The sequence below is a fragment of the Manis javanica genome, chromosome 8, assembly GCF_040802235.1.
Source record: "Manis javanica isolate MJ-LG chromosome 8, MJ_LKY, whole genome shotgun sequence".
NCBI classification, from domain to species: domain Eukaryota; kingdom Metazoa; phylum Chordata; class Mammalia; order Pholidota; family Manidae; genus Manis; species Manis javanica.
Window position 1 is genome coordinate 63,500,999 of NC_133163.1, and position 203,516 is coordinate 63,704,514.

Here is a 203,516-nt window from a genome sequence, read left to right on the forward strand (position 1 = left end):
CATCATATGTCATCAAATAAATGCAAATTAAATAGAATGAGATACCACTACAGACCTATCAGAATGGCCAAAACTCAGAACAACAAATGCTGGTGAGGATGTGGAACAACAAAACTCTCTCATCATTGCTAGTGGGAAGGGAAAATGGTACTGCCACTTTGGAAGACAGTTTGGCAGTTTCTCATAAAACTTAACATATATCTAGCAATTATACTTAATGTTATTTACCCAAAAGAATTGAGAATTTCTGTCCATACAAAAGCCTGCACACAAATGTTTATACAGCTTTATTCATAATTGCCAAACCTTGAAGCAATCAGTATGTCCCTCAGTAGGTGAATGAATAAGTGGATAATAAACTGTGATACGTGGCAGACACTGGTATATTATTTAGCATTTTTTTTGGTATCATTAATCTACAATTACATGAACATTATGTTTACTAGGCCCCCCCTTTACCAAGTCCCCCCCACAAACCCCATTACAGTCACTGTCCATCAGTGTAGTAAGATGCTGTAAAATCACTACTTGTCTTCTCTGTGTTGCACAGCCCTCCCTGTGCCCCACACACACATTATACATGCTAATTGTAATGCCCCCTTTTTATTTCACCCCCTTATCCCTCCCTTCCCACCCATCCTCCCCAGTCCCTTTCCCTTTGGTAACTGTTAGTCCATTCTTGGGTTCTGTGATTCTGCTGCTATTTTGTTCCTTCAGTTTTTTTCTTTGTTCTTATACTCCACATATGAGTGAAATCATTTGGTACTTATCTTTCTCCACCTGGCTTATTTCACTGAGCATAATACCCTCTAGCTCCATCCATGTTGTTGCAAATGGTAGGATTTGTTTTCTTATGGCTGAATAATATTCCATTGTGTATATGTACCACCTCTTCTTTATCCATTCATCTACTGATGGACATGTAGGTTGCTTTCATTTCTTGGCTATTGTAAACAGTGCTGTGATAACCATAGGGGTGCATCTGTCTTTTTCAAACTGGGCTGCTGCATTCTTAGGGTAAATTCCTAGAAGTGGCATTCCTGGGTCAAATGGTATTTCTATTTTGAGCTTTTTGAGGAACCTCCATACTGCTTTCCACAATAGTTGAACTAATTTACATTCCACCAGCAGTGTAGGAGGGTTCCCCTTTCTCCACAACCTTGCCAACATTTGTTGTTGTCTTTTGGATGGTGGCGACCCTTACTGGGGTGAGGTGATATCTCATTGTGGTTTTAATTTGCATTTCTCTGATGATTAGCGATGTGGAGCATCTTTTCATGTGTCTGTTGGCCATCTGAATTTCTTCTTTGGAGAACTGTTCAGCTCCTCTAACCATTTTTTAATTGGATTATTTGCTTTTTGTTTGTTGAGGTGCATGAGCACTTTATATATTTTGGATGTCAACCCTTTATTGGATCTGTCATTTATGAATATATTCTCCCATACTGTAGGATGCCTTTTTGTTCTATTGATGGTGTCCATTGCTGTACAGAAGCTTTTCAGCTTGATACAGTCCCACTTGTTCATTCTTGCTTTTGTTTCTCTTGCCGGGGAGATATGTTCATGAAGAAGTCACTCATGTTTATGTCCAACAGATTTTTGCCTATGTTTTTTTCTAAGAGTTTTATGGTTTCATGACTTACATTCAGGTCTTTGATCCATTTTGAATTTACCTTTGTGTATGGGGTTAGACTGTGATCCAGTTTCACTCTCTTACATGTAGCTGTCCAGTATTGCCAACACCAGCTGTTGAAGAGGCTGTCATTTCCCCATTGTATGTCCATGGCTCCTTTATCATATATTAATTGACCATATATGTTTGGGTTAATGCCTGGAGTCTCTATTCTGTTCCACTGATCTGTGGCTCTGTTCTTGTGCCAGTACCAAATTGTCTTAATTACTGTGGCTTTGTAGTAGAGCATGAAGTTGGGATGCGAGATTCCCCCCCACACACACACTTTACTTTTCCTTCTCAGAGTTGTTTTGGCTATTAAGGGTCTTTGGTGGTTCCATATGAATTTTTGAACTATTTGTTCCAGTTCGTTGAAGAATGTTGTTGGTAATTTGATAGGGATTGCATCAAATCTGTATATTGCTTTGGGAAGGATGGCCATTTTGACTATATTAATTCTTCCTAGCCAGGTGCATGGGATGAGTTTCCATTTGCTACTGTCCTCTTTAATTTCTCTTCAGAGTGTCTTATAGTTTTCAGGGTATAGGTCTTTCACTTTCTTGGTTAGGTTTATTCCTAGGTATTTTATTCTTTTTGATGCAATTGTGAATGGAATTGTATTCCTGATTTCTCTTTCTATTAGTTCATTGTTAGTGTATAGGAAAGCCACAGACTTCTGTGTGTTAATTTTGTATCCTGCAACTGTGCTGTATTCCAATATCAGTTCTAGTAGTTTTGGAGTGGAGTCTTTAGGGTTTTTTATGTACAGTATCATGTCATCTTCAAAAAGTGACAGTTTAACTGCTTCTTTACCAATTTGGATTGGTTGTATTTCTTTGTTTTGTCTAATTGCCATGGCTAGGACCTCCAGTACTATGTTGAATAACAGTGGGTAGAGTGGGCTTCCCTGTCTTGTTCCCAATCTCAGAGGAAAAGCTTTCAGCTTCTCGCTTTTCAGTATGATGTTGGCTGTGGGCTTATCATATATGGCCTTTATTATGTTGTGGTACTTGCCCTGTATACCCATTTTGCTGAGAGTTTTTATCATGAATGGATGTTGAATTTTGTCGAATGCTTTTTCAGCATCTATGGAGATGATCATGTGGTTTTTGTCTTTAATTTTGTTGATGTGGTGGATGATGTTGATGGATTTTTGAATGTTGTACCATCCTTGCATCTCTGGGATGAATCCCACTTGGTCATGGTGTATGATCCTTTTGATGTATTTTTTAATTCGATTTGCTGACTTTTTGCTGAGTATTTTTGCATCTAAGTTCATCAGGGATATTGGTCTCTAATTTTCTTTTTTGGTGGGGTCTTTGCCTGGTTTTGGTATTAGGGCAATGCTGGCTTCATAGAATGAGTTGGGGAGTATTCCCTCTTCTTCTATTTTTTGGGAAACTTTAAGGAGAAATGGGTACTATGTCTTCTCTGTATGTCTGATAAAATTCCGAGGTAAATCCATCTGGCCCGGGGGTTTTGCTCTTGGTAGTTTTTTTATTACCGCTTCAATTTCGTTGCTGGTAATTGGTCTGTTTAGATTTTCTGTTTCTTCCTTGGTCAGTCTTGGAAGGTTGTACTTTTCTAGGAAGTTGTCCATTTCTTCTAGGTTTTCCAGATTGTTAAGCATATAGGTTTTCATAGTTCCTCTAATAATTCTTTGTATTTCTGTGGGGTCCGTCATGATTTTTCCTTTCTCATTTCTGATTCTGTTGATGTGTGTTGATTCTCTTTTTCTCTTAAGTCTGGCTAAAGGCTTATCTATTTTGTTTATTTTCTCAAAAAACCAAATCTTGGTTTCATTTATTTTTTTCTATTGTTTCATTCTTCGCAATTTTATCTATTTCTTCTCTGATCTATGTCCCTCCTTCTGCTGACTTTAGGCCTCATTTGTTCACCTTTTTCCAATTTCTATAATTGTGACTTTATTCATTTGGGATTGTTCTTCCTTCTTTAAATATGCCTGGATTGCTATATACTTTCCTCTTAGAACTGCTTTCACTGTGTCCCACAGAAGTTGGGGCTTTGTGGTGGTGTTGTCATTTGTTTCCATATATTCCTTGATCTCTATTTTAATTTGGTCGTTGATCCATTGATTAATTAGGAGCATGTTGTTAAGCCTCCATGTGTTTATGAGCCTTTTTGCTTTCTTTGTACAGTTTATTTCTAGTTATATATGTTTGTGGTCTGAGAAGTTGGTTGGTAGAATTTCTATCTTTTCTTAATTTACTGAGGCTTTTTGTGGCCTAGTATGTGATCTATTCTAGAGAATGTTCCATGTGCACTTGAGAAGAATGTGTCCTGCTGCTTTGGGGTTTAGAGTTCTATAGATGTCTATTAGGTCCATCTGTTCTAGTGTGTTGTTCAGTGCCTCTGTGTCCTTACTTATTTTCTGTCTGGTGGATCTATCCTTTGGAGTGAATGGTGTGTTGAAGTCTCCTAAAATGAATGCATTGCATTCTATTTCCTCCTCTAATTCTGTTAGTATTTGTTTCACATATGTTGGTGCTCCTGTATTGGGTGCATATGTATTTATGATGGTTATATCCTCTTATTGGACTTCCTCCTTTATCATTATGTAATGTCCTTCTTTATCTCTTGTGACTTTCTTTGTTTTGAAGTCTATTTTGTCTGATACTAGTACTGCAACACCTGCTTTTTTTCTCTTTGTTGTGTGCATGAAATATCTTTTTCCATTCCTTGACTTAAAGTCTGTGCATGTCTTTGGGTTTGAGATGAGTCTCTTGTAAGCAGCATATAGATGGGTCTTGCTTTTTTACCCATTCTATTACTCTGTGTCTTTTGATTGGTGCATTCAGTCCATTTACATTTAGGGTGATTATTGAAAGATATGTACTTATTGCCATTGCAGGCTTTAGATTCCTGGTTACCAAAGGTTAAAGGTTAGCTTCTTTACTATCTCACTGTCTAATTTAGCTTGCTTATTGAGCTATTATAAACACAGTCTGATGATTCTTTATTTCTCCCCCTTCTTATTCCTCCTCCATTCTTTATATGTTAGGTGTTTTATTTTGTGCTCTTTTGTGTTTCCTTTGACTGTTTTTGTGGGTAGTTGATTTTATTTTTTGCCTTTTTGTTTTGGTTGGTCTGCTTTCTTTGCTGTGATTTTATTTTCTCTGGTGATATCTGTTTAGCCTTCAGAGTGCTCCCATCTAGAGCAGTCCCTCTAGAATACCCTGTAGAGGTGGTTTGTGGGAGGCAAATTCCCTCAACTTTTGCTTGTCTGGGAATTGTTTAATCCCTCCTTCATATTTAAATGATAATCGTGCTGGATACAGTATTCTTGGTTCAAGGCCCTTCTGTTTCATTGCATTAAATATATCATGCCATTCTCTTCTGGCCTGTAAGGTTTCTGTTGAGAAGTCTGATGATAGGCTAATAGGTTTTCCTTTGTAGGTGACCTTTTTTCTCTCTGGCTGCCTTTAATAGTCTGTCTTTATCCTTGATCTTTGCCATTTTAATTATTATGTGTCCTGGTGTTGTCCTCCTTCTATTGGGAGTCTGAGTGCTTCCATGGTCTGAGAGACTATTTCTTCCCCCAGTTTGGGGAAGTTTTCAGCAATTATTTCTTCAAATACACTTTCTATCCCTTTTTTCTCTCTTCTTCTTCTGGTACTCCTATAATGTGGATATTGTTCCATTTGGATTGGTCACACAGTTCTCTTAATATTCTTTCATTCCTGGAGATCCTGTTATCTCTCTCTGCATCAGCTCCTCTGTGTTCCTGTTCTCTGATTTCTATTCCATTAATGGCCTCTTGCATCTCATCCATTCTGCTTTTTAATCCTTCCAGAGATTGTTTTATTTCTGTATTCTACCTCCCTACTGTGTCAATTAGCTCTTGCATTTTTCTCTGCAGCTCCGTCAGCATGGTTATGACCTTTATTTTGAATTCTTTTTTGGGAAGATTGGTTAAATCTATCTCCCCAGGTTCCTTCTCAGGGTATGTCTGGGTTATTCTGGTCTGTATCATGTTCTTCTGCCTTTTCATGGCGATAGAGGTAGTCATGGGCAGTTGGCGCATGTGTCAGCTGTGAGAACAAAGTCCCTTCCTGCTTGCTCGTCGCCTTCCTCTCCTGCAAGAACAGTGACCCCTAGTGGCTTGTGCTGGGCAGCAGCGCCCTAGTGGGGTCTCTGAGTCTGGCCTGGGCGGCTGCGGAGTACACTCCGCGGGGCTGCTGTGGGCGTGGCTGGTCTCAGGCTGCTGCTCTGGTATGGCAGGGCCGCGCCAGAGGGAGAACGGGCAGGAGGCTGTTTATTGCCGTGAGGGGCCTCAGAGCTGCGCTGCTGCCCAGGGGGTTAGGGTGCTCAGAGTTTCTCGGCATTCCCAGCTGCTGGACTGAGTGTGCTGGGACACTTCCGTCGAGCTGTGAGGCTCCTGTCCCTTTAAGACTTTCAGAAGGCACTCGCTTTTCTTTTGTCCCAGGGGCACCAGCTGTGGGGACCCGCTCGCAGGTTTTTCTGTTCCATTTCCCTAATATCCAGCATACCACACACTGTGTCAGCACTCCCAGTGCGTATGACTAGGGCTGGGTATTTAGCCATCCTGGGCTCCCACTCCCTCCCCGCTCCAACTCCTCTCCTCCTGCCAGGGAACTGGGGTCGGAGTGCGCTTAGGTCCTGCCAGGCCGCAGCTTGTATCTTACCCCCTTCGCAAAGCGCTCAGTTCTCACAGGTGTAGATGTAGCCTGGCTGTTGTACTGTATCTTCTGGTCTCTCTTTTAGGGATAGTTGTGTTTGTTGTATTTTCAAAAATATATATGGTTTTGGGAGGAGATTTCCGCTGTCCTACTCACGCTACCATCTTGGCTTCTCCTTATTTAGCATTTTAAAAAAATGAACTATCAATATCAAGCCATGAAAAGACAAAAGAACTTTAAATGCATATTACTAAGTGAAAGAAGCCAATCTGAAAAGGCTATGTATGGGTATGATTCCAACTATATGACATTCTGGAAAAGGCAAGACTATCCAGATAGTAAAAAGATCAGTAGTTGCCAGGGGTTAGGGAGTAAGGAGAGCTGAATAGGTAGAGAATGGGATTTTTAGGGCTATGAAACTAACTACTACTCCTTATTTATCCAAACCCATAGAACATACACCACCAAGAGTAAACTATAGTATAACCTATGGACTTTGGGTGATGATAATAATCAATATAGGTTCATTAATTCAGATATATCAGGGTTCAAAATCTAGCTGTGTCTAGTCAACATAACTGCTCTGATGCTCAGTTTCCTCACTGGTAAGATGAAGATGACACAATATGCTTCACAGTACTTTAGTATTAAATGAAAAAAATACAAAAATTCCTTGCATACAATACCCAATTTTAAATTCTTTTATTTAAATGAATTTCTCTTAGAATTTAGTCCTAGGAAAAAACTTTCTCCTTACAAAGTTTGTGACTTTTTAATTAGCTAAGTAAAGCTATTTAACTCAAAAACTTTCCCTTTTGCCTTTACCACCAGGAAACTTAAGGCCATACTTTAATGTTTCATCATCCCTGTGCCCTTTTAAAAACAATATACTGACAGGAAAGTGCAGTATCTCACCACTGTGTATTTTAAGCAACTTTAAACTTTTATTTGGAAGAATTCAGTGTAAATACATGGGACTACCCCCACAGTCATGTTCTCATTGTTTCAGGCTCTACCCTACTCCTAAACTTTATTCAGCTATCCCATCTCTGTTACTCTTCTGTTTATCCTAAGCTTGCAAGCCTCTACTTGAGGAGCTAAAAAAAAAAAGCATTATGTCTCAGAATGATTCAGTCTGCAGCAGTATGGTAGCAAGAGTCTGATGCTAAGCTACGGACCAAGTGCTGAGAAATATGCCAGTGGCTACTAGAAGTGACACATACTCATCAACAGTGCATTTTTACCTTTTGGGGCAAAATGAAAGCTGCAGAGACAGTCAAGCACTTGATGTTATCTATCTCATTTTATGATGATGCTTATTTTCATGATTATTAAAAATCAAAAATTGGTAGAGATGAAAATATCTCTTCTCTGAGTCTGTCTCAAGTACCTATTGGTAACTGAAAAGAAAGATAAGCAAAGACAACCAGAATATACTTCTTTGAACACATATATCTGCTTGAGAACTATCAATGAATTCTCTGCTTAGTTCTCCACTAAGGTAAGTAATATGTGGGTAAGCCTTTCTGTAGAAAGAGTTGGGCCAATAGAGTACCAGGTACACAGTAATTACTCAGTAAAACAATATTACTGTTCAACTTGCAGGAAAGAAAGCCACTAGATGTGTGTTGGGTTGTGTTACAGCAGGATATTTAACTTAATCCTATGATCAGCTGGATCTCAGAAAGGCTAGACAGTATCACTTTTTTTCAAAGCCAGAAAAAAAAATTTTTTTGAGCCATATGCTTCTTCCTTAATACTGTTTTTCCACTTCAATTTAGCTTTTTTCTCTATATTAGAGTCTGCAAAGTACTGTATTTGTTTAACTTACCAGGTGGCCTAACAATGCCATCTCTTAGGACAAGCAAAGATAAAGGGTCTACCAGGCCAGATCATCTTCTTGACAATTTCTTGGAAGGAAATGAGCAAACTACAAATCAAAAGAACATCTGGAAATCCATCCTATATAATAGAAAGCAAGATAACTGTAACTAAAGCAAGATAGAAGTTGATGGACTCCCTATGAACAATTTGGCTACATCTTTTTAGAATTAGAGAAAGTGTGTTAGAAATCCCACCAGATCAAAGACTAGTTTGAACTCTTTCCTAGTAGATCTAAAAACATCTGCCACTCCCCCCACCCAAATGTGGATGAAGCTTTGTCTCTGTTAATGTGCATGTTCCTTTGAAGGTGGCAATTCCAAAGATGGGATCTAAAGAGCTAACATTTTGAGATGAAGGCTTTAGCAAAATTACTTTACTTAGATAAATAATGCAGTTATCACATTTTTAAAATTAATCCGACCTATGGCCAAAAAGAATAAATGGTCAAAAACAAATGAAGGGTTTAAAAATCTTTTAATAAACGTCAAATATTTACTTTGGTTGTTCCTATTTTATAGAAAGTAATGGACATCCATCTTCAAATATGAGTCAAAAAGTTAAGTTTCCACATAGCCACGGCAAACTCCTCCTTGGTTTGGAAAGGGTTTTCCAAGGACAAAGAATACCATCAGACCCAGCCAACCACAGAAACATTCCTTCTTGGCCATCTTCTAGCCCAATAAGAGCCTGTTCTCTGGTGTGTTCCTATGATTTCCTTCAGAGTCACTTGGGATTAGAGGCCTAAGTGCAAAACACAAAACTTATAAATTATTTGAATAATATATAGGAAAATGTTTTTATATCAAGATTGGAAAGGCTCTCTCTCATTCTCTATTTTTTATGCATTTTATTGTGGGCAAATTTTAACATATGCAAAATGTGAATAGTACAATGAATCTCTGCTACCTATTATGAGCTTTGACAATCACCAATTCAAGGCCGATCTCACTTTATCTGCTCCCCCAACTCCCTCCTCGTATTATTTTAAAGAAAATTCCAGCCATTATAATATTTCATCTGTAAATATTTCAGGATGTATTTCTAAGAGAAAGATTCTAAACAAAAATAACTTCAGTGCCATCACTACACTAAAAAAAAAACTAATTCCTTGAGCTTATCAAATACCCAGTTGGAAAGGATATCTTGAAAGGAAGAATTGGGGGGAGTTGGGAAGGAAAGGAAGAAGGAGGAAAGAAGGAAGAAAGGACAAACCATAAACAGACAAGGAAAAGGCTAAAACCTAAAGGAATTACCTGGTAATTCTTTCACATAATTTTGTTAACTTAGGAGAAACCATTTAAAAAATGGAAAGATAGTTCAGATGGGAGTAGATATTTCAATGCGCATATCAGACAGCTGGTTGGTATACTGAGTATATAAAGAACCACTACAAATAAGGAAAATAATAATGACCCTAACAGAAAATTGTATAAAGTATGTGTGAACTGGCATAGTTAAGAATGATCAACTTCACTAGTAATCAAGGAAGTAAAAACTAAATTAGAGTGAAATACCAGGTCATACAGTCAAAACGCAAAAATCACAAGTCAGGTATATACTAGCTGGCAAAGATGTGGTCAATGGACTCATCCACCCCTGGTGTGAGAATAAATTGGTACAAACACTTTGAGGAGTAATTTGGTATTTTCTAGTGAAATTGGAGAAATATACTCTATGACCCAGCAATTCTCCTTCTAGAGAAACTGAATATATGCACAAGAAGATGTGTCCAAGGATACTCAATGCACTATTGTTTATAATAAAGAGAAATTGAAACATCCCAAAAGTCTAAAACAAGGAATGGATAATTTCTGGTAATTTCACACAGTGAAATACTACATGGCAATTATGAATTTACTAAATTTATAGAAGATAAATATTAAAAATTTAATGTTGAGTGGAAAAAATGAGTTGCAGATACTATATCAAATAACTACATATTGTTTAGGGCCAAAACACATTTGCAATGAAAGTGTAAAATCAAAGAACATAGTTGCTTTCCTCTGGCATTAGAGAGGGGTACAAAGTAGACTTTAATTGCATCTGTAGTTGAAAAGAAATCTCATGGAAATATGGTAAATCTTAACTATTGGGTGATAAGAGTGCCTGGAGGTTGTTATTCTACTTGTCATGTTTGTAAAATTTTTTTTTTTAATCTTAGCTGCTAGCTGTGGAAGAGTGACTAGCCCAGAAATTAGTTTTGCCAGCACCATCTGTTGAAGAGACTGTCATAGCCTAGAAATTAGGAAGAAAATTCCAGAGAGGTGTGTGGAGGGAACTTTACCTTTAACTGTAAGCTAGATAAAATAGATAGTAAGTGTCTACAAATAACCCTTCTGAAATTCAACAGAGTTAAGGATTTGGAATATGATAGTGGCAGGTATAATGTGTAGTTTTTATTAGCTGGAGTTTATAGCAAGAGAATTCTAAGAGATAAGCATCCCAGTTCAAAAACAAATTCTTAATTAAAAACAAAACCAGTTTGATTAAAATACTCATAAGGAAGTATACTTCAGTTCTGGATTCAGTGCAACTGAAGTGTATTTTGATACAAAATTCAATGGATATCAAGCTCACACTATAGCCAACAACACTTGTTGCAAGAGTATTTACTCAACATTGGGCTTTTTAATAATACACTCTCCCAGTTACTAAAGCCAATAAATAAATAGCTTTAATTTCATTTCCTTTTCCACCAAAGAACTAAAAATCCATTTTTAAGGGCTCACTGAAATCCAGGACAATTTACAAATCTGGAGAAACAAATAGCTTTGGGTTCCTTTATTACTCTGGCTCAGGCATCTCAATCAGGTATCCTCCGACTAATAAAACCAGTTTACAGTGGCAGGAAATCAGGTAATGGGTGACTTGTAAGGCATGGCATATAATGAAGGAGGCTGCTACAAATGAGTCACTGATGTGAGCCTTTTGGAAAGATAATCGTGAACACATAGGAAGCCAGTATCTCTCAATGAACAAGTCTAATAGGCTATATTTTAAAAACTATTTGTGAGAAAAGAATACAGGCAACATAGTTACTGTCTGATCCCATGACATCAACATAGCCTCATTCATGCTTATACTCTGAAATTTTTGAGCTACAAACTTAAATGTAAAGTCTCTCTGCAGCATTTAACATTGCACACTTCTTTTTTCTCCCAATTTTTATTGATTGTAAAAGTGCTTAAAAACATAAAACAACAAAAATTATCCCTATACTCCCATTAGCCTAATAAATTGCTTCTAATCCTGACTTTATCCCATATGCACATATATTTTTACTTTTGTAATCATATTGAAGATGCAGTTTCATAGCAAAAGAAAAGATTTACACTATTGATATTTTTCCACAATTATTTTAATGGCTGCATTATGTTCTGAGGAATTGATGTCCTAATTTATACAACTATTCCTATTGAGTTTGCATCAGTTTTCCCTGTGGTGGAAAATGCTGCCGTGATTATCAACTAATAGACCCTCAATATATACTTGGGGGATTCTGATGGGGACTCATTTCAAGGCAAGAGAATGTGGAGCTCAGCTCACTAGAAGAGATGTTTCTGATACAGGGTTACCAGATTTAGCAAATAAAAATACAAGAATCCAGTTTAATTTGAATTCCAAGTAAACAATCATTGTCTAGCATAAAAGTGTCTCCAACACATTGCATGTCATAGACTTATACTAAAAAAGTACTTGATTATTTACCAGCAATTCAGTTTAAATGGGCAACCTTTATTTTATTTGGCAGACCTGCTATGCCCCCTTGTGGAAAAATAGGTTGAATGTGGGAGCACAGGTCATTTTGACTTCCAGTTTAAATTCAAGAAAGTTTGGTTCCATGTTTATGGCTTTAAATCTGATGAACTTTCATCAAGAAAGCGTTTACTGTAGAATTCCATTAGTATGGTCCAACTTCTCAAACATCTTCTGTACACTGCTGCTAGATCATTTTTCCCGTTTTCCTTCCTGATTTGTCAAAACTACTTTCAGTAAGACAAGTTTACTCCCTGGTGAATGTCACAACAAAGATTTGACTTTCTGATCAGTTTCCTATAGAAGAAACATTTAAAAAAATTTTTTCTGGCATCTGCCATTATCAGTTTTCCCTTGTTTCTATTAATCCAGTCTTTTCAAGTGTAGTTTTATGTTGTCTGTTTTATTTGGGCCTGATTATTTCTACCTAGTCTTTTTTCTTTTTCCTGGTGACAACTGTAAAAACTAAAAGATCCAGGCTCTTCTGCTGGGGAGCCTAATCAATCCAAGGGTAAATGGAAGAAGAGAAGACTTCATTGTATCTGGCTCACATGCATCACAGTCCCCTATCCCATTCCTAACAGTGAATTGTGCAATAAACCTTGCTTTACTAAGACATAATCTGGCTTCATCTGCCAATTTGTTTCCTGTCAGAAAGATACATATTTTAATTCTAGCCTAGAAGTAATCAGCATTAACCAATTCAGTTAAACCTGCAAAGCAGAGCTGCGTCTGGTTATCCCATTCAGGGAGTTATGCCAGACCAACTGGGCTTCCATTTATTAAAGAGACAGAAGGGAATGTGAAGAGACAATTCATGTACTACCAGAATCTTTTCAGTCTGCTAAAAGCACTGAGGAATTATTTCTGAACATGCAGTCCAATTAGTAAATGTGTTTCTTTAGTTCCTATTGGAACAGTTCTATCAAACACTACATTCCTGAACTAAAAAAAAAAAAAAAATCTATTGGACAAGTTACATGGCTGAAACTAACTTTACCCCTGTGTCCTAGGACAGTGCCTGTCATACAGTTAGCCCTCAGTAAATATTTTTAGAGTGAAAGTATAAATGAATGCTCCTGAAAAAGGACACAAAAAAGAAAAAATACATTTGCTCTATGAAATAAATATTTTCCCATGAGTGAGAAGTTTCAGGCCTGAAATCACCTTTTGTGTAGATTTACCTTGCAAATTATATTAATCCCATAAAAGTGTTTCACATTGATTTTCTAATTTCAAAGGGCTCAAATATTTAGAAGGTTTTAAACAATATGAATCGTTACAGCCTCTTTTTTACATAAGAAAATACTCTCATAATAATAATACTTCCACAATAATTTACACTTAACATTTTGTTAAGAGGGTAGTCATGTTAGTGTTCTTACCACAATAAAATAAGATTTAAAAGAATAACAATAATACTGAATATGAGCAATCAGTAAACCTGTTTGTAGTATGAAGACCTCAGAAATTCAACAATGAACCTACCTGTCCGTCAGCAGGCCATCTTGAAAGCTATCAATAGCACTGAAAGTATTTTCTCTATGCCAGGGATAAAATGCCTTATGTGAAAAGCTATTTGCTTTATGTGGGAATATAATAGAATATCAAGAACTCTATGATTCAGAGCAAATGTTTCTTTGTGGTAGTAAACACTGGATTAACATACCATTTTGGCATGTTTTACATGAGAAAATGGATTTCTCCTTATTTGCTCACAAATGTTCTAAAAAATGTCATTCCGGTAGAGGTTTCATCAGTTTCCTATCTAAGGATCTTATGACACATTCTAAGTTTGAATGGACTATGATAAAACAGAAGTGATTTCACTCAATATAAACTACGCTCCTTCCCGCCCTTGATGCCCTCCAGCCCCAGGATGCTGTTACTGTCTGTGCCCTGGTGGGCAGGCTGGCTACCCTGCCCACCAGAGAGCACCAGTCAGGATGACATGTGGAAGGGGAACTAATCAGTCAACCAAGAGAATCAACACCTTAGTCCCATGAATAATTCCCCTCCCACTCTACAGAGGGGTTAAAATAAATGGCAAATTTGTTTAATATATTTTGGTTGATACATGACTAATACGTCGAAAACATAATAGGTTTTGGAACCATTGAGTCTTCAGTTTTAATATAAACTCTGCCATTTACCTTATGGACAAGCTACTAAGCTCTCTGAGGTCATTTCTTCATCTATAAAAATGGGAATATTTACCTTGTTAGGATTAAATGTGCTCACTTAGGAATTACATTAGCTGTTTATTCCCTATTTTTTCTTTTTTATTGTCTACATGATACTGAAAAGATCATAAATATTTCATATATAGATATGTATATATGAACACTTACAGCAATCACAATCATGAAAGGCATCGTACTAGTCAAAACAGGAACCAACTCACATCAGTTTAGGCAAAACAGAGACTTTATTGAGAAGTTGCTGAGGTTCTTAAAGTAAACATAGATGAGAAAGGGTGAAGCAGGGGCTCAGGAACAACTGGAAGTCAACTTGTTGTCTTTCATTTCTGCTTCTTTCTGTGGATCCATTCTGTTCACTTTTGTCAGAGAACAACTTCCTTCACGTAATTATATGGCTGCAATAGCTCCTGAGACCCTCAGGCCTCATCTCCACCCAAAGGAACTGCTTTCTTAGTTCTGGTTGGAAAAATCTGAGCTGGTTTTGGTCAGATGTGCATTCCTGGGTCAGCTGGGTGTTACTCTGGGCAGGGTGGGCGTAGAGAATGAGGGCTGGTGGATCCCACTATTTGACAGACTGGGCCTGTAGGGATCACAGACTGGCCATTAGGGCCTTTCTCAGAGAGAAAAAAGTGTTGGGTGCTGGAAAACAAGCCTAAATTGGTGACCTCAACATGCTCTTCGTGTGTGGTTGAGAGGAATGTTGGGGGATTGAGTCAGCCCATCAGAGACACTCCACACCACCCTTCCTAGCCACACAACTCATAATAATTCCATTTCTGGTTCAAGATGGCTGTATAATTATTGTAGTTAAGTATAGATTCTTCGTAAAATCTATAAATTGAGAGATTATTTGTGTTATCAGAATGTGTGTGTGTGTGTGTGTGTGTGTGTGTGTGTGTGTGTAGACAGAGAATAGTTTACTCTGTAAACTGCCCACATATGACAAATAAGAGCACAGGTTAAAAATGTTGAGAATAAATTTCATTTAGTACCCAAGAAAAAATAGCCTTTGATACTAAATAAAAATTATCTGCTAAAGTGGCAATCCTTCTCCTGAGCGAAGGTCAATGTAATCACATATCACATATCAGGACTATTACGTAATCACATATCAGAACTATTACGATAGATTTGGTTGCATAAAACAAAAAGTTCAAGCCAAGTAACAGTGGCTTGAATAAGACAGAAGCTTCTCGGTCATATATAAATCCAGAGGAAGGCTTTCCAGGGCTATTTTGGTTGGTTCCACAGTCATCAAAATCCAGCTCCTCCTATCTTTCTGCTCCACCATTCGAGCCTTGAGCTTTCATCCTCAACGTCATCTCATGGTCCAGAAGGGCTGGAGGCACTCTAACCATCAAGTCTGTGACACGAGCCAAAAGAAGGAAGAGCTGAAGGAGAAAGAGAGCACACCTTCAAGCTGAGTCAGCTCCTTTTAAGCACCCTCTTGGCAAGCACATGTTATTGGTTGAATTGGCCACATGACCACATCTGGTCAGAGAAGCTGGAAAGTTCATTTGTTATCTGGGGTCATAACTCCAAATAAAATGGAGACAGATGTTCTTTTTTTAAAGTAGAAGGGGAGATTGGCCACTAGTAGAAATTGAACATTTCTGCTACAATGTTCAAACCCATTTGAGCGGATACAAATGTCAAACAACTTGAAAAGAAGGATTTCTGAGCCTGGACTGTGTTGAGATTCTCTTCATCCTTTCCAGTTTTAAGTGAGCCAAGAGCCCTGAAAGAAGTAGTTGGTCGTGCCCCTGCCCACCTTTTTGTAGAGTCTGTGGAGAAAGAAACAGTTTAAAAGCCAGCCGTTGGCTGCTCTGGTTCCTCGTTGTCTCTAGTGTTGGCACAAAATTATCTGTCAGGGAGGAAAACATTGGAGTCCTTAATTGAGTTTTGAGAATCAAACCTAAGGCATTGTGATAATTGAATACGCAATTAAAAGCAAGGTCACTTTGTGCAAAATGTCTAGATTTTTAAAACGTTTTTTCTAGAAAACATCAGAGCCTTCCTGTCACTCTCCCTGCTTAAAACCTTTGAATAGTTTCCTGTAACACTTGCAGTAAAACTCCCAAATTCTTAACAGTAGAGGCTTCAAAATTTTCTTGGGTCACAGTGTCTTCGTAAGTTTTTCAAGGTGCAACTTGGCCAAGAGAAAAACCGAACAGTTCTGTTTATTAAGTAGTTAGGTCCAAACGACTTAATATTTATGTCTTTAACTGTTTAGAGTCTGCTGGCTGCTGCATAACTTCTCAAAACTTGAAATCGGATTGGACACAGCCACCTTCATTTCCTGTTCCAATGATTTTCCCAAGGGACTTGCTTTTTATCACACCAACGGCAGACCCCATCCAAAAAAGACGCATCGAGATCTAAAGTTGAAAGTCTAAAACGACTCGAGTTAGTAGTTCCCGTGGTGTCCAACAGATGTCACTGTGTTTCCCCTTAAATTTAAAGCATCCACTGCCGCTGCGAGTTCCCGGGGCACCCTGGGGAAGCTCAGTACTCGGTTGGGGACACAATTTGTAATGTTTACTGCATTGACTGGCCCCCGACCACCTGTTCAGCCTCATTGTGTACTCCTCTCCTTCTTCGCTACGCTGTAGCTCCACCGGCCTTTTGTTTTCCCAAAAAGGCCAACCTCGTTCCTTGCTCAGTCCTTTTTTCATATTATTGCCTTTGTTTGGAGGACTCTTCAACTGGAGAATCCTTTCTTAATTCCCCTATTTTATATCAGGGCCCCCATGTTATTTTCTCTCTAGACTGCAAGCCCATGAAAGCAGGTACCATGTCTGTTTTGTTCATCTTATACTCAGGGTCTAGCACAGCAATTGACACGTAGTAGGAACTCAATACTAATAAAAACAAAAACTATTGATATATTTATTAAGAAAATTAATTTTCAGACATCTAAGTAATCCAGTTGTGAGATACAAGAGAAATTCTTTTCTTCTTATCAATTCAATTGGTCAATAAGCAATTATAAATCTAAAAATAAACAGCATTTTAGTAATTGCTAGAATACCTATGATGACATTTTTTTAATTTTTTGAAGGAACGAATAATCTTTTCAACAAATGGTGCTAGGACAACTGGATATCCACGTGCAAAAGAATGAAATTAGATCTCTACCTCACTATACTAAAAAAGTAGCTTAAAATATATCAGACCTAAATGTAAAGCTGGAACTATAAAACTCTTAGAACAAAACATAAGAATACAGACCCATAAACCAGTGGAATAGAATAGAGAGTCCAGATATAAACTCAAGCATATATGGTCAATTAATATATGATAAAGGAGCCATGGATATGCAATGGGGAAACGACAGCCTCTTCAACAGCTGGTGTTAGCAAAACTGGACAGCTACATGCAAGAGAATGAAACTGGATTATTGTCTAACCCCATACACAAAAGTAAACTCAAAATGGATCAAAGACCTGAATGTAAGTCATGAAACCATAAAACTCTTAGAAACAAATGTAGGCAAAAATCTCTTGGACATAAACATGAGCGACTTCTTCATGAACATATCTCCACGGGCAAGGGAAACAAAAGCAAAAATAAACAAGTGGGACTATATCAAACTAAAAAGCTTCTGTACAGCAAAGGATACCATCAGTAGAACAAAAAGACATCCTACAGTATGGGAGAATATATTCATAAATGACTTATCAGATAAGGGGTTGACATCCAAAATATATAAAGTGCTCACGCACCTCAACAAACAAAAAGCAAATAAGCCAATTAAAAAATGGTTAGAGGAGCTGAACAGACAGTTCTCCAAAGAAGAAATTCAGATGGCCAACAGACACATGAAAAGATGCTCCACATCGCTAATCATCAGAGAAATGCAAATTAAAACCACAATGAGGTATCACCTCACACCAGTTAGGATGGCCAACATCCAAAAGACAAACAACAACAAATGTTGGCGAGGTTGTGGAGAAAGGGGAACCCTCCTACACTGCTGGTGGGAATGTAAACTAGTTCAACCATTGTGGAAAGCAGTATAGAGGTTCCTCAAAAAACTCAAAATAGAAATACCATTTGACCCAGGGTTTCCACTCCTAGGAATTTACCCTAAGAATGCAGCAGCCCAGTTTGAAAAAGACATATGCACCCCTATGTTTATTGCAGCACTATTTACAATAGCCAAGAAATAGAAGCAACCTAAGTGTCCATCAGTAGATGAATGGGTAAAGAAGATGTGGTACATATACACAACAGAATATTATTCAGTCATAAGAAGAAAACAAATCCTACCATTTGCAACAACATGGATGGAGCTAGAGGGTATTATGCTCAGTGAAATAAGCCAGGCAGAGAAAGACAAGTATCAGAGATTTCACTTATAGGTGGAGTATAAGAACAAAGCAAAAACTGAAGGAACAAAATAGCAGCAGACTCACAGAACACAAAAATGGACTAACAGTTACCAAGGGGAAAGGGACTGGGAAGGGTGGGTGGGAAGGGAGGGATAAGGGGGAAAATGGGGCATTACAATTAGCACACATAATGTGTGTGGTGGGATACGGGAAAGGCAGTATATACAGAGAAGACAAGTAATTATTTTATAGCATCTTACTACGCTGATGGACAGTGACTGTAATGGAGTATGTGGGGGGGACTTGATAATGGAGGTAGTCTAGTAACCATAATGTTGTTCAAGTAATTGTGCATTAATGATATCAAAATTAAAAAATTATATATATATATGTAAAGAACTCATACAAGTCAACAGCAAAAAAAAATACATAATCCAATTAAAAAAAAACAACATAAGAATAAGTCTTTATAAACATAGATTCGGCATGGTCTCTAGATATAACACCAAAGCAACAAAATAAAAACTAGATAAACTAGACTTCATTAAAATTCTGAAGTTTTCTGCTTCAAAGAACACCAATTAAGAAAGTGAAAAGACAACCCATAATCCACAGAATGGGAGAAATTTTTTGCAAATCATATATTAATAAGGGACTTGTATCTAGAATATATAAAGAACTCTTACCACTCAATAAAGATAAATAACTGTTGAAAAAAATGGACTAAGGATCTTAATAGACATTTTTCCAAAGAAGATATATGAAAGGCCAATAAAACATGAGAAGATTCTCAGGATCATTAGCCATTAGGGAATGCAAATCAAAACCACAATGAGACACTACTTTACACTTGCTAGGGTGACTGAAATAAAAGACAAAAAGTGTTGGTAAGGATGTAGAGAAATTGGAACCCTTGTGCATTGTGGGTGAGATTAAAAAATAGCAGCCACTTTGGGGAAAGTTTGGCAGCATCCCAAAATACCAAACATGAAGTTACCATATGACCCAGTGATTACACTCCTAGGTGTATACCCCAAAGCAATGAAAATACATGTTCCCACAAAAGTTTGTATACAAATGTTCATGGTGAAACAGGGAAAAGACAGAGGCAGCCCCTGTCTAGTAAGAACAGGAAAAGGGGCCTCAGGACAAAACAAAAGCAAGAAGCTTACTGAGGGCCTCAGGAATATACAAGAACAGAATGACTGTGGTGGGAACGCCCCTGGTTTGTTTTTGTTGTTGTTTTTGTTTTTCGCTATCAGTAAGGGTAGCTGGAGCATGCCAAATCTGGAAATTTAGAGAACTTTCAGTAAGATTGGTCAAAACAAGGAAGAGCATTCCAGCAGGAACCAGTAGAAATTAGGCAACTCAGCTAAGTCTGAGACATAAACCCCTAGACACAGCCCAGACCCCGGCATTCCTGCCCCCTCCCAGTATGTGCTGAGAGTTCTGTACTACGGCTTTCTCTAAATAAAAAGCCTTTTTTTTTCCTGTTTGCCTACTTTGCAAAGTTCATCCTTCTACTTCATGAACAAGAACCCTGGTATCAGTGGTAGCGTTATTCACAATAGCCAAGAAGTGTAAACAACTGAAATGTCTATCAACTGATGAACAGATAGAGCCATGCAACATAATATTAACCATAAGAAAATGAAGTACCGACATATACTACAACATAGATGAACCTTGAAAACATTATGCTAAATGACAGAAGCCAGTCAAAAAGACTACATATTATATGATTCTATTCATATGTCATGGAAATGTCCACAACAGGGAAATCTACAATAAATCAGTGGTGGCCAAGGGCTGAGAGGAGGGTGGAATGTGGCATGACTGCTAATGGAGATGGGGTTTCTTTGGGAGTGATAAAAATGTCCTAAATTTAGATAGTGGTGATATCTTGCACAGTTGTGAATAAACTAAACAAAAAACATTGAATGGAACACTTTAAAATGGTGAATTTTATGGGTGTGAATATTTCAATATATCTTAAATCTGGAAAACATATTTGAAAAATATGTCTCGCTCATTACCTGCAGAACTCATAAGGCTCATAAGCTGCTACCTCCTTCCACTCCATCTTTGTTGCCTACCAAGTGCAGTGGCTCCAGTCACAGCAAACTACCTGGGGTTTCTTATGCTTCACTTGCACTGCTGTAGCTTTGTACATTCATTTCCCTCTGCTTTGAATGGACTTTCCCCTATCTTCCTAACTCCCACTTGTCCCTTAAAGACCCAGTTTACTCCAGACTGAGCTGGCGGCCCTCCATTGTGTTCCCACGGCATGCCGTACAGACGCCATTGCAGCACACATGGGATTATTCCACAGATATTGGCTTCTTTGCCGTGTTGTCACAGAACTGACTTCTTCAAGGCAGGGACTGTGTAATTTGAATCTTTTCATTCCCAGCTCCTAGCAGAGGTGGTCAATGAAGGAAATAAAGGAAGAGATGAATGACTAGAATGGAATAAATAAACTATTCAGTTTTCTATCTTTTGCCTACTCTTATTCATGTCTGTTAACACCGTTTCTGTGTGTTACACTTTTCATGTCCATACAATTTTGTCTATGATTTAAAAATCTACAACTTTTGTAATAAGGTAAATTAAACAAGGTTTCCCCCTTAAATAAATTTATGTTTCTGTTCTCAGGAGTTTTTGTAAGGTTTATATAATTTAGGTAACTGATTGCTACTTATTATCACAATTCAATTAGTATCACAAATAACTGGTGATATCTGATAAGTGTGTCTGTGACTTAATAAACTGAAACCAGCATTTATAAATACAGAGTTTGAAACCGTTTTGAACTAATTTCCTACTTAACTGCATTTTCATTACCTGTGACCTCATTACCTGTTCCTGTGACAAAACTGCTAAATTCCTTTCTTGTGATGTCATGTTCCTAAATTAGAAAAAACTTGAGATGACAGGTCTAAGAACTGAAGTGAGTTTTGTGAACCAGAGATTGAGACACAGAAATCAGCTTCCAACACACATCTTCCACTATGTTTATTTTCTAGTTCTAAATTCATACTTAGATTTAGAAAAATACATGACTTGCCTCCTCACCAGCCTTTTAGTTCAGGCATGGGTTGGGAGGGATATGCCAGAGTAAGAAGACACGTGGGTAGAAAGGTACATTTTGAAGTGGTGAGTGTCTTTGTGCTTCCGTTTGTCTGGTCAGGAAGGGGCGTGGGAGCTGAGTGCCATGTGCCCTGACAGGGAGTACGGCTCAACAGAACTTTTCTGCATCATCTTCCAGGTTCATTTGTTTATATAAGACTTGAAAAACGATTCTAAACTTTTACAAACCACAGAAACCCCACCCAGTTTGTTTCTTGGAAGAGTACCCATTCAGGGGTGTTCACTTTTCCCATTTTCTAAGGAATCTGGAGTATGCAACTTTAGCTGAGCCTTAGAAATCAGTACCAATGAAGCCTGAAATTGCTTCATGACTGTTGCCTGTGAGTTGGTGTAGGGAAGGAAACTCTTCCATTCTTTCCTTCTAGGTTTTTTGGCTGACCTAATAATTAAACTGACATAAAGAAGATCAGCAGGAGAAAAACAAATTTAATTTCATATGTACAGGAGCTCATAGAAATATGAGACTCAAACAAGTGACCAAAGCAAGAAGCTTTTATACCTTTTAGACAAAGAAACAGTAAATATATGAGGAAATGACAGGACAAAGATGTGTAGGTTTGGAATATCACATTAGTAAAGAGGTAACAGGGTTTATTTATATAGCTTTCTCCACCCTGAGTTCCCTGTCACTGGTGATAAGGATGTCTCTTTTCCTCCTGGTGCAGGGAGGGTACCTTTCACATGGGAGATTTATTCTCTGCTTTTAGGGGGACAATGGAGGGTTACAGTGTCCTTTTTGCACTGGCTGTTTCTTAAATAATCAATATACCAAAGCTATTATTTCGAGGCAGTCTACCCTGATCCCCATCATTGGTAAAACCGTGCTCTCGCTTTCAGTCTGCACTGATGGAAACAATAGCCCAGGTTCCTATTCCTGTGCTGGAAGGAGATTTCCATGCATTATCTCACTTGATCCTCACAATAATCCCTAAATGGAGAAGGTAACATAATCCCCATTTTACACAGGAGCAAACATCTTTCACAGTTCAGTAAATGGCCGAGAAGCCGCCCTGCTGTGCCCAAGATGAGCTCCCATCAGGCCGGCCCTCTCCAGGTCACTCTCACTTCCTTCTTGCTGGCTGCTTGTCACTACTGTCAGTTTGGTCTGGAAAATGGAAAATCACAGCTCAGCTGTGCGCTCTAGAGCTGATTGTTTAGAGCCCTCCTGTCCCACCTGTTTTGTTTGCTTGAGCTTGAGATTGCTGAAAAGTGCAAGTGTGGCATGGTAGGCAGAATAATGGGTCCCCAAAGCTGTCCCTGTCCAAAGCCCCAGAACCTGTGAGTAGGTTACCTTACACAGGAGGAGAGATGTTGCAGATGTGATTAAGTTAATGATTTTGAGATAGGAGATTATCCTAAATTATCTGGTGGGTCCAGAATAATCACAGTAACAGAGGGAGACGGGAGTCAGAGATGTGATGATTGGAGCAGAGGTGGGAAGTGATGCTGTCTTGCCAATGGGTTCCAGCCCCAGCCAAGTTCACGATGGATCCAGTGTGACCAAAGAAATAACAGTGAAACGTTGCTGGGGTGAAAGGGTTATACCCAACTTTATTTCCATGGTGGCAGGTCAGTCACTAGAATCTGTTCACTCAGAGCGAGTCTGCATGCAGCAAGCTGGTCTCTACCCACACAGCCGTCCTCTGGGCCTCTCTGCCCGTACAGCCTTCCTCTTGCTCTGACCTCAGCGCTGCCACCACTCCAACTACTCCAGCCTCTGCTCTGCTCTCCTGCAGCCTTGCAGCTGTGCCACCATGTCACCCAGAGCACTGGGCAGGGCTCTCTCTATAGAGTCAAAAATGATGCATTGCCCACATGTGTGTAGTGAGCTAGCCAACCAGGGCCAGGTGAGAATCCTGGCCACAGGAACCTTCTTCATTTTATCCACAGATGTGACAATAGATTTGCGTTGTTTCAAGCCACTAAATTTGTGGTAATTTGTTACGGCAGCCACAGGAAACTAATACACATGTTGTCTGACACTACCTCCACTACCCAGGGGCTAAAATTCATGCAGCAATGCCTGGTGATGTCGTCCCTTTACCCAGTGGTGGTATGTTCTGGTTATAAATAACCAGCATGAAGAAAAGGAATTGTTCTTGACCTTGAGGTTCTAAGAGCCAGCCTCACAAGGGCATGTAGCAAGGCCTCACAATCTTCAGGATCTTCCCTTTTGTTCTCTTTATAACACTAAAGCATCTTAAATATATTACTTCATCGTTGAGCAACTACTATGTGCCAAATTCCAGAAACTCAAAGATGAGTAGGACTCATCAGATCCTTAAGGAGCCTAGTCTAGTGGGGTGGCAGAACAAACAAGTTATTACAGTGCAACAAGATATGTGCAAAGACAAAAATATCTTCAGGAAAAGAATCCTAGTGCATGAGAAGTATGAACTTTGTTGGAGGCAGGGGACAGGGAGGCTTGGAGAGGAGTTGATGTCACAGCTGGGGGGTGACTAACATCTTTGGAATCCCTAGCTTTGGTGGGAGAAGTTTTGACCTAACTAAGTTCCATTGCCCCCAGACTTGGTTTCTGCCAGGTTGATGGCCTCGGTGGAATCTCTTTCCTGCAAACTTCAAAGCTGAGGAGGGAAGAAAACTCTGAGAAGAGTCTAGTTATGAGAAGAGTTGCTGATACCCACAGAGTATATTTAGTAAAAGGAAAAGAAGGGACGCAAACTCCACAGTCCAAGCAGGTTTATTGCTAAACCCGAGAGGGACCTCCTCTGTTCTGGCGAGCAGAACAAAGAAGGCGTCTCTTAACAGGCGGAGAGGCTTTTATGGCCAGGTTTTTTTGGCGGGCTTTTGAGGGGAGGGGTCAGGGAAAAGGTGGGCTTGTGGCTTGCTGACGTGTCCTCCGGAGAATGCTTGCAGCCTAAGTGAGATGAAACCTAGGTTTCTGGGAGATGGTGGGTGGACTTATTAAAAAAGGCAGTACGTTAGAGTCCTAGAGATCCACTCTCCATGATTTCCTTAGAACTTCAAGAGAGAAAGAAAGTGAAAGGTTTCATAAACTAATAAACTAATGTACCGGCTAAATGTAAAGCATTGTTATCTACAGTTGACCCTTGAACAACCATGGGTCAAGGTTATATGTGGATATTTTTCAATAAATATATTGGAAAATATTTTGGATATTTTCAGCAATTTAAAAAACCATTTTATTTTCTTTAACCTACTTTAATGTAAGAATACAGAATATAATACATATAACATACAAAATACATATTCATCAACTGTTTATGTTATCAGTAAGCCTTTGGTTGAATTTAAGACAAAACTAAGTGAGTACCACCTCCCCCCAAATCCAGCTATGCCTGAAAACAAGATGGATTTGTCAGGCTAACTGAGACCTTAACAAAATGGAGTCAGAAAGTCATGTATTGACAAGCGGTCACACGTTTTCTGTATTCTTGGAAGAATCACAGACTGACATTTGCTCTTTAAAGCAAAACCAGTCTAAAACAAAACAGGGCAGGCTGAGTAGTCAGCCAATCAGCTGTGACTTGCATCAACCATTAGGGACTAACAAAGTCTGCATCCCTTGTTTGCATAAGAGGACCCAAATGGGAACCCAGGCAGAAGCCTTTTTCGATAAAAAGAACCTCCTCTATTTCTTCAGAGTGTACTTTTGGTTTAAAGCCAAGGTTATACCTTCCTTGTTTAGAAACCCTTTTTTAGCAGTAAGTTCTCCTTAATTAAATTCCTTGTTTTACACAGAGATTTGTTAACTCAGTCAACAGTAGGCTATTAGTAGTTAAGTTTTGGGGGAGTCAAAAATTGTACACAGATTTTCGACTGTCCAGGAGGTTGGCACGCCTAAGCCCTGCATTAGTCAACTATACTTGCTTGGGATTTGTTAAAAAATGAAAAACAAGCCCAAAATGGAGTCACTTACCCCCAACAGCAAACCAAAATTTATCCCATAATGTGACATTTTAACAGCCAATCTGAAATTTCCTGATCAGTACTAGTTTGGTAACCTGCATGATAAAAATCCTGCCATTCCCTTCCCATCTAAAAGATGTCCTGGCCTGAAACAATTCTTTCTTTTCTTTTTTAATAAACGTCTTGCCCCACCCTCTTTCTTATAAAAACCTTCCATTTTGTACAACTGGGAGCATCTTTCTATTTGCTAGACAGGGTGCTGCCCAAATAATGAATCACTTAACAAAGCCAGTTAGATCTTCAAAGTTGCTCAGTTGAATTTTGTTTTTTAACAGATCCATGCTTAGACTCTGGGAACTTTCTTCTCAGTTTTTGTCTCTACGCTAAGGCAATTTTCCCAATAAGAAAATAAACACAAGCTATGGGTATAAAAACTAGGTGTATTTTTCATGGGCAAAATCTAACATGCTCCATTTAAAATATATTAAATTTTAGATACAAAGATTTATCACAGAAACTGGGGCATAACAACCCTTTCTCATTATGATTTTCCATCCCTAATTCTACTTAACCCCGACGAGAACACATACACACCATTTCCTGAGAAATACTGACATATCAAGAAACTGAATTTTAAAACTGAAAAAGACTTTAAATATAATTTAATCAGAGCTTGTTTTACAGATGCAGCACCTGACGTCTGTGGGGGCTGAAAATGCTTCCTGATTATAGAGCTAGGGACTGTGCCTAGATTAATATCCAAGTCTCCCAATTCCCAGCCCAAAATTCTTGACGGTACATGATTCTTATGGCTTAGTTTGCTTCAAGGTTTACCTGGACTTACTATTTTGTTCACAATAGCTTTAGGCAATAACAATTCTACCTTTGTAGTTCAAGTCTTTTTCACAAAAAAAGTTAAACTTTATTGATCAGAATTTTAAATTGATTTTACCAATTTTTACAAATGACGAAAGTAAGGTAGGAAATGGCAGACGTTTTGAAGAAAAGGTAGCATAAATTAGTCCAGATTAAACACTTTATAAATCTTCATTATAGATAAGCATGTAAAGTATTTCATTTATAACATTATCATTATAAACCTATAAAGCATTAAATATTAGGATATTTTTCCTCAAAGTATGAAGTGACGATGTTTTCTGTGATAAATGGGATACTTCCATGAATGTAGAAAAGGTTTGGGTAGAGAAGAGCCTTGGCTCAGTTATACAGGCTTAGCAGAAGAGGTTCTGGTTACCAGGAGGGAAAAACCTCTACTCTTAGGTCCACTTGACGTCAGCTGTCATAGTGGGGCTTCCTGAAGACTGGCACCAAAGAGTACAGTCCATTTCCTGTTTAGTCTAATATATAAAAGGATATTACCAAGGGATACTACTACCCGTTTTTATTATAATTATTTCAACCACAGACTTCTGTTACGTGATTTTCCACCTGTTTATCATTTTGTTTTTGCTGAGTAATTCAATCAACTGGAGCAACTCCCGATAGTGTCTATTCTTGCTTAATTGGAGGAAGAAGATTTAAACAATTGACTCCACGTCTTATGAGGAGGCTTTCCAAAAAGACTGAAAAAGTTGGAAAACAACCTCTTTCGGTGGAAACTACGGATGAATAAGAGACGCCCGCGAGGGAGCGCCTTTCTCACAGGCGCCACGCCCAGGAGCGGCGCGGCGCGGGGGTGCGGAAACGCCCTTCTGGGAGCCGAGCGCCCTCCCGGCCGCCGACCGCGGTGTGCGGGGACAGGGGACAGGGGGCAGTTCCGTCGGGCCCGGGCTCAGGCCCCCGCGGCGCAGGCCGTCCGAGCCCGCGGGGCGCGCGGGGGTCAGGTCGAGGACGCGGGCCGAGCCGGGGAGTGCCCACGTGACCGCCCCGCCCGCCGCCGGCCGGGCCGCAGCTCCCGGCGTGCTCCTCAGTCGCCGCTGCCCGCCGCCCCGCCTTCTCCGCCCAGCGCCTCAGAGCCGGATCCCCAGCCGCCGCCGCAGCCACCGCCGCGGGCACGATGGTAAGGCGAGCGCGCGGGCCCAGGGCCGGGCGTGGCGAGCAGAGCCCCCGGCGCGCCCCTGCGGGGCTCTGGGGGCGAAGCGCCATTTTAACCCGGCTTGGGCCTCAGGGTGGTCGTTGCTGCGCTGCGGCCCCGGCTGCGCTCCGTCCGGCCTCCCGGCCCCGCCGCTCCTCGAATTCCTGGGGGCGGGGAGGGCTTGGGCGCGGGCCGGGGGTCGGAACCCGAGCCGAGCGGGCGGCGTCCAGAGGGGCCGCGGGAGGGTCGGCCGCCTCACTCCGCTCCAGCCGGCTGTGCGCTGAGCTTCCAAATTTTACTTGACACGCGCGCCCTGAAATTGGTGCGTGCTCTCAGGCCGTTGCCGAAGGCGTTCGGGGAGGGTCTTGACGGCCTGTAGTAAACCCCTCAGGGGGAGATTGAGGAGGTGGAAAAACGCTTTTAAAAATGCTTTCTCGCCGTAGAAAGCTTTTACACTAAATCCGTTAGTTTTGAAGTGTCTCCATTTGAGCTGTGCGGCAATTATGTTGTAGCTGTGGGCGGCTTGGCGTACACACTTGATTCCCTTTCCTTATGAGGAAACGGCACTGGCTAGGATGACTTTAAAGAAAAAAAATAGTAGAAGCATTAACTGAAATCCCAAAGTGTTTTTTTAAGGCCTGCAGTGTTGACACAATACAGAAGGTATGTTCTGAAGCTCTGACATCACTCAGTGAAATAGGAAACATTTCAGGGATGGGACAGCTTGTATTTGTCCCTTTCTCTCTACCTTTCACTTACTTCAACCTCCAAACCTCTTTGAAAAGGGTGAATGGGGCGGGATGAGTTAGAATCAGTGTGTCATGTACTGATACTTAAAATGTGGCAGATATGATTGGCATACTTGACTGATAGAATGCAATTTTTGATGGCCAAACTAAAGGGAGCCAAACTAAGGAACCAAAACACTTGTTCTGAATTACTGTTCATTTTTTATATTTTCAGGCTTCTGGAGTTACAGTGAATGATGAAGTCATCAAAGTTTTTAATGATATGAAAGTAAGGAAATCTTCTACACAAGAGGAGATTAAAAAAAGGAAGAAAGCAGTTCTCTTCTGTTTAAGCGATGACAAAAGACAAATAATTGTAGAGGAAGCAAAGCAGATCTTGGTGGGTGATATTGGTGATACTGTAGAGGACCCCTACACATCTTTTGTGAAGTTGCTACCTCTGAATGATTGCCGATATGCTTTGTACGATGCCACATACGAAACAAAAGAGTCTAAGAAGGAAGACCTAGTATTTATATTCTGGTGTGTAAAAACGAAAGAAAAAAGTACTTTTAAAATGCAAGGATTGTTATTAACATAGTCCGTTTTACCTTGCTTTTTCTTTTAAGTGGGACTTATAAGTTGTTCTTGTTTTTTTTCTGTAGGGCTCCTGAAAGTGCACCTTTAAAAAGCAAGATGATTTATGCTAGCTCTAAAGATGCCATTAAAAAGAAATTTACAGGTACAACATTGCATATTTTGTGTAGAGGAGTTACTCTTTCTTAATTATAATAAGGTAATGGGATGTTTTCTTTTTTAGGTATTAAGCATGAGTGGCAAGTAAATGGCTTGGATGATATAAAGGACCGTTCGACGCTTGGAGATAAATTGGGAGGCAATGTAGTAGTTTCACTTGAAGGAAAACCCTTATAAAGTGACAGTCAAGTGCCATCTGCATCTTAAGGAGCTTCCATTTCTGCAGCTCAATTAATTGGAATAGTGTTAGGTTTTCAGTTTTTTTTTTCCTCCTCTTCCCACTGGCTCCTTCTAACAATGAATGGAGGAAATACCATTCATGTAAGCAGTCTATCAGTGATTGCCATTAGACTGTTTAATACCATTAACTTTTATGTAGAATCCAAGGAATGCCTTCCCATTGTATTTAAGCCAAAACAACTGGTCATAGCCTCCCTTGCAGCAAGCACTATAATGAATGTGATTGTCAATGTGAATAGCTTAGAATACTGCAAAGGGTAAGATAATTGAATGCCTTGAAAGTATTATCCACTGGTCAGATGGTAAACTTTATTCAGTATTATTTATAATTGCACTTGATTGCAGTTCTGTGAGGCTCAGAGCATTCATACACCTCACCTGCCTTGGCAAGCCTATTTTTGTGACTTGGCAACACAAATACAACACTATGCATTGAAAGCACTTTTTTATAATAAGTTCATCCTCACCCCCAAAAGGAATGCCAATTAAGTTGTTTGTCAAATCAACTCATCCTAGTACCTCAGTGTTCATTCCTGTTACCTGTATATCTTCTTAAAAGAAATAGCTGTTACTAATACCTTTTTTTCCATTGAGTGTACACTACTGAATAAGTGTAGGAGCTTATGTTTACCATGTTAAGTCTTGCAACACTAAAGATATTTTCAATATCAGTCATGATGGCAATTTCTGTATAAAAGAGCCTTAAATGGAACATTGTTTTTGAGATCAAACTCCCTACCCTCACAAAAATGGCCACGTTGCAATAAAAATTGTGGCATATGACAGAATGTTGCCTTGTTTTCCTTGGACATTTTACAAAAGGCTATGTGAAGCAACTTCTAAGGTAAATCGCTATTCTCTGCACTGGTCATTTAAGAGTTTTTTTGTATAACATTCATGTGTGATACTTTCCAATTTATTTGGTTTAAAAAATATTTTAAAGCCAACTAATATAAAGTATTATTATAAAGGGGTACTTTTATAAGTTGTATTTATTTCCTTATGTGTTATAAAGGGAGATCAGAAATTATTTTTTTGCACTTTAACATAAATACTCTTCAGTACCTGATTTGTTCTCTGGATAAATTAGGGTGGTTCTTTTTTTATTCACGTTTACATTTCTAAGTAATTGAATAGTAGAAGCAGGAAGCTCTTGCAGCATATTTTGTCACAATTAAAATAATTTGTAAAATGTTGTCCTTCAAAAGTTTAGTAATACTTCTTTAATTTAGGAGTTTTAATTTCAGCTACTATTTCTTAATTTGCATATTAGAAAAAAAAGAATTGACAAAGCGGTCTCAAACATTAATAGTGGGATTTGGCTGTAGTCCAGACTGCTCTCCTTATAGAGAATTTGATCTGCCCAGTGTGAGCAGTTTGCTGTTAGCCAGAGCTATTTATGGCAAACACATGCTTTTGTATCTTGTCATAGTTATCCACAAATGGCAAAACTGGACTTGATTCTACTGGTATGCAAAACGGGCAGGCTAGTAAGCACTCAATTGTGGCTTAGAACTTAACCCCATATCTCTGAAGAGTGCTCTTATTCAAAAACATGAAATGAAAAATTCCCCTTTTTTTAATGTATAGAAGTAATTCAAGTATAATTTTATACGTTTCCATATTTTCAAACGATTTTTCAGATGAAAACAAAGGAGTTAAACGTCTAAGCTTCCATTTAAAATTATATAAGTGGCTTAGGATCTTTTGCACTGAACAGTTTTATTTCAGGCTTCCAGCTGTCCGTATGAGTTACCCTGGACATTTGATGGCTTTTTGTAAGGCCAAACTCATAAGTAAAGCATGAGAATACTGACATACTAAACCATATGTGTAACTGATAATCTGTACCATAGATTTTTCCTTATTTTCCTCATTCTAAAAAATAAGGGACTCTAAGTTATGTAGTATCTTTTGTTTTTATAGCTGACTTCTCAATTTTCTTACATGCCTCATATATATAATTCAGTGATTAAATACTGCTTTAAACTGTGGTACTTTGATTTGTTAGATTGACAGAACTGATACTGTTAAGTTTATCTTTGAAATATGTCTTTGTGCATAAAGCCAAAAATAATTACAAAATTAATGGTTCATGTGTTACTTGAGGCTGATTTGGCATTTGAAATGATCGTTTTATTTTACAACAATTTACAATGAAACAGTGTTCCAGTTAGCTTTAAAAGGTAAACGGTGCTAATTAGTAAAATATTGAGGGCAGTGTTTTACTGCTAGCTTGCAAAATTTTTAAGTGTTTAAAAAAATAAAATATATGAAAATATATAAAGCTGCTGAGACGTGTTTACTTATGTACTTCAGAACAATAAAATTTTTAAAGCCAGTATTGCAGATCAGAGAGGCATTATCCTTAGTCTGTTTTTTAGGATTTCGTTTAAATACTTTATCATTTATGGATATTAGTATTTGAAGACTGAATGTTGTAGCGAGTAACTTAATATTCTCAGACAAATGGGAAAAGTTGGCATTTGTCCCCAACTGGCTATCAGCTGTTGTTTTCCGTCATTATCTAAAATAATGAGGCCAGCATTGTGTATTTAATGTGCCTTTTTAGTAGATTGGAAGAAAAGCCTCTTACTAGGTCTGATACATATCTTTTATAGCAGTTAATTTATGGAATCTAGCAAATGAGATTCGAGAAAAATTACTTTAAAAGTGTTTCCCTGTTAAGGAATAATCTCAGCAATGGTAAATCATAGAGGGATTGGGAACACCTCTCGTTAGTTTCACTACTCTGAAAAAGTCATGTGGTTCTGCACTTACCAGTCCTGTTTTTCCTTGCAAATTTAATAGTTTGAGAGCCAAAACAAACCTTTTTCTATCATATGAAAGCTATTAGAGATATGTAGGCAGGCTTCAATGCATATTACTTTTCAGACAACATGAATTTATAGATATTCCATGTCTCAGCCAGTAAAGAAGGCTGAGGCTTTTCTTTTGCTCTACATCATCCGAATAATTTATTTCTTTCCATGTAGAAATGGAATCATCCCTCCCCTTTGGAAAACTTTCTTGCTATAAAGCAGTTGGGCAAATTAATCTCTCTAAGCCTCAGGTTCTTAATTCATAATATGAGAATGATAATATCTGTCTACCACACCTGATTGCTGAGGATCAAATATTGAAATGCTTTTGGGAAAACAGGAAAATGCTATATAAATGTAATTCTCTCAAACTATTCATTCTAAGTTAGTGTAGCTAATACAATAAGGTTTATTATAAGTCTTTGAACCTCTTTTGTAACTACCAGTTGACCCTTAAAGCAACATGGGTTTGAACTGCTAGGTCCACTTACACATGGATTTTTTTTCAATAAATATATTGGAAAAGTTTTTAGAGATTTGTGACAATCTGAAAAACATTTTTCTCTAGCTGACTTTATTATAAAAATATGTAATAACATTTAACATACAAAATGTGTTAATCAACTGTTGATGTTATTGGTGAGGCTTCCCAGTCAACAGCTGCCTATTACGTTTGGGGGAGTCAAAAAGCTATATTGAGATTTTTTTCCTGTAGGAGTGGGGAGAATCAACACCCCTAGTCCCTATGTTGTTCAAGGGTCAGCTGTATTTTCTACTTGATCTCACAGTTTAAGGACTAATGACCTGATACATAGCATCTTTTTCGGATTGAAGTACAAAGTTAGCCTCTGATGTACGTTTCTGCTCTTAATCTTTTCAATGCAGTTTTCTTTATCACATTTGACCAATTAGGTGCTATTTTTTTCCCCAAAATAATTTTGAAGTAAAAGGGAAAATAAAGTTGAGACTTATTACTGTTTTGGAATACTTGTCATAGATTTATGATCCAGGTTGTTAAAAATCTATGACTTTATTATTAATACCCCAAATTTGTATGGTCCTTTATAATATATTCTCAAGGCACTTGAAATCCATCTGATCACCCTAAATCCTCTTAACCAGCTAACCATATTTCTCTGCTACCCATAAAGAAATTGGAAGTTTGGAGAAGTTAAGGGATATCCTAGCTGTTGCATAGCAAAGCTGTCAAGTCCAGTATACTTTTCACTCTGCATTTATATTGTAACATATAGTGAGTTACTAATTTTCTTAAATTAGTAAGATAGAATTAAAAAGATGAAATAGGTAATTTTTTGAGCAAGGCATAACTAATTAATTGTCTATGTTTTTACAGTAGCATTTCAATATTTGAAACATCTTGAAATTGTTTTCTTAGAAAGCCCATGCTCATCAGAATTGAAATATTTTGCACTTCAAAGATTTTCTTAGATGTTTCAGGATTGTAAATTTAGAGGATTGTGGAAACCATAAGGATTGTATAGATACATTTTCCAGAAAGCTGATACCTCTTACTCTTTTTCCAAAAATCTGGATGTCTCTTTCCCCCTGTTGCTCTACCCATCTTTCTAAGGAGAGAGAGAGTACAGGGTATTACAGTGGTTAAGAACTAGAACTTTGGTATCAGAGTGCCTGGGTTGTTCATATATAGGCCTTTAACATTTACTAATGTCTTATGAAAATCACTTAACCTCTCAAAGACTTAGTTCTATGAGGAGGGGATAATGTACCCCATTTATAAGATTGTGGAGATAAATGAAAACAGTTGTAATAGGTCCTGGCACATAGAAGGCACTAAGTATGGTGTCCCTAAAATTTACAGTCTAAACCCAAGACACTCTTGAGAGTAAAAGGGAGAGCTATTGATAATTATGCCAGGACAAGAAGCTTAAGCTGGGACAATCCTAAACAAACCAGATGTGGTCACCCTATCAAGAAGTGGGCTGATATGTGGATATCAAAATGTATTATTTAAGTAGAAGGACTATTGAAGACCATTAATTTCAGTTATAATGTACCAGAAGCCCACTTGAGAGTCTCCTAAAGTATATGATTGCTCTTAAGTAATTAACCTCAGAAGAATCGACTTTGGCTCTTAATTCTTTTTTCTTTTTCTGTAGCTTTCCTTTTGACTTTCATACTTACAAACTCTCAGATACTGCATTTTGCCATCAGTATGCTTTAGCTGTAGCAGCTTCTCTTAATTCTTGCTTTTTAATCTCGTGGATTTAGACATCCAAGTTTGTTAAAATTGTGTATAAGAAAATAGATTGAGAGCAAGGGCTTGAGATGAAAATGCTTGAGCACATGAACCGCCTAACAAACCTTTTGGCTGTTTAAAGAACTTTGGTGTTCTTCCCAGGTATTGTTTTCACTTTTTTTAAGTAAAGTATATAAACTAGCTGAGCTGTAGAGGCATTACTGTATCCCGGTGAGGTGTCTAAATTATCATTATAATGAAGTCATACTTGCCTTTGACTGTACCTGTATCATTAAAGGCACATGAAGGAATCCCCATTATTAAAAGAAAGTTTGTTCCTGGTCTTTTTTAAATTACTGAAACAATAATAGGACATGAGAACAAGCAGTTGGTAAGCAAAGTAACCTTTATAAATATAAAATGCTAGTTGACTTTTTTAGTTTATTAGATTTTTTTTTTACATGTACCCTAGACATGTGTTCATTTGTAAGAACCTTTAGATAGTGTTGAAATACTTTTCATTCATTCTTGGCTTCTGACAGCTAGTTGGTTATTCATATACAACATATTAGTAGTTTATTTGGCATAACAAAAATTTGGAACAGATATTTCAAATGTATAGTTTCTCACAGAAATGAAGAAGCCCGTTAATGGTATACTATTTTTCTTGTGGCACTTTTTCTCTTCTTTACATGTTCTTATTAATGGAATTTCAAATATCTCCTTTGGGAGGTTGATAGTTATTGAGTGAATCAGAATATTCCTGGGCATATGGCCCAAAGCCTTCTATGTGTTCCTGTGAGTTGATGGGGCTTTTTTTTTGTTTTGATTAGCTACAAATTAAATCACCAGATAAAAAGAAAGACAGTTCCCAATCTGGAATAGTTGGACACAGTCTTACAAAAGGTAAAAACGGAGAGTATTTTGTTTTAGACATCATAAAACTTTGCTATACCACAAAAGAAATAAGATCTGAAAGAGTCGACTTAGTAAGTGACAAAGAATTTTATGTGGGGATTAAGTTAACATTTAAACCTTTTGTGTATAAAATAGCTGTGGATCAAAGATTGAGAGAAAAGTGATACTGCCTTTACTCATTACTGCTTATTGATAATTGTGTTATAAAGGAATGTGTAGACATTTTATATAGTTTCAAAAAGTTCATATGGAGAAGGGAATGAGGAGCTAACAAAACTGGCATTAGCCATTTTCCTAATTTCAAATAGATATTAAATCTGGGTTTTTTTAGGCTTAACTGATCTTTAAAAATCAAGACAAATAAAATTATTGATACACAATTTTTAAAACTATTTCAGAGTGAGTAATGTATACATTTTTGTATAACTGCTGAGCTAGAATTGCATTCATTATGAAATTAATACTTCCTTATTTTGGTTTTGTTTTTATCTACTTGCTAAGGAAAAATACTTTATGCTTATCCTAGTAAATGGCAGCTCTTAAGAAATACCAGGTGAATGAATTGGCTATCTCATGTCATGGTTATAGAAAGAAGTTTAAGAAGTTTTGGGATCAATTGAAGTGTCATTGCCACTACGACAAAAAAGTTTCCTTCTCTGAACTGTATTTTGTGTCATTCAAATTTTCCGTTGGCAATGTGTAAAATAAATTAATAGAATTCTAGAAAGTGAGCCTTCAGTGAAACAAATTCTAATGACATTCTCTGAAAAATCCTAACAGATGGGCTAAACTAATATAGTTAATATTCTTCTGGATAACTCTTAAAGTTAATTAAACTCTTAATCATATTTTTATTCCAAAAATAACATGTTCAGTGTGGAACCTCTGCAAAATACAGAAAAGAACAAGTAAAGTTAAATCATGAGCTAATTTTAAACACTGCAGACAAATGACTTGTCTTAAACTATTATGAATAATGGGGAGAGTCCTGTAGTTAAAACTAGTTTCAAGTTATTTGTATATGCTGGTAAGAGGAGAGACTTTATCCTTAAATATTGTTTATGCAAATTCCTTAGTATCTTTCATCCCAGAAAGAGAACTTTGTTGTGGCTCTGGTTAGAGAGGAACAGATTTCAGTCTTGAAAATTATGTAACACCTACCACAATGCTGCATACTTGGTGCTGTCTACCAGAAATTTGAAGCCACAAAATTTCCCTATATTGCTCATGCCATCTACTTTTATTCCATTGGGATTTGATGATAGGCAACCCTTGCATAGTTTTTACTGTTTCCCAAAGGAATTAATTTTCAAGATAGTTTCCAATACATCAGGGCCCTATTTTTCAGTATGTGTAGGATAAAGTTTAATAGATGCTATTCCTGGCACACAGTATAAATAAACCATCCTTTGATCTACTCAGTGCCCTGCTAAAAAATTTAAGATAAAACATGATGTGCTTATTTTGCACTAAGCCAGAAATACTAATCCATATTTAAGAGTGTGTTTTGTGTACTATTCCAAGAGGGCCTGGTAATCTCTGTGATTAAAGAAACATAAAATTTATGTTTGCTGTGGAGAAACACGATCATCCCGGCCACTGTGAATCACTGTGGAAACATCCCATCTCTGTTCCCAATTACTCAGATCATTAGATAAAATTCAGTTCAATTCAATAACCATGAAGCACCTTTCACGGTCTCTAAAGGTCTATAGTAATAGCAGTAAAGGCAAGCATATAAACAAATAATTATAATACAATGTGATAAGTTCAATTATAAGTTACAAGATTTAGGAAAGGGAGTGATTAACTTTGGAGTTGGATGGGCTTTGAGAAGCTCTTTTAGAAGTAATGTTTGAGCTGGGCTGTGGAAGATGATAAGAGTTTACCAGAGCTCTATAAAGGGACAGTCCTGAAGAAAACTATGCAGGCCCTGCAAGTAGTTCTTTATTGTCAACTAGTGCGCATCCCCGTGATGAGTGAAATGCAGGAGAGGTGCATAGGAGCCAGATCTTTGAGACCATGAATACTAACAGAAACCTGCATGGTGAGGAGACTTTCTGAAACAAATCTGGTCATTTTATGACCATGTCACAGATGTGTGGGAGGATGAAGATATTAGAGGCAGTTAGGAAGCCTGAATTAAGGCAATGACAGGTGCATTTGGGGTGGGTATATATGAGAGGTATGTAGGAAAATTTATAGGACTTGATTAATTTCATAATTAATGGAAGAGTACAAGGCTTTAACCTTATTTGGAAAATGTTAGCAATATATTTAATATTTGTTAACATTTAAGGTTACTAAGCATCAGATTGACTCAGAAGAGACTTAACAGGAAATTTGTAAGTATGGAAAGAAAAACATTAAACAAATTTAATGAAGATAACATTTTGAAATAAATCATGGGCTAAACAGTCATTGGTCTGCTATTTGAATTTAGATTTATAAGCCTGATACTTCAGTAATTTTTTTTTCATATAACATGGTTTCAATAGATAAGAAAATTTCAAACTACCATAGCTATAGCATCCTTGAAATGGAATATTTCTATAGTTTGAAAATCACAGTTGTATTTTCTTATTATTCTATGCTTGAGCTTTTATTGTAAAACTCTTGTGTGTCTACACATAAGCCATAGCTGAATTCCTGGATTAAAGATTTTAGAATTTAATAATGTTCTTCATCACATAATCTGCTCATTAGAGACAACCTGGCCCATTCTGCCGTTGATAGAAAATGGAGTTCTCAGGTCATCTGAAAGATCGCTTTCCATCAAAGAAGATTTTTAATCCTTACTAGTAAATGAAAAATATTTATAAACATATCTAAATTCCCTTCACAAGTATTATCCAGAATCAAAGAGTCTTCTTTGTTCACCTTTTTGTGATAAAATTATTTCACCATAGAGAAAGACAAGTACCAAATGATTTCCCTCATTTGTGGAGTATAACAATGAAGTAAAACTGAAGGAACAAAACAGCAACAGACTCCAAGAAGGGACTAGCAGTTACTAAAGTGGGCGGGGAGGGAGGGAGAAGGGGATTGAGGGGTATTATGATTGGTACACATGGTGTGGGGATGGGTCACGGGGAAGACTAGCGCAGAGAAGACAAGTAGTGACTCTGTCATCTTACTACGCTGATGGACAGTGACTGCAATGGGGTCTGGGGGGGACTTGATAATATGGGTAAATGTAGTATCCACATTGTTTTTCATGTGAAACCTTTGTAAGAGTGTATATCAATGATAACCTTAATAAAAAAATCACCATATTGGTTTTTAATACTTTTATGGTAAACAGACTCACTTTTCTGAAAGGCCTTACACCCATCAAGATGCATTTATTGAGTGTCTATCTGTAGAACACTATTCTGGGCATCCTGAGAAATAAACTTCTCAAGGGCATTTTTATTATCCAGTTGGAGACACAAAATAGACCTGTGAACTAATAAATATTCAGTAATAAGCAATTGAATAAGCATTGAGAAAATGCAGGGAAAAAAGAGGGGTCAAAGAGAAAATATTTCCTAGAAGTGAGTTTTAAATAGCACTTAGAGAAAATGTTTTTTCTTTAACCAAGACAGTTTATTTTCAAATACAGAATTGATATGTGAAATGAGGTTCCAATAGGCTCTTTCTTCCCTGAGAATATCTTAACATCAAGAACAGAAAAATCTTTTTATCACCACTTCCACTGAACCATTTTGAAGGACTAGGGCCTAAGTAGTGACCTTACTCTGGGAGTTCTAGGTTCTAGGGGGTAATTGTCAGGGAGCCCTGAGTTTCCACAGGCCTTAACCCTTTTCTTGTGCCATTAAACCCTTCGGCAGTGTGGTAAAGCCAATGAAACCCTTCTCAGAATAATGTTGTAAAATTAATAATATGCACATTGTATATCAAAAGTTGTAATACTTTATTATATATGCCTCTATTAACATAATATCTAGTGACAGGGTAATAACTGCCATAATATGTAGTGATGAATGTAAATGACACTTTGAGATAGCTGCAACAATATCACATGATTTGAATGTGTCTGTGATCACTATTAGTAACAACCCACAGACACTGCTGACACTACAGTAGTTTATGGCCTAAATTCAAAACTGAAAGATCTGGTAGATTTCAAGTAGTGGTTAGTCAAAATAAAGATGTAATTTGTCATGGGTCCTCTGAATTCTTCCCATGGATCCCTTGGAGGTCCAAAGACCTCAGGTTAAAAAACATTGTGACTCAGCAATTACCTGCGAAGTCCCAGCAAGTACACAACTGAATGAATAGGGCTTACAACCATTTCAAGAAACTGCTTTTATTTTGTTCTATATATTGGAATTCCACTAAAAATTTCATTTGAAATAAAAAGTGGTTTCTGGAGATAAATGTATAATTTTTTAATAAATAATTGTAAGTTTAAAAACGATTCTCTGTCTTGCTTTTTTAACTTAAAACTGATTTCTTTTGTAAATATTGTAAGTACTTAAGCATGCCATCAAATTTATAACCCTGGAAAATCTCTTAAATCTCTGGATTTAAAAGTCAACATTTGAAATTTACATTTAGATTTTAGATTTATATTTAGAATCCATTTAGATTTAGAATTCAAGAAATAGATCGAAGCCATGGAACGTCAATAAAATTGCCCAGCAGTAATCTGTGGGAATTTAGCGGAAGAAGAGAAGCAGGCCAAGGAGTAGGCAGAAGAGGTGCCTGGAAAGAAGACAAGAAGGATTTGTCAGAGAGGTAGGAGAACACAGCTTCAGTAATGTTACAGAAGCAGAGGATGTCTAACGCTGCAGAAATGTCATGTATAATGACAAAAATGAATTCACTGAACTTGGCCATCAAGAAGTCAGTGACCTTTCCGATGGCATTTTCAGCAGAGTTTGGAAGCAGAGGCCAGATTGAAATGGCTTAACGGCTGAACAAGAAATGAAACAGACAGTGTTATACAGACCAGTGCTTTTCAAACATCTGTGGTGAAGCACAGTATCTGTACTTTACAATCGTGGGCTGGCAACGGTCCTGCTATGCGTAACTAGTATGCCTTTCTCGTTAAGTGTAAGATACCCTGAGAGTCCGGTGACAACCACACTGGCCTGTACTCTGGTCAACAAGACAAGTCCCCCTATGACAGGCTTGGATGTTGTAGCCATGTCAAATTGCTGTAAAAGTTTCTACATGCTTATTCTTAATTCTGTACAGTAGCAGAGTTACAGACTATTCTTTCAAGAAGCTTTACCTGTCAAGGAAGAGAGAAAATAGCCAGTACCCTATGGAACCTGAAAGGGTTAAGAGAAGGTTCCTTACTCTTATTATTTCCTCTGAATACCTCCTAATGTTCTTCATGTTTCACTATCTTTTCAGCCCCTAATTTGAATCTCCAGTGTCTTAGTTACTGGTGCATAGAAAACATTTAAGTTAAAAGGTGAAAAATTAAAAATGAAAGAACTTTCGTGTGCACTGTGGACAATCTAAGCAGGCCTGTGTTTCCAGATTTTACAGTAGAATATCCTCCCTCATTTAATCTCTGAGTATTTATTTTGCCTATAGTCAGGGAATCATCTGGGAGGCTCATTATCTTCATAGTGTTTGAGTGCATTGAATTGTCCTGTTTTAAAAGATGATATCATTGACTTCTGCTTAGTAGGACCCGTGCTCTGAAGTTTGTTTTTTTTCCCCTCAAAATTGGTAGTGGCTTTGCCTCTTATGCCGTCCCTTCCCTCTTCAAGGACATATGTTAACAAAAGGCTAGGCAGCTTTGGGACCATACCATGGCCACAGGATACAGAGAACTGAACTGACCTGCACAAAGCTTAAACCCCCAAGATAATAGTTAAGCATCAAAGAACTCTGGTTTTCCTAAGTCTCTTCACTGTCCTGTTTATCTGTTTGGATTGATTTTCAAACATCCCTCTTATTCTTTCATCTAAAGCATTGTCCCTAACCTACACAGTGGAACTCAAATTTTTTGGGAAAATGAGAATTCCAATATAAAATGTGGACAATGTCAATAGAAACCAAAGAAAAGTGGACAGTGTCAGTCATTCATGCAGAAGACATTTACTGAATGCTTACTATGTGCCAAACGCAAGCACTGAGTTCCAGGTAAGTAATTTTCCTTGAGGGAGGTGTAAAAGTCAGGTCTGGTCGGGCATAGCAGGCTAGACTTTTGTATTTAAGTATTCAACCAGACTGGTTTCCTATGGCAGCTGAAAGGCCTCTCAGAGTTCATGCCACTTACACAGTGCAAGCACATCCTAATCTGGCATTGTTAATCAGGATTAAGGAAGAAGCAGGAAAATCCCAGCTGTGAATGTATGTATAGTTTTGGGAGTGGAGTAGACAGGAAGGTGATTAAATGGGAGATTTCAGAGGCTTTTTTTTTTTGAAATCAGTAGTTGAATTTATAACAAATCAATAAGAGTAATTATGGCTTCTTGCCCAATTTTAGGATGAGGAGGACCCTAACTCTTCAGTTACAAATCTTATTCTCCATCTGGTCCTTAGCATGAAGTACACACTGTGTAGGAAGATCTATTGCCACATTAGAGCCAGTGACTATTGAAGTGTGTGGCTTGCATGTAGTTGTTCATTCATTCATTCATTCATTCATCCATTCACTCAAAAACAGTTTAGTTAAAAGTAATACCCAGAATGTTGAAAAAGTGAAGGACTATTGGATCTGGAAAATCAGCTATAGGAAGCAAGATCTTTGAAATTCAGGAAAGTAATTCCTGAGTCACTTTCTAAGAAGCAAAACCAGAACCCCAATACTGCCAGCTTAAAGAGAGGTGAGAAAGCAAGTTTTGGGCGGATCCATATACTGAAGTGCAGTGATGCAGCAAAGCCCCTCAGAGCTATGAATACCATGATTTTTAGTGGGAAATAATTCAGCCCAACTCTGTGCCTTGACTTTGTCAGCAATATAGTGGCAGCTCTGGAACGAGGTAACCCTCTATTCAGTGGGCACAGACTTACACCACCTCAGCTCCTCCATGGCAAACTGGCAAACAGGCTCCACAACCAGGTTGCTAATTTGTAAGCTGTCCAGGATTTGTGCAACGTGTTCTAGTTAGAACAGTGTAGAGCCAGGGGCACGAACTTTGCAACAGCTGTTAGGTTTTCTCTGATGAAAAGATCTGGTTCGAAACTCAGCTCTACCACTTATCCAATTTTATGACTTTGGGCTAAAACTTAATCACTCATGAGCTTCGTTTTCTCATTTGTGGCTGACAATGATAATTCCTACCTCACCAGAGGCTGTGCAGATGAAGATGATGTATGTGAAAGCCCAGAACACAGCCTGACAACCGGCTGGGTCAATGTGTTACTTCCCACCTCTCGTGGTGACCCAGGTCATGGGACAGAACCAAGCGCACTGTGCCTGTTTCTGAGCAGAGCTACTGCGATGAGACACGCAGTCCAATTCCTTCCCGGGGCGCATGACCAGCTGCTGCCAGGGCTTTCTGCCAGGCAGTGGGGCCTTGCAAGAGGGGCCTGAAGCAACCGCTGCATTCCTAAGCAGCCCTTCCACCCGTTAGAACAGTTCAAACTGTTAGTGATTTTTAAATAGACAATGATCACATCTGCTTTCTTGAATGATTATAGCTCTGAAATTTCTAAATATAAACTTAAAGCACGTTACCCCCTATACATACACATACACATGTCAAGTCCTTGACTCAGAGAAGTGTGATTTTCTCTACCTATTACAACTTTTCCCCAATTTTTTATTTTGGGAAAATTAGTAACATATAGAAAAGTTGCAAAGTATGATAAACACCATCTGCTGTTCACTTAGATTTATCAGTAGGATTTCACTGTACTTGCTTTCTCTCTGCTTTTTAATTTTTTTGTTTTGCTGAACCATTTAAGATATAATTATAGACACTGTGACACTTCATCCCAAAATACTTCAGCATGTATTTCCTAAGAACAAGGACATTCCTCCTACATATCCATAGAAGGAGTATCTTACCCAGGAAACTTAACATAATGCCCTAGTATTATCTAATATACAGTCCATTTTCAAATATTCCCTATTGTCCCAATAATATCCTTTGTTCCCCCTTTGGAACTAGAGCTGCTGTTTTCCCCTCCCTCCCTCCTTCCCTCCTTCCCTTCCTTCCTTCCCTCCTTCCCTCCCTTCCTTCCCTCCTTCCTTCCCTCCCTCCCTCCCTCCCTCCCCCCCTCCCTTCCTCCCCCCCTCCCTTCCTTCCTTCCTTTCTTCCTTCCTTCCTTCCTTCCTTCCTTTCTTCCTTCCTTCCTTCCTTCCTTCCTTCCTTTTTCTTTCTCTTTCTCTCTTTCTTTCTTCTTTCTTTCTCTCTCTCTCTCTTTCTCTCTTTCTTCTTTCTCTCTCTCTCTCTCTTTCTTTCTTTCTTTCAGTGGGTCCCATAACAAAATGCAAGCACCAGCAATTTTTCATCTTCATTTTTGTTACATATGTTTTTTAAAAAGGTGGCTTGTGCTGAAAATAATCCCCCTGTTTTTCTATTCTTAGCTTTAAGCCACATTTAAATAGAAAGATGTTAGCAGCATCTACACAATGGCAGGTCTAGGCAGGGAAGGAATGGGGTAGGAACAGGGTATTCAGCTTGGGACACATTCAGGTTAAAGTAATGACAGAACATCCAGGTGACAAGACCAGTAGGCGTGCTTGGAGTTGAATCTTTCCCTAGGTAAGGTAAGGAAAGCCACTTACATAGGAATGAGAGGGGAAGCCCCAGAAGGGGTTACTTTCCCAGAGGAGGGACTATTCCGTGAGGTGGGCCAGTCTGAACCTTGGGATACTTCCATGACAAAGGAGAAGCAGCAGGGAATGCTGGAGACCCAGACCCAGGGGCCAAGGTGTCCCAGGAGGCAAGGAGGGAGTGGGTACACAGATAATGAGGAAGAAACAATGAACTCCACCCCTGAGCTGCTTATGGTTTTTAATTTAAGATGCAAATTAATTCTCAAGACCAGGCCAGGAGAGGGGCCCTGGGACGCTGAGCTATGTATGCCAGCTAGAGTCAGATCAGGCAGCCTTCTGGAGCAGCAGAGTAGAAACCAGGCTAGAGGTGTAAAGCCCCAGACCCCAGGTCTCTTGAGGCAAAACTCCTTTAGGTAAGGAAACTGGAGAAAGAATCCAAGAATAATCATCAGAAAGAGAAGCTGCCGAGGAGACCATAAAGGGACAAGCTGGGGGACAAAAGCCAATTCCACGGAGGATAGCCAGGGAATGAGTGGAAAGAATCTGTGTCCTTGACAACACTGAGCCACAGAATCAACCAAATCCAAAACTACCCCACCTTTGGACTTTTGTTATGCAGAATAATAAATTTCCGTACTATAAAAAACAAGAGGTAACCTAAATTGATGAATTAAGAAACTCCTTAAAGAGCATATCTACCAAGAAGTCTTAAGAACCAAGAGAATGAAGTAAAAATATCAAACAGGTGAACATAAAATAGTCACAATGACTGCAGCAAATACACTCAGCTTGTTAACTGGGTCTTATACGTATGATTACATTTAAAAGTTTATGAAGAACAAGCTTATCAGCCAGTAATTTAGTAGTTCTTTTTTAAAGGATCAGAGAGAAAACCAGAAAGGCAGGCAAAAGGAAAATCTGCTATATAGGCCCTCGGTTTCTACAGATAAGACATGAATATATACACATGCATAGGTGTGTACATATACATATGTGTGTATTAAGATACACATACATGTGTGTACACATGTATATGCAATCCATAATATACACACATGTGTGTGCATGTAATACCATGTGTTTGTATACATGCACAAAATTTGCCCTACACAGGAGACACTGATGAATTGTAAGCTTCCTGATTACCCTGAGGGTGGGAACAAAGGAAAATAGGGTACCCGCTGCTGAAGGCTGAAAAGAGGCTTGAGGTGCTCTTGCCACACAACAAGGAAATTTGTGCCAGAATAACGAGAATGGATGGTGCTTTCCCAATGCACCCATTTTAATAAGGTCTTAAATCAGCGAGACTAAGAGGAGGGGAAGTGTCGTGACCCTTTTCCATTGTCCTGCTTCTCTGTGGAAAGCTCAACATATACTGAGTCATCAGAGGGAGATTATTAGACTCTTTTCATGTCTAAAAGTTAACCCCATAGTACTTTAGTGTACTTGTAAAACTTTACTTCAGAGCTGTTTACGAAACTGTGAATGACTGTAACAGACTCTAGTTTGCAAATTATTTCAAGTTATTTTGAAAATAGCCTGTGCTAGGAAAAGAAAGGGCAAGCATAGTTTTATCCTTTTCACCCTCAAATGGTACAACTTTGAAATGAAACATTCATAGTTCATTTAGAAACTGCAGCATTGAATACTTCCTTCTTATACCTCAACCCCTAATCTTAGGGGCAGTGCTGGTGCAGATTGGAACAGCCGCACATTTCCAACATAGTGTTCCCTGAATGGTGTCAAGTGACTGGGAATGAAGTTTTGGTGACTGGATGATTTATTCACTCAGTCCTCGTTCCATCAGGGGAAAGTAATAAGCTTTTGTTTGTGTTTCTGTGTGTAGGGCATGAGTGATGGAGAGAAGAACGTAGTCACATAATGAAACCTTGGTCCTCTTTTTTTCCCTCTCAAAAGAGGTCTTTATGTTCAAATTACTATAAATAATATATCATAAAATAGATGATATACTACATCATGGCTCTTTCTACATTGCTTTTTCATATTTTCCTGGAAAGTTTCTTTTTTCCTTCTCTGTTAAGAAACCTCATAAATATGTTTTAATCACAAAATATTCAAACATTATAAAAGTATACACTTCTGTATGTGACTATATGACTATATGAAACTGCGAAAAATAAGTCTCCTTTCACAGCCCTTGCCCAGCCCTCCTCTCCCACCATTCAACCCCTAAAAAAAAGTTTCTTTTCTTTTTTTTTAATCTCTACTATCCCGACTTGAGCCATTTCATAGCAACAAATGGCATATTGCAAACAACAGGCAAATTACAAAATGCAATCAGGAATCACTGAAAATGTACCTCATTGTGGAGCACAGTCCCAGAAAGTGCAGGGAAAATCGTGGCAGGGTGACTGAATACTGATCAGGGTAGCTTCTCTGAAGAAAGGGTACAGAAGGCCAGAAATATCTGGGCTTATTTCTACTCCTGCCACTAACTAGCTGCATGTCCTTGGGCAACTTTTATTTCCCTAGCCATAAAGGAGGCATGACAACAGGAACATGAAACAAGATCACGTGTGTGAAACACCTGGCAAGTGCCTGACAGATGTTAGGTCTTTGGCAAATATTAGTTTTCCTCCCACTTCCAGAGGAGCTGTGCTGCATCTAAAGCACACATTGGTTTATTTCTGGTGACATTCTAGTTATGCCTCATGTTTATGGAGAAAATTATAATCCTATTTTGTACACTGTTCATAAAAGGTGAAAAAGAGCATGCCTAGCTCTCTTGCCAAGATATCAGTGTTTTATAAGTTAATTAAAGACTTATGTAGAAATAGATTCACACTGCATTTGGGCTTAGGCAATGTATGTGGATTCAAGCAAGAGTGTTCAGGATTAAGAAATCCTGATAGTCATCGGTGTGTTACCTCCTGGAATCCTGTGTCACAAAGTGACTGATTCAAAGAACAAAATGAATGATTGGGAAAAGATGATGCAGGATATTGCATTATGTTTAAAGTATTCATGCCTATTTTGGAGTTGTGAAATTTTTATTTTTGTCACCAAAAAAAGTACTCTGTAGTCATTCAACAGACAAGCTCATAACACTAGCTCAAAGTATCTTGCAAGAAGTAAGACTAAGGGTTCTAGAGGGATCCCCCAGCGTGTTCTGCAGTCTCTGAAGCCTACAGTGCCCTCTGCTGGCTACTTTCCCAGAAAGCCAGGAGCTAACGGTTTTACAGAGGACACATATTTTTCAAACACCCTAAAGATAATCCTTTATCTCCGTAACTTCCCAATAAAGTGACCTTTTACTAAAGGTTTATCATTTGAAACAGAGCAGTGATTTTGTTTTTTGGTGCCAATTTGATTCCTTCATTGGAATTATGTCTGAGATACCATTTTAAATGTGAACAATAGTTTCTGTTGGATCCTAAACTCTAAATTAATCAGTGTTTCAGAATAGTTAAGTGGAATAAAGTAGCTCAAAAATATTTAACTGTATTTTACATTTAAAAAATATACTTTGTTGGAAGATACAGTTGCAAGTGTACACTTGTCTCTCTGTACCAGTTTTTCAACTTCCTGTGAAGTGGTAATGATTTCAAAGTAAAAAGTTGAAAAAAAATCTAGTGGCTTTGTTTTACACCTTTAAATCATTACAAATTTTATTTGATCTTGTTGAACCATAAGGGAAAGAAAATGCCAAAGAGTGAAAAATGTGCGTCATTGAAATTTGTATTTTCTATTCTTTTTCTCTGCATCTCCTCTTGCTGCTGGCCAGTAGCCCTTCCTGATCGTCCTCAGGGGACCTGCAAGGATCCAGCAAGAATGGGTATCACCATACTCATTGGCCATCACAGCTAACCAGACTCTAATGTGAAAACTCACTGTTTTTCATACACATGTTTACGAGCAGAATCCTTATCTTCTAATGCAGTGGCAACCAGAATTCATCCACTTTTCATTCATCCATGCATTAATTTATTCCAGTTTTGGGCACCTATTACATGCCACACACTGTCTATATGTCATGAATATGCATTACTTAGTACCAGCTAGGGGTCCAAAATACAATCACATTCCTTTTAACATTGAAGTTAAACAACTCTGACACACCTGTGTGTGTGTGTGTGTACACTGGTGTATGTACCCCAATCCCAGGAACATATCTTTTTTTTTTTTCCTTCCCAGAATTTCTCTCTGTAATAAATCCAAGAACTCCAGAGGGTAGACTCATGCCCCAGTCCTCTTGGTTTGCCTACTAGTCTCAGCTGGGAGTGTGGGGACTCAGATTTGGATTCATTTCCATTGCTGCCAGCATTGCCCAGGATTGTTCCCCACCACAAATACCTGCAATGAGGCCTAGAAGAGGGAGGGAGAATGTTCTTCCCCACCAGGGTTGATGCCAAAAAGTCAAAGACACCATGCTGACCTTTAACACGCACCACACAGCCCAAAGCACCTCCCCCTCAAGAGGACTGGCAGCTGGAATACCAAGTCTCATGTCTACGACCTCAGAAATGTCCAAAACGGAGTATCCTGTCCTTAATCTGTACCCCTCAGTCACATCCGTGGTTATCTTGTTCCATACAAAGCAGACAACAGAGCTGCCCTGGTGTGGGTAAAATTGCAATATTTCCAGAATCTCTCACCTGGCTTTAGTGCATCTCCATTTCAGTAGGTGTTTCCAAGGGGTGGAGAGCAGTAGTCTGTCTCCTTGTCAATGGCCAGTTACATGAGCAAGGGAGGGCTTATGTGGGCCAGAGAGGTTGGGTGGAGCTCTCTCCTATTCTGCAGCCCCCTGGGTCAGAGAGACGTGGGAGGACTGCTTGTAAGACAGAAACTGGTTTCTCCCATTTTATTTCTCCTTTTGACTCATGGACCTTGAGGTACCTCTGTGGAGCTGTGGAATTTTGTGAAATACGTATTGAAATGCCACTGATCTATTTTAAAATATTTATTTTACAGATGAGAAAAATGAGGCCCAGAGGTGCTGTGAACTGCTGATCTGGAACTCCGGCTAAGATGTCTTGGTTTCAAACCCCTTGCTCTTTCTCTTGTGTTGCGTTGTTTGTTTTATCTCTATGAAGATTTACTTGTCCTATGTTCCATTGCCTCTGAGCCCAAACTTAGGTAGTTATACCTTGAAAAGTAATCTCATGAACTAATTTATAATTGGTTGTTTATGGCCAATAACAGCTTGGTAAATTGCTTCTGTCAAGGTGTATCTGTCAAAGTACCATGAGGAAACAGATGGTACACTCAAATTAGGACAATTCAAGTAGGATTTACTAGAGGTTCTATTTGCACAAGTGTGTGCAGTGTGTAGGGGACCACAAGGGATAGCAGTATGGAGGCTAGTCTCACCTAGGCCTGAAAAGATAAAGGGAGGGAGCAGACTGCAGAGAGGTGGAGACTACCTGAAGATGAGCTGTGAGACCTTCAGTCAAGGGACCTAGGTAGCCCCAGGTGATTTTTCTGGGAGAAGTTGGGCAATTACAGCACCACCCTCATTGTCCTCTCTTCCTCTGATTTCTGCTGGGAAGCTTCACTGGTTAAACCCAACTGGAAGTCAAAGGCATTACACTAGTCAATAAGGGTCAGTCACCAGAGCAGGTGAAGAGGGGTGGAGAGTGGATCTGGAGGACAGATAGAACATTTCCTCTCTACAAGTTTATATACAATTATATACTTATACAAAAGTTATATACTTCTGGAATCATCTAATAATGACTCATTGTGATACTGTGATTTATAATGAGAAATAAATATTTGCTCTTAGTCCCCATTTCTAGCCCAGAGATCCTAAAACCTCTGGAATTTCCCAAGTAGTGAGTGTTGGTCAGAAGCACAGGAGACAACCAGAACTTGGGATTGGCATCTGAAGTGGGGACAGTCTTGTGGAACTGAGCCCTTAACCTGTGGGATCAGATGCTATCTCTGGATAGAGAGTGTCAGAATTAAGTTGAATTGTAGGATAGCCAGCTGGTGTAAATCCAGGGAGAGGAAATTCCGGGGCAAAATACCTCTAAAGACCGAAATCAATCAAAGGGAGAAATAAAGTTTAAACCCCGTTTATTGCTTACAAATTGCAGTCCAGGACCTTCTCTCTCCTCTGCTCCTGAAGAAGCGAGTAAGCTTTAAACTCTCAGGTTCAGACACGCCCTGGGTTGCCCAGGTAATTACCCATTGACATGTAGATGAACTTCTCTCTTCTCTCCACACCTGAGGATATGCAAATGCACTAAAGCCAGGGAAGGTACTCTGGAAATGTTACAATTTTACCCACACTGGTGTCAGAGAATTGTTTGATGTAGGGAAAAACCCACACATCAGAATTGGTGTCAGAATAATACTCATGTAATAATGGGATCTAAGATTCTGTAGAAAAACAAAGGAAAAGAGGTGTTTTGTGGGAAACTTTCCAAGTGCCCTCAGCTCATACTGGAGTGAATCTTACTGGGCCCTGTGCTCTATATACTTTTGACACATTGTGGGTAAAATTGTAGTATTTCCAGAATATCTCGGCTGGCTTTGCTACATCTGCATATCAACAGGCATTCAGAGGTGGAAAGAAGTATGGCTTTAGTGCATTTGCATCTTTCTCAGGGGTGGAGAAGTTTATCTCCATATCTATGGGTGATTACCTGGGCAACAGAGGGCTTATCTGTACCTGAGAGGTGAGGGGGAGGGCCGGTGTGGTTGCTGCTGGAGCAGAGAAGAAAGACGGACTGGGACTGCAGTTTGTGAGCAATAAACAGGTTTTAAACTTTATTTCTCCCTTTGACTGATTTTGGTTTTTAGAGGTATTTTGCCCTGGAATTTCCTTTCCCCGGACTTACACACATGATTCACATATTAGGGATTTTTAAACAGAAGTGTTAGAGTTTCTTAGGTCCTCAGAGGCAGATGGGAAATCCTTCAAAGTACTACTGCCCAAGCAAAGAGGAAGAGCCTTGCTTAGAACTGAAACCATAACGGGGGTCCAGAGGCATGCATGCATTCCAGCCAGAGAGCTGAGGTAAAATGAAAGGAATTGCGGAACTTAAGATAAATGTTTCTTCTGTGTAAGAACTAGTAATTCCCTAAAGATTTCCCCAAAGTTAGAAGTAAAGTTTTTTTAAACAAACTCTTAGGAGATTGTAACTCCAGGGTGGGGGTGTGGGGGCAGAATCCGGGGCAAAATACCTTTGAAACCGAAATCAGTCAAAGGAAGAAAAAAAGTGGGAGAAATCCGTTTATTGCTTATAAGCAGTCGTCTACTTCTGCTCGACCCGTGTCTCATGACCCAGCTGCAAAAAGGAGCCCCACCCAACCTCTCCAGTCCAGATCTCTCCCCCTGGTAATTACGTGTTGATATGGAGATAACCTACCTCTCTCCATCCCTTGGAAACACTGATATGGAGATGCACTAAGGCCAGGTGTGAGATTCTGGAAATACTGCAATTTTACCCACAGAGATTCATATTACTGATTTTTCTTGGCTAATTTCTTAATAGGTATATGTTCATGTTTCGATTTAAAGTCAATTGGCACTTAAAAATCAGATCATGTCTTAAAAATATTGTTTAAATAGTTTAAAAAGATGTTTAAAATGCAAACCACGTTTTTAGTGTTGCTTTAAATAAACAAAAAAGTTGATGTGAGAAAAATCTTGAGGAACAAAATATTTTAAAGAATGCTTACTCTAAGGAAAACACCCACCCACACCAAATTATGGGAAGATTGTTATAGCTAGTATTTATTATATAATCCACAAATTCTAACTAGTTAAGTAAGTTTATCTTGGACACAAGTGAGAGCTTCAAATGGAGCTATCTGAGTGGTGACGGAGTAGTAGGATGAGAACTGGACTGCAGCTTTTTCCAGCAAGTAGTCAGAGCTGGGGAATCAATACACACAGCAAGATTCCAGAAGAAAAAATGCATAGATTATTTTAGTCTCCACCTTTCCTGCCTCAGACAGTCACTTAATGGAGGCAGTTCTATCTTTTAGAAACACGTCTTGACCCATTTCTCTAACCTCTAGCTTGAACACCACTCACCTTTAAAGAGTTTTGCTCCCACGACATCAGGCCTGGGTGGTGCTATCGCTTCCTAACTAATGTCCTGCCTTTAGTTTCCCAGCTTCTTCCCTTGGTATCCAACTTCCACACCACAGGCAGAATTATTTCGAAGATACAAGTCTTGCCATTTAGTTCTCTGCTGAATCCCCTTCATTGACTTAACATCACCTCAGTACATGCTGTACCAGTAATAAATTATCCTAAACGTAATGGCTTAAGACAATAGTCACACATTCTCTCTCATGGTTTCTATGGGTCAGGCATTTGGAAAGGGCTTGACCTGAATGTTCTTGTTTGTGGTCTTTCATGAGAATGCCATCAGATTTTGGCTGGGGCTGCAGTTATCAGAGGCAGGGAACACCAGGGACCATCCTGAGGGACTGGCTTTTACACATACCTGGGATAACATCTGATCTGAGACCAACAAGGTCATTCACCCTTGGGATAAGGAACAAGGACCTACCATGTTCTAGTACATCTCTAAGTTTACTATATCAGAAGTAAGGCGTAGCTCTTAATTGACTCATTCATTCCTAAAGTCCATAACTAGAGGTGAGGGCTCTTCTCCAACAGGCTCATTTATTTTGGTTTTCTTGGGAAAGCAGAGTTAGTGCCACTGAAAAATAAAACATACTTTGGTTAGCATTACTGACAAATACAAAACTATCTCTAAGTCATTAAAACAGTACACAACAAACTAAATATGTATATTTAGAGCAACAGAATATACTTAATGCTTAAAGCTTAAAGTTTAATATATTTGATAATTTAAATCTAGCTTAAATTTAGCATTTAAAACCAAAATTCAAGTAATAATATTAAATATGCCAAATATTTCTCATCAGCTCTCTCGGAGCAGAGCAAGACAATGTAGCAATCTTTGTTTCTTCCTATAGCAGCTTCCAGCCCAATTCTTAGCACCAAATATTTGTTGAATTTAAGTGAATAATACCTGGAACAAATATTCCACTACCCTTCCCTGCAGTTTATTCTGAATTTCTGCGGAGCAGTAGACAGTATTATGTTCTAGGTACTATGCTAAGCACTTTACATGTATTATCTCATTAATCTTCATGACAATTTTATGAGGGTGATACTTTATTTTACCCATTTTGTGGATGAGAAAACTGAGGCTTCTAGAACATGGTCTTTACTATTCACATCTTCTCCAAAATCTTCACATGTCATAGTTAAGTCCATAAAAAGACTATTCAGTTAATCTTATGCCTAGTTATGAATATACTGACTTTATGGTTTCTATTTGAAAAATTATTGTGCATGTATTCAGCAACAATATTATCAAAATAGCTTTTTCTTTAACATATAAAGGAATGTGCTATAAAGGACTTAACAGAAAATGCATCATTTCTTGCTTCTAAGATACAGTTTTATTGTTCTCATTTTCGTATTGAAATCAGGATGTAGCTTATTGTTGGTGTGAACATTTAATACAATGCCTTTTTTGCTTTCCCCAAATGCTGTCAATGCATCTTAGATGACAGAAATACATTATTTCAAAGATGTGTCCCATATCATATCTCTTGCTGCCCCATGGTCTATTAAGAAATAATGATGACTCTGACAATACATATGCTTCAGAAGGCTGGGCTGGCATCCTGCTGCCTTTCAGGAACTTGCTGGCTTTCTGCCATACATATACATTTACAAGATGCATCTGCAGAGTTAAGCGTTTTTAATTTAAAGAGCTTCAGGAACATTAGAGACTCTAGTTTCTCTTCTGTAGTAACCAGGGTATAATATGCAATCTTCGAAATGTCAAAGAAAGGACCATTGATTTTCCTGGAAAAGATAAATTTTCTCTTCATTTAATAATAGAAGTTTATTAAGTTAAGGGCTATTGTCATCTTCATTATTGCCATCATGTACACCATGATGTACATATGGTGGGGGAAAAAGTCAGCACCCCAGTGTTCCTCCCAGAGTTATAACTGTTAAAGTTTAAGATCATGTTTTAAAATTAATTATGAAAGATGAGACCCTTGGGAATAACTTGGATGGCCTGAAGCCAGTAAAGAAAGATCTAAGCTGCTCTACAAGAAATGAGTGAGAATTTAGGGGATAAAAGACAGGTAAGTTAGGGAAGGATGGGCACTAAAGCAAGAAGAGGAGGCACTAGGCCTGAAATTTCGTCCACATTCAGCTGTCAAGCTGCAAATTGCAAAACCTCCTGAAGAAGGGCTGCCTTTATCTAAATGTGCACAAAGGTGTCAGTTGGGCCAGTGGTCATCCTGAGAGGGACCCAGCGCAATGTCAAAAGACTACAGTCTGGATGGAAGAGATGTGGGGTGATTTCTCCATAGGAAGAAACAGACCAGGGATTATTAAATTCAGAAATATTCCAGTCCAACTTAGGTCCTTCTGCCCTAGAACATCGTCTCCACTATGGCTCTCTTCCTTTGATATACCTGCTTACGTATAGGGTAGGTGAGTGGCGCTTCAGGGAGAAGAGACTGGGGCAGTCGCCAGGGAGGGGATGAGGTGGGGAAAAGAGAGAAGAAAAACTTAGTAAAGAGGCTAGAGTGCTGCTGGAGACACCTCCACCAGAGGACATCAAGAGGGGACTAATTCCCAGAGTATCCTCAGACACTGGGGATGCGTATTTGAACCAAATGTTATTTGAATTTCAAAGTGCTTGGACTTGGGGACATCCATGAGGCTGACATTCGTACTATACACCTATAAATAGCATCTAAAAATCATTTGGGTTTTCAACATATAGTGCTGGAACAACTAGACATCCACATTCAAAAAAATTAATCTAGACACAGACCTTACACCTTTCACAAAAAATAACTCTAACTGTAAAATGCAAAACTATAAAATTCCTAGAGGGTAACACAGGCAAAAACCCAAACAACCTTGGATTTGTTGATGACTTTAAATACAGCACCAAAGATACCATCCATGAAAGAAAAAAATGATAAACTGTATTTCCTTAAAATAAAAATTTTTTGCTCTGTGAAAGTCACTGTGAAGAAAGTGAAAACAAGCCACAGACTGGAGAAAATACTTGGAGAAGACATATCTGTTAAAAGACTCTTATCTAAAATTTACAAAGGACACTTAAATTCAACAAAAGGAAAACAAACAACCCCATCAAAAAATGGGCTAAAGGCCTTAACAAATACCTTACCAAAAAAGATATACAGATGGCAAAAAGATATATGAAAAGGTGTTCCACATCGTATGTCATCAAAGAAATGTAAATTAAAACAGTGAAATACCACAATAGACATATTAGAATGGCCGAAATTCACAACACTTACACCACCAAATGTTGGTGAGGATAAGGAGCAATAGGAACTTTCATTCATTGCTGATGGGAATGCAAAATGGTACCACCTTTTTAGAAGACAGTTTGGCAGTTTCTTACAAAACAAAACATACTCTAATCGTACAATCCCACAATCATGCTCCTTGGTATTTATCCAAAGGGGCTGAAAACTTATGTGCACATGAAGACCTACACAGATATGTATAGCAGCTTTATTCATAATTGCCAAAACCTGGAAGGAACAGAGATGTCCTTCAGTGGGCGAATGGATAAATAAACTGTGGTACATCTAGACCATAATGGAATAGCAAGCCCTGAAAAGACATGGAGAAACTTAAATGCTTATTACTAAGTGAAAGAAGCCAGTCTGAAAAGGCTACATACTATATGATTCCAACTATGTAACATTCTGGAAAAGACAAAACTGTGGAGACAGTAAAATGATCAGTGGTTGCCAGAGATTGCCATAGCTTACAAGAGATGATGGTGGTGCTTACAAGAATAGGTGGTGCACAGAGAATTTTTCTGAATTTTCTTATTTCCAGTTACCTGATGTTTACTTTCCCAGTCTCAAGACCAGTCTCCCTTATTCATTGGTGGCTCAGGCACTTCGCTTGTAGCACACTGAGTCCACAAGGCCATTGCAAGGGTGTGGACACAGGGAGGGTTGAACCATCCAAGTCTATAATTCAACCAACCACAGTGGCTTAACACAATAAAAAAGGTTTTCTGCCTCATTTCGCAATCCATTGTGGTCAGCAGGGCAACTCTGCCATACCCAGCCATTCCGAAGCCCAGCCTCCTTCTACTGTGTGGCTTTCCCATCTTTTTTGGCTTTATTATTCTCTGCATTCATCTGGCAGATTTGGAAAGAGAGACAAAGTGTGTAGGATCACTGCAGGAGGCCAAATAACGGTCCCCAAAGATGTCCAACTCCTAATCTCCAGAATCTGTGTATGTTATCTTCTATTGCAAAAGGGACTTTGCAGATGTGATTAAAGTCAGGATCTTGAGATGAGGGTCCTGGATTATCTGGGTGGGCCCTAAATGTAATCACTAGAGTCCTCATAAGAAGAAGACAAGAAGGTCAAAGGAGTAGGAGACATAAAGATCAAAGTCCTTGGAACTGGAGTGAGGAACGGGCCATGAGCCAAGGGACGTAGGGGGTCTCCCAAAGCTAACAAGGCAAGCAAACAGATTCCCCACTAGAACTTCCAAGTGAACCAACCCTGTTAACACCCTAATTTCAGCCCAGTGAAACTCATTTCAGACTAATGGCCTCTAGATGTAAGAGAATACATTTGTGTTGTTTTAGGTAACTAAGTTTACGGTAATTTGTTACAGAAGCAATAGGAAACTAATACAGTTAGGTATCAGGCTTCTCAGGGGCAGACATGTGCACAACATTTCATTCACATCCTATTGAATTCAATCACATGGCTGCCCCTATCTCAATGGGTCTAGGGAATATAGTCCTCTCTGAATGACCAGGAAAAAAAGAAAGAAGTTTTGGTAAATATCTCCTCCAACCCCCTGTACAAACTTCCAGACCATGGATCCCACCAGACAGACTGACCATATTTCAGCTCCTCAGGAGCACCACACTCCTGCCCCACAGCAGAACTTTAGTCTCTATAGTCCCTGTCTTGCCATGAACCCTGCTGCAGGTAATGGTGGTGTTCACCCGAATTTCTGAGGCCTTCCCTTATGAAGTTTACAAAGGTATCAGTTCAGTTAAATGTAAGAGGGAGAAAGAAATATCTTTAATAACTTACAAATTAATGTATATTGCCAAAATACCTTTAAAATGAGAATACATATGTTTGAGCTTCCTTTTTGGAAACTGCAAGGCAAAGGAAATCGTGTAAACAGCAAGGTCAGAGAAGTGACTAAAACAATGTGGTTGCAGAATATAAAAGAGTAAATAATTCAGTACATTTTCTGAATCAAAAAGCAGAAAGAAGCCTCAGGGGGGTCATTTGGCCCAACTCTCTGCTTCTGAGGAGGCCCAGAGGGAAATCATCCCAGATGGGACAAGGGTAGGGTTAGGGGAGGTGGGGAGGGAGAGAGACAGGAGGGGGACAGGGTTTGTCATCTGTTCTATTCTAAGATCTCGAGGCATGGAGAAGTTCGTATAGACCTTTTCAGTTTTTTCTGAGTCCTCAGAGCATCTCTATACAGCTGATACTCTCAGTGGTAATATCTGCCGGGTGCCTTACACACGGAAGACCTGCCAGCACCCAACTCAGCTGTCTTCTGAGGAAGGGCTGAGGGTTGGGGAAACTTCTAGGCTTCAGTCATACCTTAAGAAAGCTAAACCTCAAGACTTTTCTCTGCCTGATAGGGCTGAACTACCAGGGTAGTGCAGGGCAGTTCTCTGGACAGCTCACCTCAGACTTGTAAAACTGACCAAGAGCAAGAGCATTTCCATACCATCAGCATGTGCCTCAGTGTGTGACGCCCAATTCCTTTCAGACCTTAAGTCTGAAGAGAGGAAATCAAGACCTGTGTGTCCGTGTCCTCCTCTCTTCTCACTTCCTCTTTGCCCATCAGGGCTGAAGAGGGCTGGTGCTATAGTCTCCCTCGCCACTCCAGCCTGGTGACAAGGTCTTAGGTCAAGCAGGAAACTTGGTTTACATTGCCAGCAGAGCTCTATCTTCTAATCACTCCACCAGCCAAGAGTCCAGCAACAAAGGGCAAGTGACTGGAGCAGGAAATCTCTAGGCTCAGAGAAAAATAGAAAGCTAGGGAACAAAATTTAGGGATGTATTTATATTCATTGTTTTTATATTTAAAAAAATAAGCTCTTTTCACTAAGAAGTGGCAAAGCCAGGACTCAAATGCAGTTCTGTGTGATTCATGTCTTTGCACTTGAAGAAGTCATTCTTTAACTTTCTGCTCAAGGTTAGCTATGCTTTAGAATAGCTTTTTTATTCCATTTTATTGCAATTTAACTAAAATGATGTGTTGAGGATTCATGAAGGACCATTACTATGCCTCTGCTATGCTTTCAAGAAGATTTATTTAAATCCATTGGGGTTCTGCTGACCCTGGTTCTGCCTTATCCCTACCCTCATCTTTGAACTTCTTCCCTTTGCAAATAAACCTTGAATCTCTTGATTTGAGTGTGTCATATGTTTCCTTTTAGAATCCTGACTGATAGACAGGATGTATGTAACTCCACTGCTAGAACTCACTTGGTGAATGGCTAGCTAAGTCCTGGGCCAAGGAAAATTGTTGCTGCCCAGCCCAGGGGTGACTGTCATTTCCCAGAACCCCTTGTGTCAGGACTTGCCCCATGACTGAACGTGGGCAGAGAAGATGTTCCCCTGCCAGGTCTGGACCACAAAAGCTTCCCACCTGATCCTGGTGTCCTCTCCGCCCTTGTTCAATAGCATCTGAGGCTTTAGGGTAGGCACTCTTAATCATTTGGTGCTATGGAGTACTGAATCCTTCTCAGAATCATGTTTTTTTTTAAATAAACTTTTAATTTAGGAATAATTTTAGATTTATGGACAAGTTGCAAAGATAGTGTCTTAGTCCATTTGGGCTGCTATAACAAAATACCATAGACTGGGTGGCTTATAAACATCAGAAATTTATTTCTCTCTGTTCTGTAGGCTGGGAAGTCCAGGATCAAGTCTCTGGCAGATCTGGTGTCTGGTGAGGACCCACTTCCTCACAGACAGCCATCTTCTTACTGTAACATCATATGGCAGAAGGGCAGAGAGAGCGCTCCAGGGCCTCTTTCATTAGGTGGCCCGATCATGGTGGCACTAATCACCTCCCAAAGAACCCACCTCCTAACGCCATCACCTGGAGGTTAGGATGTCAACTTATAAATTTAGGAGGCCTTGAACATCCAGTCTTTTGCAAAAGTAGAATTTCTATATACTTCCCCCTTAGTTTCACTTTCTCTAATGTTATCATCTGGCATTACCACGGCACATTTGCCAAGCCAAAACTAAGAAACCAACACCAATTCAGTATTAACTAGACTCCAGACTTTATTCAGATTCCACTTTATTTTTCCACTGTTGTCCTTTTTCTGTTCCAGGATCTAATCCAGGATAGTCTGTTATTTCTCCCCAGTTTTTCATGACTGACAGATACTTTTGAGTCCTGGTCAGGTATTTTGCAGCATTCCAGAATAATAATAATGCAAAAAGTAGGATTATAAATAACACATATCATAGTGTAATACAAGTGCTGCATTTTTTTAAAAATTGTGATATAATAATATATGTGCTTTTTTATTAACATATTAAATAAATCTAGTGATGGGTCTAGTAACTATCTTCATTTTAAAATAGTGGCGAGCATAAACATTATTTCAAGGTCCTGTAACATCTGTCATATAACATAAAAATATGATTTCTCTTGGTGGCAAAGTCATGGGTGCTACCAATACTACTGAGGTTTGTTACCTGTGGTAAAGCTAGAGAAAATAAAGATGTAAATTTTTTTCCCTTCCAAGTTTACAAATTCTCTTAATTGATTGTCCTAAATGGGACGGCAAAACCACAAGATGCGAGGAGTCTGAGGCCCTGAATACCTGCATATAACAGGGTGGCTCTACTCCCAAACTACTATCCTCCATTTTCAAATACATTTTGCATAGGTAAGAAATAAATCATATGAGGTTATGCCATTAAGAGTTTGGGTTTATCTATTAAAGTACCTAGCATTATCTTGACTTAAATGGATCTTAACCACTAAATTTTATATATATGTACATGTAATAAATAGCAGTACAAAAGTTCATATAGTTGTAATTAATCGAAACTTCTTTTTCTTACAAGTAACCAAAATGCTAGCCAAAAGAGATGTTACTGGAAGAATATTGGGGCACCTCAATAGACACAAAGAAGTTAAATCACCAAGCTTCTTAAACGCTGGGATCAGAGCTTCTCCAGGAACCTCAACAGCAGTATTCTGGGCCTCTTATGAGAGGCCTTGCCATTAAAGTGACAGCTTCCAAATCTGCCTCTGCGTGTTTTTGCTAAAATTCTTAAACAGAGAAATCTGATTGGCCCAGAAAGCTTCAGAACATAAAAACATACAGTATTGAAGACAGTGCACTGTGAGTAGAGGGAGTATCCAAAAATGATTTGAAGTTGCTAAATTGTTTTTTTATTAAAATATACAATCTTACATTGGTTTCAAATGTACATCACAGATGTTCAACAGTCCCTGTGATCAATTATATTGTGATTGTGAATGATTGCACCCTTTTATTCTCCCCTTCCCTCCCCTCCCCCTTGGTAACTGCTAGTCCCTTCTCAGTGTCTATGAGTCTACTGTTGTTTTGTTCCTTTTATTTTGCTTTGTTTTTATATTCCACAAATAAGTGAAATCATTTGATATTTGTCTTTCTCTGCCTAGCTTATTTCACTGAGCATAATGCTCTCTAGATCCATCTATGTTTGGATTTCTTTTGTTTTTATGGCTGAATAATATTCCATTGTGTATATATGTAGCACATCTTCTTTATGTATTCATCTATTGATGGACACTTAGGTTGCTTCCATATCTTGGCTATTGCAAATAGTGCAGTGATAAACATGGGGTGCAGCTATATCTTTTTGAGTCAGGGATTTTGTTTTCTTCAGGTAAATTCCTAGGAGTGGAATTACTCGGTCAAATGGTATTTCTATTTTTAGTTTTTTGAGGAATCTCCATACTCCTTTGCATAGTGATTGCACCAATTTGCAGTCCCACCAACAGTGTAGGAGGGTTCCTATTTCTTGGCATCCTTGTCAGCATTTGTTGCTTCTTGTTTTTTGGATAGTGGCCATCCTAACTGGTGTGAGGTGATATCTCATTGTGGCTTTAGTTTGCATTTCCCTGATGATTAGCTGATGTGGAACATCTTTTCATGTGCCTGTTGGCCATTTGTATTTCTTCTTTTGAGAAGTGTCTGTTCAAATCCTCCTTTCTATTTTTAATTGGGTAATTTGTTTTTTTGGTCTTGAGGCATATGAGTTCTTTATATATTTTGGATGTTAACCCCTTATCAGATGAGTCGTTTAATAATATAGTCTCCCATGAAGTTGCTAAGTTTTGTTTTTTGATTAATCACTTTTTTTTGAGATACCGTGAGTCATCAACATTCTTTGCAGACAAGGTCTTTAAAAAATATTCCAGATTCCAAAATATAGGAAAAAGCAAAAGTGAAAAAGTTTCACACACACAAATTAGAGAAAAAGGGGAAAAAACCCTAGAGAAGTAGTAGAATTTCTTACTTGAGGGAAGTGTCCTTTTTATTCTGAAGGTGGAGGTTCTTAAGTAGAGAAACAACGAGTTATGTGCTGCACAAGTCCAAGAACTTTGTAAAATCTTCTCACATCTTTTTTTTCTATACTCTAAAAACACAACTCCATCTTAGGTTGTATAATAGGTAAGCTTTTCCACTTTGACTGGCAGAGTGGAGAGTTGGAAGGCATCTAGGGCCTTGATGACATCATTAAACTCCTGATTGTACAGATGATCCCTGACTTACAGTGGGTTCAAGTTAATTATTTTTCAACTTTACAGTGGTGCAAGTGCAATATACATTCAGGAGAAACCATACTTGAAGTTAAATTTCGATCTTTTCACAGTCTGGGAACATGCGGTCTGATACTTCCTGGTGATGCTGTGCAGCAGCCAGCTGCAGCCCTCAGTCAGCCATGTAATCATAAGAGAAAACAACCGATATACTTAAAACCATTCTATACCCATTCAACCACTCTGTTTTTCACTTTTGGTACAGTATTCAACAAATTAAATGAGATAGTCAACACTTTATTATAAAATAGGCTTTATATTAGACATTTTTGCCCACCTATAGGCTAATGTAAGTGTTCTGAGCACATTTAGCACAGGCTAGGCTAAGCTATGATGTTCGGTATGTTAGGTATATTAAATGTGAAGGGCCCCCACCAGTAAGATGGCAAACTTCCGGCTTCTCTTCGGGGGCGGGGGGGGGGGTCCTCGGTTCCCGCCGGCGCCACCTGAAGCCCAATCACCTCTCGCCCCCCTCCCAATCCCAGCACCTAGCCAACAGCCACCAGCCCCGTAGAAGTAACACCACAATTACCCCATGCCCCTTCCTATATAACCCAGCACCTTTCCCTAATAAAGCGGAATTCTCCGGTGAAATTGCTGCTGTATGTCGCTCCTTTCCTTTCAAAATGCATCTTGACTTAGAATATTTCCAACTTACAATGAGATGATTGGGACTTAACCCCATTGTAAGTTGAGGAAGATGTATACTATACCCAGAGACTCTTTATTTCTTAATTTTTTGTTGTGAAATAATAAATTTCCATATTGCTAAAATTTATTTGAATTCATATTTTCTGTTACTTGCAGCTAAAGGCATCTTAATTGATATAGTACATCTTAGAAAAAATGGAGTCTAGCAATCTTTCTATAAAGAATTTTGTTGTAGCATAACTTCCAAGGAGGAGTTTATCTAAAACAAAAAATGATCTCCTAGAATTTGAGGAAGTAAGGAATTGGTACAAATGTGCTTTGATTTAAACTTTGATCAGAACATGATAAAAGGAATTAAGCAGTTTTCTTCTACATCTAATTAAATAATTGCTATTTCATATTTTAAAGTTTTTCTTCTATTAAAAAAACAGACTTTGACAAAAATTTCAAAGTACAATTTCTTCCAAATTTTAAAAGTAACTCACTCATTATTCTCTAAAATTTTACTCCTTTCTAAAATCAGCCAAGACATCTGGTTTTGAAGCACAAATATATTAAAAATTATAATATTTTACCTTAATGTAGCTTAATCTATGAAGTAATCAGATTGTGATTCAAAATAATTTGCTTGTGAAATCTACATAGTAAGTAATTTCATAGAAATCTATCAAAATAGGATTTAAAAATTATTTGGGTAAAAGTATTAGAAGGAGTGGTTCAGCTTTAATATCCTGATTTATTTTAAAGGTAGTAAAAATATCTGTTATATGAGCATATTATTTTCTTTTGATATTCCTTAACTTCTGTAACAGGCTTTTTGATAGTTGTTTGGATCAGTTACTGATAATTCCTCTTTATCATTCACAAAATATAGCTTGAGACCTTTGCTCAGAAAGGAAGCTCAGGTATTAATGAATAACTTTATCTTTCAAGATTGGGTTCTCTACTCATGTGAGTCCAGCTATTGATTTTAACTGCAGTAATTTCTACATGTATTTGTTGATCATTTTAGTTGGCTACTCATATTTTAAATCCTGTCTTTTTTTCATAACTAGTGATGTTAAGGTTTTGGCATTTGAGAATTTCATTGTTTCTGTACAATGTTTCTGGACTTGGCTTAAATGTTGAAATTTAAAACCCTTGGTTACTGATCAGAGGCATTTGAAGTGTCCTTTGTCCTCAAGGACACACCTGACCCTCCTACACAAATCCTGCTCATTAATTGTAGCTCCATTCTTTCCTCTCCACCTAGAAAGTGGAGTTTTACAGGCATAACCTTCAATCAAAAACTTAGTAGGAAATACTGCATTTTTCATCAGCAACAAATTACTGGAACATTCCTCCTGACACTTCATCACACTATATTGATACCACATGATGCCTCATGACTCCCATCAAAAAAACACTACTCCAGTAGTATTACAATGCAGTGGGGAACAAGAAACAAAAGACAAAAAATAAAGCCATCCCACACCCCCATAATGGAGAATAACTCTTGTTTGGGCAGTAACTTAACCTCTCTATGCCTCAGTTCTGCTTACAAATAAAATGATAAATACAAGAAGTTCTCAAGAAAATATTAGTAACTTAATGCTATTGTTTTGAGAGCTCCTATTCAATAAGATAGGATGGAGGGCCTGAATAAGGAGGGACTCAAATGTGGAGGACCTGAAATCATAGGCTGTGGAGTTGGACCTTTATGTAATGGAAACTTATAAAGATTACTGAACAGGGTAGTAGCATAATCATCAATATCTGTGTCTTAGGAGGAAAGCTGACAGCTGGGAATATAATGGATGAGAGAGAAATGAAAATAAAAAAAGTTAGGAGAATATTGCAAAGGTCCAAAGGACAGATGCTGAGGGTAAGTGCTGTGGAAGGGGGAGAGGGAAATGGGACCAATTTAAGAGGTGATGCAGAGAAACAATTTCAGAAGCAGTAGGATTTGTTACTAAATGGTGTGACAAGTGAGGAAGAAGGATTTGAATAGGACGTTGAGGTTTCTGGCCTGAACATCTAGAGATGCAGATGCCATTGAGTGGAAGCACAAGGATTGCTTGTTTGTGCGGGTGTGTATGTTCGTGCGCGTATATAATAGGTGACATGGGCCAGAGGTTAAGGCTTGAATTAAGTGTAAAATGCCTGTGGACACCAGTGTGGTGCTATCCAGCTGGACAGTTAGAGTAGGTCTGGATACTTTTTTTCGTATTCTGTAATGTGAACAGCTCATTTCTATAGTGCTCAACCATTAGCACCCCAAAACCCAGAGGCAGTTATTATCTCGCCAGCAGTAAAAGCTTGATTACAGCCCTGTCTGCTGACTGTGTGAAGGCACTTGGTTCCCACAACTTCTACCGGCAAAATATTAATTGAGATTAATTATCGTGTGGCACAATACAAAGACTAGATGATTTACTGTAGCCTCTGGAGGGTGCTTGCTTGATTTCTCACTGAAGCCTCAGGCAAAGGGAACTGGACAGCAACCGGTATAGCCTTCGTACCTTTCAAGTCAGAGCTGACCAGCCGCGACCTGTCCAACACCCTGTGGGTCTTGGCCTTCAGTGCCCTCTCTGACCTGGGTGCTGTGACCTTGGGCGTCGGACCCTGCCGGCGTTCTTCCTCTCCTGAGGCCCGCAGCCCCCTGCGCCGAGGCGGGGCTGCCAGAGGCCCCGCCCCCTCCTACCGCCCCCGCCCCGCCCCTCCCGCGGCCGCCGGCTCCCTCCGGCCCGCGGTGTGGAGTGCGCCTGCGCCGGCCCTCACCCCAAAGCAGCCATGATGGTGGGTGTTCTCAGCTGCGCCGAACCGCGGGCGCGCGGTGGGGGCGGCGGGCACGGGGTGGGCGCGGGGGCCGCGCAGGCCTGGCATTAATGTGTGTCCCTTTGTGTCTCCCCCACTTCATCTCCTCCCCCGGCGCGCTGGGCCCCGCCAACCCCGCAGGAAGGCCTGGACGACGGCCCCGACTTCCTCTCGGAAGAGGACCGCGGAGTAAGTTCTGGCCCGTTCTCGCTGACGGGACCCTCCATCCGCCGCCTTGGTGCCCGGGTGTGGTACGAGGAGGGGTCCCCGGCAGCTCGGCGCTGGTTCTCCGCCGTCCTCTGTTCTGTTTCCGTGCTGCACCGCGCCCCGCCCTCCTGGAGCCCTTCCTCCCTCGGCCTCTCGGTTCCCGGGTTCTCTCGATTTCTTGGGGACCCTCGGCCGCCGCCTTCCCCCTCGCTCGGCTCGGACCCTCCGGCGGGCCTCCTCCCAACCCGGGCAGGGTCAGATGGGAAGTGGAGGCCGGAGCTGGAGTCCCCAGCCCTCGCCACTTTGGGAGCTATGAAAACCCATTCTCAGATTTTCTAAGCTACACCTTCAGTTTTCATCCCCTTGGGGACTTTTCGATCGGTTGCTGACCACCCTTCCCTCCCTCGGAAACAGATACAGTACAGGCTAGTTCTAAATTACCCTTTTGGAAGGAATTTTACAGTCTCCGAATCTTAACCCTTTTCCAGTATCCTGCCAGATTTTGCAAAGTGCTGTAACCCAAGGTACCTTTGTGTTTCTTAATGTCCAAAAAATACATCTTTTGCAGAGTTCCCTTGGTATTATTTTGATGCCAATTGCATTACACTTCAGAATGAGTTTCCAGGGCTCCCGATTCATCACTCCCACTTCTTCCCCCATTTGCCTTGGCTGAAGGTTGTCTATCTGTATAGTGCTTTGTATTAGTGAGCACTTGCAAAATATTGATGTATTATGATTGCAGCTCAGCAAAGTTCCTTGGTTCCTTCACATATAACAGCTTGCACTTTAGTTTTCCATTTTGCTTTTACTTCATCATCTTGGATAATGTGAGACATATCTGTTCGTTGATTTTTGGTAGGTGATAAAATATTCTAGGATACTGTTTTTCAAGTGAAAAATGAGGTAGTACTAACTGATGACCTTTATAAAACCTTCATTTACAAAACCTTCATTAGGTTAAGATGCAGACAGTGCTGCATACTTTAATTTCATAAATAATGAATTAATAAATTTCCTAGTTTTTGTAAAAACATCGTTCAGAGCTGCTAGTTAGTGTGAAAGTATACAGGATTTCTGGTTATTTCTAAAAAACTAATGAATTTTAAAACAGCGTGTGTATGTGTAAGTAATGTGTATATACACAGTTTCTGGGATGAGAATGAAATTCAATGACACCTTATAAATTATATTTTGGATTTTAAAATAGGGGAAACCAGAATTGTTTAATGAAACGAGAAGGAAGAATTGATTATAGCACAGTTAAGCTGATTTTTTAAAATATAAAGCATTGGGCTTTATTTAGATAATAACTGTGTCTAATTTTTGTGGTCTATCAGAAAAAGCGAACAGGATTTGCTCTCGTAAAATCTGACTAAGGTCAGTAAAAGTATTAATTTTTTGAGTTGTTGATATGAAAAGTAGAGTATTTTCTTGTAAATATTTGTGTTCATAGCCTTATGCTACTTATGGAACTAGAAGCACTTAAGAATGTGTCCAAAACTTGCTTCATGTATTACAAAACTAAAGGGAGAGGGAGACAAAGCATGCCTGACCAGGAAGTTCTTATAGAATCTTGTAGATGAGAATTTTAATATGAAACTGGAAAAAAAAATTTCCATGAAGTAGAAAGCACTTAGAATGTCATGGTGAGTATGTATATCATGTCTAGTTCTTATTTGTGTCCTGTGGAACTGAGTGAGTCATAGTAATAATTATAGTTGGGCATTGTGTTAAGCACTGTCTAAGCATTGTTTAATTATATCCTCTCATTCATTATATCTGTTATATATCATCTTATCTATCATCTATCTGTCTGTATATAAGAGCTTTGTGAAGCTTTTAGTATCCCCTTTTTCCATAAATGAAGTCTGAAGCTCAGAAAAACTAGGTAGTCTGAGGTCACACAGACACTGAGTGGGAGACATAGATTTTATACTCTGTTTCTGACATCAGAGCCAGTGCAGTGTCTCTCAAAAGTAGTCTTGGAGCACTTGCATCAGATTTGGGGTGTTAGAAAATCAAAAGTTTCTGGATCCACGCTCTAGTAAATCAGAATTTCTTGAGGTGGGAAAGACAGCTACTTCTGGCAAGCACCAATGAAGATTCTGTTGTGCGCTAGAGTTTGATTACAGCTGCACAGAGTTACCCTGTTTCCTCATTTCAGAACAGGCCTATTTAAATTTCCTTATATTGTGTTTGTCCTAATAGAAATAGATTGCTATAATTAGAGGCATTGCATTTTTATCTTATTCAGCCTTTTAAGAAAGATAGTCTTGATTAAAAAAAAAACATGAAGTGCATATTTTGATAGGAGTTGCAGAGTTACTCATACAAGTAAAATTAAAGTCAATATTTTAAAATAAATTTAAGCAGCCTTAAATTTTCATCATGATGTTTAGAACAGAAGACAAATTTGCAGGTTAAGAAAATACTGTGTTGTAAGAAACTTAAAAGGCAGTCTCTAAGAAATAATGGAATATTAAAAATTACTCCTACTTTTTTATTTTTTCAGCTACACCTCTACATAAGAAGGTATTTTTCCCCCACATGGACAGTAACGTATTACTTAGTAAACAAACTTTGAAGCCCTTTGAAGACACATTTTGCTCTGATGTGCTTGTTAGATAGCAGCTGTGAGTGCCCGCCTGATGGCATAGTTGTCTTAGCATTTGATTTGAATTCTAAATAATACAGTTGGTGTTTTCAAAATTATTTCAGGTGTTATAACTACACCTCTTCTGGGCTCCTAGCCTTGCTCCTCCCTTTGTATTCCATCCTCATTAATGTCATCACTTTCCAGTCTTGCAGGGAAGAAACCTGCAAGTTACATCCTTCATCCCCGTATCAGAACAGTCACTGAAGCCTTTTTATTTCATCTTGGAGATGTTGTTTATCTCATCTGCCATTTGCATGGCCCCAGTTAAGATCCGTGCAGTTTCTTGCCTAGGTTGTATTAGTACCTGTCATTGGTCTCTGTCTCCAGTCTTTCTACTTGCCAGTTTAGCCTTTATATTACTTCTAGTTAGCTAACTAAAATGATTAACTCATATAGCATCACTAGTCAAAAGGATTTAGTTGGACCTCATTCTTGTTGCAGTAAGGTCCGAACTCCCTAGGCTAGCATTAAACAAACCCTTTCAGGCTGGTTTCATTTCTCAGTGTGCCCCCCCACCTTCATTCCCCGACCCCTGCCACTAAGTGTATTCTTGCCTGCTTGTCATTGCCCAAGCAATTGTGAGCTTTATTGTGCCCCTTATGTATACTTTTCAGTATTATGGAGTGGGGTTTTTTCCCTCAACTTTTTTTTCTTTCACTTGAAATTTGACTTATCTTTTAAGAGTTGGCCCAGATTTTTGCATTTCTTTTGTACCTACACAGCATTTAGCTTAAACACATTCCACATTTATTGATAGTTACTTCAGATAAAAAAGTGTCATAGGTTGCAGTGGCAGAGAATAAGAAGATGAATGTTGGCAGAGAAAAAAGAGAAAAGTTCCTACTCTGAGACCATCACAGTTTAGTGAGGGACTTAGGATAAAGTGCCATGGGAGTACAAAGGAGAGAGTGGTTAACTTCCGAAGGAAGAATAGTGAAAACGTAATGATAACTTCTCAACTGATAACAGCACTTACTACATGCTGGAAATTTTCCATATATTAACTCAATTCTTAAGTCCCTGTGAAATAGCTGCTATTACTCCTACTTTGAAAAGGAAGCTCAGTAAGACCGAGCTTCAGAGAAAGTAAATAAACTTGCCCAAGGTCATACAGCTAGTATGAGCTCAGGGCTGTTAGCCACTATGCTATCACCTAAATGAACTCAGCCTTAAATGTTGATCAGAAATTTTGTAAGCTCTTGGGGAAGGAGACGGCTTGCCAGTAGAGAGGATGACATGGGTAGGTAATTTGGTTCCACCTGAAGTACTGTTCTTCAGGCAGCAGGGGTAGATGCAGATAGTACAGGTAGAGTGTAAAGTGCATAATGATAAAGACTCCAGGCAGTGGGAAGTCCTGAGGGATTTTAAGCTGGGAAAGACATGCCCAGATGAAAATAGCATTGTAGATTACTCTGATGTAGAGGGTGGGTTGATTCTTCTTTTGAGAAAGCAGAGAAATCAGTTAACAGGCTATTGTAGTAGTCCAGATGAGAAGTAATAAAGGTAGATAGAAATAAGGCACTAGAAGAGGGGATGAAGGAGGGGACATAGCAAAGAGAGGTTTAGGAGGTAGAGTTGATAGTGATGCCGGGGTTCTTGTTTGCAGAGTCGAAGAATGAACTTAGCAAACACCCAAGGTAGGAGAGCCAGGTAGAGGCTTTTATTGAGAGATACAGTGAGAGGACAGATCTCCTGGCTCACACCAGAAGGGAACAAGAGCCCAGGGTGGTGCGTTGTCTAGGGGATTTATAGGCAGTTGAGGACTTTTGGGAACAGGGCTTAGGATGTGGACTTGTACCACCTGCCCTGCCCTCAAGGTGGGCTGGGTTGTTGTCTGTTTGCTAGGGCTGTTTACAGTGAAGTCACGGGTTATGCTGAGATACCCTTGTAGAACACTCAAACATTTTAGGCCAAGTTGCTCCTGGCCTTTTGATTTTTAACTGATCTCACTGAAGATGACTATATTCCTAGTCTGGTATCTTTACCCTAGAGAATTAGTGTGACCTTGACTTTGTGTAATGCAGAACACAGAGTTTCGATAGGGACTTTACATTGTTACATTGCTTTTGACTGTAAATATCTTGCCTTGCTTTTTCCAGAGGCCCTCACCCTACTCTGTCTAAGCCCATGGTGTCCCTGTCTCAGTTGGGTCTGAATATGGTCTGGGCAGAAGAGAAGGAGCAAATGAGAAATACAGGAGAGAAGAGTGGAGTTAGAAGGTAGATAATAAGTTTGGTTTCAGAGATGTTGGATTTGAAGTGCCTTATGAGGCATCTAATCCCTATCTTTGACAAACAAATATAAGATCTGTAAGGATGAGAATTACGTCTTTTCACTGGTCTATCTCTAGCACCTAGGACAGAGGTTGGTACTTTGAAGGCACTCGATTGTTTAATAAGTACATCCAGGTGGATATGTCTCCTTGGTAATTTGAAATTGTGATTGGAAACTTAGAATTGGAGTTAGGCAAGAATGACTGAGATTGCCAAGGCTAGATAGAACCGAGGGGAAACCAGTGGGCCAAGGGGAAGAAATGGACTAATTCACAGGGTTGAAAAGGGTAGGAGCAGAAAGAGAGGAGTCTCCAGAAGTTGAGAGAGTTTCAAGGAAGTGGTCAAAATGACCACCAAATCAAATATGTAGAAAGGTCAAGAAGACTGAAACATACTGGATTTGGAAATTAGGTACTCACTATGTGAAGGTTTTGTGAGACCAAAGCTACCTTGGCAAGAAGAGCAGTGCATAAGCAGTTCTTGGAGCAGACGTGAAAGTGGAATGCTCAAGTGAACAGACAGCTCAGCCTTCCCCAGGATACTACTTCTGAAACTAGAGAAGATGGTGAGGTTAGATTTGTTTGTACAAAGATTTACTGGTGGGTCTCAAGGAAAAGCAGCTGCTTGTGTTTCTTTTGAGATGTTGGAAGCAGGGTTACTTGTTCAGCATCAGGGTGGAAATGTCGTAGAGGCTTAAGGCATTAAAGTTTGAAGTAGCTGCTAAAGGGAATCAGAACAGGAGCAGAGCAAATCTGCTCAGGACTCCTGAGTGGTTTGAAGAGCCTACTGCAATTTGCATACAGTTAATTTATAGCAGATGGGTATAGATGGTTAAGACTTTTCTCTAGCCATACTTTGCAGCCCAGAAAGCAGAGAGAGATGATGGTTATATTGATCCTGAATGTGGGAATTTACAAGCTGGGTATGGCAAAAGAGTGGTGGGAGTTGACATGACCAGCAAAAGTATTGGAGTAACGTACCATGGAATGGATTCAAAAAGGAGGAAAGCAGAGAAGGTGCCAACAGACTAGAGATACACAGAAAGGTCATGGGACTGAAGGTATTGATATGGTCAAATTGTACACATAATGGAAGTGGTAGTGAGAAAAGAACAGTAAACATTTAATTTTGTGTTTTATTACATAAAGTTGATTGACTACTCACTGCAGACTTCTTGAAGGCAAGGCTTTTTGTTCCTTTTGTATTCTCCGCAATACCTAAGACAATTGTTTGCATATAAGTGCTAGGAAAAAGTTTATTAAATAAATGTATGTTAGCATATTGTCTAAAGAGTAGAGTGTTATATTTGTACTACTGGTGATAATAACTTTGACTTGGAGGGAATATATAGGTGGACACCATTAGTGGTACCCTAGTTGTGTTTTACTGTTTCTGGTGTCATATGTGAGAGGAAATCTGGTTGCAAATGCCAGTTGTGACCTCTCTAACCACACTCAGCAGTTCAAAATGTAGAAGTAAAGTTGATGACTAAATCCTAAATGTGGGAGTTTGCAAGCCACATATGTCAAAAGAGTTATGGGAGTTACAAGATCAGCAGGAAAGGCATTGCAATGACATATGTGACCTTAGTAATGTTTTGTTATTTCTGGTATATGAGAAGAAATCTGGTTGCAAAGGCATTTCCAGAAAATGTACCATCAACGATTGTTTTGACTGCTGGGTATACAGGCATGTAGTACAAATGTAGATGTATTACAGGAGTGATAAAATCACAATTGGTCTAAGAGTTAAATAGATTTAAAATTTGGCCTGAATTAAAGAGCTTAGCAAAATTTACTTCTGTCTCTTTGGGCTTTTTATTGATTATATTATAATTACCTGGAGACAATTTTTTAGCCCAGTTATGGTTACCACCTTTACTTTTTACTCCTCCCCCCTTTCCATTCAATGAATTTTTGTTGAGGGCCACCACTGGGAATATCGCAGTGCAAAAATCTGTGTCTTCCAGATGGCCAACAGACACATGAAAAGATGCTCTGCATCGCTATCAGGGAAATGCAAATTAAAACCACAGTGAGATATCACCTCACACCAGTTAGGATATCCAACATTGAAAAGACAAGGAACAACAAATGCTGGCAAGAATGAGGAGAAAGAAGAACCCTCTTATACTGGTGGTCTGAATGTAAATTAGTTTAACCATTGTGGAAAGCAATATGGAGGTTCCTTAAAAAACTAAAATAGAAATACCATTTGACCCAAGAATTCCACTCCTAGGAACTTACCCAAAGAAAACAAGGTCTCAGATTCAGAAAGACATACACACCCTTCTGTTTATGTCAGCAGTATTTGCAATAGCCAAGATGTGGAAGCAACCTAAGTGTCCATCAGTAGATGAATGGATAAAGAAGATGTGGTACATATACACAATGGAATATTATTCAGCCATAAGAAGAAAACAAATCCTACCATTTGCAACAACATGGATGGAGCTAGAGGGTATTATGCTCAGTGAAATAAGCCAGGCAGAGAAAGACAAGTACCAAATGATTTCCCTTATTCGTGAAGTATAACGACAAAGCAAAACTGAAGGAACAAAACAGCAGCAGACTTACAGACTCCCAAGAGGGGACTAGCGGTTACCAAAGGGGGAGGATGGATGGGGAGGGAGGGAGAAGGGAATTGAGAGGTATTATGATTGGTACAAATGATCCAGAGGGAGGGGTGGAGTCATGGGGAAAACAGTGGGTAGCACAGAGAAGATAAGTAGTAAAGTAGTGACTCTGACATCTTACTATGCTGATGGACAGTGACTTCAATGGGATATGGGGTGGACTTGATAATATGGGTGAATGTAGTAACCACAATGTTCTTCGTATGAAACCTTCCTAAATTTATCATCAGGTATATCAACGATACCTTAATAAAAAAAATCTATGTCCTCATAGAACTGACAGGGAGGACCATTAAGAAAATAAATAAAACATAGTAGATGATAAACAAGTGCTATGAAAAAATGAGGGAGGGATAGGGATTGTTTGGGGGTGGAGGAGTTTGAACTGCAGTTTTGTGTTTTTTTTTGGATTGACTATTCTCCGTGCTGTACTACTACTATCCCTGTGACCAACTTACATTATGACAGAATTTTTGTTCCCCTTTATCTCCCTTATCCTCCCTACCTACCCACTCCAGCCTCTCCCTCATGGTAACCACTGGTCACTTCTCAGTGTCCATGAAAGCTGCAGTTTTAGGTAGGGTGGCCAGGAAAGGCCTTCCTGAGAAGATGATAGGTTAGTAGACACTTGAAGGAAATGAAGGAGTGAGCCACACAGATAGATGTCCACAGGCAAAATGTTCCAGGTGGAGGGAACCATGGGTGCAAAGACTCCCGAAGTGGCTGCATGCCTGTGTTCAAGGAACAAGGAGGCCGTGTGACAGGGCTGCAGTGACAAGAGAAGTAGATTACCCAGAGAGTCTATGGCAGATGCAGATTTTTAGGGCCTGGTGGGCCCCTGTAAGGACTTTGGCTCTTCTTCAAGTGAGAACCCCTTACATTTTGAGCAGAGGAGTGATTTCTAATTTAATGGGATCATTCTGGTGGCTCTATAATGAATAGACTGAAGAGGGAAAAGGGCAGAAACAAAGAGACCGGTTGTGTTGTTGGACAATCCAATCTGGGGAGATCTCCCTGTGCACTAGGTGAGACCTTGATCCAGAGAGAGTTCTTGACTCTAATGGAGAAAGAATTCATGAGCAGGTTGAACAGTTGCACAAAGAGTAGTTGAGTAAAGTGAAGTCCACACTTGAGGGAGTTCGGCATGCTCCAGAAATCAGTGGCAGGGTAGGGTTCGGGTTTGTGGTCTTATAGCTGAAATTTAAGCAATGGATAGGTGGAATACTCACTGGAATATATGGGGTTTTCTCGGATTAGGGAGGGGATATCAGGGTGGGGGGAAATACCGTGGTACCCTCTCTTTGTCCTTAGAAGGTCTTCCTCAGAACTGTCATGGCACCAGGGGGTGTGACTTTTAGTATTCTAATGGACAAATAATTATCTTGAGGGGAAGTGGGAGTCAACTTCTCCATGTTGGAACCAGTCAGTTTTGGCAGGCCTGTTATCTATACCCTCACTCCCCACAACCCGAGAATAGTTTACGTGGAATGTTTAGAATATACACAGACATCTGTGAATGTAAACATCAGTCGAAGTCCCTAACCCCCTCCCCGCCCATGTCTGGCTTTCTGCCTACTAGAACAGTTTGGAGGCTGTTGGAACAATCAGAACTATTTTTCTTTTCTTCTTCCTCCTCCATCCACCCATCCATCTCTGTACATTTGCTTTTCTGGCAACAGATAAGGAACTGAATTTTGAGGAATGTTCTAAGGTGATACTTTATATAGTAAACAAGTCAGTGTAATACTGAATGTCTTCTTTACTAAGTATTTATGGAGAATTGATCAGCAATAGGGCAATGTCTCTACATTATTTTTCTAATGATACTGTATTTGTGTTGCTTACTGCCTTTTCTCAGCCTAGTTTTTGTCTTGACTGTGACATGAATGTTTAACCTAGTCAGTCTCTGACAGGAGAAAAAAAATTACAAAATTTATTGGCCTGAATAAGGATTAAACCAGTGAATGTAGTCTAAATAGAATTTCCTCAAACTGACCTCCCTAGTTGAAGAAAGTTGATTAAATGTTGGTGAATCACAAGTTGTTTGCTTTGACTCTTTGTCTTACTAAAAATTCTCTGAAATTACTGACTTTTCTCTAAACGAAGAAAATCTGCCTGGAAGATCTGTACATCTTATGTAATTAACAGTAAAGTTACAATATATTTGATCAAATCTAAGGTGCAATTGATTGGAAGATACACTTTAATGTACAGGAAGAAAGAATTGCCAATTAAACTGTATTTGTTATCAATTGCAAGGGATCCCTATTTTATGTGTGTTAAAATGTGAAAAATACACATTAGAATTGATGAAATAATGATAGATCAGCTTTCAGTGAAAATTTGTATTAATGTTGGGGATGATTTTATGTTCTTATCTGGCTTTTCCATTATGCATCTTAGTTATTAGAAATAGGACTTAAAAAAAATCCTTATGCGTGTGAAGCAAGTCTTATTGTCAGACAAACTAATCCTTTTTTATCTGCTCTGTTCCAAAGGCTCAGGAAATGGGGAAAAAACTATTTGGGTATGAGAATGAAAAAGCCACATTGTGATTGAATTAATAGCTGTTAAGACTATGTGAATGGATACATGCTTTCATTAGGCATACAAGAGAAAACATAAAATGAGTTAGAAAGTAAAGAAGTAGAGACATAAAAATAAGGAAGGGAACTTTTGGGGGGATGGAAATGTTCCATATCTTGATTATGGTGATGATTACGGGGTGTAACTTGCATGTTCTTTTAAACACTTCCAACTGTATACTTAAAATCTGCATTTCATTGTATGTAAACTATACCTAAAAAAATAGAATCCATAACCAAAAGTGGTAAATATGTAATAAAGGGATTTTTTTTACTGATGAAAGTTAAAATTTTAAAAAGCCCAGTGTACTATCCGAAAAAAGGTGGGGAGTGGGGGGTCAGAAAGACCATGTATTTGGTATATAAGGATAAGGAAATAGAAGAAAAAGAAATATTTTAATACATTTGAATAATCTTAAATTGGAAAAATCTTAAATTGAATATTCTATTCAAATATAGAAATCCTAAAAGGTGTGTTTCCAAATTGATAGAGCAGCAGTTAAAAATGTTTTTTGAAAATATACATGTAGATAAGAAATCTGGCAAAAATATTTTATATAATCATTAAAATATTAGCAGTTGAGATGACATTTTGACAGAATGTCAAAGACAACCCAGAAAATGTAGGTTATTGTTCCAAAAATACAGTTTTTAAGGCTTTTACCCCGAAGATTCTATTTTGATAGGTCTGTGGTAGGGCCTGGGATTCTGTATTTTTAAATAAACAGGCACCCAGGTTTATTCTTACCATTTGTGTTTGAGAAATAGACTAGGCAGTGAAAACATAAGAAGTGAATGAAGTGCCAGGGTTATTATTCCAAAAGTTTCCCATGGCTGCTGTAACAAATTACCACAAACTCTATGGCTTTTTAAAAAATTAAGGTATCATTAATATACGATGTTTTGAAGGTTTCACATGAGCAACATTTGTAGTTCAAGATTCACCCATATCATCAAGCACCGCCGACACACCTCATTGCAATCACTGTCCATCAGCATAGTAAAATGCTATAGTCATTACTTGTCTTCTCTGTGCTATGCTGTTGATGGCTTTTAACACAACAGAAGTTTGTTCTCTTACAGTTCTTCAGGTCAGAAATCTGAAATCAGGATGTCAGCAGTGCCATGCTTTCTGAGTCTAGGGAAGAATTAGTTACAACACTTGTCTCTCCTAGTTTCTGGTGGCTGCCAGAAGTGGCTCTATCACTGTAATCTCCACCTATGTAGTCACATTGCCTTCTCTTTTGTCTGTGTCAAATGTCTCTGCCTCTCTATTAAAAGTATACATTACATCTAATTGCTTTTAGGGCCTACCTGGGTAATCCAGGGTAATCCCCCTGGCTCAAGAGCCTTAATTATACCTGCAAAGCCCTTGTTTACCATGTAAGGTAATATCCACAGGTTCCAAGAATTTGGATGTGGCTGTCCTTTGGGGAGCCATTATTTAACTTACCACAATAAAACTCTTAAAGTGGCCTGAATGTGAAAAAAAGGAAATATTTCTTACACTAGAATTAAGGTAAGTGTTTGGATAAGAGGTAGGAAGGACAGTTTGAAGACCAGATGAGACCAAATAGAAACAAGAAAACCAATTACAGAGTACTTGCTGATGTTTCCAATATTGCAGAAAAATGAAGTAGTTGGAAAATGTAAAAGTAAACTTCTTTGTAATTCAAGGTAACTTTTAATTTTTTTTACCAGACAGTGGGCTGCATATAGCATTGACTTCAATAACGATTTATTTAAACATTTTTATATATTTATAGCATAAACTTAGTATCATCACTATTTAAAATTTAAAGCTTATTAAAGTTCTCAAAGTTTTTGTAAAAGGCCATTGTAGTAGCATACTATCTAAATAAAGAGTGATTACTTTCTTCTGTGAATCTTATTTTGGATTTTATGTAATTATACTTATTTTTTTTTAAACATGTCTACTTAATCTAGAACCAGTAGTACAAAATGAAACTGTGTTACTTTTTTCCTTACTGATGAATTTAAACACACTATTTAATGAAAAACTTCACGAAAGTAATTTTTTAATCACAGGATTAAAGAAGGCTTACTTTGTTCCTATTTATAAAAGTAATAGGTGCATAGAGTAGAAAATTAGAATAAATGAAAATATGAAGGAAGTCTACTGCTGTTTACATTTTGTTGTTCCCTGTAAGCCTTTTATGTATGCACTTTTTAAAATGTAATTGAAATCATAAACAGTTTTGCTTCCAGCATTTTTCCATTGACATTGTAATTGTAATTTGAAATAATGATTAGATGAGATTCCCAAAAATTCCCTGGTTTTACAACTAGAGTGTTTGAAACAGGCTAGTTAATTAGATTTTAAATATTTCATATCTTTGCAGCTTGCTAAAACTTTCTTTTATCACTTAGTGTATTTGATTCTTTCATAAATCTCCAAATTACTCAGAAATGTTAGAATCTTTGTTTGAAGGGGAAGAAAAATGGATGGAGTTTAAGAATTGTAAGTAGAATTATGGTAAAAATTTTAAGTGCAAGAGTGTTCTAACAGACTTGTAAATGAAGCCCTTAATAGAGGACGTATCCAATTCTTTGAATGTATTATATCATAGGAATTAAAGTATTTATTGTATGTTAGTATTTTACATATGTGTATGTATTTAATAGTTCCATTGCATATTTCTGAATTAAAATAAGCAATATAATTAAAATTATTGGCCAGTATCCCTTTTATATTTTTGTTGTTCTTTAAGGTAGACACATTCCTTAACTTTAGAACAGTTAAACTTTAATGGACTCTCTTGGAGAAGTTTAATTTTTGGGTGAAACTTTAATGAATCATGATTAGCCAATTGACTCCTATAAAGCCAAGGTATAGTTGAATGGTGTGGAATGAAAACTGGTTACAATAATAACAGCCAAAGCACCTGCCCCCAAAATATATGGTATATGTAAATTAAATGAACTTGAGCACTTTTTTAGATTTAAGATTCTTTTGCTATTTTAGTTGTGTTTTGTTTTTGGATTGTCTTAATATTTGGAGGAAGCATGAAATTATATAAAAGTCCGCAGACTTTTCACTAAGATATTTTCTTTTTCTAGCTTAAAGCAATAAATGTAGATCTTCAAAGTGATGCTGCTCTGCAGGTAGACATTTCTGATGCTCTTAGTGAGAGAGATAAAGTAAAATTCACTGTTCACACAAAGGTAAATGTGATTTTGTACTTGTATTATTTTAGCAATTTATTATGTTAATGTTACATATGTAATAATAATATATTGACTGGAACTTTGTTTTTCTGCAACCCCGACCCACCCCTAAACTTTTGTTTTGAACCTAATTAGAAAGAAAGCTTATAATTTAGCTTATAATTCACTGCTGCTACTTTAACAAAGAAGTTTTAGGGAAATGTACTTCTTAAGATTAACATTTATTTTCTTTTCAGATTGCAGATCAATTTTACTTTGAATAGTTGACTTTGATATATGTTAATAGGATGTCTTTTAAGTAATGGTAGCAGTATAATATAAGAAGTAGTAGTCAACTCATTCTCTCCAAAGACTTCTAGGATAATTTTGGGTATCTCAGGATTTTCATAATAGAGTTTAAAAGCACTGATAGTCTTTTGTATGAAACTAATCTTTAAAAATAAGATATAAAATGTTTATTAAGACCTTTTTAGTGTAATTTTGATTTTTATCAAAAAAAATTTGAAAGAATCTTTATTTTTGCAGAGTTCATTGCCAAATTTTAAACAAAACGAGTTTTCTGTTGTTCGACAACATGAGGAATTTATCTGGCTTCATGATTCCTTTGTTGAAAATGAAGACTACGCAGGTTACATTGTAAGTATTAAGATTCCATTTTAATCCCATTTTCTAATTTTCATAGATGTTTTATTATGTTTTGACATCTTGTTTAGCATTTTTAGTGAAGTTATGTAATTCATAAAAATTTCCAGTTATAAAACATATTTGGCTACACCTTTTATCCTGAGTTGTCTGGTTTCAGAATGTGAGGATATGGGTAGATGTTATCTCCCTCATTTAACCTTAAATTCTTACTATTTATTAGAATTGAAATGGGCTGGTCCTAGGGATTAATCAAGGGATGTTAGAAACCATACTGGCTTTGATTCCTCAGGTAGACAGATACTTAAGGGTTGGCTCTTTTAGAATCTAGATGTGTCCCACGTGTTGTACCTCAGTTGTTGACCGACCACATTCAGATTTCTGTAGTTTGATTTCCTTAAAATCATCCTGACTTGATTCCATCTACATCCTATGACCATTCCTTCTTGGTCATTTGCTTCTTTTTCTTTCTACAGCTCAGCGTTTGGTGGATTGTTGGCAGTGCATTCTTGTATCTTTTTTTTTAAATTACCCATTTGTATAAAGGATATAACTCAGGAATGGCTGAAAGGAAGAGATGCCTAGAACATGTGGGGATGGGGATTGGTGCAGAGCTTTTATGCCCTCTCCAGACCACCACCTTCCATGTTCCAGGCATGTCAGTGTGTTCACCAACTTGGAAGCTCGCCTCTTCCCATCCTGCTTCCACCTTTTTTTCATCTTCTTGTGTGATGGTATTTCTCACTAATTTCTCCTTCCATCGACCAAACACTCCTCACAGATTAAGACCGTGTTTTATTTATCTTTACATGCCATTGTTTAGCATCAAGCTTGGCACACTGTAAATGCCATGTGTGGACATTGTTGAATGTGCTGAACTTTACTTGATACTTCTTTCCCTGTTGCTTCCTTGGTATAATCTTTTTCTTATAGTCATTCATGTTTCAACTCTTCCCCTACTTAACCTTTACTTCCTCTTAATGTTATTTGCTATCTTCCATCATTTCCCCCTTAACTGTTCTAAGATAAGTTACCTTAATATCCTTTCCTTGAATGATGTGTTTCTTCCAGATCTTATATTTTTATTTAAGGTAAGTGCTTACTGAACCCCCTTACTGTGGGTTAATAGAATGAGGTTTGTCATTAATCTCGGTCTTATTCTCACTTCCTGCTTCTGGTATACCCCTCCAATCCAGGAATCCTTTTGTTTTCTTCTTCTTTTTCTTTTTTTTTTATTTAAGTATTGTTGATAGACATTCTTCCATTGGTTTCAAGTACACAACACAGTGGTTTAACAGTTACCCATGTTATTATATCCTCACCCCCTCTAGTGCTGTTACTATCTATCAATGTTACAGAATCATTAACTGTATTCTCTGTGCTTGCTACCATCCCCTTGACCAATTTATATTATGAATGGGAGTTATTGTGCCCCTTTATCCCCCTTATCCTCCAATCCACCCACCCCAACCTCTTCCCCTTAGTAACCACTAGTCCCTTCTAGGTATCTACATAGTCTACTGCTAATTTATCAGGAATCCTTTTTAATGTCCCTTGCTGATTCATATTCTTAGTATTCATTCATTTACAGAAACAGAATATGCTGATTCATATTCTTAGTATTCATTCATTTACAGAAACAATATACATAAAGATACTATGAATTCATTAATTTTTCAAAAATTTATACTTATATCATTCATATACTTTTGAAAAATGGTGTGCATACTTGCTATCCATACTCATTTAGTATCCACTTGAGATGAATGCATGTATGCATTTGAGAAGTCTAGGTTGCCACATAGGAATCTGCAGATTGGAGTTTGTGAGCTACTGTTCTAATACCAGAAAATAGAACTCTGGTATATTTTTTCCTTGGTATAAAGGACCTCAAGGATCTTAATTTCTAGACCTAGTCAGATTTTCTGAATTGGGGTATTCCTGATGGCCCAGGTCATTCAGGATGTCTTATTTGGTGGTAGTATTAACATAAAAGACAGTCTTTTATGGTGGTAGTATTAACAACTGCTGCAAGAAATAATCATCTTTAAATTAGTGATTTGGTTCTGTACAGATTCCACCAGCACCCCCAAGACCTGATTTTGATGCTTCAAGGGAAAAACTTCAGAAGCTTGGAGAAGGAGAAGGGTCAATGACAAAGGAAGAATTCACAAAGATGAAACAGGAACTAGAAGCGTATGTGATTTTTTTTGTTGCTTTTGTTAATTGTGCTTGTTTTACTGCCCTTGTCTGGTGCTCTCTGATAATCCCATCCTTTTCAATCATTTCACCACTGTGACCCTTTCTGGAAGATGCCGGTTTAAGCCACACAACCAGTTCTAATGATCATGATCAGAGCCTACAGGAAAATTATAGAATAATTGTCTGTTTGTAAAGTTTTTTAATTAATGTTTTAAGTAGACTGTGAAAATTGAAAATGAAGGATCTAAAAGTTTATGAAAAAATAGGGGAATGACTTTTTAAAGTAGAACGTAAATCATTTTTTATTTACAAGGTCGTAGTCATTGCCAACCTGGTTCTCTTTTTTTCTAACACGTGTGTACAACCAGAACTTCTATTTCTCACTGAAGTATGCACTGAGCAACTCTGCATATACTGTTTTCTTTTTTGAAAAGTGTGTGTGTGTGTGTAAGTGTAATTTTCCCCCTATTCTTTTCTCTGCCTATGGCTTCTGGCTAAAGGGAAAAGATTAGGAGCCATGTAACAAGAGGACAGTTTTAAAATGTATTTCATTAAAGTGATTATTATGGTTTCATATATACTAGAAATGTATTAAGTCCTTGAAAAAAATTGATATAATTTTTCATTTTTAGTATATTTTCTGAAAATATAGAATCTTTTCCCTTGTATTAAGTATTTGACATAATTTTGGGTTTGCTCTGTATTGTTTTTCAGTATCTTGAGAGTTAGACAAGGAAATAATTTCCTTGCATTATCACCTCCATCACTCTTTTTCTAGCCATTTCTTTCCTTCATGCATTTCCTTTTCTCCTCTTCCACTTAGTTTCAATTTTTAAGCATATGTTCACACTGCCATCAGATTCCTCTTCAGAATGCTAAGCTCTCTTGACATGATAAATTAGCAAAATAGGTCTTTGTTAAGTGTAGGTGACAGATATTTTAAGAATTCTGTCACTACTGGGTGAAAACAGCAGTCTGATAGATAAATACTTTCATAGTTCATAAGACTGAAAACTGGAAATTAGCAGGGCACATTAATATTGAAGAATCTGTGGTTTTCCAGTGGCCCTGATCATGATTCTTTTGTGGTCCGGTTAGGGGTTGGATAACAGAGAACCTTGGGTTTATTCTACTGGTACCTCCATCCTCTGCATCCTTCTTTTTTGTCTTCACTGAATGACTACTCTCACAGAGATCAAACTTCTCCCAACATTGGTCCTGCTGGTTTGCTGGTATGTAATACTTATACTCCTTGCACGTAGTTGAAGCAAGAATATTGGGCCTTTTCCATGAGTTTCTTTTTTTCTTCACACTGATGTATTATTATTATTATATGATCACTGTGATTCATTGATGATATTAAAATATTTTAAACACAGTTCTCCAATGTAATGGCAAAAATTAGTCTCTCCACGGTGTGTTTTTGTATGAGTGTATCATTAGATGAAAGTAATTGTTAATGTTGCAAATACGCTTACCGAGATTTGGGTTTTGATTTTTTTTTTTTTGTACAAAGGTGTTTAAAAATAGTAATTTTTTAGAAATGAATCTTGAAATTGTATCAAATAATTTGTAGTATATATTCTCTGGAGGTGAAAACAAATGTCCTTCTACTTACCTTTAACATTAACTTCCATAGGAAGAAAAGTTGATAAAATCTAAAAATATTAACAGTTATGCAATAAAAACTATTAACTAGCATGAAGTCTTTTCAGAACTGGATTTTATATATTTCATTAACAGTTAACTGAAACCTTTGTTTACATGGATTATATCTTTGTATCTCTTATTTTGCAGTTAGAATAATTCAAGTATTTGTTGAAAATATTGTTGCAGATGATTTTCTAGTTGATACAGTGTTTTACCTTTAATTTTGTGTATTTTTTCTAGAGAATATTTGGCAATATTCAAGAAGACTGTTGCAATGCATGAAGTGTTCCTATGTCGTGTGGCAGCCCATCCTATTCTGAGAAAAGATTTAAATTTCCATGTCTTCTTGGAATATAATCAAGATGTGAGTATTGAATTAATTAAAGCAGTGTCCAAGTTTATTTTTAGAGTCATTGGAAAAGACAGGGGTTAGAAAAGGCTTAAGGCCTTTATTTATAATGTTCCTTTTTTTTTTTTCAAGACAGTTTAAAATGGCACTTTTTTCAGCAATAATTCAATATTTCAGTAGAACTTCAGTAGATTACTTGAAGAAGTAATAGTAAGTCATTTTCCTACATGGGACATTGATTTTTTTTCCTGAATTGTGAACTTTTTAAGAAATACGATTATCAAATTGATGAGTGCTCTTAAATTGAGTTTGGAGTCTTCTAAAGCCTTATGGAGAATTCCAAGGAGGTGCTTGAGCTAAAGAATTAGAGATTATTTTGGATTAATCATTGACTATTATCTGTTTAACTAACTGATCTTTAGTGCTGATCACTCCTAATTCCCTCCATGCCTAAAAGTTCTGTACCAGTGCAAGAAGAGAGATTGAGGTGGTTACACTTTAAAGGTTTCTTTAATTCATGGTGCTAGCAAAAAAGTTTTTAGTGGATGGATGATAAAGATCTTAGGATCTGTACTTGGATGAAAGATTAACTTAGAATTTTAGCAGGAAACAAATGTAGCATAGTGCTGGTTTAATTACAAGTCAACATCAAGATCAAAGTTTTTTTTGTTTTTTTTTTTTGAGAGGGCATCTCTCATATTTATTGATCAAATGGTTGTTAACAACAATAAAATTCAGTATGGGGGGGTCAACGCTCAATGTACAATCATTAATCCATCTCAAGCCTAATTCTCGTCAGTCTCCAATCTTCTGAAGCATAACAAACAAGTTCTTACATGGTGAACGAATTCTTACATAGTGAATAAATTCTTACATGGTGAATAGTACAAGGGCATTCATCACAGAAACTTTCGAAGATCAAAGTATTTTGTGTGTGTAAATTTACCCTTCTGGTTTGGTTTTAGTAGATACGATGAAAAAAATGCCTGAGTCAAGCAATAGAGAAAATAAAGTTTTTTGAAAACAGTATAAAGTAACTCAAAGAAGCACAGCACTTTTAAACATCGTTACTTTCACAAGCATGTATGTGGTGTGTCGTACTGCCATGTGGTTGTTTATGACTAGAAATTGTGAAAAATGCTGACTGTGTCATGAATACAAGAAGTAAAAATAATTCATGAGTAGGATTGCTACAGAACCCATGGAAACACATGATAAAATGCTGTAGCATCACCCTTTTGCCTTTATGAGTTTGGTTTTGCTGGCCCTTGTTGGTAGAGCAGCATAGGTATAAAGAGGCTTGGTAGTGTCTATGTAAGATCACTTGAGCTAAAGCAGTGTCCAAGCACTCCAAGCTCTGTCCCATTGCTGCAGCCTTGTACTATCTAAAGTTATATATGTGTATTTTTTAAATGTGTGTATGTATTCGTTATCTATCTCCCTCTACTAAAAACTTAAGCTCCCTAAGAGTAAGACTTAATTTTTCACTACTGTGTCTCATTTTAGAATAGTGCTTGGCAATTTAGATGAAAAAAATATTTTTTAAAATAATAAGTGAAAGATTATTAAATGTTTAGATTAGCTTAATAAACAGCTTTTAGAAATCACAGGATTTCGTATATTTTCTCCCACCAATGTAGATTTTTCTTCCTTATGAACTAATATATGCTTAATAGAGATAATGATGATGCATTATTATAATCCTTTTAATATTAGTAAGTGGTATTTTAGAGAAAGCCTTAAAAAGATGGACTGGAAAGTGTTTTGCAAAGATTCTTTAAATAATTAATAGCAACTGTGTTAACACATTAGATTTTAGGCTCCAAGTTAAAAGGTTTCTCTCTAACTTGTTCCTAATGCTGTTTCTCAGACCTTCACTCAGTTCAGTGGAGCTGGGAAAGAAATCTGTATCTGCCAGTCTGTCTAAGTTTTAGAAGGCCATGGGACTGACAAGCTATTGAAGTAGGGCTAGGTTGTCTTGAAGTCTAAAAAGGCCATGGGCCATCTGAGGGACCTTGTTTCAAGACAAAAGCTTGTTCCAGCATTTAGCTGTATGAGAAATGGTCACTGCTGTAAGAAATGATTGCCTTTACCATATTGCTTTACTTAGTGTATCTGCCCACCTTCTGTTTCCAGTAGGTATAGTCTGCGTCTCCTTAACAGTAGATTAAATATTTAACCTATTTGAAACCCTAAACTCCATTCAATTCTTACTACCTCATCAGTGGCCACCCCAGGGCCTTGCCTCACAAGTGCTTAAGCCCTAGTATTATAGACACTCCCAACCAAAGCCTTCTGTCCTTCAAGCTCTCTCTGTTCCCATTACGTCTGTTCTTTGATTCACCATACATCTAAACTCTTACCTCTTCTGCATTTGACCCTGTTAGCCTTTTTACTTTTGTCTTTACTTTCTCATCTAGCTAGAGTGCCTGCTCTATCATGTGTGACAAGGTTATGATTTTAGACAGCTCTCTCCCATTATCCATAAAAGCTGATTTCAACTTGCAGCAATTCCTCTTGATCAGAAAATGGTCTTGTTCACAGGAAAGTAGAAGCCAGTCAGAAAATTAAATCCCTGAACTTCTGTATCCCCTACAACCCTTAACCACTTGGCAGCCACACTTTTTTTTTTTTTTAACTTCTTCCTTTCCAATCTGGATGCTTTTCATTTCTTTTGCTTGTCTTAACTGCTCTGGCTAGAAGCTCCAGTACAGTGTTAAATAGGCTAAATAGAGGACAAGTAGTGAGAAGAGCAGACATCCTTGTTTTGTCTCTGATCTTAAGGGGAAAGCATTCACTGTTTTCACTCTTAAGTATGATAGCATTGTGTTTATCATAAATAACTTAATCAGGTTGAAGAAGTTCCCTTCTGTTCCTAGTTTGTTGAGCGTTTTTATCACGAAAAGGTATTTTTATCTCGAGAAAGTACATCTATTGAGATAATCGTGTGGTTTTGTCCTTTATTCTATTGATGTGGTGTATTACATCGTGCCTTTCCATTTTGATTTAGCTGTATGGGATCCCATGTAGTTCTTATCTTTGGGATGTCTTATGACTGAGTTTTCCTCTTCTGTTAACTCTATGGCTATTTCCCAGTCTCCTTAATGGGCTTTTTCCTCCACATGTCTGTTCATTTAAAGCTGATACTTCTAAAGGTACCTTATTGAGTTCTTAAGAAGTCTAGAAGTTATCTAGACTTCTAGGTCTATAAAGGTCCTCCTAAGTGACTTCATTACTCCTATGGCTTCAGATACTCTAATATGCTGTTGACGTACAAATCTGTATAGCTCCTGAGTCCCAGCCCTATTCATTTCACAGCCTCTCCTGACAAGCTCCATTTAGATGTCCCCTTGGCATTTTATCCTCAGGTGAACTCTTGTTTAAACCCATGTGTCCTTTTTATATTCTCTATCTCAAAGAAGGTACCACTGCCTCCCAGTTACTTAAAACCTAAAAATTACATGGGATTCCTACTTCTCTCTCTTCTTATTAGGAATCACCAAAATCCTGTGTATTTTACTCCCTTACTAAATTAGGAATGTGTCCACTTCCTTCCATCACCAGACCTAAAGATTAGTTCTGACTTTGATAATCCTTATGGGTTATTGAAGCAGCCTCTAACTGGTCATTCAATCTTCATTCTTATCTTTCTCATCACTAAGTCTGTAGTTCATTGGGTGCTCTACTAGTACGCTATGAATACCTCTAACATTATGTATTACTTCACACTATATTTAATCATATGCTTGCTTCTCTGTATCCTCCTTAAAGTAATCATAAGTTACTTTAAGAGTGGTGACCACCTCTTCATTATCTTTATATTCTTGATACCTAGTACAGGACATGACTGTAATACACATCTGTTAATGGTTTGTTAAATAAATGAGTTATAATTAATTACTATAAAAAATGAAGTAAAAAAATAGCACAGTGTGTTAGGAGAGCTAAAGATAGAGCAGTGAATTCTAACTGGAAGAGATTCATGTAGAGATTACTTTTTATTTGTATGTTTAACTCTGAATAGAATTTTGTTGGGAGAGGAGGTGCCATTTCAGGAACAGAGGAACCTAAAAGTTCTTCTGAGAACTATTTGGAATAGTTCTGTTGGAGTTAGGGTAGTGGGTGGAAAGGCACATTGAACCAGATTGTTAGAAGTCTTGAATGCTAGAGGAGATGAGCCTTCATTCTCTGAACACTATGAAACTGTAAAGTTACTGAGTAAGGGAGAGATGCTTAGAATTTGATTTTGGAAAGTTATCGCAAACAACAGAATGGATTGGATTGAAGAGGTGAGTGATACAAACTACTAGTCCAGTGTACTAGTCTAGGCAAGAGATAATGGCTTTTACTAGGACAGTGGGAAGTGAAAGATTGCAGACATTTGCTCATAGAATTTGAGCTGTAAGAAAAAAAAGTTGTAGGTTATGTCAGAGTTTTTAATGAGAGGTACGGAGTTTTAGGAAACATTTAGAAATCTGAAAAACTGGTTAGGTGAAGGGGCCATGAATAGGAACCAGTAAGAGGAAAAATTGAGTACTTTTTGAGTCATCTAATGTGAGGTAGCAGAATCTCCATGTAACGATAGGATGTAGACAATTGGAAATAGGATCTAAGGCTCAGGAAAGAGTTTAGGGGTAGTGATAGAGATATGTGAGTCATTTACATAAAGTTAAGCATTGCTGCCATGGCAGTAGGTAGGGACATTACATAGGGTGTTCCTTCATGAGCACCCTGATGCTGTAAGAGATAAAGTCAAAGAATGCTTCTCTTTTGCCTTTAGGTAACCATTCGTGCCATTCAAAATCACCTTTTCTGTCCCTTATGCTAAAAATTGCTGATCCCCAAAATAGGGCAAGAGATGGTATTTTGATGAGCTCAGAGTGAAGAATTCTCAGGATATATTTTCACAGCTTTTATAGAATCATGATGGTATATGGTACTGCAATAAATTTTAACTAAAAAATCTTAAATAAATTTTTAGCTTTTGTTATATAATAGTGTTTTAAAAAGTATAAGGGGCGTATTTGCAACAGAATTATCAAATATACTTATGAAATTTGAGATATCTAGTCCTTATTGTAGATCAACTAAATTTGAATCACTGGAAGTGAAACCAAGCTCCTCTTTGATGTCCTAAAGTTTGAAAACTGCTGGTATACGTGATGACATTGCCACTTCATTAAGTTTAAGAACTAGGATCCTTTTGAGGTTGTCATTTTGATGTCAGAGAATAAAGGAAGCACTACTTTCTATTTGTAATCTAAAAAAAATGCTAACTTAGATGCACCTTTATTTCAGTTGAGTGTGCGAGGAAAAAATAAAAAAGAAAAACTTGAAGATTTCTTTAAAAACATGGTTAAATCAGCAGATGGAGTAATTGTTTCAGGAGTAAAGGTAAGATTTTACTTGATTAACAGTTATTGGTTTGAGAATTTACTTCTTTTAAGAGGGAGCTAGGTTGCAATATCAGAGATGCAGAAGATTATATTAGGGTAAAAGAGATGTTAGGACAGTAGTATCCTTTTGCCTGGGAAACTGGTCCCCCTGCCCTGCGTTTCACTCTTTGGAGAGCTCCCTCCTCCAGGGGCTGAGAGGTCTGCAGGTCCAAGGGGGTTTGCCCACCTGGAGCCCACACCCCTGTCATCTAAACTAGACAATGCTCCACGTATATAGAACCCCATATTTCCTTGCCTAAATCCCAAGCCTTCTTCCAGCTCCTGTGTGGGCTTCTTCCCTGAGTTTATTCTCCAGTGGGTAGACTGCCGCTGGTGTGTGCATGCCATGAATGGTCAAGGGGTGATCATCGGACCCCTGGATAGAGGAGAAAGGTGCTGGGGAGATCAGTGAGCAGGATGGAATGTTTGACCACATGCAAATGAGGTCCCCCTGAGTGCCTTATAGAGCTGCAGGGTGGGGCATGAATAGGAGGAGCTTGCCTCCATTTGGCCTTACAAATTATGTTAGGGGCAGACCTGAGTTCAGATTTGGCATTAGAAGAGCTCAGTTAAGGTTTTAGTCTGGTCTTTTGTAGTCTCTGAAACTGTTTTCCCATCTTGAAAATGTGGTTAATAATACCACCTCGTTCACAGGATTGTTGGAAAGACTGAATGAGATAATATGTGTCAAAATATTTAAATTAATTATCTAAATGACACTTAATTTTTCCTTAATGATACTCTTAAAATGGTAGAAGAATTGATTTATCTTTAAAATATAAGAAAAATGTTTATATTACATTATTAAAATATAAGAAATACTATTAAAATATAAGAAAAATGTTTATATTACATTATCAAGCAAATATTAAGAAAGTGATTAAGAATGCTGCTTTATCATCGTTGCCTGTTTTTATAGATACTTCTACAGGTATTAAGTAGGTGTGAAGTACTGTTTACTTGATTTATACTTTCATATTTTCAAATAGTTAATCAATTGATAGATATACTGACAGTACATGTGCTATAGCTACTTTCTAATAAGGACTCAGCTTACTTCCATTTTAATGCTGCTTATGCATTAATAGTGGACATTTTTCTTAGCATTAAGTGAAAGTCACTGTATTGATTATTATTTTGATGAGCTTATTAGTAAAATAATAATGTTTTGAACACTTACAACATAGTGTTTAGTGGCCAACATTTTCTTAATCTTTACTACAACCCTGCAAAGTAGATAGTTTCATCCCCATTTTTACAGTTAAGAAAACTGATTCACATGAGTTACAGATTTTAATGACATTTTGTCAGTACTAACTTCTGCTTTTTGTGTTATATTGATGTGGGTCTCAAATTATATCATTTCAATTGGTGCTTTTTCAATAAACAATTGCTATTTTAGATGGGAGGAAAGTTCTGTTAATAATTGTTTTAATGTATTTCTAGCTTCATTCCAAAAAAGTTGAGGACAGTTGTTAATACAGTAATTGCTCCTGGATAGCTGATTTGGTGAGGTTCCCTAAAGCAGTCAGAGAGGATCTAATGACTAATACCTGGCAGCCTTTAGGAATATCCTATAGAATACAGAATAGCCTGAGAGAAATAGATTTTCACTTGTCTATCATAATTTTTTTCTCAAAAGCAATTGATCACTCCCTCTGACAGTAATGTATTTGTTGGAGGGGCAGGATTGTGTAGGCAGGAACACGTTTTTTTTTCATCCTATAAAATGTGACCATTAACTACATGGGGAACTCAAAGCCATCAGCTGCGAAACCATAGATTTCTTGATAGATAGAAATGCATGTTTATCAAAGTTTGAACTTGTTAGCTAGATTGATATAACACCTGATTATTAGAGGATAGCTCTGCTGTTTTACCAATAAAATGATCTACATATTACACAAAAGCAAATAAGTGAAAAAAGTTCGTATTTTCTTTTGATCCTATAGGATGTAGATGATTTCTTTGAGCATGAACGAACATTCCTTTTAGAATATCATAACCGAGTTAAGGATGCATCTGCTAAATCTGATAGGATGACAAGATCCCACAAAAGTAAGGTTTTTCTCTTTGGCTAAAGCTTAAAATTTTTAATGGAGTAATTATAAAGTTACTTTGTATTTATAGTCTGTAAAAGTCTTGATACAGAGCAATGGTTCTCAAACTGTGGTCTATGAAGCCTTGATCCCAAGGCCTGTTTTATTTTAGCAAGTCTGCAAGTTCAAAACTATTTTCACAATAATGGTTTGATGCTTTGTGCCTTTTTTACCATGTTGACATTTCCATGAAGATACACAAACCATGGGGAATAAATTTCTGGTGCTTTAGCAATGATCAGGACAGTGGCACCAAACTATACCGATAAGTACCATATTCTTTCCCACGGTACATTTGGAATTAAATAGTTTTTTTCAATTAAAAATGTCCTTGATGAAGCAGTAAAAATTATTAATTGTAATAAATCTCCATTGAGTATACTTTTATATATTCTTAGTGATGAAATGGGAGGTACACAGTAAGCACGTTGCATACTGAGGTATGATGGTTCTCTCCAGAAAAGCATTTTAGTGATTGAGTTGCAACTGAACTAGCTGCTTTTTTCATAGAACACCATTTTTATGGGGAAGAACAACTGACAAACGTTATTCAGACTTGAGTACCTGGTAAACAGTTTCTTATAAATTAACTAAGGTGAGCCTGTCATTTCAAGGAAAAAAACTGGCAGTATTTGTTGGCCGTGATAAAAATCAAGCTTTACAACAATGATTAGAATTTTGGAAGACTTGTATCCATCACCATGAGCTTGTTTCCCAATAATTAAAGACTTGTCTGAGGAGATTGATGATATTAGTGATTCTGACATTTTTGTATACTGAAGTGTGCCACCATTTGAAGATCTGCCTAATTCATTGAACTGATATTTTCTGAATGATCAAGTGCATGATGCTACAAACGTATAAATGATCTATTCGAAGTGCAAGATTAACTAATGGATTTTTTTTAACAGCTTTATTGAACTGTAATTGTTATCAATAAGCTGTAGTGTTCAAAGTACACAATTTGATAAGTTTGACATGTGTGACATCATCATCACAGTCAAGATAATGAACATATATCCATCACCACCAAAAGTTTCCCTATGACCCTTTGAAATCCCTCCATCCAATCCCTGTACCTGGGCAACCACTCACTGATCTGCTTTCTGTCTCTACAGATGAATTTATTGTATTTTCTAGAATTTTATGTAAATGGAATCATGCAGTAGGTACTCTTTATTGTCTGGCTTTGAGAGTAAACAATTGTGATTCATCCATGTTATATGTGTTGCTAGTTCATTCCTTTCTATAGCTGAGTGGTATTTAATTGTGTGAATATACCACAATCGTTTATCTACTCAGCTGTTGGTACATATTTGGGTTGTTCCTAGTTTCTGGCTATTACAAATAAAGGTGATATGAACCATCTATATGTAAATCTTTGTATGGATATAATGCTTTCTTTTCTCTTGGGTAATACCTAGAAGTAGAATGGCTAGGTCATGTGTTAAGTGTATGATTAACTTTTTTAAAAACTACCAAACTTTCTCCAAAACAGTTGTACCAGTCTATACTTCTACCAGCTGTGCATGAGAGCTCCTAGTGGTCTCTCTGTGATTTTAATTTGCAATTCCCTAACAATTAATGGTGTTGAACATCTTTTCTTGTGTGAGTCATTCAGTTTTATTCTCCTTGATCAGTTATTTTGGCCCCTATAGGTTCTTTACATTTTTGTAAGGATTTTAGAATTAGCTTACAAAAATGCCAGCTGGGATTTTGATTGAGTTTACGTAGAATCTGTAAGTCAGTTTGGGTAGGATTGACATCTTAACAGTATTCTTCTGTTACATGAATATGGTATATTTCTCCATAGTTAGAACTTCTTTAAATTCTCTCAGCAATTTAAAGTTTCCTAAGTACAGATCTTACACATCTTTAGTTAGATTGATCCCTAATTATTTTTGATGCTATTGTTTTAAATGTAAACATTTAAATGATGTTTTTTACATTTCAATTTCTCGTTGTTTTTAGCTAATATAAAATAATACAGTGTTTTTTCAGTATTAATCTTATATCTAGCAACCTTACTAAATAAACTCAGGGCATTCTAGTAACAGTTTTGTAGGATTTCCAGCATAGATGTTCATTTGCTAATAGAAACAGTTTAACTTCCTTTCTGATTGGAAGCTATTTATTTTTCTTGCCCTATTGTACTATAGCTATACCCTCCACTACAATGCAAATGGAAATGGTGAGGGTAGGCATCTTTGCCTTGTCCCTTTTCTTATGGGGAAGGTATTCAGTCCTAAACCATTAATTGTGATGTTAGGTATAGATTTTTCCTAGATGCCTTTTCTCAGATTAAGAAAGGTTTCTTAAATTCCTAATTTTCTCAGAGTTTTTTTATTTTAACTCAGGAATGAATGTTGGATTTTGTCAGGTGCTGTTTATGCAACTATTAAAATAATCATATGGAGGTTTTTTAGGCTCTTACTATGGTTAATTGTATTAATGGGTTTTCATATGTTAAACCAAACTTATATCTTGGGATAAATATCACTTATACCAGTGAGTTGGATGCAACAGAGTACAAAAGTTCATTGCTAAAATTTTGGATTTCCTATTGCAACTAATCCTTTAAGAAACTACTACTTATTGAATTTTGGTATGGTGTCATAGAAGGATATCCACAATTATCTGAAAAATTAGTAAAATACTTCTTTCTTTTCCAGCTACATATCTGTTTAAGGCTGGATTTTCTTCACATACTTGAACAAAAATGGTATATTGCAGTAGATTGAATGCAGAAGCAGAAAAGAGAATCCAGCTATCTACTATTAAGCCAGAGAAAAAGAAATTCACAAAAGTGTAACAGTGTTACTTAGCTCACTAAAATATATATGTATATATATATATATATATATATATAGAGAGAGAGAGAGAGAGAGCGCACTATTTTTCACTTGAAATATTATTTATGTTAACAATGGTTATTTTTAAATGAATTGGCAAATATTTAAATTTTGTTTTACTTGAAAAAAATACAGCGTCGTGCTGATGGACAGTGACTGTGGGTGGGGTTTGTTGGGGGGGGACTTGGTGTGGGGGAGAGCCTAGTAAACATAATGTTCTTCATGTAATTGTAGATTAATGATAACCAAAAAAAGGGGGGGCGGGAATTACTCCCTGATAAGATAAAATTAACTGCAAATCAAAAAAAATATATAGCATGTATGGATAGATACAACCCACATAAACAAAAGCTCGTTCATGTCCTCCGTAATTTCCAAAAGTGGAAAGGAGTTCCTTCGACCAAAAAGTTTGAGAACCTCTGACATGGAGACAAGTCAGTAGGTACCTAGACGAATGAACCTCCATTTGGGAGTCGTACTGTTAGATGCCATAACAGAAAGGAGGAAATAAAGAAGCCTTTAGCTTAGTAAGCTTACATTCTTGTGTCACTCTTAAAAAGGGTTGAGTTATTTTTTTATTTTATTTTCTTATATCTATGTGACTTGTAGATTTGTTTTAATGAAGTAGTAGTTTATACTTGCCTGTTTAGTAAGTAACAACTGTAAAGTAAAAGTGCGGGAAACTTTAATTGCTTCCTAGATTCATGACATTTGCTTTAGAGCTGTGAACAAGTTAGTAATTGGTATTGTGTTGGTTTCCTTATAAAATGGTGTTAAGGATAAGTATCTCCTACCTTTACTCCTCTGTACTGTTACGAAAAACTTTGTCCCAGCTCATTCTATCCCTTCCCCTCCATTAAGATCCTCACTTACTTCCCCAACACACCCAAAGTCACATAGTGCACCATGTGGGCTCCAACTATGCCCTTTTGCCTTCCTGGGAAACCCCACACTCCACCTGCCCACCCAGACCAGGTCCAGGCCCCTGGCTCAGGCCACAGCCATATCCTCCTCCCCTCCAAAAATAGAACATTGTAAATATGAAATAGTACATACTAATGTTGATTGTAATAATTAGGAATACCCTTTAATTTAGATTGGATGATTTAAAATGGAGTGCTACTGTACTTTCTAAATGTCTTTAAAAATTGTTTAGTTCATAAACATTGTTATATCTTTATGTTCCAGCTGTCATATTTGACATTGGTGATTTCAAGATGAAGAAAATACAGTTTTTGCCCTTAAAGCATTAGTATATAGGTGAGATAATTAGTCCTATCACAGAGGTTTGTGTTAGTGTTCTGGAAATGTATCTACTGAGGTAGAGAATCATCTGTGAGAAAAGGGAAGGCAGTATTAATGATTCTTGTTCTCTTATTTTAGCCAAATGGAATAGTGCTCTAAGAGATTAAAGTGAACCTATTTTACCAAATTATTATTACATATAATTAATTATATTACATAGTTTTACAAAGTTATAAAGTAAAAACTATTTTTTCATAATGAACTTAACCCTGGACTGTGAAAAACTAAGCTTTTCAATATCACTTCCATGATCCAATAATGGCATAATAGCTAAAGAGGGTAGTATTCTCAGAGCCAGATATTATTAGAATGCGGGAATTTCTTGCTCCAGAAAATAATTTCAGGATCATTTAAGCATAAAATATTAGTGTATTCAATGTTAAACACCAGAATCATTTTTTATTCCTACCTCTCAATAAATGAACCTTTAAGTGATTTTTGAGGTTTTTTTAACTTTATCTTTTAGGTTAAGATAATAGAAGAGTCTCACATATTGAAGTTACTATTCAGAGTCTGAATTTGTACTCAGTTTCCTTATTTAAAAAAATATCAGATGTTTTAAGTAACCAAGTAAATAGAGTTACCTCATTTCAGCATTAATCAGTTGAGTGAAAATTTGTGCAAAATAAAGAATAAGGATTGCTGTTTTTGTTAGGGAATAAACACATTAAAGCCTTGTAAAAATAGTACAGTATAAGTGGGAATTTTCATTCAAAGTAGATATGACTTGGATTTTATTGATAATAGCTAACATATAGTATTGTACCAACTATGTGCTGGGTATATAGTAACATTTATTAGCTTATTTAATCCTCTAAATAATTATATGAAGTGGGTACCATTATTATTCCAGTATCCAGATGAGGATGCTAAAGCACAGATAGGTGAAGTGATAAGCTCAGGGTCATAAAGCTGGTAAATTGGGAAGCTGGGGTTGCACCCCAGGTAGTTTGGTTCCAAGTCTATGCTCTTAACTATTACACTCTGCTATCCTTTTTCTGAAATGAATAGAAGCATCCATTATTATGTTTTCTCAACAAGTGTATTGTCTTGTAGGGCAAGACCTAGGAAGAATATTTGGCTGAAGTAGAATACTTTGCTTCCTAGCACCCAAGAGAAATGGTGCCAGCATTCATCTAGCTTTCCAAGATTCATAATTTCCCTTATTACCTGAGATTCTCTTGTTTGTAAATCCTACATAATTACATTTCCTAAATATATTTCTTGTTAGTTCCTTTCTGCTCCATTGTCTCCGTAGTCTTGATCCAGACCCTCAGTATCGGACACAACAGTTTCCTAGTTGGTAGTCATTAGGCCTTTTGTCTCTCCACCTCTGGTCTTCACTCCAGGCAGCAGCATTTTTAAATCTAAAATCCATATCAGTTTGATTTTACTACTGTTGTGATTCTAAAATGTTTAATAACACCATTCCCACAAGATGAAATCCAAACTTTATCATGGCTTACAAGACCCCTTTTTTCTCGAAGATGCTTCCAATTTATTTTTCCAACTTCAGCTCCATCCACTCCCTTCTCTACCCGGTAGTGCCATAGTCCCAGAGGGCTCTCTGAATATGCTGTGCTTTTTTATGTCTTCCCTGGTCTTTATGCATGCTCTTCCCTCAAGTGCAGCATGAAAAAATAGTCAGTGGTTCTGTGACATCTGTGTTGACAGGTAGTAGCTGCATGAGTTGGGGTGAGGATTTATTTAATGATGTGGGTAACTAGTGAAGCACTGTGTTGTATACTTGAAACCAATATAATAACGTGTATCAACTATACTTCAGTTGTTAAAAGTACACTTAAAAACCAAAAACAAATCAAAATGCTTTCCCCTCTACCTAGCTGGTAGAGATTTGCCCATCCTGTAAGCTCCAACTCATTCTGTAGTGTCTGAAACCTTCCCTACTTACTCGGGTGGAATCATGTTTCCCCTGCTTCAAAGTAGTTTGTACCTACTTCTAATACCATATTCATATTGTATTATAGTTTTGTCATTTCCTTCACTAGACTTTGGGTGTATCATATTACATTCACATTGTTTGGCAGGTGGGTGCTCAATATTTTTAAATCAATCAATCAATATATTAAATTCTTAAAACTTTTTCCATAGGTGCTGCGGATGATTACAATAGAATTGGTTCTTCATTATATGCTTTAGGAACTCAAGATTCTACAGATATATGCAAGTAAGGATTCTGATTTAAAACATTAAATATAAATAAAACAAAAATTTTATTGACAGCCTGGGCACAGAATACTTCTAACGCAGCGGGCATTTTTGGACTATTTCTGTCAAAATACATTGACAATAAGGAACTTCCTTATAAACCTAAGTTGGTATCATTTTTTTCTCTTTCCTCTCATTTTTTAAATATGATAAATAAAAATAGACCTTAATATATAATTTTAACATTTACGGTGTTTTATTTGAAAAATGGGCTATTTGTAAGAGATGTAGAGACAGAACTCAGTAAAATGTTCCTAGGTTTTGATAGAGTTAATTATAATTCTAAGAAATGCTGTTTTGGAATTTGTGTATATAGCTGTATATATATTCATTGGAGCCAAATTTTGAAGAGGCTGGCCATTCTAATTTTTATAGTTTAGTGAATCTTAGGGCAACAATACTAGGGCCACTGGATGAGGAAAGTGTTGTACATGTTAATGTAGAAATAAACTCTCTGAAAGTTTACTTGCACAGCTGTCCTTTATTTACTTTATGCTAGTTTTTAGATTTTAACCTAACTGTAGTTAATATTAGTTGCTCTTGTAATAGTGTTTAAGCCAACTCTTCATTGAAAAATAATTCAAATGTATCTTTAGTTTGAAGTGGAAAAGCGTATTTCATAGCCTTTCTCTAAACCACATCCTTGAACTTTTCTCTACTATATCCTGTCTCAGTAGATGTGTAAGGTCCAAGTTTTTTAGCAAAGCAGTGTACCATAGCTTACACTAATTAACATACTGCCTTCCCAAAGAGTTAGTTCTTAAGTCTTTGGTAAACAGAAAAAAATCAACCTTGCTTTATCTAACATAAACCTGTCAAAGCAAGGTCTTTTTGCTTTTTAGTAAAGCAAAGTTCATAAAATTGTTTTAGCTTTCAGTAATATTTGCTCAATTACAGTGTCATCTATAATTACATATTTTACAGAACACCCGTTAATAGTTTGAAATTGGTATATTTTTTAGTTGGTGTTGGCATTTGAGACTAAGGCTATTTAGTTAAAAGTAAAAGTGAATTCTGAGATAGAAATTGGTTATTCATTTTTGTTGTTCTCCAAAACAAAGCAGGTCTATCTGAAAATATTTAAAATATAATTATCAGATAACTTCAAGAACTGCTTCTGTTCCTTTTAAATCAGCCTTTTGTCTCTTTAGATGTGATTGTTTTGTGCTTAGGTGATGATTTTGAAAGTATAGTCTTTATTTAGTACTCTGTGACATACTACTAAAGAATACCAAGACAAATATTTTGAGTTTTAATGAATGGCTTGAACTGTTACCTTGACGTGGAAAGATTTTCTATAACAACAGATTTTAAGTAATCTGATGTATGGGTGGAAGTAGAGATTTTTGTTGAAATAAATGAATCTGCAGTGAAGAAGACCAAATATCATTGTAATGAGATAACAAGATTCAATATTAATACAATTTGGAGGCATATTCTCTGAACATTTGAAATGGAACATTATTTCAAAAATTGCTTCAGAAAAACTGAAATATTTTTCCCTTCCAGGTTTTTTCTCAAAGTTTCAGAACTGTTTGATAAAACAAGAGTAAGTACTATTAATAACCTTTGAGATTCTAAATCTCTACATACAGTAGTGTTTAACTTATTGTGGCTGTGTTTTTAACCTTACTTAGGGAAATGAGTTAATAATTCAAAAGGATGAAGAGACAGGTTTAGATGTGAAAACTGGAGAATTTCTCAGGGGAATTCAGTTTTCTTGTGGCTTTTTGGTATTTGTGTTAAAATTCATATTCTTAATCCAGAAGACATGTTCATTATGGAGACTGGGTTTATTTTTATGAAAAATGACTCTTTCTTGAGATTTTGTAAGCTAGAAGAAAGTCTTAGATTCATTATAACTTTACTAAGACTGTATTGCTTTTGATCCCCCACGATACACTGGTTTAACAGTGAGTTGTAGCAATATGGGGCAAATAAAACAAATGCAGAAAGGTTTCATTCATAGTAATGAATTTATTCATAACAATTTAATATTGACATAGTCTTAGTTTTCAGGGATACATTCTAAGTACAATATTTAACATTTTTATCAGTTATAGAATAGTGAAAATGTTTATTAGATGTTCAGTGGTACCTAACAGAGAGGTGGTGGTTAGTTCTTTGTAAAAATCTGATTTCAGCATGACCTTATCGAATGAGTGCTGTGTAGTGGAGACAGGTGAAAGAAAAAGATATTCTCTCACAAAGGAAAGAGTACTTAAATATACATAAATGTTATTATACCGGAATGTATATAGCCTGTTATTTTGCCATTCATGTTTGTATCAATGAGCATTTTCTGGGAAGATACAGTTGATTCTCTGTGCATTTACATGAAAAGAATCAGCATCTATCACAAAATAGCTATCTGTGTCAATTCTTTCAGAAGTGGATGTCAAGATGGGATTAAATGTGCAAGAGATTTACTGTGAATAACAAAGTAGAAGAAGCAGGAGTAGACAGGAAGAGCCTTGAGACGATAATGCAGGTCTACACCTGTGAAAGGACAGCGAAGAGGGAGGGAGGTCTGGGTAGGAATAGTTTCAGAATGTAGTGCAGTTCTGAGAAAGTTTTATCCAAGTCAAAGGGGGAATCCCTGAGCCAGAGTTACGCATTAGAGGAGTTCTGCATCAAGCAAAAATGGGCTACCCCATGCTCTGTCATTGGCTGGGTGCAGCCAAGGAAAGGAGGGGAGGATGGAACATAACCTTGGTTTGAAATGGTTCTGGATCCAGAGAGATTGCAGTTGGGGCTATCAATCATCTATGTTCCTTGCAGCAAACAGTCGTTTGAAGGAGATCTGAGTGGCACATTTCCATAGCCACCACAATTCTTATTTCCCTCAGTGTTTTCATGTTGTTCTGGTTATTATTGCTGTGTAACAAACCATCCTAAGATAGCATATATGCTAATGAATTATTTGGGTCAGAAAGCAGAAAGCTCACGACAGATGGCTTGGCTTGCCTCTGCTTCATGATGTCAACAGGGACAACAGGGAAGATAAAAAGGTTGGGAACTGGAATCTTCTGAAGCTGCCTTCACTCAGTGTCTGGGGGGTTGATATTGGCTGTCAGCTAGCTGGGAATTCTGCTAGGGCCGTAGGCTGTAACACTTACATGTGGCTTTTCCATGGAGCTACTTAGGCTTCCTCAAAATGTGGTAGCTATATTCTGTAAGCGAGCATCCCAAAAGATGGGAAGTAGAAGCTGTCAGTTTCATAAGGCCTGGGCCTGGAAACTGGCACCATGTAACTTCTGTATTGGTCAAGCAGTCTTAGATCCCATATTCAAGGGGATGGGACACATACCCTACTTCTTAATGGAAGGAGAGGCTCAATATAAAAAGCAACCAACATCTACCTAGCATAATTACCCAGATTTATCTAAGGCAATTTATCTAAATCAATTTTGAATATACTTTGTGTGTGCTTTTACCTGTAAGGTTAAGAAGTTCCATGGGTTTATTTCACCATAAATATTTTTTAAGAAGCTTCAAGGTTTTTTAAACTTCTTTTGAAGTATATTACACATGTAGGAAGGAGCACATACTAGAAGTATATAGCTCAGTGAACAAATTTAATATACCCATGTAATGAACACCCAGATCAAGAAAGTTACCAGCAACCTCGATGCCCTGACCACTTTACTGCTTTCTGAGTTACTACTTCCTGCAGGGTTAGCCAGTATCCTAGCTTCTAACAGCAAAGAATTGGTTTTAATTTTCATATTATATGTAAATGTATTATGTGCTATATATTTTTTAATACCTGATTTAATTTACTCAGTAAGTATGTAAGGTTCAGTCATGTCATTGCATGTATACTTCATTCCTGTTACTGTGTAGTATTCCAATGTATGTTTTTTGCATTTTTTGTATATTTTTATTTATTAAATTATTTTTCATATATATATATATATTTTGCAATTTGTATATATTGCAAGAATATACCTATATTTATCTGGTCTACTATTTTGATAGGCATTTGGATAGTTTCTAGTTTGAGGTTCTTTACAAATAGTACTGTTGAGACCATTCTTGTATATCTTCAGCTGCTGAACATAACTATGCATTTCTACTGGGTGTATATAACTAGAAGAAGAATTGATGGATCATAGGGTATTCACTTGAAAAACTTTTGTGTAGATACTGCCAAACTGTTCCCAAAGCTTGTGTACCAGTTTACATTCTCACCAGAATGAAATTGAGCTTTGGGTTGTTGTACAAGCTTGTAATACTTGGTATCTTTTGTATTTTAGCCATTCTGGTGGATATGTAGGATTTTATTATTATATTTTTTTATTTTAACAATAATTTCAGACTTACAGAAAATTGCAAGAATAATACAAAGAATTCCTGTATATGTCTCACCCAAATTTCCTGACTGTTAGCATTTTCTGTATTGCTTAAAGGTTTTGTTCCAAAAAGTCCATATTCATTCTCTTTTTTTACCTTTTGTGTGTATGTTTCTTGTAAAAAAAAAATCGAATTTAATATAGCAAATATGAAGATCAATGCTTTCCCTTAATATCATCAAAAATCCAGTATACAGGTATTCCCAGCTGTCTCATAAAAGGCTTTTTGCAGTGGCATTTGTTTTGAGTCAGGATCCAGACAAGGTTCCCATATTTTATTTGTAATACGTCTTTGTTTATCTAGTCTCTCCAGAGTGAATAAAGAGTTCTCATCTTTGTAGTCTGACATGGCTGTTTCCCATTTCATCCCAACTCAAACTAACCACATCTGTTTATTATTCTTTGGTAATATCTCTCAAGCACATACTGTTAATGTTTTGACTGTTTTCTGGTTGTTCTCAGCAGGAGGATTGGTTTGAGTTACATAGTCTACCAGTGCTTTAAAATATGTGTACATATCAATTGCTACTGAATAGAGAGTAAATATGAGTGAAGCTGAAAAATGATACTGAAACTTGTTAGAGCCAAGAACTTGAGTCAAATATAGAGTCCTTATAAATTCACTGATCTCACTTGATCTCACCTTTTTTTTTGTTTTTTTGTCAGTTACAGAGAAAAGTAGTGACAGGTTAATAATAGAAAGGAGGAGGGAAAGAAATCTAGATTGAATAGGAAGGGATACTATAGTTATTTATAACTAATTTTTTTTATAACTATTAAAGAAGAAAACACTGAGTATAGGATATAAGTGCTTATTAAATACCCAGTATTTTCTCCTTTTCCAGAAAATAGAAGCACGAGTGTCTGCTGATGAGGACCTCAAACTTTCTGACCTTTTAAAATATTACTTAAGAGAATCTCAAGCTGCTAAGGTAACTTTATTGTTTATTGCTTTTTTTTTAATTTTACAGAAAGCCATCTCTTCAGAGGTTGTTAGACTTAAGCTTGTTAAAGATGATTTATCTCTTGACTTCAAATATTCAAGTGTGAATTTTTTTTTTTCCCTCCTCAGGCAACTCCACGTAAAAGATGCTTCTATAAAATCTGATAAAATATAGTCTGGAGCTTTTTTTTTCACTAATGAATTTGTTACATCTATTCAGATAAAAAGCCTGCAAAAACAAAAGTAAAACCCACAAATAATAGTTACATAGCTAAAGGATTCCCAATTTGGTCTACGTAAGTTCTTTACTGAGGGCAAGAGAGCCATAAAGCAAGGATATGTTTTAAGGCAACTCAAATTTCCTTTTGGTAGTTTATGTATGTGCAAGACTAAAACTTTTACTAATCACAAAAATGTTTAACAAAAACATCTAAAAATCACAGAAAACCTAGCAGCTGAGGTACTCCAAATTCAGCTTTAATTTATGAATTGATATGTGCAGAAAATTCTCATCTGGTCATTGGTGCTTTGAACATCATTCTTTCATTCTTTGTCAAATTATAAATAACCCTTTTCACTTTGAGGACTTAAAAAACATACTGTCCCTATCAAATTATTTTAAATCAGACTATGTCTTACAAGCTGTTTACATTGGATGGTCAGGGATAAAATGATATTCTTTTGAAGACTTTAAATTTATTATTTTATTATAATACATAGTATACAATTAGTAGATAACTTCTTAGAATATGGCTTTAAATGTAATCCAATCCAAATTTATGGCAACCATGAGAAAGAATTGAAATTTAATAGCAAGAATTAAAACTGCAGTGAAGTATCACTATACACCTTAATTGGAATGACTAAAATGAAAAAACTTTGACAAAAAATTATAGCAACTGGAACTTGTACACAGTTAGTGGGAATATGAACTTTGGAATAAAGTCTTGCATTAAAAAAATATATATTAAACATACATCTACCCCTGATCCAATTGTTCCAGACTTAAGCATTTGAAAGCGTATGTCCCCATATATGGTCACAGCAGCTTTAGTTGTAATAACTGATAAGTGGAAACAACCCAAAAGTGAATAGAGAAAGAAAGGATGGTATATCCATACAGTGGAATGCTACTCAGCAATAAAAAGTAATGAACCCTGCTACATGCAGCAACGTGGATGAATCTGAAAATAATTTTGCTGAGTGAAAGAAGCCAAACAGTAAAGACCATAGTTTATCCTAGAGCTTATCGTTGGTTTGTACATTTTGTGGGTTTGGACAAATGTGTAATGACATGTATCCACCATTGTAAGTGTCATACAGAATAGTTTCACTGCCCTAAGCATCCTCTGTGCTCTATTCATCCTCCTTCCCCCTAACCCCTGATAATTTTCTTGTCTCCATAGTTTTGCCTTTTCCAGAATTGTCATATCATTGGGTCTTTTCAGATTGAATTCTTTCACTAGTAATATGCATTTAAGCCTTCTCTGTGTCTTCATGGCTAGCTCATTTATTTTTAGCACTGAATAACATTGCATTGTGTTGATGTACAAAGTTTATTTTTCATTGAGCTACTGAAGAACATCTCAGTTGCTTCCAGGTTTTGGCAGTTATGAATAAATCTGCTATAAACTTACATGTATTGTATAAGTTTTTACATGGGCATATGTTTTCAACTCCTTTAAGTAAATACCAAGGAGCACAATTGCTGGATCTATGGTAAGAGGATGTTTATTTAGTTCTACCAAACTGTCTTCCAAATTGGCTGTATCATTTTGCATACCATCAACAATGAATCAGATCTGTTGCTTTACATCCTCATCAGCATTTGGTATTGTTCGTATTATGGATTTTGGCTATTATAACTGGTGTGTAGTGATATTTCATTGTTGTTTTAATTGGCATTTCCCTGATGTCATACATGGAGCATATTTTCACTTGGTGAGGTGTCTGTTAAAAAATGGGTCTTTGCAAATACCAAATGGTTTCACTCATCTGTGGAGTATAACAACAAAGCAAAAACTGAAGGAACAAAACAGCAGCAAACTCACAGAACCCAAAAATTAACTAAGTTACCAAAGGGAAAGGGACTAGGTAGGGTGGGTGGGAAGAGAGGAATAAGAGGATTAAAGGGCATTATGACTAGCGCACATAATATAGGGGGGACACGGGGAAGGAAGTATAGCACAGAGAAGAAAAGTAGTGACTAGCATCTTACTATGCTGGTGGACAGTGACTGCAATGGGGTATGTGGTGGGGACTCGATAATAGGGGGAATGTAGTAACCGCAATGTTGCTCATGTGAAATCTGAGCATAGGATTTTGTATCAATGTTACCTTAATAAATAAAATTTTTAAAAATGGGTCTTTGAGTTTTAAGAGTTTGAGTTTTAGAGTTCTTTGTATATTTTGTATAGCAGTCCTTTATCAGATATCTTTTGTAAATATTTTTTCCTAGTCTGTGGCTTTTCTTCTCATCCTCTTGATGCTGTCTTTTACAGAGCAGACATTTTTTATTCTAATGAGATGCAGTTTGTCAACTATTTCTTTTACAGATAATGTCTTTGTTGTTGTACCTAAGAAGTCATACCAAGGTCATCTGGATTTTGTCCTATGTTATCTTCTAGGAGTTACATAGTTTTGCATTTTATGTTTAGATCTATGATCCAGTTTGAGTTAATTTTTATGAAGGGTGTAGGACTGTGTAAATTCATTTCTTTGCATGTGGATGTCCCATTTTCCAGCACTCCTTGTTGAAACTACTATTTTTTCTCCATTATATTTGCCTTTGCATCTTTGTCACAGATAAGCTGACTATACTTGTGTGGATCTAGTTCTGGCTCTATTCTTGATCCATTTGTCTGTTCTTTCACCAATATCACACTGTCTAGTAGATTACGATAGCCTTATATAATAAGGCTTAAAGTAGGCAGTGTCACCCCTCTGACTTTATTCTTCAATAATTGTGTTGGTCATTCTGTGTCTTGCTTCTCCACATAAACTTCAGAATCAGTTTGTTGATATCTACAAAATAACATGCTGGGATTTTTATTGGGATTATGTTGAATGTAGGATGAAGTTTGCAAAGAAATGATTTTGACAATATAGAGTCTCTATCATGAACATGGAATATCTCTCCATTTATTTAGTTCTTCATTTTCATTTTTCAGAGTGTAGTAGTCCTCATATAGAGTTTATATATTTTTTGTTAAATTAATACATAATTATTTCATTTTCTGGTGTGCTAAATGTAAATGGTATTGTGTTCTTAATTTCAAATTCCACTTGTTCACTGTTGGTATATAAGAAAGCAATTTTTTGTTGATTCTTTCAAATTTCTACATAAACAGTATCATCTATGAACAAAGAGTTTTATTTTTTTCTTCCCAATCTGTATGCTTCTTATTTCCTTGTCTTATTACATTAGGTAGAACTTCCTGTACAGTGTTGACAAGGAGTGGTGAGATGGGACTTCCTTACCCTTGTTCTTGACCTTAGTTTCTCACCATTAAGTATGATGAGCTGTAGGTTTTTTGTAGATGTTCTTTATTAAGTTGCGGAAGTTCCTGTTTTTCCTAGTTTGCTGAAACAGTCAATTGTTGACAAGGATGCTAAGACAATTTAGTGGGGTTTCAACAGATAGTACTGGGACAGCCAAATAGTGTAATGAAAAAGGATATAGTTAGACTGCTTTCTCATGCCATGTAACAAAATCAAAAACCTAAATATTTAAGAGCTAAAACTGTAATATTAGAAGAAAACAAACACAGATTTTTTTGACCTTCTCTTAGTATTAGTTTCTTAGATATGTCACCAAAAGACAGCAACCAAAGAAAAATTATAAATTGGACTTTATTAAAATTAAGAACTTTTGTGTGTCAAAGGACACTATCAAAAAAAGTGAAAAGACAACCCACAAACTGAAAGAAAATATTTGTAATTATTTAAGTTCCTAGTAAGTGACTGTATCCAAAATTTTAAAAGAACCTCTTACTATGCAATAAAAAGACAAGTAGACCAATTTACAAATGGGCAAAGAACTTGAATAAACATTTCTCCAAAGAAGATACACAAATGACTAATGAATGCATAAAAAGATGTTCAACATCATTAGCCATCAAGGAAATCGAAATCAAAACCTACAGCAAGATACCACTACACCCACTAGTGGCTTTAATAAAAAAGACAGATAAGTCTTTTGGCAAGGATGTGGAGAAATTGGAATCTTTGTACAGTGTTGGTTGGAATGTAAAATGGTACAGCTACTTTGGAGAGCAGTCTGACAGTTTCTCAGAAGGTTTGATGTAGAGTTACCAGGTGACCAATTCTACTCTTAAGTAATGAGACATGAAAGAGAAATGAAAACGTGTCCACATAAAAACTAGTACACAAATGTTCATAATAGCAAAAAGTGAAAACAAACCAAATGTTAACCATCTGATGAGTGGATAAATCAGTGTGGTATATCATACTATGAAATAGCAATAAAAAGGAGTGAAGTACTGATTAATGCTATATAGCATTGATGAACTTAAAACTTTATGCTAAGTGAAAAACGCCACATAGCATATGATTCCATTTTTTTAATGAAATGTCCAGAATAGTCAAATCTAGAGACAAATTAATGCTTTTCTAGGGGTAGGGGCAAGGGAGGATCTGCTGATGGATATGGGGTTTCTTTTTGGATGATGAAAGTGTTCTAATATTGATTGTACTTTTGGTTACACAACTACGAGCATACTAAAAACCATTGAATAGTATATTTTGAATGAGTGGGTCATGTGATACATGAATTATATCTCAATAAAGCTGTTATAAACAGTCATTGGCATGTGGTATTCACTAGATGTTAGCTGTGATGATTGAGATGATGGTCATACTGGTAGTGATTGAGCATTATTACTAGAAATATGCAGCATATATTCTGTTTTATAGGATCTCCTCTATCGAAGATCTAGGTCACTAGTGGATTATGAAAATGCTAATAAAGCACTGGATAAAGCAAGGGCAAAAAATAAAGATGTTCTGCAGGCTGAAACATCCCAACAATTATGTTGTCAGAAATTTGAAAAAATATCTGAATCTGCAAAACAAGGTACTGTTATATTAACCTATAATCATAAGGTATGCTTTAGACTATTATGTAAATGAATATTTAATCCTAATTTCTTTCATTCACAGAACTTATAGATTTTAAGACAAGAAGAGTTGCTGCATTCAGAAAAAATTTAGTGGAACTGGCAGAGTTAGAACTGAAGCATGCAAAGGTAGTAGTACATTAAAGATTTAATCATTTCAGTGATTTGTAATTTAGGAGTGAGTGAGTCAGTTATAAAATTGGTAACAATTCTTTAATGGCAGTTTCCTTCCACAGGGATATTATAAGAACTACTCCAAAATTGGAATTATGTTTTCCAAGATTGTTTCACTGCTTCAAAGTACTTGTTTTTAGCAAAATCATAGACTTCTTACCAAAGTTTTTTTTAAAGTATTTGTTTACTTGGAGATAAGCCCTTATAGTTAATAGAAAGCTTAGCCCTAACCTTACAGTAATTTTAAAAATGGAGAATCTTGCAATTGATAGATTTTAAAGCTTATCTAATTCAGACAAGAATGGTATCTGTAATGTCTTTAATGGTCAGCTCTGTAAGACTCTAGTATCTAATAGATGGAGACCAGTACCATTTTTTGAGTAGTTACTAAAACCTTCCTTAATATAAGATACAACATTTGCTATTTTTATTTAGAGGGTTGAAAATTATAATTAAAAATAAAAATTCCCCAAACTATAAATAAGTATTAAATTTAAATAAACAGTTTTTTTGATACATTTATAGCATTTATACTTCTAAGGTTATTAAAGCTTAATTTAACATTGCAGTAAGTTTTGGGACACCCTGTAATGAACACAGATCTCATTCTGTGTAACATTGATATATTGGTCAAACTTTTTTCACCTAAAATAAAAAAAGTTTAATTCCTCTTTTAGAGTTCACCTTTCAGATACTTGAATATATTCTCTGTATATCTTCTTTCTTTCAGATTAGACATCCGTGGGCTAGGTAGTTTTCATCCTGTACACCTCAACAAGCTTTTTATTATTACCTTCCTGTTGTTGCTTTTTTTTAAATACTGTATCTGGAAATGGAAACACTTTTCTGTACATAGAATGATTGTTTTACATATTTCTTCTTACAGAATGACTTTTTGGTTTTTTTTTACTAAGGTATCATTAATTACAGTCTTATGAAGGTTTCACATGAGCCCCATTGTGGTTATAACATTCACCCATATTATCAAGTCCCCCACACACACCACATTGCAGTCACTGTCCATCAGTGTAGTAAGATGCTATAGAGTCACTACTTGTCTTCTCCATGCTATACAGCCTTCCTTGTGACCCCCTTACATTATGGGTGCTAATCATAATGCCCCTTAATCCCCTTCTACCTCCCTCCACACCTCTTTCTCCCTTTGGTAACCTCTAGTCCCTTCTTGGAGTCTGTGAGTCTGCTGATGTTTTATTCCTTCAGTTTTTGCTTTATTGTTATACTCCACAAATGAATGAAATCACTTAGTACTTGTCTTTTTCTGCTGGGCTTATTTAACTGAGTATAATACCCTCTTAGCTCCATCCATGTTGTTGCAAATGTTAGGATTTGCTTTTCTTATGGCTGAATAATATTCCATTATGTGTATGTACCACATCTTTTTTATCCATTCATCTACTGATGGACACTTAGGTTGCTTCCATAACTTGGCTATTGTAAATAGTTCTGCCATAAACATAGGGGTGCATATGTCTTTTTGAGTCTGGAATCTTGTTTTCTTCGGGTGAATTCCTAAGAGTGGAGTTCCTGGGACAAATGGTATTTCTGTTTTAGTTTTCTGAGGAACCTCCATATTGCTTTCCACAATGGTTGAACTAATTTACATTCTGGAAGATAAGGGATTTTTTAACTGCCATGTACCAGCTCAATTTGTCTAATAATCACACCTTTCCCCCGCCACTCCTTACAATTCAGTTCTTGAACTTCCATCCTGTGGTTGTGTTTTTAACTTCTTACTAATATTTTTTTTTTCTGGTAAAAGATACGTAACATAAAATTTATCATCCTAATATATTTAAGTGTAAGTTCAGTGGCGTTAAGTATATTCATGTGCAAACAGATTTCCAGAACCTTTCCATTTATTATTAATTTAAAAAGTAAAATTGCACACCACATTTATGTTTTTGATGTCATTTATTTAGCTTGCTACATTTAGTCTACCACATCAATATATTTTGGAAACTTGGATTTCAACGTATACTATCTGACTATCATACTAGTTATTCCTATCTAGTGATGGATATTTGTGATTTATATGAACTGCCCTTTTACATCTTTGTCTAATTTTCTATTTAAAAGAGTAATTGGGAATGCAGGAGCCCATTTTGAAAAAGACATATGAACCCCTATATTTATCACAGCACTATTTACAATAGCCAAGAAATGGAAACAACCTGAGTTTCCATCAGTGGATGAATGGATAAAGAAGATGTGGTACATGTACACAATGGAATATTATTCAGCTGTAAGAAGAAAACAAATCTTATCAATTGCAACAACATGGATGGAGCTAGAGGGTATTATGCTCAGTGAAATAAGCCAGGCACAGAAAGATAAGTACCAAATGATTTCACTCATCTGTGAAGTATAAGAACAGAGAATGAACTGAAGGAACAAAACAGCACCAGACTCACAGAAGCCAAGAATGGACTAACAGGACCAAAGGGAAAGGGACTGGGGAGGATGGAGGGGGGGAAGGGAGGAATAAGTGGGGGAAAGGGGTATTACTACTAGCACACATAATGGGGATGGGGCACAGGGAAGTCAGCACAGCACAGAGAAGACAAGTAGTGATTCCATAGCACCTTACTACGTGATAGACAGTGACTGTAATGGGGTATATGGTGGGGACTTGATAATCGGGGGAGTCTAGTAACCATAATGTTGCTCATGTAATTGTACATTAGTAATACCAAAATAAAAAAAATAATTGGGACCAAAGGAATCAACATTTCTTACTCTAATTATAAAAGTACATTGCACCAAAACACAAAATTTTTTAGGTCTCTTGTTTTCTTAATTGGTATTAACTTACTAATATTCTTTGAATGTAGTTGCTCCAATAGTTATGAATTCACCTATTTATATAATCACCAACTATTATTTCTCCTATGAGGAACATAAGTACTATACGATTCCTCCTAACATCAAGACACATGTCATCTGATTTTCTGGTCTAATTACCCTGACAAAAGAAAATGTTTCGGTAAGCTTGGCAGATTATCCTTACTGAGCCTGGGTCGGTTTCTAATGTTCACTGTTTCTGTTCTTTTTCAAGAGGTTACAAACTATTGATTATTTTGTTACAGATCAAGCAAGGATGGGTTAGCCAACTACAGCGTCTCTGTTTTTGCACATCCTTGTGATCCAGGAATGGCATTCATGTGTTCAAATGGTTATTTTTAAGAAGCAAAAGAATACTATTTCGCAACATAGACAGTTACATGAACGTCGAATTTAATTTCTAAAGCTTTATTGGAACACAGCCAAGCTCGCTCATTTATGCTTTGTCTACGATTGTTTTCACACTACGACAGACGAGTTGAAACAGAAAACTGTCTATCTCAAAGTCTAAAATGTTCACTGTTCAGCCCTTGACGGACAAATTTTGCTGCCCCCTGCTAGAGACTGATGTCAGCCTCTGATTTCCAGATTCTGTGCTTTTTCAAGTCCTTTTTGATACGTGCTGTCTGTGTTTAAATTTCTGACAGCGCTTCTGGTCCAGTAGCTCCCAAGTGGAGACAGTCTTGCCTTCCAGGAGACATTTGTGCTTGTCACAACTGGGGGCAGGTGGCTTGCTGCTGATGTGCAGAGGCCGGGGATGCTGCTAAGCTTCCTACAGTGATGTCAATCCCCCGAGGAAGGATTGTCATGAGTGCGTAGGCTGGGAAACCCCGCTCTGTGTCTAGCTAAGATTTCTTAATGATCCTTTAAATCTGAACAAAGCCCCGTTTTGGTCCCAGAACCCATGTAAATTACTACTGGAAGGTTAGGCACTAGTTGGTTTGAAACTACTTTGGATGTATTGGTTGTAACTGGGATGTATCTGACCACATAATTGAAATCTGACTGTCACAGGAAAATAAGGTTGTTAGGTCACTTCTGTGACCTTGAAACTTGTCCCAAATTCCTTATTAAGGAAGTATAAAACGTAAAAGGTCAGTTTAAAAAAAAAAAGGGGGTGGGGGGCGACACTACCTTCGAGGGTGCGAAGTGAGTTCCCGGGCCCCGTCGGTAATGCGTGGGCTGGCGCTCACCCTTCCGGAGGGCGGTTGGGCAGTGTGTGGAAGCGCAGGGTGCGCATCTTGTGAGTCGCCAGTCGCACTTGAGGAATGTACTTGTAAGAAGGTAATTTCACAAACACAGACGGGCTCAGAGTCCTTTGTCATGGTTCAGTTGCTACACTGGCAAAAAAAAAATTTTTTTTACAGTAGCCTAAACACCTAAAAAAAATTTTTTTTTTTTTTGGTGCAGGGTGATTTTTTTTTCTTTTGGTATCATTAATCTACAATTACATGAGGAACATTATGTTTACTAGACTAGCCCCATCACCAAGTTCCCCACACACACCCCATTACAGTCACCGTCCATCAGCGTAGTAAGATGCTGTGGAATCACTACTTGTTTTCTCTGTGTTGTACAACCCTCCCCGTGCACTGCCCTACATTATGTCTGCTAATAGTAATGCCCGCTTTTTTTTTTTCCCCTTATCCCTCCCTTCCCACCCATCCTCCCGAGTCCCTTTCCCTTTGGTAACTGTTAGTCCATTCTTGGGTTCTGTGATCCTGCTGCTGTTTTGTTCCTTCAGTTTTTTTCTTTGTTCTTATACTCCACATATGAGTGAAGTCATCTGATACGTGTTTTTTTCTGCCTGGCTTATCTCGCTGAGCATAATACCCTCTAGCTCCATCCGTGTTGTTGCAAATGGTAGGATTTGTTTTCTTCTTATGGCTGAAGAATAATCCATTCTGTGTCTGTACCACATCTTCTTTATCTGTTCATCTACTGATGGGCACTCAGGTTGCTTCCGTTTCTTGGCTATTGCAAATAGTGCTGTGATAAACACAGGGGTGCATATGTCTTTTTCAAACTGGGCTGCTGCATTCTTAGGGTAAATTCCTAGGGGTGGATGGAATACCTGGGTCAAATGGTATTTCTGTTTTGAGTTTTTTGAGGAACCTCCATATTGCCTTTCACAATGGTTGAACTAATTTACATTCCCACCAGCAGTGTAGGAGGGTTTCCCTTTCTCCACAACCTCCCCAACATTTGTTGTTGTTTGTCTTTTGAATGTTGGCCATCCTTACTGGTGTGAGGTGATATTTCATTGTGGTTTTAATTTGCATTTCTCTGATGATTAGCGATGTGGAGTATCTTTTCATGTGTCTGTTGGCCATCTGAATTTCTTCTTTGGAGAAGTGTCTGTTCAGATCCTGTGCCCATTTTTTAATTGGATTATTTGCTTTTTGTTTGTTGAGGAGCGTGAGCTCTTTATATATTTTGGGTGTCAACCCTTTATCGGATCTGTCATTTATGAATATATTCTCCCATACTATAGGACGCCTTTTTGTACTATTGGTGGTGTCCTTTGCTGTACAGAAGCTTTTCAGCTTGATATAGTCCCACTTGTTCATTTTTGCTTTTGTTTCCCTTGCCCGGGGAGATATGTTCATGTAGAATTTGCTCATGTTTATGTCCAGGAGAATTTTGCCTATGTTTTTTTCTAAGAGTTTTATGGTTTCATGACTTACATTCAGCTCTTTGATTCATTTCAAATTTACTTTTGTGTATGGGGTTAGACAGTGATCCAGTTTCATTCTCTTACATGTAGCTGTACAGTTTTGCCAACACCAACTGTTGAAGAGGCTGTCATTTCCCCATTGTATATCCATGGCTCCTTAATTGTGTATTAATTGACCATATATGCTTGGGTTAATATCTGGAGTCTCTATTCTGTTCCAGTGGTCTGTGGGTCTGTTCTTGTGCCGGTACCGAATTGTCTTGATTACTGTGGCTTTGTAGTAGAGCTTGAAGTTGGGAAGCGAGATCCCCCCTGCTTTATTCTTCCTTCTCAGGATTGCTTTGGCTATTCGGGGTCTTTTGCGGTTCCATGTGAATTTTACAACTATTTGTTCCAGTTTGTTGAAGAATGCTGTTGGTATTTTGATAGGGATTGCATTGAATCTGTAGATTGCTTTAGTCAGAATGGCCATTTTGACAATATTAATTCTTCCTAGCCAAGAGCATGGGATGAGTTTCCATTTGTTAGTGTCCTCTTTAATTTCTCTTCAGAGTGTCTTGTAGTTTTCAGGGTATAGGTCTTTCACTTCCTTGGTTTTTTATTCTTAAACACCTAAAATTTCTAAATGTTTCTTTTCACTTAATTTAAGACTTCCAGAAAAGTTGCAAGAAAATACAAAGAATTCCTGGATGCTGTTCGCCTGTATTCCCCAGAAGTGTATATTACCACATTTGCCTTGCCCTTCTCTGTCGCTCCCTCTTGCCTTCCCTTTCTCTCTTCACACGCACCCCTGTACACACCTGGTTTTGTTTTAAACCGTTTTCAGTACATTGCACCTAGTGATGCCGCTTCGCTCTTGAACACCTCAGTGTGAATTTCCTAAAACCAAGTAGTTCTCTTAGATGCTCGGCACAGTTACAAAGGTCAGGAAATTAACATTGATGTGGTGCTGTTATCTAATCCACAGACTTACTGACGCTCCACCAGTTTCTCTCAGTAATACCCTTAGTGGCAGAAGGAAATTCAAGATACTGTGTTCAGTGCACGAGTCCTTTAGACTTCTCTAATCTGAAGCGGTCCTGGAGTCTTTGAATTTCCTAACATTGGACACTATTAAAAGCACAGGCCTATGGAATGTCCCTCAATTTGGGTTTGTCTGCTTACTGGATTTAGGGTTATGCCCCTTTGGCAGGAATCCCACAGAAAGTGATGCTCGGGTCCTCTCGTTGCATCACAACAGGAGGCACGTGCTGTTGGTGAGGTTGCCTCCCTGCCCAGTGTGTAATTTTGATCATTTGGTTACAGTGGTGTCTGGAGGTTTCTCGGGGGCAAAGGTGCTGTTTTACACTTTGGAATTCAGAATAGTATAGGGAGAGAGAGTTGGGACTATGTAAATACCCCATCACTTAACCAGCACTGACCGGCAGAACTTTGTGCAGTGACGGAAGTACTCTATAACCAGCTGTCCGGTGTGGTAGCCACTAGCCACACTAGTGGGTAGTGTGAAATGTGGGCCACGCCCCTGAGCCCCACTGAGTTTTTATTTAATGTCACTTAACAGAAATGTAGATTTTATGTAGCTTCGTGCGGCTAAGGACCACCGTATCGGCATTTCACCCCCACGCTGTGTTTTCATCCATTCATGATTTCTGTCGGAATCAGCTGTTGTTGTGATGGTTGCCCAGTGGTTGTTTTGTAATTCTGTCATTCTTTATAGTTATAGTTGACTTTCTACTCTGAGGAAGAGGTTTTTTTCCTTCACCCCCATCTACTTATCAGTGTAAACTAAATCTGTTTACATTTGTCTTTATGTATGTCTCTAAATTTGGACACCGGCTCACATGTTTTACAGATGGGTACTTGGGTATGAATTTTATAGAACACTTTTGTATGTGATCTTACTACTTTTATAAAAACTGCTGTGAACTGTGCTTATGTGTCTTTCAGTGGCTAAAAGAAAGTGAAAAGATCTTAGAGTCAGAAAACATTCAGTAGTTTAACTTGGTCACAGGGGGCATGTTTTGGAACATTGGAACATGCCAAATAATTCAAAACATTAATATTGGCTTAGATGGAATTTGTGGAAGACTGGCATGTGGAAAAGACTGCTGTACGTGAAACAAGTTACATAGTTTTATATGTCTTTAAAGCTTTATTTGGCTGTTTCCAAAATGCTGATATCTTAACAAATTTGAAGTTACGTGGTTTCTAATACTGTACGTTTTCGGTGGTAAGACTCTTCCAAACTGTTTGGACTTCATAGTTTATTTTCCTTTCCTTTTTAGGGCAACCTACAGTTGTTGCAGAACTGCCTGGCAGTGTTAAATGGAGACACATAAGCCACATCCACCTTCTAGTTAAAAAGGGCTGCCTTCCTTCAGACTTTATTTTTGTTTTCTTACTGATATTAGGCATTTACTGCTCACTGGGAACAAAAGAAACAGCTGACAAAGTGCATCTCCTCTCCTGTGCGCTGAGAGCGGACGAGCGGTGCGGTGTGGTGCGGCGCGGCGGGCAGGTGCCGCCAGCCGGCGGGGTGGAACGCTGCACTCATGCGCCTGCGGGCGCCGCCGGACAGCGGCCAGAGGTTGTGCGAGCCACCTCCTTTGCAAAAGCCCGAAGTTCAGAGGGGGACAGCTTCTGTAACTGTTTATGAATAGTATTCCTTTTGGCTGCCAATCTTATTTACCTTTAAGTAATTTCTTAAGTTTAACCCTCTCAAAATACATTGTTCAAACAAGATAAAAATCGCCATTAACTTTTTTTGAGTTTTGCTTTTAAAAAAACATGGTATATTGCCTTAGTTCACTCACATGTATCCATTTATGTAAGGCATCTTAATCAAACATATTTTTAATTCCTGAACATTTCTTAGACGTTTGGGGGCGTACTTTATGTAATCTTTATAATTTTGAAGAAAAGCAAATGCATTAGTATGTTTGCCTTAAACTTGTAGACTAACCCGACTATTGTCAAATAAACGGTGATGACAGTGATAGTTTTTAACTCTGTGGTCATTGTATCACTCTGAAATTTGGAGGAGCTATATAAATAGATTACTCCTATATCGTGCTTTACAGTGCAGGCCTTAGTATCCGTCTTTCTCTTTTCGTATGCCTTTTAAAATGGCATATTGCACCAAGTTCACCAATCCCTTTACAAAAGAATGAACTGCTTCTCTGTGTGCTTTTAACACTTCATAGAAGATGGGCAGAGGCAGGTTAGAGACAGCTATTTCTAAAATACCGGAGCGGAGAGTATGGTCTGTTGTGATGCCATCCCTACAGCTCAGCCACTTAATCCATGCAACGTACTGCCTTTGAGCCACTTGGTAGTTAGGCCAGTGTATAGATTTGGTCCGGGGGTGGGGGGGCGGGGTCTGCTATAGGGAACAGCACTTGTCGGGAAAGGACTTGGAATAAAAGGGTAGCAAAAGGATGCTAATTGTCAGTAGTTAAGGATTATTGGCCTTTCTATTGTGAATGAATATTGTCATTGCTGGTTTAAAATCGGACTGAGTGGTTGGGTTTATTCCACTGTCTTTGGGAAACCACAAGCATTTGGGTTGGCCACCCCTCCAGTGGGTTCCTTGTTTGTTGACGTTTTCCAAACTGTTAGGGAGACTGTCTGGTCTAGGTCTGATGGCTAGACTCGATGCTCCCAGCCATCCTCAGCAGCACGTGCTCTCGCCTCACTGGTGTGCTGGTTAATGTTTCTCTCTTCAGTTGACAGTGTATCCTGATGCCATTTGCTGATTTTTCTGTTGGCTGAGAGATCTGCTTTTTGTCCTTCGTGTCACCTTCGCTGGTGAAAATATGTCCATGTGATGCCCACCGGTTGGTGAACGTTGGACAGAGCCCTAGCTTCTGGATTTGGGTGCATTTCCTTCACTGTCTACCCGTGTAGCCTCAGGCAGGTTTGCTTGGCCTCACTCTGCCTCAGTTTGTCTACTGTAAGGGACATACTGACCTACCTCACAGGGATGTTGTGAGGATTAATAAATGTTGGTACAGTGCTTTGGAAATGTGAAGATGCTGTGTAAATGCTAACAGATCGCAAGTACAGGGCAAAAAGCTATACACAACGTTCCATGTACCCATCAGCTCATCTGTTTCTACCAAGGCGGTCTTTTTGGGGGGAAGGAGGTAGAGTGTCAGGTACATCCCTTGGCCCCTGGTTTATATTTTGAAAGTGCTTGTCGGGGTGGGTTGGGGGTAGGCTGGAAGCAGCAGTTCTATATTGAGTGACAGAGAGGCGGGTTGCTTAATAAATACACATGTAAATGAGTTGACCACACTCTCCCCCAGGACCTTATTAACACATGCAGAAAAGTAAACAATGTATGTTACTCCCTCAAGGGCATACATTTATTCCATAGCTCACTGCTAGTAGCTGACTTTAAAAAAAAAAAGAAAGAAAGAAAGAAGATAAACAGCGCTGGATTGATTCACTGATGCTGAGTCGTGGCATTCTTAAACATTTATCTCATCCCGGGGGAACACAGAAGTGAAGCCGGAAGACGACCAGTGGCAGGGACAAAGCCGTGCATGGACAGTCTAAAAGTCTAGGGTTTCCCTCGGGTGATGGGCGATGCTTTATGCTCGGAGAGGGAGGAAGAGCGGCCCAAGCTGTGGGAATGTCCTGGGGAGTCAGCAGCAAGGTGGAAACCAAGGAAAGTGAGAGATGAGGGACTTAATGCTGTGAGGGTGGAAGGATGGCAGAAGAAAATGAGTCAGCCTTGTAAGGCAAGTGAGGCGCAAAGACTGGATGACATGTCTATAACCTGGTTTGGGAAAGCTTGTACGACATTCTGAACGTTTTATAGCAAAACTATACAAGTTGAACTCGAACTAAATTCTGAAATAGGGCACTGCAGAAAATGGGGTAAAATAGGAGAGGGGGACAAGAGTGGTTGCTCAAACAAGAAAACTGCTGTGGCAGAATAGGGAGCGCTTCAAGGCTTTAAAACCAGCAAGTAAAACTACTTGAACGTCCATCTCCCCATCTCCCCTCACGCTCACTCTCCTCACCCGTCTTAAGCGACGTGGAAAGAAAATCAGTGGGGGAGAGCTAGAGCTCTCTACAGTCCGTACGGTATAAAACCCTAGCTACGGAGGGCTAAAAAACACGAAGCAGTTTCGGGCTTAACCTTTCTTTCACCGCTGCTTCGTTCCCAGGCTGGACGCGGAGATCAACGCGCCGCCGGCCACCCTTTTTTTTTTCTCCGCCCGCTCAGAGTGCTCCTCGGCAAAAAGCATGCGAAACGAAAAAGACACTAGGAAGTAAGAACTGCGACTGAAGAACTTAAGAAGCAAACGACGAAAACCCAGCACACGCTCTTCGCGGTTAAGTGCTGGCAAAATGCAATAGGATCACGGGAAGCACATAACTGGAAAGCCGCCTCTATGGCCACCGTAAGATCAGGGGAGAGCGCGAACACAGTCCCCCCACTACCACAAGTGACGCAGTTGGGTTCTCCACTTACGGGGAAACCGCAGTGGTCAGCACAACCCGAATGCAACGGCTAGGCCTCGCCCTATGAAAAGCCACTTTCGTGATTGTGACATTTCCACCGCCAGAAGAGTACGGGCTTCCGTACTCGCCCACACTCAGTCCCTCACGCCCGCCGCGCTCTGTACACCCGGTCACTTCTCTCGCGCCGCCACCGCGCCGCAGCCCCCCCGCACACACCCCGCCCCGCCCTTGCCCACCAGGCGACCCCGCCGCCGCGCTGGGCGGTGGCCGACGCGGGGCGTGCAGGTGCCGGTGGTGCAGGACCGGCAGCCTCCGCGCGCGTGCTCATCTGCATACGCCACGCCCAGTGCTGTCTGGACGCTCCTTTTTCTTCCACCCACCCTAACGAAGAGAGAGAGAGAGAGAGAGAGGCCCAGGAGAGGTCGGCTCTGACGCTCGTATTTAAAGTGAATATTCGTTTGTAGTTTCGATTGACGCCTGTGATTTACCTACTTTTTCTAGCCTTTACCCCACTGGGAAATCACAGTTGTTGGGGCTAGTTATCCTTCAGGAGGAGTTATGGTTTGTTTACTTTTTCTTTAAGCTGCCCTTGTGTCCACGAGCTGGTTAGGTTTGCTTGACCTCTAGGTTTCTCTAGATATGAGTCTTTTGACTATGTCAAGGAAAAAAAATAAAGTGCAAAACTGTAGGCAGTATGTTACCCTTTGGGCAAAACGTGAAAGGACGAAAATTAGCCACAGTCTTGCAAAAGAATCCCCAAGACTGATAAACCCGAACTGATGAAATTACCTACAGGAGTGAGTAGGAGAGAGTGACGCTTTTCTGAGTGTACCTTTCTATGCAATTTTGACTTTTGGAACTCTGATAATGTTTTACATATATATTTTTTTAAGTACAGGGGGAAAAGACCTTTCACACTGGCTATGAGCATAAATGAAACTATCTTCAATGACCCTCGTAAGCAGACTGAAATAGAAAAAATAATAATAATAGCCAACTGAAATGACTTTTGAATACAGTACATTGACTGTAAGCATGTTCAAGTCTAAGGACAAGAACTGCAAACAAATATTAAACTGTCCCGTGGCGGGTTTGGTTTTTATAGTCACGTGGTTGTAACGCCTCAGTAATAATTCTGTGTGCGCGCTGTGGGATTGTGCTGGTGGATAAACGGATGTTGGGAGTCAAAGTTCTCAGTGCTGGGGAAAGGAGATACGAATATGGTGTTGGGGGGCTGGGAGCAAGGAGGAAGCATGTGATGTTAAGTTGAAAATTGGAATTGAAGACGTCGTGTGTGGGATCATTATTTTTAGCAGATACAGATATGTTTAGGAACTACATGCATTGCCTAGCTCCATCTACTGAAGGGGCCTACAAGCAAAGAGCATACCTAGTGCCCTGATCTGGCTTTCTGTATGCCCTTCCCCAGAACTAGGTGACTTTTCAGGAGTTGTGGAAGGCACAAGATAAGCCTGGACCATCTTGTGCCAGTGAAGAAGGAAATGCCCCCAAAATCATATGGACATGTCAAAAGGACACAGTAGCTGATTTGAAGGGACTTTCATAGGCCCAATCAGACAACATGTGAGCATGAAAATAATTAAGAACAGTTATATGGACTATGAACACTGAATAAAATAACAACTGTGCGTTCATATTGATAGTACATAGAGAGGGAGGGAACGTTCTTCCTTATAATAGAATGCCAACCAATAAATGTAGAATGAACGATGGAATCAGGAAGTCAACATTTGGCAATCAGAATGCAGGAGTCAACAATGGATGCTAAACGCTATTGTGTGAAAGTTTGAGGAGGACAGGATATTTACGTATCCTCAAATTATCTCCATCAAAAGTGCTTAATAATTACAAAGGACAAATCTGATGAACACCTCCAGTGACAGATAGTTGCAGTACTGGCCCCATTTACCCACATGCTTCTGTGGTACCCTCCCATATTGACTTGGCTTGACTATGTGATTTGCTTCGGCTAACAGAACATTAGTAAATGTGAGGCAAGCAGAAAAATTGAGAAACACTTGCTGACTTGGACTTGCTCTCACGTACTGTCCTAAAACCACCATGAGAAGAAGCCTGGGTTAGTAGTCTACAGGAGGGTGAGGTCACAGGAGTAAGGATGAAACACGTCAGCTGAGGTCAGCTGAGGTCCCCTACCGACCAGGGCCCAAATGTCCCCCAAGCTGCCTGCAGCTGCCTGAGGGTTTCATCTGAGACCAGCAGAGCTGGCCAGCTGGGTCCAGCCAGACGTGCTGACTCAGAGAACTGTGAACAGATAAATTGATCGTTATTCTAAATCACGAAGTTTCAGGGTAATTTGTTACACAGCAACGGATAACTGATACACTCACTACCTTAATCAAGTGATCAATGTTAACAGCGCCAATAATTGAACAGGCGTCACGTGCCCCCAAGTGTGACGCCCAGAGGAGGACACTACATTGATTTGCTAGGGCTGTCGTAATAAAGTGCCATAAACTGGGTAGCTTAAAACAACAGAAATTATTCTCTCACAGTTCTGGAAACCAGAAGTCCAAAATCAGGGTGTCAGTAGGGCCGTGCTCCCTCTGAGACTCTGGGTAGAATATTTCCTTGCCTTCTGTCAGCTTCTAGTAACGGGAGTCAGCCCTTGGCTTGCAGCTACACCACTCCAGTCTCTGCTTCTGTCATCACATGGCATTCTCCTCTCGAGTCTCTGTCTTTCACGGCATTTTCTTCTTACAAGGACAACAATCACATTGGATTAGGGTGCATTCTGGTGACCTCACGTTGACTTGATTGTATCTGCGAAGATCCTATTTCTAAATAAGGTCGCATTCACAGGTATCGGGATTAGGACTTCAGCAAATTTTTTGGAGGGACACAAGTCAAACCATAGCGGACACGATCTCATTTATGCAGCCTTTGTGTCAAAAATGAATACCTTCATGTAATTATGATGAAACATAGGACAACCCCAAAACGGAAGGATAGTCTACAAAATAACTGGCTCGTCGTCTTCAAAAATGCCTGCATGATGAAATATAAAGAACAACCTGGGAACCATTTCAGGTTAAAGAGACATGACAAGTGAATGCAAAATGTGATTTTGAATGTTCTTTTGCTATAAAGGACATTATTGGGACAATTGATGGAAATGGAATAATGTCTATAGAGTAAATGATAATATTGTATCCCTGTTAATTTTTCTTTCTTTTTTGATAATTGTACTGGGGTTAGGTAAGAGAATTCTTTGTTTTTAGGAAATACACACTAGGAAAGGAAACTTCCTGGAGCAACCAACAATCAAACCTCCCTCCTCCCAACCCCTCCACACACACGCCCATTCCCTGACAGAAATGTCACGTTTCTGTTCACTTGATTTTCAGAGACCATGTAACACCCCTCCCTGGCCCACACATCTACCCCATAAATGGATGCCTGGCCCTGAAATTCTCTGTTCATTTTCCTGTCACTGTTGCAAGATTAGGTTACTACATAGAAGCAGACCTTGGAGATATTGCAAGTTAAGTTCCAGACCACCACAATAAAGCAAATGTCACAACAAAGCAATTCAAATGAATTTTCTGGTTTCTCAATGCATATAAAAGTTATGTTTACATTGTACTGTAGTCTGTTAAATGAGCAATAGCATTATATATAAAAGTACATCCCTTAATTGGAAAATACTTTATTGCTAAAAATTGCTAACCATCATCTGAGCTTTCAGCCAGTCATAATCACTGATCACAGATCAATATAACAAGTATAATCATAATGAAAAAGTCCGAAATATTGTGATAATTACCACCAAAATGTGACATGGAGAAACAAAGTGAGCAAATGCCATGGGGAAAATGGTGCTGATAGACTTGCTCCAGGCTTGCCACAAACCTTCAGATTTGTCGAAAACACAGTATCTACGAAGAATGATGAAGTGAGGTATGCCTGCAATCCTAAAGAAAGATCAAGAGAATGATTAGATCGTGAGAATGTTCGTCATGTGTGAAACAAGATGAAATTCTTGTGGTTCCCCACTGGTGGTCCCACAGGCAAGGAGAGCTGAGCAAGCTCTGGCGTCCCAAACCGGCCAGGACGACTCATGCTGTGTTGTGAAGATGCCACGCAGCTTCTCCCCTGTGTCAGCAAGGCTGTCGCAGCCCCTCACCCATGGCAGAGAGCAGAAACGGCCTGGGCCCCCTCAAAGAAGATGAGTTGGTTGGGAGTACGGTTCGCACCTCCTTGGTAGACTTCTCTAGGAGAATGATTAGCAGTCCTAATCTTTGCCTCCTCTCGCACTGAAATGTGTATAGTACGCTCTTTTAAGACCCTAACCAGATGTGCCCTTGACACGCTGCTTTGATACATTGATTAATGTAACCTCTTTCCTGCTCCTGTTGTATAAAAGTATAGAAGATGTTTCCAGACAAAAAAAAAAAGCTTCTGAGCAATCTATTCGCAACTCTCGGATTGACTGTCCTCACAAGCTGTATGGTTCACAGTTAGACCTGAATAAACTCTCTTCAATACAATAACTGTGTTGATTTTGGTCAACGCGTGTTAAAGTGGTGATGAAACTCCGATCTTCGTATTTGATGTTTAATCGACACTTTTGCGTGTCATTTTTGCTGAAAGGAAGGTGAGACCAGACCTGAGCCCTGATCCGCCCCACCCTTGAGGGTGCTCAGCTGCCGCCAGGCGCCCCGAGATCCCCGTCTTCTCGGGTCTCGGCTTTTAGATCACGACCGGTCGCCGCGCCCAACTGCGCCCGCCGGGCCCCCGAGCCTCCGGCAGGTCTCCGCGGCCGCAGAGCGGGAGACGAGAAGCCGGGGACCCCGGCCCCCGCCCCATGGCAGGGGCGTGGTGCATGCAGATGAGCACGCGCGCGGAGGCTGCCGGTCCTGCCCCGCCGGCGCCTGCACGCCCCGCGTCGGCCACCGCCCAGCGCGGCGGCGGGGTCGCCTGGTGGGAAACGGCGGGACGAGGGGTGTGCGGGGGGGCTGCGGCGCGGCGGCGGCGCGAGGGAAGTGACCGTGTGTAAAGAGTGCGGTGGGCGTGAGGGAGTGCGTGTGGGCGAGCACCGCAACTCATACTTACCTGGCAGGGGAGATACCATGATCACGAAGGTGGTTTTCCCAGGGCGAGGCTTATCCATTGCACTCCGGATGTGCTGACCCCTGCGATTTCCCCAAATGTGGGAAACTCGACTGCATAATTTGTGGTAGTGGGGGACTGCGTTCGCGCTTTCCCCTGGTACAAAGCGTTGAATATCAGACTTCGCTCACGTCCTTGCAGCGGGACTGCCGGCTGCCTGCTTTTTCTCGTGCAGGTTGAAAGCTGGCGTGCTTTATGCTTTTGTTAATCGATTGTTAAGGTGTTTTGCGTTTCTGGTCGGCAGATTTCTCGTGTCGTCTTAGTTTCCTTTCAATGCTCGGTGTGGCCGGCCTTTAACCAGCAATTTCAGTGTCACTTAGGCACGAGGGAGCGGTTCTTACAAAAAATGCTTTAGTAACTTGAATGACCTACTGAATCAAACTGAACATTTCGACTCTATTCTCGGTTGATTTTATACATACACACAAGTTTGAGAAGCCGTGATCTCACTTTACTTTCTTGTCCAGCTCTAACCACTGGACTTACTTTAACGAGATCTGGTGCTCCTGTCTTATTTTATTGACTGCTCTGCTGCATCCAGTAGTTCGCACTTGGGTCAGTGATGATGGATAGGAAAGGCTGAGACTGCAAGCGGGGCGACCAGGGAGGAGTTTGTTAGGGGAGGAGACGCAACGCAGTCTCCTTTCTGAAGGGCGGAACCAGAAACGAAAAAGAGCTTGTGGGTTCAGAGGTCAGGGGAGGACAGCGGCTGGACACCCCCGAGGCTTCAGGGGGCCTGACGCCCATCGAGAGTCCTCTCCGTGATGCGCTCCAACTACACATCCACTCCCTGGAGTTTCCTTCCCACAGGAGGGACGTGAGCAACTCTCTGGCCTTCTTTCTGCACCCACACCTCCACCCCTGCCCCGGCGTCGTCCCCAAGGTGAATGAAGCCCTCCTTCTCGGTGAAAGCCCGGCCCATTTCCTCCTCGGTGCTTGCTCTCTGGTTGGGCCTCAGCATCTTCCCCTACAGGCCCTGCCGATTCAGCGGTAAGAGCTCAGGCCAGTGGCCTTTGTTAAGAAGGTGAATCCGCGTGCCCCTCCATCATGACAGCTGCCCACCTCCCACCTCCCACCTCCACCCCCACCCGCCACCCTCAGCCCCATCGGGCCCCACTGTCAGGGCTCACTCTGAGCTCTTAAGTCCGCTCTAAGTCATCTGCCGCTCTCTTCCTCTGCCTCGATGCAAGCGCGCGATTGGCAATGGCTTGGAAAAATCTCAGGGTGGCAGTTCTGACCCACAAGTAGATTAAGCCAGACTGGAAGAGGGTTTTCTGTCTCCGTATAGGTCTATCTATTTCTGAACCCTTTGAGAGACACAGGGAACGGGCGGTGTAGGGATGGGGGGAGGGGCAGGGGCGGGGGTGCGGGTGCGGGGGTGGGGGCGAGGCGGCGAGAGAGACTGCAAGTGGGAGAGACAGTTGGCAGTGATCATCCTCCGCGAAGGCAGAGCAGGAGACTGAGACCGAGGTTGAGGGTTTTCGTGAAGGATGCCATGGTTGTCCGTGACCAGTGTGATGGCCTGTATGCCTGTCAGCCTCCAGGGCTTGCCATGGGCAGATCCTCTTTGCCCGCCTGTTTGGCAGGGCATCTGTCGACGGTGAGCAGAGCCGTGGTGGCAGAGCCCGCGCGCTGGAGCGCGAGCGGGAGCGGGAGCCGGAGCCGGAGCCGGAGCGGCAGCGGCGGGTGAGAATAAAAGTGGAAGGGGCGCGGGATGTGGCGCGCCTGCGCGGCAAGGCAGGAGCAACGCGGCGAACCGCTAGGCGCCGCAGGGCATGTGCTCGCGCACCGCGGGAAGCGGGCGCAGGTGCTTGTCGCGACGACAGCACGCGAGTGGCCGACTTGGGCCTGTAGGAGTGAGTCTGCTGCGGAGCCGCAAAAGCAGCGGGCACCTCCTTCGAGCCGGAATCGAACCAGCGACCTAAGGATGACCGCACGGGTCCACTCTACAGTCCTCCGCTCTGCCAGCTGAGCTATCGAAGGGCGCACGTTGGCCTGCCCGGGTCATTACTTTTTCTGGAAATGACGGAGGCCAAGACGCTGGAGCGCCCCAGACCCAACGCGCCTTGGCTTTTGGTCGCAGGCCCCCCTCCGGATAGAGCCGCGCACAACCGCCACAGCGCCCCTGTCCCGGCGGGCGGAGCCAGTCCTCTGCGTGGCTGCTGCTGCCCGGGCTTGGCAGTGGCCTGGCATCCCAGCACCACGACTTTCAGGATGCCTCGGCCGGGGCTCTCGCCTCTCGCCTCCTTTCCCCTCCCCGAGCCCCTTTCTACATTTGGGGATGACATTGGTCCGTGGCCAGAAGGCGGCCGAGAGGGGCAGGCGGGGAGCGTAGGCGAAACGGATGCGTGGGCCCGGCGGGGGAGGACACGAGGAGAACCCGCTAGGATGGGCCCTGGGTAGGCACTGCGAACCGCCTAGCTACCTGCTTTTTTAATTTTTTTTATTTCATTTCACTTATTATATATATATTTGTTTGTAGATTGGCGGCATTTATTATAAAAAGCTGGTACTCATACACACAGACTAGTAAGAACTTAAAATTCATACATTTACTTCATACTTTTAGCTTGACCTTCTAGTAAATCTTCAGCGTTGCTGATTTTGGCCGCTATAGATAGGGAGATCCTCCCTTGTCTGGGTGATTTAAAAGCATAATTCGTCGATGATCATCTCTTCTTATTTTTCCTTTGTTGGCAGTAGGGCTTACAACCGGTATGAATGCCGCTTCCCCACCTGCTGTTTTTAAATGTCTTTCATGGAAATAATCCTTATACCAATTCTGTATCTTTTTTTTTTTTTTTTTTTTCCTGGTGTGGCAAATACTGGCACCATTCAAAGCCATCATCTTGCCTGGATTATGCAAGTCTCCTGCAGAGCCCAGCTCCGCAATCCCGCCGAACCTGAGAGGGGTGGGTGGGAGATGCAAGAAAAACACAAGAGACCGATGTTGGGACCAGGAGGTCGGTCCACGGCCCGCTGACGGCGGACCAGTGGCGCAGTTTTAATTCTATGCACAGTTTATGTACCCACGGCTCACTTCCGTGTGCCGCCCACAATGGTCTCACTTCCGTGCTGATCTCGGAAGCTCTTCTTCTTGTAGCCTTTTAAGCTTAGCTGCCTGCAGCTACTCTTGTACCTCCGCTTAACGGGGGTGGGGGTGGTGCTGCTGGCAGGTAGTTGCCTGAGCGGAACCTGCGGCATGTGGCGGCCGTGCCTCTCACATCCGGCTCTCCACAGTCTCCTGATACCCCAGCTTTCGCCACCCTTGCAGCCAGAGCGATTTTTATTTGGCGGGGGACAGTCAGATCAAGCCACTCCTCCGCTGAAAACCAAAACCTCTGGCTCTCAGATTTTAAAGCCTTCCCACGGTCTACAAGACTCTCATGACCTTACCCCGACCCAGTCACTTCTCTGACTTAATTTTGTACAAGTTTTTAATTTTGCCCTGGACACGGGGCCTCCTTGCTATTCTCCAAACACAGTCCTTCCTGCCCCGGGCCTCTGCTCTAGCCGATCTTTGTGCTAGGGACGCTCTTCTCCCAGATACCCCCATGACCAACTCCCTCACCTCCTCCAAGCCTTTACTCACAGGGCACCTTCTCAATGGCGGACCCTTCTCACCACCCAGTTTAACACAGCAACCTGCTCCTTACTCGACTCTAGGTCCCCCTTCTCTCCTCCCTTTCTTCTGTTTTCACAGCACTTAACACCTAACATACACCTATGGTAAATTTACCTGTTGATCTTCTCCCATCCCCACGCCCCTTCTCTAAAATATGAGCACCCAGCGGCCTTTTGGTTCCCAAATTCCCGAACACAGGGCATGCACTCAGGAAAGTTGCTGGGTGGGCAAATCTAAATTTCAGTGCCATCAGAGGAGATCAGAACCCAAGAAGCCAGGGTTCAGCCAGGGGAAGGTGCAGACTTATCTTGTCTGATCACAAAGCAGAGACTTTCTTAAGCTGAGAACTGCAGAACTCTCTGCACATACCAAGGCATCCAAACCGTTTCCCGCACCAAGAGATTGGACCAGACTCTAGCATGGCTTCTGGCAGCATAAGACCCCGTCCCTAAAACTGACCTCCTGTAACTCCGGGGAGAGGAAATCCCGGGACAAAATTACCTCTAAAACCGAAATCAGTCAAGGGGAGAAATAAAGTTTCCGTTTATTGCTTACAAACTGCAGCCCGGGGCCCTCTCTCTTTCCTGCTCCGGCAGAAGCAAAACCCGCACCCCCTCTAACCTCTGAGGTTGAGATAAATCCTTGGTTGCCCCGGTAATTACCCATTGATAATGGAGATGAACGTTTCTCCACCCCTGAGGAACACCTGTGGATATGCAGATGCACTAAAGCCAGGCGAGATACTCTGGAAATATTACAATTTTACCCACACACCTCCGTCCCCCAAACGCCTGCCTGACACGGGGCCCTGACCTCCTTTTCTTAAGAGCATTTATTTAAAAGTGCTCACAGTTGTGAAGCTGGAGCTCTTACAACTCCAAAGTGCGTCCCTCAAGGACTGAGGGCCGTTCCTTTGAAATGCCAACAGGAAGGAGACTCGGGCCTCTGTCTCCCAGTCTCCGTGGGAGGACCCACAGCATCCTAGCTTCAGGAACTGCAGGCTAACAAACACAGCTGGCCTCGGTGTGTTTCTACTGAACAACCCTTTGTGGTTTTTCCCTTCTCTGGCTCTGCTGAGCCGCCTCCCTCTCATTCTCCCTTTAAAACGCGCCCAAGTCACCTCTGCTCAAATCGGAATGGAACGCGGCTCTCCCCCTACAGCCCCCCCGCCCTCCCCCGTCAGTAGTGATGGAATACAAATCTGTTTTCACCCCTTTAATTACTGTCTGCGGTGTTTACCTTTGACAGAGTCCGAGTCAAGAAAGGGCCAGAGGGCACGCACGTTGTGCGGCCACCCTGTGTGCGTGCTGGGGGCAGTGCGGGGGGGAGGAGGCCGAAGGGCGCCTGACCCCGACCTCGGGCTCCCGAGGGACACCCGGCTGGCTTTAGCCTGTTTTTTTCTCTCTTCAAATCTTCGAATCCTGGTGCTCGCAGCAGGGTCGCTAAATTAGGCTACTGCATATTCTGAAGCACTTGGTGTCGCTTTTACTCAGAAAGACACCATGGATAAACATTACCACGATTTCTTACTGAGGCGACTCAGCACTTGAGGTCGACCGGGCAGAAAGGCCTTTCCTGAGTTTTCGATGACTCGAAGGTGAGTTTGAGCAGGCGAGGGCAAAAACGGGCTGAAACTTTCTTTCTGCAGAAGGGAAGGTGAGCCCAAACCCGAGCCCTGAATCCGCCCCCCCGCCACCCTTCGGCGGCGCTCAGCTGGCCCGGCGCCCCGAGATCCGCGTCTCTTCTCGGGTCTCGGTTCCAGGTCGCGGCCCGTCGCCCCGCCCAACTGCGCCCGCCGGGCCCCGGAGCCTCCGGCGGGTCTCCGGCAGGGAGTGTGGGCGGGCTGGGGATTCGTAGGTCCCCGGTCGCAGAGTGAGAGACGGGAGGCCGGGAACCCCGGCCCCCACGGCCCCGCCACGGTAAGGGCGTGGCGAATGCAGATGAGCACGCGCGCGGAGGCTGCCGGTCCTGCCCCGCCGGCGCCTGCACGCCCCGCGTCGGCCACCGCCCAGCGCGGCGGCGGGGTCGCCTGGTGGGCAACGGCGGGACGAGGGGTGTGCGGGGGGGGCTGCGGCGCGGCGGCGGCGCGAGGGAAGTGACCGTGTGTGAAGAGCGCGGCGGGCGTGAGGGAGTGCGTGTGGGCGAGCACCGCAACTCATACTTACCTGGCAGGGGAGATACCATGATCACGAAGGTGGTTTTCCCAGGGCGAGGCTTATCCATTGCACTCCGGATGTGCTGACCCCTGCGATTTCCCCAAATGTGGGAAACTCGACTGCATAATTTGTGGTAGTGGGGGACTGCGTTCGCGCTTTCCCCTGGTTTCGCTGGGTATATAAAGTCAGACTGTTTTGCGTGTGGACTAAACGATGCTTTTTGTCTATGTGATAGCTTGAGGTGCTTTGGCTTTCTCCCGTCCGCGTCTGCGTGTTCTGCGGCTCCGGGCTCCGCTCCTGAGTTCCTGGGGGGCTTTTCAATTTCACCGTCTTACGCGAGTACGATTCACGCGGGAATTTGAGCGGCTGGGGCGCGCGGGGCGGGTTGGTCTTGGAGTGCCGGATTCGGGAACGAGAAGTGCGGGTGAAATGAAGAAGGGAGCGAGCCGGGCGAGTCAAAAGTTAGGATTCTACTATGAATCGATAGCGTGCTTGCCCTGGGCGCTTCGAAGCTTCGGCAGCACTTGCCGCACTTTTTGGTAAAGGCTCAAGCTTTTTACCTTGGGTCAAAAAACAAATAGTATTTTAATATAACAGACAATAACTCAGCCCACCTTGGAAGCAGGATAAGCAGTCTTGATTGATATGTTCCCAAGACCAAGAAGCTGCCCCTAGACAACACAACACTCCAGACTCTTGTCCTGTCCTGGTGCAAGCCAGGGGCTCTTTCCTCTTACTTTATCTCTAAATAAAAGCCTCTCACTTGCTCTCCTATTATGAGTGTTCGTGAAGTTCATTCTTCGACTCTGCAAACAAGAACCCCAGCATCATAAGTAGTGAATGGCAGATGGACAGGGCCTGGGGGAAATATCCCAAAATTTTCCCACAGGCCCTGGGGGAAAGAATCCACAACCACAGGCTGAATAAAGAAAGTCTGGGCTCTGAATCTGGGACATGCAGGTATCTCACTGTGAGGCCTTGAAAGACCCATCAAGGTGAGACCCTTCCCCATGGAGGTGGGGTCTGTAGAGCTGGTGATCACTGCCCAGGAGGACTGGGGGCAGTGGTAGTTCTCACTTTTCCAGCAGTGGGCAGGTGCTGGTCTGTCTCTTCAGAAAGGACTGTAACTGCGTCATTCTGCCCCCAAGTAGACATAGATGTGTGGTGGCAGTGAAGGCTGCTATGAGGCTGTCCCCAAACAGGGTACTGTGCTCTCCTCTAATGAACTTGTGAGACAAAGCTGGCCATCTAGATAGGCCTGACATGATTGCTGGATGGAGAGAATCTTGATGACCTAGGAACATGTTCCCAGGAAGAAACAAGAGACTCTGTGATTGTATTTTAAGATTCAGGGCCACCATCCTGACATGGACTTTTCCTCCAGTGTAATATTGCCATTTCATCTTCCTCAGTCCCGTAATGTCCAGGCCTCTCCAGCACTTACAGCAAGTGGGACACGTGTAATGTGCGAGTAAATATGAAATTGTAAAACAGTTTTCCCCCTGGTACGGTACCAAAAGGGAAAGAGACCCTCTGTCTTAGAAAATTTGTAAATTCTTGATTTTCCCTCTGAGATATATATAATATGTAAATCTTATTAACAACTAAATAAGCCTCTTGCCAGTGTATAGTCCAGGAATGTCTTCAAGTGCAGAGACCAGCTCTGCAAACCAGCTGAACTTGAGAGGAGTGGTTGGGGGATAAAGTGAAACACAGAGATAGATGCAAGAAAGACACAAAAACCAAAGTTGGGATAAGGAGGTTCACTGACCGCTGGTGGCAGACAAGTGACACAGTTTTATTTCTGACCACAGCTTATATACACAGGCTCACAATGATGTGACCTCCAAGCTGATCTCATATTCGGTGTTGTCACTTCTGGATCTGGTGTTCTCATTTCTGGAAGTGATCTTACATCTGGCCCTCCACATAAAAGGCCTTGAAACCATCTCTTTTAAATGTAAAGAAGGAAGGCAATACCTGATATGGGGACTTTTAGCTTGGTAGTTGGTTCTAGGTAACTACCTACTACTCATTGAGATGGCAGTTTTATTTTCTTTTTGGGAAACAGGGAATTAAGACAGATGGCCACTACAATTACCTCCAGTTAAAATTAGGATGAGCTATGCATAGTCAATGATGCTGTCATATCCTCTTACTGAGGACAACTTGTTGAGCACATACATAAAATGAGTTAAATCTGCCTGCCTGTATACTAGGTAAACCTTCTTACTGTTATGGAATGAATTGTGTATCCCCAAATTTTTATGTTGAAGCCCTAACCACCAACGTGACTGTGTTTGGAGATAGGGTCTTTAAAGAGATCATTAAGGTTAAATAAGGTCATGAAAGTGGGGCTCTAATGCAATATGACAGGTGTCCTTGTGAGAGAAGAGGCAGCAGGGATGGCTGCAAGCCAAGGGGCAGTCTCAGGAGAAACCAGACCTGGTAATGATGAGGAAATACTCAAAAATCTCAAATTCCTCCTCTTGGCCAGTGTGGTGGGAAGCCAAAGAAACCAAGGAAACAGGGTTTCTGTTAAGGCTTCAGGAATGTAGAGGAATCACAAGGTGCTTGGGTGCTTGGGATTGAAATAATATAACAATGTAAGCAGAATAATACAGTCTTTTCAATCTCTTCAGTGGATTGTCTGAGATGCACATTACAGTCTAGTTTAATGTTATTTCAATAAAACCGGTTACTTCCTTTCTTCTACCTCTGTGGAGGGGATTCACTGAGTTGGCCGGAGATTTATTTTCCCCAAAAAGCTGGCAACAACGACAGGCTGGTCTGGCAGTTCTTCAATTAAGTGAACCAGTTAAAAGTCTCACAGTAAAACAACAGTCAGGCAAGAAATTTATTTATTTATTATTATTATTTTTTTTTAAGTCACCCTTGCAGCTCTGCTCTTAGGAGTACTACCTGGAGGAACTACCCTCACCAATATCAAGATATTGAGTAAATATGGGTCATAAAGTCTCTAAAATCCTGTCTGGATCACTGTTAGCTTTGAGGGTACAAAAACAGAGGAAGCTATTGCAGGCAGGTGTTTTCTGTTAAATGGCTAGTCTCTCACACACATTTGGAATGGTTATGCATATGAGAATCCAGACTCTCAGTGGCCTGAAGATGGTTCCCTGTTTAGATAAATTAATGTATTTGCAGAGGTTCTTAGAAGGCACTCATCCGAAGCAAATTATGGTATTTATAGGATTAGTACCCTTCTAAGGGGAAAGTTAAACTTTATTTGGACAGACACAAGGAACGACTGACAAAAATGCAAGAGGAAATACGAGAATGGCAGTTTCTCTCAACACAGCCCACTTCCTCCTCTCTGCTGTCTCTACACCTCTGGTCCCCCACATCCCTTTATCTTTACAGCCTCAAATCATCTCTTGGGGAGAGGAATTGGGGATGAATGCATGACTTCATTAGATGGTAACTGAACTATCTTCTCTGCCTGGGGTACATTTGTGTGCCCCTTGCTGTAAGGCCAGAGTCCACCTTATGTCAGTCCAGATTTCACATCCAAGGTGCCCTTATCACACACACAGAGAGAGACACACCGTAGTTAAGAAGACAGCAGACAGGACTGAGAGACATGATCAGGGGCCATCCAGTTTGTAATTTAGCATCACCATCCTTATGGCCATCTGTAGTTATACTGAGTATCACAGTCCTACCATAGTCAGGGTGAGAACAAGTTAGTCATTAGTGGGGTTGTACCCCTACAGTTCTCTTGCAGTATAGTTAAAAGAAGATTCTTTTCTGCTATAAAGAGCCTGCTCCAGTCAAGGCAGTTAAGACATTTCTTGTCACATTTAGGGTATTTGGATACATACTACTTTTACTCTGGTATTAATATAAAAAGTAGCAATGATGGATGGTCCCACTTTTGGCACTTCCAGTAATTACCAATAATTACGTTGTTGGCCTTAAATCCAGACCGTGTCCATATACTGGGAGTGCAAAGTGAAATGAAATTGAACTGAGTTCAGTACTCAACGTCAGTTATTTCCAGAAAGCATAGCGTCCAGTCCTCCTCCTGCGTGTTGGCTTCACACGGGAAGCATGAATCCAACTGCTTTTTCTTTCACTTGACAGCAAATAAATGACCCAAGGTAAAAAGCTTGAGCCTTTACCAAAAAGTGCGGCAAGTGCTGCCGAAGCTTCGAAGCGCCCAGGGCAAGCACGCTATCGATTCATAGTAGAATCCTAACTTTTGACTCGCCCGGCTCGCTCCCTTCTTCATTTCACCCGCACTTCTCGTTCCCGAATCCGGCACTCCAAGACCAACCCGCCCCAGCCGCCCCAGCCGCCCCAGCCGCCCCAGCCGCCCCAGCCGCCCCAGCCGCCCCAGCCGCCCCAGCCGCCCCAGCCGCCCCAGCCGCCCCAGCCGCCCAAATTCCCGCGTGAATCGTACTCGCGGAAAGGCGGAGCTCCTACAAACGTAAGACGGTGAAATTGAAAAGCCCTCCAGGAACTCAGGAGCGGAGCCCGGAGCCGCAGAACACGGCAGACGCGGGCGGGAGAAAGCCAAAGCACCTCAAGCTATCACATAGACAAAAAGCATCGTTTACTCCGCACGCAAAACAGTCTGACTTTATATACCCAGCGAAACCAGGGGAAAGCGCGAACGCAGTCCCCCACTACCACAAATTATGCAGTCAAGTTTCCCACATTTGGGGAAATCGCAGGGGTCAGCACATCCGGAGTGCAATGGATAAGCCTCGCCCTGGGAAAACCACCTTCGTGATCATGGTATCTCCCCTGCCAGGTAAGTATGAGTTGCGGTGCTCGCCCACACGCACTCCCTCACGCCCGCCGCGCTCTTCACACACGGTCACTTCCCTCGCGCCGCCGCCGCGCCGCAGCCCCCCCCGCACACCCCTCGTCCCGCCGTTGCCCACCAGGCGACCCCGCCGCCGCGCTGGGCGGTGGCCGACGCGGGGCGTGCAGGCGCCGGCGGGGCAGGACCGGCAGCCTCCGCGCGCGTGCTCATCTGCATTCGCCACGCCCTTACCGTGGCGGGGCCGTGGGGGCCGGGGTTCCCGGCCTCCCGTCTCTCACTCTGCGACCGGGGACCTACGAATCCCCAGCCCGCCCACACTCCCTGCCGGAGACCCGCCGGAGGCTCCGGGGCCCGGCGGGCGCAGTTGGGCGGGGCGACGGGCCGCGACCTGGAACCGAGACCTGAGAAGAGACGCGGATCTCGGGGCGCCGGGCCAGCTGAGCGCCGCCGAAGGGTGGCGGGGGGGGCGGATTCAGGGCTCGGGTTTGGGCTCACCTTCCCTTCTGCAGAAAGAAAGTTTCAGCCCGTTTTTGCCCTCGCCTGCTCAAACTCACCTTCGAGTCATCGAAAACTCAGGAAAGGCCTTTCTGCCCGGTCGACCTCAAGTGCTGAGTCGCCTCAGTAAGAAATCGTGGTAATGTTTATCCATGGTGTCTTTCTGAGTAAAAGCGACACCAAGTGCTTCAGAATATGCAGTAGCCTAATTTAGCGACCCTGCTGCGAGCACCAGGATTCGAAGATTTGAAGAGAGAAAAAAACAGGCTAAAGCCAGCCGGGTGTCCCTCGGGAGCCCGAGGTCGGGGTCAGGCGCCCTTCGGCCTCCTCCCCCCCGCACTGCCCCCAGCACGCACACAGGGTGGCCGCACAACGTGCGTGCCCTCTGGCCCTTTCTTGACTCGGACTCTGTCAAAGGTAAACACCGCAGACAGTAATTAAAGGGGTGAAAACAGATTTGTATTCCACCACTACTGACGGGGGAGGGCGGGGGGGCTGTAGGGGGAGAGCCGCGTTCCATTCCGATTTGAGCAGAGGTGACTTGGGCGCGTTTTAAAGGGAGAATGAGAGGGAGGCGGCTCAGCAGAGCCAGAGAAGGGAAAAACCACAAAGGGTTGTTCAGTAGAAACACACCGAGGCCAGCTGTGTTTGTTAGCCTGCAGTTCCTGAAGCTAGGATGCTGTGGGTCCTCCCACGGAGACTGGGAGACAGAGGCCCGAGTCTCCTTCCTGTTGGCATTTCAAAGGAACGGCCCTCAGTCCTTGAGGGACGCACTTTGGAGTTGTAAGAGCTCCAGCTTCACAACTGTGAGCACTTTTAAATAAATGCTCTTAAGAAAAGGAGGTCAGGGCCCCGTGTCAGGCAGGCGTTTGGGGGACGGAGGTGTGTGGGTAAAATTGTAATATTTCCAGAGTATCTCGCCTGGCTTTAGTGCATCTGCATATCCACAGGTGTTCCTCAGGGGTGGAGAAACGTTCATCTCCATTATCAATGGGTAATTACCGGGGCAACCAAGGATTTATCTCAACCTCAGAGGTTAGAGGGGGTGCGGGTTTTGCTTCTGCCGGAGCAGGAAAGAGAGAGGGCCCCGGGCTGCAGTTTGTAAGCAATAAACGGAAACTTTATTTCTCCCCTTGACTGATTTCGGTTTTAGAGGTAATTTTGTCCCGGGATTTCCTCTCCCCGGAGTTACAGGAGGTCAGTTTTAGGGACGGGGTCTTATGCTGCCAGAAGCCATGCTAGAGTCTGGTCCAATCTCTTGGTGCGGGAAACGGTTTGGATGCCTTGGTATGTGCAGAGAGTTCTGCAGTTCTCAGCTTAAGAAAGTCTCTGCTTTGTGATCAGACAAGATAAGTCTGCACCTTCCCCTGGCTGAACCCTGGCTTCTTGGGTTCTGATCTCCTCTGATGGCACTGAAATTTAGATTTGCCCACCCAGCAACTTTCCTGAGTGCATGCCCTGTGTTCGGGAATTTGGGAACCAAAAGGCCGCTGGGTGCTCATATTTTAGAGAAGGGGCGTGGGGATGGGAGAAGATCAACAGGTAAATTTACCATAGGTGTATGTTAGGTGTTAAGTGCTGTGAAAACAGAAGAAAGGGAGGAGAGAAGGGGGACCTAGAGTCGAGTAAGGAGCAGGTTGCTGTGTTAAACTGGGTGGTGAGAAGGGTCCGCCATTGAGAAGGTGCCCTGTGAGTAAAGGCTTGGAGGAGGTGAGGGAGTTGGTCATGGGGGTATCTGGGAGAAGAGCGTCCCTAGCACAAAGATCGGCTAGAGCAGAGGCCCGGGGCAGGAAGGACTGTGTTTGGAGAATAGCAAGGAGGCCCCGTGTCCAGGGCAAAATTAAAAACTTGTACAAAATTAAGTCAGAGAAGTGACTGGGTCGGCGTAAGGTCATGAGAGTCTTGTAGACCGTGGGAAGGCTTTAAAATCTGAGAGCCAGAGGTTTTGGTTTTCAGCGGAGGAGTGGCTTGATCTGACTGTCCCCCGCCAAATAAAAATCGCTCTGGCTGCAAGGGTGGCGAAAGCTGGGGTATCAGGAGACTGTGGAGAGCCGGATGTGAGAGGCACGGCCGCCACATGCCGCAGGTTCCGCTCAGGCAACTACCTGCCAGCAGCACCACCCCCACCCCCGTTAAGCGGAGGTACAAGAGTAGCTGCAGGCAGCTAAGCTTAAAAGGCTACAAGAAGAAGAGCTTCCGAGATCAGCACGGAAGTGAGACCATTGTGGGCGGCACACGGAAGTGAGCCGTGGGTACATAAACTGTGCATAGAATTAAAACTGCGCCACTGGTCCGCCGTCAGCGGGCCGTGGACCGACCTCCTGGTCCCAACATCGGTCTCTTGTGTTTTTCTTGCATCTCCCACCCACCCCTCTCAGGTTCGGCGGGATTGCGGAGCTGGGCTCTGCAGGAGACTTGCATAATCCAGGCAAGATGATGGCTTTGAATGGTGCCAGTATTTGCCACACCAGGAAAAAAAAAAAAAAAAAAAGATAAAGAATTGGTATAAGGATTATTTCCATGAAAGACATTTAAAAACAGCAGGTGGGGAAGCGGCATTCATACCGGTTGTAAGCCCTACTGCCAACAAAGGAAAAATAAGAAGAGATGATCATCGACGAATTATGCTTTTAAATCACCCAGACAAGGGAGGATCTCCCTATCTATAGCGGCCAAAATCAGCAACGCTGAAGATTTACTAGAAGGTCAAGCTAAAAGTATGAAGTAAATGTATGAATTTTAAGTTCTTACTAGTCTGTGTGTATGAGTACCAGCTTTTTATAATAAATGCCGCCAATCTACAAACAAGTATATATATAATAAGTGAAATGAAATAAAAAAATTAAAAAAGCAGGTAGCTAGGCGGTTCGCAGTGCCTACCCAGGGCCCATCCTAGCGGGTTCTCCTCGTGTCCTCCCCCGCCGGGCCCACGCATCCGTTTCGCCTACGCTCCCCGCCTGCCCCTCTCGGCCGCCTTCTGGCCACGGACCAATGTCATCCCCAAATGTAGAAAGGGGCTCGGGGAGGGGAAAGGAGGCGAGAGGCGAGAGCCCCGGCCGAGGCATCCTGAAAGTCGTGGTGCTGGGATGCCAGGCCACTGCCAAGCCCGGGCAGCAGCAGCCACGCAGAGGACTGGCTCCGCCCGCCGGGACAGGGGCGCTGTGGCGGTTGTGCGCGGCTCTATCCGGAGGGGGGCCTGCGACCAAAAGCCAAGGCGCGTTGGGTCTGGGGCGCTCCAGCGTCTTGGCCTCCGTCATTTCCAGAAAAAGTAATGACCCGGGCAGGCCAACGTGCGCCCTTCGATAGCTCAGCTGGCAGAGCGGAGGACTGTAGAGTGGACCCGTGCGGTCATCCTTAGGTCGCTGGTTCGATTCCGGCTCGAAGGAGGTGCCCGCTGCTTTTGCGGCTCCGCAGCAGACTCACTCCTACAGGCCCAAGTCGGCCACTCGCGTGCTGTCGTCGCGACAAGCACCTGCGCCCGCTTCCCGCGGTGCGCGAGCACATGCCCTGCGGCGCCTAGCGGTTCGCCGCGTTGCTCCTGCCTTGCCGCGCAGGCGCGCCACATCCCGCGCCCCTTCCACTTTTATTCTCACCCGCCGCTGCCGCTCCGGCTCCGGCTCCGGCTCCCGCTCCCGCTCGCGCTCCAGCGCGCGGGCTCTGCCACCACGGCTCTGCTCACCGTCGACAGATGCCCTGCCAAACAGGCGGGCAAAGAGGATCTGCCCATGGCAAGCCCTGGAGGCTGACAGGCATACAGGCCATCACACTGGTCACGGACAACCATGGCATCCTTCACGAAAACCCTCAACCTCGGTCTCAGTCTCCTGCTCTGCCTTCGCGGAGGATGATCACTGCCAACTGTCTCTCCCACTTGCAGTCTCTCTCGCCGCCTCGCCCCCACCCCCGCACCCGCACCCCCGCCCCTGCCCCTCCCCCCATCCCTACACCGCCCGTTCCCTGTGTCTCTCAAAGGGTTCAGAAATAGATAGACCTATACGGAGACAGAAAACCCTCTTCCAGTCTGGCTTAATCTACTTGTGGGTCAGAACTGCCACCCTGAGATTTTTCCAAGCCATTGCCAATCGCGCGCTTGCATCGAGGCAGAGGAAGAGAGCGGCAGATGACTTAGAGCGGACTTAAGAGCTCAGAGTGAGCCCTGACAGTGGGGCCCGATGGGGCTGAGGGTGGCGGGTGGGGGTGGAGGTGGGAGGTGGGAGGTGGGCAGCTGTCATGATGGAGGGGCACGCGGATTCACCTTCTTAACACAGGCCACTGGCCTGAGCTCTTACCGCTGAATCGGCAGGGCCTGTAGGGGAAGATGCTGAGGCCCAACCAGAGAGCAAGCACCGAGGAGGAAATGGGCCGGGCTTTCACCGAGAGGGAGGGCTTCATTCACCTTGGGGACGACGCCGGGGCAGGGGTGGAGGTGTGGGTGCAGAAAGAAGGCCAGAGAGTTGCTCACGTCCCTCCTGTGGGAAGGAAACTCCAGGGAGTGGATGTGTAGTTGGAGCGCATCACGGAGAGGACTCTCGATGGGCGTCAGGCCCCCTGAAGCCTCGGGGGTGTCCAGCCGCTGTCCTCCCCTGACCTCTGAACCCACAAGCTCTTTTTCGTTTCTGGTTCCGCCCTTCAGAAAGGAGACTGCGTTGCGTCTCCTCCCCTAACAAACTCCTCCCTGGTCGCCCCGCTTGCAGTCTCAGCCTTTCCTATCCATCATCACTGACCCAAGTGCGAACTACTGGATGCAGCAGAGCAGTCAATAAAATAAGACAGGAGCACCAGATCTCGTTAAAGTAAGTCCAGTGGTTAGAGCTGGACAAGAAAGTAAAGTGAGATCACGGCTTCTCAAACTTGTGTGTAGGTATAAATCAACCGAGAATAGAGTCGAAATGTTCAGTTTGATTCAGTAGGTCATTCAAGTTACTAAAGCATTTTTTGTAAGAACCGCTCCCTCGTGCCTAAGTGACACTGAAGTTGCTGGTTAAAGGCCGGCCACACCGAGCATTGAAAGGAAACTAAGACGACACGAGAAATCTGCCGACCAGAAACGCAAAACACCTTAACAATCGATTAACAAAAGAATAAAGCACGTCAGCTTTCATGCTGCACGACCGGCTGCAAGGACGTGAGCGAAGTCTGATATTCAACGCTTTGGACCAGGGGAAAGCGCGAACGCAGTCCCCCACTACCACAAATTATGCAGTCGAGTTTCCCACATTTGGGGAAATCGCAGGGGTCAGCACATCCGGAGTGCAATGGATAAGCCTCGCCCTGGGAAAACCACCTTCGTGATCATGGTATCTCCCCTGCCAGGTAAGTATGAGTTGCGGTGCTCGCCCCCACGCACTCCCTCACGCCCGCCGCACTCTTTACACACGGTCACTTCCCTCGCGCCGCCGCCGCGCCGCAGCCCCCCCGCACACCCCTCGTCCCGCCGTTGCCCACCAGGCGACCCCGCCGCCGCGCTGGGCGGTGGCCGACGCGGGGCGTGCAGGCGCCGGCGGGGCAGGACCGGCAGCCTCCGCGCGCGTGCTCATCTGCATGCACCACGCCCCTGCCATGGGGCGGGGGCCGGGGTCCCCGGCTTCTCGTCTCCCGCTCTGCGGCCGCGGAGACCTGCCGGAGGCTCGGGGGCCCGGCGGGCGCAGTTGGGCGCGGCGACCGGTCGTGATCTAAAAGCCGAGACCCGAGAAGACGGGGATCTCGGGGCGCCTGGCGGCAGCTGAGCACCCTCAAGGGTGGGGCGGATCAGGGCTCAGGTCTGGTCTCACCTTCCTTTCAGCAAAAATGACACGCAAAAGTGTCGATTAAACATCAAATACGAAGATCGGAGTTTCATCACCACTTTAACACGCGTTGACCAAAATCAACACAGTTATTGTATTAAAGAGAGTTTATTCAGGTCTAACTGTGAACCATACAGCTTGTGAGGACAGTCAATCCGAGAGTTGCGAATAGATTGCTCAGAAGCTTTTTTTTTTTTTTGTCTGGAAACATCTTCTATACTTTTATACAACAGGAGCAGGAAAGAGGTTACATTAATCAATGTATCAAAGCAGCGTGTCAAGGGCACATCTGGTTAGGGTCTTAAAAGAGCGTACTATACACATTTCAGTGCGAGAGGAGGCAAAGATTAGGACTGCTAATCATTCTCCTAGAGAAGTCTACCAAGGAGGTGCGAACCGTACTCCCAACCAACTCATCTTCTTTGAGGGGGCCCAGGCCGTTTCTGCTCTCTGCCATGGGTGAGGGGCTGCGACAGCCTTGCTGACACAGGGGAGAAGCTGCGTGGCATCTTCACAACACAGCATGAGTCGTCCTGGCCGGTTTGGGACGCCAGAGCTTGCTCAGCTCTCCTTGCCTGTGGGACCACCAGTGGGGAACCACAAGAATTTCATCTTGTTTCACACATGACGAACATTCTCACGATCTAATCATTCTCTTGATCTTTCTTTAGGATTGCAGGCATACCTCACTTCATCATTCTTCGTAGATACTGTGTTTTCGACAAATCTGAAGGTTTGTGGCAAGCCTGGAGCAAGTCTATCAGCACCATTTTCCCCATGGCATTTGCTCACTTTGTTTCTCCATGTCACATTTTGGTGGTAATTATCACAATATTTCAGACTTTTTCATTATGATTATACTTGTTATATTGATCTGTGATCAGTGATTATGACTGGCTGAAAGCTCAGATGATGGTTAGCAATTTTTAGCAATAAAGTATTTTCCAATTAAGGGATGTACTTTTATATATAATGCTATTGCTCATTTAACAGACTACAGTACAATGTAAACATAACTTTTATATGCATTGAGAAACCAGAAAATTCATTTGAATTGCTTTGTTGTGACATTTGCTTTATTGTGGTGGTCTGGAACTTAACTTGCAATATCTCCAAGGTCTGCTTCTATGTAGTAACCTAATCTTGCAACAGTGACAGGAAAATGAACAGAGAATTTCAGGGCCAGGCATCCATTTATGGGGTAGATGTGTGGGCCAGGGAGGGGTGTTACATGGTCTCTGAAAATCAAGTGAACAGAAACGTGACATTTCTGTCAGGGAATGGGCGTGTGTGTGGAGGGGTTGGGAGGAGGGAGGTTTGATTGTTGGTTGCTCCAGGAAGTTTCCTTTCCTAGTGTGTATTTCCTAAAAACAAAGAATTCTCTTACCTAACCCCAGTACAATTATCAAAAAAGAAAGAAAAATTAACAGGGATACAATATTATCATTTACTCTATAGACATTATTCCATTTCCATCAATTGTCCCAATAATGTCCTTTATAGCAAAAGAACATTCAAAATCACATTTTGCATTCACTTGTCATGTCTCTTTAACCTGAAATGGTTCCCAGGTTGTTCTTTATATTTCATCATGCAGGCATTTTTGAAGACGACGAGCCAGTTATTTTGTAGACTATCCTTCCGTTTTGGGGTTGTCCTATGTTTCATCATAATTACATGAAGGTATTCATTTTTGACACAAAGGCTGCATAAATGAGATCGTGTCCGCTATGGTTTGACTTGTGTCCCTCCAAAAAATTTGCTGAAGTCCTAATCCCGATACCTGTGAATGCGACCTAATTTAGAAATAGGATCTTCGCAGATACAATCAAGTCAACGTGAGGTCACCAGAATGCACCCTAATCCAATGTGATTGTTGTCCTTGTAAGAAGAAAATGCCGTGAAAGACAGAGACTCGAGAGGAGAATGCCATGTGATGACAGAAGCAGAGACTGGAGTGGTGTAGCTGCAAGCCAAGGGCTGACTCCCGTTACTAGAAGCTGACAGAAGGCAAGGAAATATTCTACCCAGAGTCTCAGAGGGAGCACGGCCCTACTGACACCCTGATTTTGGACTTCTGGTTTCCAGAACTGTGAGAGAATAATTTCTGTTGTTTTAAGCTACCCAGTTTATGGCACTTTATTACGACAGCCCTAGCAAATCAATGTAGTGTCCTCCTCTGGGCGTCACACTTGGGGGCACGTGACGCCTGTTCAATTATTGGCGCTGTTAACATTGATCACTTGATTAAGGTAGTGAGTGTATCAGTTATCCGTTGCTGTGTAACAAATTACCCTGAAACTTCGTGATTTAGAATAACGATCGATTTATCTGTTCACAGTTCTCTGAGTCAGCACGTCTGGCTGGACCCAGCTGGCCAGCTCTGCTGGTCTCAGATGAAACCCTCAGGCAGCTGCAGGCAGCTTGGGGGACATTTGGGCCCTGGTCGGTAGGGGACCTCAGCTGACCTCAGCTGACGTGTTTCATCCTTACTCCTGTGACCTCACCCTCCTGTAGACTACTAACCCAGGCTTCTTCTCATGGTGGTTTTAGGACAGTACGTGAGAGCAAGTCCAAGTCAGCAAGTGTTTCTCAATTTTTCTGCTTGCCTCACATTTACTAATGTTCTGTTAGCCGAAGCAAATCACATAGTCAAGCCAAGTCAATATGGGAGGGTACCACAGAAGCATGTGGGTAAATGGGGCCAGTACTGCAACTATCTGTCACTGGAGGTGTTCATCAGATTTGTCCTTTGTAATTATTAAGCACTTTTGATGGAGATAATTTGAGGATACGTAAATATCCTGTCCTCCTCAAACTTTCACACAATAGCGTTTAGCATCCATTGTTGACTCCTGCATTCTGATTGCCAAATGTTGACTTCCTGATTCCATCGTTCATTCTACATTTATTGGTTGGCATTCTATTATAAGGAAGAACGTTCCCTCCCTCTCTATGTACTATCAATATGAACGCACAGTTGTTATTTTATTCAGTGTTCATAGTCCATATAACTGTTCTTAATTATTTTCATGCTCACATGTTGTCTGATTGGGCCTATGAAAGTCCCTTCAAATCAGCTACTGTGTCCTTTTGACATGTCCATATGATTTTGGGGGCATTTCCTTCTTCACTGGCACAAGATGGTCCAGGCTTATCTTGTGCCTTCCACAACTCCTGAAAAGTCACCTAGTTCTGGGGAAGGGCATACAGAAAGCCAGATCAGGGCACTAGGTATGCTCTTTGCTTGTAGGCCCCTTCAGTAGATGGAGCTAGGCAATGCATGTAGTTCCTAAACATATCTGTATCTGCTAAAAATAATGATCCCACACACGACGTCTTCAATTCCAATTTTCAACTTAACATCACATGCTTCCTCCTTGCTCCCAGCCCCCCAACACCATATTCGTATCTCCTTTCCCCAGCACTGAGAACTTTGACTCCCAACATCCGTTTATCCACCAGCACAATCCCACAGCGCGCACACAGAATTATTACTGAGGCGTTACAACCACGTGACTATAAAAACCAAACCCGCCACGGGACAGTTTAATATTTGTTTGCAGTTCTTGTCCTTAGACTTGAACATGCTTACAGTCAATGTACTGTATTCAAAAGTCATTTCAGTTGGCTATTATTATTATTTTTTCTATTTCAGTCTGCTTACGAGGGTCATTGAAGATAGTTTCATTTATGCTCATAGCCAGTGTGAAAGGTCTTTTCCCCCTGTACTTAAAAAAATGTATATGTAAAACATTATCAGAGTTCCAAAAGTCAAAATTGCATAGAAAGGTACACTCAGAAAAGCGTCACTCTCTCCTACTCACTCCTGTAGGTAATTTCATCAGTTCGGGTTTATCAGTCTTGGGGATTCTTTTGCAAGACTGTGGCTAATTTTCGTCCTTTCACGTTTTGCCCAAAGGGTAACATACTGCCTACAGTTTTGCACTTTATTTTTTTTCCTTGACATAGTCAAAAGACTCATATCTAGAGAAACCTAGAGGTCAAGCAAACCTAACCAGCTCGTGGACACAAGGGCAGCTTAAAGAAAAAGTAAACAAACCATAACTCCTCCTGAAGGATAACTAGCCCCAACAACTGTGATTTCCCAGTGGGGTAAAGGCTAGAAAAAGTAGGTAAATCACAGGCGTCAATCGAAACTACAAACGAATATTCACTTTAAATACGAGCGTCAGAGCCGACCTCTCCTGGGCCTCTCTCTCTCTCTCTCTTCGTTAGGGTGGGTGGAAGAAAAAGGAGCGTCCAGACAGCACTGGGCGTGGCGTATGCAGATGAGCACGCGCGCGGAGGCTGCCGGTCCTGCACCACCGGCACCTGCACGCCCCGCGTCGGCCACCGCCCAGCGCGGCGGCGGGGTCGCCTGGTGGGCAAGGGCGGGGCGGGGTGTGTGCGGGGGTGCTGCGGCGCGGTGGCGGCGCGAGAGAAGTGACCGGGTGTACAGAGCGCGGCGGGCGTGAGGGACTGAGTGTGGGCGAGTACGGAAGCCCGTACTCTTCTGGCGGTGGAAATGTCACAATCACGAAAATGGCTTTTCATAGGGCGAGGCCTAGCCGTTGCATTCGGGTTGTGCTGACCACTGCGGTTTCCCCGTAAGTGGAGAACCCAACTGCGTCACTTGTGGTAGTGGGGGGACTGTGTTCGCGCTCTCCCCTGATCTTACGGTGGCCATAGAGGCGGCTTTCCAGTTATGTGCTTCCCGTGATCCTATTGCATTTTGCCAGCACTTAACCGCGAAGAGTGTGTGCTGGGTTTTCGTCGTTTGCTTCTTAAGTTCTTCAGTCGCAGTTCTTACTTCCTAGTGTCTTTTTCGTTTCGCATGCTTTTTGCCGAGGAGCACTCTGAGCGGGCGGAGAAAAAAAAAAAGGGTGGCCGGCGGCGCGTTGATCTCCGCGTCCAGCCTGGGAACGAAGCAGCGGTGAAAGAAAGGTTAAGCCCGAAACTGCTTCGTGTTTTTTAGCCCTCCGTAGCTAGGGTTTTATACCGTACGGACTGTAGAGAGCTCTAGCTCTCCCCCACTGATTTTCTTTCCACGTCGCTTAAGACGGGTGAGGAGAGTGAGCGTGAGGGGAGATGGGGAGATGGGGAGATGGACGTTCAAGTAGTTTTACTTGCTGGTTTTAAAGCCTTGAAGCGCTCCCTATTCTGCCACAGCAGTTTTCTTGTTTGAGCAACCACTCTTGTCCCCCTCTCCTATTTTACCCCATTTTCTGCAGTGCCCTATTTCAGAATTTAGTTCGAGTTCAACTTGTATAGTTTTGCTATAAAACGTTCAGAATGTCGTACAAGCTTTCCCAAACCAGGTTATAGACATGTCATCCAGTCTTTGCGCCTCACTTGCCTTACAAGGCTGACTCATTTTCTTCTGCCATCCTTCCACCCTCACAGCATTAAGTCCCTCATCTCTCACTTTTCCTTGGTTTCCACCTTGCTGCTGACTCCCCAGGACATTCCCACAGCTTGGGCCGCTCTTCCTCCCTCTCCGAGCATAAAGCATCGCCCATCACCCGAGGGAAACCCTAGACTTTTAGACTGTCCATGCACGGCTTTGTCCCTGCCACTGGTCGTCTTCCGGCTTCACTTCTGTGTTCCCCCGGGATGAGATAAATGTTTAAGAATGCCACGACTCAGCATCAGTGAATCAATCCAGCGCTGTTTATCTTCTTTCTTTCTTTCTTTCTTTCTTTTTCTTTCTTTCTTTCTTCTTTCTTTCTTTCTTTCTTTCTTTCTTTCTTTCTTTCTTTCTTCTTTCTTTCTTTCTTTCTTTCTTCTTTCTTTCTTTCTTTCTTTTTTTTTTTTTTTCTTTATTTCTTTCTTTCTCTCTTTCTCTCTCTCTCTCTCTCTCTCTCTCTCTCTCTCTCTCTCTCTCCCTCCCTCCCTCCCTCCCTCCCTCCCTCCCTCCCTCCCTCCCTTCCTTCCTTCCTTCCTTCCTTCCTTCTTTCTTTCTTTCTTTCTTTCTTTTTTTCTTTTCTTTCTTTTCTTTCTTTCCTTCCTTCCTTCCTTCCTTCCTTCCTTCCTTCCTTCCTTCCTTCCTTCCTTCCTTCCTTCCTTCCTTTCTTTCTTTCTTTCTTTTTTTCTTTTTTTCTTTCTTTCTTTCCTTTCTTCCTTCCTTCCTTCCTTCCTTCCTTCCTTTCTTTCTTTCTTCCTTCCTTCCTTCCTTCCTTCCTTCCTTTCTTTCTTTCTTTCTTTCTTTTCTTTCTTTTCTTTCTTTTTTTTTTTAAAGTCAGCGACTAGCAGTGAGCTATGGAATAAATGTATGCCCTTGAGAGAGTAACATACATTGTTTACTTTTCTGCATGTGTTAATAAGGTCCTGGGGGAGAGTGTGGTCAACTCATTTACATGTGTATTTATTAAGCAACCCACCTCTCTGTCACTCAATATAGAACTGCTGCTTCCAGCCTACCCCCAACCCACCCCGACAAGCACTTTCAAAATATAAACCAGGGGCCAAGGGATGTACCTGACACTCTACCTCCTTCCCCCCAAAAAGACCGCCTTGGTAGAAACAGATGAGCTGATGGGTACATGGAACGTTGTGTATAGCTTTTTGCCCTGTACTTGCGATCTGTTTGCATTTACACAGCATCTTCACATTTCCAAAGCACTGTACCAACATTTATTAATCCTCACAACATCCCTGTGAGGTAGGTCAGTATGTCCCTTACAGTAGACAAACTGAGGCAGAGTGAGGCCAAGCAAACCTGCCTGAGGCTACACGGGTAGACAGTGAAGGAAATGCACCCAAATCCAGAAGCTAGGGCTCTGTCCAACGTTCACCAACCGGTGGGCATCACATGGACATATTTTCACCAGCGAAGGTGACACGAAGGACAAAAAGCAGATCTCTCAGCCAACAGAAAAATCAGCAAATGGCATCAGGATACACTGTCAACTGAAGAGAGAAACATTAACCAGCACACCAGTGAGGCGAGAGCACGTGCTGCTGAGGATGGCTGGGAGCATCGAGTCTAGCCATCAGACCTAGACCAGACAGTCTCCCTAACAGTTTGGAAAACGTCAACAAACAAGGAACCCACTGGAGGGGTGGCCAACCCAAATGCTTGTGGTTTCCCAAAGACAGTGGAATAAACCCAACCACTCAGTCCGATTTTAAACCAGCAATGACAATATTCATTCACAATAGAAAGGCCAATAATCCTTAACTACTGACAATTAGCATCCTTTTGCTACCCTTTTATTCCAAGTCCTTTCCCGACAAGTGCTGTTCCCTATAGCAGACCCCGCCCCCCCACCCCCGGACCAAATCTATACACTGGCCTAACTACCAAGTGGCTCAAAGGCAGTACGTTGCATGGATTAAGTGGCTGAGCTGTAGGGATGGCATCACAACAGACCATACTCTCCGCTCCGGTATTTTAGAAATAGCTGTCTCTAACCTGCCTCTGCCCATCTTCTATGAAGTGTTAAAAGCACACAGAGAAGCAGTTCATTCTTTTGTAAAGGGATTGGTGAACTTGGTGCAATATGCCATTTTAAAAGGCATACGAAAAGAGAAAGACGGATACTAAGGCCTGCACTGTAAAGCACGATATAGGAGTAATCTATTTATATAGCTCCTCCAAATTTCAGAGTGATACAATGACCACAGAGTTAAAAACTATCACTGTCATCACCGTTTATTTGACAATAGTCGGGTTAGTCTACAAGTTTAAGGCAAACATACTAATGCATTTGCTTTTCTTCAAAATTATAAAGATTACATAAGGTACGCCCCCAAACGTCTAAGAAATGTTCAGGAATTAAAAATATGTTTGATTAAGATGCCTTACATAAATGGATACATGTGAGTGAACTAAGGCAATATACCATGGTTTTTTTAAAAGCAAAACTCAAAAAAAGTTAATGGCGATTTTTATCTTGTTTGAACAATGTATTTTGAGAGGGTTAAACTTAAGAAATTACTTAAAGGTAAATAAGATTGGCAGCCAAAAGGAATACTATTCATAAACAGTTACAGAAGCTGTCCCCCTCTGAACTTCGGGCTTTTGCAAAGGAGGTGGCTCGCACAACCTCTGGCCGCTGTCCGGCGGCGCCCGCAGGCGCATGAGTGCAGCGTTCCACCCCGCCGGCTGGCGGCACCTGCCCGCCGCGCCGCACCACACCGCACCGCTCGTCCGCTCTCAGCGCACAGGAGAGGAGATGCACTTTGTCAGCTGTTTCTTTTGTTCCCAGTGAGCAGTAAATGCCTAATATCAGTAAGAAAACAAAAATAAAGTCTGAAGGAAGGCAGCCCTTTTTAACTAGAAGGTGGATGTGGCTTATGTGTCTCCATTTAACACTGCCAGGCAGTTCTGCAACAACTGTAGGTTGCCCTAAAAAGGAAAGGAAAATAAACTATGAAGTCCAAACAGTTTGGAAGAGTCTTACCACCGAAAACGTACAGTATTAGAAACCACGTAACTTCAAATTTGTTAAGATATCAGCATTTTGGAAACAGCCAAATAAAGCTTTAAAGACATATAAAACTATGTAACTTGTTTCACGTACAGTAGTCTTTTCCACATGCCAGTCTTCCACAAATTCCATCTAAGCCAATATTAATGTTTTGAATTATTTGGCATGTTCCAATGTTCCAAAACATGCCCCCTGTGACCAAGTTAAACTACTGAATGTTTTCTGACTCTAAGATCTTTTCACTTTCTTTTAGCCACTGAAAGACACATAAGCACAGTTCACAGCAGTTTTTATAAAAGTAGTAAGATCACATACAAAAGTGTTCTATAAAATTCATACCCAAGTACCCATCTGTAAAACATGTGAGCCGGTGTCCAAATTTAGAGACATACATAAAGACAAATGTAAACAGATTTAGTTTACACTGATAAGTAGATGGGGGTGAAGGAAAAAAACCTCTTCCTCAGAGTAGAAAGTCAACTATAACTATAAAGAATGACAGAATTACAAAACAACCACTGGGCAACCATCACAACAACAGCTGATTCCGACAGAAATCATGAATGGATGAAAACACAGCGTGGGGGTGAAATGCCGATACGGTGGTCCTTAGCCGCACGAAGCTACATAAAATCTACATTTCTGTTAAGTGACATTAAATAAAAACTCAGTGGGGCTCAGGGGCGTGGCCCACATTTCACACTACCCACTAGTGTGGCTAGTGGCTACCACACCGGACAGCTGGTTATAGAGTACTTCCGTCACTGCACAAAGTTCTGCCGGTCAGTGCTGGTTAAGTGATGGGGTATTTACATAGTCCCAACTCTCTCTCCCTATACTATTCTGAATTCCAAAGTGTAAAACAGCACCTTTGCCCCCGAGAAACCTCCAGACACCACTGTAACCAAATGATCAAAATTACACACTGGGCAGGGAGGCAACCTCACCAACAGCACGTGCCTCCTGTTGTGATGCAACGAGAGGACCCGAGCATCACTTTCTGTGGGATTCCTGCCAAAGGGGCATAACCCTAAATCCAGTAAGCAGACAAACCCAAATTGAGGGACATTCCATAGGCCTGTGCTTTTAATAGTGTCCAATGTTAGGAAATTCAAAGACTCCAGGACCGCTTCAGATTAGAGAAGTCTAAAGGACTCGTGCACTGAACACAGTATCTTGAATTTCCTTCTGCCACTAAGGGTATTACTGAGAGAAACTGGTGGAGCGTCAGTAAGTCTGTGGATTAGATAACAGCACCACATCAATGTTAATTTCCTGACCTTTGTAACTGTGCCGAGCATCTAAGAGAACTACTTGGTTTTAGGAAATTCACACTGAGGTGTTCAAGAGCGAAGCGGCATCACTAGGTGCAATGTACTGAAAACGGTTTAAAACAAAACCAGGTGTGTACAGGGGTGCGTGTGAAGAGAGAAAGGGAAGGCAAGAGGGAGCGACAGAGAAGGGCAAGGCAAATGTGGTAATATACACTTCTGGGGAATACAGGCGAACAGCATCCAGGAATTCTTTGTATTTTCTTGCAACTTTTCTGGAAGTCTTAAATTAAGTGAAAAGAAACATTTAGAAATTTTAGGTGTTTAAGAATAAAAAACCAAGGAAGTGAAAGACCTATACCCTGAAAACTACAAGACACTCTGAAGAGAAATTAAAGAGGACACTAACAAATGGAAACTCATCCCATGCTCTTGGCTAGGAAGAATTAATATTGTCAAAATGGCCATTCTGACTAAAGCAATCTACAGATTCAATGCAATCCCTATCAAAATACCAACAGCATTCTTCAACAAACTGGAACAAATAGTTGTAAAATTCACATGGAACCGCAAAAGACCCCGAATAGCCAAAGCAATCCTGAGAAGGAAGAATAAAGCAGGGGGGATCTCGCTTCCCAACTTCAAGCTCTACTACAAAGCCACAGTAATCAAGACAATTCGGTACCGGCACAAGAACAGACCCACAGACCACTGGAACAGAATAGAGACTCCAGATATTAACCCAAGCATATATGGTCAATTAATACACAATTAAGGAGCCATGGATATACAATGGGGAAATGACAGCCTCTTCAACAGTTGGTGTTGGCAAAACTGTACAGCTACATGTAAGAGAATGAAACTGGATCACTGTCCAACCCCATACACAAAAGTAAATTCGAAATGAATCAAAGAGCTGAATGTAAGTCATGAAACCATAAAACTCTTAGAAAAAAACATAGGCAAAATTCTCCTGGACATAAACATGAGCAAATTCTACATGAACATATCTCCCCGGGCAAGGGAAACAAAAGCAAAAATGAACAAGTGGGACTATATCAAGCTGAAAAGCTTCTGTACAGCAAAGGACACCACCAATAGTACAAAAAGGCGTCCTATAGTATGGGAGAATATATTCATAAATGACAGATCCGATAAAGGGTTGACACCCAAAATATATAAAGAGCTCACGCTCCTCAACAAACAAAAAGCAAATAATCCAATTAAAAAATGGGCACAGGATCTGAACAGACACTTCTCCAAAGAAGAAATTCAGATGGCCAACAGACACATGAAAAGATACTCCACATCGCTAATCATCAGAGAAATGCAAATTAAAACCACAATGAAATATCACCTCACACCAGTAAGGATGGCCAACATTCAAAAGACAAACAACAACAAATGTTGGGGAGGTTGTGGAGAAAGGGAAACCCTCCTACACTGCTGGTGGGAATGTAAATTAGTTCAACCATTGTGAAAGGCAATATGGAGGTTCCTCAAAAAACTCAAAACAGAAATACCATTTGACCCAGGTATTCCATCCACCCCTAGGAATTTACCCTAAGAATGCAGCAGCCCAGTTTGAAAAAGACATATGCACCCCTGTGTTTATCACAGCACTATTTGCAATAGCCAAGAAACGGAAGCAACCTGAGTGCCCATCAGTAGATGAACAGATAAAGAAGATGTGGTACAGACACAGAATGGATTATTCTTCAGCCATAAGAAGAAAACAAATCCTACCATTTGCAACAACACGGATGGAGCTAGAGGGTATTATGCTCAGCGAGATAAGCCAGGCAGAAAAAAACACGTATCAGATGACTTCACTCATATGTGGAGTATAAGAACAAAGAAAAAAACTGAAGGAACAAAACAGCAGCAGGATCACAGAACCCAAGAATGGACTAACAGTTACCAAAGGGAAAGGGACTCGGGAGGATGGGTGGGAAGGGAGGGATAAGGGGAAAAAAAAAAAGCGGGCATTACTATTAGCAGACATAATGTAGGGCAGTGCACGGGGAGGGTTGTACAACACAGAGAAAACAAGTAGTGATTCCACAGCATCTTAGTACGCTGATGGACGGTGACTGTAATGGGGTGTGTGTGGGGAACTTGGTGATGGGGCTAGTCTAGTAAACATAATGTTCCTCATGTAATTGTAGATTAATGATACCAAAAGAAAAAAAAATCACCCTGCACCAAAAAAAAAAAAAATTTTTTTTAGGTGTTTAGGCTACTGTAAAAAAAAATTTTTTTTTGCCAGTGTAGCAACTGAACCATGACAAAGGACTCTGAGCCCGTCTGTGTTTGTGAAATTACCTTCTTACAAGTACATTCCTCAAGTGCGACTGACGACTCACAAGATGCGCACCCTGCGCTTCCACACACTGCCCAACCGCCCTCCGGAAGGGTGAGCGCCAGCCCACGCATTACCGACGGGGCCCGGGAACTCACTTCGCACCCTCGAAGGTAGTGTCGCCCCCCACCCCCTTTTTTTTTTAAACTGCCCTTTTACGTTTTATACTTCCTTAATAAGGAATTTGGGACAAGTTTCAAGGTCACAGAAGTGACCTAACAACCTTATTTTCCTGTGACAGTCAGATTTCAATTATGTGGTCAGATACATCCCAGTTACAACCAATACATCCAAAGTAGTTTCAAACCAACTAGTGCCTAACCTTCCAGTAGTAATTTACATGGGTTCTGGGACCAAAACGGGGCTTTGTTCAGATTTAAAGGATCATTAAGAAATCTTAGCTAGACACAGAGCGGGGTTTCCCAGCCTACGCACTCATGACAATCCTTCCTCGGGGGATTGACATCACTGTAGGAAGCTTAGCAGCATCCCCGGCCTCTGCACATCAGCAGCAAGCCACCTGCCCCCAGTTGTGACAAGCACAAATGTCTCCTGGAAGGCAAGACTGTCTCCACTTGGGAGCTACTGGACCAGAAGCGCTGTCAGAAATTTAAACACAGACAGCACGTATCAAAAAGGACTTGAAAAAGCATACAATCTGGAAATCAGAGGCTGACATCAGTCTCTAGCAGGGGGCAGCAAAATTTGTCCGTCAAGGGCTGAACAGTGAACATTTTAGACTTTGAGATAGACAGTTTTCTGTTTCAACTCGTCTGTCGTAGTGTGAAAACAATCGTAGACAAAGCATAAATGAGCGAGCTTGGCTGTGTTCCAATAAAGCTTTAGAAATTAAATTCGACGTTCATGTAACTGTCTATGTTGCGAAATAGTATTCTTTTGCTTCTTAAAAATAACCATTTGAACACATGAATGCCATTCCTGGATCACAAGGATGTGCAAAAACAGAGACGCTGTAGTTGGCTAACCCATCCTTGCTTGATCTGTAACAAAATAATCAATAGTTTGTAACCTCTTGAAAAAGAACAGAAACAGTGAACATTAGAAACCGACCCAGGCTCAGTAAGGATAATCTGCCAAGCTTACCGAAACATTTTCTTTTGTCAGGGTAATTAGACCAGAAAATCAGATGACATGTGTCTTGATGTTAGGAGGAATTGCATACTTACATCCCCACACAGACCGGCCGGAGGGTCGTGCACGGCGGTCGCAGTTGAGCGGGGCAACGGGCCGCAATCTGGAGCTGAGACCCGAGAAGACTCGCATCTCAGGGCGCCTGACAGCAGCTGAGCCCCCTCGGGAGTGTGGCGGCTCAGGGCTCTGGTTTGGCCTCAACTTTCTTTCAGCGAAAGGGAAATTTCATCCTATTTTGTTTAATTCATATTTTCTGGACAGAATTATGATGAAAACCTTCCCAACCCGGAAACATTTCATTGCTAAAATTTCTCCAACCAACCTTACAAGGATCACTTTTTCCTGGCATCTTTATGTGTAAACCTGTCACAAACTACTTCAAAACATGAAATGCTTCAACATACACAACAGCTAAACCTAGTAAAACCTAAGGAGGAAAAACAGTCAAGAGTCTAACCTTGAAGAAAGAAAACCTGGGCAAAGTACAGACCTCATCCACTGTGCAAATTGTGCAGTGCTTGAGTTAAGTATATAATACTGGTAAACTATTTTGAAATACTTGAAAAAAATTATAAATATGCTATTATGTTTACAGTCATTCGTGATTTCTGAAATATTTCATTTAGTCTGTTCAGCTCTCTTTTTGTTTTTAAATTATGAGCCAAACAATTTTTTAGACAGTAAACCGAACTTTTACATGTCTGCTGCTCTGCCCATTGAGAGGTGGAGTCTGTCCTCGGCCTGGGAATCTGGACATTACCAACTCAACCAATAGTAGCAGATGTGATATTCAGGGAATTGTGAGGTTAGGTAATTAGGAGCCTTGCAGCTTCCATCCGGGTCTTTGGGAACCCCGTCTGGGGTAACTGAGCTACCAAGTAAGAAGGGCGACTACTCAGGCTGCCATGTTGAGGGGAAGCCCAAGGCTTTGTGGAGAAAGATGCATGGAAAGAGAGATGCTCAGCTAGTCTCCAGCTGTTTAAGTTACAAAATGACACCTCAGACATCAGGAAGCAGAGAAATCCCTGCAAATGTGCAGAATTACGATAAAAATAGATGACTGTTTTGTTTTAGACCATTTAAGTTTTGGGATGGTGTTCTTGTGTGGCACTAGAGAAATGGAACAGGAAAATAGAATTAAGCAAACAAGTAATATGAAGTAGAAAGGGAAAAAGAGCAGATTAAGGAATAAAGAAAATGGGAGGGAGAGAAGGGATTGAGGTTTAGGGCTTAAAGTTGTTTTTTTTTTTTAAATCTGTGTTAATTTATTTTCCTCCTTTGTTTTCTTTTTCTTGTTGTTGTTGTCATTAATCTACAATTACATAAAGAACATTATGTTTACTAGGCTTCCCCCTTCACCAAGTCCCCCCCCCACCCGATTATAGTCACTGTCCATCAGTGGAGTAAGATGCTGTAGAATCACTACCTTGTCTTCACTGTGTTGCACAGCCCTCCCCATGCACCCCTCCTACATTATATATGCTAATCGTTATGCCCCTTTCTTTACCCTACCCTTATTCCTCCCTTCCCACCCATTCTCCCCAGTCCCTTTCCCTTTGGTAACTGTTAGTCTATTCTTGGAGTCTGTGATTCTGCTGCTGTTTTGTTCCTTCAGTTTTTCTTTGTTCTTATCCTCCACAGATGAGTGAAATCATTTGGTATTTCTCTTTCTCCGCTTGGCTTATTTCACTGAGCATAATACCCTCCAGCTCCATCCATGTTGCTGCAAATGGTAGGATTTTCCCTCTTCTTATGGCTGAGTAGTATTCCATTGTGTATATGTACTACATCTTCTTTATCCATTCATCTACCGATGGACATTTAGGTTGCTTCCAATTCTTGGCTATTGTAAATAGTACTGCAATAAACATAGGGGTGCATCTGTCTTTTTCAAACTTGATTGCTGCGTTCTTAGGGTAAATTCCTAGGAGTGGAATTCCTGGGTCAAATGGTAGTTCTGTTTTGAGCATTTTGATGAACCTCCATACTGCTTTCCACAATGGTTGAACTAATTTACATTCCCACCAGCAGTGTAGGAGGGTTCCCCTTTCTCCACAGCCTCGCCAACATTTGTTGTTGTTTGTCTTTTGGATGGCAGCCATCCTTACTGGTGTGAGGTCATATCTCATTGTGGTTTTAATTTGCATTTCTCTGATGACAAGCGATGTGGAGCATCTTTTCATGTGTCTGCTGGCCATCTGAATTTTTTCTTTAGAGAACTGTCTATTCAGCTCCTCTGCCCATTTTTAAAAAATTAATTAATTTATTTTGTTGTCATTAATCTACAATTACATGAAGAACATTATGTTTATTAGGGTCCCCCCTTCACCAAATCCCCCCCACAAACCCCATTACAGTCACTGTCCACCAGAGTAGTAAGATGCTGTAGAATCACTACTTGTCTTCTCTGTGTTGCACAGCCCTCCCCATGCTCCCCCCCCAACATTATACATGCTAATTGTAATGTCCCCTTTCTTTTTCCTCACCCTTATCCCTCCCTTCCCTCCCTTTCTCCCCGGTCCCTTTCCCTTTGGTAACTGTTAGTCCATTCTTAGGTTCTATGATTCTGCTGCTGTTTTGTTCCTTCAGTCTTTCTTTGTTCCTATAGTCTTTGGGTTTGAGGTGAGTCTCTTGTAAGCAGCATAGAGATGGGTCTTGCTTTTTTATCCATTCTATTATTCTGTGTCTTTTGATTGGTGCATTCAGTCCATTTACATTTAGGGTGATTATTGAAAGATATATACTTATTGCCTTTGCAGGCTTTAGATTCGTGGTTGCCAAAGGTTAAAGGTTCGCTTCTTTTGTATCTTACGGTCTAACTTAACTCACTTATTGAGCTATTTTAAACACTGTCTGGTCATTCTTAATTTTTCTCCCTTCTTATTCCTCCTCCTCCATTCTTTATATGTTGGTTGTTTTATTCTGTGCTCTTTTGTGCTTCCTTTAACTGCTTTTGTGGGTAGTTGATTTTATTTTTTGCCTTTAGTTAGTACTTGGTTGGTCTGATTTCTTTGCTGTGATTTTATTTTCTCTGGTGACATCTATTTAGTCTTAGAGTGCTCCCATCTAGAGTAGTCCCTCTAAAATACCCTGTAGAGGTGGTTTGTGGGAGGCAAATTCCCTCAGTGTTTGCTTGTCTGGGAGTTGTTTAATCCCTCCTTCATATTTAAATGATAGTCGTGCTGGATACAGTATTCTTGGTTCAAGGCCCTTCTCTTTCATTGCATTAAGTATATCATGCCATTCTCTTCTGGCCTGTAAGGTTTCTGTTGAGAAGTCTGATGATAGCCTGATGGGTTTTCCTCTGTAGGTGACCTTTTTCCTCTCTCTAGCTGCCTTTAAAACCCTGTCCTTGTTCTTGATCTTTGCCATTTTAATTATTATGTGTCTTGGTGTTGTCCTCCTTGGGTCCTTTCTGTTGGGAGTTCTGTACACTTCCATGGTCTGATCAATTATTTCCTCCCCCAGTTTGGGGAAGTTTTCAGCAATTCTTTCTTCAAATACACTTTCTATCCCTTTTTCTCTCTCTTCTTCTTCTGGTATCCCTATAAGGTGGATATCATTCCTTTTGGATTGGTAACACAGTTCTCTTAATATTGTTTCATTCCTGGAGATCCTTTTATCTCTCTCTGTGTCAGCTTCTATGCATTCCTGTTCTCTGGTTTCTATTCCATCAATGGCCTCTTGCATCTAATCCATTCTGTTTATAAATCCTTCCAGAGATTGTTTCATTCTGTAATGTCCTTCCAGACATCATCCCTTAGCTCTTGCATATTTCTCTGCAGCTCCATCAGCATGGTTATGAGCTTTATTTTTAATTCTTTTTCAGGAAGACTGGTTAGGTCTATCTCCTTCTCAGGGTTTGCCTCTGTGATCTTGGTCTGTATCAATTTCTTCTGCCTTTTCATGGCGATAGATATCTTTGTGGGGAGCTGGCGCGTGTGTTGGGTAAGAGAAAGTCCCTTGTCCGCTTGTGGCTTTCTTCTCCTGGGAGAACAGCGGCCTCTAGCGCCTTGTGCTGGGCAGCTGCACGCAGACGGGGCTTCTGATCTTGCCCGGCCTCTATAGAGTTTATTTAGCTCTGCAGTTGCTGTGGGCATGACCTGCCTCAGGCTGCTGCTCCAATATGGCAGAGCCGCGACGGAAGGGGAACAGGCGGGAGGCTGTTTATTGCGGTGAGGGGCCTCCGAGCTGCGCTGCGGGGTTTGGGCATCCAGAGTTCCCCGGTATTCCCAGCTGCTGGGCTTCTTCTGTCCAGCTGTGGGGTCCCTGTCCCTTTAACACTTTCAAAAAGCACTAGCTTTTCTTTGTCCCAGGTGCGCTGGCTGTGGAGACCCGCTCACAGGTCTTACTGTCCTGTTTGCCTAGTTTCCAGCACCCCACGCAACACTGTGTGTCTGCGCTCCGGTGTGGATCGCTAGGGCTGGGTGTTCAGCAGTCCTGGGCTCCCTCTCCCTCCCCACTCCGACTCCTCTCCTCCCGCCGGGAGCTGGGGGGAGGGGTGCTCGGGTACCTCCGGGCTGCAGCTTGTATCTTACCCCCTTTGCAAGGCGCTGGGTTCTCGCAGGTGTGGATGTAGTCTGGCTGTTGTCCTGTATCTTCTGGTCTCTCTTTTAGGATTAGTTGTATTTGTTGTATTTTTCAAAAATATATATGGTTTTGGGAGGAGATTTCCACTGCTCTACTTATGCCACCATCTTGGTTCTCCTTCTCCCTCTGCCCATTTTTTTTTCTTTTCTTAATAGACTTTAATATTTAGAGCATGAATTTTTAATGAAAATACCATATTCTTAAGAGTTTGTCATCATCTAGCACCAAAGATATTAAGAATTTGTTTCACGTAGCAGTAGACCAGGTACATAAAGAAACAAATTATCTAAATGTCTGCTCACTTTTGACTGTGTGACATAAATTCCTCTGCCCATTTTTTAATTGGGTTATTTGCTTTTTGTTTGTTGAGGTGCATGAGCTCTTTATATATTTTGGATGTCAACCATTTATCGGATCTGTCATTTATGAATGTATTCTCCCATACTGTAGGGTACCTTTTTGTTCTATTGATGGTGTCCTTTGCTGTACAGAAGCTTTTCAGCTTGATATAGTCCCACTTGTTCATTTCTGCTTTTGTTTCCCTTGCCTGGGGAGATATGTTCATGAAGAAGTTGCTCATCTTTATGTCCAAAAGATTTTTGCCTGTTTTTTTCTAGGAGTTTTATGGTTTCAGGGGGGCTTAAAGTTTTTGACAAGGGTCACAGAAAGCCTCTTTGCTTCTGTCTGTCTCCTACATACTCCTCCTTTGTTTTGCTTATTCATCATCAGCACATACAACTTCCAAACAGGCTCCCCAAAATGGTAGCCTCAGCCCCTAAGTTTACTTATCCTGGTATAAACACTAGGACCACAGCCAACTCTTTAGAATCTCTAACTCTTTTTAAGTGTATGGGAGTAAGTAATGGCCCAACATCTGTGGAGCAGACTGGACATGGATAGAAGGGCATATCCCTGAGGAGGGCCACGGTTCTCAGAAAAGGAAAAACGAATTCCCCAACAGGTGTCTCCTTCACATTACTGTGACTCATGGGAGAATATTGTACCTCTCACAAAGGAGTTGGGTGGAATAATACAATAGTTGAAGACCAGAGAAATACATGCCACGTGAGTGGAAACACGATCCTACAAGAGTTCAAAGCAAGGATCCCATGTAGATGGAGGGTCTGAAGAAGCATCAGAAAAGATACAGTGTGAGTTCCCACAACTACAACTTCTCTTGGCTAAAGATATCCTAAAGGGTCATTCTGTCTAGTTACTCACCCATCCATTGTTTACAGATGGATCTTGAAGGACAGTAAGGTTAGGATGGTGGAATTAAAGGTAGGAGAGGGGGCACCAGGGAATAGCATGAGCGAATGCCTAGTGATGGAAGGCATAACACATATTCTTGAACAAGTGAATTGTGGTGGATATATTTAAGGAAACCAGTTTGGCATGATGGATTGAACCATACTGTAGAGGGCCAAGAATACTGCAGGATAAGATGAACCCAATCAGGTAAAGAGGCTTACTCTGCCAGCAGAGAATCACATAGATTGGAGAGAGAACAAAAGCAAAACAAGGCTATCAATTCAGATCCTATATTAATAATCAAAGTTGAGGGGTGGGGAGATGGGATGTGGATGAGAGAGATGTTGATAAGTGATGTACAGGGAATTGAGGGCTTATGGAAAGACAGAGAAAGCAGTCAACCAAGATTCCAAGACTTTCAGCTTTTAGCAGTTATAAGGAAGTAGGAAGAGACACGGGCAGAAATCAGGAGTCAAAACTAGCTATTGGCTGAGGTATAGGAATGCTAGGTTGGGTGGAAGATGTTGAGCTGGGTTGGAGCTACACTTCAACAGTTGGAGGTATCTTGCTAGGCAATTGGTAGTCCAACATAGGCACAGAAATCCAACCGGAAGAGAGGGCAAGGACCGAATAAGTTGAGGCAGTCATCTGAATGGATTGTGAAGAAGGGAGAGTTGTTCGGAAGGAGGCAGGAACTTGAGTATAGGTCGGTACAGATACAAGATGTAAAGTCTGTCATCTGCCTCATCTCAAGTATGAAGTGTAATGGGATAAGGGCTGAGCCAAGATTGGCACTGAGAAGAGGCCAAGAAAAGGCAAGTAGGAAGTAACTTGTGACAGTCTAGCAACTTTTCCGTAGACAGTAGGGGCCGAAGTCAGACTGAAGAGTGAGTAGTATGAAGGCGAGGCAGCCTTGAGATGAAAATGTTGGATTCTCCCAGAGGAGGACGCTGCCCCAAATCACTCACGAAAGACGTCTCTTGATGCAACAAGCAAGAGGAATTTATTCAGGAACCAGCTAGCAGGGGTCCAAGTTAGCCCGTCGCAGTGGGTCTCAACGAGGACCCTGAGCAGCCAAAGCCAGAGGTTTTTATAGCATAGCATTTTCAAAAAGACAGTATTTTCTTACACAGTGTTTCAGCAAGATAAGCTTGGTATGCATGACTATCCGACCAAGGTTAGCTGTCTGAAGGCCGCAGCTGCCCACCACCTGGTGTTCATGATTAACTGATTTGAGGTTAGCTAACTGAAGGTCACTACATTTAACACTGGCTGACTAATTTGTTTTTCAAGATTCTAATAATTTTCCTTCTCCTAGGCTAGAGGGTGGTGTTTAACCCTTTAAGATGGCTGTACTTATGCACTTATGCTAACTTTTGATTTTTCAGATCCTACAAAAACAAGGCAGAGGGCTGAAGGCAGAGGGCTAAAGGCAGAGGGCTAAAGGCGAGAAGGTAGGAGGGACGTCGGGTGCTAGAGTCTGGGGACCTACTGGCCCGGATTTCAGGCTGCATGCCCCGCAGCATCTATATTTCTGCTTCTCCAGTCACGACATGGGACACTGCTCGCAGTGTTCATCTCAGAAACTGCTACTTATGAAGGTGCCGACTACTATTTCCGGTAATAAGGTACTGTTGTCACGTAAGCAGAAGCCAGGGTGGGAAGTGGCGGGACTCTGGGACAACACGGACCCGCCCCCTCGTCTCACGCACTCATTGAGGCGATCTGCGCACGCGCTCGGGGAGGGCCGGAAGTGAGGGCGGAAGTGGAGTCCGAAACGCTTTGGGAACGGTTCTGCGGTGTGAACAGATATTGTGTTGAGTCCAGTAGACTGGTGTCCCAGAGTGCAGGCTACCATGAGCCAGCTCCGAGATGACTATGATCCTTACGCAGTTGAAGAGCCTAGCGACGAGGAGCCGGCTCTGAGCAGGTGGGCCTCTGCCCCAGTCCCGGCCCGCGAGGCTTCCGGCCGAGGCTAGACCTTAGCCTCCTCCACTAGCTGCGCGCTCCACTAGCTGCGCCTGTCGGGCCTGGGTACAGTGGTTCGGGCGCCTGTTGCGCCTCGCTATCGCCTGTGGGACATCGAGGGTGATTCTGGTGAGGTCGCGCAGCCACGGGGTAGGCGGGGCCACATCGGCCCGGGGAAGGGGCATATTCTGGAAATCACTCTAAGTCTTCAAAAGCCGGAATCCTGCCTCTGCAGCTAACTAGCTGTGTGACAGAAGGCAAGTCACTTACCTCGGTCTCTCATCTGTAAAAAAGAAACATAACAACAACTATCTCATAAGTATGTTGTTTGGCTCATGGGACTTAGTGTTGAGTGGTTATCTTGAAGACTAAACTACCGTTAACAGAAATAAAAGAATATTTCAGACTTTTTTGGAGCACCTATTTATGCTAACTCCTGGCCAGAGAGGTTAGTCATATGGTTTTTGTCTTCTACAGGCTTACAGTAGAAGCTTATAGTAGGGGAAGTAAGACCTATTATCTCGGAAGATAAATATCTCAGAAATAAGTATTTCGGAAGAGCATTGTAGAAAAAGACCTGAGAGAGGTGCAGATGAAGTTCCGTGGGAATTTCCAGAAGAGAGGGATTATTCCTACCTAAGGGAAACTTGCAGTTATATTGCTGATTTGCAGGCAGATTTAGCCATTTTTTAAGCTGCCAGCAGATTTGTTTACAAACTTTAAAACATTCTGTCCTGCTATGCTTTCTGTGAAACTGCCCTTCCTTTAGTCACAGTGTTTCCTCATATTATCCTGTGGAGGGGTTGTCAGCATGGGAGATCAGACTGCTGTGAATATTTATGTTGTGGGGAGTGAGGATGGATTCTAAGATTACCTGTGAAAAAGAGCTTCAGTTAATGGGTCTGGTCTGTGAAAAGGGATACATGTAGACCTCAGTTAATAATTCGGTTTGATTGGAATAAAGCACTGTACCTGGAGTTGAGTTATTCTGCCATTACTATCTCCATTATTCACCAGTGTTATTATTTAATATTTTTCTTTAAGGCAATTTACATTTTTTGTAGTTAGATTTTTTTAAGGAAGCTTTATACTCTCTGTGACAGCTGCCACTGGTAAGTAACTAAAAAATACTGTGAAAACAAAACAGTGTTATTAGTATTGCCTCCTCAAGGCTCTCGATACAATGCTTGTTGTTTCACAAAGGGAACTTGGTGTTAGGTGTTTAAGAGGTGTCCGTCAGGATTTGATTTCACTCTACTTATAAGCTGTTATTTCATAGCCTGTTACTGTTCTTGGAAGCTGGCAGAAGACAGTAGACTCCTGGGTCAGAAACAACTCACAGCACAGCAAGCAGTATGGGCATTGTGCTTATGTTGGTCGTTCTTAACTTCCCACTCCTACAGAGGCTACCCAGAGAGGCCCAGGTGAATGCTGCACATTCAGTAGACTGGCCTCATGGCTGAGGACCACTTAAGCCTGGAGAATCTACTTCCATAGCAGGCTGCAAGTGAGCCTGCCATTAGCCCTGGAGAGAGGTATTACCTCATTTTTCAAGGTTGCTCACTGCAGGCACAATGCTGAGAAATAGCCTGGGTGAAGAGTAGTTAGAACTGTGCATTTTTGGTATACCAAGCAAGAATGGGCAAGGCCCAAGATAGTATTACTTTGCCCAGCAGTGCTAAATGCTGAGACCTCTCTTGAAGTAATCACAAGGAGTGAGGGCTATTTGTGAAAATAATTACTCTCTTACGATTCATTTCTTTTTAAATTCAACTTTTAATTTTGAGGTAGATTCACATTTAATTGTAAGAGATAATACAGAGAGACTTTGTGTTCCTCTTAGCCAGTTTCCCCCAATTTTAACATGTTGCAAAACTGTAGTGCAGTGTCACAACTGGGTTATCAACATCAATACAGTCAAGAAACAACATTTTGTCACATGGATCCCTCATATTGCCCACTTCCTGTCTGCATTCCCTGCATAGCCTCCGATAATCACTAATCTAGTCCCCATTTATATGAATTTGTCAGTTTTCAAAAATATTATATGTAACCTTTTCAGATTGCCTTCTTTTCTCTCAGCATAATTCTCTGGAGATCCATGCACATTGTTGCAGTTATCAGCCGTTCATTACTTTTTTATTGCTGGGTAGGCTTCCTCATTTATTTTAACTATTCCCTCACTGCAGGACATCTGGTTGTTTCCGGTTTTGACTGTTGTGAACAGAGCTGCTATAAATGTTCATGTGTACATCTGTGTAAATATGTATTTTCATTTCTCTGGGATAATGGCCCAGAAGTGCGGTTGCTGGGTTGTGTGATAGTTGGATGTTTAGTTTTATAAGAAACTGCTAAGCTGTTTTCTATATTGCCTGTGCCATTTATATTCCCACCAGCAATGCCTTCAGTGTCATTTAGTGGACTGTCCTGCTACTCTTTAAAATAATCTCCTATGTCCCTTACTTTGGAAACACTGGAATATAAGAGAGAGCAGAGTAATTCTGGGAGATAGAGGTAAGGTTGAAAAGATATGTAGAAACCAGATTGTAGAAGGCTCTCTCTTTTTTTAAACATTAATGTGATTGATGTAATTCTGTTACTTAATCTACAATCCCTGTTTGTCAGTTGCTCCAGTAATGTTCTTTTTTTATTAAAGTATCATTGATACACAATCTTAATGAAGGTTTCGCATGAACAACATTGTGGTTTCAACATTCACCCATATTATCAAGTCCTCACTCCCCCCATTGCAGTCACTGTCTATCAGTGTAGTAAGATGCTATAGAGTATTACTTGTCTTTATGCTGTACTGCCTAGAAGGCTCTTTTGACTGCTGTGTTCAGAGGTTTGGCCATGGTGATTTCTTTCAGAGTTGGGTAGTGATATAATGATGGTTCTTTAGCAAAAACATTCTAGCAGCAGGGTTAATAAAACAGAAGAGTTTGGAGATCCTTAGGATATGGTGGCACAGGCAGAGTTCAGAGGCCCTGAGTGAATATAGTGGTAATGGAGAAAGGGAGCATGCTGATCAGGATGAGGAATGTCAGAAAATTTGCTTGGGAGTAGAATCTGGCTAAGGTCTCTATCATTAGCCAAAATGATTGATATGAATTGCTTTTTTCTGATCTATTTTCTGCTGTAGGCTCAAAAATATTACTCTGGAAGAGAAAAATAGAGAAGCAAAAACCAGGAATAGTCTATAACTATTCATTAGCCCTTGAATAACTGAACATTGTTTATATACTATTGATTATATTAGAAGTGTCTTAGGCGTTTCATTCATTTTGATTAACATTTCATTCCTTCGGGTACTGGTTTAATTCTGTCATACTGTTATTAATGGGGAAACCCAGGAACAAAAGGCCAAGTGAATTGGCAGAAATTGTGGAGGGGATTTGGAATATAATTTAGCTTTCTTTATAGTTTTCTGTAGCCTTGTGCCTTTTAAACTGTAATATTTAATTACTGTTAACATTTTGTGTGGATATATTAGCTATATATTATGTCTGTTAAGTTTCATTTAGGTATGTCCCTGAAGTTCAAAAACATAAACTTTTCATTGTTGATGGAATTATGAATTGGTGCAATATTTTTGGAAAGCAGTGTGATAATTCAAGAACTCAGAAAGATGTTTGTATTTAATTCTAGACATTTATCCAAAGGAAATCAACAGAAACAAACATATATATAGTTGTCCCCCTTATTTTCAGCGATATATTCCAAGACCTCCAGTGAATGCCTGAAACTGTGGCTAGTACCAAACTCTGTGTATGTTTTTTTCCTATATACACATACTTACGATAAAGTTTAATTCATAAATTAGGTACAGTAAGAGATTAACAGCAATGACTAATAATAAAATAGAACAATTACAAGTATACTGTAATAAAAGTTATATGAATTTGGTCTCAAAATCTTATTGTACCCAACCATCTTAATGATGATGTGATATGATAAAATGCCTATGTGATGAGCTGAAGTGAGATGAATGTTTTAGGCATTATGATGTAGTGTTAGGCTACTACTGACCTTCTGACCATAAGTCAGAAGGAGGATCATCTGTGTCCACATTGTGGTTGGCTACAGGTAACTGAAACTGCAGAAAGCAAACCTGTGGCTAAGGGGGGACTACTGTGCAGAGATGTTCATTGTAGTGTTGAAGAGCAAATAGTTAGAAGAGATGTTATGTAGACTTAAAAAATATATGTGGAAATGTGCAGAAATCGTTGATCTATTTATTGATAATAGCTGTATGTAATGTGACAGATGAATAAAATGTAAACTTGGAAAACTTAAAATTGTTGGACAGTGAAATGATGGGAATTTTATTACTTTAATTCTTTAATATTCATATTTTTTTAAATTTAAATGTGTACTAGTTCTGAAGATGAAGTGGATGTGCTTTTACATGGAACTCCTGACCAAAAACGAAAACTCATCAGAGAATGTCTTACTGGAGAAAGTGAATCATCTAGTGAAGATGAATTTGAAAAAGAAATGGAAGCTGAATTAAATTCTACCATAAAAACAATGGAGGACAAGTTATCGTCTCAGGAAACAGGTAAACTTTTAGATTTTCATACAGATATTTGTCTGGGCTTCATAAAGCAGGAACCTTACTTGTGCTCTGTTGTGTCCCAAGCAGTTTTGGTAGCTACTCAATAAATATTTGTTGAGTGAATCAATACATGTGTTCAGCAGTCTGAATATAGATGACTAGTGGTTTCTTGTGTTGTTGGAAAGAGACTATTTAGTATTATTTACTTGTACGATTTCCTTTTGTAATTTTTACCCCAGGATAAAGAAAAGACACAAGCTTATAGAAGTCTTTTTAGGGTTATATAGCACTGATATGGCAGGTTGAATGATGTGTTGCCACAATTTCCTGTCTCGTTTTAGTAAGTAATGAAACATACTTCGTTTTGATACTTGGTCTTTATGTACAATGTACATGACCTGAAAACTGATGTGTAAAAATAGGATTCCTTAGCATTGGCTTCCATGTTAATATGCAATGTATTAACTGTTAAGAACTGAAAGCATATGTAATAATAATAAAAGCAAAAGCAGATATTAATAGGAAGAATTAGAGATTCAGGGAGAGGATCACAAAAGTCTAGTAATGTCATGGCACTAGGCACTATAAATAAGGAGAGAAAGAATGCATCCTTGGCTCTTTGCTCCTACTGCTCTGTGGGGCTCTTACCCTCTTTCCCCTAAAGTCCTTTAAAACAAGATGTGTATTCCCTGTTCTCCAGAGCATACTGTGTGGTTGAAAGGTAGATATAAGTATCTTGGCCACCTGAAATAGAGCTATTTTATTTAATTATATTTGTGAGAAGGGGGAGAGAGTACTTTTCTCATCATGTAGGATATTTAATCAGGAAGGACAGTTCTATGTAATTGCAGAGGGCACAGAAATCCGGTAAGTCATTGATGTAAAAGTATTTTTCCATCCAAACGAGATTGGGAATGAGTTGATATTACTTCGAGGTGATAGAAGAATATACGGAACTCTTATCCTGTCAATTATGTATGGTTTCATCTGTAAATTTCTGTTATGGTTTGAATAGGGTCTTCCCCAGGAAATGGGAAAGTTGAAACAGGCCCAGCAAAGTACTATGATGATATATATTTTGATTCTGATTCTGAAGATGAAGACAAGGCAAGTAAGTAACATATTGACGAGGTTTAGCAGTTTGATTTTATGAAAAAAGGTTTATCTAGCAATTATTTAATATTACGATTTTCCTCTGAGTCTTTATCTTTTAAGAAACTAGGCTGTTGATGTGAAAATAAAAGCAGGGTTGATGAATAAGAACAGATGGGAATGCACACGTATGAGGATGTGGGACCAAACAGTGGTGCTGTACAGGCTCACCTGGGGAGAGGGCAGAGTGTGTCTCAGTTCAGTAGCTCCTTCCTCAAGGTTCTTGGCCCCCGTCTTCCTTCAAGTTCCTTAGTACAGCAACCTTAGCTTTCACATCTGCAAATCCTTTCTGTATTTTTATCCTCTTGCAGAATCTTTCCTAACTTGTTGCTTTTTTATCATCCTCTCTGCTCTGTAGTCAATTTTGTATAACATTTGAGCAAAGTTGAACAAAACAACAAGAGCTAAAACTAAATCAATTATATTAGTAATGACACTGGAATACACAAGTAACAAATTATATAGTAAAGAAACAGTTTTATATTTTTTTATATTATTGCCTAAATATTTACCTGTTCAGATATATTTTATGTCTAGTGTATGTGGAAGACACATAGTTTTTTAAAATTCATTTGAAATATTTTCTGATTTCAGTAGCATTTTACATAAGGGAACTTGTAGAAACTTCAGACATCAAAAGTGATTTATATCCTTGGCTTGCTTTGAGTGACCTTTTTGAGATTCAGTTTTCATTATTTGAGCTCAGTTCTTGAGGGACCAGTTTCCAGGTGAAGAAACTCATCTCTGTCATCTTCATTTTAGTGCCTTGGTCATTGTATAAGAACTTTATTTGGAGGAATAGTTAAAAAAATTTTTAAGGAAACTATAAAAAGAAAAGATACGTCATAAGGAAACAGGGTTTTTCCTTCTGTATTAAACAGGTATAAACTTTAGACATGACTTAGCCATATCCTTAACATTTTCAAAATTAGCAGAAGTGACCAAGAAAAAAAAGAAGGAACGACACAGGATTCCAACAAATGAAGAACTACTATATGATCCTGAAAAAGATAACAGAGATCAGGCCTGGGTTGATGCACAGAGAAGAGGGTAAGAACTTTAATTTATTAATGATTAAAAGATGATTTTCACTACATTATGATTTTAAATATGTGTATATGTTGATATAAACAGACATTAAGAAATCTTTGAGAAGAAACTGCTGAATAGTTTATGTTGAAAATAACTAGCAAATTTCAGAGAATTGAATTTTAAAAAACTTACTGAATTTAAACTGTGGTAATAAGACTCTCTAAGAAACAAAGCTGACTTTTTCAAATAGACACAATTTAAAGTTATTTGGGGATTAGGACTTTATGTAGATAAAGAGTGGGTGTAATTTTTTTTGGTTCTTTTTTCACTTTTTTATAATTATAGTATCATTGATATACAATCTTATGAAGGTTTCACATGAACAACATTGTAGTTTCAACATTCACCCATATTATCAAGTCCCCCACCCTACCCCACTGCAGTCACTGTCCATCAGTGTAGTAAGAAGCTGTAGAGTCATTACTTGTCTTCTCCCTGCTGTACTGCCTTCCCCATGACCTACCTATATTGTGTGTGCTAGTCATAATGCCCTTACTCCCCTTCTCCCTCTCTCCCCACCCATCCTTTCCCACCCCTCCCCTTTGGTAACTACTAGTCACTTCTTGGAATCTGTGAGTCTACTACTATTTTGTTCCTTCAGTTTTGCTTTGTTTTTATACTCCACAAATGAGTGAAGTCATTTGGTACCTGCCTTTCTCTGCCTGGCTTATTTCACTGAGCATAATACCCTCTAGCTCCATCCGTGTTGTTGCAAATGGTAGGATTTCTTTTCTTTTTTTTGAGAGGGAATCTCTCATATTTATGGATCAAATGGTTGTTAACAACAATAAAATTCTGTATAGGGGAGTCAATGCTCAATGCACAATCATTGATCCACCCCAAGCCTAATTCTCGTCAGTCTCCAATCTTCTGAAGCATAACGAACAAGTTCTTACATGGTGAACAAATTCTTACATAGTTGAATAAGTTCTTACTTGGTGAACAGTACAAGGGCAGTCATCACAGAAACTTTCGGTTTTGATCACGCATTATGAACTATAAACAATCAGGTCAAATATGAATATTTGTTTGATTTTTATACTTCATTTATATGTGGATCCCACATTTCTCCCTTTATTATTATTATCATTTTTATTTTTAATAAAATGCTGAAGTGGTAGGTAGATGCAAGATAAAGGTAGAAAACATAGTTTAGTGTTGTAAGAGAGCAAATGTAGATGATCAGGTGTGTGCCTGTAGACTATGTGTTAATCCAAGCTAGACAGGGGCATTAAAACATCCACGGATGGAGAAGATTTCTCTCAAAACAGGCGGGGTGAGGTTCTAAGCCTCACCACTATTGATCCCCAATTTCTCACCTGATGGCCCCCCTGCGACTGTGCCTGTCTTAGGTTGTTCCTCCCTTGAGGAATCTTACCTGTCTCTGGCTAACCAGTCATCTTTCTGGGCCATACAGGGAGATGTAAAGTTGGTAAGTGAGAGAGAAGCCATATTGTTTGAAAAGGTTAGCTTTTTACTTCTGTGCAGATTTATGCCCTGTGGCTTCTATGCCCAGCATTTGTCTTGAGGTATCTTTACCACTTGGAGGAGTTATGATACTCGGTAAATTCGATATGAGGCATGAATTCTATTTAAGGGTTGTAATTAGGAAGGAAGAAGAAAGGCTATAGAGATAGCAGATGGAAGAAAACATGGGAGGATTGATTATTTCTTTGCCATATCTTCTTGTAGAGTAATTTAAGCATGTATAGGTTTTAAATTACTAATTAAATTGTGCACACACATTAACATAATAGGAATACAGTTACATAACCAAAGCAGATCTATAATTACCAGCCATCTCCAGTGAAGCCAAGAAAACCAGTTAGGCACCCTAGGCATTTGTGAAAATTAGTCTATGATATGATGGATATTGTCCAACTGTACTTGAACAGTCTGAGAGAAATCAGACAAATTAAAACAACCCATTCCTGGGAACTGTTCACATCCCATATGTTCTTTTAACAGTAGATAGTCTGTAGTTGTAAGATTTTGGAGCTCTACAGCTTGCACTTCTCCTAATTCTTGGTTGAGTTCCAACAGTATAGATCCAGTCAAATTTGTTGTTTTACTGAAAGCACAGGCCAGCTTAGATATCTCCTTCTTCATTCCAATGGCAAGTCCAGGGAACCGGTGGGATGGATGCAGCTACAACTGCAGTATCGCCTGGATCTTTGTTGAGGTTTTTTGATGATCATATTCTGGTATGAGTCTTCAGAGAGTGCTGATGTTGGAAGTTCTTCTTCATATCGTATCTAAGTTCATTTTCTGGGTAGCCAAATTAGGCTTTGATCCTCTATATAAACACAAACAGACCCTTTGCCCACACTTTGATATGCCCTTTATACCATTGTGTAGAACTCATTGGAGGTCACCACACAGGAACTGCTTTTTTTTTTTTTTTTTAAGAGAAAGGAATATTCAGAAAAGTGTACCTCCATAGCCGATCATCTGACACCCTTTAAGTGATCAACATTAAGGATATTTAAAGCATGCGTTGATCTTTGATTTACCAATAGTTTTATCCTATCAAGGAGTAATCCCCCTTTTCTTTCTTCCTTTTTTTTAAATTTTTTATCTTTAATCTCTTTAATCTACACTTACATGAAGAATATTATGTTTACTAGGCTCTCCCCTATACCAGGTCCCCCCTATAAACCACTTTACAGTCACTGTCCATCAGCATAGCAAAATGTTGTAGAATCATTACTTGTCTTCTCTGTGTTGTACAGCCCTCCCCTTTCTCCCTCCACCCACTATGCATGCTAATCTTAATACTCCCTTTCTTCTTCCCCCCTTATCCCTCCCTACCCACCCATCCTCCCCAGTTCCTTTCCCTTTGGTACCTGTTAGTCCATTTTTGGGTTCTGGAATTCCGATGCTGTTTTGTTCCTTCAGTTTTTCCTTTGTTCTTATACTCCACAAATGAGTGAAATCATTTGGTATTTCTCTTTCTCCGCTTGGCTTATTTCACTGAGCATAATAGCCTCCAGCTCCATCCATGTTGCTGCAAATGGTAGGATTTGCCCTCTTCTTATGGCTGAGTAGTATTCAATTGTGTATATGTGCCACATCTTCTTTATCCATTCATCTACCGATTGGATAAATTGGTTAAATTGCTTCCAATTCTTGGCTATTGTAAATAGTACTGCAATAAACATAGGGGTGCATCTGTCTTTCTCAAACTTGATTGCTGCGTGCTTAGGGTTAATTCTTAGGAGTGGAATTCCTGGGTCAAATGGTAGTTCTGTTTTGAGCATTTTGATGAACCTCCATACTGCTTTCCACAATGGTTGAACTAATTTACATTCCCACCAGCAGTGTAGGAGGGTTCCCCTTTCTCCACAGCCTCGCCAACATTTGTTGTTGTTTGTCCTTTGAATGGCAGCCATCCTTACTGGTGTGAGGTCATATCTCATTGTGGTTTTAATTTGCATTTCTCTGATGACAAGCTATGTGGAGCATCTTTTCATGTGTCTGTTGGCCATCTGTATTTCTTTTTTGGAGAACTGTCTGTTCAGTTCCTCTGCTCATTTTTTAATTGGATTATTTGTTTTTTGTTTGTTGAGGCGTGTGAGCTCTTTTATATTTTGGATGTCAAGCCTTTATTGGATCTGTCATTTACAAATATATTCTCCCATACTGTAGGGTTCCTTTTTGTTCTATTGATGGTGTCTTTTGCTGTACAGAAGCTTTTCAGCTTAATATAGTCCCACTTGTTCATTTTTGCTGTCGTTTTCCTTGCCCAGGGAGATATGTTCAAGAAGAGGTCACTCATGTTTATGTCTAAAAGGTTTTTGCCTCTGTTTTTTTCTAAGAGTTTTATGGTTTCATGACTTACATTCAGGTCTTTGATCCATTTTGAATTTACTTTTGTGTATGGGTTATACAATGGTCCAGTTTCATTCTCCTACATGTAGCTGTCCAGTTTTGCCAGCACCATCTGTTGAAGAGACTGTCATTTCACCATTGTATGTCCATGGCTCCTTTATCAAATATTAATTGACCATGTATGTTTGGGTTAATGTCTGGAGTCTATAATCTGTTCCACTGGTCTGTGGCTCTGTTCTTTACCAAATTGTCTTGATTACTATGGCTTTGTAGTAGAGCTTGAAGTTGGGGAGTGAGATCCCCCCTACTTTATTCTTCTTTTTCAGGATTGCTTTGGCTATTTGGGGTCTTTGGTGTTTCCATATGAAGTTTTGAATTATTTGTTCCACTTCATTGAAGAATGTTGCTGGTAATTTGATAGGGATTGCGTCAGATCTGTATATTGCTTTGGGCAGGATGGCCATTTTGATGATATTAATTCTTCCTAGCCATGAGCATGGGATGAGTTTCCATTTGTTAGTGTCCCCTTTAATTTCTCTTAAGAGTGACTTGTAGTTTTCAGGGTATAGGTCTTTCACTTCTTTGGTTAGGTTTATTCCTAGGTATTTTATTCTTTTTGATGCAATTGTGAATGGAATTGTTTTCCTGATTTCTCTTTCTATTGGTTCATTGTTAGTGTATAGGAAAGCTACAGATTTCTGTGTTAATTTTGTATCCTGGAACTTTGCTGTATTCTTATATCAGTTCTAGTAGTTTTGGAGTGGAGTCTTTAGGGTTTTATATGTACAATATCATGTCATCCGCAAATACTGACAGTTTAACTTCTTCTTTACCAATCTGGATTCCTTGTATTTCTTTATTTTGTCTAATTACCGTGGCTAGGACCTCCAGTGCTATGTTGAATAACAGTGGGGAGAGTGGGCATCCCTGTCTTGTTCCCGATCTCAGAGGAAAAGCTTTCAGCTTCTCGCTATTCAGTATGATGTTGGCTGTGGGTTTATCATATATGGCCTTTATTATGTTGAGGTACTTGCCCTCTATATCCATTTTGTTGAGAGTTTTTATCATGAATGGATGTTGAATTTTGTCGAATGCTTTTTCAGCATCTATGGAGATGATCATGTGGTTTTTGTCTTTCTTTTTGTTGATGTGGTGGATGATGTTGATAAATCTTTGAATGTTGTACCATCCTTGCATCCCTGGGATGAATCCCACTTGGTCATGGTGTATGATCCTTTTGATATAGTGTTGAATTCTGTTTGCTAATATTTTATTGAGTATTTTTGCATCTACATTCATCAGGGATATTGGTCTGTAATTTTCTTTTTTGGTGGGGTCTTTGCCTGGTTTTTGTTTTAGGGTGATGTTGGCTTCATAGAATGAGTTTGGGAGTATTCCCTCTTCTTCTATTTTTTGGAACACTTTAAGTAGAATGGGTATTATGTCTTCTCTGTGTGTCTGATAAAATTCCGAGGTAAATCCGTCCGGCCCTGGGGTTTTGTTCTTGGGTAGTTTTTTGATTACCGTTTCAATTTCTTTGCTCGTAATTGGTTTGTTTAACTTTTGTGTTTCTTCCTTGGTCAGTCTTGGGAGGTTGTATTTTTCTAGGAAGTTGTCCATTTCTTCTAGGTTTTCCAGCTTGTTGGCATATAGGTTTTCATAGTAGTCTTTAATAATTCTTTGTATTTCTGTGGAGTCTGTGGTGATTTTTCCATTCTCATTTCTGATTCTGTTGATTTGTGTTGATTCTCTTTTTCTCTTAATAAGTTTGGCTAGAGGCTTATCTATTTTGTTTATTTTCTCAAAGGACCAGCTCTTGGTTTCGTTGATTTTTGCTATTGTTTCATTCTTCTCAATTTTGTTTATTTCTTCTCTGATCTTTATTATGTCCCTCCTTCTGTTGACTTTAGGCCTCATTTGTTCTTCTTTTTCCAGTTTCGATAACTGTGATGTTAGACTATTCATTTGGGATTGTTCTTCCTTCTTCAGGTGTGCCTGGATCGCTATATACTTTCCTCTTAAGACTGCTTTCACTGCGTCCCACAGAGGTTGGGCTTTGTGTTGTTGTTGTCATTTGTTTCTATATATTCCTTGATCTCTATTGATTTGTTCGTTGATCCATTGATTATTTAGAAGCATGTTGTTAAGCCTCCATGTGTTTGTGAGCCTTTTTTGTTTTCTTTGTAGAATTTATTTCAAGTTTTATACCTTTGTGGTCTGAAAAATTGGTTGGTAGAATTTCAGTATTTAGAATTTACTGAGGTTCTTTTTGTGAGCTACTATGTGGTCTATTCTGGAGAATGTTCCATGTGCACTTGAGAAGAATGTATATCCTGTTGCTTTTGGATGTAGAGTTTTATAGATGTCTATTAGGTCCATCTGTTCTAGTGTGTTGTTCAGTGCCTGTGTGTCCTTACTTATTTTCTGCCCGGTGGATCTATCCTTTGGGGTGAGTGGTGTGTTGAAGTCTCCTAAAATGAATGCATTGCAGTCTGTTTCCCTCTTTAGTTCTGTTAGTATTTGTTTCACATATGCTGGTGCTCCTGTGTTGGGTGCATATATATTTAGAATGGTTATATCCTCTTGTTGGACTGAGCCCTTTATCATTATGTAGTGTCCTTCTTTATCTCTTGTTACTTTCTTTGTTTTGAAGTCTATTTTGTCTGATATTAGTACTGCAACCCCTGCTTTCTTCTCACTGTTGTTTGCCTGAAATATGTTTTTCCATCCCTTGTCTTTTAGTCTGTGTATGTCTTTGGGTTTGAGGTGAGTTTCTTGTAAGCAGCATATAGATGGGTCTTGCTTTTTTATCCATTCTATTACTCTGTGTCTTTTGATTGGTGCATTAAGTCCATTTACATTTAGGGTGACTATTGAGAGAGATGTACTTATTGCCATTGCAGGCTTTAAATTTGTGGTTACCAAAGGTTCAGGGTTAGCCTCTTTAGTATCTTACTGCCTAACTTAGCTCACCTATTGAGCTGTTACATACACTGTCTGGAGAGTCTTTTCTTCTCTCCCTTCTTATTCCTTCTCCTCCATTCTTCATATGTTGGGTGTTTTGTTCTGTGCTCTTTTTAAGAGTGCTCCCATCTTAGAGCAGTCCCTGTAAGATGCCCTGTAGAGGTGGTTTGTGGGAAGCAAATTCCCTCAGCTTTTGCTTGTCTGGGAATTGTTTAATCCCGCCATCATATTTAAATGATAGTCGTGCTGGATACAGTATCCTTGGTTCAAGGCCCTTCTGTTTCATTGTATTAAATATATCATGCCATTCTCTTCTGGCCTGTATGGTTTCTGTCAAGAAGTCTGATGATAGCCTGATGGGTTTTCCTTTATAGGTGACCTTTTTCTCTCTAGCTGCCTTTAAAACTCTTTCCTTGTCCTTGATCCTTGTCATTTTAATTATTATGTGTCTTGGTGTTGTCCTCCTTGGATCCTTTCTGTTTGGGGTTCTGTGTATTTCCGTGGTCTGTTCGATTATTTCCTCTCACAGTTTGGGGAAGTTTTCAGCAATTATTTCTTTAAAGACACTTTCTATCCCTTTTCCTCTCTCTTCTTCTTCTCGTACCACTATAACACGGATATTGTTCCTTTTGGATTGGTCACACAGTTCTCTTAGTATTGTTACGTTCCTGGAGATCCTTTTATCTCTTTCTATGTCAGCTTCTATACCTTCCTGTTCTCTGGTTTCTGTTCCTTCAATGGCCTCTTGCATCTTATCCATTTTGCTTATAAATCCTTCCAGTGTTTGTTTCACTTCTGTGATCTCCTTCCTGACATCTGTGATCTCCCTCCAGACATCATCCCATTGCTCTTGCATTTTTCTCTGCATCTCCGTCAGCATGTTCATGATTTTTATTTTGAATTCTTTTTCAGGAAGACTGGTTAGGTCTGTCTCCTTCTCTGGTGTTGTCTCTGTTATCTTGGTCTGCCTGAAATTTTGCCTTTTCATGGCGATAGAGATAGTTTGCAGAGCTGGCATGAGTGATGGATGGAAGAACTTCCTTTCTTGTTGGTTTATGGCCTTCCTCTCCCCCTTTGCAAGGCGCTGAGTTCTCGCAGGTGTGGATGTGGTCTGGATGTTGTCCTGTGTCCTCTGGTCTCTATTCTAGGAAGAGTTGTCTTTGTTATATTTTCATAGATATATGTGGTTTTGGGAGGAGATTTCTGCTGCTCTACGCACGCCGCCATTTTGGCTCCGCCCCTTCTTTTCTTTTTATGACTGAATAATATTCCATTGTATGTATCTGCCATATCTTTATCTATTCATCTGTTGATGGAAACTTAGGTTGCTTCCATATCTTGGCTGTTGTAAGTAGTGCTGCTATAGACATAGGGGTGCATGTGTCTTTTTGAATCAGGGATCTTGTTTTCTTCGGGTAAATTCCTAGGCGTGGAATTCTTGGGTCAAATGGTATTTCTATTTTTAGTTTTTTGAGAAATGTCCATATTGCTTTGCACAATTGTTGAACTAATTCACATTCCCACCAGCAGTGTAGGACGTTTCCCCTTTCTCTGCATCCTTGCCAGTATTTGTTGTTTTTGTCTTTTGGATGTTGGCTATCCTAACTGATGTGAGGTGATATCTCATTGTGGTTTTAATTTGCATTTCCCTGATAATAAGCAATGAGGAGTATCTTTTCATGTGCCTGTTGGCCATCTGAATTTCTTCTTTAGAGAAGTGTCTGTTCATATTATCTGTCCATTTTTTAATTGGGTTATTCGCTCTTTGGGTGTTGAGCTGTGTGAGTTTTTCAGATGTTAATCCCTTGTTGGATATGTAATTTCCATATATATTTTCCCATACTGTAGTATGCCTTTTGTTCTACTGATGGTGTCCTTTGCTGTACAGAAGCTTTTTAGTTTCATGTAGTCCCACTTACTCATTTTTGCTTTTGTTTCTGTTGCCCAAGGAGATGTGTTCAGGAAAAAGTTGCTCATGTTTATATTCAAGAGATTTTTGCCTATGTTTTCTTCTATGAGTTTTATGGTTTCATGACTTACATTCAGGTCTTTGATCCATTTTGAGTTTACTTTTATGTATGGAGTTAAGACAACAATCCAGTTTCATTCTCTTACATGTAGCTGTCCAGTTTTGCCAACACCAGTTGTTGAAGAGGCTGTCATTTCCCCATTGTATATCCAAGAATCCTGACCGTATATGCTTGGGTTTATATCTGGGCTGTCTATTCTGTTCCATTGATCTATGGGTCTGTTCTTGTACCAGTACCAAATTGTCTTGATTACTGTGGGTTCGTAGTAGAGCTTGAAGTTGGGGAGTGTAATTCCCTCAGTTTTATTCTTCCTTCTCAGGATTGCTTTCGCTATTTGGGGTCTTTTGTGGTTCCATATGAATTTTAGAACTTTTTGCTCTAGTTTATTGAAGAATGCTGTTGGTATTTTGATAGGGATTGTATTGAATGTGTAGATTGCTTTAGGCAGGGTGGCCATTTTGACAGTATTAATTCTTCCTATCCGTGAGCACAGGATGTATTTCCAGTTATTGGTGTCTTCTTTAATTTCTCTCATGAGTGTTTTGTAGTTTTCAGGGTATAGGTCTTTCACCTCCTTGGTAAGGTTTATTCCTAGGTATTTTATTCTTTTTGTTGCAGTTGTGAATGGAATTGTTTTCCTAATTTCTCTTTCTGCTGGTTCATCATTAGTATATAGAAATGCAACAGATTTCTGTGTATTAATTTTGTATCCTGTAACTTTGCTGAATTCAGTTATTAGTTCTAGTAGTTTTGGGGTGGATTCTTTAGGGTTTTTATGTACAATATCATGTCATCTGCAAACAGTGACAGTTTAACTTCTTTGTTACCAGTCTGGATGCCTTTTATTTCTTAGTGTTGTCTGATTGCCGTGGCTAGGACCTCCAATACTATGTTGAATAAAAGTGGGGAGAGTGGGCATCCTTGTCTTGTTACTGATCTTGAAAAGCTTTCAGCTTTTTGCTGTTAAGTATGATGTTGGCTGTTGGGTTTGTCACATATGGCCTTTATTATGTTGAGGTACTTGGCCTCTACCCATTTTGTTGAGAGTTTTTGTCATGAATGGATGTTGAATTTTTCAAATGCTTTTTCAGCATCTATGGAGATGATCATGTGGTTTTTGTCCTTCTTTTTGTTGATGTGGAGGATGATGTTGATGTATTTTCTAATATTGTACCATCCTTGGATCCCTGAAATAAATCCTACTTGATAATGATGGATGATGTATTTGATGTATTTTTGAATTCGGTTTGCTAATATTTTGTTGAGTATTTTTGCATCTATGTTCATCAGGGATATTGGTCTGTAATCTTTTTTCGTGGTGTCTTTGCCTGGTTTTGGTATTAGAGTGATGCTGGCCTCATAGGAAGAGTTTGGAAGTATTCCCTCCTCTTATATTTTTTGGAGAATTTTGAGGATAGGTAGTAGCTCTTTAAATATTTGATAAAATTTTGCCATGAAGCCATCTGGGAGAGGACTTTTGCTCTTAGGTAGTTTTGTGATTACCAGTTTGATTAATTGCTGGTAATCAGTCTGTTTCTTCCTAGATTAGTTTTGGAAGGTTGTATTTTTCTAGAAAGTTGTTCATTTCTTCTAGGTTTTCCCATATATTGGCATATAATTTTTCATAGTATTCTCTAATAATTCTTTGTATTTCTGTGGTATCCATAGTGGTCTTTCCTTTCTCATTTCTGATTCTGCTTATTGTGTGTACACTCTCTTTTTTTCTTGATAAGTCTGGCTAGGGGTTTATCTATTTTGTTTTCTCAAAGAACCAGCTTCTGGTTTCAATAATTCTTTCTATTTTATTCTTCCCAATTTTATTTATTTCTGCTCTTATCTTTCCTATGTCCCTCCTTCTACTGCCTTTGGACCTCATTTGTTCTTTTTCTAATTTCATTGTGAGTTTAGACTGTTCATTTGGGATTGTTCTTTCTTGAGATAAGCCTGTATGGCTACGTACTTTCCTCTTATGAATTGCCTTCACTGCATCCCACAGATTTTGGGCTGTTGAGTTGTTGTTTTCAGTTATCTCCATATATTGCTTGATCTCTGTTTTTATTTGGTCATTGATCCATTGATTATTTAGGAGCATGTTGTTAAGCCTCCATGTGTTTGTGGGTTTCTTTTGTTTTCTTTGCATAGTTTATTTCTAGTTTCATACCTTTTTGATCTGAGAAGCTTGTTGGCACAACTTCATTCTTTTTGAATTTATTGAGGTTCTTTTTTTTTTGAGAGGGCATCTCATATTTATTGATCAAATGGTTGTTAACAACAATAAAATTCAGTATAGGAGGTCAATGCTCAATGTACAATATTGAGGTTCTTTTTATGGCCTAGTATGTGATCTGTTATGTAAAGTGTTCCATGTGCACTTAAGAAGAATGTGTATCTTGCTGCTTTTGGGTAGAGTGTTCTATAGATATTCGTTCGGTTCATCTGTTCTAATATATTATTCAGTGCCTCTGTCTCCTTACTTATTTTCTGTCTGGTTGATCTGTGTTTTGGTGTGAGTGGTGTGTTGAAGTCTCCTAAAATGAATGTGTTGCATTCTATTTCCCCCTTTAATTCTATTAATATTTGTTCTCGTATTTAGGTGCTCCTTTATTGGTGCATAGATATTTATAATGGTTATATTCTCTTGTTGAACTGACCCCTTTATCATTATGTAATGTCCTTCTTGGTCTCTTGTTACTTTCTTTGTTTTGAAGTCTATTTGGCTGATACAAGTACTGTAGCTCCTGCTCTTTTCTCATTATTATTTGCATGAAATATCTTTTTCCATTCCTTCACTTTCGGTCTGTGTATGTCTTTGGGTTTGAAATGGGTCTCTTGTAGGCAGCATAAAGATGGGTCTTGTTTTTTTTATCCATGTTGCAACTCTGTGGTTTTTGATTGGTGAATTCAGTCCATTTACATTTAGGGTGATTATCGATGGATATCTGTCATTGTAGGCTTTAGATTTGTGATTACCAAAGTTTCAAGGATAGCTTTCTTATTATCTAACAGTCTATTTTAAATTGCTTATTATGCTTATTACTCTTATTTCCAACACAACCTAAAGGTTCTCTTTTTTTTCCTCCCCTTCTTCTTCCTCCTCCACTCTTTATATATTAGGTGTCATATTCTGTTCTCTTTGTGTACCCCTTGACTAATGTGGTGAGTAGTTGATCTAATTTTGTATTTGCTTAGTGATTAAAATTGATCTACTACCTTTACTGTGGGTTTATTTTCTCTGATAACAGCTATTTAGCCTTTGGAACATTTCCATCTAGAGCAGTCCCTTTAAAGTATCTTGTAGAAATGGTTTAGTGGTGGTGAATCCCCTTAATTTTTGCTTACCTGAAAATTATTTAATCCCTGCTTCAAATTTAAATGATAATCTTGCTGCGCATAGTATTTTTGGTTGGAGGCCCTTTTGTTTCACTGCATTAAATATATCATGCCACTACCTTTTGGCCTGTAAGGTTTCTGCTGAGAAGTCTGCTGAAAGCCTGATGGAGTTTCCTTTATAAGGGATCTTTCTTCTCTCTCTGGCTGCTTTCAGTACTCTTTCCTTGTCCTTGATATTCACCATTTATTTACTATATTGTATTGGTGTTGTCTTCCTAGGGTTCCTTGTGTTGGTGATCTCTGCACTTCTATGACTGGAGTGATGTTTCTTTCCCCAGATGGAGGAAGTTTTCAACAATTATTTTCTCAAAAAGACTCTCTATCCTTTTTTCTCTCTCTTCTTCTGGTACCCTTATAATGTGAATATTGTTCCGTTTGGATTGGTTGCACAGCTCTCTTACTGTTCTTTAATTCTTAGAGATCCTTTTTTCTCTCTTTCTCGACTTCTTTGTTTTCCTGTTGTCTAATTTCTGTTTCATTTACTGTCTCCTCTACTTCATCTAATCTACTTTTAAATCCCTCAATTGTATGTTTCATTTCAGATACTGTATTTTTCAAAATTTCTCTTTGTTGAAGCCCTCCCTGAGATCTTAAATGTTTTTCTGTAGCTCTGTGAGCATGTTTATAATTTTTATTTTGAAATCTTTATCAAGAAAATTGGTGATTTCAGTTTCACTAAGCCCTCTTTCTGGAGTTTTTTTCTTGAATTTTTGTTTGGACCAAATTCCTCTGCCTCTTCATTTTTTTTTTTTTTTTTGTTTCTTATGAGATAATAGATTTGTGTAGGAGGCGCCCTCTAGTGCCCAGAAGCACAATTTCCTATGTGGAAGCCCCAGCTGTTGGCATGCAGTGGGTGTGGCACCTGTCTGCTTGTTTGTGTGTTTTGCTCTGGCCTGTTGCAATGGTGGGGGCACAGGTGAGTGGGACCAGTGCTTGCCAGGAGGAAAGAGCTCCCCAGCTGGCCCAAAATAGGGCTGAGTAGTTTGGGGGTTCTCTTCCTGCCTATCTGGAAGTAAAGTTTGAATTTACTGCTGGCCAGCAGGTCACATACCACTGTGGGGAGTCTCCAGGCTGTGCTATCAGCAAAGGGAATGGAGTGTCTGAAGCTCCTGAGGGCTCCCAACCTGTTGGGCTGAGGGGAAGTATTGTCCACCTGACCTTTTCCTAAACAGAGAGCACTGTGCACTTCTTGTCCCTCTGGTGCCTGTCTCACTGCTGGAAAGTCTTTCACAGTGTCCATTCTGCTTTCTTTCTCAGGGTGGCTGGTAGAATGTGCCTGTTCTCCACAGGCGGCTGGGATCTCTGTCTCTCTGAGTGTTCTGCCATCTCTGTTGTCCAGTCCCACCAATCACCAGGGCACCATGCAATGTAGGCTTGTGTTCCTGTCACAGATTTCCAGGGCTAGGTGTTCAGGGTCCTGGGCTTCTCCTAACCTACTCTGTTCCTCTTCCTCCCCCTGTGGGCCGGGGTAGGAGGAGGGCTTGGGTCTCACTGGATCGCAGCTTTGTCACTTTACCCTTTTCTGTAGGTTCTTCTCTTTTTCACCAGATGGAGGTGGTCATTTCTGCAGTCTTCAGGTTGATTTCAGGCCTAGTTGTATTTGCTGTATTTTCATGTTCTGTGTGATTTTTGGAGGAGGTTTTTGCCTTGCCTTCCTACACCACCATCTTTTTTTTCCCCCAGAATATTTTTTGGTCTTTTCTTTTTTTTTGAGAGGGCATCTCTCATATTTATTGATCAAATGGTTGTTAACAACAATAAAATTCAGTATAGGGGGGTCAATGCTCAATGTACAATCATTAATCCATCTCAAGCCTAATTTTCATCAGTCTCCAATCTTCTGAAGCATAACGAACAAGTTCTTACATGGTGAACGAATTCTTACATAGTGAATAAGTTCTTACATGGTGAACAGTACAAGGGCATTCATCACAGAAACTTTTGGTTTTGATCACGCATTATGACCTATAAATAATCAGGTCAAATATGAATATTCGTTTGATTTTTATACTTGATTTATATGTTGATCCCACATTTCTCCCTTTATTATTATTATTATTTTTATTTTTTTATTTTTTTATTTTTTTGAGAGGGCATCTCTCATATTTATTGATCAAATGGTTGTTAACAACAACAAAATTCAGTATAGGGGGGTCAACGCTCAATGTACAATCATTAATCCATCTCAAGCCTAATTCTCGTCAGTCTCCAATCTTCTGAAGCATAACGAACAAGTTCTTACATGGTGAACGAATTCTTACATAGTGAATAAATTCTTACATGGTGAACAGTACAAGGGCATTCATCACAGAAACTTTCGGTTTTGATCACGCATTATGACCCATAAACAATCAGGTCAAATATGAATACTCGTTTGATTTTTGTACTTGATTTATATGTTGATCCCACATTTCTCCTATTATTATTATTATTTTTATTTTTAATAAAATGCTGAAGTGGTAGGTAGATGCAAGATAAAGGTAGAAAACATAGTTTAGTGCTGTAAGAGGGCAAATGTAGATGATCAGATGATCAGGTGTGTGCCTATGGACTAAGTATTAATCCAGGCTAGACAAGGGCAGCAAGACATCCACGGATGCAGAAGATTTCTCTCAAAGCAGGGGGGGTGAGGTTCTGAGCCTCACCTCTGTTGATCCCCAAATTCTCACCTGATGGCCCCCCTGCGACTGTGCCTGTCTTAGGTTGTTCCTCCATTGAGGAATCTTACCCGTCTCTGGCTAACCAGTCATCTTCCGGGGCCATACAGGGAAATGTAAAGTTGGTAAGTGAGAGAGAAGCCATATTGTTTGCAAAGGTTAGCTTTTTACTTCTTTGCAGATTTATGCCCTGTGGCTTCTATGCCCAGCACTTATCTCGAGGTATCTTTACCACCTGGAGGAATTATGATACTCGGTAAATTTGATATGAGGCACGAATTCTATTTAAGGGTTGTACTTAGGAAGGAAGAAGAAAAGCTATAGAGGTAGCATAAGGAAGAAAACATGGGAGGATTGATTATTTCTTTGACATATCTTCTTGTAGAGTACCTTAAGTATGTATAGGTTTTAAACTACTAACTAATTTGCACACACATATTAACATAATAGGAATATGGTGACATAAACAAAGCAAATCTATAATTACCAGCCGTCTCCAGTGAAGCCAAGAAAACCATTTAGGCACCCTAGGCATTTGTGAAAATTAGTCTATGATATGATGGATATTGTCCAACTGTACTTGAACAGTCTGAGAGAAATCAGACAAATTGAAGCAACCCATTTCTGGGATCTGTTCACATCCCATATGTTCTTTTAACCGTAGATAGTCTATAGTCATAAGATTTTGGAGTGCTACAACTTGCACCCCTCCCAACTCCTGGTTGAGTTCCAACAGTACAGATCCGGTCAAATTCTTTGTCTCACTGTATGCACATGCCAGCCTAGACATCTCCCTCCTTATTCCAATGGCATGTCCAGGAAACGGTGGGGTGGATGCAGCCACAACCGCAGCATCGCCCGGATCCCTGTGGAGGCTTTTTGATGATCATCCCCCGGCACGAGTCCTCCAGAGAGTGCTGATGCCGGAAGCTCCTCCTCATATCGTATCTTAGTTCATTTTCTGGGTATCCAAGCTAGGCCTTGATCTTCTGCATAGAAACAAACAGACCCTTTGCTCACACTTTGACATGCCCTCTATACCACTCTGCAGAACTCATTGGAGGTCGGCACACAGGGACTGCTTTTTTTTTTTTTTTTTTATTTAGAGAAAGGAATATTATCAGAAAAGAGTACCTCCATAGCTGATCATCTGACACCCTTTAAGTGATCAACATTAAGGATATTTAAAGCATGCGTTGATCTTTGATTTACCAATAGTTTTATCCTATCAAGGAGTAATCCCCCTTTTCTTTCTTTCTTTTTTTTTTTTTTAATTTTTAATCTACACTTACATGAAGAGTACTATGTTTACTATGCTCTCCCCTATATCAGGTCCCCCCTAACAACCACATTATGGTTACTGTCCATCAGCTTAGCAAAATGTAGAATCCCTACTTGTCCTCTCTGTATTGTGCAGCCCACCCTCCCCTTTCTCCCTACCCCCCAATGCATGCTAATCTTAATACCCCCCTTCTTCTTCCCCCTCCTTATCCCTCCCTGCCCACCCATCCTCCCAGTTCCTTTCCCTTTGGTACCTGTTAGTCCATTTTTGGGTTCTGTAATTCCGCTGCTGTTTTGTTCCTTCAGTTTTTCCTTTGTTCTAATACTCCTCAGATGAGTGAAATCATTTGGTATTTCTCTTTCTCTGCTTGGCTTATTTCACTGAGCATCATACTCTCCAGCTCCATCCATGTTGCTGCAAATGGTTGGATTTTTCCACTTCTTATGGCTGAGTAGTATTCCATCGTGTATATGTACCACATCTTCTTTATCCATTCATCTACCGATGGACATTTAGGTTGCTTCCAATTCTTGGCTATTGTAAATAGTGCTGCGATAAACATAAGGGTGCATCTGTCTTTCTCAAACTTGAGTGCTGCATTCTTAGGGTAAATTCCTAGGAGTGGAATTCCTGGGTCAAATGGTAGGTCTGTTTTGAGCATTTTGATGAACCTCCATACTGCTTTCCACAATGGTTGAACTAATTTACATTCCCACCAGCAGTGTAGGAGGGTTCCCCTTTCTCCACAGCCTCTCCAACATTTGTTGTTGTTTGTCTTTTGGATGGCAGCTATCCTTACTGGTGTGAGGTGATACCTCATTGTAGTTTTAATTTGCATTTCTCTGATAATTAGCAATGTGGAGCATCTTTTCATGTGTCTCTTGCCCATCTGTATTTCTTTTTTAGAGAACTGTCTGTTCAGTTCCTCTGCCCATTTTTTAATTGGGTTATTTGTTTTTTGTTTGTTGAGGCGTGTGAGCTCTTTATATATTCTGGATGTCAGGCCTTTATCGGATCTGTCATTTTCAAATATATTCTCCCATACTGTAGGGTTCCTTTTTGTTCTATTGATGGTGTCTTTTGCTGTACAGAAGCTTTTCAGCTTAATGTAGTCCCACTTGGTCATTTTTGCTCTCGTTTTCCTTGCCCAGGAAGATATGTACAAGAAGAGGTCACTCATGTTTATGTCTAAGAGGTTTTTGCCTATGTTTTTTTCCAAGAGTTTAATGGTTTCATGACTTACATTCAGGTCTTTGGTCCATTTTGAGTTTACCTTTGTATATGGGGTTAGACAATGGTCCAGTTTCATTCTCCTACATGTGGCTGTCCAGTTTTGCCAGCACCATCTGTTGAAGAGACTGTCTTTTTGCCATTGTATGTCCATGGCTCCTTTATCAAATATTAATTGACCATATATGTTTGGGTTAATTTCTGGAGTCTCTAATCTGTTCCACTGGTCTGTGGCTCTGTTCTTGTGCCAGTATCAAATTGTCTTGATTACTATGGCTTTGTAGTAGAACTTGAAGTTGGGGAGTGAGATCCCCCCTACTTTATTCTTCTTTTTCAGGATTGCTTTGGGTATTCGGGGTCTTTGGTGTTTCCATATGAATTTTTGACTTATTTGTTTCAATTCATTGAAGAATGTTGCTGGTAATTTGAGAGGGATTGCATCGTCTGTGTATTGCTTTGGGCAGGATGGCCATTTTGACGATATTAATTCTTCCTAGCCATGAGCATGGGATGAGTTTCCATTTGTTAGTGTCCCCTTTAATTTCTCTTAAGTGTGACTTGTAGTTTTCAGGGTATAGGTCTTTCACTTCTTTGGTTAGGTTTATTCCTAGGTATTTTATTCTTTTTGATGCAATTGTGAATGGAATTGTTTTCCTGATTTCTCTTTCTATTGATTCATTGTTAGTGTATAGGAAAGCTACAGATTTCTGTGTGTTAATTTTGTATCCTGGAACTTTGCTATATTCTGATATCAATTCTAGTAGTTTTGGAGTGGAGTCTTTAGGGTTTTGTATGTACAATATCATGTCATCCGCAAATACTGACAGTTTAACTTCTTCTTTACCAATCTGGATTCCTTGTATTTCTTTGTTTTGTCTGATTGCCGTGGCTAGGACCTCCAGTACTATGTTAAATAACAGTGGGGAGAGTGGGCATCCCTGTCTTGTTCCCGATCTCAGAGGAAATGCTTTCAGCTTCTCGCTGTTCAGTATAATGCTGGCTGTGGGTTTATCATATATGGCCTTTATTATGTTGAGGTACTTGCCCTCTATTCCCATTTTTGCTGAGAGTTTTTATCATGAATGGATGTTGAATTTTGTCGAATGCTTTTTCAGCATCTATGGAGATGATCATGTGGGTTTTGTCTTTCTTTTTGTTGATGTGGGATGATGTTGATAAATCTTTGAATGTTGTACCATCCTTGCATCCCTGGGATGAATCCCACTTGGTCATGGTGTATGATCCTTTTGATATAGTGTTGAATTCTGTTTGCTAATATTTTATTGAGTATTTTTGCATCTACATTCATCAGGGATATTGGTCTGTAATTTTCTTTTTTGGTGGGGTCTTTGCCTGGTTTTTGTTTTAGGGTGATGTTGGCTTCATAGAATGAGTCTGGGAGTATTCCCTCTTCTTCTATTTTTTGGAACACTTTAAGTAGAATGGGTATTATGTCTTCTCTGTGTGTCTGATAAAATTCCGAGGTAAATCCGTCCGGCCCTGGGGTTTTGTTCTTGGGTAGTTTTTTGATTACCGTTTCAATTTCTTTGCTCGTAATTGGTTTGTTTAACTTTTGTGTTTCTTCCTTGGTCAGTCTTGGGAGGTTGTATTTTTCTAGGAAGTTGTCCATTTCTTCTAGGTTTTCCAGCTTGTTGGCATATAGGTTTTCATAGTAGTCTTTAATAATTCTTTGTATTTCTGTGGAGTCTGTGGTGATTTTTCCATTCTCATTTCTGATTCTGTTGATTTGTGTTGATTCTCTTTTTCTCTTAATAAGTTTGGCTAGAGGCTTATCTATTTTGTTTATTTTCTCAAAGGACCAGCTCTTGGTTTCGTTGATTTTTGCTATTGTTTCATTCTTCTCAATTTTGTTTATTTCTTCTCTGATCTTTATTATGTCCCTCCTTCTGTTGACTTTAGGCCTCATTTGTTCTTCTTTTTCCAGTTTCGATAATTGTGATGTTAGACTATTCATTTGGGATTGTTCTTCCTTCTTCAGGTGTGCCTGGATTGCTATATACTTTCCTCTTAAGACTGCTTTCGCTGCGTCCCACAGAAGTTGGGGCTTAGTGTTGTTGTTGTCATGTGTTTCTATGTATTCCTTGATCTCTATTTTGATTTGCTCATTGATCCATTTATTATTTAGTAGCAAGTTGTTAAGCCTCCATGTGTTTGTGAGCCTTTTTGTTTTCTTTTTGGAATTTAATTCTACTTTTATACCTTTATGGTCTGAAAAATTGGTTGGTAGAATTTCAGTGTTTTGGAATTTACTGAGGCTCTTTTTGTGAGCTAGTATGTGGTCTATTATGGAGAATGTTCCATGTGCACTTGAGAAGAATGTATATCCTGTTGCTTTTGGATGTAGAGTTCTATAGATGTCTATTAGGTCCATCTGTTCTAGTGTGTTGTTCAGTGCCTGTGTGTCCTTACTTATTTTCTGCCCGGTGGATCTATCCTTTGGGGTGAGTGGTGTGTTGAAGTCTCCTAAAATGAATGCATTGCAGTCTGTTTCCCTCTTTAGTTCTGTTAGTATTTGTTTCACATATGCTGGTGCTCCTGTATTGGGTGCATATATATTTAGAATGGTTATATCCTCTTGTTGGACTGTGCCCTTTATCATTATGTAGTGTCCTTCTTTATCTCTTGTTACTTTCTTTGTTTTGAAGTCTATTTTGTCTGATATTAGTACTGCAACCCCTGCTTTCTTCTCACTGTTGTTTGCATGAAATATGTTTTTCCATCCCTTGACTTTTAGTCTATGCTTGTCTTTGGGTTTAAGGTGAGTTTCTTGTAAGCAGCATATAGATAGGTCTTGCTTTTTTATCCATTCTATTACTCTGTGTCTTTTGATTGGTGCATTAAGTCCATTTACATTTAGGGTGACTATTGAGAGATATGTACTTATTGCCATTGCAGGCTTTCGATACGTGGTTACCAAAGGTTCAAGGTTAGCTTCTTTAGTATCTTACTGCCTAACTTAGCTCACTTATTGAGCTGTTATGTACACTGTCTGGAGATTCTTTTCTTCTCTCCCTTCTTATTCCTCCTCCTCCCTTCTTGATATGTTGGGTGTTTTGTTCTGTGCTCTTTTTAGGAGTGCTCCCTTCTAGAGCAGTTCCTGTAGGATGCCCTGTAGAGGTGGTTTGTGGGAGGCAAATTCCCTCAGCTTTTGCTTGTCTGGGAATTGTTTAATCCCGCCATCATATTTAAATGATATTCGTGCTGGATACAGTATCCTTGGTTCAAGGCCCTTGTGTTTCATTGCATTAAGTATATCATGCCATTCTCTTCTGGTCTGTAGGGTTTCTGTCGAGAAGTCTGATGTTAGCCTGATGGGTTTTCCTTTATAGGTGACCTTTTTCTCTCTAGGTGCCTTTAAAACTCTTTCTTTGTCCTTGATCCTTGCCATTTTAATTATTATGTGTCTTGGTGTTGTCCTCCTTGGATCCTTTCTGTTTGGGGTTCTGTGTAATTCCGTGGTCTGTTCGATTATTTCCTCTTGCAGTTTGGGGAAGTTTTCAGCAATTATTTCTTCAAAGAGACTTTCTATCCCTTTTCCTCTTTCTTCTTCTTCTGGTACCCCTATAATACGAATATTATTCCTTTTGGATTGGTCACATAGTTCTCTTAGTGTTGTTTCATTACTGGAGATCCTTTTATCTCTCTCTGTGTCAGCTTCTATACATTCCTGTTCTCTGGCTTCTATTCCTTCAATGGCCTCTTGCATCTTATCCATTCTGCTTATAAATCCTTCCAGGGATTGTTTCACTTCTGTGATCTCCTTCGTGACATCTGTGATCTCCCTCCGGACTTCATCCCATTGCTCTTGCATTTTTCTCTGCATCTCCGTCAGCATGTTCATGATTTTTATTTTGAATTCTTTTTCAGGAGGACTGGTTAGGTCTGTCTCCTTCTCAGGTGTTGTGTCTTTGATCTTTGTCTGCCTGTAGTTTTGCCTTTTCATGGTGATAGAGATAGTTTGCAGAGCTGGTACAAGTGACCGCTGGAAGAGCTTCCCTTCTTGTTGGTTTGTGGCTTTCCTCTCCTGGGACAATAGCGACCTCTTGTGGCTTATGCCTGTCAGCTGTGCACAGACAGGGCTTCTTCTACCTGCCCGTTTGCTATGGAGTTTATCTCTGCTGTTGCTGTGGGCGTGGCCTGTCTGGGGCTGCTCCTCCAAAGTGGTGGAACCCCGTTGTAGGGGGAGCGGCTGGGATGCTATTTATCTCCGTAAGGGGCCTCTGTGCTCCCTGTTGCCCAGGGGGTTAGAATGCCCAGAGATCCCCAGATTCCCTGCCTCTGGTCTAAGTGTCCTGTCCTGCCCCTTTTGGACTTCCAAAAAGCACTCTCCAAACCAAAGCAACAACAGCAACAATGAGAGAGGGAACAGAAAAAAAAATAAATAAATAAAGCGGAAAAAACACGTGATTTTTTTTTTCTCTTTCCTTTTTTGTTTTTTTTTCTTTTCCCTCAGGCGCTGGTCCCAGGCACCCGCTCACCGGTCCTGCTGCTCTGCCTCCCTATCACCGGGGTCCCTGTCTCTTTAAGGCTTCCAAAAAGCACTCGCCAAAAAAGTGAGATAAAGGGGAAAAATGCGCGATTTCCTCCGTCCTCGGGTGCCCGTCTCAGGCACCCGCCCTATGGTCCCGCAGGGAAAAACACGAGATATTCTTTGACCTCAGGCGCCGGTCCCAGGCACCTGCTCACCGGTCCCGCCACCCTGCCTCTCTAGCACCGGGGTCCCTGTCCCTTTAAGGCTTCCAAAAAGCCCTCGCCAAAAAGAGAAAGAAAAAAAAAAAAGGGGAAAAACGCTGGTCTCACCATCCGCCCACCGGTCCCGCAGGGAAAAATGCGCGATATTCTTTGTCCTCAGGCACTGGTCCCAGGCACCCGCTCACCGTTCCTGCTGGTCTGCCTCCCTAGCACCGGGGTCCTTGTCCCTTTAAGGCTTCCAAAAAGCCCTCGCCAAAAAGAGAGAAAAAGGGGAAAAATGCGCGATTTCCTCCGTTCTCAGGCGCCGGTCTCAGGCACCCGCCCGCCGGTCCCGTAGGGAAAAACGCGCGAAAATCTTTGTCCTCAGGCGCTGGTCCCAGGCACCCGCTCACTGGTCCCACCGCCCTGCCTCCCCAGCAACGGGGTCCCTGTCACTTTAAGGCTTCCAAAAAGCACTCGCCAGAAAGAGAAGAAAAAAGGGGAAAAACGTGTGATTTCCTCCGTCCTCGGGCGCCGGTCTCAGGCACCCACCCTCCGATCCCGCAGGGAAAAACACGGGATATTCTTTGACCTCAGGCGCTGGTCCCAGGCACCTGCTCACCGGTCCCGCCGCCGTGCCTCCCTACCACCGGGGTCCCTGTCCCTTTAAGGCTTCCAAAAAGCACTCGCCAAAAAGAGAAAAAAAAAGGGCAAAAACGTGCGATTTCCTCAGTCCTCAGGCGCCGGTCTCAGGTACCTGCCCTCCAGTCCCGTAGGGAAAAACATGCGATAATCTTTGTCCTCAGGCGCCGGTCCCAGGCACCCGCTCACCGGTCCCGCCGCCCTGCCTCCCTAGCAATGGGGTCCCTGTCCCTTTAAGGCTTCCAAAAAGCACTCGCCAAAAAAAAAAAAAAAAAACCGCTCCGGTTTCTGTCCACCCGCTGGGAGCCGGGGGGAGGGGCGCTCGGTTCCCGCCGGACTGGGGCTTGTATCTTACCCCCTTCGCAAGGCGCTGGGTTCTTGCAGGTGTGGATGTGGTCTGGATGTTGTCCTGTGTCCTCTGGTCTCTATTTTAGGAAGAGCTTTCTTTGTTATATTTTCATGGCTCTATGTGTTTTTGGGAGGAGATTTCCACTGCTCTACTCACGCTGCCATCCTGGCTCTGCCCTCATGGTCTTTTTAACTTTACAAATTTGATTTTTAAAATTTGAGGTGAAATTCACATAACAAATGAACCATTTTAAAGTGAACAATTCAGTCACATTTAGTATATTCATTGTTGTGCAACCACCACCTCTATTTAATTTCAAAGCATTTTCATCATCCCAAAGGGAAACTCCATATTCCTTTTCAAATTTGATTTTACAAGGGCTAGTTTGTTATAAAACTAAAAGCTAGGCAACTTAATGCCATCACCCAGCACACTTCCCTAACCTGTGCTTCAGAATCACCTGGGGAGAATGAAATGCAAACTCTTGACTCTAGAAGGTTTTGATTCAGCTAAAGTAGGGAACAGAAATCTATATTTTTCAAATTCAGAGGGATTTTAAGGTTGTGTGGGTTTTTGTACACCACCTTTTAGCCTTCATTCACTTACTTTGTCCTTTTTCCTTCCCCAGTTCCAGCTGTGCACTGCTTCCTCCAACTGCCCCTTATGTTTATTTAATGAATATTTTTTGATCACCTACAGTGGGAAATGAACATTTTAAATGCTGTAAGTGATATTGAGATAGTCAAGGAACTTACAGAGTAGTTCCTGATTCTGGAAACAGAATTTGTCAGTGAAGTATTTTCATTGTTATATAATCTTGAGAAGAAACAACATTTTATTGACTTACATTCCTGCATCAAGCAGTAATTGCCTTTTTTTGTCATTAATCTCATAGTTTTGAGCAGCTCACTTTTTTTTTATTAAGGTATTATTGACATACACTCTTATGAATGTTTCACATGAAAAACAATGGTTACTACATTCACCCATATTAGTAATTGCCTTTTAAGACCACAGAAACCAACTTGAAATAATAAATCTAACTACATTTCAAGCATAAAGAAGGCAATGATCATGTATATCTTACTCAGTGCTGTATCTGAAGCATCTTGCACATTGTTAAATGGGCACTCAGTAAGTATCTATGAATGAATGAGTAAGTTACTTTCATTGGGTTTGAGTTTGTAATTTGCTAAGCACTGGAGGTATTTAACAATTATAAAATATGTGCTACATGTTTTCCGTATTTTTTCCATCACAAACATTTAAATAATTTAGGAAGTAATGCCAAATGATTTGTCTTTTGTTCAGTTTTCAGTAGTTTACTATAAGGCCCATTTAAGAATACATACTTTTATACTTCAGTGCTTCATAAGTACATACCTGTTTTATTTTTTTAATCAGCAAATATTTATTAAGCACTTAGTATATGCCGATACTGTTCTAGGCTCTTGAAATGTAACAGGAAACAAAACACAAAAATCCTTAGGCACTTAGAACTCACTTGCTTGTTTTTAAATGTAGCTTTATTGTGTTTTTTAAATTAATGGACTAATTTTTAGCATAGTTTCAGATTTACAGGAAAATTGGGTTGATAATACAGAGTTCCCATGTACCCTACCCACTGTCTACACACACACAGTTTCCCCTATTAACATCTTACATTAATGTTTGTCACAATTAACAAACTAGTATTGATATATTATTATTATCTAAAGTCCATACTTACTCATATTTTCTTAGTTTTTATCAAATGTCCATTTACTGTCCCAAGAGTCCATCCAGGATACCACATTACATTTATTTGTCATGTCTCTCCAGGCTCTTCTTGGCTGGGACAGTTTCTCAGATTTTCCGTGGTTTTGATGAACTTAACAGTTTTGAAGAACACTGGTCAGGTATATTATGAAGGTTCCTCTATTAGAATTTGTCTGATTTTTTTTTTCTAATTAGACTGGAATTACAGGTTTTTGGGAGGAAGACCACAGAGGTAAGGTGCCGTTTTCATCACATTGTATCAAGGGCAGATATTATCAACATGACTCATCTCTTCTGATGTTGACCTTGGCCACCTGGCTGAGGTAGTGTTTGTCAGGCTTTACTATAAAGTTACTCTTTTCTCCACTGTTCTATACTGTACTCTTTGGAAAGATGTCACTTTCTGCAGCCCAGGCTTAAGGAGCAGGCAGTGAAATTATTTGGAGTTCTGTATAGGAGATTTGTTCTCCCCCATTTATTTATTTAGTCATCTGTATCAGCATGGACTCATGTATATTTATTTATACTTTGGGTTATAATCTAATACTACTTTATTTTGTTGCTCTAATGGTTTTGTCTTTGGCCATGGGGAGCTCTTTTAGTTGGCTTCTGGGCTTCTTTGACTTAACTACCTCATTGGCTGCTTTTTTTTTTTTTTTTCAGCACGTTTTACCTTCTGGTGCTGAGGGCTCTCCAGATTCATCTTGTGTATACCCCATTCCTAAAAGCAGCCATGTCTCCAAGGAGTACTGCCTGCTTCTTTTTATTGGAGAGTGGCATAGAAATCAAGATCTGGCATTAATATGCATTTCCCCCACTTTTTTCCTGTTCTAGCTATCATGGCTTTGGAATACAGAGGCCACGTCAACAACAGCAGCCTGTTCCAAATAGTGACGCTGTCTTGAATTGCCCTGCCTGCATGACCACACTGTGTCTTGATTGCCAAAGGTAACAGATGTATAACAACATATGTACACACAAAACAAAAACCAACTTGGCAGTCCTCTGTTTAAATCAGAAATAGACTTTTGAGGTACTAGGGAATTCTGATAAAGTTCTGTCCTTATGTATCCTTGGTGCTACTTGACTAATCTTTATGCAGATAATTTTGGTTATTCATAGTTCTGTTGCAAGTAGCTTTTCTAATAAGCACTTGCCAGTGCTGACAAGGATTTAGTGAAACTGCATATATGATGTGACTGACATAATATCTCAAATATACTTTTTAAAATTGTTATAAAATACATGTAACATGAAATTTACTATTTTAACCATTTTTAAAAACTGGTTGCTGAAGAGTACTTCATTTATTATCAGCTACACCAGTTAAAAACATGTAAATCTTTTCCCAGCTTTTCTGATATAATTGACATATAATGCATACATTTAAGGTATACAACATTGATGATTTGATATTTGAATATAGTGCAAAATGATTAGTATAATATTAGTTAACACATTTATCACCTCACATAGTTACTTTTTTTTCCTGGTGGGGACTTTTTAAGATTTACTTTCAGCAACTTTCAAGTATGTAATACAGTATTATTAACTATTAATAGTAAGTTAATTAGTACTATTAACAATATAGTGCTGTACATTATTCATCTTATAACTGGCAATTTATATCCTTTGACCACCTTTACCCATCCATCATCTCTCCCCAACCTCCAATCTACTTGCTTCAGTTTTTTAGATTCCACTTATAAGCAAGATCATATAGTACTTGTCTTTCTCTGTCTGACTTATTTCACTTAGCATAATGCTTTCAAGTTCATCCATAAGATGAACTTGCCAAAGAAATGGCAAGATTTCTTTCTTTTTTATGGCTGAATAGCATTCCATCATATTATGTATGTATGTATATATGTGTGTGTGTACATACATGCACACACACACCCCCATACCCTATTTTCTTATTCCATTCACCTGTTGATGGTCCGTTAGGTTGTTTCCACCTCTTGACTTTTCTAAATAATTCTGCAGTAGGGTTTGGGGAGGAAGACCATAGAGATAAGTGTCATTTTTATTACATACCAAAGGCACAAACTATCAGCATAGTTTATGACTGTTACTGTTGACCTTGATCACCTGGCTGAGGTAGGGATGTGGATATCTCTTTGAGTTAGTGGTTTAATTTCCTTTAGGTATATATCCAAGAAGCAAAATTACTAAATCATGTGGTAGTTCTATTTTTAATTTTTCAGGAGCTTCCATGTTGTTTTCCAGAGTGGTTGCACTAATTTACATTCCCACCAACAGTGCACAAGGGTTCCCTTTTCTCCACAGCCTCCCCACCACATGTTATTTCTTGTCTTTTTGATATAACCATTTTTAACAGGTGTGAGGTGATACCTCATTTTGGTTCTGATTTGCATTGCCCTGATGGTTAGTAATTTTGATCATCTTTTCATGTACCTGTTAACCATTGTATGCCTTTTTGGAAAAATATCTATTCAGGTCCTTTCCCATTTTTTTATCAGAGTGTTTGCTTTTTTGCTGTTGAGTTATATGAGTTCCTTCTATATTTTGGATATTAACTATATCAGCTATATGATTTATAAATATTTTCTCCCATTCTGTAGATTGCCTTTTCATTCTGTTGATTGTTTCTTTGCTATACAAAAGCTTTTTACTTTGATGTAGTCCTGCTTGTTTATTTTTGCTTTTGTTACCTGTGCTTTTGGTGTCAAATCCAAAAAATCATTGCCAAGACCTATGTCAAAGAGCTTTTTCTCTTGTGTTTTCCAGTTTTCTATTTCAAGTCTTACATTTAAGTCTTTAATCCATTTCAAGTTAATTTTTCTGAGTGATGTAAGGTAGGGGTCCAGTTTCATTCTTTTGCATGTGAATTCTTGATTTTGCCAAGACCATTTATTGAAGAGACTGTTTTCTGGCTCCCTTGTCAAATACTAGTTGAAGATATATGCATAGGTTTTTTTCTGGACTCTTGATTCTGTTTGATTTGTGTGTCTGTTCTTAATGCCAATCCCATAATGTTTTTATTACTGTAGCTTTGTAGTATCTAGTTTGAAATCTGGAAGTGTGATGCCTCCAGATTTGTTCTTGTTTCTCAGGATGGGCCATTTGGGGTCTGTTGTGGTTCCATACAAATTGTAGAATTTTTTTTTTCTATTTCTGTGGAAAATGCCGTTGGAATTCTGATAGAAATTGCAATGAATCTATAGATGGCTTTGGGTAGTATGGGCATTTTAATAATATTAATTCTTCTGATCCATGAGCACAATATCTTTTATTAGTGTTTTCTTCAATTTCTTGCTTTAGTGTCATAGTTTTTATGTATAGATCTTTCACCTCCTTGGTTAAATTTATTCCTAGTATTTTATTTTGCTTGCTATTGTGAAACAGATCCTTGATTTCTTTTCAGATAGTTGTTGTTAATGTATAGAAGCGTAGATTTTTTTTTGTATTGATATTGTGTCCTGTAACTTTTCTGAATTCATTTATTAATTCTTTTTTTGTTGGAGTCTTTAGAATTTTAGACATACAAGAGCATGTCATCTGCAAACAGAGACACTTTTACTTCTTCCTTTCCTGTTTGGATACCTTTTATTTCTTGTGTGATTGCTCTGACTAGGATTTCAGTACTGTGTTGAATAGGAGTAGAGAGAGGGTGGGCATTCTTGCCATGATCCCTATTTTAACCATTTAAAGTGTATAATTTGGGGCTCTCTTGTCCCCTCCTGGAGTGAGCCAGGAGCTCTATTCTCTCACTTTATTTCTAAATAAGCCTGTACCTTGCTCTCCTACCTTGAGTGTTTGTGAAGCTCATTCTTCGGCTTTGTGAACAAGAACCCCAGTATCATCTTCGGGGGCTTGTCTGGGATAACTTTGGAGAAATATCCGTATTTCCTTATGTCAACTGTCTTACAAAGCCATAAAACAATAGAAATGGAACCCAAGATAGATGCGCCCATCTCCTGAGGCCTCTCAAACCAGCACTGATGAAGACCTAACTGCACCCCTCACTGTGTCCCCTCTCAGCATGAAGCAGTCTGGTCGTCATCGCCTTTCCTTAGCAGCAGCTAGGGTCTCCATCTGTAGAGGGGGGATTGAGGCAGGGACCGTGGGTGTAGTCAGAGTAGGGTGAGGGCCTCCGGGAAAAGCAGGGTGGAATATTTACAGTCAGAACAATGTAACAATGGGCAAAGAAGTCCCTACTGAAACTCTGTGCTAAGCATTATGCAAAGTCAAGGAAGGTCACACTAATTCTTGAGGGTAAAGATACAGACATCTTCAGTGAGATCAGTTAAAGGTCAAAAGGCCAGGAGCAACTTGGCCTGGAATGTTTGAGTGTTCTGCAAGGGTATCAGCATAACCCGTGAGTCTGCTGTCAGCCCTAGCAATCAGACTATGACCCAGCCCACCTTGAGGACAGGACAGGTGGTACAAGTCCACACCCCTAAGCCTTTTTTTTTGATGTTCTCGAAAAATCCTCAACTGCCTATAAAACCCCCTAGACAACGCACCACTATGGGCTCTCTTGTCCCCTCCTGGTGTGAGCCAGGAGCTGTATTCTCTCACTTTATTTCTAAATAAAAGCCTGTATCGTGCTCCTCTAAAAAAAAAAAAATTAAAGTGTATGATTCATTGACATTAACTGTATATACAATATCATGCAGCCATCACCACTATCCATTTACAGAACTTTTTTGTTATTGCTAACAGAAACTACCCATTGCACAGTAATTTCCCATTTTCCAACCTCACCTGCCCTTTCCTTTTCAGATTGTTCACTGCTAGTGTATAGAATATGCAACAGATTTTTTTGTGTTGATTTTGTACTCTGCAACTCTGCTGAATTAGTTTATTAATAGTTCTAGTAGTTCTTTTTTTTGTGTGTGTGTGTATAATCTTTAGAGTTTTCTGCATATAAGATCATGTCATCTGTGAACTAGGATAATTTTACTTCTTTCCAATTTGGATGCCTTTTATTTCTCTTACCTTTTGTTCTGATTAGAATTTTGAGGAATTATGTTTAGTACAAGTGGTGAAAGCAGGCATTTTTGTTTTCTTCCTGATCTTAGAGGAGAAATTTTAAGTCTTTCATCGAGTGTGATGTTTAGCTATGTGTTTTTCATATATGACCTTGAGGAAGTTACCTTCTATTCCTGGTCTGTTGGTGTTTTTATCATGAAAGGGTGTTGAATTTTGTCACATGCTTTTTATGCACCAATTGAGGTGGTCATATGTTTTTTTTTGCCTTTTTCTGGTGGCCTTATAAATGCCTAGCTACCCCATGTTCTGAATCAAGTTAACTGAAAGTAAGTGATGGTTTTAAGTGGTTGATTTGTTCTAGGAACTAATGAGAAGCCAGATATAACTTAGTCTTACTAGCTAGTTTGAGGTTTCTGATCACGTGTAGCAATTAATTTTTGTACTCTCAATAGGAACTGTAGCTTTTTAAAGTAAAAATTGATACATAGAGTATATTTATGAAATTAAAAAGTGAAATCCCTTTGTATTTAAGTTTTTTCTCTTCCAAATTAAACTGTGTTAGGGTTCCTATGCTCAAAAGAAGTTGCTTCATAATCTAACAGCAGATATGGGCCTTGGTAAAAATTGTGTTTCATATTAATACAGAATTCCAGTACAATGGAGTAAGAATTAAAATTTTATAGTCTTACCTGAAGAAGCACCAACTTGCATAGTCTAAATTCCTGGTGGTCGTGGTGGTGGTGGTGATGGTGGAGATGAACATTTGGAACTACTGAAGGCATAACTTGAGTTCACTGATAGATAATTTCTGTTGCATGAGGTTTAAGGGGAAGAAAAAAGAAGCAACTCACTAAGTGGGAGAAAGAAGTAGGAAAATCTTAAGTGTAGGAGGAGAATAAAGGAATTGTTGCATATTCTTTAGACTGCTGGAGTAAAGCCAGGAGTGGACATTATAAAGTCAGAAGCTCTTTAAGCTTTTAAAACTATATATAGCTTTTGCTAAAATGGTGACCAGAATAGCACAACCTATAAAAAGAGGAGGGCAGAGTCTCAGGACACAATGAAAAACAACAGTCAAAGATTATTTAAATGTTATCTCTCAAGTTTCCAACAACTTTTCTTGTCTTATAAGTTTGAGGAGCAAATAATTTTTTTTCTGAGATAAAAGTTACTTTTAAAGTAGTAGAAAAGAGGATTATATTCATTCCTTACACTGTTATCTATTAACAAATTTCCTCCTATTCTTAAAGTAGCTCTTAAAATTTTAAATTTCACATTTTGTTCCCATGTCTTTGGTTGGTATTTCAGTAAGTTTTTGATGTTTTCAAATTTATGTTAATGGATAATAGAACATACATCTGAATTCTTCATTTCTTTTCCTCTTAGGCATGAATCATATAAAACTCAATATAGAGCAATGTTTGTGATGAATTGTTCTGTAAACAAAGAGGAGATTCTAAGATACAAAACCCCTGAGAAAAGGAAGAAAAGGAGAGGCTACAAGAAGATGAGGCCTAACCACGAAGATACTGCAGAGCAGGCAGAGACAGAGGGGGAAGAAATCTACCACCCAGTCATGTGCACTGAGTGTTCCACTGAAGTGGCAGTCTATGACAAGGATGAAGTCTTCCATTTTTTCAACGTTTTAGCAAGCCATTCCTAAATAGCTAAGTTGGCATTTAATTACCCAATATTGTATATAAACAAATAAGGAGTTATTTTCCCCCTGCCTGTTCATATCATGTGACATATTCTAAGAGGTTGAGGAAGCAGTGTTTTATCTTTTATCTTTTTCAAAGAGAACGGGTATCAAACTTCATTCCTCTGTCTCCTTTAAAAAAAATTTTCACCAGCTCTGATGGAGCTCCTTATTCATTCCCTTTCTGATGAACATTTGGAAACTGGGGAGCTTTTTATTTATTAAAGCTCTTTAGAATTAAAATGTTCTGGAGTTATAAGTAATCTTTGTTTCAGAGTGTTATTTTCATTTTTATTTTTTATATATCCTTGGTGTGATTAAACTAGGAACTATTTCCTGACTTCTGCCTGTATTGTTTTTGCTAAAGAGGATCTTTATTTCCCTTCCACTAGGAGGGAGGACACTATTTAGTTACTGTTATCATTACACTCAGTTAGTGTAGCTGGGTGCCTTGAGTAACTGACATAGGTCTTTCCCTAAAAGGATGTACAATATTCTAACCTTAATGAGTTAACATAGTAAAACAGAAATTTATGGTGAGGAAGAACCACCTTAGACTTAAAAATCCTGTTGCTGCTTCATGGCTCTACCATTTATTCTGGCACTTATGTTGCCAGCAACCATGGCATGTGTTTTTTTTTCTTCTCTCGCTATAAATACTGTAAAAATCATTAATGGCAGCTTGGAGGAAATTGCAAGGAGGAGTGGGCATCTGTACATTTAGCTTTTTAAAAGAATGGTATGATTGGACTGTTTCCAAAAACAGTATTAGGAAACTCAGGGTGCTCTTGTTACTGTGATAGAGTAGAAAGAAGTCAGGAAATATGCTTTAGTTCAGGCTCCACCATGCTAATCTTGGGCAAGTTTGTTTCTTTGAGTCCCCATTTTTTCATCTATAAAATGAAAAGATTGGACTAGAGCTCAAGGCTCAACAGAGCTTGAGGGGGACCTCTACATACTCCTTTAGAGAAGGCTACACCTCCAGAAGAGAAAATGTGTCCTTTTTACAACCTGCTTTCTGTACTTTTTAAAGCTATATGTAAGGAGAGCTGTAACAGTGGTGGTGTGTTTGTACAGATTGGTGGAGGCAGAAAGATGATCAAGAATTTGCTTCTAGGAATTTCCAGTGTCTTAATAGCATACTTGGTAATTTTTATAATATGCTGATATCTCTCTGATTGGAAACATATATATATATACCTCTGGATGTTTCAACATATTGCCAAGTGATACGTTACAGAATAACAGTACTAGTCTATTTTTTTAAATCTTGTATTTGTCATATAGTTTTGCATGATCTCTCTACCTTACTGTCATTGCAAATGCTACTTTCTCCCAGATCCCACAACCATCTCTCCATTGTATCTGTATTTCCTTATCAGTGGGAGGTTCTCAATAATCATATGTAAGATCATCTGGAGCAGATTTTAAAAAAGCATAGTGTTGGGTCCCTCAGAATGTGACTCACTAATTAAAACGAGGCAGGAAATCAGTGTATTAGGATGCAGTTTATGATAATAATAACATAAAGGAGGTGGACAGAACTATGTAAGACACAGTTTTGTATATTTATGAAGCTAAAGTCAAGCTAATTTGTTAGAAATCTAAGATGACAATTGTATTTCCAGGGTAACCATGAAGATTTTATAATAAGAAAATGCAAAGTAATCCAAGAATAAAATATAGCATATTTAAGAATTATGAAACACAAAACTGTACAGCTATTTTTTTTTATATCCTTTTAACTTAAAAAAAATCCTTAAAATACAACTTAAGTAAATTGGTGGTGAACACTGTTTTGGCTTGAGGCAGATAAGGCTGTGACAGTTTTCCATCTCAATTTTATTGCACAGCTTTGAATATATTTTCTGTTATTTTCTTAGAATGCTATCTACAGTGTGATTACATTCAGATTCAACAATCAATAGTGCTTTTCAGCATAGCCTTCTTACATTTTATAGTTGTAAATGTTTTTTCTCTTAAACAGTTACACATGAACCTTTAAAGGACCACTTGTGGCCTTAATCTGCCCCAATTCCCTTTTTAAATGAAGTAGGTATTTAATATTTAAATGATATTTAAATAAACATGTGGGCCTGGAGCTATGGTTTGGTGATCCCACTGAAACTAATTGTTCTTTTTCCTGATCAGCGCAGCTCACTGTATTAGTTTTTATTGCTGTGTAAACAAATGGCCACAAATTTAGTGGCATAAAATAACATGTATTTATCATCCCATAAGCTGGGCACAGCTTAGCAGTGTCTTGTGCTTAGAGTCTGTGAAGGTTGTAATCAAATTGTTGGACTCGTTACATTCTCATCTGAATGGTTAATGGGAAGATTCTACCTCCAACCTCCCTTAAGTTGCTGACAGAATTCACCTCATGCTTATAGAACTGAGGTCACGGTTTTCTTGCTGGTTGTAAGCCAGGAGCTGCTCTTAGCTCCTAGAAGTCACTACCTTTAGATGTGGCCTCTTGCCTCTAGATGTGGAAATACACACAGCATTAAGTCTTTTGCTTGTTAGATCTGTCACTTACATTTCAAAGGTTCCAGGATATGTCTGTGTTTGGCCTGTATTTCCCTGTGTATCCTGGAAGCAGACTGTACTTGCTTCTTAGCTCCTCACCCTCCTAACCCTGGAAACTTTGTCCTCACAACTCCCCAGACCTCCCTGCAGGAACCACTGCCTCAAGCTCTCTGAAATGTATCAGTGATTTGGAACTAAAGAAGACAGGCACGGAATGGAGGGAGAAAAGGGAAACCCTACCTTGTGTCATATCAACCATTAAGATGCATCCACATCCAGTGTTGAATATTTTTCATATAAAACTTTTTGAATAGATTGTTTTTGAAATTTGACTGTATCAACTCATGTATGATTTGGTAATAGCTTTTTAAGAAATCGTGAGTACATGGGAATTCTTGAGAAATGCAAAAATTAATGTACTAGTCATTTAAAGATGTAATGAAATTTGTATTTAT

At 40.0% G+C, this 203,516-nt stretch overlaps 3 protein-coding genes, 3 long non-coding RNA genes and 8 other non-coding genes across 23 annotated transcripts; 8 read left to right on the plus strand and 6 right to left on the minus strand.

Moving 5' to 3' along the window:
* Positions 1-24,834: 24,834 nt before the first annotated feature.
* On the plus strand, positions 24,835-31,302 carry CFL2 (cofilin 2). Of its 3 annotated transcripts, none has more exons than XR_005063269.2 (4): positions 24,835-27,569; positions 28,548-28,601; positions 28,978-29,054; positions 29,133-29,204. XR_005063269.2 is itself a non-coding variant. In XM_037025528.2 (4 exons), exons 1-4 carry the CDS (start codon positions 27,567-27,569, stop codon positions 29,243-29,245), a joined length of 501 nt encoding a protein of 166 aa, XP_036881423.1. In that variant the 5' UTR covers positions 27,160-27,566; the 3' UTR covers positions 29,246-31,302. The 3 variants fall into 3 exon arrangements, 2 of the variants coding, with proteins under 2 accessions (XP_036881423.1, XP_073067464.1); XM_037025528.2 differs by having other exon boundaries at positions 27,160-27,569; positions 28,548-28,855; positions 29,133-31,302; XM_073211363.1 differs by lacking the exon at positions 24,835-27,569 and adding an exon at positions 27,708-27,906 and having other exon boundaries at positions 28,548-28,855; positions 29,133-31,302.
* Positions 31,303-47,579: 16,277 nt separating this feature from the next.
* Positions 47,580-65,141, minus strand: LOC108402054 (uncharacterized). Its single transcript, XR_001854340.3, has 3 exons — positions 64,987-65,141; positions 52,454-52,606; positions 47,580-47,734 (listed from the first exon to the last, which is right to left on the minus strand). It is a non-coding gene; the product is annotated as an uncharacterized lncRNA (long non-coding RNA).
* Positions 65,142-65,165: 24 nt separating this feature from the next.
* SNX6 (sorting nexin 6) lies at positions 65,166-117,768 on the plus strand. Of its 3 annotated transcripts, none has more exons than XM_073211364.1 (14): positions 65,166-65,263; positions 65,423-65,470; positions 78,719-78,823; positions 79,352-79,462; positions 81,543-81,664; positions 83,561-83,684; positions 88,968-89,063; positions 91,057-91,162; positions 97,473-97,548; positions 99,099-99,138; positions 102,790-102,876; positions 107,823-107,982; positions 108,069-108,154; positions 116,150-117,768. In XM_073211364.1, the coding sequence occupies exons 1-14, from the start codon at positions 65,258-65,260 to the stop codon at positions 116,213-116,215; spliced, it is 1,233 nt and encodes a 410-aa protein (XP_073067465.1). In that variant the 5' UTR covers positions 65,166-65,257; the 3' UTR covers positions 116,216-117,768. The 3 variants fall into 3 exon arrangements, with proteins under 3 accessions (XP_073067465.1, XP_073067467.1, XP_073067466.1); XM_073211365.1 differs by having other exon boundaries at positions 65,167-65,263; positions 116,024-117,768; XM_073211366.1 differs by lacking the exons at positions 107,823-107,982; positions 108,069-108,154 and having other exon boundaries at positions 116,024-117,768.
* A 1,345-nt stretch (positions 117,769-119,113) lies between these two features.
* On the minus strand, positions 119,114-123,627 carry LOC140843096 (uncharacterized). Its single transcript, XR_012120557.1, has 2 exons — positions 123,019-123,627; positions 119,114-122,240 (listed from the first exon to the last, which is right to left on the minus strand). It is a non-coding gene; the product is annotated as an uncharacterized lncRNA (long non-coding RNA).
* Positions 119,160-119,325, minus strand: LOC118969613 (U1 spliceosomal RNA). The gene has a single exon (XR_005057516.2). It is a non-coding gene; the product is annotated as a U1 spliceosomal RNA (small nuclear RNA).
* A 672-nt stretch (positions 123,628-124,299) lies between the features above and the next one.
* LOC118969612 (U1 spliceosomal RNA) lies at positions 124,300-124,463 on the plus strand. Its single transcript, XR_005057515.1, has one exon. It is a non-coding gene; the product is annotated as a U1 spliceosomal RNA (small nuclear RNA).
* Positions 124,464-126,257: 1,794 nt separating this feature from the next.
* On the minus strand, positions 126,258-126,347 carry TRNAY-GUA (transfer RNA tyrosine (anticodon GUA)). Its single transcript is given in 2 exon segments — positions 126,258-126,293; positions 126,311-126,347. It is a non-coding gene; the product is annotated as a tRNA-Tyr (tRNA).
* A 3,799-nt stretch (positions 126,348-130,146) lies between these two features.
* On the plus strand, positions 130,147-130,310 carry LOC140843323 (U1 spliceosomal RNA). The gene has a single exon (XR_012120937.1). It is a non-coding gene; the product is annotated as a U1 spliceosomal RNA (small nuclear RNA).
* A 4,456-nt stretch (positions 130,311-134,766) lies between these two features.
* Positions 134,767-134,930, minus strand: LOC140843328 (U1 spliceosomal RNA). Its single transcript, XR_012120941.1, has one exon. It is a non-coding gene; the product is annotated as a U1 spliceosomal RNA (small nuclear RNA).
* A 3,798-nt stretch (positions 134,931-138,728) lies between these two features.
* On the plus strand, positions 138,729-138,818 carry TRNAY-GUA (transfer RNA tyrosine (anticodon GUA)). Its single transcript is given in 2 exon segments — positions 138,729-138,765; positions 138,783-138,818. It is a non-coding gene; the product is annotated as a tRNA-Tyr (tRNA).
* A 1,771-nt stretch (positions 138,819-140,589) lies between these two features.
* On the minus strand, positions 140,590-140,753 carry LOC140843326 (U1 spliceosomal RNA). Its single transcript, XR_012120939.1, has one exon. It is a non-coding gene; the product is annotated as a U1 spliceosomal RNA (small nuclear RNA).
* A 254-nt stretch (positions 140,754-141,007) lies between these two features.
* LOC140843097 (uncharacterized) lies at positions 141,008-146,061 on the plus strand. Its single transcript, XR_012120558.1, has 2 exons — positions 141,008-142,037; positions 142,816-146,061. It is a non-coding gene; the product is annotated as an uncharacterized lncRNA (long non-coding RNA).
* LOC140843304 (U1 spliceosomal RNA) lies at positions 145,727-145,892 on the plus strand. The gene has a single exon (XR_012120929.1). It is a non-coding gene; the product is annotated as a U1 spliceosomal RNA (small nuclear RNA).
* A 15,949-nt stretch (positions 146,062-162,010) lies between the features above and the next one.
* On the plus strand, positions 162,011-200,795 carry EAPP (E2F associated phosphoprotein). 6 transcript variants are annotated; one of them, XM_037004109.2, is made up of 6 exons: positions 162,013-162,209; positions 166,627-166,808; positions 167,821-167,916; positions 168,839-169,007; positions 194,709-194,822; positions 200,220-200,795. In XM_037004109.2, exons 1-6 carry the CDS (start codon positions 162,136-162,138, stop codon positions 200,494-200,496), a joined length of 912 nt encoding a protein of 303 aa, XP_036860004.2. In that variant the 5' UTR covers positions 162,013-162,135; the 3' UTR covers positions 200,497-200,795. The 6 variants fall into 6 exon arrangements, with proteins under 6 accessions (XP_073067469.1, XP_073067470.1, XP_073067471.1 ...); XM_037004111.2 differs by having other exon boundaries at positions 168,893-169,007; XM_037004110.2 differs by having other exon boundaries at positions 162,014-162,209; positions 168,890-169,007.
* Positions 200,796-203,516: the final 2,721 nt, after the last annotated feature.

Coding starts and splice junctions, on each gene's coding strand:
- CFL2 (XM_037025528.2), top strand. Junction 28,856..28,977: donor GACCTAGTATTTATATTCTG/GTGTGTAAAAAC, acceptor TTTTTTCTGTAG/GGCTCCTGAAAGTGCACCTT. Junction 29,055..29,132: donor CATTAAAAAGAAATTTACAG/GTACAACATTGC, acceptor TTTCTTTTTTAG/GTATTAAGCATGAGTGGCAA.
- SNX6 (XM_073211364.1), top strand. Junction 79,463..81,542: donor AAGACTACGCAGGTTACATT/GTAAGTATTAAG, acceptor GGTTCTGTACAG/ATTCCACCAGCACCCCCAAG. Junction 81,665..83,560: donor ATGAAACAGGAACTAGAAGC/GTATGTGATTTT, acceptor TATTTTTTCTAG/AGAATATTTGGCAATATTCA.
- EAPP (XM_037004109.2), top strand. CDS start 162,136: ATGAGCCAGCTCCGAGATGACTATGATCCTTACGCAGTTGAAGAGCCT. Junction 162,210..166,626: donor GAGGAGCCGGCTCTGAGCAG/GTGGGCCTCTGC, acceptor AATGTGTACTAG/TTCTGAAGATGAAGTGGATG. Junction 194,823..200,219: donor CTGTGTCTTGATTGCCAAAG/GTAACAGATGTA, acceptor TTTTCCTCTTAG/GCATGAATCATATAAAACTC.